The 243,793-nt window shown below is 45.0% G+C and overlaps 3 protein-coding genes across 4 annotated transcripts; 1 reads left to right on the top strand and 2 right to left on the bottom strand.

The window, feature by feature from the left end:
* The first annotated feature begins 70,419 nt into the window (after positions 1–70,419).
* ABCA1 (ATP binding cassette subfamily A member 1) lies at positions 70,420–208,192 on the top strand. Its single transcript, XM_084834780.1, has 50 exons — positions 70,420–70,687; positions 94,480–94,618; positions 103,776–103,869; positions 106,999–107,140; positions 109,442–109,560; positions 128,434–128,555; positions 128,837–129,028; positions 133,548–133,634; positions 143,338–143,578; positions 144,040–144,179; positions 146,570–146,686; positions 151,557–151,745; positions 152,526–152,731; positions 152,828–153,004; positions 153,941–154,163; positions 156,454–156,675; positions 157,523–157,727; positions 159,501–159,611; positions 160,099–160,270; positions 160,585–160,716; positions 164,316–164,455; positions 165,849–165,986; positions 167,940–168,160; positions 169,863–169,935; positions 170,899–171,101; positions 175,921–175,969; positions 177,078–177,188; positions 177,992–178,140; positions 179,076–179,200; positions 180,097–180,195; positions 180,807–180,996; positions 182,009–182,103; positions 183,530–183,562; positions 185,223–185,328; positions 185,653–185,727; positions 187,367–187,536; positions 187,967–188,144; positions 189,570–189,685; positions 189,778–189,922; positions 190,436–190,559; positions 192,856–192,985; positions 194,156–194,276; positions 194,965–195,027; positions 196,283–196,389; positions 197,222–197,363; positions 199,176–199,310; positions 200,635–200,738; positions 201,628–201,720; positions 203,512–203,755; positions 205,007–208,192. The coding sequence occupies exons 2-50, from the start codon at positions 94,553–94,555 to the stop codon at positions 205,145–205,147; spliced, it is 6,777 nt and encodes a 2,258-aa protein (XP_084690906.1). The 5' UTR covers positions 70,420–70,687; positions 94,480–94,552; the 3' UTR covers positions 205,148–208,192.
* Positions 208,193–213,123: 4,931 nt separating this feature from the next.
* Positions 213,124–223,871, bottom strand: LOC146352745 (protein NipSnap homolog 3B-like). 2 transcript variants are annotated; one of them, XM_084834782.1, is made up of 6 exons: positions 223,494–223,871; positions 220,402–220,609; positions 216,072–216,230; positions 214,934–215,083; positions 214,342–214,428; positions 213,124–214,255 (listed from the first exon to the last, which is right to left on the bottom strand). In XM_084834782.1, the coding sequence occupies exons 2-6, from the start codon at positions 220,523–220,525 to the stop codon at positions 214,179–214,181; spliced, it is 597 nt and encodes a 198-aa protein (XP_084690908.1). In that variant the 5' UTR covers positions 220,526–220,609; positions 223,494–223,871; the 3' UTR covers positions 213,124–214,178. The 2 variants fall into 2 exon arrangements, with proteins under 2 accessions (XP_084690908.1, XP_084690907.1); XM_084834781.1 differs by having other exon boundaries at positions 223,328–223,510.
* Positions 223,872–224,727: 856 nt separating this feature from the next.
* Positions 224,728–236,823, bottom strand: LOC146352746 (protein NipSnap homolog 3B-like). The gene is made up of 6 exons (XM_084834783.1): positions 236,723–236,823; positions 233,208–233,430; positions 232,228–232,383; positions 230,788–230,937; positions 228,435–228,521; positions 224,728–228,334 (listed from the first exon to the last, which is right to left on the bottom strand). The coding sequence occupies exons 1-6, from the start codon at positions 236,795–236,797 to the stop codon at positions 228,258–228,260; spliced, it is 768 nt and encodes a 255-aa protein (XP_084690909.1). The 5' UTR covers positions 236,798–236,823; the 3' UTR covers positions 224,728–228,257.
* Positions 236,824–243,793: the final 6,970 nt, after the last annotated feature.

The raw sequence follows: 243,793 nt of genomic DNA on the forward strand, positions 1-243,793 counted from the left end.
TTGGTATACAAAATGAAGCAGGGCAAAGGCTCATAGAGTTTTGCCAAGAGAACACGCTGATCATGGCAAACACTCTTTTCCAACAGCACAAGAGGCGACTCTACACATGGACATCACCAGATGGTCAATATCGAAATCAGATTGATTATGTACTTTGCAGCCAAAGATGGAGAAGCTCTATACAGTCAGTAAAAACAAGACCTGGAACTGACTGTGGCTCAGATCATGAGCTGCTTCTTGCAAAATTTCGGCTTAAATTGAAGAACGTAGGGAAAACCACTAACCCATTCAGGTATGACCTAAATCATATCCCTTATGAACATACAGTGGAGGAAACGAATAGATTTAAGGGATTAGACCTGATAGACAGAATGCCTGAGGAACTATGGACAGAGGTCCGTAACATTGTTCAAGAGGCAGCAATTCAATCCATCCCAAAGAAAAAGAAATGCAAGAAAGCCAAGTGGCTGTCTGAGGAGGCTTTACAAGTAGCTGAGGAAAGAAGGGAAGCGAAAAGCAAGGGAGAAAGGGGAAGATATATCCAACTGAATGCAGATTTCCAGAGAATAGCAAGGAGAGACAAGAAGGCCTTCTTAAATGAACAATGCAAAGAAATCGAGGAAAACAATAGAATGGGAAAGACTAGAGATCTTTTCAAGAAAATCGGAGATCTCAAGGGAATATTGTTTTGTGCAAAGACAGGCATGATAAAGGACAAAGAAGGCAGGGACCTAACAGAAGCAGATGAGATTAAGAAGAGGTGGCAAGAATACACAGAAGAACTATACAGGAAAGATCTTAATGTCCCTGATGGCCATGAGAGTGTGGTCACTGAACTTGAGCCGGACATCCTAGAGAGTGAAGTCAAGTGGGCCTTAGGATGCATGACTAACAACAAAGCTAGCGAAGATGACAGTATTGCAGCTGAGCTATTTAAAATCCTAAAAGATGATGCTGTTAAAATGCTGCACTCAATATGCCAACAAATCTGGAACACTCAACAGTGGCCACAAGACTGGAAATGGTCAGTTTACATTCCAATTCCAAAGAAGGGCAACGCCAAAAAGTGTTCAAACTACTGCACAATTGCGCTCATTTCACATGCCAGCAAGGTTATGATCAAAATCCTACAAGCTAGGCTTCAGCAGCATGTGAACCGAGAACTACCGGAAGTACAAGCGGGGTTTCGAGGAGGCAGAGGAACTAGAGATCAAATCGCCAACATTCGCTGGATCATGAAGAAAGCAAGAGAATTCCAGAAAAACGTCTATTTCTGCTTCATTGACTACGCTAAAGCCTTTGATTGTGTGGATCACAACAAACTGTGGCAAATTCTGAAAGTGATGGGAGTACCAGACCACCTTACCTGTCTCCTGAGAAACCTGTATGAGGGTCAAGAAGCAATGGTAAGAATCGGACATGGAACAACCGATTGGTTCAAAATTGGGAAAGGAGTACGACACGGCTGTATATTGTCTCCCTGCTTATTTAATTTATATGCAGAGTAAATCATGAGAAATGCTGGGTTGGATGACTCACAGGTCGGAATTAAGATTTCCGGGAGAATTATCAACAACCTCAGATATGCAGATGATACCACCCTAATGGCAGAAAGCGAAGAGGTTCTAAAGAGCCTCTTGTTGAGGGTGAAAGTGGAGAGTGCAAAAGCTGGTTTGAAACTCCACATTAAAAAACTAAGATCATGGCATCTGGCCCCATCACTTCCTGGCATATAGAAGGGGAAGAAATGGAAGCAGTGACAGATTTTACTTTCTTGGGCTCCAAGATCACCGCAGACGGTGACTGTAGCCATGAAATTAAAAGACGCTTGCTCCTTGGGAGGAAAGCTATGGCAAACCTAGACAGCACAGTAAGAAGCAGAGACATCACCTTGCCGACAAAGGTTTGTATAATCAAAGCTATGGTTTTCCCAGTAGTAATGTATGGCTGTGAGAGCTGGACTATAAGGAAGGCTGAGCGCCGAAGAATTGATGCTTTCAAACTGTGGTGCTGGAGAAGACTCTTACGAGTCCCCTGGACTGCAAGGAGGTCAAATCAGTCCATCCTAAAGGAAATCAACCCTGAGTGCTCATTGGAAGGACAGATACTGAAGCTGAAGCTCAAATATTTTGGCCACCTAATGCGAAGAGAAAAGTCACTAGAAAAGACCCTGATGCGGGGAAAGATTGAAGGCAAAAGGAGAAGGGGACGGCAGAGGATGAGATGGCTAGATAGCATCACCGATGCAATGAATATGAACTTGAGCACACTCCGGGAGAGAGCGGAGGACAGGAAGGCCTGGCATGCTATGGTCCATGGGGTCACGAAGAGTCGGACACAACTTAACGACTGAACAACAACAAATAGGGTGTGTATGCTATATCTGACCCTGTGCCTTACTCCTACAATATAACATCTGGCACCAGCATCGTGCAAGGTGGTGTACAGAACACAGAACTTATAGTCCCTAGCCTGGAGGTCCAACAAATTTCATATCACAGACTAGATAAAAGGCATAGTATTGGCCCATAAGAAAAACTTCAAAATCCACAGTTGGGCAATTCCTTTGTTTTAAATGTTCATCTTTCAACCCAGATCAGGCCCTTAAGCCATGAGCCAAACAGCGTTGTACCAACTCCATCTGATACGGTGGCTGCGCCCCTACCTTCCTGACCATCTGCTCCCATCGGTAGTACATGCCCTGGTTTCCTCTCATCTAAACTACTGTAATGCGCTCTACGTGGGGTTACTCTTCAAGACGGTTCGGAAGCTGCAGCTGGTGCAGAACACGTTGGTTCACCTGATTAAAGGCAGCCACCGGCATGATCACATCACTCCGGTGCTGAAGGTGTTGCACTGGTTACTAGCTGTTTTCCAGGCCAAATTCAAGGCGTTGGTTTTGACCTTTAAAACCCTATACGGTTCTGGCCCAGCCTATCTCAAGTAGCGCTTCCAGCAACACCAGACAGGCTGCTTAACAAGATCAGCCTCGGATGGCCTTCTCTCTGTCCCATCAGCCAGGACAGCTAGGCTGGTGAGGACGAGGGAAAGGGCGTTCTCTGTGGTGGCCCCCACTCTGTGGAACTCCCTCCCTAGGGAACTCCGCCATGCCCCCTCTTTAATGAGCTTCTGCCACACACTGAAAACTTAGTTATTCAGGCAGGCATTTGGGGTGGGTTAGGGTATTTTAAAATAATGTTTTAATGTATAATTCTACTGTTTTAAATTGTATCGTTGTACATCACCCAGAGTGGCCGGGTGACCGGCCAGATGGGCGATTAAGAAATTTAATAAATTAATAAGCTTAGAATAACAAGAAAACAACAGATCCACATAAAAACAAATTATACACAAGCAAGCATAAAAAATAAGATGCAGTTCAAAAGCAGCAAATGTAAAGGTAATATTGAAATGCAGTATAGAGGCAAGATTTTTTTTTTAAGCCATCTTTCTCAAAACCCATATCAAATAAACAGGGTTTATCTTGCCTGGTAAGCGCACACACAAAGCTCGCTGACCTGGTGAGCTTCTCCGAGATAATTCCACAGTGGGACACCATGAATAGCCCTCAATCTGTCCTCCAGATGGCAGCAGTAGGACGGGAGCAAGCATTCTTAGGGTGCTTCTAGATGGAGGGTTCCCAGCGCTGCCAATTGTCCTTCGGCTGCAGGCCAAAATGCAGAATTCAATGACTGTCACACCTTGGTGGATGTAGCGCTTTTTGGTGTGCCAGTCTCATTTTATTCCTTCCACACAGTGGGTGAGACATAGCTAGTGTTTCCTCCCCTTTCCTGACCCCTTATGCTCGCAACACATGCCTTGGTTCTGACATTCTGAAAGACGTCCTTCTCAGTGCTGTTTTAGCAATTGTGTGTGTGTTAAATTAAAAGTACCTGCGACACAGGGCAAGTGGACTGCTGCCTTACTTCCAAGTAAACATGGTTACTAGAGGGCTGTAAATCCTGAGCTCTTCAGTTTCACAACCCAGCTAGGAAACGGGCAGGCTTGTTTTTTCTAATTTCAGCCCTGCCCCATGAATTTTGTGGTCACTTTCAATCAGGCTAGAAAACTGCAGAATTTTGTGATAGCCTCAACCCGCACCCCCATTCCCATATTTGAAGGGGCTCTTTTGAATCATTGTTTCCAAATGCTTTTTCTTCGAAAGAAGAGAAGGCAGCAGTTGAAATTGGTGAGGTATGTGTCAGTTTTGCCTCCCTGTATGTGTGTGTGTGTGTGGGGGGGGGTGTCTCTGTGTATGCACACACTTTCAGGCACCCAGTGAAGACCTTTTTATTTTCCCAGCATTTTAGCATCATAGTCTTTTAACTTTGCTGTTTTAAATCTGGTACTGTATTTTAAATCTCTGCATTGCTGCTAGGTTTTATTCTGGTTGTATTTTTATACTGCAGCTTTAAGCGTTTATATTTTATACTGTTTTTATTCTGTACTTTGGCATTTTAATTTTTGTGAACCACCCAGAGAGCTTCAGCTATTGGGTAGTATACAAATTTAATACACACACACACACACACACGAACAAGCAGCTCTTGTGCAATTTTAGAGTGCCCCTATTGCAGCACAGAAAAAACACAAAGCAACTTAGTAGGCCAAAAGCTATTTACATTTTTAAGAAGTGTTTTTGTCTGTCAGCAGAAGTCCATCAAGAAGGGGGCTAGATGAGCCTCCCTCCTCTCAGTAGGGGAGGTTTCCAGAGTCTGGGCACAGCCACTGAGAAGCCTGGACCCTTTTTCATGTTCCTGCCAAATGCACATTAGATGGTGGCACAGTGGTAAAGGCCTCTCTGGAGGATCTCAACACCCAGGCAAGCATATACAGGAGAATACGGCCCTTCTGGAAGCCTGGCCCTAAGCCATTTAGCATGCAATCCTATGCAGCCATGGCTGCAGATTGCTGGGAGTTTTAGGACTTTTTTTCTGCCTAAACATGCACAGGATTGCACTCTTAGAGCTTTAAAGGTGACTCTCAGCACTTTGAAATGGGCCCAGAAATGGACTGGCAGCCAGCATAGGCGGTGTAACCGAGGAGTCGCATGTTCCCTCTAGCTGTTCCTAGTCAACGGCCTGGCTGCAGGATTCTGAACTCGCTGATGTTTCCGCACAGTCTTCAAAGGCAACCTAACAGACAGCACACTGCAGCTACCCAGATGAGGTGTAGCTCAAGCAAGTGCCATCACGGCCACATTCGATACCACTAGGAATGGGTGCGATTGGCACATCAGCAAAACAGTCCTGGCCATCACAGGGACCTGGGCCTCCAGATCTAGGAGCAAATCTAGGAGTACCTCCAAACTATAAACCTGAGTTTTCAAGGGGGAGTGCTTTTGGCCCTTCCCCCCATACCTCAAAATCTAGGTTGCCCTATCAGCCTACCCTCTGATCTGCTGGTGCTGTTTTTGAATGCCAGGTCAGTCCATAATAAAACAATTACTATCCGTGACTTGATTGGGGATGAAGGGGCTGGCCTGGTGTGCATTACTGAGACCTGGGTGGATGAGCTGGGCAGGGTGGATCTGTCTCAGCTTTGTTCACCCGGGTACTTAGTGCAGCACCAACCTAGATTGGAGGGTATGGGGGGGGCGGAGTTGTTGTCATCCATAAGGATTCCATCTCCCTCATGAGGAAACCCATCCATCCTAGCACCAGTTTTGAGGGTCTGTACCTTGTGTTGGGCCAAAGAGACAGAACAGGGATGCTGCTGGTGTACCGCCCACCCCGCTGCCCAGCAGTCTCCCTGCCTGAGCTGGCTGAGGTGGTCTCGGAGGTGGTGTTGGAGAACTCTAGGACAGTGGTTCTGGGGGACTTCAACATCCACACTGAGGCTATCCTGACAGGGCCTGCTCAGGACTTCATGGCAACCATGACAACCATGGGGCTGTCTCAGTACATCACTGGCCCAGCACATGTGGCAGGACATACTCTAGACCTGGTTTTTGCTGTTGGGTGGATGAGGGATGATCTGGTTGGGGGGGGGGGTCAACAACCCCATTGTCATGGTCAGAGCATTTCCTTGTGAAGTTTGGACTGGCGGTAGCAGATCCTCCCTGCAGGGATGGGGGACTGATTAAGATGGCCCGCCCCCAGAGATTTTTGGAATCTGATGGATTCCTGAATGCGCTGGGTTTTTTTTCCAGCTGATAGGGTTGGTGATTCGGTCGAGGCTTTGGTCTCACTATGGAATGGTGAGATGGGAAGGGCCATTGATACAGTCGCACCCAAGTGCCCACTCCGGTGCTGTGGAGCCCATAATTCACCTTGGTTTACAGAAGATCTCCGGGCAATGAAATAGGCCAGATGATGGCTAGAGTGCAGGTGGCGCAGGTCTTGGAGCGAGTACGACTGACGATTAGCAAAGACTCTTCATTGTGCCCATTATGCAGCAGCGAGGATGGCAAAAAAATCTTATTATACATCTATTATTTCATCTTCGAAATGTCACCCAGCAGAATTGTTCTGAGTGGTAAAGGGCCTTTTGGGATCATAGAACAGTAGTAGAATAGTAGGGTTGGAAGGGGCCTACAAGGCCATCGATCTTGCTCAAGCTCAGAGAAACTGGGATTGGAACCCTCAGTCATTTGCTGTAATAAATTTGCTAGGCACTTCGAGGAGAAAGTCGCTCGTATTCACTCAGAACTTGACGCCACAGTTATCGCAGAGTCTGGGGAGGTGCCCAGTGTTCCGTCTGGTTGTGTTTCCTGAGATCAGTTTCAGTTGTTGCAGCCTGATGATGTGGACAAGACGCTTGAATCAGTCCGGCCCACCACATGTAAGCTTGACCCTTGCCCATCTTGGCTTACACAGTCTAGCAGGGGTGGATTGGCTGGGTGGGTCCAGGGAGTGGTAAATGCTTCGCTCTGTCAGGGGGTGGGTCCTGCTGCCTTGAAAGAGGCTGTAGTGCACCCTCTCCTGAAGAGGCCCTCTTTGGACCCAGAGGTGTGTGAGAACTATCGCCACATCGCCAATATCCCCTTTTTGGGCAAGGTGCTTGAGTGTGTGGTGGCTGGGCAGCTTCAGACGTTCTTGGAAGAAACTGATTATCTGGACCCATTTCAGTCTGGTGTCAGGCCAGGGTATGGCACTGAAATGGCCTTGGTTGCTCTGACTGATGACCTACTCCAGGTGAAAGACAGGGGGAGTGCTACCCTGTTGATCTTCCTGGATCTCTCAGCGGCTTTTGACACCATTGGTCATGGTGTCTTACTGGATCAGCTGTGCAGGATGGGAGTTGGGGGCACTGGCTACAGTGGTTCCATTCCTACCTGCAGAGCTGATTCCAGAGAGTGGTATTGGGGGATTCCTGTTCTACCCCATGGCTATTAAGCTGTGGGGTGCCACAGGGGTCTATTCTATCCTCTATGCTGTTCAGCATCTATATGAAACCATTGGGAGAGGTCATTAGTTTTGGGGTGGGGTGTCACCAGTACACTGATGATACTCAGCTCTATTTCTCCTTGTCATCAGAGTCAGCTGAGGCGGTGAAGGTGCTGGACCAGTGCTTAGAAGCTATAATGGGCTGGATTAGGGCCAATAAACTGAAGCTAAATCTGACAAAATGGAAGCTCTGTGGATTGGTGGTTCCTGAGTCTGGGAATTGGGTAAGTGACATGTCGTGGACGGGGTTGCACTCCCCCTGAAGGAGCAGGTGCATAGCTTGGGTCACTGGAGCCCCAGGTGAACTCCGTGTCCTGGAGTACTTGGGGCCAGCTTCGGTTGATCCACCAGCTATGGCCTTTCCTGGACAGGGATAAGCTAGCCACAGTAGTACATGCACTGGTATCTTCCCGATTAGACTACTGCAATGCACTTTATGTGGGGCTACCCTTGAAGACAACTCCGAAGTTGCAGCTAGTGCAAAATGCAGCAGCTAGACTGCTGACTGGAGCACCCCATAAAAACCATATAACACTGGTTTTAAAGGAATTGCACTGGCTGCCAATATGCTTCCAGTCAGAATTCAAGGTTTTGGTGGTGACATTTAAAGCCCTAAGTGGCTTGGGACCTCGATATTTGAAAGAGTGCCTCTCCCTATATATGCCTGCCTACGAACTGAGATCTGTTGGAGGGGCCCTCCTCAGCATCCCACCAGTACGAGACATACACTCTGGTGGGACATGGGGGAGGGCCTTCTCTGCTGTGGCACCCCAGTTGTGGAATGCCCTCCCCTTGGAGGCCTGATTGGTATAGAAATTGGTCTCATTTCGGTGCCAAGTAAAAACATGGCTTTTTACCAAAGCCTTTGAGGGCTAAATGCATTCCCTAGCAATTGTTTTAACTGTTTTATTGTTTTAGATTTTAACTGGTATTAGCTTGTTTAATAGAATCATAGAATCATAGGGCTGGAAGTGGCCTACAAGACCATTGAGTCCAACCCCCTGCTCAATGCAGGAAGCCTGGTTCCCAGGCGGTCTCCCATCCAAGAACTAACCAGGGCTGACCCTGCTTAGCTTCCAAGATCAGATGAGATCAGGTGTATCCAGCCCTTTGCATCCTTAGTTTAATATGTTTTTAGGTGTTTAAATTATTTATTGTTTTATACTGTTTAAATTGATTTTATCTGTACACCGCCCTGAGATTTTAATGATATAGGGCGGGACAGAAATATTTTAATAAATAAAAAATAAAATAAATAAACCTCAGTTCCCTGATCTGCCTTTCTGCTGACAAGGGGAACCTCTGTCTTGTATGGATTAAGTTCCAGTTTGCTTGCCACCCACCCCCCATCTAGCCAATTACCAGGTATCAATCCAGAATATCAACAGCTTCCTTGGATTGTGACGGAAAAGAAAGACAGAGGTGGGTATCATCCACCTATGGTTGACACTGGACTCCAAAGCCCCAGATAACCTTCCTCAGTGGGTTCATGTAGATCAGCCTTCCCCAGCCTAGTGCTCTCCAGATGTTTTGGGCTATAACTCTCAGCATCCCCCTAGGCAGCAGAGGTGGCTAGGGGTGCTGGGAGTTGTAGTCCAACACATCTGGAGAGCACCAGGCTGGGGAAGGCTGATGTAGGCATTAAATAGCATGGGGGACAGAATAGAACCCCCTGAAACTCTATTGGCTAACTCCAGGCATCAAGCATGAGTCCCCCGACACCACCTTTTGACACTGACCATCTAGGAAAGGCTGGCAACCTCAAAGCAGCATTTTTACTTGTCCCATTTGCTATGTCAAAGAAAGCCCTAATAAACACCTATGAGTGCATGTCTGTTACCTGGAAATGCTGTAACTATCATCAAAACAGATTGCTTCAAGGGTTTATTACTTTGGTTGTTGGGAATGAAAGGGAAATCAGTATGGCTTTGGCAGAACATAAAGGTCAACTTTACCCTGAGAAACCTTGGATAGGAAACAGGCTTGTTGAGTTATTTTCCCTTTTGTTTCCTGTCCTCCACCCTTTTCGTTCAACACTCTGAAGGGTCAAGGGAGATGTGCAGTGAATTGAGTGTATTTGCCATTCGCTTCAAAGGATTTAGCTTGTGTAAAGCCTGCAAACAGCACTATCTATACAGCATGCCTAAATGCTTCCCAGATAGCTGAGCATTTGTATGAAGCCTCTGTCCATGCCTACAGAAGATCTCACCTATTTATTAATGTATTTATTCAAATATTTTTAGACCACCCTTCATCAAAAGTTATCAGGATGGAAATAGTATCGCTTGAGGATACTCCAGGCTGTACTTCATATCAACTTGCTGATTCTATCACCTGCCCATCTCCCCACCTGCTGCATGGAGCAGGACTCTGGAGGCTTGCCTGGCTCCTATGTTGTGGTCTTTTCAACGCCCAGTGAAGACCTTCTTATTTTCCCGGGCATTTTAATCTTTCAGTTTCTGTTTTAAATCTGTTACTGTATTTTTATGTTGGTTCTTATTTTTATTTTATACTGTCGTTGGAAATGTTTATATTGTAATTTATAACGCCGGTTTTAATTGTTGTGAAATGCCCAGACAGCTTCAGCTATTGGGCAGTATAGAAATGTAATAAATACATAAATGTGCCACACAGGAGGCAGCAGGTGAGGGCAGACAACAGAAGGGGGGACAGAATGCATAGGAGAAGCTGTGGTTGTGGTTGCCTTGTCTCCTTCAGCATCAGGGAATTAATGCAAACACACACACATGTTCTAGATCAGGGTGGGAGGAAAGTAGATAATCTCCAGACGTTGTTTACTTCAAGTCCCAGCATTCCTGACCATTGGCCATGCTGGCACAAGCTTCTGGGAGTTGAGGTCCCAAAAATCAGGAGATCTACCTTCTGCTCTAAGTTGCAACCTTGAATGACCTTGGTGTATGTGTTTTAAAACAGTCCCTTTCTACCCAAGTATTTGATATAATTTTCCCAGCTGAGATTAATTCTTAATATGTATTTTCTCATACTTGTCCTTCATTCCCGTTGCTTGGTTCATTCGTCTCCTCTCTGAAGTTTTGTTACTCTTTCCTTGCCTTACTTCTCTTCTTCTGTTTACGCCTCCCTAGTTTCCACTCCCTTATACATGAAATGTATCTGAAATCGGAACTTTTCCTGGCCAGGAGAAGGGACAGGGCCTAGGGAAGAAGTTAATGGACTGGAGGTTGCCATGCCTGGTCTAAAGGTTATAGAGTAAACTTCTTGGGGCAGAGATGTACCTTTTTTTGCTTATGTTTCACAAATGCTACAGTGCATACTTCACTATAAAAATGAAGACAAATAAGCAATTTAATGAGTCATTTCGAAAAGGTGGATCTGCCTGAGCTCAACTGTTCCAGGAAGTTATGCCCTTTGGCTTGGAAGCGCCTCCTTTTTAATTCCAAGTATGTGTACATGGGCAGGCTTTGGTTACACAGTGGTGGGTTTAACAACTTGAACATTCCAGTTTTTAAAAGTGATTATCACTAGTTTTCTAAGATTAGCTCAGAAACTCTCAGGAAAACTGTTCATCCTCTGTTCCAGAGGCATGCTTTGCTGAGAGAGAGACAGAGAGAGAGAGAGAGAAAGAGAGAGAGAGAGAAAGAGAGAGAGAGAGAGAAAGACAGAGAGAGAGAGAAACACAGTAGTTTTGGCTCTTGATTGAGTCACTCTGTTTAGAACAAAGTAAACTGACACATAAAAGAAGATGCTGACTTCTTTGCTTGCAGCTCCACCTATTCTGGCTCTCAGTCCTCTCATTATGTCAGATAATTCTGTTAACTCCTGGATCTGCCACTGGTAATTAGATCGTTTCTGAGATGGGTTGGCATATTCTATTATTCTCTTTGGATCAGCAAGATATATTTAACTGCACCATAGAATTGCTCACAGACTCCTTTTTCAATTAATAAAGTTGGCAAGAGATGCAAAACAAGAATTTTCAGTCGAATCCCAGTTGGAGAATTTGGGTCAGCCCAACTATAGCACGGTACAATCATTTCTGTATTTTGTTGATCAAATGTGTGCAAAATGTTGCAATGTAATCCTTATTCCATTTATTTGCGCAACAACTCTATGAGAGAGGTCACTAATACTCCCACTGAGATGGAAATGAGGAGGCGATTCACACAGGCACATATATCACTTGATTACTCAGCACTTGATGCCTGGCATGGTGAATGTATGAAGCAATACCATCAGAAAACATTGCACCTCTGAAGTTCTATCAGTGATGGCATATTCACACATGCCAATCTTCACTTCTTCCTGAAGTTATTGAGGGCCTCTCCACACCAGGCTTTTTATCCCACAATTTACTCAGGCTTCTGCTTCTGGATTCTTTGTGGGATTAAGGTTGGCTCCTTACACAGGCTGACAGGGGTTTTTTTTTCTGGGAGTTCCTTTGCCAGCAGGTTCTACATGTTTCATTATATAGCCACTAGATGGTGCTGTGTTATAGCAGAAGTGCAGAATTTCACATGGCCATTAAAGCAGATTAACATGTATTACTGCATTATCTTTTTAAAACCAGGATAAAATGACCAGTCAGGGCACTTCAGATGGAGTGTACTTTCCTATGGTTAGTAGGGGTATTTATTTGTTATGGAAAAAATGAAAAAAAAATGAAATAAATGACTCATTTGTTTCATTCATTACAAAATGAATGAGTTCCAAATGGGCCTATATGCATTCTTTCCCATTAGTTTCTGCCTAGCAGCTGTCATGACAGCTTGAGTTATGGGGAGGGAGAAGGAAAGGCATGGGGATTAGAGGAAATTGACACGGTAAACTGTCCAATCTTCAACAACATATTCTAGCAAAAGTGTCCAACATTCTGACAGGTCTTCTTTCGAAACAGAACCCTCCAGTCACAGAGGCCAGAAAGTTTGCATGCCCTCTGTGCAAAAAAAAAAAAAAAAAGTTCCAGATTTCTGTTTTATATCCTACGTGGAAGCCCGTCAAGTTTCTGATCATATTCCAGTCAAATATCGATGTATATTTTTTTCTGAGTATAAATTGGCTATATAAGTTACACATCCAAACTCTCTCAATAATTAGTTAATTTTGTCTAACGCTGCAATCCTATACACACTTACCTGGGAGCAAGTCTCATTGAGGTCAATGAGTGTTTTGAGCAGACATGTATAGAATTGGGCTGTTAGGCTATTTTACCCTAATTTCCCCCACAAAGACATCTATGAGATACTAAGGAATGAAATCAACGGGTTTACTTAATTATTTTATTTATTTATTGTACTTCTAAGCTGTCCAACAACTGAAGTTTTAACTAGCTATTTTATTGTATTGCCATGTGTGCTCTTTTCATTGTCTATATTTTTTTTAAAAAATTCAAGATAAAATTACATCTTAAAACAACAACAACCCAATTCCAACTTCCCAATCATCTTCCATCCATTCCACATTGTGGGTTAAATCCGACATCTCTTTAGCTTTCAGAAGTAAGGATCCTACCATTTTGCTCTTGAACTGTGTGATGAATGTCCCCATTAGAACTTTCGGAAAACCCAGCAGTAAGCCTACATTACACCAGCATAAGAGCTGGCATAATATAATCATTAAAGTATAAGCCATGAGCTGATAAGACAGGATCTTCTCTGTTGAGGCATCTCATTTTCGGAACACCTTCCCTTGGGAAGTTTGCCTGGCATTCTTTGAATTTCATACAAATCCATGTACATATATTAAAAAAAATACTGGGGGAAAATGTAAAAACTAAGAAAATTCAGGTGCCCATGGGCACCACATTGGGGTCCCCTTCACTGGCGCCACTGGAGGTGCCCATGGGTGACATGGTGTTCATGGGTGCCACATTGGGAACACCTGCTATACTTGTTTCCTGGTATGTGGGAGTATGTTTACATAAGGGAGAATTCAAATATGAATTCATCTGCTGTCTCTGAAATGTACCATTTGTCCATTGTACCATCACATTCTGCTGCATGTGTAGATCCAGTCTCAGAATGCATATTTCTGACTATATCCATCTGTACCTCATTATACAATGTTTTCTTACACTGCATCCACCACAACTAGAATTTTTAGCACTGGAACATCGTCATCATCATAATGCTTTCTGCATGTGTTGAAAGTGATATCAGTTTGCAGAGCATGTTAGCTGGAACTCCCACTTATCTAACTGCTTACTTTAATTTTTCAGATCTACCCTTGTAGCTACAGTATGTTGACATATAACTACCAACATACATGTGCAGTGACTGGTTTTCTTCCAAGTTACCCATGCAACCGAGACTTTGATAATAGAGGCGTGGGGTAAATATGTATTACTGTAGTCTCAGGTGTGTGGGCAACTCATTAGAAACCTAATGACTGGGTTAATCTGCATGTCTTTTAGTTATGCCATAAGGCAATCTTGGGGAAACAGGCATGTACAAGAAGAGTGATCCTGTTTGTTTTAAAAACATGAAATAGTTTTAATATGATCAGCCTGTTGCACAAGTTCTCAAGAGCAATGCTGCAGGGTTGCCCACTTCAAATGGTAGGTTAGAGTCCTGCCCATGGGTCAGTATGGGAGGTTGACTGACAGTTAGGTTATTACCTTTCCCCCTCCCAGGAGCTCTGTACCTTTAATAAGTCCACACTAGGCAAAATTTCCACAGCTGTAGTTTCCCACATTGTTATACCTTCTGTCAGGGTGGACACTGAGCCCATAGAATCCCAGAGTAGTTCTGATTCTGAGGAAGAGCAGCTGCTCCTGGGAGAGGAGCACGCTCATCCTTCCCAGGGCCAACAGCTGGCAGAGATTCCTCCCACAGGCATTCCTAGCATAGATAGCAGTCCCGGGAGTGAGACAGCGTGGGAAGCAGACTTGCTGGACGTGCGACGCCGACGCAGGGAGAGGCGCCAAACGGAGGGCGCGGAAAGGAGGCGTAGTGCCTGGTTGGTGTGAAAACAACGGTTGTGCCCAGAGGATCCAAGGGAAAAGGGGAGGGACCCTCCCTAGCCCATAAGTTCGGGGTCTGCCAGTGATTTTCCTTCAAACAGTTGGACCAACTGTTCCAACTTAGGGCATAGGTACTCTGCTGCTCATATCTAGTTGCTAACAGTAGAGTTGTTAAGTTGTAAAAGAGGAATAAAACTTTGAAAAGAATCCCTTTGTCTGTGTCTGGACTTGGCTACTGGATTAGACTGAGAGAGGCCTCCAAGGAGCCCTTGACACCTTCGTTCTGGGGGAAAAGGTGAATAACTGTCTGCCACTCAAGGAATAATTAAAGGCACAGAGCCTGTTTTGGGAGGGGGAAGGGTGAGGCTAGGGAGCTGCACAGCCTCCCCTGAGCAATTTCAGTTGTCTTATCAAAACACTTTGGCTTCCCTTTAGCCATTTCACTGGCGAAGGTGCCTCCGAATTCATAGCAAATGTTAAGTTTAGGTGAAATCTAATGAAAACTTCAGGGTGTGAGGGGGTCTCCTAAGAAATGTTACTAGTTTTACTGAGTGAACAGAAAAAGTTAAGGTGAAACAGCAAGAGATGCAATGGTCAAAACCAAGTATGGCAAATATAACTTGACAGAAGGCTTCCAATATGTTTTGTGATACTAACTTCAGGGGGAACTGCACAGCAGTTTTATGAACGGAAAACGTTGCATTCCCTTCTAACATACCGTTTGGAGCAGAACTTGGTGTCCTGGAAGATATTTCAAAATGCAGAGAATGTTCTTTTAAATGAGAAGCCATAGTTACTAACCACTAAAGCCCACTGATCAAGTGAAATGGGCCAATTATGTCTTGTTATGCTGGAATGATTGTAATCCCATGCATGCTCTCCGCGTAGTCAACTGCCACCCTGTTCCCAGGTTGCTGTTCTAAATGTCACTCATCCTGAGATTCTTTGATAAGGGCTATACAACTAGCATTTGTGAAAATTACTCTCAGAACATTAACATATAATGGCACACTTTTAAGCTGCTCAGAATTAAACATTCTTGAATGATTGATTCATCTTCTAATGAGGTTTCAGCTGTTTTGGCAAAAGAAAAAGGAAAACAAATTGAAAAAGGTCGACACCTTTCATTGAACCAAATTTGATTACTGAGTCAGAAAGAAGACATTAAAAAAAAGATTCTCCTGACCAGCACAGCAACAATAAAAATGGCAAGGGACAAATCAATTTGCTTCAACTTGATACCACAGTTATGGATGATTAACCAGCCCCAAGTGTCAACTTGCATGTGTGAATCAGCCATCACAGATCACATACTAATATTGGGTATTACCCAATAAGTCAAAAAGCTTTTTAAGGGAGTTAGTTCAAATGTTCAGCTGTGGGTTATCATGTATTGAGCATTCAGATGATGAGAAATGAAGTGATGTGTGAGTGTGTGTGTGAGTGTGAGTGTGTGTGTGTGTGTGTGAGAGAGAGAGAGAGAGAGAGAGAATGAATTGTCCAGCCCTTCGAATGTGGCTGGCTCCCTGGAAAAGAATTAAGGAAAGGAGCTGTTATTTATTCTTGTGAACACTGCAATAATTATTTAGTATTATTTATTTAAATTTCTATCCTGCCTTTCTGTATATCCCAAGACAGCTAATGGCAATAACAAAAATCTAAATAAACCATTTAAAAAAAAAAATCAGTTATCAATAAAATAAAGAAGAAAAGGAGATAAAGCCAACCAGCAGTGGCCACATTAGAACATATTAAGAATAGCCGTACAATTCAAGTCAGAACAGCAGGCCAAAGAACAATACATCATGAAGTTAATTGACAGCAGCTATAAAACATGGAAGTTAATATAATATAATGTGCAGTGGAACAGCCTCCACTAGAGGCTAGTTATGAAACAAGCAAGGAGACCTGATTAATAAGCAGTAATGAACCAACCCTGGCATAACAGAAGGGCAAGGTGGAGTTAGGAGGCATTGCTACCTTCATAAAGCATCCATAAAACCCTATGACTGTACTGTCCTATGGTGAATGCTGTGGGCCGGCATAAATATTGTCACTGTCCCACAAGGCAGTGGGTGGACAGGCCACATAACAGGCAAATATATGGAACCAAACTGGTTCCAGATGTATTGTATCCATCCTGTGGATCTCCCTAGATTCATCCACTGAGATCAAGAACAGGGCTCAGATATTGGATGAGCTTCAGATTCCATATCGTCACCTGGGCTTTTCCAGCAGACCACGGAGAAGACCTGTATTCCCTCAGAGGAACAGTGCAATCTGATTTTTCTTATGAAGCTGGATGTTTGCCGCTACCCTTGTAAAGGTTTCAAAATGATAATTATAAGGAGAAACGATGCTATTATATACTCTCAAGAATTAAACAAGAAGTCCTAATGTTGCTGATGCTTTTAATTAATCAGCTACGACTGGAAATCTGCCTTTCAATCAGGGGTGGTGTAAGGCATTTTGGAGTCTGAAGCAGAAAATCCATATTATTCTCTCCTACTCATTAACCAGAGGCAAATCCATTGGGACGTTTTCCTATGCGAGTCTCCTTTACTTTCAGTGAGGCTTCTGCAGGGGAACTTATTTTATTTTTATTTAATTTATACCCTGCCTTTCTACCAGGAAATGGTGCCCAAAGCTGCAACTTCCTGCTGCAATGCGCTCCTTAGCTTTCGGTGTTACTGGGAAATAGTCTTTCCCGGTTGACAGCTAGGGTGATAACATCCATGTATTGAATTAGACATTTCCTTCCCTCTTAATGGATGCAAATGCTAAAGGTTCTCTCATTCATATCCAACTACGTGTGCCTTTTCATTTCAGAAACTGAAGGCAGCAATTTGTTTCAACATCCAAACAAATGCAATTGCTTGTGCAGCCAGGCATCCAGCTGCCTCACCTCTGTGTTCTTGCAAATACTTAATAATAAAAGCTAGATGGATTTCTATTAACCCCCAAAGAGCTATAATTTTCCTGATGTGTATATCAAGGATTGCTGACTGCTGTCTGCTACGCTAGACTTTCACATCTCCTGAAGGGTGTGCCTCTTTAGAGAAGTTGGATTTCTAAAAGGAATGACCTCTGCAGCACCATTTATTATATTTAGTCTCCCCCTGATGAAATGAAACATTTTCTTCATCGAATAGGATAGACACTTAGGCCTAGTTCAGACAAACAATAGATGAGGCCCTAAAATTATCCCGAACTGTACCACTTTAGACTTCAGGTGGGGGATAGCATGACTGAATGCTCCTCCATATTTAAAGAAAAGCACAAGTCCTCCACATAGAAAACTAGGAGAATGATTCTAGCCTAGACTGATGAGATGCTAATTTTGTATGGGCAGAAAACATTTTTTTCATTGAGAAACATTCCATTTGTGATCTCCCTGCCTGCATTGTGAACAGTTTCACCTTCTCCTCTACAGTTTCTGTAAACTAGGGGCTTCACCACACCAGGCTTTTTAGCTTGCAGTTTACCAGGGCTTCTGCTTCCGGATTCTTTGCAGGATTAAGATTGGCTCTTTACAGGGGCTAACATGGTGTGTTGGGAGGGGCGTTGTCTTTCTCGGCAAGTTCTCCGCAGCCTCTTCACCACCTCCTCAGAATTTGCTTCTTCTCTCTGCGTGGTCTAGGAATTGGGCAGAGTGGAGCAGGGAAATACTGAGAGGGGGGATACTTTGTCAGAATTTGCTATGCTTTTTCTTTTTCTCCTCAACATGCTGACTCCACTTAGGTAGCAGACAGGGCACCCCAATTTACCCAGTCAGAGAGGGCCACACAGAATATGTAACCCCATATTATATATTTATCCTGACATTTATCCTGCCATTCTTCCAAAGAGCTCAGAGCAGCATACATGTCTCCTTCTCTTATAGAACAACTCTGCAAGGTAGCTTAGGAAGAGGAGGGAGAGGAGGTTGGGGGGAGGGAGACTAGCTCAGAGTATCTTCCCTTCTTCCATGATGGAGTAGCTTATCATAGGGAGCCACCCTATATTTACCTCATGGTGCTGTGATTATAGCAGAACTGTGCAATTTCACAGGGCCATTAAAGTGGATTTACATTTAAGTACTGCATTATCTCTCATCTTTTAAAAAGTGGGATAAAGGCCAAAAACGCCGGGGACACCCTTGGGTTGGTAATGTCGTGTAAAAGACCCTCAAAACTTCCATGAATGACCAATTGTGAGCATGCAATAAAAGGTTTGTGTGGAAATGCTCTAGGTCTAAGCAGTGAAATGTAAGGCTTAGGGAAGCCCATGGAGAATATTATTAAAGCTGCAACAAATAATAAGCTGAGATATAATAAATATATCTCAGATAAAATCCAGATAATAGTTCAGTTAGTAAAGTTTTGTCCAGGACTGTCTGAAACCCAGAAAATCTTGGCGTTACAGCAATTTCTGACATTTGATATCATTGCTAGTCTCTTGATATAAGTTCCTTGTGCTGTGTGCATGTATATGTGTGTGTGCACATGTGGATAATTGTATAAAGAGGTCCTGTAGAGGTAGCAGCTTTGAATGTTGTTCATAGCACAAGGCACTATTAACAGTTATTTTACAGAGCAATCCAAGATGGGCAAGGGAGGCAGAAGTAGTGGCGGAGGAACTGCCACTTCCAACACCCTGCTGAGCAGAGTGGGAAATGAGGAAGGCTGGGTTGTTCCTTTTTATTTGGTCTTTGCCAGACTTTTTTCTTGTTTAAATGTTTCCCTCCCATGATTTTCAGTGGGAGGAAAATAAACTACACCAGCTCCTGGGCTGGTGTAGTTCTCCCATCCCCCATTCTAGGAGCATGTTGTGGGATCTGACCACAACATGCACCCAGGATGCATCTATTTTGCCCTCTGATAGTGGAGGAGCAACAGTGGTGGCAGTGCAGGAGTATGCTTTATCCAATGTTCCCTAGGATGCCACCCCCCCACCTCCAATGACCATAGGATTGTGTCCTTATTTTAACTATTTATATCCTGGGTCTCTTAGGGCTCATAAGAACATAAGAAGAGCCATGCTAGATCAGACCAAGGGTCCATCTAGTCCAGCATTCTGTTCGCACAGTAGCTAACCAGCTGTTGATGGGAAACCACAAGCAAGACATGCAACAGCACCCTTCTGCCCACGTTCCCCAGCCACTGGTGTACATAGGCATATTGCCTCTGATAGTAGAGGTAGCATGGAGGCATCAGGGCTAGTAGCCATTGATAGCCTTTTCCTCCAGGAATTTGTCTAACCCCCTTTTAAAGCCATCCAAATTGGTGGCCATCACCATGTCTTATAGCCAATTCCATAGTTTGACTATGCACTGTGTGAAGAAGTACTTCCTGTTATCTGTTCTGAATCTCTCACCAATCAGCTTCATGGGATGACCCTGGGTTCTAATATTATGAGAGAGGGAGGGAAAAAATGTCTGTTTATCCACATTCCCTACACCATGCATAATTTTGTACACCTCTATCATGTCTCCCCTTACCCTCCCTTTTTCCAAGCTAAACAATCCCAGCTGTTGTATCCTTTCCTCATAGGGGAGATGCTCCACCCCTTAATCATTTTAGTTGCCCTTTTCTGCACTTTTTCCAGCTTTACAATATCTTCTTTTAGGTATGGTGACCAGAACTGTGCACAGTATTCCAAGTGTGGTTGCACCGTAGATTTATGTAAGGCTCAGTATGATATTGGCAGTTTTATTCTCAATTCCTTTCCTAATTATGCCTAACTTGGAGTTTGCCTTTTTTACATCAGCTGCACACTGTGTTGACATTTTCACCAAGCTGTCCACAACCCCAAGTTCTCTTTCTTGGTTGGTCACCACTCAAGGTAGCTTAAAACCGTAAGCTGAAACAAAAACACATTATTATTAAGCCATTTCACAAAAAGAGCAGATTTACAATCAATCAAACAGTCCCTGAAACCCAACTCTTCACCCCCAATGCCTTGCAAAAAAAGAGATGGTACTTGCACTTTGTTGTGCAACCCCTCCTCCGGGACTGTTCCACAGCCTCAGGGCTACAGGTGTAAAGGCCCTTCGGCCTATTCTAGATGTTCTAAAACTCACAAAAAGAAGGAATACCAGCAGGGGGCCAATTCAGACGATCTTAGCCGAAGAGGGGGTGGTCTCCAAAGGTATGTTAGACCTGGGACCATAAAGGATCAAAATGGTCCCCTGGGGTCCAGTTCACATATCAACTCTTTTGGCCATGACACAATTCATATGCAGTGGTTCACAGAACCTACAAACATATTTAAAGAAATGAGGGCTTCTGTGCTTGCACCAGCCCTTTTATCTATTGCTCAGGCACAGCAAAGAGAACTGTCTTGTGTTAATATCCACCCCTTGCGCCTCACTGAACATGTGAGCTACAGCAGAATGACTGCACCAGCCTTAGGCCTAGTTCTCACAAACAGTGGAGAAGGAGATGAATAACCTGTTTCTGGGTTGTACCACTTCAGATTATAGGTGTCAGGGGAGGGAGCTTACATGACTGAATGTGTTTCCATATACAATGGAAAGTGATGACAAGGACAGCTGTGCTAGTATTTGTACGGAGGAGGATTCAGTTAGGTATGAGCCGCAACTTGCAGTATTAAGTGGTACAGGCAAGAAACAAGTTTACCATCTTATCTGCTATTTGAAAGAACTTTGGCCTTAATCATCTGCCCACCCTTGGCAGAATCCAGCTCAGGTACCTGCCTCATGGTGCTACTGACCTGCTTTTCTGGCAGCTGTGGGGGGGAATCGCAGCTGCCTAAAGATGACCCAAGCATGTACATTGGGTTGTATCCAATGTTAGTCTACTTTAAGTCCCATTCATTTCAAGTAGAATTAACATTGGATACAACCCATTCTGTGCAGGTGGTCTACAATGACTGCATGAGATGTAGCACCATCTTGGGGTCATTATTAATCTCCCTTTGCTATCAGAGGAGCAGGTTGGTAGACAGTGTGCACAAGCAGGAACTTTCAGAGGTAGCAAATTTAGGACAGCTGTGTAAAATTGCCACATGTCTGATTGCTCCCCAGTCCGCTGCCTGAGGCAGCAGCTTCAAATACCTCACAGTAGGCCTGACCGTGGATTGGACTACCTTTCTAGTGAGGAAAGCCTCACTCAGGTCTTTTAATTCTAAATTATTTTTATTACATCAGCCAGTTTTTGTACAGCCATTTTCTTTGCATAGGCTGCAGCTTAATTATGTGGTTGTGAAATTATTCAGGGTTACAAGAAGTCATTCACCTTATGCACTAAAGGAGATAATAGAGGGGGAGGAGAAACATGGCAAAATGTATTTTTGGCCTCTGGCTCACGTGACTGACTAGCATTGAACAATGTGCTGTGCCTAAGATAAGTTTGCCTCTGTCTTTCAGATTTTGTGTAGTCTCTTAAACTTTAAGAGATCAGTATTAATCAGTTTCAACTTAGTAAATTAATGAGCCAAAGTGTTTAGGCATGGAAAAGTGACTCCTTCTCCTTCCACCTCCTGATATTATTGGTAATAACCCAGAATCTGGAAAACAACTACAGTCACATGACATGTGAGGGAAAGGGCAATTGTTTCTTCTGCTTATTCAACTGAGGAAAAATCAAATGATGTACATGCATGTGTCAACTGGACTTATCTTACTGTAGATACTTTAGAATGCATCTAATAGAAACTCCATAAATTCATAGCTTTCAGAGCACAGACTTCATTTTTGCAACACTATCTTCTTGGAAGTTCCAGAGAAGTAGATAATAAAGGCCTTATGAACTTAAAACAGTTTGAAAATTAATTTGGCTTTACCTCAATGGTCGTCTGAGCACATGGTGTCCACTTGACATTACTATGGGTTTTGTCTGACTTTTTTCATGCCACTGCACCTCACCCTAAAATGGATTTGCAGTGGCATGTTAAGGAGGAGGATCCTGTCTGTAAAGATGGATGCATATGACCACATCGTCATTTTCTCCCCTGCGGTGTGAATATATCTGCGTATCCCACAACTAAAGTTCATTAGGGGCACAATCCTATGCATGTTTAGACAGAAAAAAGTCCTACAACTCCCAGCATGCCCCAGCCACCCATGCTGGCTGGGGCATGCTGGGAGTTGTAGGACTTTTTTCTGTCTAAACATGCATAGGATTATGCCTTAGAAGGACTAGAAGTTTCACTCCCAGATAAATCCCAAATGGCCTATCTATCCCTCCCTCCCTCCCAGTCCCAAAGCCTGTAGGGCCTTTTCTAATGTTGAATGGTGGCATTCAGATGTATACTGAGAGTGGATGGCGAATTAGAACAAATGGTATGGTTGCAAGCAGCTCATCATGGTGCTACTTCTATGGCCTGTAACATTTGCAAGTACTCAGCTTGGGTGGCCAAGTGTCCTACTTAACAGAGGACAGTCCTGTAACTGAAGCACTGTCAGAGGGCAGTCTACTGTTTGAAGGCGTCCTCGATTTGAAGGACTGTAACTCCAAAACCTGTTTAAAGGTAAAGAACCATAAGAAGGAAGGGAATGCAGGGGCCTTGAAGTTGCCAATCAACAGCACCTGGACAACAGCTGACTGAGCAGGGCATGGAGGTCACATAATAAAGTGAACATAATAGAAAAAATATTTTGTTAGAAAATTAAAGTTAAAAAAATTTACTTGACTCTTGGGAGTATATCCTGCAGTGGAGCACACTTGCAGCCCTTTTTAAGAAAAGGGTGTGTGTTTTTATTTGTTGAAAAATTACACCCCTGCATCTCATGCCGAAGCACCTTCAGTGGCTTACAACCAAATCACAAGAATGATGTTAAAAACATAAATTAATAAAAGACAAGCAGCAATAAAAACAAGTACAGGCCTGCAGCAGAGAAACATAAACCTCAAAACACAAGCAGCTCAAAGGGCCCCAAATGCCCGCTGAAATGAAATGGTCTTTTTAGCTGCTGCTGGGAGACTAGCAGCAAAGGGGCAGATCATATTTCCCTGGGGAAGGAGCTGTAAAACTTTGGCATCAAGTGTCCTGACTCCTGAGTAACTCCCTGCCATACCACAAACAGTGAGGAAACCAACAGCAAAGCCTCTGAAGCAGATCTTAATTAACAGTTGTTATTGTTGTTGTTCAGTCGTTAAGTCATGTCTGACTCTTCATGACCCCATGGACCATAGCACGCCAGGCCTTCCTGTCCTCCCCTCTCTCACGGAGTGTGCTCAAGTTCATATCCATTGCGTCGGTGATACTATCTAGACACCTCATCCTCTGCTGTCCCCTTCTCCTTTTGCCTTCAATCTTTCCCAGCATCAGGGTCTTTTCCAGTGGGTTTTCTCTTCGCATTAGGTGGCCAAAATATTTGAGCTTCAGCTTCAGTATCTGTCCTTCCAATGAGCACTCAGGGTTGATTTCCTTTAGGATGGACTGATTTGACCTCCTTGCAGTCCAGGGGACTCGTAAGAGTCTTCTCCAGCACCACATTTCGAAAGCATCAATTCTTTGGTGCTTAGCCTTCCTTACAGTCCAGCTCTCACAGCCATGCATTACTACTGGGAAAACCATAGCTTTGATTATACGAACCTTTGTCAGCAAGGTGATGTCTCTGCTTCTTACTATGCTGTCTATGTTTGCCATAGCTTTCCTCCCAAGGAGCAAGCGTCTTCTAATTTCATGGCTACAGTCACCGTCTGCGGTGATCTTGGAGCCCAAGAAAATAAAATCTGTCATTGCTTCCATTTCTTCCCCTTCCATATGCCAGGAAGTGATGGGGCCAGATGCCATGATCTTCGTTTTTTAATGTGGAGTTTCAAACCAGCTTTTGCACTCTCCACTTTCACCCTCAACAAGAGGCTCTTTAGATCCTCTTCGCTTTCTGCCATTAGGATGTCTGCATATCTGAGGTTGTTGATAAATTCTCCCGGCAATCTTAATTCCGACCTGTGATTCATCCAACCCGGTGTTTCTCATGATGTACTCTGCATATAAGTTAAATAAGTAGGGCGACAATATGCAGCCTTGTCGTACTCCTTTCCCAATTTTGAACCAATCGGTTGTTCCATGTCTGGTTCTTACTGTTGCTTCTTGACCCTCATACAGGTTTCTCAGGAGACAGGTAAGGTGGTCTGGTACTCCCATCTCTTTAAGTATTTGCCAGAGTTTGTTGTGATCCACACAATCAAAGGCTTTAGCATAGTCAATGAAGCAGAAATAGACACTTTTCTGGAATTCTTTTGCTTTCTCCATGATCCAGCGAATGTTGGCAATTTGATCTCTAGTTCCTCTGCCTCTTCGGAACCCAGCTTGTACTTCTAGTAGTTCTCGGTTCACATACTACTGAAGCCTAGCTTGTAGGATTTTGAGCATAACCTTGCTGGCATGTGAAATGAGCGCAATTGTGCAGTAGTTTGAACACTCTTTGGCATTGCCCTTCTTTGGAATTGAAATGTAAAGTGACCTTTTCCAGTCTTGTGGCCACTGTTGAATGTTCCAAATTGGTTGGCATATTGAGTGCAGCACTTTAACAGCATCATCTTTTAGGATTTTAAATAGCTCAGCTGCAATACTGTCATCTCCGCTAGCTTTGTTGTTAATAATGCTTCCTAAGGCCCAATTGATTTCACTCTCTAGGATGTCCGGCTCAAGTTCAGTGACCGCACTATCATGGCTATCAGGGACATTAAGATCTTTCCTGTATAGTTCTTCTGTGTATTCTTGCCACCTCTTCTTAATCTCATCTGCTTCTGTTAGGTCCCTGCCTTCTTTGCCCTTTATCATGCCTGTCTTTGCACAAAATGTTGCCTTGATATCTCCGATTTTCTTGAAAAGATCTCTAGTCTTTCCCATTCTATTGTTTTCCTCGATTTCTTTGCATTGTTCATTTAAGAAGGCCTTCTTGTCTCTCCTTGCTATTCTCTGGAAATCTGCATTCAGTTGGATATATCTTGCCCTTTCTCCCTTGCTTTTTGCTTCCTTTCTTTCCTCAGCTACTTGTAAAGCCTCCTCAGACAGCCACTTGGCTTTCTTGCATTTCTTTTTCTTTGGGATGGATTGAGTTGCTGCCTCCTGAACAATGTTACGGACCTCCGTCCATAGCTCCTCAGGCACTCTGTCTATCTGGTCTAATCCCTTAAATCTATTCGTCACCTCCACTGTATATTCATAAGGGATATGATTTAGGTCATACCTGAATGGTTTAGTGGTTTTCCCTACGTTCTTCAATTTCAGCCGAAATTTGGCAACAAGCAGCTCATGATCTGAGCCACAGTCAGCTCCAGGTCTTGTTTTTACTGACTGTATAGAGCTTCTCCACCTTTAGCTGCAAAGTACATAATCAATCTGATTTTGATATTGACCATCTGGTGATGTCCATGTGTAGAGTCGTCTCTTGTGCTGTTGGAAAAGAGTGTTTGCTATGATCCGCGTGTTCTCTTGACAAAACTCTATTAGCCTTTGTCCTGCTTCATTTTGTACACCAAGGCCATGCTTGCCTGTTATCCCGGTGATTTCTACAAATAGCAGCACAACTAACCCCTCTTTCATTTAATATATGGTGGATGGGACGCTACAGTATTATCAGAAAGAAGAGTCTTAATGGAGTATCACACAAAGGCTATAATGTGATTTGTGGTGCATGCTTTGACTAGTCAGGAACCTGAACAAGGGATACAGTTGCCGTTAGCCACTCTTTACTACAGGGGTGCAGAACCTCAGAGGCCAAATACAGACTGCCTGGGTTCCCAGATGGCTAAGTCCCTTCCCCTGGCCACTTCCCCTTTGCCCCAATCATTTGGTGGTTTCTGCACTTTTTTCCTCAATCTGAAACATTGAGATGTTTCTCCTAAGGCTTAGTTACTTACTGGCTACAAGAGCGTTGAGCTAAAATATGCTGGGGTGTTGGCCCCATCCCTTTTCCTTCAGCCACACCCACCCCTGGAATGCAGCCCCGGAGTGTTTCTCCGAAATGGAATTTGGCCCTTGGGCTGAAAGAGGTTCTACACTCCTGCTTTACAGCAAATTGGGTTGGATCCAAATGTGGTCATACTTAGCAGTAGATCCACTTAAACCATGGGAATTGTCTCATTGACTTCAGTGGGTTTGTTCTTAGGCATGACTAAATCTGGATCCAACCCATTATGATAGTGATATATGAATGAAACTCTGTCTGCTTAAGGCTGCACTCCTTAACACACTTACTTGTAAGCACCACTGAACACAGTGGAGTAGACGTGTATATAAGATTGCACTGTAAACCTCTTTCAAATATCAACTGTGTGTATGGGGGCTCAGGATTGGGACTGCAGCAGACAGAAAAAGGGGTTTAACTCTGCGCACCCACTACATTTTTTTCCAGTGAAAATCACACACTCTCAGCTGTCATTTGCCTTGGCAGCAAAAACATATGGAAACAGCCTAGACAAGGCCCATTAATTTCCATTACATGCAGAACCGACCAAGCAATATATGAAGGCAATTCTCTATTTTCAGGTATTAATATAAAAGGCTCTTTATGTATCAGCATCAAGTCTGAATTATCCAGGATATTATAAATGACTTCATGGACCCTCCAACCCCATCCGGAAAGGGCCATCTGGGAAATAAATGAAATCATTTGCAGTTATATCTTTAATGGCTCTTTAAAGTGTGACTTTCTAGAAATGAAGCAACCTTGTTACTCACTGAGCATTTGGAATCTTAGCATTACTTATCATTCCAGGAAAGCCTCTGCCTGCTTAATTTTTGTACGCAAGGCTACTACTAAAGGCACATGAACAAGGGCAGTTGAAAAGATGACAATCCTACCCTTTGATTGCACAGATCTATTTGATTGCATGGATTGTTTAGTGAGTACTTCCAGATAAGGCTTTTATGGGCCATGACCCTGCCTTGTTCATGGATTTTTATTGGGGTGAGGGTGGGGTGTTCAGATGATACTGTCTTTTACTCGTGAACACCCCCCCTTTTCTTACCGCTTCTTCCTTCTTTTTCCTTAACACAGAAAATCTGTTGAGAAAAAGAACAGCTTCTGAATGTTAGCACTAGGAACCCTCCCTTTGGAAGCCTCCTGTGTCTATTTGCAACACATGACCTACAGGCTTCTCACAGGTTTGGATAACTGGTGGCTATTAGCTACTGGTCACACCCACCTGCTTGGTGGGCAATTCAAAGAAAGCATTTGGTACCACAGTTCGGAAGCTGCTAGAACAGCGGGAGTGGATGGATGGATTTGCGGGTAGCTGGCAAGAGTGAGCTTTGGGAAGGGTGGGGGGGACAGATGCTGCTTTAAAGAACACTGCGGGCATGTCTCACTGCTTACAAGTTCTATATTTGTGAGGTGGTGAATGCCTCCTTTGAGGAGGGAGTGATGCCATCAGCCCTCAAGGAGGCAGTGATAAGACCGCTCTTAAAGAAGCCCTCCTTGGATCCTCAAGTTCTGAACAACTTTCGCCCAGTCTCAAATCTGCCATTTTTGGGCAAGGTGATTGAGCGGGTGGTAGCGATGCAGTTGAAGGCACACTTGGAAGAAACTGATTATCTAGATCCATTTCAGTCAGGCTTCAGGCTTGGGCATGGGACAGAAACGGCCTTGGTCGCCTTGGTAGATGATATGAGGAGGGCTCTGGATAGGGGTGAATGCTCCTTCCTTGTTCTCCTCAACCTCTCAGCGGCTTTTGATACCGTTGACCATGGTATCCTCCTGGACCGCCTGAAGGGGTTGGGCATTGGGGACACCGTATTGCGGTGGCTCCGGTCCTTCCTCTCTGGCAGGTACCAGAGGGTAGCAGTGGGATAGGAGGTTTCGGACCCGAAAAGCCACTCACTTGTGGGGTGCCACAGGGTTCCATCCTCTCCTCGATGCTATTTAACATCTATGTGAAGCCGCTGGGGGCTATCATCAGGAGGTTTGGGGTGCAGTGTCATCAATATGCAGATGACACGCAGCTCTACCTCTCGTTCAAATCTTCACCAAGGTTGGCCGTAGAATCCCTGTCCAAATGTCTGGAGACAGTGAGTGGCTGGATGGGGAGGAATAAGCTGAAGCTGAACCCTGACAAGACCGAGGTACTTTTGGTGGGAGACAAGAGGAAGCTGGGGGATGTTGACCTGGTGTTGAATTGGGTACGGCTACCCTTGAAAGACCAGGTCCGCAGCCTGGGGGTCATTTTGGACTCCCAGCTGTCCATGGAGGCTCAGGTGTCAGCTGTGAGCCGGACAGCGCTGTATCAACTCCATCTGATACGGCGGCTGCGCCCCTTCCTTCCCGACCATCTGCTCCCATCGGTAGTACATGCCCTGGTCTCCTCTTGTTTAGACTACTGTAATGCGCTCTACGTGGGGTTACCCTTGAAAACGGTTTGGAAGCTGCAGCTGGTACAGAACACCGTGGCTCGCCTGATTAAAGGCAGCCGCCAGCGAGATCACATCACTCCAGTGCTGAAGGAGTTGCACTGGTTACCAGTTGTTTTCCGGGCCAAATTCAAGGTGTTGGTTTTGACCTTTAAAACCCTATATGGTTCCAGCCCAGCCTATCTTAAGGAGTGCCTCCAGCAGCACCAGACAGGCCGCTTAACAAGATCAGCCTAGGATGGCCTTCTCTCTGTCCCATCAGCCAGGACAGCTAGACTGGTGGGGATGAGGGAGAGGGCCTTTTCTGTGGTGGCCCCCACTCTGTGGAACTCCCTCCCTAGGGAACTCCGCCATGCCCCCTCTTTAATGAGCTTCCCTCGTGCATTAAAAATGTGGTTGTTCAGGCAGGCATTTGGGGTGGGTTAGGGTATTTTAGAAAATGTTTTTACTGTAGAATTTTATTGTTTAAATTGTTTTATTGTACGTTGTACATCGCCCAGAGTGGCTGGGCAGTTATATTATATCAGCCAGATGGGTGATTAAGAAATTTAATAATAATAATAAAAATAATATTTGTATATAAATACATTCTGACAAAAGATACATTTCTCCAGTACTTTTCTTCCAAGAGAACCTGCCTTGTAAAAAGGCTCTTCCTGAAATGCGATATTGCTTGGGGAAGAAGGTCCACAAAACAGTACATAAAGCTGCTTTTATTCAAATTGAGCAGGGAATTCAGAGAAAGCATTTGGCACTACGGTTGGAAAGCTGCTAGCAAAGTTGGAGGTTGTTGTTCTTTTACGGAAAGTCTCTATCTCGATTATCCATTTTTTTCCCACCATGAAGGGAAACCAAGAGATGAAGCTTTCCTCTGAAATGCATCTTCATGCCAGAGAAGCTGAACCTATGGAATTTCTGCCTGCCACTCAGCTATTAAAAGCGTCGGGGCCCCTGCCAAAGGGGGAGCAATCCTGAAATAACTAGCCTCCTGCAAACGAAGACGGCTCCGACCAAAAGCGAAACACACCCACGAGTCAGCGTCACCACCCTGCTTTCCTTGCGAGGCTGATGTCAGGCCACCCTGCCCCTTTGGTCCACACATTCCTTCAGCAACTCAGCGCCCCACGCACGCTCTCGTGACTACTCCTCCCTGACCTTGCGAACAGCAAGGAAATAAGTTTGCCGGGTGGAGAACAGATACCAGCCTGCCTGCACAGCCCGCGGCGCATGCGTGCAAGTCCCGCGGCTGCCTGGGAGAACAATGACACCGGGTTACCTTTCACCTACTTTTGCCTCCGCTGTCTTTAACAAAGGGGTAACTGGAGTTCAAACTCAGCCGCCCACACTGAGCATGCGCGGCGTGGTTTTTCTTTTGGGGCAAGAAAACAAGAGGGAGTTTTACGTAGACGTAACGTTGCATGCTTCGGAGCATTCCCCCGTCAGATCTGCGTCTGGGATCTGGAAAACTGGCAAGGGGAGGAAATGTTCCTCCTTGTTGTCCGATTGCTTCTCTCTTGGAAGCTGCTATCCCAAAAGCCAGCCCGGATATTTTGTTTCTCTAATGGGTTAGGAGGACTGGTTCCTTTATCTTTAACAGTAGTGTAAAACCAGGACTCTTAGCAGATTCAGTTTTTCTTATCTAATGATAAGTTGCCCCATCAAAATTTCCTCTTCATGTATTCTTTTCTACACAGAAAATCAGAAAGAAAAAGATTGGGGATAAAAATAATAACAGTAAATGTATTCTATTCCTTGCCCTCTTGAATTGGGCCCTTCTTTGGATCCTGTCTTCCTTTGAATTAGGTCATTTCTTGCAAATATTCTTTACTACTTTTAATGCTCCCATGTTGCATTCCTGATATTCTAAATACGTTTAGTTCAAAATCCAGCTCTGTTCAGTGAGATGTGCAGTACAACCCTATGCATATTTATTCAAAAGTAAATTCAATTATGTTCAGTGGGGTTTACTTCCAAGTAAGTGTGCATGGGATTGCAGCCTTACTCCCTAAACTATTCCATGTCTGGCTGGGGCATACTAGGAATTGTAGGACTTTTTTCTGTCTAAACATGGATAGGATTGCACCCTAAAGTATGTTTATGATTGCAACCCTAGTTCTAAATCCAGATAAAACTCACAATTCTAAAACTGAATTAGTTATATCTCTGATTTTAAAAACCTATTCATCTCTAAGCCTGATCATGTTTCTGTTGCTCTTGTGCCCACATTAAAAGAAAGGAAATGGAGATAATTAATTTGAAAACGTTAAAAAATGGAAAAGGTTCATGTTGCACAACAATATGTGGCAGTCGGAATAAAGTGAATAATTTGGCCATTGTTTTTTAAAATATTTGTTTTTGTATCCTTATTCACTTGTGTTCTTCTTACTCTCTTCAGTTCAGATCCCATATGCTCCTGTTCCATTCTCTGAAAAGGTTATATTTTGCATAGCTTAGGCTGTGGATAGCCCCCTTGCTTGGTCACGTTGAATGTTGGCAGAGAAATTGCATGTTTTCAATTCTTGCTGAGTCTAATTTCTTTGTGTACTCGAGGTTACTATCGGTCATATCTTCAGTGTGTGAGTGGTGCATGCTGCAAGCATCAACATAGTCCTTTTACAGGAAATGGTAGCTTCATTGTGTGCAATGGTCCAGCAGTTTTATCTTGATGTGTTTTTTGTGGCTTTCCTTTTTTCAGTGTAGCTCTGGCAACATTTTACAGTGCTCAGAATTTCTCAGTTTCATTCCTGAAATTATAACTAAGAATAGTTTTATGCCTTAATCTAAGGTGGCTTCTTCTTCTTCATAGATAGAATGTCAAACAACAACAACCCACCCCCCAAAGGGACAAAAATGCGGTGGTGCTTAGTTTAGAGCAGGGACAGGCAACTTGTAGCCCTCCAGATGTTTTAGCCTACAATTCCCACCAGCCCTAGCCAACATAGCCAGTGATGAGGTTTGATGGGAAATGTAGGCTAAACCATCTGGAGGGCCACAAGTTGCCCACCCCTGGTTTCCATTATGTACCAATATCTAGACTAGGCTTCCCCAAGCTGGTGTCCTCCAGCTTGATTTTGGGCTACAACCCCCAACAGAACCTGCCAGCTTAGCCAATGTTCAGGGATGATGGTAGATGTAGTCCAGAACATCTGAGGGGCCCTTGGTAAGGGATGACTGGTCCAGACTCCATGTGTGGAGTGAGTCTGAGTCTCACACACTCACACCGCTATTGTGCATGAAATGTTTTCTATGTATATGTGAGTATACCCCATCACCCAAAAATGTGTCTTCTGCCTATGATCCCATGTGGAAAAAATTCTAGAATGGACTTCCTATCCTATCTGGTTTGAGGGCTGAGAAAGTGCAATAACTAAGTGCTGTTGAGGGAAACTCTGGAAAAACAATCCAGTTATTTGTCCTTGTGGTGTTTATGCAAAATATACCAATATCCCTGCCCCCACCCCAGTATATCATCTTATAAAAATGACAGATGCTGTCATTAACTGCTTTCAAAGGAGATGAGGGCTGCAATACTATACATACTTCCTGGGAGTACATCCCATTGAAATCAATAGGGCTTTTAAGTAGACATGTATAGGATTGCACTATAAAGACTGCAAACTTATACTCACTTACTTGGGAGTAAGCCCCATTGAACTCAGTGGGACATACTTTTGAGTTGACATGTACAGGATTGCACTACAAACTTGCCCTATAAACCAGCCTTCCCCAAGCTGGTGCCTTCCGGATCCATTGGACTGCAGCTCCAGTGGCCCTGCTGGCTGGGAATGATGGGAGTTGCAGTCCAACACATCTGAAGACCATCAGGTTGGGGAGGGCTGCAATAAACATTTTGTCTGTTCTTTAATGGGCTGTATGTTACTTCTATGGAGCAATTTACAGGGCTATCCATGCTTACTCAGAAGTAAATCCCACTGTTTTTAATGGAGTTTACTCCCAGGAAAGTGTGCATAGGATTGCAGATTCACTCTCTCAAAGCATTGGTTGAACATATAAAACTGGCCCTTATACTGATCTGCCCATTTCACCCAAGATTGCCTATTCTGACTAGTAGCAGCTCGCCAAGTTGTTTAGCTGTACAACTCTGCAAGCAAAGCAGTGGAATGAATTGGTGGATGTGGGGGGAAATTCGGGTTGCCTTTAGAACAACAGCCAGGAATTCATTTTTAAAATTCACAATTGAGTGAAGGCCAAAGGAGCCAGAAACCCTGGCTCCACAAACTTAGAGCTAAAGCAGACATTACTCTAAATGTTTAGCAGCTACATTATTTCCCCACATTTTTACTCTAGAGTAGACACACGTAGGCTGATCAAGACCCTAGCATGGATGGATGGGGGGGGTATTTAAGATCCGGATCAGGGGTGGGGCTGTACTTACTCTAAGAGTAAAAATAAAAAAACATAGCTGCTAGATACAGATATAAAGTAATGTCTGTTTTGGCCCTCGGTCACTGCTGCATTAGCTGCCTGAAACTCTAGGGAGGGTCAGATGAACCCCCCAACATATTCAAAGCATGCATGGGGGGGAGGCTCTGGGGTCATGCAGGCTAGGCCCATCCCCCACCACTGACACCCCTTCTGGACATACACCCTAGCAACCACATATTTGGCAAGTGTGAGAAGAGGCCCTACATGTATATTATTTATTACATTGCTATACCACCCCATAGCCAAAGCTCTCTGGGCAGTTTACAAGGTTAAAAACATTAAAAAACAATATGCAAAATTTAAAAACTAACACACATACTGACACACACAGAGAGCTTCTGCACATGAGGATCCTGGGCTAATTAGGATCCCCCCCCCCCCATCCCTCACATACAGGAGCTCTTGCATGCAGGGCGTCTTCTTACATTCCCAGCTGACAAGGTGTGTTGGCTTCCATGAATAAGATCAGCCTTCCCTGACTGGTGCCCTCCATATCTGCGGGATTGCAACTCCCACAATTCCCAGCCAGCATCCTGGCTGGGAATTGTGGGAGCTGCAGTCCAGCACAGCTGGAAGGTACCAGGTTGGGGAAGGCTGGATTAGACTGTACTAGTGCGGGGCAGGGGGTGATTAAATGTGCAGTTATCAGGTTTGGTGGCAGCTGTATGTTTAATGGAACGTGTCGTTCCTGCTTGACCATTCTTCTGCTGCTGTTCAAATGGGGAAGTATTGGGGAAAGCCCTTCGTATGTGTCTTGGAATGAGCTCTGTCCAAGGCTCTCATCGCATTCACAATGCAGTGGAAGGATTTTACACAACCTTTTCCCTGTGCTCTGGGCCAGCCCTTTCACTAGGTAGAGTGAGGGAGTCACCTCAAGCAGCAGATTCTGGGAGGCAGCAGCAAGCTGTTGGAGGAAGAGAGAGCTGTGTGTCATAGCATCATAGAATAGTAGGGTTGGAAGGGGTCTATAAGACCATCGAGTCCAACCCCCTGCTCAGTGCAGGAATCCAAGTCAAAGCATGCCTGACAAGTGGCTGTCCAGCTTCATCTTGAATGCCTCCAGTGTGGGAGAGCCCACCACCTCCCTAGGTAATTGGTTCCATTGTCATATTGCTCTACCAGTCAGGAGGTTTTTCCTGATGTTCAGCCGGAATCTGGCTTCCTGTAATTTGAGCTCATTATTCCGTGTCCTGCACTCTGGGATGATGGAGAAGAGATCCTGGCCTTCCTCTCTGTGACAGCCTTTCAAGTACTTGAAGAGCGCTATCATATCTCCCCTCAGTCTTCTCTTCTCAAGAATAAACATGCCCAGTTCTTTCAGTCTCTCCTCACAGGGCTTTGTTTCCAATCCCCTGATCATCTTTGTTGCCTTCCTCTGAACCCTCTCCAGTTTGTCTGCATCCTCCTTAAAGTGTGGTGCCCAGAACTGGACACAGTAGTCAAGTTGATGCCTAACGAGTAGAGGGGAATTAGTACTTCATGTGATTTGGAAGCTGTGCTTCTATTCATGCAGCCCAAAATAGCATTGGCCTTTTTTGCAGCCACATCACATTGTTGGCTCATATTCAGCTTGTGATCTACAACTATTCCAAGATCCTTCTCACCTGTAGTATTGTTGAGCCAAGTATCTCCCATCTTGTAACTGTGCATTTGGTTTCTTTTTCCTAGGTGCAGAACTTGGCATTTATCCCTGTTACATTTCATTCTGTTGTCTTCTGCCCAGCGCTCCAGCCTATCAAGATCACTTTGAATTTTGTTTCTGTCTTCCAAAGTATTAGCTATCCCACCCAGTTTTGTGTCATCTGCAGATTTGATCAGCATTCCCTGCACCTCCTCATCCAAGTCATTAATAAAAATGTTGAAGAGCACTGGGCCCAGGACTGAGCCCTGTGGTACCCCACTCGTTACCTCTCCCCAGTTTGAGAAGATCCCATTGATAAGCACTCTTTGGGTCCAATTCTGTAGCCAACTGTGGGTCCACCTGATAGTTGTTTCATCTAGCCCACTTTGAGCTAGTTTGCTCATCAAGATATCATGGGGCACATTGTCGAAAGCTTTGCTGAAGTCGAGGCATATTATGTCCACAGCATTCCCACAGTCCACAAGGGAGGTTACCTGATCAAAAAATGAGATCAGATTTGTCTGGCAGGATTTGTTCTTGACAAATCCATGTTGGCTTAGAGTAATCACTGCATTGTTTTCAAGCTGCTTACAGACTGCTTGCTTTATAATCTGCTCCAGAATTTTCCCAGGGATTGATGTCAGACTGACTGGTCTGTAGTTCCCAGGTTCCTCCTTTTTGAAGATAGGGACAACATTAGCCCTCCTCCAATCATCTGGCACTACACCCGTCCTCCATGATTTCTCAAAGATAAAAGACAGTGGTTCTGAGAGTTCTTCTGCCAGTTCCTTTATTATTCTAGGATGCAGTTCATCTGGCCCTGGAGATTTGAACTCATTCAAAGTAATGAGGTGTTCCTTGACCATATGCCTATCGATCTCAAGCTACAATCCTGCCCCTTCAGTCTGTACTTCACCTTTGCCAGGGGGGTCATAGACCCTCTTTCAGGAGAAGACTGAGCTGAAGTAAGAATTGAGCACTTCTGCCTTTCCTTTGTCATCTGTTATCATTTTGCCATCCTTATTTAATAGCTGAACCACCATTTCTTTCCTCTGTCTTTTACTATGCATGTATCTGAAGAAAGCCTTTTTGTTGCTTTTAGCATCCCTTGCTAACCTCAGCTCTTTCTCAGCTTTAGCCTTCCTGACGCCATCCCTGCAATTTTGTGCTACCTGCCTGTACTCTTCCTTTGTAGCTTGGCCTTCCTTCCACTTCTTATATGTGTCCTTATTGTTTTCAGGTAATCTCTAAGCTTTTTGTGAAGCCACATAGGCTTCCTCTGCTGTCTTCCACCTTTTTTTCTTGTTGGATTTGTTTGTAATTGTGCCTTTAGGATTTCCTTTTTTTAAAACTCGCATTCATCTTGGACTCCTTCTCTCATTAGAGTTGCTTGCCATGGGACCTTACTTATCATTGTTCTGAGTTTATTAAAATCAGCTTTCCTAAAATCCAGGGTACGCGTTTGACTACACTCGGCTTTTGCTTCCCTTAGAACCAAGAACTCAAGTATAACATGGTCACTTTCCCCCAGAGTTCCCGTAACTGCTACTTTATCCACTAAGTCATCTCTGTTGGTTAGGATCAAGTCAAGGATAGCTGATCCTCTAGTTCCTTCCTCCACTTTCTGGAGAAGGAAGTTATCAGCAACACAAGTCAGGAATTTCTTGGAGGGGCCATGTTTTGCAGAGTTGGTCTCCCAACAAATATCAGGGAAATTTAAGTCCCCCATTACTACTACATGCTGCTTTACATGTGCCCTCTAAGCTGGGCTCAGGTGCAGTAGAGGATGCTGTCCCATCTCCAGTATTGAAGTAAGATTTAACTGTAGCTGCCAGTCCAGTTGGCCTTTCTACATGGAATAGGAGGCTCCACTATCTTGTTCATTGTCTCAGGCAGCAAAATGTCCTGGGCCAGCCCTGTGTTTCCGCTAGTGTGAGAGACAGTGGCTGAGATCTATCAAAATAATAAAAGAGAATGTCTGTCTGTCCTTCAGCACCATACCTTCAAGACCATGAAGCCCAGACACCTGAAACCTGACATGTGTTCTAAGGGAACAGTAGTGGTGTGCATCTCAGGGTTATTTTGTTTTTTAAAAACATAATTAATTTAGGGAGCAATCCTATGGCCTCTAGTCAGCTGCTAGATGGCCATAGGATACGTCAGCCCATGCTCTGAGGTCGGTTCCCTGAGAACCGACCTTCCCCCCCTCCTGAGCTGCCTTGGAGGCAGCTCGGAATGGCCCCGCGCTCCACGCTCGGAAGGGGAGGATGGAGCAGTGAAAATGGGGCATTCCGGAGGGTGTTCCGGGGCGGGGAGGTCGGAAATGCTGGTACGACACATCCAACATGTCATCCGGCAGCTGCTTCCCCTGCTCCGCCTTCCTGTGGCTAGACAGCCAAAATCAGCTGTCTAGCTGCAAATGCAGGACAGCTGAAGCGCGGAGAGGCCGATCCCCTCTGCACTTCTCCTGCCCTGCATTGGATAGGCGGTTGCCTCTGAGTTCCGAGGCGGCCACCTATCCCGGTAGGATTGCTCCCTCCAATGTGTCCATGTGGTTGATGCCTGCAGTGACATCTTCCACCAATAGGGGCAGACTTCCCCAATCAGCACATAGCTTGAAGCCAGGGGAGGTTTGTAGGCTAAAGACAGAGTTATACACTGCTTCCACTGCTCTGGGGCAGCCCCCAGCCCCCTCAGTGGAATGGGGTGGACAGACCCCTCCCTGAGGGAACTATAGAGATACCCCATGGCAAGGACTGTGCCTAGGGTTCCAGCAGGCACGGCCTCACTGAGATGGGGAGGGCATAATGTGTCCAACTCTGACAGCTGTATAAGTTTTCTTGAAGGCTTTGCTGTGTCAAACTAAGGGCTATTCCAACCTGTGCAAAGCCGGGTCCATTCACTAGTACATAATAAAGGGGATCAGGTCATGTGCTATGAACCAGGCTGAGTTCCTGGATCACCAGTTACCTCATCCCTACCTTGCAGTCATTTTTATTCTTGTGTGCCTACTTTGTGTCACATCATTTGCTCTTGGGGTTGGGAAATATAGGAACAACATGTTGTCAGGTCACACTGTTGTCAGGTCAGCAAGGAGAACCTCAGTACATGGATGCCATTTCCAGAGGCAGTTCCATTTCTTTCACAATGCATAGTTCTGCCCTTCAAAACAATTCCAATTAGTTCCAAAGAAATTGTTTTTAGTTTGTTTTTCTTTCTTTCTGTCATGTGCCCTGGCATATGCTCTCTTGATGCCCCGATGCATCCATGATCCTAGGAAAGCCTTTGTCAGGTGCTCCAGTGCTGCAGAAATACCCCAGTACATCAAGTAAAAATATTGATTATATTACTGTAAAAAGTGTTAAGGAAGAATTCTAGGAAACAATCCATTTGCGTCCTTCATAAGCTTTGATTCTGCTTCTGTTATTCAGCATTCTCGATTCTACCTTTAAAAGCAGTTCCCACCTCCATTTGTTATTCAACACCGGATGACACTAAGGTGCCAGGGCAGCTCTGATATAATAACAATTGGTACATTACTGGGATTTGAAACTGTGAGCACATCTCTGATTAATATTGCATATATGCATGATTCTGTTACTTAAATGGGACTATTTGTGGACTGAGTGTTACTTACAAGACTTCTTCATTATTGCAATTGACTTTATTGATAGAGGGAGATCTGTGTTACTATTAGGGTGCAATCCTATCAGGATAGGTGGCCGCCTCCAAACTTGGAGGCGACTGCCTATTCAAGCAGGGCATGAGCGCTGTGGAGGGGATCTTCTCCTCCGCGCTTCATCCACCCTGCATTTGCAACTAGACAGCCGATTTCGGCTGTCTAACCGCAGGAAGTCGGGCGGGGGGGAGGCCGGACAACACATAGGAAGTGTTGGAAAGGCATTTCTTCCCTCCCTACCCCAGCCTGCCCCCAGGAACGCCCCATTTTCACTGCTCTGTGCTGCTCTTACAAGCGCAGAGCACAGGGCCAATCCACGCTGCCTATGAGGCAGTGTGGGAGGGGGTGGAGGTTGGTTCTCAGGGAACCAACCTTGGAGCACGGGCTCCGAGGTCAGTTCTTGGGAACTGACCTATCACGTGGCCGTTTAGCCGCTGACTAGTGGCCATAGGATTGTGCCCTTAATCATTTATCTCTTAATGATCCACAAGCACCATCTTGACTTAGCAAGTCACAACTTAAAGATTCTTGTTATACAGCTAAATCTGCTATTGAATTGGAACAGTGGGGAACCAGTGGTGGTTAGTTCCTGCCAGTGGTGCAGTGATATACGCTGATGGGCAAATGCTCTTCATGACAGTCCCCGTGGCCATGCCCCCAAGAAGAGTTCAAAATGCAGGCAGCTGTGTTGATCTATATCAGCCTTTCCCAAATTGGTGCTCTCCAGATTTTTGGATTACAACTTCCAGCATTCCTGAACATTGCCATGCTGTTTGGGGCTGATGGGCATTGAAGTCCAAAACATCTGGAGGGCACCAAGTTGGAGAAGTGTGTGTGTGTGTGTGTGTGTGTGTGTGTACACACACACAGAGACATACACACATACTGTATATATAGAAAATCCAATTTCCCCCAGCTACGGAGATGTCTGAGCAGAGTGGCAGATGATGTAATCATCCCTGCTAATCAAAAAATCCCAGGGCTTTGACTATGAGCCCTGACTCCATGACACTACTGGTTCCTGGCCTCACCTCCTGTAGTGAGCTGGATTTCAGGTATGCCACACAGCACGGAGGGGGATAGACAAAAGGATGGAGGTGGGGAAAAGGTGGGAGAAGATATGACTGCCTTGTCTCCTGATCAAGTAGCAGACTGAAAGTAGTAGAACTAAATAAAATAATAGAAATTAATACATAAATAAATGTAACAGGGAATCTCTAGAATGTGATCTATGGCCATGACTAGTATACACTTTGTGTTAAGACAACTTTTGCAAGTAGCCAGTCTTGGGGCATCTCTACACCAACCTAAAATCCTGCATTCAAAATGGGGCTTTCTGCTTCTGTTTTAAATGCAGGATCACAAGGACTCCCTTTTTCATGTGTTTCCTTCCCTCTCCTCCCCCCGCCCTGTATCTGAGTCTTCCATTCTCTTTCATTGATCTCCCTCCTCTTCTTGCCACTTTTACTCTTTTCACAGAAGAAACTGAAGCGGAACACAATGGGGTAGCTCATTATCTGTGTTCTATTTTAAAATGGAACAAAGGGCATTTAGTGCAGGAGACATCTTGAATGATCACGTCATCATATAAAGAGCCCACCAACTTCCATGAAGGAGCGATCTCAATCCCAGCATAAAAGCTCAGTGTGAAGGAGCCCTTGGGAAGTTAAATAAGAGTAAATGAACATTTCGGGGGGGGGGGGTTGTCCTGAAAATGAAATAGAGAATGGGGGACACCTCTGAGGCACAGGGCAAACAAATATACCAGAAGAGTGGGCTATCAACAAAGCAAGGTGCGCAAGATGAAGTAATGGCTGCCAAAATGGCTGCCAACACATTTAGTGTTGCACTTAATGAACAAGACACACATGCCAGAGCTAAAAATAGTGTCTTTAAGGCTCAAGTAATTTTTTTTGGCAGGCTACTGCTAATTAGTTATAGGTTTCTCAAAAGGAGGCCAAGTACCTCAGTCCAGAAGAGAAGAATCCACAGTTAATTGGTGGGATACGGAGAAGGATTTATAGGCATTCTAACCAATGAATAGTGTAAGAGTTACTCCAAGTTTGTAGTATGTTACAATGGATTCTGTTCTATTTCTCCCTAAGTGAGACAGAGCAGGGAGAATTTAAATAATTGGAGAAGGAAAAGTTCTACATTAGACATCATCTAAATTCTGCCTGCCACCAGAGCTGAGATATGAACTGAGACCTTTGAGGTCTGAAGGTCGAAACTCATTCAGGGTGAGCCAAAATGTAAGTTGTTGGCTACACTGGGCTTGGTCAATATGGAAGTTTCTTGTCAAGTAGCCAAGGAAATAATTGGCAGCATCAACTAAGCTCCAAATGTTAATTCAACGAGCCTAGGACAAATTCATAAAAGCATAGATCACCCAGACACTTGAAGAGCCTATTTATATAATGAGCAGAATTACATGGTAAAGCTTCTCCCAGATGATACCACTTCAGGCTGTAGGTGGGGGAGGTTCCATGTTTGAATGCACTGCATGTGTGTGTATTTTAAGTAACAATGCATACAGTAAAATGCATACAGTACAGGGGGCTCTATGGCATGTCAAGTGGAGGTTAGACTGAAAACCTCTTGGTGACCTGCTACTTTTCTATATGCATAGAAGATATGCAGCATCTTGTTAGAGCGGGCACTTACACATGGCCGAAAAAGAGGAAATATGTCATCAAAAAAGAGGACAAAACAGAATACCAATTTGCATAACATTTCCAGATGCAAATTTATACGTATAGGTGCAAATTTAGAAAGATAATTATAGTTTAAATAGAAAGACAATACATCTCACCATAGTGGGGAAGACTGGCCAGGTGACCTGTGCGCCTGCTCAGTCCGCTGTTCAGGTGCTAAATGTTGACGGGCAACTTCAAGACCTCTGCTGCTCTCCTTCCTTATGGTTCCTTGACTTTAAACCAGACTTGGACTGGATACCTCTTCAAATAGAGGGTGCTTTCAAATAGAGGACTGTCCTCTGACAGTTCTTCAAAATAAAGGACTGTCCTCTGCAAGAGCTATCCTCCTTTGCTGCCTGCTTCAGGTATTGACAGTAACACTGATGTCAATAATCTATAAAGGAAGCACAATACAAAGTTCTCAGGAGATAGTACATTAGCCCTGCAAGATTTCATTGAATACGTACGTCTAAACTATAGTCAGTATTGGTGGAAGGGGTATGTTCAGATTGGTTCATACTTTCATCTCTGGTGGGAATGTTCAACAGAGTTCTGGAGCATGGCTGCTGATTACTGTCAGGAATTTCTCCACATTAGACTTCTGATAATTCTTGAAGCTATGCTTCTTCATCCTTTTGAACATAATGATTCCAGATTCCTTCATAAAACCTCCTTTAGCCATGTATGCAGCTGCAAAGTTGTATATAGTAGGTAACAGGAAAGCTCTAAAGCAACCATTTAAACAGCAGTGAACTGATAAAATTTGGGAGACAATTATATCTAAACTTAACAAGTGCAACAAGCAAGGAATCTTAATTTTTAGAAAAAATACTATGACACTGTTTCTCCTGATTTTCTATGTGGAAGTCCTTCAAGCTTCTAACCAGATTCCAATCAAGTATAGATGCCTGTATGTTTTTTCTGACTATGAGATACATGTTGTTTGTGCGTGTGCCTTATCTATGCTTGCAACCTGTATATGCATTAGATAATGAGATTCACCTTAGGCTTTTATTTTAGATGTCCCACAAGCATATCTATGAAGATCAGTGACTTTCTTTCTTTCTTTCCTTCTTTCGCGATCTTGTTGTATCTTCTGTGTTCTTTTTTGTTTTCTGTATTTTGAACTTGATTTCAGAATAAGATAAAATTCCTTTTTAAAAAGAAAGAGTCCAGATTTGCATATAAATGTCAGCCTTCAACTTCCAGACAATTCACTGTAATTGTAACAACTATATGTTACAGTGACAATTATATATTATGGTGAATATACAACATTTGGTGAACGTCAACATGTGAATGCTGAAAGGATGAGTTCTGCTATCAGAGCTGACCTGGTATTTGGAGGCCCAAGTGGCTTGAGTCCTGCAAAGCACCTTTAAACCAGCCATGGCCTCTCATGGAGAGCCTGGTCACAATTTTCAACACTTTGGAAACATCCTGTTAAACTAACTCAATGCATTGTACATGAGCTGCCTTTGAAGAAAGTTCAGAAACAAAAGTTGGTTCAAAATACTAGACTGGGCCAGGCATATGGGACATATCTTGACAGTTATTGCACTGGCTACCACTTCGTTTATGGGCATAATTCAAAGTGATGATTTTAACCTTTTAAAGCCCTAAACAGCTCGGGATCTGCATACTTAAGGATTCTTCCTCCTATACATGAACCTGCCTGAATGTTCGATCCTCTTCTAAGGCCTGGATTTACCCGGCACAAGCAGCAGGCTTAGCTTCTATCTTGTGATGTTCACAAGTGAACCCCTTTACAGCCAGGGTGCAAATTGCCCCACCGGACCCTCTGTGAGCAGGATGATATCAGTGGCCATAGCCACACCCACTGATGTCATTGCCCCACCCTTCTGGACATTTTGCCTTTCTCTGTGCCACAGGCCAGATTAGGTTGGTGCCTCTCCCAGCACAGAGAACGGGATTCAGCTAGCACTGGGAGGAGCAGCGAATGTCTTGGCACTAGCCAAGTCCCTGCTGTGTACGTCCTCACTGTTATCTCTGTTCTCAGATCGGAGATAACAGTGGGGATGCCTCAGGGGGCTCTATGGCTGCTTGGATGAGGAACTACCGCAGGCCGGATTAGGTCTGTGGGCCAGAGGTTCTGGATCCCTGCTTTATTGCCTCCCACATAAGTGAATGGTTGCTATTCACTTCAATGGGGGGAAGTAAATCACTAAACTTGGAGGCACCATTATGGTGATCATCTCCGACCTTGGGTAACCCAACCCACATTTGCTGGGATCCTGCCAGGGTGTGTATGTGTGTGTGTGTAATGCATTCCATCCTCAAGGTTCTGCACATTTTGGCTAATTTGTTTCAACTATTTACTATGAATAAGGAAGTTTATGTGTCTGTGCAAGTTCTCTATATTAAAAGAAACATCTCCCCCTCTACTCCACCCCAGACCCCAAGCTCTCTCCATTTTTAGTTACTGTATTGAAGCTCATATTTCAAGCAATGATTTCATTGCAAGAAATATACTGGCATTCACCTGCATATGGAGAGCGAGTAAAGCCCATCTCCTGAAGCTGAAGCCAATAAAAGCAATTAACTTGCTTGTATTTCATCCTTCTTGAGCCAAGCACTTGTGCTTGGCAAGTAGCCCTAGTCACTTCCATCTAGTCGTTTTTCCGAAAGGAGGAAAACAGACTGAATTTGCTTTCATATGAACTATTTCTTTACTGAAGACAATAGCTTGTGTGTTAGAGTTAGGGAACTGTAGTTCATAAGCAAATGAAGTCAGTATCAAAGAAAAAAAAAGAATACAAAAACACAGAAGGGTTACATTTCCCAGTACACTTCTTTCCTATAAAAGACCTCCATATCTTTTTAAAAGGGCAATGACTCTGAACTGAAAGTTCTGAACATAAGGCTGAAGACAAAGGCTGGATCTATACTTACCGCCTTTTTTCGCTTCCAATGGGGTTTCTCCGCCCACCTTTCACACTATGCAGTACCCTCCTCGAATTGGAACCAGAATTTCCCACTTCCGTGTAGGGATGTACGAAAGTCACTTACCTTTTCGCAGATTGTGTTTGTGGTGGGGGGGGAGGCGCTCCATCCCTCCCCCCAGAATCCTTGATGGGGGGGAGGCAATCCGGTCCTCCCCCCGGAATCCTGCCCGGCTGGCTCTGCTCCGCAGCCGGCCAGGCCCATCCGCAGCCGGAGTTCTGGCCGCGGACTGGCTGCTGAGGACGCAAATGGCGGCCGCTGTAGCAGCCGCCATTTGCGTCCAGCCAGGCAGCTGTGATAGGCTACGTAAGTATTTAGGTAGCCTATCATGGCTGGGCAAAAAACAAAAAACAAAAACAGCGTATGCAAATAGCGGCGGCTACGGCGGCCACCATTTGCGTTCCGTATTTTTCACCATTTTAGTCTACGTAAATATTTACGTAGGCTATTACGGTGAAAAAAGGGGAACGCAAATAGCATAGTGGGCGCTATTTGCATTCCTTTTTATCGCTGTAATAGCTTACGTAAATATTTACATAGGCTAAAACGGCAGGGGGAAAAAGGAACGCAAATAGCATCCACTACGCTATTTGCATCCCCCTTTTTTTCACCGTAATAGCCTAAGTAAATATTTACGTAGACTAAAACGGCGAAAAATAGGGAACGCAAATGGCGGCCACCGTAGCCGCCACCATTTGCGTCCAGCCAGGCAGCCGTGATAGGCTACGTAAGTATTTACGTAGCCTATCACAGCTGGGCAAAAAAAAAAACAGCGTGCGCAAAGGGCGGCGGCTACGGCGGCCGCCATTTGCGTTCCCTATTTTTTGCCGTTTTAGTCTACGTAAATATTTATGTAGGCTATTACAGCAAAAAAAGGGGAACGCAAATAGCGTAGTGGGCGCTATTTGCGTTCCTTTTTTTTGCCGTAATAGCTTACATAAATATTTACATAGGCTAAAACAGCAGAAAAAAAAGGAACGCAAATAGCGCCCACTACACTATTTGTGTCCCCCTTTTTTTCGCCGTAATAGCCTAAGTAAATATTTACGTAGACTAAAATGGCAAAAAATAGGGAACGCAAATGGCGGCTGCCGTAGCCACCGCCGTTTGCATACGCCATTTGTTTTTGTTTTTTTCTTGGCTTGCCATGATAGGCTACATAAATACTTACGTAGCCTATCATGGCAAAGACCAGGACAACAATGGCGGCCGTGGCAGCCGGTCGAAAGACCAGCCGCCACCGCCAGACCTGCTGCCATCCAGAACATCCACCCCAGGTAAGCCTCGTCCCAGGGGGAATCCATGGGGGGGCGGGGGCCGGCCATTCTGCCACGGATTTCGGGGGGCCAAATGCCAGTGCATTTGGCCTAGGGATGTACTAAAGTTCTGCCACGGATCTCGGGGAGGCCGAATGCCAGCGCATTCGACCCCCCAAAATCGGTGGCGGAATGGCCACCCGCCACCCTGCCCCTCCCGGGATGGGACTTACCTTAGGCAGATCTTCCTGGCGGCGGTGGTTTGGCGGCGGCGGCAGCAGCCAGTCTTCCGACTGGCTGCCGCCGCCACCATTTCCAGGTAAAAAAAACACACAAAACCAAAAAAAGTGATAGGCTACATAAAGATTTACGTAGCCTATCACGGCTGATTAAAAACAAAAACGCACGTACGCAAATGGCGGCGCCCATGGGCGCCACCATTTGCGTTCCTTATTTTGGCATGTCTTAGTCTACGTAAACATTTACGTAGATTAAGATGGTGAAAATAAGGGGAACGCAAATAGAGTAGACGCTACGCTATTTGCGTTCCCATTATTTTCGCCGTCTTAGTCTACATAAATGTTTAAGTAGACTAAGACATGCCAAAATAAGGAACGCAAATGGCTGCGCCCATGGGCGCCACCATTTGCGTATGTGCGGTTTTTTTTTTAATCAGCCATGATAGGCTACATAAACATTTACATAGCCTATCACGGCTGACTGCAGGGACGCAAACGGTGGCAGCTACGGCCGCCGCCATTTGCGTCCCTGGTAACCAGCAGCCGGATGTCCAGCTGCTGGCGGAGCCAGCCGGTGGCTCCGCAGAATTGCTGCGGAGCACAGCCGGCCAGAATTCCGGGGGGGGGGGGACGGAGTGCCTCCCCCCCCCCGGCAAGGATTCCAGGCGGAGGGACGGAACGCCTCCCCCCACACCATCAGCATAATCCCCAAAAGGTAAGTGATTTTCGTACATCCCTAATTCGGCCTCACTGAAATCCGTGGCGGAATTCTCCACCATCACTACCTCCGTGCTCCCGCTTTCAATACCCTAATATCCTGGTATTTCCCCTTAATGTGCTCTGATTTTCCGCCTTCGCTACTGTATCCGGTCGTAGTCCCCTCCCCCGCCTGTCCATATACGGCGGTGTTTCTATTTCCTTCCTGTCCAATCACAGCTCTCGATGGCCCCATGTCTTCTTCCGGCTACTGATCGCATAGCTTCCTCAGCATCCCCCATTTCCTCAGCAACAAGCAAAGGACTGGATGTGCGTGCGCTTGTCTGATCTTGGAAGCTAAGTGGGGTTGCCCCTGGTCAGTAGTTGGGTGGGTGACCGCCTGGGAATCAGGCTTCCTGCATTGAGCAGGGGATTGTTCTATCCCTTCAAATGAGACTAAGTTTTACCTCCTCCTATCCCCCGCTCTGGATGTTTTTTAAAAAATTAAGGCATTATCCTCGCAGAATCGGGGCTTCTCCGCAATGTTTTTTTTCTAATTCAGGCATGATCTTTGAAGCTTCGAAGTTGTGAAGCTTCACAACTTCAAATCTTCACGATCATGCCTGACCCAGGCGGTCGTCCATCCAACTACTGACTGGGGCTGACCCCACTTATCATCCGAGATCAGACAAGCATGTGCAGGAAAACAGCAGGAAAACAGCACAGCGCTTGAGTGTGAACTGAGCTCACACATTCGATGAAGCACTGCAACGGGGAAAATGGGTGAGTGTGAATAATCACGTTTTAATGCGAGAGCGTTTAACCCGACGGGACACCGAATACATTGCTATGGTGGGCGCAATGTAGATTGGCCCAAACAAGAGGGTATTTTTCATCTTCTTTTCCCAGAGAGTTGAAGGGAAATTTGAGAGAGGGATCCCTGTTCATAGTATATATACTCATCCCACATTCTTCTCTGGTAAATAAGTTTTGCAGGTTTTGGAATTGTTTCAAAAACCTCTTTCATGAGAGGTGACAATGGAGCAAAATAGGTATGCGTGTTCATAATAGGAAGTGACAGCTCTCTCAAGCCACTTCTAATTCTCTTACAAACAGTAAAAGAAATAGCTGAATCAGCTGACAAATACACATGTGACACAATAGTATGCTCACCTTAGATTACGGGGGGGAGTGTTCATTTTTGAAATTGCTCTTTCCATGTGTTTTCTCTCATATCAGGGCTCTGTATAATCACAGCAGCATTTCCCAGCCTGGTGCCTGCCAGATGTTTTGGACTACAATTCCCACCATCCTTGACCATTGGCTAAGTTTGCCAGGACATGTGGGAGTTGTAGTTCAAAACATCTGGAGGGCACCAGCAGGGGAAGGCTGATCTACAGTATAATGATCATACTAACCTTGTGCATAAATTCATACTGGGTATTCATCCTGAGAATCTCTGCCTTCATTTTGTTTCCCAAGTTTCTAGTCCCCAATCCTGTGAACATAAGCTTCTAAGCTGGCTGAGAAAAATGTAGGGATGTACGAAAGTCACTTACCGTTTTGCGGATGTTTCACGGTGGAGGGGGAGGCGCTCTGTCCCTCCCCCCGGAATCCTAGACGGGGGGAGGCGCTCTGTCCCTCCCCCCGGAGTCCTGCCCGGCCGGCTCCGCTCCACGGGGATTCCGTGGAGCCACTGGCCGGCTCTGCCAGCAGCTGGACATCCGGCCACTGGGTAGCAGGGACGCAAAGGGCGGCTGCTGTAGCCGCCGCCCTTTGCGTCCCTGTATTCAACCCTGATAGGCTACGTAAAGACTTACGTAGCCTATCACGTCTGGGTTAAAAAAACAAACAAACACGTGTATGCAAATTGCGGCGGCTACGGCGACCACCATTTGTGTTCCTTATTTTTCACCATCTTAGTCTACGTAAATATTTACGTAGACTATTACGGCGAAAATAAAGGGGAATGCAAATAGCGTAGTGGGAGCTATTTGCGTTCCTTTTTGATTCGCCGTTTTAGCCTACGTAAATATTTATGTAGGCTAAAACAGCAAATCAAAAAGGAACGCAAATAGCGCCCACTATGCTATTTGCGTTCCCCTTTATTTTCGTCATAATAGCCTACGTAAATATTTACGTAGACTAAGACGGCTAAAAATAAGGAACGCAAATGGCGGCTGCCGTAGCCGCCGCCATTTGCATACGTGTTTTTGGTTTTTTTTTAACCCTGACATGATAGGCTACGTAAGTCTTTACGTAGCCTATCACGTCTATGTAAAAAAAAAGAAAAGACCAGACTGCAAATGGCGGTGGCGGCAACTGGTCGGAAGACCAGCCGCTGTTGGAGCTGCCGCCGCCCCAGGTAAGTCTCGTCGTGGGGGGGATCCGCGGGGGGGGGGCAGGCCATTCTGCCACAGATTTCGGGGGGCCAAATACAAGTGCATTCGGCCTCATTGAAATCCATGGCAGAATTCTCCACCATCCCTAGAAAAATGTTTGACCGTGCCTGATTTATTTTCCTGCCAGCTCTTTCCACCCACCACCTACCCACACCTGTGGTTGCCTCTGTTTCAATCTGTGTTTGCTAATCTCAGTGACCATGAGCATTAAAACCTAGAAACATGATAGCCGAAGATCCAGATTTGGCAGGCATCAGAAATAATAGTCAACAACAGTGGTAGTGTTGCTACTTTTGTGCTGCTTATAGTTGTCTAAGTTGGCCCTGTGTTAGTGACCAAGGGTAGTCCCATCAAGAGGGGGACTATCATATTTTGCATGGCTAAAAGTACTTACGTGTTGTTGTTGTTTTTCTTGGGTGGGGGTTGCTGCACATTTTGTCTGTAGACGTTTGCATGGTTACCTGAGCTGCCTGTTTGGCTTTTGTTAGGAAAGAAGCAGGTTCTGACCTAAAGCTCAGCTGTTACTCACAGAGGTGGAGAAGATGCAGCAGTCCCCAGCAAATTGTTCTGCCCAGGCACCACCTTCCAGCAATCTTAAAAGGAAAAAAAAATTGGGGGAGGAGATGAGGAAAACTGCCCCATGACAGGTGTTGATTGATTCCCCTGTGGGTAATGTCACTACCTTTAAAAACAAACAAGCAAAGATCATATGGAAACAGCCATTATTGCTTTGCTATCCGGGTAGATTTTGGTGTGTCCTGAAATCTGTTAAACTCCTAGAAGAGACTATAGTAACAACTCGTGTGCTCATCTTTTTAAGACTGATCAAAAGTGGGGTTTTAACATCCTGCCCTACTTTCTCTCCCCCCACCTTCACATTTTGATCCAGCCGAAGAAGGAGAGTGGCCACTTATGTATCACCAAAAAAGAGGACACCAATTTGCCTAACACTTGCATATGTAAATTTATATGTGTAGGTGCAAATGTAGAAATAATAACTATAATTTAAATAGAAATGCAATATATTTCAACATACAATATATCTCACCAAAAGACTGACCAGGTGATCTGTATGCCTGTTCAGTCTGCTGTCTAGGTGCTATGGATGGGCAACTTCAAGGCTTCTGCTCCCACTCCTTAGGGTTCTTTGACTTTAAACCAAACTTGGACTGGACACCTCTTCAAATAGAGGGCACCTTCAAATAGGGGGACTATCCTCTGTCAATTCTCCAAACTTGAGGTCTGCAAAGTAGGGTACCTGGCCAGAAGAAGAATTTTGGAGAACTCAAAAACTTGCTCACAGGGATTGTAAAATTTTGGTTGCCCCTAATAATGGTAGGCATTCACACTTTATTGTAATTGCCCCTCCGCTTATGGGAGGACTCGGAGCCATAACTCAGTGGCAGACCACATGCTTTACATGCAGGAAGTCCCAGGTTTAGTCTCTGGAAATGGAGCAATATGGCTAGGAAAGACCTAAGCATGAGAGAGACCGCCATTATCAGTCAGAGTAGAACAATACTGGATCAACGGTCTGATTTAGATGAACCAATTGTCTGGAGGCAACTTGAGGGATTGGATCCAGATTTAGTCATAATTAGAGTAGGCCCACTGAAGTCAGTAGACTTAAGTTACTTATGGCTAACTTAAGTTCCATAGATTTTAATGGGTCTGCTTTGTTGTTGTTGTTGTTCAGTCGTTAAGTCGTGTCCGACTCTTCATGACCCCATGGACCATAGCAGTCCAGGCCTTCCTGTCCTCCGCTCTCTCCAGGAGTGTGCTCAAGTTCATATTCATTGCATTGGTGATGCTATCTGGCCATCTCATCCTCTGCCGTCCCCTTCTCCTTTTGCCTTCAATCTTTCCCCGCATCAGGGTCTTTTCCAGTGACTTTTCTCTTCGCATTAGGTGGCCAAAATATTTGAGCTTCAGCTTCAGTATCTGTCCTTCCAATGAACACTCAGGGTTGATTTCCTTTAGGATGGACTGATTTGACCTCCTTGCAGTCCAGAGGACTCGTAAGAGTCTTCTCCAGCACCACAGTTCAAAAGCATCAATTCTTCGGCGCTCAGCCTTCTTTATAGTCCAGCTCTCACAGCCATGCATTACTACTGGGAAAACCATAGCTTTGATTATATAGACCTTTGTCAGCAAGGTGATGTCTCTGCTTCTTACTATGCTGTTGAGGTTTGCCATAGCTTTCCTCCCAAGGAGCAAGTGTCTTTTAATTTCATGGCTACAGTCACCGTCTGCGGTGATCTTGGGGCCCAAGAAAATAAAATCTGTCACTGCTTCCATTTCTTCCCCTTCTATATGCCAGGAAGTGATGGGGCCAGATGCCATGATCTTCGTTTTTTTAATGTTGAGTTTCAAACCAGCTTTTGCACTCTCCACTTTCACCCTCAACAAGAGGCTGTTTAGATCCTCTTCGCTTTCTGCCATTAGGGTGGTATCGTCTGCGTATCTGAGGTTGTTGATAATTCTCCCGGTAATCTTAATTCTGACCTGTGATTCATCCAACCCCACGTTTCTCATGATGTACTCTGCATATAAGTTAAATAAGCAGGGCGACAATATGCAGCCTTGTCGTACTCCTTTCCCAATTTTGAACCAATCAGTTGTTCCATGTCTGGTTCTTACTGTTGCTTCTTGACCCTTGTACAGGTTTCTCAGGAGACAGGTAAGGTGGTCTGGTACTCCCATCTCTTTAAGAATTTGCCACAGTTTGTTGTGATCCACACAATCAAAGGCTGCAGCGTAGTCAATGAAGCAGAAATAGACACTTTTCTGGAATTCTCTTGCTTTCTCCATGATCCAGCGAATGTTGGTGATTTGATCTCTAGTTCCTCTGCCTCTTCAAAACCCAGCTTGTATTTCAGGTAGTTCTCGGTTCACATAGTGCTGAAGCCTAGCTTGTTGGATTTTGAGCATAACCTTGCTGGCATGTGAAATGAGCGCAATTCTACGGTAGTTTGAACACGCTTTGGCATTGCCCTTCTTTGGAATTGGAATGTAAACGGACCTTTTCCAGTCTTGTGGCCACTGTTGAGTGTTCCAGATTTGCTGGCATATTGAGTGCAGCACTTTAACAGCATCATCTTTTAGGATTTTAAATAGCTCAGCTGGAATACTGTCATCTCCGCTAGCTTTGTTGTTAGTAATGCTTCCTAAGGCCCACTTGACATCCATCCATAGTTCCTTCAGGCACTCTGTCTATCAGGTCTAATCCCTTAAATCTATTCCTCACCTCCACTGTATATTCATAAGGGATATGATTTAGGTCATACCTGAATGGTTTAGTGGTTTTCCCTACGTTCTTCAATTTAAGCCGAAATTTTGCAACAAGAAGCTCATGATCTGAGCCACAGTCAGCTCCAGGTCTTGTTTTTACTGACTGTATAGAGCTCCTCCACCTTTGGCTGCAAAGTACATAATCAATCTGATTTTGATATTGACCATCTGGTGATGTCCATGTGTAGAGTCGCCTCTTGTACTGTTGGAAAAGAGTGTTTGCTATGATCCGTGTGCTCTCTTGGCAAAACTCTATTAGCCGTTGTCCTGCTTCATTTTGTACACCAAGGCCATGCTTGCCTGTTATCCCGGTTATGTCTTGACTTCGTGCTTTAGCATTCCAATCCCCTATGATGAAAAGGACATCTTTTTTTGGTGTTAGTTCTAGAAGGTGTTGTAGGTCTTCATAGAACCGATCAAACTCAGCTTCTTCGGCCTCAGTGGTTGGGGCATAGATTTGAATTACTGTGATGTTGAATGGTTTGCCTTGGATTCGTACTGAGGGTCTGCTTTAAGTATGTCTAAATCTGGATCAAACCACAAATGTTCATGTGACACAGAAATTAAGCAAATGAAGCTCTTTTCTTTTCTCCAGGCATAGGGCTAAGACTTAGCAGCTAAGTAGTGGGAAAAGTTTCACTTAATTTCTGTGTGAAGAAGCTGGTAAAGACAAAGAAGCAAGGCTTGTTAAAAAAATAAAAAAATAAAGCAAAAGATGACAGAAGGGGAGAAGCTGGGGCTGACAGTGATGACAACACAGCCACTGTAAAGAATCAGGCATTTGGGCTGCTTGTGGGCCTAGAAAACCACTGCTCTAAACAGTCACCATGGCAACAGAAAAGAGAACCATAACAATGAACAGAAACACTACAGAGAATGACCAGTTAAGATCTACATGCTTGTCTGAAACAAATCCTGAGGCTGCAACCCTGGATACAGTTGGACTGATTAAATCTCACTGACTACAGTGGGATTTACATAACCTAACCGCACACAGGATTGCAGGCTAAACTTGTGCGGCTGGTCTGAATTACAGAGAATCAGCTGAAGGCCTTTCCGTTTATATTTCCTGAATGCTAAGTTTGTCTTGGGAGGTTTCCAGGCAAGATGACAAGTATTCACGCTATGGCCACTTAGGCAACATTGAAAAAGAGGACAGAGATTTGCATAAAATTTGCATACGCTATTTTATGTCTGTAGATGCACATTTAGAAATCATTACTATCATTTAAATAGAAGTACAATGTATTCACCATAACAGGGAAGACTGCTGAGGTAACCTGTGGCATACTCAGTCTGCTGTCTAGGATCAGGTGCTAACTGTGGATGGACAAATTCAGGGTCCCTGTTCTCCCCATTTAGGGTTCATTATCTTTTAACCAAACTTGGCCTGGACACCCCTTCAATCAGAGGATGGCTTCAAACAGAGGACTGCCATCAGTAAAGTAGGACACCTTCTTTAGTTCACACACCCTAGTTCATACACCCCAGCTTTATTGTGAAAAGATGCATGGAATGCCTTGGGGAAAACTTAATAGGTGGTGTTGGAATTACAAAGCAGGAGAAAAATGAAGGGTGTGTGTGCATATATGTAGAGAGAGAGGGAGGGAGGTGTAAAGCAGCAAAGAAGCTCTGGGTCCACTACAGTTGCAGTCAGTCTTCAGTTAAAAAGTATAAGAAAGATAGATAGACTGGGTTCACACGACGTGATGAGCCATGTGGTTTATAAGCTACTCACGCTCGCTTATAGAACCACCACAGTTTATTATATCGTCTGTGAGCAGTTTTCCCCTACCATGGTGGATTATTAAGCTAAACTAAGCCACTCTGAAAAGCCATGGTTTGCAGTGAGGTTTATGTCAACCATCATGGCTTATCGTGCTGTCTGGCACGCCACAGTGGCTTAAAGATCGCCTACAAAGTCATTTGGCAAGAGCAGTCAAAACTGCTGCGGCTGCTCTGCTCCAGCTGGCAAATCTCAATTTCTGAGATCTGCCTAGCAATAGAGGGAATGAAAGGATAGCAAGCGGTTGGTTTCTGGTCACATTTCCATGAAAGTGTCAGGGTGGACACTGAGCCCATAGAATCCCAGAGTAGTTCTGATTCTGAGGAAGAGCAGTCGCTCCTGGGAGAGGAGCGCGCTCCTCTTTCCCAGGGCCCGCAGCTGACGGAGATTCCTCCCACCAGCATTCCTAGATTAGAAAGCAGTCCAGGGAGTGATCAAGCGCGGGAAGCAGTCTTGGTGGACGTGCAACGCAGACGCAGAGAGCGGCGCCAGATGGAGGGCGCGGAAAGGAGGCGTAGTGCCCGGTTGGCGCTCAAACAACGGCTGCGCCCAGAGGATCCAAGGGAAAAGGGGAGGGACTCTCCCTAGTCCTTAAGTTCAGGGGTCTGCCAGTAATTCCCTTTCAAACGGGGACCAACTGTTCCAACTTAGGGCATAGGTACTCTGCTGCTCAGATCTAGTTGCTACCTGTAGAGTTGTTAAGTTGTAAAAGAAGAATAAAGCTTTAAAAAGAATCCCTTTGTCTGTGTCTGGACTTGGCTACTGGATGAGACTGTGAGAGCCCTCCAAGGAGCCCTTGACAGAAAGTTACACAACCACAGCCTTTCTTTATTGCTCTTCTGTGACGTTACATAAGCACAGCCTTCCCTAATTGCACTATCCTGCCATTGCGAAACTGCACAATAGTGCAAAGGAGAAATAAAAGGTGAAGAGGGAAAGAGGCATCTGCAGAATACTGAATAGGGGAAAATAGGGGGGGGACCCACTTTTTCTAAAAAAGCGAAGTTGCACAGTTATCCAGTACAGCATTTGATGGCTCCCCATGAGGAGACACCGTGGATAAAATTTTGCCCCATTTCAGAAAACTGTCAAGGAGTTACAGCTGCCACCCCCTTTTTGGTGCAAAGTGGGCTTCACTCCTGCCTGCTTGAGGTCGTGCAGGGTTTGTCTTGTGCCTCAGGTGCATCATTGCAAAGGGAAGTACAAGCTCTTAAAATCAAGCTGCACCAAGGTGGTGCGAAGCCCACTTTCCACCCAAAAGGGGGTGGCGGCTGTAAAGCCTTGGAAGTTTGTAGGAATGGGATGAAACTTCATACACAGGTTCTTTGTGGCTTCCACTCTCCTGGTGTCTCAAATAACGCACTGGAAAGTTTCTGGCAAAGCTGGTGAAACCAGTCCACTCTACTAGCTGAATCACTTGCAGAGTTCAGCCCTCTTCTGCTTAAAACAAAACATAACCTTTCCCCCTCTGACACCACACTGATATTTTTTAAAAACCTTCTGTTAACGAAGCACCATGTAATTTTAACAGTGAATTTTAGAGAAGTCTCTTATTAAGTGCTCAAAGGACACAGATATTTAGTTCTTGCTTAATGGTATATCCCGTTGGGAATTCTTTCTAAAAATATATCCTTAGGAACTGATTGAAGTAATTAGAAATCCTTTAACATGGCAGAGGGTGTTTCCTGCGCTTGAATCATTCAAAAGGAACCGAATGGGTGGAAACTCTTCCCCTTGCACATTTAAGGAGGACAAAAAAAAAGTTTGCTTCATTTGTATTTCCACCTCTGCTGCTAACAGAGCAAGCTGTAGCTGGCAGGGTACTCCAGGCCAGCCTTCCCCAACCTGGTGCCCTAAAGATGTGTTGGACTCCAATTCCCATCATCCACAGCCCATGTTTTCTCATTTCCTTTTCTGTCATGCAACCTCATTTATATCTAAACAGATGCATCTCCATTCCTAACACTGTGCCTTCCCCCTTATTTTATCACACCGCCTGATGCTGCCTTTCTAGCCACAGGCAGCTGCACTACCAAGGAAGGTGATGTCAGGAGGATGTAAGCCTACTGGTCGGCATCACCTTCAGAATCAGTGTCATAGATAAAAGTCCCAGCTGCCAAATGGTGCAGTGGAATTAGTTCAGTTTTTGTTCAATGTTTAATGGCTACTTAAATGTGTGTGTGGGGGGGTATTGTCAATCCACATTGACATCTGATGCATCCCAAAAAATGCATGCAGCTCTGCCATTCCTTATATTTCATAGCTGAAAACAAAATGTATAGGAGAATGGATGTGAAATTATATTGTTTTCTTTCAACATAACTTTTTGTTTTGGTCCACCTATGCAGCAGCAGTGCATAAATCCTTAATGCAGGGGTGCGGAATTTCTTTAACCTCAAGAGCCGCATTCCAATAGTGAGTGAAGCTAAAAATATCAAAAATGCAAAAGATGCCAGCCTATTTTAGCTTAAAGCTTTTACTGCTAGTAACTAAGCCTTAGGAGAGGAATGGTGATGTGGTGTCACATGTACATATGTCATGAATCTGGGTTTATATATGTGTATTAATTTTATGACTTTGTGTTTTCTGGTAAGTAGCTCTAGAGTTAGAGCGGTATGAGTGACAGGAGGTATTATTTATTTATTTCATTTATATCCTGCCCTTTTTCCTCCTTAAGGAACCCAAGGTGGCATACATAATCCTCCTCCTCTCCGTTTTATCCTCACAACAACAACCCTGTGAGGTGGGTTGGGCTGAGAGTCTGTGACTGGCCCAATGTCACTCAGTGAGCTTCCATGGCTGAGTGGGGACTAGAACCCAGATCTCTCGACTCCCAGTCCAACACTCTAGCCACTACACCACACTGGCTCTAATACGGTGTATGTGAGATGATGGCTGAGTGTGGGGGAGGTAAAATGGTGTGCTATATGAACAGGGAGCTGTGCTTTGGTAGTTTAGACAGGGAACGGATAGAGTTTGGATAGGAATTGTGAAGAGAGAGAGATAGTGAAAAGAGAGATAGTAAAGAGAGATTGTGAAGAGAGAGTGACTAGGATTTGTAGGTATAGAATTAAAGTGGTAATCAAGTGTGCATGTGTGGGAGAGGATATATATAGATATATAAGCTTTTAAAGTAACTTATTTACCATTTAACATATTCATGCTGTAAATAATAAATATATCTGTGTTTTATAAAATCCTATGCCTACAGCTCATGGCTACAAAAGGGCAAGTAATACAGAGAATAATATAGGTCAGAATAAAAGCCAGTGTGTCCTCACATCATAGAAAGTAAAGGCGTTGGACCTGAGGTAAAGGTCCTGATGGCAGCGTTACTGTGTGTGGTGGAAGATGTTGCCTGCTGTGGGAAAGGCCTTGGTGAAAAGGTATTCCCACTGGTAAATAGGCAAGAACGCCGCAGTCAACCTTTTAGAATCGGGGAAAAAACTGTGTGAAAGCCAGGAAACCACCAAAGGATTGCTGGTTGTGGGAAAGAGGGTGGAGCCTTCTGGAGTTCTACAGAGGGTCAGATTGGGACCCCAGAGGTTCTGCAATCCTATGCATGTTTAGACAGAAAAAGACCTACAACTCCCAGCATGCCCCAGCCAGCATAGCTGGCTGGGGCATGCTGGGAATTGTAGGACTTTTTCCTGTCTAAACAAGCATAGGATTGCACCTCAAGACTTCAAAAGGAAATAAATATATCAACCTCCCCCACACTGTTCTGTAATTTTTCAGAATGTTTAGACAAGATTAGGACTTCCTTCCTTTACAGCACTGGTATGCTTTACCCCAACTTCCTTAAAAGGCAGACATCTAAGGGCAGGACTACATGTTATCTGGCCAAATGTGTTTTCAAAACTACCTTTGCTGAGATACCATGAATGTGGGGGTGATGTGGCACCTGTTGGGGTAGATGAGAGGGTGAGCAGGAGGGGTCTTTCCCCCCTCCTGCAGCTGCCAGTTCTTCTCTGCAAATCTCCTCTTCCCTGTCCCAAGGAACATCTTTTGCTCTAGGAAGGCTTATTTCAATTCTGAGCGTCACTGGAGGAAAAATATGGCCTGGACAGAATTTAAAACATACTGGGCAGAATTTATATGGGAAGATCAGCAAATGAGGAAATGGTTAAGTACCTCTCTCCTACCTACTGGCTCTCTCCAGTAAGGGGATTTCTACACCAGCCTAAAATCCTGCATTTAAAACAGGGCTTTCGGCTTCTGTTTTAAGTGCAGGATCACAACTGACTCCCTTTACACGTGCTTCCTTCTCTGTAGATGGCTGTTCCCATAGTGTTATGTTTCCATGAAGAGGCATTATACATGCTCCAGGTTCAGCGATACTTGCTCCTGGGTTCCTGCCCGTTTCCCTCCCCTTGCACATTACTGGTGAATGGGGACTATGTGGACAGCCCCCCACCGATCTCCCTGGGCCCCGCCTCCCTCTTCCGTGCTTTTGGCCAGTCCCTGCCGCTCAGCCCCTCTGCTGCTCCTCCCGTCTGTCGCCCCCACCCTCCGCTGCTGCTCTGTTTTGAACAGGCAGGCTGAAAATGGCGAGGAGCCAAAATAGTGCAGGAGTGGGAAGGCTGAATGCCCATCAGACCTTCGTCACCTCCTTTGACATCATGACCACACCCCCAACAACCACACTCGGTGCTTCATTCACCCTAGGGGAGAAATACATGGGGAGGACATGGCGCTCTATTTGCATATATCTGGAAAAATGCCCCATTTTTTCAGTTTGAGGAAAACACGGGATAGATGGGAGGAAATAGTGGAATAATGACTGGACAACCACGACATCATGTAATGGACCGCACAATTCAGTGAGTGAGCAACCATGAATGCGCAATAAACGTGAGGTGTAGCGATCCCCTAAGTAACACTCCCCCCTCCCCCCCACACAGATAATGTAAAATTTATTTTATTGTAATTGTATACATTTTGTATTTATTGTTTTTTTAAACATTGTGTAGTTGTTTTCAATTGTTTTAAAATTTTGTATGTAAAATGTTTTATATTTTGTTTTTGTGAACCATCCAGAGAACTTTGGCTATTGGGCAGTATAGAAATGAATGTAGTGGTTAGAGTATCAGACTGGGACTCGGGAGATCCGAGTTCTAGTCCCCACTCAGCCATAAGAACATAAGAAGAGCCCTGCTGGATCAGACCAAGGGTCCATTTAGTCCAGCATTCTGTTCATGTAGTGGCCAACCAGCTGTTGACCAGGAACCCACAAGCAAGGTATGTGTAGTGTAGTGGTGAGAGTGACAGACTGGGAGCTGGGAGATCCAGGTTCTAGTCCCCACTTGGATATGGAAGCTCACTGGGTGACTTTGGGCCAGTCACAGACTCTCAGCCCAACCTACCTCACAGGGTTGTTGTTGTGAGGATAAAACAGAGAGGAGGATAATGTAAGCTGCCTTGGGTTCCTTGCAAGAGGAAAAAAGGCGGGATATAAATGCAATAAATAAGTAAGTAAGTAAGTGCAACAGCACCCTCCCACCCCTGTTCCCTAGCAAGTGGTGCACCTAGGCTCACTGCCTCTGGTACTGGAGGTAGCACATAGCCATCAGGACTAGTAGCCATTGATAGCCTTTTCCTGCAGAAGTGTGTCCAACCCCCTTTATAGCCATCCAAATTGGTGTCCATCACTTTGTTGTTGTTCAGTCGTTCAGTCGTGTCCGACTCTTCGTGATCCCATGGACCATAGCACGCCAGGCCTTCCTGTCCTGCGCTTTCTCCCGCAGCATGCTCAAGTTCATATTCATTGCATCAGTGATACTATCTAGCCATCTCATCCTCTGCTGTCCCCTTCTCCTTTTGCCTTCAGTCTTTCCCAGCATCAGGGTCTTTTCCAGAGAGTTTTCTCTTCACATTAGGTGGCCAAAATATTTGAGCTTCAGCTTCAGTATCTGTCCTTCCAATGAGCACTCAGGGTTGATTTCCTTTAGGATGGACTGATTTGACCTCCTTGCAGTCCAGGGGACTCGTAAGAGTCTTCTCCAGCACCACAGTTCGAACACATCAATTCTTCGGCGCTCAGCCTTCCTTATAGTCCAGCTCTCACAGCCATACGTTGCTACTGGGAAAACCATAGCTTTGATTAGACGGACCTTTGTCGGCAAGGTGATGTCTCTGCTTCTTACTATGCTGTCTAGGTTTGCCATAGCTTTCCTCCCAAGGAGCAAGCGTCTTTTAATTTCATGGCTACAGTCACCGTCTGCGGTGATCTTGGAGCCCAAGAAAATAAAATCTGTCACTGCTTCCATTTCTTCCCCTTCCATATGCCAGGAAGTGATGGGGCCAGATGCCATGATCTTCGTTTTTTTTAATGTTGAGTTTCAAACCAGCTTTTGCACTCTCCTCTTTCACCCTCAACAACAGGCTCTTGAGATCCTCTTCGCTTTCTGCCATTAGGGTGGTATCATCTGCACCATCACTACATCATTTCTTTTGTTCCCTACATCCCACCTCAGAGATCAAATTCCAAGCTATAGCCAGACTAAGCCTTCCACAGGTGGAATCCCAACACACAGTTACACCCAACACACATGTTAAACTCTAGCTCAAAACATGTCAACAAGAAAAATTAAAAATTAGGTACTTCCTTCAGGATGTGGTTATTCAATGCTAAGACAGCATTACAAAGTATGCTTTAATTTTCATGGATCTGCATATCACATACATGTAAACCAAACACATACATGAGGGATCTTTTGTTGAACTCTTAGGAAAACCTGATACTGCCAAAAACTGAGAGTCAGAGATCACAACAAGGTCATAGAAAGCTTTAGTAAAGAATTTAAAATGAAGTAAAATCACTCATCAGGGGAATTTGAATCATACATGTATCTGGGGAATTAGAATCATACATTAACAGCAAGAAGGTTAAAGATAATCAAGCATTTAAAGTCAATAGTGAATCTAGGTATACTGGGATTTATAAAAAATCATGTGTGTGTGCTCAAAAGAGAACAGTTTTAATTTCTAATAAGGTGTGCGTGTGTGATTAAAAGAAGTTTGATCAAAGAGAAGCTTTAATTCCTAGCAAGGTGTGTGTGCATGAGTGTGTGTGTAGTTGCTCATGGAGGAAGGGGGAGAAAGTGGGTGGAGAAAGAAAGAAGTTTCAGCTTGGGATACTTTGAATGGGGGAGAAACAGACTCCTTTGGGGAATTGTGAGAGAGTTGGGGGAGGGGGTTAGAGAAAATGCAGGGGGTTTGGGAAGAAAGTGGATGGAGATGTGTAAAAGAGCAACAGGGAGGTCTCAAAGCCAAGGGCTTTTGGAGTTTGGAATGGGATGGAATATTAGGAAACAGGGAGGAAAAGAGAATAATTGGGCTATGGGCTACTTAGAAGGAAAATAGAAGATAATGCAAAGATTTAGCTCTCTGTATCTGCTGACTTGTGAAGTGATGGGAAGCTCTGTTGAGCTCCTGTGGAAAGGGGGTGGGTTTGCTCTTCTGAGCAGAAAGGATGGAAGGAGTCCTCTTCCCTCTTTATGTTGTATGAATTTGGGTTGCTGCTTTATCCCGCTTCTCTCAGGATTTAGTAATCAAAATAAAACAAATCTTTCTTCTATGATTGCTCATGGATGTTGGAAAATAGATTTTTAGGTGGCAGATATTAAAGGAAGAAAGAAGAAAATGGGCTCCTCTTTCTTTTCTGATGTGAGGAAAGGATAGGAGTTGATGAGTGTGTATCTCTGGCTATCATAGGTCCAGGTGAGCAAGATATACAGGGGGATTTTGGTGATTGTCTTAAACATAGGTGACAAATGAGTCATGTAGGCATGGCTGCTTACAAAATATTGGGTTTTCAGGGTCTCAAAACTTTAAAAGATATTGAATTCTTTATTTTTCCTTCCATTTAAACAAGGTTAGAAATCAGTGTAAAATATTGCATGATGGGGGCTTCTGTGGTTGTTTGCCTTAATTCCGATTGCTTTAAATATAAGGACATCAGAGCACAATGGCTGGCCAGAAACTTGCATACAAGAAAACTGTAGTTCCGCTTGGGATGTGCAAGGCCTCACTATCCCATGGAACCTGCTTTCCTGCTCTTCTCCAGGACCAAAAAAACCCTAGTTCCCCTATCTTCCCAAAACAGCAGAATTTGGGGTGCTTTGTAACAACTGATAGACTTTGTGTATGCTCAGAGGTTCAGTGAACTTTGTAACTATCCCCCAGGCTCCAGGGAATATAGGCTCTGGGGCTCACATTGTGGTTCAGATTAACTTCTGGGGTGGGGGAGGTGGGGGGGGGAGTACTCCCAAAGAGCCCAGTTCATGAGTTAAAAGAACAAGCCAGCCCTTCCTCGAGCAGTAAATTCCCTTCTAGTTACAATGTAGCAGGGGCAGGTGAAAGAAAGGCACTCTGCATTTGCTCAGAGGCACACTATGCTTATAAGCAAGTTCCAGAGCTCAAGTTCAAAAGGAGCGAAGTTCTGATAGAGCTACCTTCAGATTAAGAGAAAGTAGATTTCCCCTTCCCTGCTGCAAATCTATCCCCCTCCCTAATGGAGGGAGAAGTCATAAGAGGGTAGCAGCAACATACTGCTTGCAAGCAAGAAGAATCAAGTCAGTGGATGAATTCACCAACAGACAGAGTCACTGCTGAGTCGTAGTCACCGCGCTCCCTTCCATTGAGACTGAAAACACATTGACTGGGGCTGCTCTGAGGGGCTCCGTGGTGGGGTGATTTTCTTTACCATACATGATTGGCGGGGGGCTGACTCCATGGTGCCTGTTGACCTACCAACTTTAGGTCAATAGGGGAACTGCCTATCAGATTTCGCTGTCTGACTCACCACCGGGGAGTACAGCTTTTGCGAGAGTGCTGCAGATGTTGCCCCGCAAGAAAGCCTTTCCCCCAACAAAGAGATATGCGCGCCTGTGTGCCGCCCATTCAGAAAAAACGAATCAAAACCCAGTGCAGCCATCTTGCATGTTTTCCCTTTGCCAGACAGAGGAAGAAGAGAGGAGTGTGTTGACACTGCCGAGCAGTGTTGCTAAGGTCTGGCTGTTTGGGCACTGGGCGTGGAGGGGCTGAGGGAGATCAGGAAGGGAGGACCTGGGGCTCCGCCCTGTTTGTCCATTCCTGCCAGCTGCCTTTGCTGTAGTGTCCCTGGGAGTGTGAAAGGTAAGCAAGGATACCTAACCTTCTGCTACTGCATTCCTGATCCTGCTGTCCAGCCAGCACACTGGAGACTCTTTGGTATCAAACAGGCCTCTTTCTTAAGATGACTGCAGTAGAACACACCAACTTCTTAGTCCTCAACAAACATTCTGAGGGCAGTGATCATCTCAGGCATCTCCTGCACTGTTGTTGTTCAGTCGTTCAGTCGTGTCCGACTCTTCGTGACCCCATGGACCATAGCACGCCAGGCCTTCCTGTCCTGCGCTCTCTCCCAGAGCGTGCTCAAGTTCATATTCATTGCATCCGTGATGCTATCTAGCCATCTCATCCTCTGCCGTCCCCTTCTCCTTTTGCCTTCAGTCTTTCCCAGCATCAGGGTCTTTTCCAGGGAGTTTTCTCTTCGCATTAGGTGGCCAAAATATTGGAGCTTCAGCTTCATTATCTGTCCTTCCAATGAGCACTCAGGGCTGATTTCCTTTAGGATGGACTGATTTGACCTCCTTGCAGTCCAGGGGACTCGTAAGAGTCTTCTCCAGCACCACAGTTCGAAAGCATCAATTCTTCGGCGCTCAGCCTTCCTTATAGTCCAGCTCTCACAGCCATACGTTGCTACTGGGAAAACCATAGCTTTGATTAGACGGACCTTTGTCGGCAAGGTGATGTCTCTGCTTCTTACTATGCTGTCTAGGTTTGCCATAGCTTTCCTCCCAAGGGGCAAGCGTCTTTTAATTTCATGGCTACAGTCACCGTCTGCGGTGATCTTGGAGCCCAAGAAAGTAAAATCTGTCACTGCTTCCATTTCTTCCCCTTCTATATGCCAGGAAGTGATAGGGCCAGATGCCATGATCTTAGTTTTTTTAATGTTGAGTTTCAAACCAGCTTTTGCACTCTCCTCTTTCACCCTCAACAAGAGGCTCTTGAGATCCTCTTCGCTTTCTGCCATTAGGGTGGTATCGTCTGCATATCGGAGGTTGTTGATAATTCTCCCGGCAATCTTAATTCCGACCTCTGATTCATCCAACCCGGCATTTCTCATGATGTACTCTGCATATAAGTTAAATAAGCAGGGTGACAATATGCAGCCTTGTCGTACTCCTTTCCCAATTTTGAACCACTCGGTTGTTCCATGTCTGGTTCTTACTGTTGCTTCTTGACCCTCGTACAGGTTTCTCAGGAGACAGGTAAGGTGGTCTGGTACTCCCATCACTTTAAGAATTTGCCACAGTTTGTTGTGATCCACACAATCAAAGGCTTTAGCGTAGTCAATGAAGCAGAAATAGACGTTTTTCTGGAATTCTCTTGCTTTCTCCATGATGCAGCGAATGTTGGCGATTTGATCTCTAGTTCCTCTGCCTCTTCGAAACCCAGCTTGTACTTCCGGTAGTTCTCGGTTCGCATACTGCTGAAGCCTAGCTTGTAGGATTTTGAGCATCACCTTGCTGGCATGTGAAATGAGCGCAATGGTGCGGTAGTTTGAACACTCTTTGGCGTTGCCCTTCTTTGGAATTGGAATGTAAACTGACCTTTTCCAGTCTTGTGGCCACTGTTGAGTGTTCCAGATTTGTTGGCATATTGAATGCAGCACTTTAACAGCATCATCTTTTAGGATTTTAAATAGCTCGGCTGGAATACTGTCATCTCCGCTAGCTTTGTTGTTACTAATGCTTCCTAAGGCCCACTTGACTTCACTCTCTAGGATGTCCGGCTCAAGTTCAGTGACCGCATTATCATGGCTATCAGGGACATTCAGATCTTTCCTGTATAGTTCTTCTGTGTATTCTTGCCACCTCTTCTTAATCTCCTCTGCTTCTGTTAGGTCCCTGCCTTCTTTGTCCTTTATCATGCCCGTCTTTGCACAAAACGTTCCCTTGAGATCTCCAGTTTTCTTGAAGAGATCTCTAGTCTTTCCCATTCTGTTGTTTTCCTCGATTTCTTTGCATTGTTCATTTAAGAAGGCCTTCTTGTCTCTCCTTGCTATTCTCTGGAACTCTGCATTCAGTTGGGTATATCTTCCCCTTTCTCCTTTGCTTTTCGCTTCCCTTCTTTCGTGAGCTACTTGTAAAGCCTCATCAGACAGCCACTTGGCTTTCTTGCATTTCTTTTTCTTTGGGACGGATTTCATTGCTGCCTCCTGAACAATGTTACGGACCTCCGTCCATGGTTCCTCAGGCACTCTGTCTATCAGGTCTAATCCCTGAAATCTATTCCTCACCTCCACTGTATATTCATCAGGGATATGATTTAGGTCATACCTGAAAGGTTTAGTGGCTTTCCCTACGTTCTTCAATTTAAGCCGAAATTTTGCAAGAAGCAGCTCATGATCTGAGCCACAGTCAGCTCCAGGTCTTGTTTTTACTGACTGTATGGAGCTTCTCCATCTTTGGCTGCAAAGGACATAATCAATCTGATTTCGATATTGACCATCTGGTGACGTCCATGTGTAGAGTCGCCTCTTGTGCTGTTGGAAAAGAGTGTTTGCTATGATCATCGTGTTCTCTTGGCAAAACTCTATTAGCTTTTGTCCTGCTTCTTTTTGTACACCAAGGCCATGCCTGCCTGTTATCCCGGTGATTTCTTGACTTCCTACTTTAGCATTCCAATCCCCTATGATGAAGAGGACATCTTTTTTTGGTGTTAGTTCTAGAAGGTGTTGTAGGTCTTCATAGAACCGATCAACCTCAGCTTCTTCGGCCTCAGTGGTTGGGGCATAGACTTGAATTACTGTGATGTTGAATGGTTTGCCTTGGATTCGTACTGAGATCATTCTATCATTTTTAAGATTGTACCCCAGTACTGCTTTTCCCACCCTTTTGTTGACTATGAATGCTACTCCATTTCTTCTAAGGGATTCTTGCCCACAATAGTAGATATGATGGTCACCTGAATTAAATTCGCCCATGCCTGTCCATTTGAGTTCGCTGATTCCCAAGATGTCGATGTTCAATCTTGCCATCTCATGTTTGACCACCTCCAGCTTACCTTGATTCATTGATCTGACATTCCAGGCTCCTAAACAATATTGTTCTTTACAGCATCGGATTTTCTTTTCACCGCCAGACACATCCACAGCTGAGTGTCCTTTCGGGTTTGGCCCAGCCGCTTCACTCTTTCTGGCGCTACTTGGAAATACCCTCTGCTCTTCCCCAGTAGCATATTGGACACCTTCCGACCTGAGGGGCTCATCTTCCGGCGTCATCTCTTTTAGCCTTGTGATACGTTCCATGGGGTTTTCTTGGCAAGAATACTGGAGTGGGTTGCCATTTCCTTCTCCAGTGGACCACATTTTGTCAGAACTCTCTGCCATGACCTGTCCGTCTTGGGTGGCCCTGCACGGCATAGCTTATGGCTTCACTGAGTTACGCAAGCCCCTTCGCCACAACAAGGCAGTGATCCATGAAGGGGTCTCCTGCACTAAATGCCCTTTGTTCCATTTTTTTAAATAGGTCACAGATAATGAGCTATCACATTGCCCCCTTGTCTTCCTCTTCAGTTCCCTCTGTCAAAAGAGTTAAAGGGGCAAGAAGAAGAGGGAGATCAATGAAAGATAATGGAAGACTCGGATGCAGGTAGAAGGAGGGGGGAAGGGGTGGGGGGAAAGGAAGGAGCGACAAAGGGAGTCGTGTTGCAATTCTGCATTTAAAGTGGAAGCAGAAAGCCCCATTTTAAATGCAGGATTTTAGGTTGGTGACCTTGTTGTTCAATTGTTCAGTCGTGTCCGACTCTTCGTGACCCCATGGACCATAGCACGCCAGGCCTTCCTGTCCTGCGCTCTCTCCCGGAGTGTGCTCAAGTCCATATTCATTGCATCCGTGATGCTATCTAGCCATCTCATCCTCTGCTGTCCCCTTCTCCTTTTGCCTTCAGTCTTTCCCAGCATCAGGGTCTTTTCCAGTGACTTTTCTCCTTGCATTACGTGGCCAAAATATTGGAGCTTCAGCTTCAGTATCTGTCCTTCCAATGAACGCTCAGGGTTGATTTCCTTTAGGATGGACTGGTTTGACCTCCTTGCAGTCCAGGGGACTCATAAGAGTCTTCTCCAGCACCACAGTTAGAAAGCATCAATTCTTCGGCGCTCAGCCTTCCTTATAGTCCAGCTCTCATAGCCATATGTTACTACTGGGAAAACCATAGCTTTGATTAGACGGACCTTTGTCGGCAAGTTGATGTCTCTGCTTCTTACTATGCTGTCTAGGTTTGCCATAGCTTTCCTCCCAAGGAGCAAGCGTCTTTTAATTTCATGGCTACAGTCACCGTCTGCGGTGATCTTGGAGCCCAAGAAAGTAAAATCTGTCACTGCTTCCATTTCTCCCCCTTCCATATGCCAGGAAGTGATGGGGCCAGATGCCATGATCTTAGTTTTTTTAATGTTGAGTTTCAAACCAGCTTTTGCACTCTCCTCTTTCACCCTCAACAAGAGGCTGTTTAGATCCTCTTCGCTTTCTGCCATTAGGGTGGTATCGTCTGCGTAACTGAGGTTGTTGATAATTCTCCCGGCAATCTTAATTCCGACCTGTGATTCATCCAACCTGGCATTTCTCATGATGTACTCTGTATATAAGTTAAATAAGCAGGGCAACAATATGCAGCCTTGTTGTATTCCTTTCCTAATTTTGAACCAATTGGTTGTTCCATGTCTGGTTCTTACTGTTGCTTCTTGACCCACGTACAGGTTTCCTAACTCTGAATAATAAACGTGCCTGGGAGGATGCTGTACGGGCAACATAGATTGAGAAATTGGGATTAAAGGAATTATCCCACCCTCAGTTGATTGGAGGAAGGGTTGGGATTGCATAACAAAGCAATTCCCAATCTAACTGACACAGGGGTCAAGAAAAAACAGGGGCTCTAGCACCCCACCCACAGCAATGCAGCTGTCCAGGCCTCCTCAATTACTTCTCTCTCTTGCATGTCTGATGCTTCCCGTTCCCCTCAGTGGATTGCCACTGGTCTGTTGGCATCTTGAAGAGCATGTCAGTGGCTGCAAAATGCGTAACCTTTGTTGGCTCAAGAGCTGCATCTGAAGAGCTACAGAGATGATAATATATGAATGCAGTTGTATATGTGAAAAGTGCCTTTCCTTCAAGTAATGACAGGAGGCCAGCAATGGGGGGCAAGTAGGGGTGGGAGCTCCTTGTTTGTGGTGGGGTCTTGCCCCCCGCCCCCCCCCAGCACCACCCCTGCCACTCACCTGGAGGCAACGGTTCCTTTTACCTTCCAATCCACAAAACCTGGGGCTAGCATTGAAGTGTTCAATGCTAGCCCCAGCCAGCCTCATGCCCCCCTAAGAGGTTTCTGTGGATGAGCCGGTGGGAGTGGAACTGGGCAAAACAAACATACAAATAGACAGAGAATGGACGGGTGGGGACATCCATCCATAATTGTTTATGCACAAGGAAAGAAGGCTGCATGCACAGAGCAACGTGTAGGCATCTTTATATGCTCACCCATTGAAAAGAAAGCTGTAGTAGTTTGAGAAAAAGACTGGGGGACAAAGTAGACATGGTATCTTTAGGAGGGGAGGCCTGAGTGGAAAAGTAGAATCATAGAATGATAGAACAGCAGGGTTGGAAGGGGCCTATAAGACCATCGAGTCCAACCCCCTGCTCAATGTAGGAATCTAAGTCAAAGCATCCCTGACAGATGGCTGTCCAGCTTCATGTTGAATGCATCCAGTGTGGGAGAGCCCACTACCTCCCTAGTTAATTGGTTCCATTGTTGTATTGCAGGAGGTTTTCCCTGATGTTCAGCCAGAATCTGGCTTCCTGTCACTTGAGCCCATTATTCCGTGTCCTGCACTCTGGGATGATGGAGAAGAGATCCTGGCCTTCCTCTCTGTGACAGCCTTTCAAGTACTTGAAGAGCGCTATCATATCTCCCTTCAGTCTTCTCTTCTCAGGGCTAAACATGCCCAGTTCTTTCAATCTCTCTTCATAGGGCTTTGTTTCCAGTCCCCTGATCATCTTTGTTGCCCTCCTCTGAACCCTCTCCATCCTTCTTAAAGTGTGGTGCCCAGAACTGAACACAGTACTCCAGATGAGGCCTAACCAGTGCTGAGTAGAGGGGAACTAGTACTTCCTGGGATTTGGAAGCTATGCTTCTATTAATGCAGCCCCAAATAGCATTTGCCTTTTTTTGCAGCCACAGCACATAGTTGGCTCATATTCAGCTTGTGATCTGCAACAGTTCCAAGGTCCTTCTCACTTGTAGTATTGTTGAGCCACGTATCCCCCATCTTGTAACTGTGCATTTGGTGTCTTGGCTTTTATCCCTATTACATTTCATTTTGTTGTTTTCTGCCCAGCACTTTAGTCTATCAAGATCACTTTGAATTTTGTTTCTATCCTCCAAGGTATTAGCTATCCTGCCCTGTTTTGTGCCATCTGCAGATTTGATAACCATTCCCTGCACCTCCTCCTCCAAGTCATTAATAAAAATGTTGAAGAGCACTGGGCCCAGGACTGAGCCCTGCGGTACCCCACTCGTTACCTCTCCCCAGTTTGAGAAGGTCCCATGGAATGATGAACACTGACTTAATCCAATGCGCGTAGGGGCATAACCTGCCTGCTTCTATGGCATATGTGGGCCAGCAGGCCTTTTCCTTCCTTTCTGCCCAGGTGTGCCATAAACAAAACATGCTGTGTGTGTCACAAGTGGCACCCAAGCTTCAGGCTTCCTCGGTCACTATCCAGACATTCCGGCACATTCACGTTAAACAAGGAACAGACCTCAAGATGGTGCTATGCAAGTTTGATTCTTAGTGGCGGTGGTGGGGCACACCAGGGACAGGGAATGGGTGTGCCTTCCCCGCCCCCCAGGCGTGTGTGGCCTGGAGTGAATCCCTTTTACTTTCTACCATATAAGCAGATGGCTGCCATTAATTCCTATGCGGAAAGAGTAAAAGTATATTGGGTGGCCTGGCCAGGGAACTTACAGCAGTGGAGTCCAAGATGTGCCTGTGTTTGCACATTGCCTTAGCTTTCTGTGCATACACACACCCAACGTGTGTGTGTGTGTGTGTGTGTGTGTATCCTTCCTTGCAATATGTACAAGGTTTACATTTATCAGACTGATCATTTGGCTGATCCGACCTGGCACCCTCCAGATGTGTAGGACTACAATTAGCTGCATCCCAGCCTGTGTGGGGATTATGGGTGGTATAATCCTCCACATCAGGGAAGCTTGGGCTAATTGGTATGAGTACCTGCTTAAGAACGTCTGCTGGGATGTTGGATGGCTGGGCCTTTGGGGTACTATCCAGTTGTAGTCCTCCATATAGAGTAGACCCACTGAAATGAATGGGACTTAACTTGGTCATTTCAATGGGTCTACTCTATGGAGGACGAACGTTGGATACTAGCCTTGGTCTCAGCCTGCTCCAAGGCCATTCTTACGTGATGCGAGAGGCGCTCCGTGCGCTGCCGCTGCTGGGGGCCCACCCGAGACCGATCCCCTCCGTCACTGACGCGAAGGATCCCCAGGCAGGGCGCTCCAGCGTCGCCCTTTTAAGAGGCGTGCTCCGCCTCCACGTGCTCGCCGTGAGTGACTGAAATACATAAACAGAGCGGCGGCGGCGGCAGCAGAAGGAAGCCGTGGGTGACCGATAATAACCTCGGCTGTACAGCGCCGGCTGGATCTATATAAGGAGCGCCGGGTTCAAAAATTCGCCTGCTTTTGCTTGAGTCTCAGTGGGGGAGCACGCAAGAGCGGAGGCAGCTCTCGCCCCCCCCCCGCCTGCCCGCCCCCCGTCTGAGCGCCCGGAGGACAGCCAGGCTTCTTCGTCTCGGGGTTTTTAAATTTCCTGTTCGAAGTGGACAGAAAGGCGGAGCCCCGATCAAACTGGCCAGCAGGTAAAAAGCGCGAAAGTGGGGACTTGGCTAGCGGGGAGGGGGCGAGAGAATGGGGGGTGTCGAGGCTCAGATGACCTCCTTCGGTGAAAACGAACATCCCCTTCAAGGATGGCTCGGGACCTTGCTTGCGCCCCTTTGCCCTGCAGACACGTCGACGCCAATTGACTGGATGGATTTGCCAGGCGCTTGGCGTCGATGCCGACGGGGGATCTGGACCTCGCAATTTTCTTCTTCTCCCCCAGTGTGAAAAAATAAGCCCAGGAAGGCAGACCTCTGAGCATACGCAGTGGGCGTTTTCGTCCTCGCCGAGGACCCGCCACTGCCTCCCCATGCGTTTGAGAAGAGGACAAGGGCTTCTAGGCACGCTCGAGTGCCACGGCACCTCTGTTGCTGTTGTTTTCTTATTTAATTGACTGTTGGATGGAGAAATGGAAGGGCAGAGGAGCTCAGAGCAAAGTCTTGCTGCTGCGGTCGTTTGTAAAGGACGAAGAAGAAAGGGCGAAGCGGAGCTGGACTGGCACGTCTGGTTAGAAATATTAAATGTTTGAGGAGCTGGACAAAGCGACGCCTTGTTTCTTGAGATATTTTTTGGTTGAGTGTCTTTTATCATTTAATTTTCTCTCGTTGTTACACTCCTTCTCCCTGCGCCAAGCAACAGACCTAGGTTTCATTCCAGGAGCCGGTGTGTGTGTGTGTCTGTGTGTGTGTAACTGTTTTCCTCAGCAGAATGGGACCTAAAGGAAGCCTTGATGCACCTTTTAAAAGACATCCTTGTGGCATAAAGCTTTTGTAGAGTACGGCGACTACATCCATCGGATGGGACCTGTTTTCTCTTCACACAGACAAACACGCACGCTTTTTTTTACTGCTGCTCTATCAGACGGCGCCTCCAGTTGGGGCTGCTGAGGCAAGGCGAAAAGCTGGGGGGGGGGGGCAGACACACACATAGAGGCAGAGCAACTTCAAGTAGGTAGGAATGACCGAGAGTAACCTCGGGTATATGACAGCTTAATGAAAGCCATCAGCCTGGCAAAAAAAATGTCCAAATCCATCTCGTTTGGGGGAATGCACCTCAATTCTGAAGAGGAAGCGGACCCCGGCAAGAAAGTATTCAGGTTTCAGGAAAAGGGGTTTGCCAAGAGAAATTACTTCAGTGGAAGATAATAATAATAATAAATTTATTATTTATCATAATTATTTAGTATCTACTGTTGGACTCAAGGCTGTGTTGTGAAGCCTGTTTCCTTTCCCATTCTAGTGAGTCAGGACTGAGCAGGAACTGGGAGGGTGAATTTGCAGAATTAAAGGAAACTCTGGAGAGTCTTGCGAGGTCCCCCCCACCCCAGCTATGTACACTGTGACTCAGGACATTGTGCATATTTGAACAAAAGGCTATCAGTGGGGTAAATTGGTGTTTGGTATCCTATGTAAAAAGCTGTATAAATGCAGCATTAGCTTGGCAGAAGACCTCCGTTCACACATCAGGTGACCTTATGCTAGCCACTGCCTCTCAGCCCGACCCACCTCACAGGGCTGTTGTGAGGATAAAATCGGATGGGGGAGACCCATGTACCGAACCCCACCCTGAGCCCTGTGGAAGAAGATTGGGAGACAAATGTGATAAATTAATATGTAATAAAAATAACTGTAGTTTGGATGATAGGAGTTCTGTTGGATGATAAGAGTTCTGTTGCAGTTCAGTTTTCTGAGGAGTGTTCCTTGAAACAATTTTCATGAAATCTATGGGAAGATCCTATGGTGTGTGTGTCTGTAACTGTTTTCCTCAGCAGAACAGGACCTAAAGGAAGCCTTGAGCCACCTTTTAAAAGACACACTGTACACCTATCTGTATACACTGTACGCAACCAACTATGATTTGCCAGCATGGATATCCACAAAGTAATGCTTCTAGAACTGGCACACATCACAACCCACATACTGGTTTCACTGCACTTCCTGCATGGGAGTTATTATTCAGCATACCACCCTACCTCTAGGATGCTTAGAATAGCATGTGCCATTATATCCTCACACCAACCTTTTGAGGTAAATGAGGCTGAAAGATGGTGATTGGCCCACAGCTTTTAGTGAGCTTTGCGGCTGAGTAAGGTTTTGAACCCCAAAGTCTCCCTAGATCAAATCCAGCACTGCAGCAAGTAAATCATACTAAGTCCAAGTCATGTGAATGAATTCTGTGTCAGAGCTGTATAAAGCATGACATGGCTCTAAGTGAAACAATGCTATGTTAACGCTAGCATCTGTGTAAGATGAAAATGTACCAGAAAGTTTTAATGAAAGCCCTGGTGATTTGATTGGGGGTATGTCTGCGGATGTGATGTGCTCCTGAACATACTGTGAATAGCTGAAGTAGTCTGTACTTAAGTCCGGACCTTCATGAGAATTCCAGTTCTTGGTTTCTGCATGTGAAAACACTGCTGATCTACATGTTCAGTAAAATCATGTGCTGGAGTCTTTGGACTGTACTGAGCAGTTTTGAATGCTTCCACACATTAAACAAAATAATCCCTATATATCGAAAGCTAGGAAACTGAGGAAATGCAAAGCTCAAGCTAATACTGAACCAGAAAATTTATTCTTGCAACATTGCAGGAAGTCATAAAAAAGCCAAACAAGTTTTGAATAAGATCTTCCTTGGGGATTATGGAGTTTAATTTATTTTGCTTTAAGGAGAGCTCTCTGGAACTTTTTTCTAGAAAGAATTCTACAGAGAAAGCCTTGTTGATGTTGCTTCCTCTGGTGCTGCTCTGCATATGTCTATTTCACATGTAAAAAATAGCATACCAGGGAGAAATGTTTTGGCCTAGCCTTCTCCACAATTTTCAGGGTAGGACTATACCACATGATTTTGCTGACTGTGTAGATCAGTTCTACTTTGTCATTTCTCTGCATCCTGGAATGTTCCTTATCCTGACCATTGCCCCACCACTCTTCCTCTGCCACAAGAGCTTTTGTCTCCCAGTTCTGTTTCGCTGTTCGTGGTGCCTCATGATGTGCACAGGACAATGTTCTAGGAAGCGCTTTTGGTCCATCCAGGGGAGAAAAAGTGAGACCCAACTGTTCTGGCTGGTACCTCATGAGATCAGTGTCGAATGTGCATTGTAGAATGTGTCCCGGAATCCTTTGGTTGTCTGCAGTGGATGAGGCAGTGTGAAAAGGGACCCTAAAGGTAGAAAGTCTGAAAGGCAGTATGGCCAGAATGAGATGTTATGGCACATACATGACTGCCACTGAAAGAAGAAGCCTCGTGTCTTGTCCCCCTCTCTCTTCTCCCTCATTGCACTACAAGTTTTCTTGTCCCTGCCAAGCAGCAGTCAATGAAGGGAGGGGGTGGCAGGGAAAACTCACAACTTGATCACATCAGGACACAAATTTTGTAATAACAGATGTTTGAGGGAGAGGAGGAAGAGGCAGTATGAGGTTGTTGCTTTTAGCAGCAGCCATGCATGTGCAGTAACACTCAGTCCCACTTGAATGAGGGTGGGGCAAGTGTGCCTTCCATCTTGCTCCCACATGGGTCTTTTCACCCCCCACCCACTTTTCCCCTGTTGTATTAAGCGGAGCTCATAGGAGGCTTGCAATAACATATGCAAAAGATCTAGTATGAAAGGAACATAGTAAATTGAAATTGACTTGTTATATGATAATAGCTGCTAGACTAGTATATGCAAAATATTAGAAATTGTCCCAAATCCCAGCTATAGAAGACTGGATAATAAAGATGTTGGATCTTGCAGCAATGGCAAAATTTACATCTTTTATAGGAGTGAAAGAGCACGGTCAGAACTGGGATAACTTCATGAACATGTGGGTGCCATTTATTGACTTGGTTTATTAATGCCTAACGTACATAAGAAATAGTAATGAACAGTTTTTAAAGGAGTGAGTTAATAAAGCTGAGTGACTTAATAGTTCGGGATTATGTGCCTTACTTTTATTTTAGACAGTGACTTATGTGTACCTGCAAGTTTGTATATGGATGTGATCTGTAATATTTGCTTTAATCCAACTGGAGGAGAATAAGATGACCTGTGGAGGAAAGAGACAGCAGGCGTAGCTGTTGCTTCCTCCCCTGGTGCCTTGGATAATTTAAAGGTGTAGGTGTCATGATCCAGTGAAGATCTGGTGCCTCTACTTTTATCTAAAGAAGGCTACTTCAGGAGGCTAACTGTAATGGGATTACATAGCAATGCACTATGACTTGATTCCAAAGGGTCAATTTTCCCCCCAAGTGTGAATATCCTTAAAAATATTTCTGTGAGTCAGTTTGAGTGTTCCTATCTTGTTCGATAGTCTCTGAGGCTGCATGATAATGGACTGATTGAAGAAAGTTATTGAAGCTGGTGAAATGTATTCACTTGTTACATTTAATACCTGAAAAGTGCCAAAGAGGTCGGTGTGATAATCTGTTGCAGCAGAAACAACAAACCATTTTGTAATGCTGTTAATGACTTAACAAATTTATTACCGCGTAAGTGTCAGTGAACTGGAATCCTCTTCATCAGATATGAAGTGTCTCCATTGGCACTGAAATAGCTCATTGGGCTTTAATGAGTTTGAATGAGGCAGTTGAAAGGATTTTCAAATCTGATCCCTTGACATCTCCCAGTGAAGTCTGTCTGTGGATGGAGTCATAGGCACCATCCTGTAAATAGCACACACAAAATAATCAGTGGAAACTGACTTTTTTCCGTTTTAGGAGAGAAGGAATAATAGATAAATAAATTATTTCATTTATACCCCCATTTTTCTTCCAAAGAACCAAGACAGTATAAATAGTTTCTCCCACCCACCTCTGTTCCATTTTATTCTCATAATAACCCTGTGAGGTAGGTTAGATTGAGAGATAGGAACTGGCCCAAGGTCATTCAGGGAACTTTATAGCTGAGTGGAGTTTTTGAATCTTGGTCTCCTAGTCTACCACATTGTTTCTTGATAAGTAACAATGATAATCAATAGGTAACAAAATCAGAGTCTTGGACAGCTGTTGTTAAAGTCTGGTACTCCCAAGCAGTAATTTTTACTTCTGTAATCTTTGCATAGATGAAGCAACAGAAGTCAATAAGATGATTTCAGCATGTATAACACACATTATGCTGATAAGTAGAATCATAAGCAGGTATTAATGGCCCATATTATAGCTTTCTTTTTGGCATTACTTCATATTTGCTGTAATTAAAATATTTCAATTGTAATTGCGCAATAGGGATTGGAACTTCCTTACAAACTTTACTTTTTATGATCCTGAATTTTAAATACATATAATAGGCATCAATATGGAGATTCAGTGTAATTTGTCCATATCTATACATCCAAAGTATATGTCTTGTCTTCAGAGAACATATGGAGCATCCTGGGCTTCTGAAAGGCCTTCTGCAGATTTGTGCTGAACATAGAATTAGGGACTCCTGGAGCACTCTATTGTTGATGTAGCAGATGTAACTGCTCTCGCGGATCTACTGGAGTCCATGGTGTTGTTGGGAGTTGGAACATATGCAGCTACAATGTCTTACAGCTTCTCTTTTCTTCTATAGCTGTCTTCTAAGGCCAGCAATTTGGTTGATGCCCTTACTCACCCTGAATGTCATCTGTCTATTACAAATGGGAACCAATCTATAGAACTATTTGGAAGATCCTGTGACACACACTTCAGTAGTTTGTGTTAAATTTATCAGTAGAATCCATCCATTAGGAATTTAGACAATTCTCCATCAGCTGAAATCTTTAAGCAAGGGTGGATTTTTCTGTCTTAAATTATGTTGGGTCAGACTAGGTTGACAGTGGATGGAATACCACATGGGTGCTACTGCAGGTGGTAAATTGATTGTGTGTGTTTTAAATAAATGTCCTAACACTGACTTTTTAAATGGATTGCATATTTTTGTTCGAAGAAGAGACTTGCTACTTCAAGTGCCTTGGGCCTTGATATATTCTCTTTAGATGTGCCTAGGAATCCTCAGTCATCATTCTAAGTTGGATTCAGGATCTGCTGTCTGCAAAAATCTGCCTGCTTTGGGGGAATCCCCCTCCCCTGTCACAACACAGCTCACCCCATTCAGCAGGGGCTCCTGGCTCTCTGTAGCATTTTTAGGAGGCTGGAGGGCCAGCCTTGGGAAAGGGGGGATGGGGAAGTCTACTTTCGCCAACATGGTTAATCCAGCTTAAATCTGAATCCAACCTCCTATACATACAAGGCAAGTCCTGGGTCCTCTTCTCTTTGTCATAGCCTTGCATGACCAGGAAATGGGGACCACGAGATAAGGCTATGAAGATTTAACTTGCTTCTTAGTGGCCTCCATTGTTTCCAAGGTACAAAGTAAATGGTCTGCTGTCAGCAAGGACGGTGGGGATGGTTATGGAGCTCTAAACAGATTTTCTGGGTTCTTCAGACTGCAAACGGCAATCCAGTAAAGTTTAATACAAAACTTTACTGGGGTACAGCTATTTCAGATTCTTGGTTCGAAAAATCCAGAGAATTGAAGACGTGTTATGAAATGTGATGTAGTCTTCCAATCTGAGTTTTACTTACTGTTCTTAGGAGGGCCATTTAAGTGGTGCTGATTGCTGCTGAATGCTTTTTCTGTTTGGTTATCTTTAGAGTAATGCAGATGCAAAGGGTGGGGTCAGAATCACATATTGAGAGAGTGAGAGAAAGTCAAACTTGACACTGTTAAATACGTGAGCGACTTGGGTGCCACTTACATTTTTTGTTCCTTTTGCTGTTTTTGTCAAATGTATGATTCAGAAAGGGGAAAAGTCGGCTCCTGTTGCACTTTTTGACACTGGTCATTAGATGAAAACATGTGATCCTGTGTCAAGGACTCTGACAGAAAGACAAGACAAGCAGCGTGATGAAAAATTGTTGACTCTGTTTTCCCCAATCCAGACAAAGCAGCCTAATTCTGTGGGCAAATAAGAGACACACAGAGGGTGATTCCGAGACAGACCACATACTGATTAGTCCTATCAACTTCAATGACACCACACAAACTTTAATTGTTTGGTGGCGCCTTCTAAGAAATCCTTGACTTGGGCTTTGGATAAATGCTTCATTTAAAAAGAAGAAGAGTCAATATCAGACTCTTGCTGCTGCTTCACTAGTATGAATGACTACATTGGATCGGACATTTTATCCCCCTAGTGCTGCTCGGAAATAACTCTTAAGGAACCAATAAAGGAACACTTTCTTCGCATCTTGTTAAGTCTATTAAGGAGCAGTTAGTGTATTAGGTGAGAATGAAGGCCCTTTCTTAGATGTGATAAGTTTGAGCTCATATAGAGGCCAATTATTTTGGAAAAACCAAAGTTAAGTGGATCCCTTCTCTGCAGGGGTCAGAGTTCTCTTCAAATAAATTTCTAATACTGCTATAGAAATCAGAATCACATTACAACAGCTTCTTTGGCAGCTTGCATGAAATCAATCACTTCTTTAATGGTTTTAATTGGTAGATTAATAAGCTAAAGGCTTAACTGATTAATTGGAGGAGAAACTTTAAGTCAGAGACAAATTGTAATCTAGCAATGAGTGGTACCTTTTGTTTATTGGACCACAAATTATCTAGCACTCTCTTTAGTATCTCAAAAAAGGCACCAATATTGAGGGTTTAGTAAAATGCCAGTTGGTTTCAATTTAATCATTTAAAAGGCAGCAAATCAATCAATCAAACATTGTTTAACCAATTGAGAGCCCTGGCTTTTTTATGCATGGTAGAAAAAGCATATTTGATCCTGTCTTGTGCTAATTGTGGGTACTTGTGAATGTTGTTAATGTGGGCTAGAACAGACATTTTAAAATTGCAAGTGCATTCCAGCCAATGTTGGGCGTACATTCAAATTGCAAACACAGAAAATGCAAAAACTGATCAAACATCTCTTTGAGCATTTCTACATGTGGCTTTTATTGCACATTCATGATTGGTCACTCATGGAAGTTTGCGAGTCTTTTACACAACATTGTCAACCTCCAGGGCGCTTTTTGACCTTTATCCTGGTTTTTAAAAGATCGGGGATAATGTGGTAATAAATATTCCACATTAATGCCTGTGTGAAATTGTGCAGTTCCGCTATATCACAGTGCTATCTAGTGCTTTATGATGAAACATGAACTTGTAGACAAAGTCCTGAGGAAAAAAAGCCCGTGTCAGCCTGTGTAAGGAGTATTTATTTGGGTCCCTGTTTTTTCTTTACTAGCAACCTTTTAAGGCTTGTTTGTACTTACGTTACCTTGCTCCAGTCCTGCATCACATATGGTTACTGGTGAAATATGGCTGCTACTGATAAGCTGCTTCCATGGCGCTGGTGCTCCACAACATAGCAGTAATGTATAGAAGCTGCAAACACATGTACCATCTGACTGCATGGTTACTTTCCATCCCACACTGGTAGTGCACCACAGGCATTGACAAAGGAGCAAACCAGGGCAATCCATGTGATTGCCACTCCCATTATTGTCATGCAACATTGGGGAGCCCTGGACAAAGCAAGCAATTTTGCAGCAGCAGCCACATTGCAGAGTAATGTATGACGTGGCCTACAGCTTGTGTCCTCATGGAGAAATAGGGTAGACACTTCAGAATTGCCAAAACAGAGGAAATGTGTGCGTCTCTCTCTCTCTGTCTGTCTGTCTGTCTGTCGCTCTCTCACACATATGCACGTGCGTGCGTGCGCGCACACACAATGGCAATATTTGCATAAAATTTGCATATGCTAATATATATAAATGCAAATTTAGAAGTAATCATTATAATTGAAATAAAATACAGTAAATCTCACCATAGTGTAGAAGATTGCGACCAGGTCACCCATGCCTGCCTGTTTAATGTGCTGTCTAGATGCTAACTGTAAATGGGCAACAGACCGTTCTTTTGGTTCTTTATCGTTAAACTGGAATTGGGAAGGATAGCACTTCAAATAGAGGACTGTCCTCTGTAAAAGAGGAAACCTGCCCCCTGTGGAGAAAGCTCCAGCATGAGCCAGAAATTGAACTAACTGCCCTGCCATGATCTTCACTATCTGACAGTGCTGTGCCATGATATTCACCATCACTCCATGATCTTCACCATCTGACCTGTCGGATGGATTGGAGTAGTCTGCTGGGCAGACATGTTCTGTGTCTTGGACAGTGACTACTGGTGTCCATCTTTGCCATTGGTCCCAATATTCAAACAGGATTTGTAGTCTCTGGAGGAGATCTCTGCGCTTGAGCAGCCCTGTGAAGCTTCTGTCTCTTGTGCTCCTGAACATTGATCCGAGAATTCTAACACGGCCCTTTCCTTATTCCCGCCCCCACTCTCCAGTCTCTTTTTATGTTTGACAAATGTTGATAGATGGGCCATGGGTATGGAGGGAGGGTTTGTGTCCTGGCCAGACTTCAGAGAGAAGAAATGAGCAGGAAGGATGCAGTGTGTTGTGCACTGTGACACATTGTGCCACCCTGCAGGATTCCTGCCATGCAGCATCAGATGTGGTTAATTTTTGTCCCCATTGCTATATGGTGCCTTTATGTGCAGTGCTTTAATTTCCCCCAGTGGAATGAACAATAGTCACTTGCTCAGTCTAGAAGATAATAAAGGAATGAGTGCGCCAAGGGAGATCCAGGGTAAATTTCCAGTTTCAGGGACAGATTTTATCTCCCCCACCTCGCCCTGTTCCAACACACACACTCCGCTGCATCCCAAATTACAGCACACTGCTTTCCAGGGTCCCCAACCTTTTTGGGTCGGTGGGCACATTTGTTATTTTGAGAGAGTGTTGTGGGTTCTCTCCCAAAATGGCTGCAATGGGGGCTTGCCCATTCACAAAATAGCTGCCATGATGGGCATGGCCAGTCACAAAACACCCATTTCCCAGAAGGCAAATGAAAATAAAAGTAACTTGTCCAAGAACCTAAATACAAGGCTGAGATGGGGTCTGAAGTCCAAAACACGAAACTACTCCTTTAACCTGGAGTTTTCTGCTCCAACACCCATTTCACAAAAGTCAAATTGATCCAGCCCAGGGTCAAGTAACTTGGCCAAGAAACTGAGTACAAGGCACAGGTGGGATATGAGTCCCAAATGCCAAAATATTTCACAGAAGGCAAAGTTTATTCCTTGGAACATAAAGGGGACCATTGAAAACAGAGCCACACCCTGTCTGTATAGCCCAACCCTTTCATTTGCATAGTCCCACTTGGATCCCATTTTCAAGGCATTGTAGACAATAGACTTTGATGGAAACCAGGAAAGGGGTTTTCTTCCATAACATCTTTTCTGAAAGCGCTGTGAACTTCAGGGAGCACCCTGTCCATTTATTAGATGCTGACTTTTTAAGTAGTTCTGAGAGCTTGACAGCAGAGGGCACAATAATCAGTGGCATAGAAACAGATGAAGGTATCCCCAAAAGACAACTTCTGTACAAGGATGTACAAAAATTAAGATTTATTTATTTTATTACATTTCTACACTGCCCAATAGCCAAAGCTCTCTGGACAGTTTGAGACTCTGAACTACTATGAAGGATAGACTGGAACTCGTCACATACTTCCTTGTGACTTCTAACTGCAGAGGAAGAACTATAATGGTTGGGCAAGCTCTTTATGAATGACCCCTTGATAGGCATCCAAGGAACCAAAGGATTTCCTGGAGCATACTTCAAAAGCCATTGCCATGAGAACATTATTGGAAAAAAGGAGGTCTACAGATGATTAACTGAATATTTTATTTTGATTAGCTTGGTAAGACTTGACTCTTGATTTTTGTCCCCCAGATACTTGGCTACATTTGGGTATTTTGAAGGTGTGGGGTAGGAGTACTGGATATCTCATATAAGAGAGATTTTTTGTGGGGGAAATGAGAGAATCTTGGTCAGTGATCCCCTTAATAGTGGCTTTCTCAGTCTGTATTATGATATTCTATTTTTCATTGACTGATGGAAGCTTACAATGTATAGTTTTGTTTGCAATATATTACCTGTAGTCTTATCTACCTCCTTTGGAGACAAGCTTTTCTAAACACTGCTGTCATCTTTTGGCAGAATGCTTAGAATTTTTGAGAGTGAAATACCCTCCACTTTTAGAATATAAACTATCTTCTTGCAGATTGATGTTTGCTCTGGTTTTCACTGGTAGTGTTTGGGACTTCAACATTTTGTGGAGGTGTACAGTATCATAAAATTACATCAGGACGTTTTATGATTTTGTGTGGACAAAATGTAATGTCTGTAAAAAATATCACTTGCCTTGTAGAATGCTTTTAAATGTATAGTGAGCTCATAAGCCAGTTAAGTGGGCTTGCTAGCTAGTGCATCTTCATTGCTTTAAGAGTTTGTTGATAGAAGTGTGATGAAGTTTTCGGATTGGGTTTGCTAGATCACAGAACATAATTTATGCCCTCTTGTGGTTCCTTGTTTCAAAGAAGGTCAATAATTCTCTTCCTTAGGCACAGTGCTGCAAAATATATCTGAAATTTGGACCTGGCCATTCTATTCAAGATCTCTGGGCTGTATAAGTGCTGTGATTCTGTGGGAGCACAGAAAAAGCACAGCATATGGTTGGAGCTGCAAAATCCATTTCTGGCTGAGAATAAAACCTGAGTTAGGCATTAAGCTTGCTGTGTGATTATCTATCTCAGGAGTGTTGTTGTTGTTGTTGTTTTAAGAAAAAGCAGTGTGAGCTGTGTTGGGATGAGAGTTGTCATTAAGGGTAGGTGTGGTTGGGCATCTGCCAAGGGTCCACACCCCAGTGGGGACCCATTAATAAGGGTCCCCTGGATTTGCTCCTCTTCATCGTTGCAACCTGCTTGTTCATTACTTGTGTTTCACTCTGACAACAGTGGTGGTGGAGGAGCAGTAGATGCCACAGACTACATGCTCACTGGCTCTCAGCCTGTCAAGTAAGCAAGTGGTAGTAATGACTAGAAAGAGGAAGAGGGGCAATAGCAGCTGGTGACAATGATGGTGAGAAGGTGGACTCCCTGAGTCTTGCAAAAGTGCTCCCTGCCCCCAACCTGGTACTAGCACTGATTGGGACTGGCATGTAGGGAGGAGGGTCTGATGCCCCCCGCCCCCCATGCCAGTTTTCTTCCAAAGATTTGTCTCCTCCAAGATGCCATTTGCAGTCAGGTGCTGACATCAGTCCTGCTGGCATGGTCTATGTGAATGGGACATGGCACAGAAAGCAGATGAAGTACATTCTAGCTCTTGGACAGGAGAATTCAGGACAGGCTTCAGAGCTACTTATCAGTGAACAAACATCCACTCTAATGCTTGACCGGCAAAAAAAAGATGAATTCCCCTTCCTACACTCACTATATTTCTTCTTTTGCTTTGAGAATGGCCTTATCCAAATATCATGGATCCAGACAAGGCCTTGGGATCAAGTAAACTGGAGGTTTTCCCCGAAAGGGTTTTGTGTAGGCACAAGGTGGTAGAAGTATTGGCCTGTATTTTTTAGAATCATCCGCTCTAGTCGTTTGCCAAAGTATATCAAGCTGTGAATGTTGGAAGGACTTATCAAGAGAGGTGAACATGAGAAGAGAAGGTCAACAATCTGGTGGCAGATTTGGCTCATGGCCTTTCTTCACCAGTATATTTTCAACCTGGTGTAATTGTTTTATGACTTAGTTGTTTTATTTTATTGGGAGGCTTAGATAGCAGACTGATTTTGCCTTGGTTAATATATGAACTCGCATTTCGCTTTATATTCTAAGCAAACTGGGATCTAGCATAGCCGGATTAACCACAGGGCTAGGGAGCTCTAATCCCCAGCTCAGCATCTTGGGGTGGAGGGGGGGGGGAACCACCAGCTAGCCCAGATTCCCAGCTTTCAAATTAAAAAAGAGGAAGTTTCTATGCCTTGTAGAAACCGAGATGTTGCAAAATGGTCATGTGCATCCCAATTGTTTTGTGAGAGATGGACAATCATTTTGTCCCATTGTTTCGTGTAAACAAGCCCACAACCACCTTTCAGTGTGTTTAGTCAATGCGTGAAGTCACAGCTATGATCAACATTTGGCCATAGAGATAAGGCTAGAGCGATCACTTGCCTATAGAAGTGACTTCCTGGTTCCTTTTGAACCCATGCTTTGGGGGTCCACCCTCATGGAATACTGATTACTGCCCATAGAAAACAACTGAGAAATTGAGAATTTTAGTGTAGCTGTGACTGGGAGTAGTATATGCAGCTCTAAACAATGGGTAGCAGAAATGACAGGAGTTCATTTCTTTCTAGCTCAGGTTATATTTCACACAAAAAGGTGCCTTTTTTACTGCGAATATAACTGTTAAAACACACACATTTGCCAATGTAAATAAAGTTATACCTTTATAGAAAGTGTGTGTGTGTGTGTGTAGGTGGTACTGTGGCTGACTATGGTTTACATCAGCACTACATGGTAGTCCATGGTTGGTATATTCATATTGATTGGAGGGAGAGTAGTGTATGACATCAGTACTTTGTAGTCCAGAGTTGTTATCTAGTCTGCTAGTAGGGTTTTGGTTTTTTGAGAAATGCTGGGGGGGTGGGGGGGGGGCGGGAATCTGTGAAGTATTTAATGAAAAGAAGAATGCTTTAATGAATCTCATAGAATCATAGAATAGTAGGGTTGGAAGGGGCCTACAAGGCCATCCACTCCAACCCCCTGCTCAATGCAGGAATCCAAGTCAGAGCATTCTTGACAGATAGCTGTCCAGCCTCGTCTTGAATGCCTCCAGTGTGGGAGAGCCCACCACCTCCCTAGGTAAGTGGTTCCATTGTTGTATTGCTCTAACAGTCAGGACGTTTCTCCTGATGTTCAGCTGGAATCTGGCTTCCTGTCACTTGAGCCCATTATTCCGTGTCCTGCACACTGGGAGGATCGAGAGGAGATGCTGACCTTCTTTGTGGCAACCTTTCAAGTACTTGAAGAGCGCTATCATATCTCCCCTCAGTCTTCTCTTCTCAGGGCTAAACATGCCCAGTTCTTTCAGTTTCTCCTCATAGGGCTTTGTTTCCAGTCCCCTGATCATCTTTGTTGCCTTCCTCTGAACCCTCTCCATCCTTCTTAAAGTGTGGTGCCCAGAACTGAACACAGTACTCCAGATGAGGCCTAACCAGTGCTGAGTAGAGGGGAACTAGTACTTCCCAGGATTTGGAAGCTATACTTCTATGAATGCAGCCCAAAATAGCATTTGCCTTTTTTGCAGCCACATCACATTGTTGGCTCGTAATTCAGCTTGTGATCTACAACAATTCTAAGATCCTTCTTGCTTGTAGTATTGTTGAGCCACGTGTCCCCCATCTTGTAACTGTGCATTTGGTTTCTTTTTCCTAGGTGCAGAACGTGGCGTTTATCCCTATTAAATTTCATTCTGTTGTTTTCTGCCCAGCGCTCCAGCCTATCAAGATCACTTTGAATTTTGTTTGTCTTCCAAGGTGCAAACCATGGTGGAAAGGCAACGATTGGGTCAGAGTCACTGGGGTGACCCTGAAGCAGCCCCCAGTGAGCACAAAGCATTCCAGTAGTGGAAGCGGGGGAACAGCAAATGGGGCAGGGACCAAAATATCGGCCTATTTTAGCTTAAAGCTCTTACTGCAAGTAACTCAGGTTTTGGGGAGGTATTCTAGCTTTTAGAATGGGGACAGAACTGCACAAATGCTGAGAACTAACCAAACAGTTGGTGGGAATTGGGGGAAACCCCAGAGGGACAGATTGGGACCCCAGGGAGGCCAGATTTGGCCCACAGGACTGTGGTTCACCACCCCGTCGTAGGCACTGCTGTTTCCATAGCACCAGTAGTGGCACAGAAGCAGTGACTGGGGAAGCCGTGTGTGTGTGTTTGTGTGTGCATGCATGTAGCCCCCAAACAACTCAGCAACTTTGGATGTGGCTCTGGGGGCTAAAAATGGCGTGTACCGCTGTACTAAATAAATAAAGCTCTTGCTGGCTGAGCTGAGGCCCAGTGTTCCCGTTCACATGCTCTGTTGTATGCGCAGATGCCGTTTCTCTGTAGCCCCTCTCTCCAGGCTCTGTGGAGCCAATGGAAGCATAGTTACTAAAGACCCGCAAGAAAGGGGTGGGAAGCAGCAGCTAAGAAATGTGGTGCTGTGCCAGCAGGCCCTGGGACGATTGCTCTCATCCCCAATTCTCTATGTGGCTCCTCTACCCCAAGGACAGGGAATGTGCAGCCCTCAAGGTGCTCTTGGACTGCAACTCCCATCATCACTCACCATTGGCTATGCTGGCTAGGGCTGGTGGGAGTTAAAGTCCAGCAACATCCAGTGGGCCACAAGTTCCCCACCCCTGTTAGGCGAACCTACATGCAGGTTCAGCACACCATGCCCACCTGCCAAGGCAGCAAATAGAGTTCTGCTCTTGGCTCCGCCCCAGCACACAGGAGTGCGCCAGGCCCTGCCCCAGGTCCCACCCCGGTGGCAGAAGTTTTGAAATCCAAAGGTGCCAAGCCTGCTCTCTAGCTATATAAGAGTAAAGCAGGGCTAGTAGGTTTAGCACAAATTGAGCAGTGTTCCTGCAGTTGACGAGGCATAGCGCGGTAACTGTAATGACCGCAGCATGGCCAACCCTGTGCTTTTGTTTTCTGTGATACAATGCACAGAAAATGGCATTGATTTGGAGTCCAGTGACACATATGCAAAGTTGTGAGGGGAAACTCAAGCCGACAACATTCAAAAGCCGACAATGCAATTCATATTATTCAGACCTGTGTCAATACGTCAAGGCTGAGGTGAATGATGGTAGAATTAATCTTCAGTCTGGCTAGAAAACGTAGGGAAACTTATTTTTAAAAATCCGGCTAAGAGAAGTAATCGTTTCTGGGATTCCCTAAAATGCAACTTGGCCATATCAGCTTCATTCAGCTGATAATGGCTCTGCCACAAGGTTTTTGGGGTCAAAGCTCACATCCACTGCTGGCATTTGCGACACACAGCCCTTGGCGGGGGACTGCAGTGCTTCCCAGTGCCTAGGCAGCGAGAAGCTGGGTCCGTTGGCTGCATTGCTTGTTGAAGATCCATATTTGGGTGAGCCTTTCCACCTTCGTAAGCTTGGTTGGTATAACAATTCACTGGAATTAAAACTGTGGACAATTACATTGATGCTGTTCCTTACAGCTGACCATCTCATTGATTTCAGTAGGGAGTGGATTGCACCTTATTTCTAACATAGAGATAACAGAGTGTCCTAACTGTTTCTTTGAGTGTGTGCATGTGTATATGTGTGTTGGGAAGGGGATGTTTTCAAAGAATCTTTTGAGAGTTGTTGCAGAGTGCAAAATATTGAGTGTTTGTACTAGAGCAATGTCGATCTTTGGTATGATAGCTTCTCTGCCTTCCTCTTGGCAAACCACCACTAACCAGAAACAGCTGGCGATTTTTTCTTCTCTCTCTTAAAAAAAAGCCGTATTGTTTTTTCTTCATTTGTTTCAACTGCACTTTACATTTTAATGTTGAATTTCATATTTAATGGTTCTGATTCAGTGCAGCCTGGATGGAACAGCCAGGGTTGCCAGCGCCCTTTGAAAAAAGCAATACTCCTGCTCATCAGCTCTTTGGCAGGGAATAGGGAAGAACTGATCAGTGGGACTTTATAACTCTTTTGAAAGGGCCCTACATACATAACCCCTGCTGTTGCATTGGATAGGGGAAGCCCACACAGTGTATGCATGCAGTTGCCGATCCAACCCAGGATCCGTGTGTGGAATCCTGCTCTGTACATGCATGTAGCTGCATCGGGATGAACAGCTTAGGTTAATTTATGAGAAATAAAGGTCAGGCATAGAAATTAATATGTTGAATATTGAAGCAGTCTAGCGTGTGGTATGTTTAGAAGATGCCAAACTAGAGACGTGCTTGGATAGCTGAAGTATCTGAGCCTTTCTATGGGTCTTTGCGGAACACTGTGTGGTAACACTTCAGGACTTGTGGAAATGTCCATTAAGAAATGAATGATCACCACGATCGCAGGCACTTTCAGTGTGAGCCAATGTTGCCTTTCAAACTTAATTGTCATAATTAAATACGAAAAGCATGCTGCAGCTTTCCCAGAACAGCAGAAATATCACTTTGTAGAATTCCTGTAAGTATCCCCACCCCCACCTGAACACCCCTAATTTAACTCTCCCTTATGGGGATAGTTTGTCATTGATAAACTACCTGGGGTGATGCTCTTTTAAAAGGATGCTCAAATTATTTCACAAAAAGGTGATGGGCTATTTTGTTACTTCTGATGTTTAGTTAGTTCAGTGACAGGGGCGTGATCTGAGGCTGCATAATACAGCCACCTTACTGAAGCTCAGCAGGTTTGGATATGGTTAGTGCCTGGATGGGAGACCCCCATGTACTTCAGTTTCACAATGGAGGAAAAATGGATTATAGATGCAGTAAATAAGGGTTTTAATTGAACAGATCTGAAAGGAGGAAGTTTTTCTAGGTACAATACTGAACTATTACATCAAAATCCAATTAAAAGAAATTTTAACAGAGGACAGGAAGGGAAGCCTGCACAAACAGTGCAAGCTATGCATGTCTACTCAGAAGTAAGTCTTATTGTGTTTAATGGGACTTACACCCAGGCGTGTTTGTATAGGGCTGTCCGCATCCCTGAATTCTTATACACAGGGGGACTTACTTCTGAGTAAAAGAAATACACTATTAAGCTCCGACCCTGTGCACACTTTCTAGGGAACAAGTAATTGATTTACTTCTGAGTAGACATGATTAGGATTGTAGTGCACAAGGACGAATCCAATACTGTGTCTCATAAAAGTAATGGGGTATTTTAATTTTTTCCCCAAGGTTTGTTTTTTTTTTAGTGTAAGGAGAAAGGTGCAAAAGTTCAAAAGTTAAAATCTTCTGTGGAGCAAGTGAATTCCACAGTGAGGCACAGGTTATATCTCTGTTGACTTAAGGTTTGATGGCAGGATCCCCAAATAAGCAGAGCGTGTCTGAGCCCTTGAAGCAGGTTACACAAATAGTCATAGAATCATAGGGTTGGAAGGGGCCAGAAGACCATCGAGTCCAACCCCCCCTGCTCAGTGCAAGAAGCCTGATTCCCAGGCGGTCTCCCATCCAAGTACTAACCAGGGCTGACCCTGCTTAGCTTCTGAGATCAGACAAGATCAGGCATATCCAGCCCAGGGTCTATATAGGCCATAGCATCAAAGTACTTTATTGCAGGCAGCAAAAGCTGATCTGGTTGCCTATGTAACCAAAATCTCTTAGAAATGCCTTACCTAAGGGCTAGCTCACCCTGTGTACATCACTTGTAGTAATCAAGGAATGAGAAAACGTGCTTGATGAGTTTTGGCTGATTTTGTGGATGGACTCCATGGAAAAGCATTGCAAAATCCAATTCCTGCCAGTGGCGTTTGAACCAGGTTTGTGCCATGCGTGCGCATGTGTGAACCAGCCTGAAGGGCCAATCGAGATCTTTAGGTAGCATGAGGGACCAGGGCTGGCTCAAGGATTTTGGCAGCCCTTGAGCAAGGTCCGCTTAACCTGGAACAGGCAAGTCACGTCAGTGGAGAACTTTCTGATGCGGCTTCCTTCTGACCATCATCGGTGATCCATAGAAAACAAGGATGGGGGCAGCAGCCTTGGGTGGTGGGTTCTTTGCCAGTATGAATCGCCAAAAAAGAGGACACGGGTTTGCTTAGGATTTACATCTGCTAATGTCTGAGTGTGTGTATTGGGCGCATATATGCACACATTTAGGGATACAGTGCATCTAACTATAGTGGGGAACACAGGCTGGCCGGCCTACTTGGTCTGCCCTCCTTCTAACTGTTGACAGGCAACTTCAAGGCCCCTACTGCTTTCCCTTCTTATGGTTCTTTACCTTTAAATTAAACCAGATGTTTACAGACAGCCCTTCAAATAGAGGATGCCTTAGAAGACTGTACTCTGAGAGCCCTTCAAATAAAGGACTGTCCTTTTGTAAAAGAGCATGCATGGCTACCCTGTTTGCCGGTGTTTGCTGCAATTTAGTGTTCTTTCCCCCCCTCCCCCACCCCCTGTCCTTTTAAGTTAACCATTTCTCTGGATTGAAAATCAATAAGAGCTCAAATTTGGGAGCCTAACCTAACTTAGTTTCAAGTCAAACACTGGTTGCAATCGGCAACCGGTATTGGATTCAACCTTTGATCCTTATTATGAAAGAGCCTGGAGCCTGATTTTCCCCCCGGAGGCTGAAATCTTTTTATCTGTTCTCGGAGCAAGGACAGCACATCAGAAACAGCAGGGCAAGCTGATATTAGCACGCCAAGATGCTTCGAAACAGCTCTCCAGGCTATCGCATTAGGAGACGGGAGAACGGCCCAGTCTCTGTAGTCCTCCAGTCGGGGAGCGAGGGAGGGGAGAGGAGTAATGCCTTTCACATAGCCAGGACTCAGATGAAAATAGCAACCGCATGTACTCAGTGGTGGATCCTGTGCTTCATACTGGACTGTAGGGGCTGATGCCCAGGTCATAGAGCATTATGCCAAGGTGCTGTTGGCTGTGTAACTGGGCTGAGCTTATATTGAGATTATATAGGGATACCTGCCCATTGTAGGAACTGCTAACTCTGTGTGGGGCTGGTCCATGTAACTGCTGTAGTTTGCGCAATCGCAATAGGAGGTGTGCCCAGTCAGACCATTAGTATCTTCCCATAAGCTGGCCAGGCACACCACACCTACAGGTCATCATAGGAAAGCTGCTGTGCATATGGGCCAGGTCTGAAACTTTAGATGAGGTGGACAACTTGTGGCCCTCCAGGTGTTTTGGCCTACAACTCCCATGATCCTTCTGCATTGGTTATGTTGACTAGAGCTGATAAGAGTTGTAGACCAACATCTCTGGAGGTCACAAGTTGCCCACACCTGCTTTAGACCAAAGGTCCGATAGCTATAGCCCAGATGTAGCAGCCAGGGAATCTCAGAAACCATGAGGACTCCTTACTTTTAAAAAATAAAATAAAAGTCTGGCTTCTAGGAATTCTTTCTTACACATTTCACAAGTATTGCAAAAGAGTGGTGGTTGGGGGTAGGGGCATTTTTCCCAGTATAGTTAAGCCATTTGCCAAGAGCCTGCACTGCCTGCTCTCCAGGGGTTTTACAAGATTGCTAGTCCTAAATAGCTATTTTCTGGGGGAAAGGTCCCCCCCCCCCCCGCTGCCACCACAGCATTTTTTTCTCCTAGTCAGGGAGCAAACAGCTGTATTGTTTGCCAGAGCTTCCCTCAGGCTGTTGACTGTTCACTCAGCACAGGTGCGGTGAGAGATGAGCAGAGGATCAACTGCCAGGGCACAGTTTTAATTTTCACCCCACCTCCCCCAAGTATACAGCTGTGAAAATATGATAATGGGTAATGGGCAGACTGGACAGGGTGTGGGATTTCAGGTTACTATAGGAGGCCCAGAAGCTAGTTTTGGGAGCCACAGAATTGGCTGCTAGTTGGTGGCAACATGTTGGCTTCAGTGCCGGCTCCAGGTTTTTGAAGGCTGTTGGGCAAGACCTCTTCGGTGGGCCTCCTCCCTCATCACTGCTACCAGAGAGCCAGCGAGCAAGAAGGCCGTGGCATCTGCTGATCCTCCTCCTCACCACTCCATTTGCCTGGGCCCAACCAAGAGGCAGGTGAACAAACAGGTTGCCATGGTGAAGAGGAGGAGCACTTCCTGTTAGTGGCCCCTTGCTGGGGTGTGGGCGCTTGGCAGGGGCTCAACTGTGTCTACCCTGGACGCTGGCCCTGGTTTGCTTACTATCCTGCAAAACCAAACCGAAAAAAGAGAGAATCATTTTGTTAGCTTTGCTGGATCATGGTTTCTGAACTGAGGGCACTGCAGAGAGATGTGGTGCCTGTTCTGTGGAGTTCGTGTTCTCCAAAGACAACCATCTTGTCTTTCAGAGACAGAGCTGGTATGTTTAGCAATGGAGTATACTTGGCAACCGAAGTGTAGGCCAGCATGCCTCCATTCCTAAGGCAGGCTAATTGCTCAGTGGTAGCGCACAAGTTTTGCATGCAGTAGATCTTAGATCCAGTTTCCAGAATCTCCAGTTAAATAGTAATGCTGCCTAAAACGAATAAACAGTCTAGCTCACATGACTGGAAATGCCAAAAGGTGTGCGGTGGATTTGTCCTCTTGCAAAAAAGAGAGGAATAAAACAAGGATCCTTTATAGAGGGAATCTTGGGCTACAACGCAAGTTAAGACCAATTATTCTTTTTGCAAGCATATACAAAAGAAGTTATAAAAACAGAACGTTCAGAATTGCCAAGCTATTTGGTTAACTGCTGCTCAGTTACTCTAGGCAAAATATTGGAAACAACCCCAAACATTTTACTTAAAGGAATGGATTGTTAAAATGTTGGGCTATGCTGTAATGGCCAAACTGAGGAACTATTTAAGATTCAGAGAAAGGCGCCCAAAATTAGATTTGTTTATGAACAATTGGAAACCGTATATAAAATTTTGTCGCCTGGATCTTTTACATCCATGGTTTCAACTTCTGTTTCGGATTACTGTAAGACTGGCTATTTAGAGCTCTTGTTTGTCTGTTTGTGTTAGATTTTCATCAGCACATGCTTATTTAATAACAGGACTTGTAAGATAGAGAATATTACAGGTAAGGATAAGTTTTGGATAACATCCTTGATGCTGTATGGTTTCCTTATAAATGGATTGGGGTCCCCCCGGGTGGTGCTTTTTCCTTTCAGTGAGGAAAATATTTGTAAATATTAGTACTTATGTGATGGCATTTGTAATAGAGTATATGTATGGACTCATTTTTAAAAAGATTAGGAGCCGGCAGGGTCTTGCTAAGGCTTTGGAGAGCTGCTGGCGGTCAGAGTACATAGTCCTGGGCTCTGGCAATACCATCTTCCCGAGTCATGAATCAAAGCGCTCTGCTTCCTTGATCAAAGCTGGTATATCACTTGGCAGACTGCTACATTTTCTTACCTTACAGCTGCCACATGGGAGGTTACTTGAAAGGCTACTGAATTAAGGGCACAATCCTACGCATGTTTAGACAGAAATAAGTCCTACAACTCCCAGCATGCCCCAGCCAGCCATGCTGGGGCATGCTGGACTTATTTCTGTCTAAACTTGCATAGAATTGCACCTTAAGACTCCTTTGCAGTCTGGCACAGCTGTGTGCAAGAGGAAACAGAAAGCACTGTCAAGTAATATGAACCTGCCTATTGGTTTGTGTCTGCTGCATGATGCTAAGGTAGAGTTGTCAAACCTCTTTCAGCCCAAGGGCCAAATTCAATTTCAGAGAAGCTCTTGGGTGGGTGGGCCGAAGTGGTGGGCAGGGGTCAAAGGCAAAAGGGGTAGAGCTTGCAAAATACCCCCAATACTAGCATACTTTAGCTTAAAGCTCTTAATCCTAGTCACTAAGGAGAGGCTTTTCAACCTTTTAGAATGGGGAAAAACTGCACAAAAGCCAGGAAACCACAAAATGGCTGGGGCGGAAGGGATGGGGATGTGACCATGTGAAGAACCCCGGAGTGCCGGGTTGGGACCCCAAGTGTGCTGGATTTGTCCTGGGGTTCAACACCCCTGTGTTAAGGCATTTCTCAGTCAACTAGTTCGAGCCAATTTGGCGTTTGTCACTGCTTGAGCTGGAAGCTGTCTGCCACCAGCATTTCCCTTTTTTACTTTCATCATGGTGCAGGGCGGTCACCTTACAAGTGCACTGGCAATAGACTTTAATCTCAGAATCATTCTTCTGTAGGAATGATCTTTTCAGTGCTATGGATTTTTAGGGCCAAATTAAATGTGACCTCAAGAGATGCATGATCAGATTAGGGAGGGATGAGAAATTAGTTCTATTCACATTTCAGTGCACACTTGTCCATTTCATACTTCCTGAAACTAAACATGAGCCAGAATGCAGGTAGACATCGAAATCTATACTTTTCTGAAGTTTGCAAGAAAAAGGGTGTACATTTGAAAAAAGTGCACAAAAATTGCCTGTGTTTGGGAAGATATGCACAAAAGCACTTTATTCAATGGAAAAAAATCGCTTGCAAAAAAAAATGCATACATGTGAAAAAGGGCAACAGCAGCTTTGGGGAAAGTATGCAGGAGAAAGACTTAAACTGCCCCTCCAAATTGACCTCCCTGCAGCTGCTATTAACATTTTTAAACACTGTGAGAACCTATTCATGGATCTAATTTGACCCTCTTGTGTAACTTGAAATTAGAAGTATAGGTGCTCTTGAGAAGTAATCACATGTGGTGTGATTACAGTGTGTTGTGGCAGTTACTGAGAAGGTACTTAAAACCTTGGCTTTCTCAAGGGGAGGTTAATGACAAAAACTTGAAAGTGCCTGTCTTAAGACACATGCTGTAGTTCAAGATCTGTTATTAACTCCCCCTTTTGCCTTCAGTGGTGCTGCTACAGAGGAGATGTGTGAGGGGGGTATTGGGCCAGAGCCCTATATTTGGTAAGGATTTAGATCAGCCCTGGGGAACTTGTGGGCAATTTGTGGCCCTCCAGATGTATTGGCCTATAACTCCCATCATGCCTTGCCATTGGCTATGCTGGGTAGGGCTGATGGGAATTGTAAGGCAAAAATCTGGAGGGCCACAAATTGCCCACCCCTGATTTAGATGTTTTGGACTACAACTCCCAGCATTCCTGACCATTGGCCATGCTGATTGGGGCAGATGGGAGTTGAAGCCCAAAACACTGTGAAGGCATGGGGTTGGAGAAGGCTTTTGTAGACTTACAAACAAAAGGATCCAGATGTGGCTGCTGAAGTTATTTGCTCTTTTTAAAGAATTAACCGAGGCTGCTAATCTCATTGTTTATTTCTAGTTGATGACCAGCCACAGTGTCGCTGCTGTGTGCTGTTGCCATCTGCGGTGCTGGTGGTGTATACAGAGGGAAGATGGCATTCTGGACACAGCTGGGCCTGCTGCTATGGAAGAATTTCACCTTTCGGAGAAGGCAGACGGTAAGATCACACATCCTTTCTTTGCTTCCATGACCTAGGCAAGTGTATTATGTCTTGGTTTTGGATACAGAGCCTTTTCAGACCATCGTTTTTAGTTCAATAAATACACACTTGTCGCTCAGATGTGCAAAACTGCCACTGATCTCGGCCTTTTATAACATGAATAAGTATAGGACTTGTGCAGTCTGTGAAATTTTATTTAAAGAGGTTTGGCATGTAGGGCCTAGAGATATGTCATCAGTGAGTTGGATCTTAAGGCGCCCTTCCTTGCATGGAATGGCCTTTGATCCAATGGAGGCTACTGCTAACAAAAGGGACGAGAGGCAATTTTCGCTCATTCCACTTCCCCTCTGCAGCCCCACATACCACCTCCCGTGTTGTTCTGGATGGTCCCCTGTTTTTCTGGAGCAGTTTTGGTGGAAATGTGGATGGCTGCAGAAGGGACCCCCTGAAAATCAGCAGAGCACCCTTCCTGTGGGCAGAATGGGACCTTGGAATCCATCTTGTATTGCGTAGGCCATGGGAATGCTGCCAAAGGGGCATTCCCAGGAATCCTCTCTTTCGCTACAGTAACATCTATTTACCATGTGACAGAGTGACATTACATTGTGAACTTACCTACCTGTCCCAGAAGCGGCCAGTGATGTGGAGCAAGGAAACTCACAATATGACAGTGCTGCATCATGTGCTAAGTATATCTAGATATTACTGCAGATACTAGGAAGACTCACCACAAGGGGCTCTTTTCAGTGGCATCTCTGTGGCCTGTGTAATGTTTAATATAGATCTGAGATGTTTCCTGACACAGAATGTCTCCTGATGCAGAAACTGTGACATAAATGGATTGTTCAGTAATATACTGTACCTTGAACAGAAAACCTTGTGAACTGTCTCATCTTGGGTGTAAGAGGCTTGTAACAATTGGCAGAGCCAAGAATATGGCCTCTTATAAAACATCTGGATGTCTTTTCAAATTTGCGGATGACACAAAATTGGGTGGGATAGCTAATACCCTAGAAGACAGAAACAAAATTCAGAGTGATTTTGATAGGCTGGAGCGCTGGGCTAAAAACAATAGAATGAGATTTAATAGGGATAAATGCCAAGTTCTGCACCTAGGAAAAAGAAACTAGATGCACAGTTACAAGATGGGAATACTACAAGCAAGAAGAATCTTCGAAATGTAGATCATAAGCTGAATATCAGCCAACAGTGTGATGTGGCTGCAAAAAAGACAAATGCTAATTTGGGCTGCATGAATAGAGGTATAGCTTCCAAATCTCATGAAGTACTAGTTCCCCTCTACTGAGCACTTGTTAGGCTCATCTTGAGTACTGTGTCCAGTTCTGGGCTTTAAGGAGGATGCAGACAAACTGGAAAAGGTTCAGAGAAGGGCAATGAAGATGATCAAGGGACTGGAAATAAAGCACTGTGAGGAGAGACTGAAAGAAATGGGCATGTTTAGTCTTGAGAAGAGAAGACTGAGGGGAGATACGACAGCGCTCTTCAAGTACTTGAAAGGCTGTCACAGAGAGGAAGGCCAGGATCTCTTCTCCATCATCCCAGAGTGCAGGACACAGAATAATGGGTTCAAGTTACAGGAAGCCAGATTCTGACTGAACATCAATTAAAAACTTCCTGACTGTTAGAGCAATACAACAATGGAACCAATTACCTAGGGAGGTGGTGGGCTCTCCCACACTGGAGGCATTCAAGATGAAGCTGGACAGCCATCTGTCAGGGATGCTTTGACTTGGATTCCTGCATTGAGCAGGGGGTTGGACTTTATGGTCTTATAGATACCTTCCAACCCTGCTATTCTATGATTCTATGATATAAGTTACATAATCGCTGTGGTTCTCTAGATCTAATGCAGAGTCTGCAGTGTTATTTCTGTGCTTTTCTGTGTTGTGCTTTTCTGAGGAGCATATCAAAATTTCCAGAATCTCACACCACTGCAACATAAAACCTACAAAATGGCTACTAGAACTGCCTACAGGTCTTTTCATCATTCACCATCATTTTGTGCAGTATGGTGAAAGTAGTACCATAAGCAACAAACCTGGGATGGAGGGTGAATGGAGTCTGCCTGTTGCATTCTAGGCATTTGTTTTACCCAGGAGTAAATAATGTGAACGGTTGTGATGGAATTTCTTTTAAAGACTTTTAAGGTCTTGCTACTTTTAAGGGTACAATTTTAAAGCTTTGGCTTATTATCAGTGGACTTAAAGCCGTTTCACTTTGGCTCAATTGTGACCAATATGTTTTGGCTTTCCCCTTACCTCAAGTCCTGGGTACCGTTACAGGGACAGTTTCCTTTGGAGGGGCTTGTGCTGCATTTGTTAACAATCCTTAGCCAGAAGTGTTGTGGTACTTGGGCCTAAAGGTGAACTGGGGACATTCCATGATGCAGAGATGAGGAATGTGTGCCTCTCCAGATGTTGTTGGACTGCAGCTCCCATCATCCTTCACCATTGACTATGCTTGTTGGGGCTGATAGGAGTCGCTGTCCAACAACTCCTTCCTTGATGCAGTATGGAAAGATATATATATCTTGGGGCTAAACTATATAATATGCCTTACACATAGCATATCGCTATGCCTTGATTTTCACTTTAAGTAATTACAGGTGTGTATGTTGGGGGGCGGGGGAACATTCTTACTGGGAATGCAGTGCTCAGGGGGGAAGGCCTTATCTCTTCCTTCTCTAGTGCAGTTGGAACTAAAATTGCCTCCCACCACCTAGAATGTTTAGGGGAAAAGTTCCCCTTGCACCAATAGGAACTTATTTTAAAAGTGGATTAAAAGCAAAACGTTCTAAACAATCATTTGGAGGTTTTGGAAGAAACTGAGCATTTCCCTTGATAAAAAGATATTCTTGAAACGTGTCGAGAACTACAAAACAGTGGTGCAGCCATCTCTTTTTTTTAAATCTTAGCAGAGCAGCTTTCCCTAACCTGGTGCCCTCCACATGTTTGAACTGCACATTCCATCATTGCCAGTGGCCATGCTGGCTAGGAATGCTAGGGGTGCACAGTCCAGCACATCTGGAGGGGACCAGGTTGGGGAGAGGGAGAAAACTTGAATCCTAAATAAAACCTGGGCTGGAGTTGTTCCAGATTTCAGTGTGTTGGGACTGCTAGGAAAACATGGGGTTGAGTTCTAAGCGCTTACAGCTACTCATCTGGAACTCATTACAATGGTGGAGGAACTCTACTACGGCCAAATTTGAATGGCTGCATTGACATGAACATGGCCACATCAAGGGGTTAACTGTACCCAGTTCCCAAGACTTTTTCTACATGTTCCTTTTGATTTTCTTTTTAAATTCCAGAGTCATTCATGTGATTAGCCATGATAATAAAGACGATTGCCCCGTGCTAATTAATTCCCCTTTTACAGCATGTGCAGCTAGGCATTTGCACTGATTCAGTACCTTGGTAATGCCCTCCAGGGTGTAGTGACCCACTTAGCAGTTTCAAAGACCATGTATCCCATTGGCATCTATCAAAAAGAGAGGCTTCCTGAATTGTGTTATGATCTATGTTTTTGGCTCTTGATGAGCCAAGTCCTTCTGGTCAGCTTCTTATGTAGCATACACTGTACATATACATATACATAGCTATTCCTGGCATACTCATCATCAGACAAGAGAACTGTTTTGCAAATATATTCTCCACCCTGTAAAATGCAGTCTTTGCTCTGCTGATTTTCTGGAGGAAAATTGTAAGTGTTTGTCCCCCTGCCCTCCCCATACCAAATGGTGATATGCCACTTCTAAGTTTGGGACTCCTTCCCAAGGCTGCAGCCTCCTCCATGATACCTTTTATTAAGCCTGTTTGAGGCACAGATTGGATGCTGTTTCAGTGCCATGTTTTTCTGTTTTGAAGTGGCATTTTTCTTCTGGGAAGCAATGAGGTCATGACTGTAACCATCAATGTAGCTGAGGAGTGGAGAAACTCTTTTGTCCAGAGGGTCAGATGCCCTTGGGAGTAATGTGTGTGTGTGTGGGGGGGCACATTCCAGCGGTGGGTGTGGCCAGAACCCAAAGTGAGTGTGACTATCTCACACTCTCACATGCACATGCAAACACACCCCACCTATATGTTCACATTCACACCCTAATCTGTTTCCACCAAATCTGTTGTCTCTGTGACAAACTCACTTTTTCTAGGATGGAGACTGTTTTTCTTTTTTAACAAAAAATGGTGCTGGAACAGTGAACCCGGTAAAATAGGGGGAAGGACTTTGGGGGAAAATGTACTGTCCTCCACCTGTGAAATCTCTTTTTCTTATGGAAATTTGAACCCTGAGAAAATTTCAGTGCAGTGGCATATAAGACATAAGGAGGTAATAATCAAAGTGCAGCAAGATCCTCAACTGTTGTAATCTCAGCAGCTTTCCCCAAGGTTGGCTCATGCATGTTCATCACTTGATTGTTCACTGCTTAGTCTTCAATACTTTGCATGGTGAGAAGCATGGTGGAGGAGAGATGTGCCTCCTCCATTCTCTCTCTCTCTCTCTCTCTCTCTCTCTCTCTCTCTCTCTCCCTCCCTCCCTCTCTCTCACACACACACACACACACACACACACCCTTACATGAGAGTCAGGCACTTCCCTATGTGAATGCCATAACATGGGGAAGTCGAGTTCATGCCTGGAAAAAAAGGAGTGGGTGGAATTGTGCAATTGGGTGAGTGCATGGAGTGCCCACATCATTCACTGCATTATGTATGTGGTGGAGGGGAAGAGCAGCAGCACTCTGGAGTTAGGTGTCTCACAGTTGACTGTGTGAACTGACTCCAGTGATAATTACTGTGTTTAATGCAGGGGTGGGCAAGTTGTGGTTCTCCAGATGTTTGGCCTACAATTCCCATCACCCCTCATCACTGGCTGTGCTGGCTAGGGCTGATGGGAGTTGTAGGCCAAAACATCTGGAGGGCCACAACTTGCCCACCGCTGGTTTATGTGAGGTGATATGAAAGTTCTAACTGTGGCATTCTGACTGTGATTGGTGATTCATTTGTGCAAGTTACTGCCTGATGTTGCAGTTGTCGAGTGATGAAGATGCCTGTGTGAACTGCCTTGTGGAATAGTCCTAGGCTCTCTGTTGTGAATGACTTATCTTGACTGTGTGCCTTCAACAGCATTAGCTAGCATGAGGTTTACAAAAAATTTGGATTTCCCTGTCCACTTCTGTACACAAGTTCATAGAAAAGAGGATGCTATCTAACAGTGAGTGAATACAGTTGGCCATTTATGCCATGGCAACTTGCCACAGCGGCACACAGGATAGCTTCCAAAGTCTTCACGTGCACACCATGGTAAGTTCCCACCTCATAGAACAGTAGAATCATAGAACAGCAGGGTTGGAAGGGGCCTATAAGACCGCCGAGTCCAACACTTGACAAGCAGTTGTCTCTGTTCACCACCCAGTGCGTTAACATGTAGCCAGATAATTTTGACTGTCAGTCCTTATCATGAACCATGGTTCTGTGGGATCTTTAATGTTATACAGAATGTCAGGGATGGCAGTTTTGCAGAGCCCCAAGGTCCAACTGTGCCATTGGTGCTTGCCAGTGTTCCACCAGTGGAACATCCCTCAGCAAAGATGTTGGCATTGCGTGAGCAGGGTTGGAGCCCTCATTGAGTAGGCATGATGTAGATGAAGTATTAGCACCATCATTGTATAGTGGGGTGGGCAACTCCAGATGCTTTTACCTACAGCTCCCATCAGCCCTAGCCAGCTTCGCCAATGATGAGGGATCATGGGAGCTGTAGGCCAAAACATCTGGAGTGCCAAACTTGCCCACCCCTATTGTATAGGCAGGGGAGAGGCCTATAAGACGGTAGTAACACTGCATATGCATCATGGCCATACAAAGATCGTGATGACACTGTATGTGTGTGGCCACCACCATTAATGAGTTTTCTGATGGTTGGGGACCGGCAGGGGTGACAATGGCATCGACCTACCCCCAAATTGTCAGCAGTCCATATCCTGCCCACCCTTGCTGTTCTGTAGCACTGTTTGCACCAGCTTCTTCGATAGATGACTGTTTTCAAATAGATAAACGGACAGGAAGAGATGCTGAATGAAGATGTACACATATTTGTTCAGCCCTAGCCCCTGAAGTTGCTCTCCTCTCACAGGGTTCAGCAAGGATATACTTTGTCCTGGACGACTTCCAGCAGCACAAATGTAACTCTTGTGCTGCACACGTCAAGCTGAGCTTTGTACCCGGCTTTCGCAAGACTTGTTTCAGCTGCTGCAGTTTGGAAAACTGGCAGGAACGGGAAATGCAGCCAAGCCATTTACTGAATGAGTTCTTATGGCGAAAAGGAACAGTAACATCGAAGTACACAGTTTTAAATGAAATCCTCTGAATGGTGTATGTCAGATTCCAACAGCAAAGTTTGGTCGTAGCAGAATAACTATAGGTCCTGCAACAAAATATTGCAGTGTAGAGTGCTCCCTGATCAGGATTCCAGCCACTTTATTCCACCCCCACCCCCGGTTTTCCATTATTCCCTCCAGCAGTTAGTGGCCACTGAGCATGTTCAGTCCTCATTGAGCTATTTTGGGGGTTTCTCCCCACACTTAGTATGTGCTTTTCTATAATTCTGCAAACCTCAGGGTTTGCCCAAGCATGCTGATTCATTCCTCTTGTGCAGAGGTGGTGCCATTTTGGCTACATAAGCAGCCATACTTGCAGCCTGAACAGTGGAAATAGGAATGATAAATTTAGCACTTATATAGAATCATGCCCATATTCCTGCCTGCTCCCTGGTTCAATAGACTCAAGGCAAAACTACACCAAGGTCCTGGAGCACTGCATATGTAGTGTAGATCACATTAGAGTGGCCCTGTCTCATCCTCTGGACTTGACTTCTGGCAAACTTGATTCAAAAAAGGTTGTCTTCCACTGCTCTAGAGCAAGGATGGGGAACCTCTTTCAGCTCAAGGGCCGAATTTTGTAGAAGCTCTCGGGGGTCGCATTCCAGTGGTGGGTGGGGCTGAAGGCAAAGGGGGTGGGGCCAAAGCCAAAAGGGGTGGGGCCGAAAATGCCAGCATATTTTACCGTAAAGCTCTTGCTGCCGGTAACTAAGCCTTGGGAGAGGCATTTCAACCTTTCAGAATGAGGGAAACACTGCACAAAAGATGGAAGCCACCAAACCATTGGTGTTAAGGGGAAGGAGGAAGGGCTGTCTGAAGAACCACAGAGGGCCAGATTGGGACCACAGGAGGGCCGGATTTGCCTCTTGGAGCTGAGGTTCTACACCCGTGGTCAAGCGGGTGTGACACAGACCACCCAGCATTAGAGGCTAGATTTGGGAGAGGGGTCTATTGTGTATGATCTCATTTCAGAATCTGGAGGGTGAAATGGCCAAGGCTCCAAAATGGGGACCAAAAGGAGCCAGACCTTCCTTGAGGCCTCTAGGCACATTTGTAATGATGCATTTGGGCCTAGAGGCCTCAAGGAAGGCATGTTGGGGTCTAGAGGCCTACTAGCTTGCCATGCCTCTGCTGGTGCAGGGCAGGCCTCCCTTGGCCACTTGGATGGTTCCATGAGAGAGGTGGCAGGGAGGGTCCATAATCAGCCATGCTAAGAAATCTAGAGGCCACTGTGATTCGTAATTAAACTGGGGAAAATATTGATTAACATTGGCTGTCCACCACACATCTAAGCAATTAATCCACCTTTCCAAAACTAATTATGAATTGGACCAAGGTGGGTTCACCCCTCACTAGTTTTTGCTATCTATTTCAAGCAGACAGTATGAATTTGCTTTATGATTTAGTGCTGTAAGTGCCATTGCTGTGGGAGCAAAGTGTACTTGGCCCTGTTACATTAAAAGCATGTTATTATCTATTTCTTATAGTTATACCCCCACACACACACCTTTTCCCATGGAGATCAAGGTAGTATACATAGGGTTCCCATGGCGTTTCCCATCAAAACACTGACCAGACCAGGCTGGTTTAACTTCAGCAGCAATTCTATATCATGTGCCTTCAGTCCAAGCCATGTACTAATGTAATATTTGTGGGGGGAAGGGGTGGGAATTATTTACATTTTAGATTTAGCTGAGTTACAGTAACATCCCCAGCCCTTCGTTATATTTTTGGCCCTATGTTAAATGTCAGTTATCTGATTTTAGATATTCATGTTGATGCATTGTTCGGGCATTGAACAGCAGCTCCTGCACTGACATGCAAAACATGATATATGACAGTTGGCAGTAACTGTACCTATGAGTGTACGAAGTATTTCCTGTGGGTGAAGGCAATCAATTCAAGATCTTATACAGTCCTCAAGACCTGGAGGTTTATGGGGGAGGGGGGGGAATGTGTGAAAAGGTACTGACTGGGTTCTCACAATATGATAATCCACACTCAGTGGTTGAGTGTGGGTTGTTGTTGAACTGTGGGTTGTTTGTTGAACCATGGGTTGGCATGTTGTATGAACCCAGGACATTTTCTGCAGGGTGGCTTGCATGCAGTGTGGCTTGTTAACCACCCTGAACAACCCAACAACAAACCACGGGTTCTCAAGGTGGTGTGTACAAGAAAAATAAGCCATACTGCATGGTTATCAAGCCACCCTGCGGAAAATGTCCTGGGCTCAGACAACAAAAAAATAGTCCCATGTAATATGTTGGGTTGGGAGGCTAAAAGAAGGATATGCTGCATCATTTCCCCCCAATATGTCTAGAATGGGGATAGGCAAACAACTCCCATAATCCTTTCCCATTGACCATGCTGGCTGGGGCTTATGGGAGTTGTGGCCCAACATTTTTTGAGGGCATCAGGTTGCCTACCCTGGTCTAGAATGATTATCTGGCAGATCAGGCACTAACTTGATGTTTATGAATTCCAGTATGCCACAAAGAAAGGGTCTACACTTTGGTGGCCAGTTAAAAAGCTTTGATCAAACACTGAGATGTAGCTGGATGAGTTAGCTTCATTGTTCTTATGGTAACAGAAATATGGAATTAGGTGCACCTTTGGTCTTATCCAGCTGTGATCATCTTATGTTCAAATAAATATAGAGATTTGATCATGCTTAGGAAAGATCCACTTCTTTGATGTCAGTTTCTTGATGACACCAAGTGTGGATGCTTAATACTGTGTTGCTTTTCTTCTCTCTTCTAGTTCCAGCTGCTGATTGAAATTGCTTGGCCTTTGTTTATCTTCTTTGTACTGATCTCTGTGCGGCTGTCTTATCCGCCCTATGAACAACATGAATGTAAGTATGGAACACACGTGTTCTTGGCTTTAGATCTGGTGAAGAGAAAGTAAGAAAGAGAGAGAGAGGCCACATAAGGAGTTTGATGTGCTCTTCCTGCATCTCCTCTTTTCCCTTGCATGCAGAAGGTCCTAGATTCAATCCCTGGTATCTCCAGCCTAGAAGGATTTAAGACAGCAGGGCTGGGAAAGACACGAGGGAGCCATAGCCAGTAGGAGTAGACTTCTATTAGACAAGACAGAGCAATGGTGTGACTCAGTGGCTTCATTCAGATATCATGCTAAACTATACTTTAGTGTGATGTGTATGAGCCTGTGCAACTGTTGGGCTCATGCACTCCCCATCCTTTCTCCTCCAGCGCAGCTGTGAGGATCAGTTAGGAAGGTTTTGCTTCCTTTTTCCATTAACCACAGCTTGATATGCTGTCTGGCTTGACAAACAGTGGCTAACGTTAACTATGATTTGTTTGGAGCAAGCTAACTTCAGACAACAGGTCATGAAGGTGGCTTGTTTAAACAAACCATAGTTAACATTAATCACAGTTTAGGGTTCGGATGTAATGCTAAACTGTGGCTAATGGAAAATGGAAGCGAAAGTCTCCAGATTCTTCCTTGTGTCCATGACAGAGAAGGAGAGGAGGTGAACCCAAGGCTCACACAGACTTGTTCTCATCATGCTAAACTATGGTTTAGAATGACATCTAAATATGGCTGATATAAGACAACTTCATCTGTTCACTTACCATCTTTTGGCCTTCAAGTTCTTGCTGGACCATCTATACAGTGTAAATCTGGAGAGGGAAGGGGGAGCAATGTTGTGGAAGGAGTGAGTATTGTGTATATTTGTGTACATGTTGGGTGGGGAAGGGTGTTCAAAAATCTAAAAAAAAGTGTGAGTAATCAGATATGAATTATATTCCCCCTTTTCTCCATGGAAGCCCTTTTTTCATTACCCAGACTGCATCTAAAAAGGCACTTGTGATGAAGTCCCCAAATTTTTAATTCCCTACTTAGTTATCAAACTCTTATTTTTAATCAAAGCTTAATCCTAGGTTGGCTATATGTCGATATGATGCTGGAAGAATCAAGATTAAACATATTTCAGATTAATTTAAAATGTCAGAATGGGATTGCTTACACTATTCTGTTCGTTTTTGTTTGTACTTTTGTTGTTGTAAATACTTAATTATAAATGGGAAATCGGAAATAAGAGTTGAATTTAAAAGTTTTTAACTTATCACATTGCATGTGTATTCCATGGCCTTCCTCCAAGTTGTTCAGGGAAGTGTACATGAGGATACCAGTGACCCTGTGAGGAAGGTTAGGGTGAGAGAGGATTTACACAGATTTAAAAAGCTGTGCATTATGGCAGTCAAGTCTGGAAGTTCAAAGCCAAGCTTGATAATGTCCAGATGAAGCCTGCTCAAACTGGAAGCCACCAAGGTGAATATAGCCCCCAACCCTATATTGTGGCCTGCCAAGCGGTTAACAACCCCAGCGGGTTTTTTTTTAACTCTCTTAATGAGCCAGCAAAACACAGAAGTTCTATCAACCCTCTGGCTGTTCACTGTCCAGGCATGGTGGACTCTGCACCATTTGATTTTAAAGATCGCAGATTGTTCAAACCTAGCCCATAGTTTGCTAGGATGAAGAAGAGTTACCAGGAATCAGTTGATGTTGGTGGAGAAACCTGCAGGGTTGCTCAGTGGCTTAAAATCCAATGCCTTTCTAGTGTCTAGTCTGAATCTGCTATTTCTTGCCTCCATTTTATTAATGTGCTCACTTTCAGAGCTCCTCCGCAAAATAATACAATTATGTCTAATGACTTCTCATTCTTTTGTTTTTAGAAAGCTGCTTATTTCATTGGAAGCATTTTAACCCCACCCTTCAGCTGGAAAGGCTCCCAGAGTGGCATACACATAAATAAAAACAAGACAGTCCCTATCTTACAGACTTTACAGGAAAAATGTAAAGCTCTTTATACACCCTAAAGGGCTATGTACATAACAAAACGTGGTGGTGGTAGTACCAGTACTAGTAGTACTCTATTTCAGGAAAAGTAATCAGATCCATTTCATTTTATGTGTCTAGCACAGTTCAGTTTCATCATTGTAGCAGGTTGTGAATACACATGGATGTAACTTCCTCTCCCTGTACCAAGAGGAGATTTGCGGAGAGAAAACGTGGATGCCGGGCACAGTGACCTCTTTAACAGCTCCACCTAGCTTGAAGAGACAGAATGGTGTTATGTGCTGTACTCATGTTGTTTGGTGTGTTTTGACATGAGCTGAAGGCAGCTTACCCTGCAATACTGCAACAGCAGACAAGAAGTAGTCGTGCAACAGTTAAACTACTGGGGACTTTAAACATTTAGTTGTCCCAATTAAAGATAAGTTTTTAAGGTTAGCAGCAATTTAAGCTCTAGTCTAAACAAGTTACAGCACAGTCCTCTGCATGTCTCACAGCATTCAGTGGGACTTACTCCCAGTACAGGAATGCTAATATGTTAATTTCTGTATAAAAAAGGAATCTAGCTCAGGCTTAATTGGGAAATCGGGATTGTGTATGCTGTTCTAGAATTGGAATATTCCCACCATTTGTTAGCTGATGGCAGTGTCTTATTGGACACTTGTTTCGCATTAAAGTAATAGTTTATAGGAGAGCTGAAAGAGGCTTGAGAAATAGCTCACTTCCCAAGATATACAATCATATTCCATTTGTCCATTATAATCTCTGCTCAAACAGGTTCTGCAGGTTTCTGAAACAATTATCCTTTGCTATATTTCCCAAGAATTGTTTGCAAATCCTCACTGGCTTAGGATAGCCAGATGCAAAAGAGGACAGGGCTTCTGCACTTTCAATAGTTGTGTAGAAGAGGGAATTCTGTACAGCTGTTGAAGGTGCAGGAGCCCTGCCCTCCTTTGCATCTGGCCACCCTATCACTGCTTGTACACTCTCTGCACTCATTAGAAATACCTGCCATAGAGAATCACTTCCTGTAGTCATCCTCTCTATGACGGATAGAGGCTTTTGGGGAGTGAGTTGGTGTGGGAGCAATGGTCTTTCAAAAGGAGAGGAAATGCTCTGACGGCCTAACATAATGCCCTAAATATTTGTCCTTGTGTTTTAGGTCACTTTCCCAACAAGGCTTTGCCTTCTGCTGGAACGTTGCCCTGGGTCCAGGGGATCATCTGTAATGCCAACAATCCTTGCTTCCGCTACCCAACACCTGGGGAGTCACCAGGCATTGTTGGAAATTTTAACAAATCTATGTGAGTACCAGCCAACTCTTTATTCATCTCTGGCCCACAGAAGAGTTCTGGGCTAAGCATGAAAAAGAGAATTAGGGACAAAACAGCCATGCCCTAGGCTGCATTATTAAGGGGACTGGCTGTTCTTTTCTGCACCCATGGGAAGACTTTGTATAGACATGTGGAGGCTGGGGCTGGCAGGGCCTCTAACAAGAACAAGGGTTTTAAAGAGGGTGGAGTAGTCATGCGGGGTGGGGGGGGGCGGCATCGGGCCAGAACATGCAGGGCAATGAATTAGGAAAAGTTAAATACAGGCCAAACTCTGCAGGCAGAAAGAAGCACATAACGTCTGTTAGCTGCCTCTTCCAACCCACCCTGCTCATCTTATGCATACTGCAGAAAGCCCAAGGGACCTCTAGGGCAGCCTTCCCCACCCTAGTGCCCTTCAGATGTTTGGGATGACAACTCCCAGGATTCCTGGCCGTAAGCTGTGCTGAGTGGGGTTGATGGGAATTGAAGTCCAAAACATCTGGAGGGGACTCGGTTGAGGAAGGCTGCTCTAGGACCATACTGTTCTAACTAAAGCTGTTCAGGGTTTTCTTTAGATCACCGGTCATCTGTGTTTTTACTGCCTGACAGTTTCACATGCATCTCAGTGGCGAAGCAGTGAAGAAACCACAATGTCCTCAAACCTGTCCTTTGGCACATTGTTCTTCTCTGGGAAATCTGACTTAGATAATACTTGCAGTCTGGGGTTGCTCCCAGATGGACGGGTCCTAGCACTACCAATGAGAGGGCATTGTGCAGCTATTCTGTCTCTCTTACCCGATTATCTGTGATAATAGAAAAGATGGAGGAAGTGGTGGGCAAACATGGGAGAGCTACAAATTGAAGATGATGATGTCTGGACCACCTGTAAAACATTCCGTGAATGAAGCAGGGCAGTGGCCCAACAAAAACCTCATCTGGAATAACTCTGGGTTATCCAAGTGTTCTTGACTAGCGTGAATGAAGATGGAGTTACAGCAGTCCCCTCCTTTCTTTCTCCTGTTGGGAGCAGAGAACTGGGCTCTGCCCATTCATTCCTATTGCATCTGAAGAGGCAGTGACCAGGCATACTTTGCTCCAAGGCCATGATCGGCACCTCTAATTGCTTGTGCTAAAGTTTAAACATTGTTTGTTAAAACATGCTCCTAGTGGTTCCGTGTGGACCTATGGCCCGATTGGAGTCCACCCGGAGAAGAATCTTCGGTGTGGTGGCCTCTTCTCCATGGAACTCCCTGCCTCTGGAGGTCAGCCGCCAACATTGTGTTGTTTTTGGCATCTCCAGGAAACGGCCATTTTCCAGGAAGCCTTCCTTGATTGACCAGCCAGTTTTTATTGGTACTGTGTTTTTCCATAATAATTTTAAAATGGCATTTTCTTCTTTTTTTCAATTTTATCATTTCATCTTTTATAGTTCACCGCTCCGAAATCTGTTTAGATATGGAGCGGTATATAAATATTGTAAATAAATATATAATTTGTTATCTGGAGCCTTAGAGGAAATGGGGAATGTGTGCCACAACTGGAGTTCCTGATGAAAAGGAATAAGGCATTCCTGTGAGCAGCTCGTAAAAATAGAATCAAGTCTGCAGGAGCCACCTGATTTGGTCTAGCACAGGCCAGTCCCTCCAAGACATTTTGCTGGCTGAGGCAAAAAATCCAAATGGCACCTCCACCCACTTGTTAACAGCAGGCACAATCCTTCCTCCAGAAGCCGTATTGGAATTGTTATTTGTTAAACTTATGAGTTGCCCTATAGCAGCCTTCCCCAACCTGGCGCCCTCCGTATGTGTTGGACTACAACTCCCAGCATCCCTCGGCCAGCTGGGGGATCCTGGGAGTTGTAGTCCAGCACATATGGAGGGCGCCAGGTTGGGGAAAGCTGTCCTGCAGGCTGGGCTCTTGAGGTGACCTACCCAGTAACAACAAAACAGTAAGATCTATAAAATCAAGAACAAAATTAACAAGCACAACAAAATGCAACCACAAAAATGCTTTTTTCTTCTTCAGAACAGAGACTTGAATAGTAACAAGGCAGTAAATGCCATATAAAATGATCATAGAGGTAAAAGAGCTCAAAACGCAATGTTGGATCATCAAATGCAAAATATGAACAGGAGCTCTCCATAACCCAGTAGTGCTCCTCCTCAGCAGGAATCTTACATTTTGTTTAGAAAGAAGAGAATTTGGGGTGACACAACCCGTCGTGCTAATACCATTTTTTCCTGTTTCCTCCCTCCCCCCCCTTCTTTCCTACTATCTCCCTAACTTCCTCAGCGTTTACCGGTTGTTCTCTGATGCCAAACGCTTGCTCTTGTATAGCCAGAAAGACACCAGTGTTGAGGATGCACAGAAAGTTATGGCGAAACTACAGAAAGTCGGGAAGTCTCTTTCAGGTAAATAAGCAAAGGGTGTGCCGTGAATTTTGTGGAGGGTTTTGGAGTTGTGTCAATAATCCAGTAGCTGGCAAAAGCTTTAGAATAGAGTCAGCGATGCTTAAACTTGAGATGGCCAACTGGCAGGCTATATGACAAATCTGTTTCCTGGTATGATGTGTTCCCAAATTTTAAGCAAGGTGCAGTAAACTTTGTCCTCAGTTTCTCTTGTATGGGGAAAAAGTGTGTGTGGGTGTGTGCGTGTGCCTGGGCTGTGCCAGCCCCCCCCCCCCAAGCATTTAGCTTCTCACTTGCCTCCCTGCCTCCCTTTTTTTTGCTGGACTCCTGTGGTTATTTGAAGGAAAGGCAGTTTTCACATTCAAATTATAAATGAATCACTTTTATAAGTGATAAAAAACTTTATCACTTATAAAATTAAAGTAAGGCTGAAATCGTATACAGGCTTACTTGAAAGTTCACCCCATCAAAATCAATAAGACTTAGTTCAGAGAAACTATGCTTAATGCTTCTACGCTAATGTGAAATATACTGCTATTGCTCTTTCAGAAAGCTGCCCCGCTCACTCTGTCCCTTCTCTGGGTTAGGCCTCAGCACAGGCCTGATTAAGCTTGTGGGCTGGAGGTTGCCCACTAGCCACCTGTGAAGGGGTCAGACGTGTGACAAAATAAACTTTTGCCTCTTGGAACACTGTCTTGACAATAGTGTGCCCCCCCCCCCCCCGGGAACTGAGAAACTGGCTTAATTCAAGTAACAGGACCAAACTTGACATGAGGGGAGCAGCCATATTTTTAAATTCATGTGTCTGCCCTGTTTACATACAAGGTGTGTAAGTGTGTGTGTGTGTGTGTGTTGTTGTATTTTAACATGAATAGAGTTGGGTGGATAAGGGGAACTTTACTTCACTGTGTGCTTTCTCACCTCAGGCACTTTTTCCTCCCACACTCATTCCTTTTCTAGTATAAGAGCTGAGCTGGGAGAAAAAGAGGCAATAACAGGGTACAGGGAAGTAAGGTGGGAGAGGTAGGAGGTCTCCCATCTTGCCCCTTCCATACGAATTATATTCCAACCCCTGTTTTCTGTGCAAAGACACCTGAACAATAAATATGGCTGCCCTAATTAAATCTAGGTTTTTTCCTTTAGCTGCCTGGATGCTGTCCCCCCCAAGTCTTTCTTCTCCGGTGTAAGAATTTGGTACTGTTTCTTTCAGCTTTTATCCAGCTTTTAAAGGGAGCGCAATTTCTTTGTAATGCAAAATCACAATCCTTAGAGAGCAGAAAGGAAATTCATCTGAGAAGCTGCCATTACCTTAGTGTGTTGCATACATTTTTTTAATATCTTACTTGGCCCAGTTGATAAAGGTTTCATAAGGATAGTGGTGAAGTATATCACATCTGTCCTATCTCTTTGTCAAAGCCAGCTTTAAGCTGCAATCCTGTTCCTGAAAGTTTTCCACAGATAGGCAGAGCTGGGCAAGATGCTAAATCATAATAAAGAATACATAATGGTTACATGTAGTTTTTCATAGCTTATCTCAGTATTGTTTACAACAGCCCTGTATGGCAGGCCACTGTTCTTATCTCTGTGTTGAAGATTTGGGGGTGGGAAAGGGGCCAAGGCTGAGAAAACCATGGCTTGCCTAAACCCACATTGTGAGCCTGTCGCTGAGGTAAGCTATGAACTCTGACTTTTCGGTGCACACTCTTAACAACTGCCCTGCAGATGAAGAAAAGGATAACAACGGTCGCTCTCATACTGAGCCCCAAGCGAAATTTCATAAGTTAATGTTATAAAATGCAAGCTAGCAAATTGAGTGGGAAAACAAAGCCTGAGGAGAGGGCATGTTTTTTTAATAAACTAACTTGAGAAAAACACAAGAAAAATCCAACATGTGTACATTTTTTAAAAATCCAACATTGTTCACTGTAATTTGGAATGTCTATGACAGACTCTATATTATTGGTTCAGCCTGTGGTGAACAAAAGTGTGCTTGTCCTTTATGTTGTACTCTCTTACACAGTCTCCAGGGAAATTAGTCAGAAGCTGTTGTAGCAATGACCTGTCGTTTCAGGGCTCCATCTCTAACAAACTGAAAAAAACATAAACACTATAATGAAAAGTATCTTTCAGGAAGAGATGACCATTACTAAAGAGCAGGGAGGAAGGAGGCCTTAAAAGCTTGCCCACTGTTTCACATTTCCCTGAGCATCTTAGGGCATCACTTTTACAGAGTGAGTTTCCTTGTGATGAAAGAGTACTTATGATGTTTTTGTAATACGTATTTATTTATGAATATATGACTTGAGCTCAGAAACAGGGTATTCATTCCCCCCCCCCCCGCAACAGGCAGTACTAAATGAATCAGTGTTGGCCCCCAAAAACAACAGCACAGGGAAGGCTGTCAAACACAGGCATCTTTCTCTAGCTAGTTGTGAACTAGTGCTGGGCTGAAATCCTCCCCCAAGTTCTCCTAAAATATCCCCTCCCTTGCAACAACAGCAGTGGTGTTGTGGTACATTTTGAAGTGCAGGCACTCGTTATGACAGCCCCCAAAGACACACCCCCAAGGAGAGTCCAAAACTGCAAGGCAGGTGTGTTGATCCATATCAACAAAGCAGTTCTAGCAGTTTTCATCTCCACCGGGAGCAGATCTCTTGTAAAGCTTAATTGGCCATTCAAGAGCACTCCCCGCCCAATAACTTGTAACAGGGAACAATATATTGTTACTGGGAAAATTCATTTCCCCCCAGCAATTGTGAGGATTGCTGTTAAGCATTGAGGAAACAGGAAGTCTGGGGGGGCCATGCTGGCAGGTGACATCAGCGTCCCTGTTAATAAAAAAGTGCCAGCGTTGCGTCCCTCTGAGCTCTGGCAGCATTACACCACTCGATAATGGGGTGAAATACTCTGCTTCTTTCCTTGGAGAGCAAGGGGAAACTAATTTTTTTGAGGGGGTTCTGCTTGGTTTAACCATACAAGGTACCTGAATATGTTTTCTTGCTTTTTTAACTGGGGAAAAAGCACCACTCGCAATGGTGTGAAGCTGTCTCTGCCACTACCTTTGGGCTACACTTCCTGGGCTGTCTTGGGAGTGACATGATACTGTGCATGGTGTGGGGCCCTAGTTTAACTTTAAAAGCAAAAAAAACCACTAAACCACTTTGTAAGGATGGGGGGGGGGGTTCTTTGGTTTGCCCCCAAAGAACAACTAATGGTTGAAAAAGCATTGGCTGATATTTTCAGCACAACTTGAACTGAAAACCCACTTACTTCAGCTCCCACGCTGGCAGGTTGGGTGTAGAGCAGTTTCCAAGGGCTTACGGCCATTAAGGAATCTCCGGCAGCTATCAAGCTATACAAGAGTCTGTTGGAGAAGACTTTTTCTCAGGGCCAGGCCAAATCATTTTGCTGCCTGAGACAAAGCAGCAAATGGCACCCCGCTTGCAAGTCAAGGTGTATAGTGCACTTGGCTGGTCAAGTTATTATGGCACCTGAAGTGGAAATTCCCAGAAGCATCTGTTCTTGTGCCCTATTTAAGTTGGAATGCTTTATTTTAGCCAACCAAGGTTGACACAAAAGAGAAGGAAAGTGACAAGGAGGACACAATTGGCAGGGGAGAAGTAGTGGTAGGGGATGTCTAACCCGGGATGCACAAGAATTTTGTTTCTGTTCACAAATCATGCAAACATGCACCGTTCACAATCCCGAATGCGAGCTGGAGTGCTTTTTTCTGAGAAATGTTCACAAATGTCCAAATTTGCAATTGTGTTTAAAAAAGGTGTACTTAAAAATGTGTTTTAAAAATGCACACTTTGAAATGCACTTAAAAAGAACTTGAAAACTGTGCACAGAAATGCACACTTTCTCTGTTCAAAATGCACGCTCTCCCATTCGGATGAGCTAAAAAACAGGTTGAAAACAAAAATGGGAGCGAGGTGAAATGAGCTTTCAAGTGATTTCTGGAGAATTTAGACGACCTCGAAAATCACTGGTTCTCCCATCTCTATGTTTAACCTTTCTCCTACCCGTAATCTATGCCCTCCTAGTGCTACTTGCCAGCTGTTCAGCAGCGACCCAGTTTCCCAGAACCAAGATTGCTGCCAAATGTCTTGTTCGGCCCTAAGGCTCTATGGATTGCAGCTTTTGAGCTCATGCTAAGATAAAATTTCTAGGATGGGACATAGCAAGTTATACCAGGGCAGTGTCACAACTTGGTGGCAGCAGTAGCACATCCTGTCCACTCCACCCCCAGAGAAATATTGCTCTTCTTGATTCCCTCAGGATTTGTCAGATGTTTTGCCAAACCGGCAATCTCCACATCTGTCTTGAATTTTTGCTTCAGGTCTTGCAGTTCAAGGTTGTGCAGAACATGTCCCGTGAGAAACATCTCTGTGTTCTTGTCAAAACTGTTTTTACTTCTCTTTAAATTCCTCCAGTTTTTCATCCATGGAGGAACCTCCCAATTGGCCTAACACTGGTTTTGAAAACTGACTTGGCTAGAAATGTTGACTGCCAATGTGCAGGGCCTGGGGAATTTGTGTACTTTGCTGATCTTTTCTTACCGAAAGAAGTTAAAAGACCTTTGCCTCTTGAGCCTAGGAAAAAGGAAGTTGAAAGGAGATAGGGCTGTGTTCTGCAAATAGACTTGGACAACAATCCTCACATGTATATGTGCTTAAGTCACCTGGAGTTCAGTGTGGATATATGGGGGGTGGGGCACGATTCCACCATTGCAGAGTAAAGTTGGAGAGGGGAGGAGAAAAATATTTTTGATTTGGATTAAAATGTAGCCATAAGAACACAAGTATATATTTTGGCAATTATTATAACCTCAAAACTGGGAGATGATTTCTTATTACTGGAGTAGTGAGATAAATGTTTTGCAAGAGCCATGGAGAATAAGAGTCTCCTGTGTATGTCGCAGCAACCCCGGCAATATGCTTAATTGGGAGTAATGAGAAAGCCTTTTCAGTGGCTGTGCCTCAGCTCTGGAAGTCCCTTGTGAGGGAGGCCCGTCTCACTTGCTCATTACTGACATTGCAGAAGCTGGTGGAAGTCCTTCCTTTTTAGGAAGGCATTTAATTATACTTTTTAACATGCTGTTTTAATCTGTGTCTTTCTTTCTAACATCTAAAATATTTTGACTGGTAGAAGGTTCTACCTTCTACTGCTGATCTTGTGTCTTAATGAGTAGTGCAGCCTTTCCCAACCTGGTGCCCTGCAGATGTTTTGAACTTCAACTCTCATCAGCCCCAGCCAACAGGGCCAGTAGTCAGGAATGTTGGGAGTCCAAACCATCTGGAGAGCACCAGGTTGGGGAAGGCTGGGGTAGTGGTTAGTGCTTTAAATTGCTTTTATGATTTTTGTTGTTACCTGCCTTGAGCTCCAAGGAGGAAAGCTGGAGTATCCATGCTTATGAATGAATGAATGAAAACCAGAGCAGTATTCCAGTGGAACACGATAGATTGTTTAAGGAATATTGTGTTGTTGATTTCTAAATTGGATATTATTTACCTGAAGAGGAAAGAACCACCACCATCGAAGATAGCTAGGAGGGGCATCCACACACTGTAAAATAAAAGGGCCCATTGAATGGGGTGTTCTGTTTCCGAGATAATGTAATTTCCCCAAGTAATTGCCTTTCAGTTATTTATTTCTGATGTATGAACAGCATGTTTGAACAGGATCCTTTGTGTAGTGGTCTTGGATTGGGGGCAGAGATGCCTGTGTGACTTCTTTGACTAGGTCACCTGACTCACTCAAAATGGCCCCAGTCTGAACTTGAAGCTCTATGGGTCATTCTTGTTTTCTGAGACCAACATGCTGATATGCTGAGGCTTAGGAGAGCAACCATTAAAGCAGAGCTTTGCAGGAAAAAACAAACAAATCCCATCAATTTAATTGCCAGCAGAACGTGACATTCCAAGCAATACAAAAAAAATGTTTCAGCACCAACATTGAACATTGTGTTCCATGTGCCAGATTCATTTTGCTGCTAAGGCATGACTTTGGAGCTTTATTTTTGTTTGATTAATACCCTGAGAGCAGTGCTTGCCCCCTTTAGTCTAGCCTTCCCTTGCAAGGCCTAGAAGTCAAGTGCTTGTTGTTTGTGAGTGTATATCATCTTGTGTCTCCCTTTCACTGACTCAGTTTCTGGCACAGAGCCAGACATAAATCTAGGGTGGCAGGAGGGGGGATGCAGTGTGATGCTGTTAACTGCCCGTCTTTGAAAGGTATGGCTTAGTCAAGATGGTGACAGTATGACATAAACCAAAACTCCTCTAGCCAGCAGTGGCACAAGATATCCCATGGCCTAAGGCAGGAGGATGGGCTTTCTCCTCCTTCAATGCCTTGCTCTGGTGGGTCCTTCATCAGAGTGAGGCACTGTAGGCAAAGTGGCCATGAATACTGCCTGTGCTGCTGTGGCACAGGTGATCTCCAGAGTCAGTTCGGCCACAAAGTCTTGCTCAGTTAGGCATTCAGGCCTGGCAGGCTCTTTAGAGTACCCACCTTCCCAGTGTCTTGTGCTGAGGGGTCCTTCCTTGGAGTGAGGCATTGGGCCCAGCTGGTGCTGGCGGGCGGCCCTCCTGGTGTGTGTGTGTGTGTGTGTGTGTGTGTGAGAGAGAGAGAGAGAGAGAGATCACCCCTCCTGATCGATCCACTGCCTGAGGTGAGGATCTCGCCCTCTCTCATGGATGGGATGGCTGGTCCTGCCTCCTGTTGGTCTCACATCAGAACATGGAGTCTGCAAGCCATCAGGATGTTGACTTATGACCCCTTCACCCATTTGACAGGGTTTTTCTCTTAAGTGCCAAAAGACCCAGACATGTTTTCAGCTTCCTCAGATTTTGCAGCACACCCTTCCAACTGGCATTTCTTGTATCTGCACTGAGCCCTCCAATACACTTCCCTTAACTTGGGGTCAGTTCACAGAAACCTTTCAGCTAATAGTGGCTGCTGGGCTGGCAGTCAGCCCATGCTGCCGTTTAGCCATGGTGCCAGAGCCTGAGTCGGTCAAATACATGCTGACATCACAGGCCACAGTGGGCACAGCTTGGCTTTTGACACTTGTGTCAGAGGGTTGCAGGGCTTGAAATGGGGGACCTTGGGGCTTGAGGTTGGGTCCTAGCCTGTTGAGTTAATGCGTGAACTACATGTGCTCAGGTTGCAGAGTCCTCTTCAGGCTGAGAAGCGAATATGTGCAACGTAGGCCCGTGTGATTAGCTGGCAGTATGAAGCCTCTGGATTGGCCAGATCAGTTGCAGAGGCTTCTTATGGGCTGCTGGGAACCTGGCCTTCTGCCATTGCCTAGTCAATGGAGCAGAACCTTCTGCCCAGTGCTTTTCAGTCTCCAGCTCAAGCCCGGGCCCCAGCTCTCACCCACAGCTTCAATTCCAGCCATCGATCACACCGAACACACTCCAGATCTGAATTCAGGTTTGGCTGGCTATGGCCTCTGCTTAGCTTGCAGCCAGTCTTCCAAATAGCCCTTCAGTTGTATATGATCAGTTTGCTGGAAACAGGTTTTGAAATCAGTGGTTTTAGATCCTGTTATTGTCAGCAGATTTCCCTGTCAAAATATAAATGATGCCTCCACTGAGCTCCATCCTTAAACCTGCCCAAGCTGATGATGTGTATCGCCAAATCCCTGTACACATATCCAACTTTGCTAGGAAGGAAAAAGGAGGGAGGTGGGATGTGCCCATGGTTGTCACAGAGAGAGAGAGAGCAATTTGCATTGCTGCTTCTGAGAAGAGAAAAAATGGAGAGAGAAATGCTGAGAAAAATGGAGAGAGAAAAAAAGAAATGTAAATTGTTGCCATCTTTCTCAACATTGGTGTTGTGGTAGGGAAACAAGTAGAGACTTCCATTCTGATCTATCCACTGTGAACAGATTTGAACAGTTTCCAGATTCATCTGAAGTGAAGCAGAGGTCCTCTGAATCACACTGAAATGAATCTGGGTCCTCCTGAAGCTTTGCAATAAATTTGGAGTGACACAGAGACACAGTGTATCTCCAAAACTCAAAACATTTCCCCCCAAGCTCTCTATTTAAGGAAAACACCAGGTTGGGAAGAAGGGCAGGGAGAGGGTTAGGGTGGTGTAGTTTTGTGACTGACATTTCTATCTTCCAACCAGGGAATAACATTACCAAGGCTATCCTTTTTTCTTCCAATCACAGCGCTTTTGGGAGGGATGTAGAAGCATTTTATCAGAGAAGGCTTCTGTGTTTTCACTGCATTGTGTGATCATGTATCAGTAGCAGCAGTAGTCATGTTTTCCAGGAATGGCTTTACTTGAGAGCCAGCACTAACTGGGAGATGCCTCCACTCACTGCTGCCTGTTCAGTGGGTAGCTGTTGGCACCAGCTTCCCAACCAGTTGTAGCCCAACACATCTGGAGGGCAGCAGACTGGGGAAGGCTGGTGGATGCGTATTTGTTACACACAAAAGCGGGGATAACTCCTTCAATCTGCTCTTTCCAGCTAATTGTCTCCAGCTAACAGCTATACCTCTCCCAACCAAAGAACCTAAACTGCATCTGTCCTGACTGACCTTGTAGGTCTGTTCAGGCCTCAGCTATCAGAACTTGCACATTACTGACTCATCTCCTTTTTATTTTTATGGAGAACAAGTACTGGAAAATGCATTTCGCACCAACCATGTACTTTTATCTTCAGCTGTTAAACTTTATCACACTGAGAACACACGCTGTGAAACTTCGAGCATTAGGGGCCCTGTGCCTGATGGCTTCGCTTCCAAGAGCCAGAAGCTAAGAACATAACCAACAGACATGCGTAAATAGCATGAAAAAGGGACTTTATAAGGTGATGTTCAGCATGCATAACCGCCTCTTATTTTAGTGGCACTGCCATAGGTAGCACTGCTGATTTTTAAAATAACATTTGCACAAAGGTAAACACTGATTGCAAGATGTAACTGCACCAAATGCTTTCATTTACTGCCATATAGACTGTATGTCCCTAGTGTACATTTTACTTGCTTGTTTTACAGGCTTGCCAGTTTTAAGGGGAAGTCTTTAGATTGAACCTTATCATGAGTTGACAGATTTACCATCTCTGGGGTTACTTTGCAGGTTTGGCAGGCTTTTGAAGTTTTTCAAATTGAGGTATTATCACCTACCTTCAAAACAATGGAGATAGACATGTTTAAATTCAAGCCACTTTTTCTCCCCAGTTCTATTTTGGGGTGTTTTGCAGTGATAATGGTTCTCTATTTTAAACTTTCTAGATCTCATCTTCTGAGTTCTTATATTATACCAGTTGTTCCAAGGTATTCAGTGCATGTTCAAGAATAGAATGTGAGATAAAACTGATTGCTAATGAATGTTGTTCTTTGGGAGACCAATATGAATTATTGGTGGACAATCAACCGTGGTCCAAGTTATTCTGTTATTTAAGAAGTCAGTGTTCCCCAGTATGGCCAATGGTCATACTGGCTGGGGAATGATCGTCCAAAACATCTGGAGGATACCAGGTTGGGGAAGGATGTTATAAATACTATTAGGAGGGTTCATAGCTCAGTGGTTTAACCCCCAGATCAATTCCTGGCATGTCCAGATAGGGCTGAAAAAGGCTCCTGTCTGAAAATCCTGGAGAGCTGCTACCAGCCAATGTAGACAATGACTTAGTTTGCACAACATGGCGGGCTCATTGAGCATGTGCAGGGGACATTTTGAATATGCAACCCCCTCCTTGGGGGTTGTGTCATGTGAACCTGGACACCGAGGGTTATTTGAGGGTTTAACAACCCTCAGTTCATTGTAGGGTTATGTGAGGGTTGGAATGGTTGCCACCCCTTCCCTCCTCAGGGTTTCATATTCAAAATGTTGCCCACATGTATCACGGCTCATCTTGGTTTAAACAACCCACAGTGAGCCACAGCGTGTTGTGTGAACTGGCCCAATACTGAGTTAGATGGACCAAGTGACTTGTATGACTTGATACAAGGCAGCTTCCTTTGTTCCCAATGAATAGCCCTTTCCTAAGCCTTTCTAGCCAGTTAGAATAGAGCTACTGTCACTTATTCCTTGGGCTGCCTCACAAAATCTCAAAACAACCCTTTGTGGCATGATGATTCCATGATAAAGGTGGGAAGCTGAGGCTGAGTCAAGAGCTTGATTCAAGGTCAATTGGAGCATGTCTGTATTTGTTCTAGAATCCAAATGGCCCTTTCTATTACCTACACCTACATGCTCTGCCAGTAAGCAGTAGAGCGTGCTGATTAGCCACAACTCCTCACACTAGCCATTGTTTATTTCCCAGCTTCTCTTAATAGTCCTTTATATTTACTGTGGGGGTGCTTTGACATTTGGAAATGTATGAGACAGTTATCTAGGTCAAGTTACTTTTGCTGCATTAAAACACTAGCAGCTTTCTAAATAACCATTGTTCGCACTAGGGTTTTTTTTCCCTGGGAGGCACTCTGGCTGGACAATACTATGGAATGTTCTTTTCCACACAGAAGTTTTGCATCTAACTGGCAGAGATGATAATCACAGTTTTCAAAAAGAATTGTGTTGGTAAGGCAGCTTTTTCCAATCTGGTGTCCTCCAGAAGTTTTGGACTACAGCTTTTAGCGTGTGTGACTATTGGCCATGCTTGCTGGGGTTGATGGGAGTTGAAGTCCAAGACATCAGGAGAGTACTACACTGGGGAAGGCTGCTGCAAGGACACAATCCACCATTTTATTCGGAAATCGCAATATAACCCAAACCCCAATTTATAGTTTGCATTGCGCTAACTGATTCTTTTCCATTGCATTTTTATGAATTTCTGAAGATGCATACATGCATTAAGGACATCTGTGCTGGGAATCTGATTACCTTCTGCTTCCTGCCACAGCACTTAGTGGTCTAGGCTGACTCTGTGCATGAAGGCACCTTTAGTCAGTGGCCAGTTCTGTGTCTAAAATCCAACGTGTCCTCCATGGCCTTTTCCCCTTCCTGCACAACTAGCCTGTCCCACAACTATTTGCCCTAACCAGCTCCATTATTTATTCCCTTGATCAGGGCTGTCAAACCTCTTTCAGCCTGAGGGCTGAATTCAGTTTTGGAGAAGCTCTCGGGGGCAGCATTCCAGTGGTGTGCAGAGCCGAAGGCAAAGGGGGTGGGATTGAAGGCAAAAAGGGGCAGGGCCAAAATGCAAATAACAAAAGTGCCAGTGTATTTTTAGCTTAATGCTCTTTCAGCCTTGAGTTAAGCCTTAGGGGAGGCATTTCGACCTTTTAGAATGGGGATGAAAAACATGCAGAAGCCGGGAAACCATGAAACGATTGGCGGTTGGGAGGAAGCAGGAACCACTTGGTGACAGAAAGTGGGGCATGGCCTTCTGAGGAACCCCAGTAGGCCAGTTTGGGCTGCCAGCAGTCCTGCCTTCACCCATGGGCCTGAGGTCCCAACAGCCCTGCCCTAGACTGTTGGCCATCGCCCTTTTTAGGCTGGGGCCCATTGTGCAATGTAGGATCCACCTGTATTTTTTGTCTTCTGTATTTTCTATCTTTATCTCTCTCTCTTTCAGTTATCTCATTCCCTGCTATGGCCCCGGTGTTGTAACTCACTATAGGTTGAGTTGTAATGCGCCAGGTGAAGACACTCCCCTAGACCCAGCCTTTTCATACTGAATTTACTCACAACTAATTCTTTCTCAGCCATCTCCAGCATCACAGTGCTTTTCAGCCTTTGGTGGAACCACTCAGCTCCTTCCTCAGCAATTCAGCTTCCAGTGATACTATCCAGTGTCTTTGGTTCACACAATCACAGGGTGGTTAATAGGGATGTACGAAAGTCACTTACCTTTCCACGGATTATGTTCATGGTGGGGGGGGAGGCGTTCCGTCCTTCCCCCCGGAATCCTCGACCTGGGGGGAGGCGATCCGGTCCTCCCCCCCGGAATCCTCGACGGCCGGCTGTGCTCTGCGGCGGCTCTGCAGAGCAGCTGGCCAGCCCCAGGCCAGAGCCGTCTGCAGCCGGATTTCCGGCTGCGGAGGGCTCTGGGTAAAAAACAAAACAAAACCCGTGTATGCAAATGGTGGCGGCTATGGCCGCCGCCATTTGCGTTCCTTATTTTTCACCATCTTAGTCTACGGAAATATTTACGTAGACTATTACGGCAAAAATAAAGGGGAACGCAAATAGCGTAGTGGGCGCTATTTGCGTCCCTTTTTGATTTGCCGTTTTAGCCCACGTAAATATTTACGTGGGCTAAAACGGTGAATCAAAAAGGGACGCAAATACCGCCCACTACGCTATTTGCGTTCCTTTTTATTTTCGCTGTAATAGTCTACGTAAATATTTACGTAGACTAAGACAGCGAAAAATAAGGAACGCAAATGGTGGCAGCCGTAGCTGCCGCCATTTGCGTACGTGTATTTTTTTTTTAAACCGGGATGTGATAGGCTATGTAAGTCTTTACGTAGCCCGTCACGTCTCTGTAAAACAAAAAACAAAAAAACCCGACAAGACTGCAAATGGCGGCGGTGGCAGCCGGTCAGAAGACCAGCCGCCGCCGCCCAGAACATCCGCCCCAGGTAATTCTCGTCCCGGGGGGGATCTGCGGGGGGGTGGCAGGCCGTTCCGCCACAGATTTCGGGGGCTGAATGCACTGACATTCGGCCTCACCGAGATCCGTGGCGGAATTCTCTGACATCCCTAGTGGTTAATAAGCCACAGTGGCTTGTTAACCACCCTGCTGCATGTGCCCATTGCATAATGGCCAGATTTACATAATCGCCCCTCGCCGGGCACAGCTCACTGTGACGTCCAAACCCAGCAGGGGTGGGTGGTAGGGGTGGTTAACAAACCACCCAGCAACCATGGGTTCTGGGTAGTTTGTTAACCACCCCAACCTCTCCAGGTTTGGATGTCACAACAAGCGGCGCCGGTGAGGGTAATTAGATAGGTAATTAGGTAAATCTGGCAGGCACGCAACCAGCAGGTGCAGGGTGGCTAACAAGCCACCGTGGCTTATTAACCACCCTGCAATCGTGTGAACTAGCCCATTGTCTTGATGCCCACTGCAGAGTTGACAAGCAGCACTGCCTGTTAACGTTTACCTTGTGCCAGCATGCAAAACAAATTCACCATTTGTGCAAAGGGTGAGCTAATCTTGCTTACAGGAGTTTTGTAGGGTTAAAGAAAGCCAGTCCCATCCCACACACCCCAAATTTCTTTATCTCCCCTTTAGTACTGAAATCTGAAATGGTGCTCCTGTGATTTTTTAATAAAGATCATGAAAAGCTTGATCAGAACCTAGGGCTCAACACTCCTTCCCCCAGCTATGTAGGTTGAGCCTTCACGATTAAAGGCTCTCACTATTAAGAAATAGCATCAGCATTTGCAGCTGTTTGCCTACATGCTGTTTGAACGCCCTACTACACCATGGAGAACTGCATTTTGATTATGAGGGTTGCAAACATTTGGAGTCAGTTTCTGATCCTGCCAGCTACAGGTTTGTTCTAGAGGAGACATTTAGCATCTGTTTGTCTCAGTTATCTGTCTTATAAAATGTGTGCCTTTCCTCTTCAGGCTGTAAGCCCTCTTAATCTTCCAACAGCACTGCTGATTTATATATTGTCTAGCAATAGGTCCCAAACAGTGAATGTTAAACACTGGAGCACACGACTCATCCTATTGATGTCACTGGGTTTATTCATGGCTTTAAGTTGCTTTTCTGGATTGGAGGGCACCCAAAATAGTATCCCTCAGTAGCTGTTGTGATAACAGTAAGTAGGATTGAGGTGGTATGTGCAATATTTTGAAATCCTCTCTGATCTGGGTGTCTGTAGAGCCTTTGATCAAAGCCTGTGTGGGGCAGGGGATTCTGAAAGCCACGTGACTTGAAAGGATAAGCTTTCCTTAGTTCCCCAGCTGAGCCAGTCCAGGAGTTTCCCTTCTGCACCCAAGAATTTTGCAAGAGGAACTTTCAGAGTGGCAGATTGCAGAGTTGCCAGATGTGTGCACATATCTCCTGGGCAGAGGTAGCCTGCCCACAGTTATCCATGCTCTGGTAACCACTATGATTGACTACTGTTAATATGTTGTATATGGGGCTGTCTTTGCGTGCTTCCAGATGAGGCTTTTATCATTCCATTGCCCTGCCTCATTCACAGAATTTTGTAGGGGATGGGGGTGGGGAAACAGTATGGGAGGGTATAGGGTACATTGGAGATTAATGATTGGATCTTTCCTTTCTTTCCTTTTCTTTCCTTTTTCCCAACCCCGATCCCAAACAGTATGTGTATGTATGTTGGATTTGGATTGAGACTGCACCGCCAGGCTAGGGGGTTTAATACACACCCATAGCATTTTCAAATATGAATCCCCCCCACCCCCCAGCTGCTGTTTGCTCAAGTCTGAGTAATGGGGCATCAGCAGGTTACTTTGGGGAAAACAGCATGGGGACGGCGGGGCGGGGGATGAGTTAAACCCCAGTGCTGAGGTCCAGATTGGTTGCACCTTTTCCCTGAGTTGGTTTTTACAAAGATTTAAATACATGGGAGAGTTGGTCACCACGGCCAGCATCAAGGGTAGGCATGGTTAGGAACCCCAGCAGGGGCTCACGGACAAGAGCCCCCCTGGACTTGCTCCTCCTTTTCACCACTGCAACTTGCTGGTTTGCCTGCCTTTTGCCCAGACAATGGCGGTGGTGAGAAGGAGGAGCAGGAGATGCCACGGCCTCCTTGCTCACTGACTCCCTGCCTGTAAAGCAAGCAAGCGGCAGCAATAGTTAGAGAGAGGATGAAGAGCAAGAGCAACTGGTGACAGTGGCAATGAGAAGGTAGACTCATTGAGGGAGGGGCCCACTGCGAGTGTCCTGCCCAAGGCCTTCCAAAACCTGGAGCTGGCACTGCTGGTCACAGAACCCCAACATCTGCCTAGTTTGCCCCTCTGGTGAATGTGGCAGCAGAGACAGGTGTTTTCTCTGCTCTCCTGCTGTTTGTCCCAAGCGGGACTGGGTTCCTGTGCAGTAGAGAGTTCTGGTCACATGTTCCTTCCTCCTGCGGCTTCTGCAGAGCCTATACTATAACAACAGCAGAGACACAAACAGGAAGGAAGGGTCACAGACAAACTCAGGCACAAGCAAGAGAGAGCACAGACAGTACAGGGGTCAGAGGCACGCATAACCAGGGGATGCAGACAGACAGGGATACGGAGCTGAGGGTACAAGAAGATAATCATGCACATGCAGGGAACACACAAAACAGCCCTTTTCACCCTTTCTTACTCTCATACACTCAGAGATGCAGAGGCTCAAGTTGATGGTTGGGAGCCAAGTCTGAAAAAAACCTAGGCTCAATCAGAAGAACCCTGTCGATGAGTACAGAGCTTCCACAACATTTTTAGCTGGCCAAAAACCACTTGTTAGCAACCTTCCTAAGCCCCTTTCTCACATGCCACTGCTTGGCCTCTCACATCTGCCTCACATCGTGCTGGGTGGCTACTTGCACATCACCAAAAAGAAGACAGAAAAGGGCATGGCTTTTCATAAAATGTGCACATGCTAATGTATATGTATGGATGCAAATTTGGAAAAAAATACTGTAATTTTAATATGAATGCAATACATCTTACCATAGTGGGAAAGACTGTGACTGGTGACCTGGGTGCCTGCTGTCCAGGTGCTAACTGTTGACAGGCAACTTCAAGGCCTCCCCTGTTCTCCCTTCTGATGGTTCTTTATCTTTAAGCCAGACTTGGACCCAACAGCCCTTCAAATAGAGAACTGTCCTCTGGAGAGTAGGACATAGGGACACCCTACATTATGCCAGCCTGAATATCTCTGTGATTCGAGTTTCCATTTCCCCTGACCAAAGGCCACCAACACCTTCCATACTAATTTAAACAGAAGGAGAAGAGACTGATGTTTAGGTACAGAGTAGCATTCATTGGCCCTTCTGTCCTATCAAGGACCTCTCACTGAAGACAGTTCAGCCATTTGTGTGGACTATGATAAGGTTGCCACAGGCTGCTCTGGAGTAGGAGTGGGCAGAAAGTAGATAGATTTTTGGGACTTCAACTCCCAGCATTCCTGATGATTGCCCATGCTGGCAAGGGCTTCTGGGAGTTGAAGTCTAGAACAACTACAGCTGTACCTTCAACCCATCCCTCCTCTATGGGACCCCCAATTGCCTCATAAGGCCCATGGGCCTACTGTCTGGCAATCTTGATTTAGCCACTGCATTGCCTCTTCATTCCTTTATCATTTTTACTATTTGGACAACATTTTTGTTTAAAGTGTTTTTACATTTGCCCATGTCCCCTCCTAACAACTACATCTGAGGTAATCACTAGTATTTCCACCCTTCCATAAGGAACGGAGGGCCAAAGTGACTTGCTGAAAGAGATCCTGGCTCTGCCATGGTTGATTTCCACCTCTTAACTTTGCCTGAGGGCTCCTTTTGCATAAGGCCTTTGGCTGGCAGCTGCTGTAGTGCCACTCCTTCCTGCACTGGAAGAGCTGGTGCTATGGTTCCTTCTTATGCTGGTGTTGCCTAGTTTCTGTGAGGGTTGATTCTCTTATGGCGAGGAACCACTAGGTGAGCTTTTCCCATGTGGCCTGCAGCTCCCATAGTACCAGAATAATGAAAGGAAGGGGCCTAGGAGTAAATAAATCTCTCAAAGGCTAAGTAGGATCTAGGTCTATTTTTCCCCTTTGATGTTCTAGGACAGCCTTCCCGAAGCTGTTCCCCTCCAGATATGATGGACTGCAATGCCCGTCTTTCCCAGCCAGCATGGCCAATGAATATGAACTTGAGCACACTCCGGGAGAGAGAGCGGAGGACAGGAAGGCCTGGCGTGCTATGGTCCATGGGGTCACGAAGAGTCGGACACGACTGAACGACTGAACAACAACAACAACAATGGCCAATGATGGGCGTTACAGTCCAACACACCTGAAGGGCACCAGGTTGGGGAAGGCTGTTCTAGGAGATGGCATCGGAGAATAACTTCACTTGATTTCTTTCTCCCCAAGACTGTTCTCTTCCCCCACACCCTCCACGACAAAATTGGCTGAGTATGTCGTTAAACAGCCCCGAAAAGATTTCATCCTCAAGTAACCTCCAACCGGCTGTAGCCCAGCTTTTGCCTCAAGCCCTCTGGTGACAGTGATTATTTTGCTTCTAGAACAAAAACGCTGCAGGGAACATGTAACCAGAGAACTGGGCTAGAGAGCATTGACCGAAAGTAACCCCGTGCCTTCGTGTTTGGGAGAAGAATAGGAAGCGTTTCTTTCTTCCTCCTTCGTAACTCGTAGACCAGACTGATATCCTGCCAAGTCAAGTCTGAGTAACACAATAATAACGCTGAACGACATAAAGGGAGTGAGGGAGCGAGAAGACTGTTCTTCACAGCATGCAGTATCTCTGCCTTCTCCCCCCGCCCACCTCTCCCCTGTCCTTCTATCTCTGTGGAGATATATAGAGTTCTTTTTCCAGCCCTGTTGGTACTCTGAGTGTTTCTTGTAAGCAGTCAAGCTAATTAACATTTTAAAAATATCAGAGGGCCTCTCACAGACCAGCATCTGCTGCCCTCTCTTAGGATCTGGCAATGGGAGGGAATGTGAACTGCTAACTGAGGCAACAGTGCATTGTTGCCTGTTTGTCTCAGAAGCAGTGGTTTGCTGCCAGCTACCAGTGGATGAAATCTTAGCAGCCATGTTGGTTCCACAGCTGAAAAGAAAGAAAGAAAACTTACAGAGAATGTGCTTTTTATTTGGACTGAGCACTTTTAAAGTGCAGGATTAAAGCTTTTGAGTCACACTGGTCTCCTTCTCTGGCTGGTTGGGGCAGGGGGCGGGGTGAAATGGGTCCATCCATAATTAGATGTAGAGCATATAATTTAGGTCACTGGTTTTCAAAGTGTATTCCAGGGAATTTTGGGGTTCCTTTGATGCTTATTAGAGCCTCCTCAGTGCGATAATTGATAATGGCAGATAAGGTTCCCTGAAAATTAGCTTGCCCACTGCTATCAATCAGTGCTCAAATTAGCAGGGAGGGGCTCTTAAATAAAATCCATAAGCCTGAGCCCTGACTTCTCTGACTTCTACCCAAATCATACTGCCCTATAACCTTCCAAAAACAGTAGCTAAGGTAGCCATCACAAAAGGTAAGGGGGCCTAGCTCCCCCCCCAGTAATTCTCTGATCTCCTTGTAATTCAAGCACTGAATGTGAGTGAAGTAATGCAGAGCTAGAGATATGACTGCCCTCCTGAGCCAGATATATAGCCAGAGAGGGATACAATGGTGAGATCCAGGCCAGGGAGCCATTGGATAGAAATAGGGGACAAAACATACCCCTAGAGTCTTCTGAAGCAGTACCTAAGGGGGGGGCCTTCACAAAAGATTGGCGGGGCGGCTCCTACCTTCCCACCTTCCCTGTAAATGAGGCACAAACTCTTTCTGCTATTCAGCATTGCAGGATGTTGGATATGTTCTAGGGGAGAACTGCTTAACTCATGTGGGAAGCCAGAGCAGCAGAGGTATGAGTGGCAACAGCTGGAAGGAAGCAGCACCCCTCTCTCCCTATTTTTGGGCATAAGCATTTTCCGTTCCTGTGCCAGACTGGTGGCCTGGGGGTTCCAGTCAATACCTTCATCTCTACTGCAATGTTTATACAACTTTTATTCCAGTTTTATCTGCCATGGCTTTCCCTGAACCTCTCTGGTTGTAGCAGTTTGATAAGGACACTGCCTCCACCCTCCTTAAATAAACAGAGTTCTTCATGACTGTTAAACTAGTGTGATACTGTGATATAGTCACACCCTCTATGAATTGTGATTTGATAAAATTAATAATGGTAATGATAACAACAACAATATATATTTTAAAAGAATGTGTTTTCCTTATCACCCAGTAGGTGTGAAAGTCCAGGATTTCTTGGTTGACAACGAGACTTTCTCTGACTTCCTCCATCACAATGCTTCCCTACCGCAGTTGGTAGTAGACGAAATCCTGAATGCGGAGGTAAACCTCCAACAGGTAAGAAGCATCCATCTTCATGTATAATAGAAATGGTATACAGTCAGCAAGAAAGAGCATTTAGGGAGATGTGCTCATCATCCCCAGCTAGCATGACCAATGGTTGGGGTGATAGGAATTGTAGTCCATCCACATCTGCAGCCCCAGGTTTGGGAAAAGGTGGTACGGTTCTAATTCTTAATGTCATGTGTTGTAAATGTGAAGCAGAAAAAATGATTTAGCTTGAGTCCTAGGACTGACGTTTGGATGGTGTTTGGTAACTTCTGGTAAAATGTTTCTAGGTCATTAAGTCTGGCTACCGGATGAGTGTGAAAGACCTTTGCAATTCAACCCAGCTGTCAGAGCTCGTCACCATCCAAAACCCAGTGTTAGATATGGTCACTCATACCTTGGTTTGCTCCATCCCTAAGGAAACACTTGCTTCTGCCGAGAGAGTGTTTCACGATAATATAAATTTCCTGAAGGCAATTAAGGTGAGTATGCTGGCTTTAGCATTTTTATTTGTATTCTCCAAGGTACCGTCCCAGGATTAAAAGGGCAGAATATTGTGGTGTGTAGTGTATGATATAGTGCACAGTGGTGCAAAAAGCCCCAAAACATTCATCGCCCCCCTGCACATACAAACGACTCCCTTCCACATTACTTTATTTTTCATGGATTTCGGGAGACCTGTGGCCAAAGATTTGGCTATGATTTCCCACCCAAAATTACTGCGTAATCCTGTAGCTGTGCAGCTGCTCCTGGACATATGCAGCTCTCCAGTTCACCTGTTCTCTGTTCTAGTTTCTCTTTCTCAGGCTTCTGCCACTGTTCTTCTCTTTCCCTCCCTCTTCTGGAGCACTCCTTCTCCCAGCCATCATTCCCTAAGTTCCCTTGCTCCCCTTAGCATGATGTCTTCTCTGGCCACAAGTGGTTGATTTCCTGCTGGGCACATGCTTCTTCCACCCTTCTTTCCTAAGCGCCTCTGCCTGCCCTGCCTCTCTAAGCTCTGAGCAGCTTACTCAATGGCAGTTAGACCCTTTTTCCTGCCTCACCTCTCTGTGACATCAGGATAGCTCAGCCAATCAGTGCCACAACCTCCCCTGTCTGCATTATAGTATCAATTTGAGGTTTAATAAGGAACATCTTTTAGTCATAATGATAGATCTGTGGTCAAAGCTGCCAGCCACAACTTCATTGTTTTATGAGTTGGTATTTAGATACATCCCCATCTTCAACAACCACCTACAGCCAATGCTGGTGTTCAGCGGTTGTCAGATCCAGCAGCAGAGAAATGGGAGAAGACTGAATTTGCCACTATTCCAAGCAGTGTCCTATGGATCATGAGCCATGGACAGTCTGGCCACCAATCTGATTAAGAGATCCGTGTTCTGCTTTTGCAGAGAGGGTGGTATTAAAGGAGGACATTGCCGGCGCGTTGGTCAGTTGTTCACTGATTGAACATTGTATTCATGTTGTATGCCTTCCCCAACCTACTGCCCTCGTATTGGATTATAGGCCTTATCATCTCCATCCAGCAGACTATTGGCCATGCTGACTGGGGTTGATGGGGATTGTGGTCCAACACATCTGGAGGGCACCAGGTTGGGGAAGACTGTTGAAGTCAATAAAGCATGCTGCTTGTACAACATACTATGGTGTCTGTTAGCTAGAATTGAGTTCCCCAAAGGGTTGACATATAAAGATCAACTGTTCCTTAACTGTTACTAGTTTTCATTTAACTGCCTGGCCTTGTATATTTTCCTTTGTCATTTGTTTGTAAAAAAAATATTTCCCCAGTCCCCGGCCTTCAGCCTAAGAGGCCTTCAAAGTGGCTTACATGGCAATTAAAAATACAGGACAGTCAAACAACAAACAGAAAAGCCAATAAAATTCCAGCATTAAACCTAACTTCAAACCAATTGGTCTAAAAGGACTGGGGAAATAAAAAGGTCTTCACCTGGCACCAAAAAACAGAGACAGTGTCAGGTGAGTTCCTCTAGGGAAGAACTTCCAAAGGCAGGGCCTTTTGAGTGGTGGTGCCCCATCTCTGCTTACCACCTGCCTTACTTTAGATGGCAGGGGGACTCAGAGAAGGGCCTGTGAGGATGATTTTAATACTTTGTCAGGTTCATACAGGAATATATTGCACCACCTACACTTAAGGAGCCAAACATTTTGGGAGGCTTAGCTGTATGTACCTTTTAAATAACTCCTAACCTGCATCTTCCCAATCCACTATACCACCATTTGCAATTTGGCAATGTCATAGTACTTTGAGAAAAAGTGGGTGGGGGCTCTTAAATTTGCTCCTCTGGAGGGTCTCTTTTGCCACCTCATCCTGCACCTTTCTACTGCCGTACCCACCCAAAGAGCCCTGAGGTGAAGATGCCTTAGCACACAATCTTTCTTTCTTTCTTTCTTTCTTTCTTTCTTTCTTTCTTTCTTTCTTTCTTTCTTTCTTTCTTTCTTGTTGGGTACATACATACAGCCCTGCTTAAGCAATGTGTGCTTTCGCAGTGTTTGGAGAGAGGCCAAATAGCACCTGAACTCAGGCTGGGTTAATAATTGTAATATTAATAATTGAGGATGTTGTGTTAGGTTGTTTACAGCTTACATAGGGAAAGGTGACAATTCAACCATAAAAAAACCAAAAAAACCCCCCACCAACCATAACAAATAAATTAAACTACAAATCTACTAGTTCAGAAAGTAATGCAAGTTGCAACCTGCATAACAAAATGCTTTCACCACCATCGTCATCATTAAAAGTTGCATTGTAACAGATCACTCTTGGTTGCAACCTATCTTTCCAGGCAAAAAAGAATGGTTTTTGAGAACCTTTAAGCAAAACCTTACACCTCTAAGTGCCCCTTTGTGTACTTTCAACAGTCTAGAACAATCAAGGTACAGGATATTTGACTAAAACAAAATTACGGCCACTAAAACATGGAAAGACATGTGGCACAAAAAATGGACATATTGGATACTGAAAGAATAATGTTTAAGCAAAATTAATTAGGTTGTAACCCACAGTGATTTGTTCCATTGCAATATGGGGAAAATATTTTTAATGTATGCGTTTTAACTTGTATTACTCTCTGAACCAGCAGGCTTTGGTCTAATGTGCTGAATATGAATTCTTTTCTATCAGCCATATGAGGGGCAGAGTTGGATGCCAGAGATAAAGCACTCGGCTTCAGGTTGCAGCTACTGATAAGCTTCTTTCTGCTCAGCAAAATAAACTTGGGGAAATCTCTGATGGTGTTGCAAGTTAGCTTGATGTTTCTTGCGAAACCAGTACTGTGGCAAGTGTGTGCGTGTGTTTGCATCTGTCTGTCTGATGCCTGACACTTTTGAACCTAAAGAGCTTTGGTGTTGATCAGCCCCACTAATACCATTCTACACTTTCTTAGGAAAAGTAGGATATAAGTAATGTACCTAAATTAATAAATACAGTGGCTCTGCTTTCGGGCTGGAGATGATGGAAGTAGTAGTCGAGTGTATCTGGAGGGTCCCAGGGTTGGGGGATGCTGCTCTAGAATAAGTGGAAAGGGAAGACGAAAGGTATTAGAGCTGGGAGAACAGCCTTGGTGAGTCAGACCTACAGCCCACCATCAGGCATCTGTGGCTGCTTGCAATTTATTCCGAATTTTACAATGGTTATGCATTACCAAACACAATACTGGAGAGGAGGAGTAGGACATTATTCTGAGTCATGAGTTGTTTGTAGTTATTTCCTAATCTTTCATTTCCAGCATCAATACAAATGCTGGTTGGGGGCAGCGGGTAGCAGTAGGTGGTGCTGGTGATGATGAGGTGATGATGATGATGGCTTATTCGTTTATTCCCTGCTTTTCAGCCAAAGTATCACTCAGATGGCTTACAACAATTAAAATCCACCATGTATTGCCCAGCAGAGGCCCAGATACTTGTGTCCCTAACTGGGTGCAGCTTCCCCCCGCCCCACCCCAACCCAGATGGCTGTCTGGGCTTTATTCTCAGGGATGGAGAAGGGAGGCCCTAGAGTGGGTGGTGATGTTCCAAATCCTCTCCTCAGTCCTACTGTTCCATTCACCGCTGCTGCTGCTCCTTCTCAGTTTGTGTGCTAACTAAACTCATGCTCCTGTTTGCCTTTGATCAGCCAAACCGGGGGTGGGGTGGGGATGTGACTTAAGGGCTGCCAATTGCTGATCTTGAATGTACATGTTTCCAGAGGCCAGATGTAGGATATTCATCTGTCCCCTCACATCTAAACACTGCTCCTTTTAATACATGAACAATGAGGGGCTCTCAGTTTTAGGAAGAACGGGATAATAAAACCGGCCCATTCCAGATAGCAATGTGGTTATTTCAGGTAGCTTTCCTAGCTGTTGCAAACCACTCCAGTAGTCCAGTTGGGTGGAAAGAGTCATGGACGATGAGAAAGTTGTGTTAGATATTTGCAGGGAATCCTCATGAAGATTTCTGATCCAGAACCTTTTACTGTATTGCATGGGTGTCATCCTATATGACAATGATGGTTGGTGGTTGTGATTCATGCTTCACACAAAGGCCACAAGGGAAATTGGAAGAGCTTTCAAAGCCCTTGTGTGCGTGTTTTCTAAATAATTTGGCACTTCATTGTTGGCATAGCATGAATGAAATACTGAGAAATACTGACTTGTGATTCTTAAGCTACTTTTCTCTTTCTTTGGGTGCTTGCAGATGAGGCTTTTATAGCACCATCACTGCCTCTTTCACAGAATTTTATTGGGGGTTCAGGTGACATCGTCTTCCACCCCTAGCTGTCCAGTGTTTTCCCACCACTTCTTCTGTCTTTTTTCTTACCACGGAAAATCTGTTAAGGAAAACAAGATGTAATTGCTGTAAAATGATTTCAAAGTGTTAGCAGTAGGAGCCCACCATCTGGAAGCACTCTGTCTTTAAAATGTGAATGATCTTGTTGAGTCCCATTTCCTTCTTGTTGTTATTTACAGTGATTTAAAGCTAAATCCCCATTTGTCATTTCAGAAAGGAATTGCCTCCAATTCAACTTTGGAGGACCTTAAGGCAACCGTGGAGACTTTGATGGAGAGCCTTGGAAATCTCCTTGATGAGGTAGGGTGTACCTTCCATCTCCTTGCCTCCAGTCACTGATTCAATCATGCTGTATATTGAGATGTCCAAATGACTGTGGTCTCGGGCAGTTCTGTGGAGTCAGTGGCTGCACTGGCACATCACGCTAAACCCATGGCTTAGCATGATGTGCAGGAGCTGCAGCGAGCCTCAGGCTCATGCAGTCCCCCTCCATTCTCCACCTGGCCAGGAGGAGGACTTTGGAAGCAATTACCTTCAGTTTTAGTTAACCATGGCTTCTTGTTCCATCTGAACCGGGGGTTGTGGTTTACACCAGCTATGGTCAGTTTCAAAATAAGCCAGCATCCATAGGTTATGAACCTAGCAGGTGTGTGTGTGGAGTGCCGGCTCCAGGTTTTTGAGGGCAAGACACCCTCCATGGGCTCCTTCCCTCAGTGAGTCTACCTTCTCGCCACAATTGCCACGAGCTGCTATCGCTCCTCATCCTTTTTCTGATTGTCACTACCGCTTGCTTGCTTGACAGGCAGGGATCAGCAAGCAAGTAGGCTATGGCATCTACTGCTCCTCCTTCTCACCATCGCTGCTGTCTGGGCCAGAGCATGAGGCAGGTGGACAAGCAGGTTGCCATGGTGAAGAGGAGGAGCGTGTTCAGGGAGCTTTTGTCAGTGGGCCCCTGCTGAGGTGTAGGCCATCAGCAGGTGCCCAACCATGCCTATCCTTGACGCCAGCCGTGTGTGTGTGTGTGTATACATACACACGTGCGTGCAGACGCGTGCGCACACACACATGGGTACACACACACACACGGATAAGAAATCATGTGAAATGTGGAGAACAGTACTTGAGTTGGAGAAACTGGTGATGGGGTTGCTTTGGAGATGGAGGCTTTTTATTTTGGCTTTGGGATCTGGAGCCAGTCTTGCTCTTCAAGCCCTTGGAATTAATTGAAGTTATGCTGTATGTTCTTTCCTGAGCAAATGAGCTCTCTCTAGCTGACCTTTTATGGAAAGTTCTTTATTTGCCATGTTAAAAATCCCCCCCCCCCAACACACACACTTTAAAGTAGTGGTTTTAAGCAAATGGTTTTTTTGGGGGGGGGGAGATCTTTCTTCCTTCCTTCCTTCCTTCCTTTGCATTCTCCAGTGTTAGAGCTTTGAGGCACTGAACTATAGTAACCTCTCAGCTGTGCTGCCTCAGGTCACTTGAGGTTGTTGAGCATTTTACTTCTGCAAAGCAGAGAGAATGCGGGAGGCTTACCCCATTATCCTCTCTTTTTCTTATTTTTTATTTCCTGGGAGGAGGTTGCCCTCTGTTGAATTCTAGAACCTGCAGTGATTTTCTTGGCTGGAAGATCGAAGCTAACAGAAAAATCTGGTTGGAATCTAAGATAAAACTGCAGCCAATTAAACTGTCCTAAAAGTTTGCCTGGGGCTTTCTGGTTACAGCTGTTTCCTGTTACATCATTTGAACATTGATCCTGTTTCTTTCTTTTTTCTTTTCTTGTCTGGTGTTTGAAAAAAATGCATCGAAACCATGTGACGTCTTTTTGCTGATGTGGCTGTAAACGGCCTTGCGAGGAATGTGACTTTTCTTTGGCAGTTGTCCCCAGCAGCACTCAATACCTTTCCTCCGTTCCTATTCAAGTTCAAAACAAAGGCAGCATTTGGGCTTTGCAGGCTGTGTGTGTGTAGCATGAAAACCACCCTTAACTGCATGACCAAAAGTTCCTTTCCATGGCATAGCTTGCTAAATTCTCCATGACAAATACACACAGGAAGGGAGGCTTAATTCCTGCATTTTATCTCCCCAGAAGTGAGGTGGTCATTGAGTTAGCGGGACTGCCATCTGTTCGGGGGTGGGGTGCGGGGTGGAATAAAGCCTCTGGGCATCACTAACATGCATATACTAATCTATTTAAATGTATGCAAACTTTGAGGCTTAGCATGGGGCCCATAAAACTAGCAAAAAACATGGCCAGGTGGCGACCTGAACCAGCCAGTCTCTATGGAAGTGGTCAAACTGTTTAAAACTGAGCAGCTGGAAGAGAAGACAGTTATTTAGAACATATCCTATGAGGCTTCCATTGAAGTAAAAGTTGTTCTATGATTCCTCCCCTAGGCAACACTAACACTAAGAAACCTTTAAATACGATGCCATTGGTACGGCTCTTAAATCTGATTCACACAGCAGCCTGTGAACTAGCCCACTTTGTTAATTATGGCATTGTGAGTACTTGGTTTTAATGTATTTTAATGTATTATAGGGTGCAATCCTGTGCATATTTAGACAGAAAAAAAGCCCAACAACTGCCAGCATGGCTGGCTGGGAGATGCTAGGAATTGTAGGTTTTATTTCTGTCTAAAAATACATAGGACTGCACCCTTAATGCATTTTCTTTGTAAACTGCTTAGAGATATTTTTTAAGTATGGGAAGCAGTATTTGTTGTTGTTGTTCAGTCGTTCAGTCGTGTCCGACTCTTCGTGACCCCATGGACCATAGCACGCCAGGCCTTCCTGTCCTGCGCTGTCTCCCGGAGTGTGCTCAAGTTCATATTCATTGCATTGGTGATGCTATCTAGCCATCTCATCCTCTGCCGTCCCCTTCTCCTTTTGCCTTCAGTCTTTCCCAGCATCAGGGTCTTTTCCAGAGAGTTTTCTCTTCGCATTAGGTGGCCAAAATATTGGAGCTTCAGCTTCAGTATCTGTCCTTCCAATGAGCACTCAGGGTTGATTTCCTTTAGGATGGAATGATTTGACCTCCTTGCAGTCCAGGGGACTCGTAAGAGTCTTCTCCAGCACCACAGTTCGAAAGCATCAATTCTTCAGTGCTCAGCCTTCCTTATAGTCCAGCTCTCACAGCCATACATTACTACTGGGAAAACCATAGCTTTGATTAGACGGACCTTTGTCGGCAGGGTGATGTCTCTGCTTCTTACTATGCTGTCTAGGTTTGCCATAGCTTTCCTCCCAAGGAGCAAGCGTCTTTTAATTTCATGGCTACAGTCACAATCTGTGGTGATCTTGGAGCCCAAGAAAGTAAAATCTGTCACTGCTTCCATTTCTTCCCCTTCTATATGCCAGGAAGTGATGGGGCCAGATGCCATGATCTTAGTTTTTTTAATGTTGAGTTTCAAACCAGCTTTTGCACTCTCCTCTTTCACCCTCAACAAGAGGCTCTTGAGATCCTCTTTGCTTTCTGCCATTAGGGTGGTATCGTCTGCATATCGGAGGTTGTTGATAATTCTCCCAGCAGTCTTAATTCCGACCTCTGATTCATCCAACCCGGCATTTCTCATGATGTACTCTGCATATAAGTTAAATAAGCAGGGTGACAATATGCAGCCTTGTCGTACTCCTTTCCCAATTTTGAACCACTCGGTTGTTCCATGTCCGGTTCTTACTGTTGCTTCTTGACCCTTGTACAGGTTTCTCAGGAGACAGGTAAGGTGGTCTGGTACTCCCATCACTTTCAGAATTTGCCACAGTTTGTTGTGATCCACACAATCAAAGGCTTTAGCGTAGTCAATGAAGCAGAAATAGACATTTTTCTGGAATTCTGTTGCTTTCTCCATGATGCAGCGAATGTTGGCGATTTGATCTCTAGTTCCTCTGCCTCTTCGGAACCCAGCTTGTACTTCCGGTAGTTCTCGGTTCTCATACTGCTGAAGCCTAGCTTGTAGGATTTTGAGCATCACCTTGCTGGCATGTGAAATGAGCGCAATTGTGCGGTAATTTGAACACTCTTTGGCGTTGCCCTTCTTTGGAATTGGAATGTAAACTGACCTTTTCCAGTCTTGCGGCCATTGTTGAGTGTTCCAAATTTGTTGGCATATTGAATGCAGCACTTTAACAGCATCATCCTTTAGGATTTTAAATAGCTCAGCTGGAATACTGTCATCTCCGCTAGCTTTGTTGTTACTTATGCTTCCTAAGGCCCACTTGACTTCACTCTCTAGGATGTCCGGCTCAAGTTCAGTGACCGCACTATCATGGCTATCAGGGACATTCAGATCTTTCCTGTATAGTTCTTCTGTGTATTCTTTCCACCTCTTCTTAATCTCATCTGCTTCTGTTAGGTCCCTGCCTTATTTGTCCTTTATCATGCCCGTCTTTGCACAAAACGTTCCCTTGAGATCTCCAGTTTTCTTGAAGAGCTCTCTAGTCTTTCCCATTCTGTTGTTTTCCTCGACTTCTTTGCCTTGTTCATTTAAGAAGGCCTTCTTGTCTCTCCTTGCTATTCTCTGGAACTCTGCATTCAGTTGGATATATCTTCCCCTTTCTCCCTTGCTTTTCGCTTCCCTTCTTTCCTCAGCTACTTGTAAAGCCTCCTCAGACAGCCACTTGGCTTTCTTGCATTTCTTTTTCTTTGGGATGGATTGAGTTGCTGCCTCCTGAACAATGTTACGGACCTCCATCCATAGTTCCTCAGGCACTCTGTCTATCAGGTCTAATCCCTGAAATGTATTCCTCAGCTCCACTGTATATTCGTAAGGGATATGATTTAGGTCATACCTGAATGGTTTAGTGGTTTTCCTTACGTTCTTCAATTTAAGCCGAAATTTTGCAAGAAGCAGCTCATGATTTGAGCCACAGTCAGCTCCAGGTCTTGTTTTTACTGACTGTATGGAGCTTCTCCATCTTTGGCTGCAAAGGACATAATCAGTCTGATTTCGATATTGACCATCTGGTGATGTCCATGTGTAGAGTCGCCTCTTGTGCTGTTGGAAAAGAGTGTTTGCTATGATCATCGTGTTCTCTTGGCAAAACTCTATTAGCTTTTGTCCTGCTTCTTTTTGTACACCAAGGCCATGCCTGCCTGTTATCCCGGTGATTTCTTGACTTCCTACTTTAGCATTCCAATCCCCTATGATGAAGAGGACATCTTTTTTTGGTGTTAGTTCTAGAAGGTGTTGTAGGTCTTCATAGAACCGATCAACCTCAGCTTCTTCGGCCTCAGTGGTTGGGGCATAGACTTGAATTACTGTGATGTTGAATGGTTTGCCTTGGATTCGTACTGAGATCATTCTGTCATTTTTGAGATTGTACCCCAGTACTGCTTTTCCCACCCTTTTGTTGACTATGAGTGCTACTCCATTTCTTCTAAGGGATTCTTGCCCACAATAGTAGATATGATGGTCACCTGAATTAAATTCGCCCATGCCTGTCCATTTTAGTTCGCTGATTCCCAAGATGTCGATGTTCAATCTTGCCATCTCATGTTTGACCACCTCCAGCTTACCTTGATTCATTGATCTGACATTCCAGGTTCCTAAACAATATTGTTCTTTACAGCATCGGATTTTCTTTTCACCACCAGACACATCCGCAGCTGAGTGTCCTTTCAGCTTTGGCCCAGCCGCTTCGCTCTTTCTGGCGCTACTTGGAAATACCCACTGCTCTTCCCCAGTAGTATATTGGACACCTTCCGACCTGAGGGGCTCATCTTCCGGCGTCATATCTTTTAGCCTTGTGATACATTCCATGGGGTTTTCTTGGCAAGAATACTGGAGAGGGTTGCCATTTCCTTCTCCAGTGGACCACATTTTGTCAGAACTCTCTGCCATGACCTGTCCGTCTTGGGTGGCCCTGCACGGCATAGCTTATGGCTTCACTGAGTTATGCAAGCCCCTTCGCCACAACAAGGCAGTGATCCATGAAGGGGGGGAAGCAGTATAAAATCTATTAAATAAATAAATAATAACTAGCCTTCCTGTGTTCAGAAGCCTCTAAGTGGCTGTAGCAGCAGCTGCCAGAAAGGAGAGCTGCAAGCACCCATGGAGGTCCCTTTTCTCCCCCCCCCCTGCACATCCCACTGCATACTGCTGTTCATTCGCTTACTCACTCCCTTGCAGCACCTGACAGCAGAGAAAAACAAGGAAGTCACAGCAAAGAGAAGGTGCGGTATATTGTTTATATTCCCCTTTGTTATTAGAAGAAGCCAGGTGCTGCCAGACGGTTAGTGAGCAAGTAGCAGTGGGTGGTAATGCTGAAAGGGGGCTCTCTGCTGGTGCCTATAGCTCTTGGCTCTTTATTTTGTTTATTGTAGGGACTTCTAAGATGCCTTTCAAAATATAAATATCTTTCCAAAGCAGCACACAAAATATAATTAAAAACAAACAAACAGAATCAACAATCAACATACCAAACTCATCGTCTAAGGCCCTCCTCCAGGTGCCTCCTCGGAGGGAGGCTCGGAAGGTGGCAACAAGGGAGAGGGCCTTCTTGGTGGTGCCCTCCCCCGATTATGGAACAATCTCCCCAGCAAGACCTGCCTGGTGCCAACGTTCTTATCTTTTTGGCGCCAGGTTAAGACCTTCCTCTATTCTCAGGCACTTGGCAACATATGATAAGATTTTAAATGCAGGTCTTGGATTACTTTTTGTTGATCATTAAAAATGGTTTGTGTTTGCGTGCATGCGTTTATATGTTTGTTCATAAACAGTTTTTATATCAATTACAATATTGTATTTTTAAGGGTTTTAATCTTTGTAAACTGTCCAGAGAGCTTTGGCTATTGGATGGTATAGAAATGAAATAAATGAATGACATGAAATAAAATGAAACATTCACATTTAAAATAATAAAGCAGAAAAAGCAGTAGTAATTTACCACCTTAATTAAAAGCAGACTGAAATAAAAACGTCTTCAGGAGCCACTTAAATGAAAATAGGCAAGGAGCTAATAGTACCTCTAAGGTGATGGTGTTCTAGAGGCCACCACTGAGAAGGCCCTCTCCCTTATCCTCTCCTTCCATTACAGCCTACTGGAATGGCTGCTGGTGGCAAGAGTTGAGGGAGGAGGCCTTTCAACAGGGCTGGTGGACCGGTCCTTCTTCCCCTCTCATCTCCCTCTGTATAGCCTGCTGTATAGAAAAGTTCTTTGATCTGAAATTTTGCTAGGGTGTTGGCATGTTTCTAATGCAGCCCCAATTAGTTTTTTTTTATGGTTATTCATTAGAGCTGCAGCGTGTGCAGCACAGTCTTAGAAATGTTTATTTAGATGTAAGCCCCGCTATGTTCAATGCACCCCCCCATAAGTGTGCATAGGATTGCAGCCTGTGGCTGATTTAATCAATTAATAATGACGAATGAATGGATGAATCTATTAAAACTTATGCAATTCATTGAGTAGGATGTCTTTAACCTGATTTTCAAAAAACATTTCTTCAGAAATAAGAGACAATAGAACCAAAGAATAGGAAATCGGATTGCAGCCTCAGATTGGGAACTTAAATCCACAGTGCAGAAACCCATTGCCTTGAGTGTTGTCACGCATGGCAAGAACACAATGCAGTCTCTTCTAGGCCTGTTGTCAGCTCTTATACAGTCACATTGACTGTGTCAGTTCTCCTAAAAGACCTTGGTTATTTCCCATCCTTCTTTTAAATGAAGGTGGCAGATCAAGACAACCGAGATGACAAAACGTAGGATGCCTGAATGCTCTTCGGCTTTATATGCTGTCTATGTGATTTAAGCAGTGGACAGTAAGCCTTAAGGAAAGAAGAATAAACAAGAGCTTAGGACACTGAGCGAAGGATCCGATGGTGTCCGTGCGCTAGCACTATTGATGTGGTAGCAGAAAGCAACGCTTGTTCAACATCAGTGATGCTTGCTAGCATGATGGGTTTCCCGGGAAACTCATCATACTAGCAAGCGTGATTGACGTTGCACAAGTGTTGGTTTTCACTAGCACAATGTCAATAGTGCTAACACATGGACACTGTTGGATTCTTCGCTCTGAACCAATGTGGTATCACAGGTAGCGCTGGATTGGGGCAGGGGAGGGCTAGGTTCACATCTCCACACACAGCCATTAAGTTCCTAAATTGCTATCCTACCATCCCGGGAGCTGAAGGTCTTTGAATTCAAGAGAAGATTCCTGTTCATATTTTGAGGATCTGTGCCACATAATGCAGACACCTTCCTTTTCTATAGTTGGAGGAGTTCATCTGCTGCTGCACTAACTGTGCTTCTGAAAATGTTGTTCTTTGCAATAAGATGAACAGAGCTAGTTGAGGCTTTTACAGGCCATTATTTGGTGAAATTAAATGCAAATCTCTCCAGTGGCTTTAGTAAAATTGGGTGAGTTAATACCAGCCCAGAAGAGATACAGCCATAGCCTAAGAAAAATACCCCATAGAGCAGCCTCCCCCAACTGGGCACCCTCCAGATGTGTTTGACTGCAACTCCCATCATGCATGCAATAGATACCTTAATCAAAATCAATGTACAAAAATATAGTTTCCAACCTTCTGTCAAACTCTAGTGTGACCAAGAAAGAAGATGGGGCCATACAAACCAGGAACAGATTTGATTTTCAAGGACTAGGATCAATTATCCCTACCTTGTGTGTGTGTGTGTGGGCGGGGAGGGGTCTGTGTCCCTGACAGTACCACTTCACTTTCTCCCATATATGGGTATGGTTGCTATTCACACCTATAAGGAAAGCTAAAGTGTTACACTTGTGGGTTCTGTTGCATTGAGAGAAAAACCTGAGCCCTACACCGGGGAGGAAATTCAGGACTGAACAAAGGTGCATTTTCTCTCCCCGTGCCCCCGCACCCCGCCCTGCTAAGTCCTTGTAATATACTAGCTCTCCTTCCATACATGGCATACCCATCATAATAGCGGGCATTTTTGCTAGTATATAGAAGCCAGTTCCTGACTTTTATCTCTTTGTTACGCTCTAGTTTTACAAAGAAATAGGATCCAGGGAGAGGCTATTCAGATAGGAGTGGGTTTGATCCTTAATAGTTCCCATTTAGTTCTATGGAATCAAGAAAATGCCCCATCCATCCATCCATCCTAGTAATGGGCATTTTGCTAGTATAGCACAAATATCTTTTGGAGACCCCGAACAACATGAGGAGTTCACACAGAATATTACGTGCACACCTCAGAGGCACAGTTGTGGATGAATATATATGCCAACTTTGCCTCTAAATCCACATGGGAAAAATATGTAGGAAAGATCTGGTAGGAAAGATCTGTAAGCAGCACAATACCAGCGTAATATGAAAGATGTTCTACTCTGGCATTAATAGTTTCCATGTATTCCTCTGACAGGAAAATAATATTGCATTGCAATCAGCCCAAAGTGCAGCTGAACATAGGACTGGCTATCATTAGTGTTTGGGCACTTGTATATTTATGTACACATGGTATATGCTACTAGACCCCATTGTCATATATGGATCTACACTTGTATGTGGTCACCACTGTTACATTTTGTTGAAACTTAACTCTCTGTAATCTTTAAAAAAATGAAAAGCGTGTGGGCTTCCCTCAATAAGACTTCAAAACTACAGGGGCAATTTGTGAATGATCTATATTCAACCAAAAACAATTATGAAAGAGGTGAGGGATAAAAAAATCAAATCAAAACCAGAGAACATTTTTACGGGGGCAGGGAGGGTTTGGCACACACAAAGTGTTACATTACATGCACTCAGAATAATGTTATATAAAATTATCATTATTCAGTAGAATTGATATTAAGGAGATTGCAGTCAGGAGTGGCATGTTATTACACTGATGTTTAAGTTTTAGTTGGAATGACTTTTCATGAGTGGGTAGCAACTAGCATTGCTTTTTGAACCAAGAGACTTTTGGTTTAACGTTGTCACAGGAAAACAGGATGGATTTGGAACCCGCAGCTACTTTTAAAATGTAATCTGTAGAGTTGTCCTCATGAGGTTTCCCCCCTCTTTTCTTTTGAACTACAGCTGGTGAGCATGAAAAGTTGGAGCGATATGAGGCAAGAGGTGATGTTCCTGACCAATGTGAATACCACCAGTTCTTCTACCGAAATCTATCAGGCGGTATCCCGGATTGTTTGTGGCCATCCTGAGGGAGGGGGGCTGCAGGTCAAGTCTCTCAACTGGTACGAAGATAACAATTACAAAGCTCTCTTTGGAACCAACAGCACTGATGATGAGGCAGACGATTTCTACGATAACTCTACAAGTAAGTGGGAGGACATGCATAGGTTTGATTTCCAGCAAATCATTAGAGTGCCCTTCCTTTTTTTATTTTCAAAGATTCAACACTACAGAAAATATGGGGGTGGGTGGACAACACTTGCCTATACTGGCTGTGTTCTCTAAGGGTGAGGTGGGAAGATGCTCAACTTCCACAATTATTTTTTTAAAATATGTACATAGTATTTATTAATTACATTTGTATCCCACCTTTTTCCTGTTGCAAGGAACCCAAGGTGGCTTACATGGTCCTCCTTTTCTCCATTTTACCCTTACAGCAACCCTGTGAAGTAGGGTGGGCTGAGAGTCAGTGACTGGCCCAAACTCACCCAGTGACCTTCGTAGCTGAGTGGGGACCAGAACCCCGATCTCCCAAGTCCCAGTCCAACACTCTAACCACTATACCACACTGGCTGTCTTTCTTAGCACCCTACTTTTCTTTTAAAGCACCCTATTGCAATAACCTAATGAAGAAATTGGAATCCAGCCCACTTTCCAGGATTATATGGAGAGCTCTGAAGCCTTTGCTTATCGGCAAGATCTTGTACACCCCTGACACAGTGGCAACGAGGGCAGTCATGTCTGAGGTAAGAAACTTGAACCTAGTTCCAATTCCATATCCATCAAAGGAAAAGGCCATCTCTGTACATTTGCTACTGGACTCTTGTATCACGTGCAGAAGAGGTAGACGGAAAGTCTTGTATGTGTTGGGGCCATAGTTCTGATATAGAGCAAAGGTACGTCAGGTTAAGGTTGAGTCAGAACTTCCCACCTCTGACTTTTGTTTTGAAATTGTGTGTGTGTGTAGGGGGGGGTGTTTGCACGTGTGTGCATCAATTTGGAGGGGACTGGAGGGCAATATCGGGAGGCTGAAATTATTCAAAAGTTTGGTGAGCTTATTGGTTAGCGGTAAGAGCAGTGGTGGGTTCATTCTCATTTTTTCTTTGACGCAACAAGTGATGATGGCAGATGAGTTTCTCTCAATGGCTGCCATTTCCCCCTAACAATGGACTTGCAGTGACCTTACTTCATGATATAGCATCATTCTGAGGGGTAATACGGGGCCGGGGGAATACTGTACTTGCCATTGGGCAGCCACTCAGAGAAGCTATTCCATTGGTCCTTGCAGTGGCAGTGAAAACTAGAGGTGTTTTTTAGAAAAGAAAAGAAACCACTGCAGGGCCAGCCCTACATTTAGGCAGAATGAGGCAGCTGCCTCAGGCAGCTGATTTTGGGTGTCCTGAAAGGGCAGTAAATGGTTAGTTACTGAAGTTGTTGTTGTTGTCGTCGTCGTAATTATACTGCCAGAGGGGAGAAGAGGTGCTTGTGGGATTTTTGGCTTCAGGTTCCAGAATAACTTGGCAGACTTTGAGTATTATGCAGTTTGAAAACAGGGGAAATCACTAGGGTAGACACCATTTCCTGCTCCACTTCAGGCAGCAAAATGTCTTGGGCTGGCCTCTGCCAATGCCTCCACCAACTCCCAAAATTTTGAATAATTTCACCCTTCCCCCTAAAAACGCTGAAATCTCTGTGGTGGTGCTAGGTTTTATTTTGATTTGTACTTTTATATTGCAGTTTTAAGCTTTGACATTTTGTATTGCATTTGATTGTGTGGATCACAACAAACTGTGGCAAATTCTTAAAGTGATGGGAGTACCAGACCACCTTACCTGTCTCCTGAGAAACCTGTACGAGGGTCAAGAAGCAACAGTAAGAACCAGACATGGAACAACCGAGTGGTTCAAAATTGGGAAAGGAGTACGACAAGGCTGCATATTGTCACCCTGCTTATTTAACTTATATGCAGAGTACATCATGAGAAATGCCGGGTTGGATGAATCAGAGGTTGGAATTAAGATTGCCGGGAGAATTATCAACAACCTCCGATATGCAGACGATACCACCCTAATGGCAGAAAGCAAAGAGGATCTCAAGAGCCTCTTGTTGAGGGTGAAAGAGGAGAGTGCAAAAGCTGGTTTGAAACTCAACATTAAAAAAACTAAGATCATGGCATCTGGCCCCATCACTTCCTGGCATATAGAAGGGGAAGAAATGGAAGCAGTGACAGATTTTACTTTCTTGGGCTCCAAGATCACCACAGACGGTGACTGTAGCTATGAAATTAAAAGACGCTTGCTCCTTGTGAGGAAAGCTATGGCAAACCTAGACAGCATAGTAAGAAGCAGAGACATCACCCTGCCGACAAAGGTCCGTCTAATCAAAGCTATGGTTTTCCCAGTAGTAATGTATGGCTGTGAGAGCTGGACTATAAGGAAGGCTGAGCGCCGAAGAATTGATGCTTTCGAACTGTGGTGCTGGAGAAGACTCTTACGAGTCCCCTGGACTGCAAGGAGGTCAAATCAGTCCATCCTAAAGGAAATCAACCCTGAGTGCTCATTGGAAGGACAGATACTGAAACTGAAGCTCCAATATTTTGGCCACCTAATGCGAAGAGAAAACTCTCTGGAAAAGACCCTGATGCTGGGAAAGACTGAAGGCAAAAGGAGAAGGGGACGGCAGAGGATGAGATGGCTAGATAGCATCACCGATGCAATGAATATGAACTTGAGCACACTCCGGGAGAGAGCGCAGGACAGGAAGGCCTGGCGTGCTATGGTCCATGGGGTCACGAAGAGTCGGACAAGACTGAACGACTGAACAACAACAAATTGCATTTTATTATGTATTTTGTGGTTTTAATTGTTGTGAACTGCGCAGAGAGCTTCAGCCATTGGACGGTATAGAAATGTAATAAATAAATAAATACCTCCCCCCCCGAGCTGTTGGAGCTGGCCTTGTGTGTGCTAACCTCTGGAATGACGTGCTGGGCTACGGACTTCGAGGGATACCACCAGTGCTGATCCTTTGGGCAGAAGGAAATCTGGGGTGGGGGTGGTGCGCTGCACTGTTTTTCGTCCGTTTTGCTGTTCTTGTGATTTTGATGTCACCTTTGCCCCTTTTGCTCTCCTGGCAGGTAAACAAGACCTTCCAGGAACTAGGTGTCTTCCGTGATCTTGGAGGGATGTGGGAAGAGATGAGACCCAAGATAAGAGCTTTCATGGAGGAAAGCCTGGAAATGGATCTAGTCCGGGTCAGTATTGCCATAACTTGTTGTTTCTCGGATGACACCGGGTGGATCTCCAGAGGCCCTATTTACAAGAAGCGACTTAAACCTATTTATTTTAGGGCTGTGATTGGCACTCTGGCCTCGAGCGAGTACGTGCGTGTCTGTGTAGTAGCTCATTTCTTGTGACAAGCCTGCTTGTGCTGGGCTTTCTTGCCCATGCAGTGTGACAGCATCCTGGGATGGAGGAGGAAAGCGCTTCTCTTTAGACGACGCCTCTCCCCTCTGTGATTTCATTAAATGCCAAATTTGGATGATTGGTTGGATGCCACCCAGGCAGACTCTGGCCAGGGCATAAATCAATACCCCCCCCCCACATCCTCCACAGGCAGCTGTGAATGCACACCTCCTGAGGACATGGCCCAGATGAATGTGAAACGAGAAGATATTCAAGCACAGGCAACTTCACATTCTGCTATGCTGAGTGCTGCTTTAATCACATTTCACGGGGCTTTGAACTAGAGAAGAATGTGATTAAGTATTACCTCACTGGCTGTGATGCAGAAAGCAGGCGCAGGTCTCCCTGTCACTACCCAACTTTTGTGAACATGACTGATATTTTTAATTCAGAACAATAATGATAAATGATTGTAACTTTTTAGTATTGTAATACTGGCTAAAAAAGGCTTCTGATCCAATGTCAGTGGTGCTATTTGTGGTGTTTGCTATTGCCTAGCCAGTGTTTTGTAGCAGCCAGATGCCTGGACCTTGACCTGGTGGTCCTGGGTTCAAATTTCTTATCAGCCATGAAGCTTACTGGGTTGAGCTAGAGAGAGAAGTGTCCCTTCTGTGCCTAAAATTCATGATGTTTCACGAATCAAAGATACCCCTCCTGGAAGCCTAATTGACCTGTTCAAATCGAGATGAACAACACAGCTGTTTTGTTTAACTCTCTGCTTTCTCACAACGCCGGAGTTTGCCTAGGGAACAGCCAACTCACTCAGACTCTATGAGAAAGCGGAGGGACTGTGGGACTGGTGCATGTGAGGACAGCCTCACATTGTTGGCTGTGCACCGCCAGGAAATGACCACTCTCTGCCCCGTGGACGCATTGGGCAGTTGCACAGACGGTCAGGTTGCAGCATTTCTTAAAGGCAGGCTGTTTGTTTGCAAGAGCACCAAGTGTACTTGCACTGATGTTCCGGAGAGGATGCAAGGCAGGTTTTTTGATGGATCACCTTTTCCCCTCAACTGGACAGTGTCAGCTATTGATTTCTTCCTTCCTTTGCCATTCCTGCTCAGGTTGATAACAAGGAAGACAAGTGGGTATCACGCCATGCTGTTGTGGTTTCTTTCAAAATTTAACTGTGTGCTTGGGTGGGGGATAAACTCTCCCTTCCTATGCTGCATCTGAGGGTGAGGAGTGGCTGTGCAACTGGCAGCTGGCTGTGCAATCTGCACCAAAACAGTGTGCTTCAGCCCTGTCTTTATTTGGTTGTTTGTTATAAGTGTTAGTCACCCAATAACTTGAGTTCTTGGCGTGATGTACAATTGAACCATTTAAAACAATTAAAACATAGAATCCACACAATACAATCACTACATGGACAAAAATCAAGTAATACAGAAGCAAAACCAGAACAGAGACAGTAACCTGATCACAGAGAGCCAAAATAACCTTTAAAGGCAAAAAGCATCCCAACTGCTATAAAAGCAGAGACTAAAGCATTAATATCAATATTTAAATGACATTAAAGGTATTATGATGATATTAAAAGACCTAGGAGAACAGAAAAGTCTTTCCCAACCCTCCAGAGCAGATGTTGAGGGGACGCAAGGCCAGAAGAATGGAGGGAACTAGCTGGGCTCCACCATTTGCCTGACACGTGAAAGACTGCAATAGAAGAGTTTTTTGGAAGGTGGGAAGAAAAAAGTGGTACTTCTTCTTTTCCCCCTCCTGAGCCTCACCCCCTGCTCTATAGTGCAACAGTGCTAAAGCGCTCAGGATCAGGGCTGACTCCTGGTATGGAGAGGGGATTAACCCAACTCAACTCAAGCTGTACTGTTATAGAAAGGCTGGGCCTGTCTTTCAAACCTGAGCACTTCAGTGCTATAGAGTAGAGAAGAGGGTAAGGTTTGGAGAGGGGGAGAGGTAAATGAGTTTCCCATTGGCCTACTGGTTTAGTGGGCTATTAAGGGCTTGCTCCTGTGCTCTGGCCTCCTCATGCGGAGCTCCAAGGAGGTACAAGGATATGTTTTTTAACTTTAAAAAATCCAGTATTTTGCCGCAGACCTTGCGTTTTTTATTTTTATTATTTATTTATTGCATTTATACCCCGCCTTTTTTCCTCTTGCAAGGAACCCAAGGTGGCTTACATTATCCTCCTCCTCTTCATTTTATCCTCACAACAACAACCCTGTGAGGTAGGTTGGGCTGAGAGTCTGTGACTGACCCAAAGTCACCCAGTGAGCTTCCATGGCCGAGTGGGGACTAGAACCCAGATCTCCCAGCTCCTAGTCCAACACTCTTGCCACTACACCACACTGGTTTTCCCCATATTTGCCACAATCCCCCTTGTCCAAAGGGGTCCCGTTTTGCTGCCTTACCAGTAGGCATGGGGCTACCTACTTTGGTAGAAGAGGGGGTGATAATGTAACCCTCAGCCCAGGTCACCCTTATCAGTTCTTTGCTGTGGCCATTCCAAACATGCAGATATCACCCAACATTTTGGGGCCTGAGCCACCCCCTGGCTCTCTAGTTGTGCTAAGCATATAATAATAAACTAGAGCATTGACTTTTGCTGACCAATGAAGATACCCCCACATTTGCCAGCTGAGGTGGGCTGCCTCACCCTGCCTAATGGTAGGGCTGGTCCTGCAGATGTGGCTCATTGGCCTGCTAATTTTATCGTTAGAGAGCCGTGTTTGTTTACCAGGACACCTCAATGCGCTCTCTGAACTGTTTTCTTCAGTGCACCTGTAAATTATATGAATACAGATTGTAGTATTTTATAAACAACAGAAGATTCTAAGCCCGTTTTCTGGGCTTGGTGCATGCATGTGTGTGTGGTTGTTTTTTACAGCATAAACCAATTTATAACCTGTTTCACTCCAGATTTAGACTGCAGTCCTACACGCTTACCTGGGAGTAAATCCCACTGAAGTCAGTGGGACTTCCTTCTGAGTTGACACATGTAGGATTGCACTGAAAGTGCCTTGTAACTTGCTCTGTGAGGAGCCATCTTTGGCTTTACATTATTGGATGATGCCTGCGTTAGGAATTTAATACCCAGTTATACTAGGTCATTTCTTTTTCTGTATCTCCCTACAGCGGAGAGCCCTTTGGACAAAGCTGACTATGCTTAACAACCACCAAGCCGCTGAAACAATTTCTTTTTTCCCTTAAGCCTCGCCAGTTTTCAGCAGTGTCGTGTTTGTTTGCTTTTGGCAGAGATGATATCCATCCGGTTTTCCAGAGATGCTGTACAAGGCTGCCCTCTGGTGGGGCAAAAGTAGGAATATGGCAAAAGAGAACTCTATTCTTTCACCAAACAGGCCCAGATAAACACACAGATTTTTATCACCCAATTCAGTTTATATACCTTGTTTAGTGATATTGCCACAGGACAATACCTTCCTGTGACCAGGACCATAGTCCTAAGGGGAATGGTGGAAATCTGGCCCCTCAGAGATATTATAGCCCCTGTCCTTAAATTTTCCACTTCCATTTTTAAAATGTTCAGCTTTCTTAAAATGTTCCCCTGTCAGTAAAGACAACAACAACTCTAGCCTTTTTGTGAAAATATAAGCATATTTTGCAATCTGCACATGGATAGCTAGCATGTCAAAGAGAAAGATATGCTTGAAACTGTATAATGTCCTGGTTTTCTAAATGTAGGGAGATTGGGGTGAATGCACCCCGCACACACACACTGTATGTGGAAGTGGTACAGTCCGAGGAGGGCTGTGTGTTTGATATTTCTTAGTGTGTAGCTTGGCTTTTACTGGGAAGGGGCATAAAGCAGAAAGAATAACTTGCTGAAGTGGTATGCTGTGGTACTTCCCTAGTATCCTGGTGAGACTGGGGATGCTTTTTGGAATCAGAAATTGCTAAAAGTGGACCTGGATGTACTTAACCAGGGTTTACCGACTAAGATTCAGGTAACCCAAATACCAAGAGTGTGGGATGGGGGGAAATTATAAGAGGGTTCAAAGGAATGAATTCTAGTTGATCTGCATAACTCTCAACGCTATTCTCCCATTACTGCGATAATGTTGCATCTGGCTAAGCTGGAAATAACCTAGTGCTCACAAACAGGCATTGAGAGTTAGGCTACAGGCAACTTGGACATGTCCAGAAAAGGAGAATGTAGTGAAATAATGTGTGGCCTATTCCACTTAAACTGAACTGTGATGTAAGAGTTGGAAAGAGGTTAAGAATAAAATTTTGGTCTCCTTTAGAAAGAAAGAAGTCTGATCCATTAGAGCAGCCTTCCCCAATCTAGTGCCTTCCAGATGTGTTGAACTACAGCTCCCATCACCCCCAACCAGCTTGGCCAATGGCTGTGGGTAATGGGAATTGTAGCCCAACACATCTGGAATGCACCAGGTGGGGGGAAGCTGCGTTAGCGCATCTGTTTCAAGTTTTACAGAGGTCTTGATGGAACTAGCAGCTTTTATTCTTGAGAAACTTGGTTTTTTCTCCTTAAATGAAAACTGTAATCTATTCATGGCTTGCAGGTGTTTTTCCTACCGGTATACCTCCAGTAACAATATGCTTGAGTATGACCTATTAAGTGGAAAGACTGACAATTGTGCTGTAGAATGCTGTTAATATTCTTCTCCCTTGCTTCACAGCAAATTTAACTCATCTTCTTTGCCTTGTTGATAACCTTAGACTTTACTGAAGAATAAGCTCCTTCTGAACCACCACTTGGCAGGTTCAACCTGGACTGTTGAGGATGTGGCCCTGTTCTTGACAAAGTACCCAGAGGATGTTCACTCTGTTAATGGTTCAAACTACACCTGGAGAGATGCTTTCAATGAAACTGATGGTGCTATTTTGACTATTTCCCGCTTCATGGAAGTGAGTCCCCTGTTGCTGCTCAGACACATTTGGTTTTATTTTATTTTTTAAAGAAGGTTTTTTACTTTATTTCTTCATCAGAACTATTTCTTCTCCTCCCCGCAGTCAATTGAGAAATGAAATACTTTGTGATTTGTAGGTAATGTGGAAGAGAAATTGCTTTTAAGGGATTATGCAGGGCCAGCTTTAGGATTTGTGGGGCAAGGGGGTGGGGGACGACTCTTGGACAAGAAGCCATCAATGGAGCTCCTTAGGCAGCCAGGATAGAGGGACTAGGGCTCACCAACTGAGAGTGTGTACCCAAGGCTCCTCTGCCAGATGACCTATGCAAGCTACCCAGGCCACTTCCTCATTTCATTTTGAACAAGTTGCCTTCCCGGTCTTGGTGGTGTCACTAAAAGGCAGTGCCACCATTCTTGACATCCTTAGTCATGCAGTGCTGATTAGTCCTGTCATATTAGATGGGACCTCAGAGTCAACGTGCGTAGGACTGGACTGTTGGCTATAACCATGCATTTGGTTACACGCACCCAGGCTCTCAAGGCAGCTCAGAATATCAAGCCCATGTTAGATGGGAAAATAAATGAACATTTCATTCAAAATTATAATTATGTAACAGTGTGGTTAGACATAATTTGGGCCTCATTTTGACTTCAGCATCAAATTATAATTAAATAACAGTGTGGGTAGACGTACATTCGGCATAATGTTGATTTCAACATTCACTTCCAAAGGAAGGTTCAGCTCCGCTCCTGATTCAGTTGTCTGTTGTCATTGCAGTGTGTCAATTTGGACAAATTGGAAGCCATGCCTAGTGAGGTGCGGCTTATCAACAAGTCCATGGAACTCCTAGATAAGAGGAGGTTTTGGGCAGGCGTCGTCTTCCCTGAAATTTCTCCTGACAGTGTGAAGTTGCCTCATCATGTTAAGTACAAGATACGGATGGACATAGACAGTGTGGAAAGGACGAACAAAATTAAGGACGGGTGAGCATTCCTCAGAGACTTTGTTAATTTCCTGATTATATGAGCAGACGTGAGAATTTCTGATTGACAGTGAACTATTCTTGTCCTTTGGTATAGATACTGGGACCCAGGCCCTCGAGCTGATCCCTTTGATGACATGCGCTACATCTGGGGAGGCTTTGCTTACTTGCAGGATGTGATAGAACAAGCGATCATCCGGACTCAGACAGGCTCTGAGAAGAAAACAGGTGTCTATGTACAGCAGATGCCCTACCCCTGCTATGTGGATGACATGTAAGTGATGCTGTAAGCAAGGGGTGGGGAACCTCAGGCCCAGGGACCAAATCTGGCCCTTCTGGATGGCCATGCTGCCTTTCCTGGCCCCTCCTTCCCCACCCCTGCTAAAAAGGCTGAAATGCCTCTCCTAAGGCTTTAGTTTCTGGCAGTAAGAGCTTTTAAGCTTCAGTATGCTGGTATTTTGGCCCCACCCCCTTGCCTTTGGCCTCACCCCCTTTGCCTTTGGCCCCACCCATCACTGGAGATTGGATTCCAGCCTTGGGCTGGAAGAGGTTCAACATCATTGATATAAATGAATGGCCTGCTGGCATGGCTGGCTCCCCCGTAAGGCAGAATGAGCCTCTATTTTTGGGTGGCCACTTTGGGACAAATTTAAACAGATCATAACCCATGTGCAGACTTGCAGAGGCAGTAATAGGAAAGTGCTTCCTTAATGGGGCTTGGGCATCTTCCTAGAGAAGTCAATGTTCCTTAAGTGGTGCCTTTTTCTCAAAGATGGTACTGCCCAGGGAGAGGAAGCTGCTCCAGGAATCCTCCTTGGACCATCTCGGAGGGAACCAGTGTCTCCAAGATGAGGATAGTAAGCTTTCTAGAGCAGTCTGTACTTCTGGGGGAGTCGAAGGTGGCACTGGACAGGAAGGAGATGACAATCAAGATTCTATTTCCAGCAGTGCTCTTGAAAACCTGACCTTGCTTGTCACCTCTAAACATTGACTTTCCATTTAGCTGTGATGGCAGCCCTTGATAGACAAATTCATGGGTGAGAGGCCTAATCCTTTTTTAACGCTGTGTAAGCTGCTAGCCCTCATCACAACTTGGGGCAGTGAATGCCACACTGAACGAAGAAGTATTTCCTTTTGCCTGTCTGGAACCAGCTGCCCGTTCAGGAACATAAACCCTAAGCCTTTGCCTTTCTGCCGCATTCCCCTTCAGATTCCTGCGGGTGACGAGCCGATCAATGCCGCTTTTCATGACTCTGGCTTGGATCTATTCCGTGGCAGTGATCGTTAAGGGGATTGTGTACGAGAAGGAAGCCCGGCTGAAAGAGACCATGAGGATCATGGGCCTTGACAATGGCATCCTCTGGCTTAGCTGGTTCATTAGCAGTTACATCCCGCTCCTGATGAGTGCAGCCCTCCTGACGCTGATCCTCAAGGTGAGGCTGGCTCCATTTTTTTAAACGGGGATGCTTCATCCATGACAGTTGATCTGGTGTGGTGGCTATTGTGTAATGCAGCCTTCCCCAACCTGGTGCTCTCCAGATACGTTGGACTGCAACTCCCATCATTCCCAGCCATCCTGGCTGTGAATGTTTGCATTTGCAGTCCAACACATCTGGAGGGCACCAGGTTGCGGAAGGCTGGTGTAAAGTGTGAGTCAGGAAGCCCACTGGCCCTGCTCAGATCCCACCTGAGCCTAGGGATGTGTAAATCAGCGAAACCTGAGCTCACGGAAGTTCGTTCCAACTCAAGTCTGTATCAGATGGTGAGCTTTGGTTTTTCTTTTCACATGAAGATCCATGCATATTTCCAAGCATCTTTCCAAATGTACACATCAGTTGTACACATCTTAGAAATGTACAGACTCTTCTTCCATTGATTAAAGAGTATTTGTGTGCGTTTTTCAGAAGTTTGCATTTTTTCATGCACATTTTTCAAATGTACGAATGCTATCAAACACAATTACTTTTAATCTGTGGATCACATTACAAGCTCTGAAATGTACAGACATTGACTGCTGATTGTGTCCGAGTATGTGTTCGGTCTGGAAGGTGCGGGCTGGGTAAATCCTGATCTAAAACAAACTAAAACAAATGTCTCATTCATCCCTACCTGAGCGACAAATTTATTAGGTAAGTTTAGGCAAGCCACCCTTGCTCAGCCTGCAACTCCCATTTGCAGTATGAAGACTAAAAATAAATCTACTTTGTAGGGCAGTTGTAAGGAGTGCTGAGATAATGTACATGAAATGCACTGTAAAATACTGTATTAATGCTGAATATTATTTTTTCTCTGCTCCCTCTCCTTCACTTCCTGTACCCTGAATTAGAGAAATGCCCTCCATGTAACTTCAGCTGGCGCTTATTTACTTCTTACTCTAATGATTAACTGCAGTGACCAGGAACCTCATGCTGGGTGTTTGGATAAACTTATAACCGGAAGTCTTGTTTCTGCAGCACAGACTGTGACCTAAAAAAAGGGCTGAATAAGTCAAGGAATGACATAGGAAAGAGACACCAGCCTATGCCAGCAATTCTTAAATGCAGATCACTATTACGCTGTGATTGTTCTTTGCAGACCACCAGTTTTCATATACTACAACCACCAAGCAGGAGACCATTAAAGGCTTCTGCATTAAAAATTAGCCCTTTCTGCATTCCAGTGCAGCTGTCCTAAATTTGCAGAGAGAAGGGACAGGGGAAGTATTGCTTGATGGCGGGCAGGTGGGAGTTGTTAGGCTTGTACATGCTCTGTGCTGCTCAGGTGCTTGCTAGTCAATTTTTCAGGGCCAATTTGACTTGAATTTTAATTCAGTGTTTTTGCAGTTTGCTCTGGAAACACATTTTCATCATGATCTTTGGGGAGTCACCCCACAGCACATCATGCTAGCCCACTGGTAGCTCATCGGCTAAATTTTAAGGATCAGTGGCCTGTTCCAACGTTCACCCATCAAGGGAGCGCACTTGATGTCATCCATATTCAAGGGGGAAATGGTCATCCTCTTACACAGATAACCTATTTAGTACACCCTTGACCAGAAAACTCTGTGCAGCACACAGTTCAGCCATGGGGGAGCTGGCATGGTGCAGGAGAGATAGTGTTGGTTTTGCACGCGGGAAACCCAGTTTTGAATCCCCGCTTAGCCAAAAAGCACCCACCTTGGCCAAGTCACTTAACTCTCAGCCTAACCTACCTCACAGACTTTTGCGAGACTCAAATGCTCATCTGCGCTCCTTGAGAATAAAAAAACAAGAATGCAAAGGGAACAGCAGAGCATCGTGGCGATCTAACTTGTTTTCAGAAAGGACACAGGAGGTCCAAGGATGCAGTTCCTTTTCTGCAGCCCTGTCCCAAGGGAGGGATGGCTGTGATGTTGAGAGTACATTGATGCTGATGATGTTGAGAGTACATTGAACATGGATCCGTCCTGCCCCTCACCCACCCAATGAGGGCCTGTATATGATAGGTGTGTTTCTGCAGACTCAGATTTGTTCTCGCTTGTTCACTTGAGCAGCCTTCCCCAACCTAATGCCGCCATCTCATCATTCCCAGCCCCCATGGCCATTGGCCATGTTGGCTGGGAATTATGGGAGTTCCGGTCCAACACGCCTGGAGGGCCCCAGGTTGGGGGAAGGCTGACTTAAATCTTAGGCGTAGTGATGATGTATGACTCGGCTCGTGGCCACAAGGCATTATGACCGTTCAGCTGCCCTTCTCTTTATCCAGACAGGAGACTTGCTGCCCTACAGTGACCCCAGCGTGGTGTTCATCTTCCTGTCTATCTTTGGCGTGGTGACCATCATGCAGTGCTTCCTCATCAGCACCTTATTCTCAAGGGCCAACTTGGCAGCAGCTTGTGGGGGAATCATCTACTTTACTTTCTACTTACCTTTTGTGCTGTGTGTCGCCTGGCAAAACTACATCAACTTCGCTTTCAAAATATTTGCGGTGAGTAAAGTGGGGGAGGGGGGAGGATTGGCACCGCCAGCAAGGACAGGTTTTTGGCCTAGATTGGGCAAACCATCTGAGGCTTTTGATTGGGTGAGAAGAGCCCAATCACAAAAAGCCCAAACACAATCCACTAGGGTGGGGGTGGGCAACATGTGACCCTCCTGATGTTTTGGCCTACAACTCCCATCAGTCTTAGCCAGTGAGGCTAGCTAAGGTGAGGGATGACAGGGTTGTAGGCAAAAAAGACCTGGCAGGCCCCAGGTTGCCCACTGCTGCACTAGGACTACTGAAGAGATTTCCTTGGCCCTCTCCAAGTGTTGTTTCTCACTGATCCCTTAAATGCCTTGCTTAGATGTACCCACACTTATGTTAGCTTTCAATGGTTAGTCCACCTTTCAAACCCACCAAACGATGTTGCTTTCAAATGCACATTGTTTGGGTTTGCTGACCTTGGAATGGGAACAGGATTCAGATGTTGCCAACAGTGGTATCGAAAACACTTCCCCATGGCTCCTTCCCATATTGCTCCAGGAACATTTGGCTTCAAGACAACAGGATAAGAAGAGCCATGCTGGATGGACCAAGGTCCATCTAGTCCAGCATTATATAGCTCCTCATCACCTGACTGCCAGCTTCAGTACCGAATAGGCAATGATCAGGTGATAAGGAACTGCATCATTTGCTCCCATCCAATTTACTGTAGCAGCATGGAAAGTGGCACATGCAGCAGTCCCCATCAGCTTTTATTGGGGTCCCTGTTACGTATGGCTGTTGCTTTTTTCACATCAAAAATGTAATTAATGTATGCAGCAAGGATGTTAAATGGTGTGTTTTTCCTCTCCAGAGCCTGCTTTCTCCTGTAGCCTTTGGCTATGGCTGCGAGTACATTTCCCTGCTTGAAGAGCAGGGGATTGGGGTGCAGTGGGACAACATTTTAGAAAGCCCCCTGGAAAAACGCAACTATAACCTAACCACTTCGGTGTATATGATGCTCTTTGATGGTTTGCTGTATGGGATGATGACTTGGTACGTTGAGTCCGTCTTTCCAGGTGAGGAGTCGTGCTTTCATCTCCCTTCATCTTGCCCCATTCCTTCCCTTTGCCCTTCCTGCCCCCTTCACTTCCTCAAAATGCTGCTGCTGAGACTGCTGCTGCTCCCACCATGTGATCCTCCCTTGGGAGATCACAGGCACAGACGTCGCACAGGGCCAAAGCACACATCACTTGAAAGACACCTGCAGTATATATTGCCCAATATGGATCACTATTTAGAAATGTATATTGCAGGCATAGGCCCCCTGATAGAGATTGGGATCCTAGTGGTGGTGCTGGGAAAGCATTAAAGCCCCCCCCCCCGCACACATGCACACACACACACACCCTAGGGCCCTGCTCCATCTCAGGGCCCCTATGCTTACTCTAAAGTAATGTAAAGAAAAAAGATGCTGCTAGCTACATCTTTAAAGTAACTTTGGGTCACAGGAAAGGCAATGGCAAGTTCTTCTTTCCACTGGAGATCGTGAGAGCAAGAGCCCAGTCTCCACCATCAGTTTTATGAGGCTGCTTTTCCAGGAGATCCTATGCAGTTGAAGCCTCATGGCAGCAGATTCAGAGCAGAGTTTTCTTGGCAGCAGTAAATGACTCCTTTCTTCCCCGATCCCCATCCCCAACTCACGCCTGTGCTTAGTGCATGCACATTAGCTACCGTGGTTGGGGTTATGTCCAGTAGATTGAAGTTGCTGCACTTAAGGCAGCTTTGGCCACTTTGAGAGCATGTAGAGAATGTTTGGCAAGAGGCTCATTTCTTGCGGGGCAAAGGCGCACCTCTAAGAGCATATCTGAGTTTTGCAGGAAATAGGATATATAGATTTTCATAAGGCTATGCAGGTGGACGGGATCAACTTTTGAGTAAATATGCACAGGATTGCACTGTAAGCAGAGATTCTAATTTTTCAAGCAGACTTCGCAGATCTTAAAGAAGCATTTTGCATTTGAACTTACCCTTTCACAATCCGTTCAGTTCAGTGAATATAAACATTTCTTGGAATAGTTACTTTAGCTTTGCCATTTGATGCTGCTTGAACACTGTCTGCAGGATATATTAATGGATAAGTTGATTTCAAGCCTTCTGAGTTTTGCTAAGTTAATTTGTGTCGCCTTACTTTCCAAAAAGGAGAAGCAGGAACTCCTTTTCCCAATCTCATTATGGGAAATCACTCCATTGAAGCCTATATAAAGGTGGGCCAAAATAAGGCAAATTGATCTGCAGGGTTACAAATGGAAATTCTCAAAGGATATAGAAACAAATCTGAGTGCTGGTTAAAATAAATGCGTTTCTAGCCGTGACTCATAAACAGAAAGAACTGGTACTTCTTCCCCTCCATGCACATTACTGATAACCTGTCCTCTTTCAGTGTTTAGGCTCAGATTATAATTGGTGGTTCCCAAACAGTCACCTGTGGGGAGTGACCATAGGCACTGACAAACTTACAACTCAGCCAAGATAATGTAGATGGAGCTAGTTCTGATATTTGCAAAACAGCCCCAGTCAGTGGAGGCGGGTGGCTCCGATGTCAGTGGGGCAGTGAATCTGCTCCAGGTTTCAGTCAGGACCAGTCAGAACTCTAAAGGAGCTATCCAAGGTGCTTTAGAATTCTGACTGGTTCTGGCTGAAACCCGGAGTGGATTTACCGCCCCACTGACATTGGGGTAGTGGAGGCTGGTTGCTCTGAACTTAACACCTTGAGAATCATCTTTGCACATCAGAAATACTGCCAATGATTCTTCCCAAGTATCACATAGACCATTTTGTCTCCTATTCAGGCCAGTTTGGCATTCCCAGACCTTGGTACTTTCCCTTTATGAAGTCCTACTGGTGTGGTGAGGAATCTGGGGATCGACGACTCCCTTCTGTTCACACAGGGTCCTCTGAAAGTAAGTGGCTGATTTGCAAGTGTCAGCTGCTGCACAGTGGGAAACCATGAGATGTCTTCTGAAATCCAAAGGAGAGGGTCCAACGAAGGATTCAGTTAAAAAATCCAGGAAGAAAGATGTAGTCATTGCAAAGCAGTGCAGTTCATCTTGTAGCTAGGGCTGTTGCCTTGCAACCCAGACCCTGGATGTTGCCCCTTACGGGTTGTGGCCAATGTTAGCCCTACTTAGAGTAGACCCATTGAAATGAATGGGATGCAAGTCTTGCTCACTACTAGAACTCAGGATTGTCCAAGGCTGGCAGTAGGTCCAGGCAAAAACCAGTCCTTCTTCGTCATGCAGTATATACTTACGGATAGATGAGTATGGAGCAGAGCAAATTGATGAAAGAGAGGTTTACCCATAGGTAGTAGCCATGGTAGCTGATAGGATATTATATGATTATAATGTGCTTTGCTTCACTAAGTGGATTTACTTCCCTGTTCCATAGTCTGTATGGAAGAAGACCCGAGCCATCTTCACCTTGGGGTATCCATTCAGAACCTGGTGAAGGTGTACCGTAAGTGCAAGAAGCCTGCTGTAGATGGCCTGACACTGAATTTCTACGAAGGACAGATTACCTCCTTCCTGGGACACAATGGAGCTGGGAAAACAACCACCATGTAAGAAGCAGCATTGTTCGCTTATCTATTTGTTATATTTATATCCCACCTTTCATCCAAGGAGCCCAAGTACATGATCCTCCTTCTCTCCATTTTATTCCGAAAACAACCCTGTGAGGTAGGTTAGGCTGAGGGCCAGTGATTGGCTCGAAGTCACCAAGTGAGCTTCATGGCAGAGTGGGAACTAGAACCTGGGTCCAGTGTTCTAACCACTACACCACACCGGTTCTCTGGCATTGTTAAGGTGGAGCAAACAGCTTCACCAGCTGTCTTCCGCTCTGTGTTGGACTCATTTTCCCTTCTGTTGTGTTCAGGTCCATCTTGACTGGATTATTCCCCCCAACGTCAGGCACAGCCTTCATCCTGGGCAAAGACATCTGTTCCGAACTCAGCACCATCCGACAGAATCTGGGGGTCTGTCCCCAGCACAATGTCCTGTTCGATGAGTGAGTCACGCCATGAATCGCAGTTCCCTTCTGTCTTTCCATTTCTTTCGTAAACAGCGCAAATCCCAAGACCATAAACCTCTCTATAGGCAGTATACTAGGGTTAGGAAGCACAGGGCAAGGTACATATGGGCATCCTTTCGGCTACCATGGCTACTACCTATGGGTAAACCTCTCCTTCATCAGTTTGCTCTGCTCCATACTCATCTGTCCATACGTATATACTGCATGACAAAGGAGGACTGGTTTTTGCCTGGACCTACTGCCAGCCTTGGACAATCCTGAGTTCTAGTAGTGAGCAAGACTTGCATCCCATTCATTTCAATGGGTCTCCTCTAAGTAGGGCTAACATTGGCCACAGCCCTTAAGGGGCATCATCCAGGGCTGTGTGCGTGTGTGTGTTTGGAGAGATGGCATGCATTTTGAAAAGTCCACAGTGCACCCGATATGGGATCCCGGTTGGTGAGGGTTATACCACCCTGTTTCTGGAGTGTAGGGTACATTTTGCCCTTCTCTCACAGTGCAGCACTTCAGGCTTGGGTCAACACATGCCTCAGAAAACCATGGCAGAATGCTGAGGCGCTGGAATGGACCTCCCCCACTTCGGACTCCAGGTGGTATAATCGCATTTTTGAATGCTTTCCTGTGTTTTAAACTCCCTGCAAATAGAAAACCCCCACAGCAAGGAAAGGTAGAACTTATTTCCCTGCATGCTAACGTCTCATTTGTAGAGTGTCTTTTTAACACAGGAAAGCATTCAAAAGTGGCACCTGCTATCTGTAATGTGCCACCTTAGCATTCTACCACGTTGCTGTGGACCTACAGGTGAGCTGCAACTATCCATTTATACAGGGGAAAGCTAAAAGGTACAGTTGGGGTTTCATTGAGACAGGGGTTAAACCTGCTTCTGTCCCATGATATCACTTGTTTTCTTCTATAAAGCCCCATCCCCTAATCTGCATAGTCTCCCCCCACCCCCCTCCATTCACAGTGTGGAGGATGATGAGATGTTAGGAACTGGCTTTCATATATACTAGAATAGTATTGTATCGATGCACCTCTGATGCTGGGCTTCACAGTAGGCCCTTGCTAGCTATTTCAGAGATACTTCTCATTTCACGTAAACAATTGCATGAATGCTGGCATATATAGGTACTTTCTGAATAATGTTTGCTTAGGTGTATTACAGAACTATTTCACCATACAGAATTGATTGGAGGCTCAGTGAAATCAGTATTCTTCTTGATCCCCTTCCTTAAGTTTAGTTTTAGAAAATGGGACTTTCTTCTAGAAAGCAAGCCTATACAGCATAACTTTGCTGTGCCATTCTGAAGTTCTGTTCACAAGCATTGGGGCGCCATAGAATGTGGCACTTTCAGCAAGAGCATCGACTTGGCATTGCTAACGTAATTGCTTCCAGCCCCAAAGGATGAAAACGCTCTTGGTGTCACCCCTATAAAATTCCTGGCAGGGCAGGAGGTAGGGTCAAAGGGGGTATTTGCAAAAGTGTCATGGAGGGCTGCTTCCAGTAATCTGGAACAAGCCTGAGGGACTGCTGCTCCTCTTCTACTTCCTCTGGTCCCCAAGAGAATGTGGTGAAGGAAGTGAAAGTGGGAAAGTGAGTTTGAGGCCTACATCTGAGCTACCTCTGGGATATAACCCCAGGGCCAACGTGTTACCTAAATAGGCCCTCTGTTCTGACCACTGTAAGATTTGGAGGAGAGATACATGGCTGAAAACAAGTGCCAAACATGTTCTGAGACAGGTGCAGTTACTCAAGGTGTCTCTTGAGTGCATATACCATGTGTCATGTCACCTCCACACATCATCATATTCACCACAGAGACACACGGAAGAAAACAGGAACATGTATTTTCTGCAATGAATGAAATAGAAACATTTTCTGTCTTTCACTGACCATGCATCCAGACTGTGTTCTGTCCAAGCCACCTTGGAAGAGCTCTGCCTGCTCCAGATGTTCGAAGGCCACAAACTTAAATAGTTTGCTTGGAAACAGTTTGCTTTTTGGAAGAAGAAAAAAAAGCCCAGTGATTTCCTTTTATTTGCCTTTTGGGGGGGATGGTTTTTTGTTTTGTTTCTAAGCTGTCCAGGCACAAGCTCCCAGTAGATTTTTGAGCTGTGTCCACAGACATGGGGTTTAGGTCCTTGCATAAAAAATAAATCAGAAATTCTTTCTTATAGTTTATTTTATCATGCATCATTGGATGAAGAAATTTGCCTCCTGATTAGTATGCAAGAATTGGGTTGTTTGCTGTGAATCCTATTTCTTAAGATTTAATATATATGTGCTACTTGCAACCCACCAAGCTGAACACAACTCACCGGCCTTGTTCAACCTTCAGCAGCCAAACAAGCATTACTTTAGATCTATGTCTAGCAGCTATGTCTTTTATTTTTCATTTTTACTCTAGAGTAGGTGCAGGTCCCCAGTCTAGGGGGGGAGAAAGGGTTAAAGCATCTCTAGCCCCCCCTTCCCCTCCCCCTGGCTGGGGTCCCAATCCAGACTGGGTCCCCTGCTCAAACTCTAGAGTAAAAAAAAAAAGACATAGCTGCTAGAGACAGGTGTAAAGTAATGTCAGTTTTGACCCTCGGGTACTTCCTAAACCTCCTGTTTTGCTGCCTATTTTGGACTGCAAAAACAGGAAAGTTGCCCAACACCTGGCAGAGCACGATTCATTGTTGTTGGGCTCCATACACACATTCTGCAGGCCCAGATTAAGGTCAAGCTTTTCGGCAAGTGGTGTAGTGAAGGGGGGCACCCCATATTTGGGGGATGCAAGTTTACTAATAGGGCCTGTTTTTCATCACCCAACTGACTGTTGAAAATTTAGTCAAATTTAAGATCCTGAAGTGTGGGTGCCAGAACTAAGATGCTGAAAAATACCCTCCACACATGCACACGCATTTTTTAAAAAAAATTCCAGGCCTAAACTAGACATGACATGCAGTTTCCTGGATCTTTTCCCCGTCTTTTAAAAAAAATTTAAACCAAAAGCAACCTTGGGATGGAGGTCAGGGAAGGAGAAGGAACAATTTAACCCTCACTTTCCCCTCTACCTATTTTTCTGCTCAAAATGGTCCTTCCTTCAGGCTGCATTGGTGGGGGCGGGGGAAGCCGCTTCAGGAGTTGATTCTGAGTGGAAAAACAGCTTGGAGGGAAAAGGGCCAAGCCATCCATCCCCCTGCCATTCCTACACACACACACACATGCCAACCTGAAGCCTTCTGAGTTTGCTTTTGATTAAGTGCTTTGCCTGCAGGAGGCCCCTGGTTCAATCCCCAGCATCTCCACTTAAAATGATCAGGTATCAGGTGATACGAAAAATCTTTTTCTCCTGGAGATCCTGGAAAGCCACTGCCAGCCAGAGGAGTCCATACTGGGCTACATGGACAAAGAATCTGACCTGGTAGAAGGTAGATTCTGATGTTCCTGTGTATCTCTCCTGGTTTGGGCCTCAGCCTTGGAAAATGTATTTTTCTGGTCACAGTTGCACCTTAAAAATAAACCATGAGGAACCAACAATATGTATGCTTTTTTCTTAACAAAATTGTGGCCGTTCTCCCCCCCACCCACCCAGGTTGACAGTGGAGGAGCACATTTGGTTTTATGCGCGCTTGAAGGGGCTGTCAGAGACGTTGGTGAAAAAGGAAATGGAGCAGATGGTCACAGACGTTGGCTTGCCTCACAAACTCAAATCTAAGACAAGTAAACTCTCTGGTAACTTTCATTTATTCAGCCATATTCTACTAAGATTACTCTGCAACCTGCATAGCCTTAAGAATGTAAGAAGAGCTGTTCTGGATCAGCCCAGGGATGTTTCCAGTCAGACAAGCTCCTTGTGCTAATAAATCATTGCTCTTCCACTGTAAGCTACAAGGAAAATTGCAATTGACTTCCCATATTATTGGGGGATGCTGAACATGTTTTATGTGGACATCCCACTATGTTCTGTCTACATCAGTCCCCTTAACACTTCAATCTTTTTTTGAGGGGTGTGATTTTGATGGGAGTAGTGACTTACCAGGCAGCTGAACCCATTACAACTCAGCACACATTGACTAAGCCCTTTGTGGTGGGAACCATTTTTATTACCCATTTATTTTGTTTGTTCTGTCTTTTAAGTTCCACTAAAACATTTTTCGTTGTGTGTGTATGTGTACACACACACGCATACATACACACACACATATATATATCACAAACATACATACACAGACACACCCACACACACCATTTAACTGGCTGTTATAGTGCCATAATGCTATAATGCAATATATCATTTTTAAAATGATAGGGAGTGGGGGAAACCCTTTCCATTTACTGCCATATCTTAGCATTTTAGGGATATGCTATACTCCTTTAATGCCATAATGAAATATTTTCATTTTTAAAATGATAAATAAAACCCCTTTTCATATACCACCATTTTAGCAAGGTAGATAATAATTAAAAAGGGTTGTTTTTAAATGGCTTTTTAAAAAATAAGCTGCATTATTGGAGGACAGCACTATACCTCTATAATACTCTTCCTTTAAAGTAGCCTTTTTTATGCACTCCTCATGTGTACTTATTTTTGCATATAGCAATAATCACCTGTGCTGCTGCCAATAAATTAGACACCATTGGTTGATGTATATTCGATACGGATCATTTTTTTAAAAATCCAGTTTCTTCTTAGGTCAAAAGTTACTCTGTCTATATCCCTTTTAACTTGTCTCCAAAACACTTGGATATTCGGGCTGTTTTATTTTCAGCCCCTTTCCTAATAATCCCTCGCATGGAATTTGATTCTTTTTTCTTATCCTTCTTCCTTCCCATTGTCACGACATGCTGAATTGTTGTTTTAATGGAATGATCCACTAGTAGAGACTATAGCTCCCCTGCCCGCACATACATACATTCATCAGTTCCTTCCTGAAAGCATCAAATGATAGTTGTGAATCATCAGGTAGTGAGTAATCAAGTCCCTGTTCTGGAAGCAAAGACCTCTTAGACCTACGTGTCTCCCTTCCACCCCTGCATGCATTCACCCAAGTACCCAGCCACAGTTTTGCAGACACCTATGGATCATAGATTAAATTAGATTAATTCTGTCTGACTTGCTTCATAGGCGGCATGCAGAGAAAGCTTTCAGTAGCTCTGGCCTTCGTGGGTGGCTCTAAAGTTGTCATTCTGGATGAGCCAACGGCTGGTGTCGATCCATATTCTCGCCGAGGGATCTGGGAGCTGCTTTTGAAATATCGCGAAGGTACTTCACCTCTTGTGGACCTGTGAAAAAGTTTTATCTGTGCTGTATGGTTGTTGTGCAAAAGTGAATGAATATGTAGGGAGCAACCATAGCTCAGTTGTAGACAATGGGGGCTGGTGGCTCCGATGTCAGTGAGGCGGTGAATCTGCTGTGGGGTTCAGTCAGAACTAGTCAGAATTCTAAAGCACCCTGGATAGCTCCTTTAGAGTTCTGACTGGTTCTGGCTGAAACCTGGAGCAGATCCATCGCCCACTGACATCAGAGCCACCAGCCTCCACTGGTGGTAGAGCACACATGCTTTGCATGCAAAAGCTCCCACGTTCAACTGTGGAGTCTCCAGGCAGGGCTGGGAAAGACCCTTGTCTGAAATTCTGGAGAGTCGCTTCCAGTCAGTGCCAATAATAGTGAGCTTGATGCGTTTGCTTTGACTTTCCCCTAGCCATTAGATATCGTTATACTAGCCTCATGATACTATTGTGTGTACCCGTAGTTTTCGTTTGTTTTGCGTTGCTTTTTATTCTCGTGTTAACTGCTTGGGAATTCGTTTCAAATGAGAAGCGGTATATAAATTTTGCTAATAAATAATGCTTAGACCACACTTTTCTCTTAGCGCAGCCTTAAAATGAGATAACTCTCCAGGCTTTGTGGGGCTTAGGGGCATATATATATTTCAATGTTTTAGAGATAAGCAACTGACCTTGAAATGAAAATGGTTTCAGTTCTTCCAGCTGGGGCCCTTTCTGATCGCTGATAAACTGCTCAGAATATCAAGAGATTACTTGAGGAACTGAAGGCCAGGACAGGATGTCTGTGTATTTGGCAAGGTCTGAGGGCTCTGCTATCAGACATTTATCATATCCTGCTAGAGGGGAAATACTACATCAAGTTGGCGTACATATATTCACTTGGAAAACAGATAAAAAAATTGAACTGGAGAAAGAAGATTAACAAACCATCATGGAGAACTATCCAGTTCTTTGATTATGTACCAGTATAAAAGAACTGTCCTATAAAAATCCTGGCCAAGATGGTACATGATTCCCTTCTGGCTAAATTTAAATCCTGGTTAGGTTAAATAAAGCTGAACAATCAGAAATAAACTTTAAATCATATAAACAAACAAAATATAATTAGAGGAGAGCCTGCTTTGGTGAGGAGCATGTTGTGGAGATGTGAAGTTGCTCAAAATTTTCAGATTAGCATGTTGAACCCGATAGGCCTCATCATGGCCAGGGAGCCCCCTTTAGATCATGTTTTGCTGCATTCTGAGATCAGTGGGGCCAGGTCATAGTTTTCCCGATCACCTTATTGCCTATTGGCACCAAAGAGCCTACCCTTCAGTGGTTTGGCAAAATGTAGGGTTTTTCTTTACTGATTAAACTTACTATGAGCAGAGCTAAATCAGAGGCTTTCTAACCTTGGGGCCAAACTAGATAAGTCAGAAGAGATCTCCCATCTCTCTAAATGACTTCTAAAAGCAACTGCAGGGCCTCCCAGGTTGGATTGGGATCATGAAATGGGGAGAATGGAGGGTTAATGCTAGGGCAAGCCCAAGACATTTTGCTGCCTGAGCCAAAAACAAGATGGCGCCCCCCCCCCCTTCCATGGACAAAAGCTAACTGGAATGGCCGTTGAATCTTTCTTCAACACTGGTAATGGGACAGCACCTTCCACCACACCTGAAAGCAGCAGGCTACCTTAGGGGACACAGGGCAGGCTGTGTAGCACACAACTCTCTCTTCCAACACCTTTCTGCCACCTTTCAGCATGTGTCACCTGAGGCAACTGCCTCACTCTCCCTCATGGTATGGCAGGACCTGGTTAACCATTTCCTCCCGTGCTGTTTTCCTGACGTAAATCAGCCCTCCCTAAGCTGTTATTTTCTCTCTTAGGGAAAACATAGAGCTACATGATCATTAAACTGGCCTGGTGTACTCTCTTCTTGGTTTTCAGGCCGCACCATCATTCTCTCCACACACCACATGGATGAAGCGGACATCCTCGGAGACCGAATCGCCATCATATCTCATGGCAAATTGTGCTGTGTTGGCTCTTCGCTGTTCCTGAAGACCCAGCTGGGGACAGGCTATTATCTGACCTTAGTCAAGAAGGATGTGGATTCCTCCCTGAGTTCCTGCAGAAACAGCAGCAGCACGGTGTCTTACCTGAAAAAGGTACCACTTTCAGAAGCACTGTCTGCCTTGTTTCCTTCCTTGAAAAAACTACAACAACCCCTAAATGGGGAGACTGGTGGGCTCCTCAAGTCCAATGTCCTCTTCTTCCTGTAGGCCAGAAAGAGTCCATAACAGTACAGCTTGACAATAGAATGGAGTTACAGGAGACACTTTCATTTTGGGCCCTGACACACTGTTGCTTAGCTACAGGTCTTCTTTTCCAAATGCGGGTATTTGAAGCCCAGCTTTGGCTGCTACTTCTTGAAAAGATTTAGCTCCTCTTTGACCCTCTTCAGGTGATGGCCTTGTAGGCCCCTTCCAACCCTACTATTCTATGATATCTCCTATGATATCTTCTGTGAGTGTGATAAGATGGGACCAGATTTCAGGGTCACTGATGCCTTCCTCTCACCTCTCTCATTGTATGTAGAGTCTGAACTGGGAGTGGCTGCATAAACACAGGGCCGGTATCAGAGGCTGGTGCAATTGGGCCCTTGCCAAGGCCCCTGCCTCCATGCTCAGTAGGGGTCCCACCTCCAGTCCCTAAAGCTTTCTGGTGCTGCTCCTCCTTGCTGCTGCTGCCTGTAAAATGCCCTCTTCAAGTGGGCAAACAGTGAGAGGAGAGAGGAGGAGTAACTTCCTCATGCCATGTCCTCTTGCTCTGGGAGGTGGTACAGAGTGGACCCAGAGGAAGAGGCAAATGAATGTGCAGCAGCTACACTGGTGAGGAGGAAGGGGTGGGCATGCTCAAAGAGGGGGTCCCACTGATCTTTCCAAGGCTCCCCCAAAGTCTGGAACTGGAGCTTCATAAATACAGGATCTCCCTGACACAGTAATCCAGACTTAAAAACAAGGTTTGGAACACAGGATGTTACATTCTATGGGTTGAATCGAGGGATGTCGGAGAAATCCACAATGTATTCAAGTGAGTTTGGATTTCTATGAATCCAACCCATGGATTCTGCAGTGGACCAGCTTTTCCCGAGTTGCACGGATTCCATGGACTTGCAGACCATTTTTTAACAGTTTCTGGAATTTTATGCAAATTCAGCTGTAGAAAAATTCATAAATTAAAAAAACACCAGTCGAAAATGCACATTTCCCCCATAGGCCAAAGCATGAAAATGTGCATTTTGGGGGGATTTGTGCATGGGAGGGGGATTTGCGCATTTTTAGAAGTGCAAATCTGCTTCCATCAGTGAGTGGATGATGGAACGAAAGGCACATGACAATCTGTGAAATGCAGACGGAATGGATTTTACAAAATCTGTGCATCCCTAGTTGTAGACAATTAACCCCTTCCTCTGATGGAACAGCTATTTTCCAGTCTGAACACCCTCATAATCTGTTCTGGAGAGTTGGGGGAACCCCTCCAGAGCAGATTTTGAGGGGCCCATAAGGGGCTGCAGGGGAGAGAAAAGGGAGGGAAAAGTCTCATTGGGCAACTGAAAGGTTGCTGGTGCGTTTTTCCTATGCCATATTCAGTCTGCATGGATTGAAAAAGAAGGCCGGTGTTTCAGTCACGTGCATTGTCCCTGGGCTAGAAGCAAAACCACAGCCTTAGAGGCATAGCAGAATTCATTAGAGATCAGCCTCCTGTGTTTTCATTTTAATGAGAATTGAAATATTTTTTCATTATTTTTTTATCCAGACTTTATTCAGATAGGAGATGATAACTGGATCACTCTTTCTTTTCAACTAGGATGACAGCGTGTCCCAGAGTAGCTCTGATGCTGGGCTTGGCAGTGACCATGAAAGTGACACCCTAACAATAGGTAAGGGCTTTGAAAAACTACAACACATTCGGGTTGCTTCTTGTGCTCCAGCCTTTTGTAGTTTATTGCTAGAGTGTGACCTTCTAATCATCAGTGGAATTGCTGTTATTTGGGGATAATTTAAATACTTGGCATATACCTCCCACCCCCAAGATTCACTGTAATGATAAATAGGTGATTTGGTCTAGGTACAGTGGATTGGATCCAGAGTGTGCTTCCACTGGCGGCAACATCCCCTGAGCAGAGTTCTGCTGAGAACACACCCGCACAGGGCTGGCCTTATCATTAGGCAGAGTGAGACAGATGCAGGGAGGGGGCAGTAAGGTATTGGAGGAAAGACCTGTGTACTATGCAGTTTGCCCTGTGCCCCCTAAGTTAGCCAGGTGCAGTGGAGGATGCTACCCCATCAACAGTATTGAAGACAGATTCATCTACCAGTCTAGTTGGAATGAGAGGGGTGCCATTTTGTTCTTTGCTTCAGGAAGCAAAATTTCTTGGACTGGCCTTGTTCCCATGGAAGAAAGGTGGGGAGGCTACTTTCGACAATTTCATCATCCCCCTGCAGCCTCCAGCACCATGTCCCTCATTCTTGGGCCCCCCAACCCTTCAGAACATTTTTGAGGAGCATAGGGGGCTTCAGGGTTAGGGGAAATTGGCAAAAATGCTCCTCATTCGACCAGTGGGATTCCTCCGCTGGATCAGAAGCTTTCTGCAGACGGAAAGGGCCTCCCATTCACAGGAGGCAAGGTCTGGCACCTACTCTCTGTTTCTGTACATTCAGTTGCTTTGAAATTAATGGAGAGTTCTTACTTCTCTCACCTTGGTACAATGCCCAGAGAAACAGGCACTTCAGTCATTAAAAATATCAAATTAAATATCAAAAATAACAAACAATAGTTGTTAGCACGAGGCAAAGCAAACCGCCAGCAGTAGAGGGGTCTGATGATAGCTTGGTTCTTCCAGATGTGTCTGTGATTTCCAATCTTATTATGAAGCATGTCCCTGAAGCAAGGCTGGTGGAGGACATTGGCCACGAGCTCAGTTACATTTTGCCATACGAAGCAGCTAGAGATGGAGCTTTTGTGGAGCTGTTTCATGAGATTGACGACCGCCTCTCTGACCTGGGGATTTCCAGCTATGGCATTTCTGAGACGACTCTGGAGGAGGTATGTGAACCATGCCCTTTTTAAGGAAGGCATAGAAGCCATTCTGGAAGCATGTGGTCGCTCTATGTTTGGGCACATGGCAGCGGATTGTGCAATTGGCTGCACTTTGGAGATCTGTCTTCTGTGCATCCTTGGGCTTGCATACGTGCAGGGGGCCTTTCAGTTTTCTTTTTGAACATAAGCCTCTCATATCTGCACGTCGCATCACAAAGAGTGTCTCAGAATGGTATAAAAAGTCACTTGCCATGTGGTGTGTGGGCTTTTTAAAAACTCAGATGTCCCTGCTGCACATGTGTATCTAACCGCATAGTGCTCTGAAGTGCAGTCTGTGAACACACGGGGACCCTCGGTTGTCTCTTGTGAGATAGCAGTGATGGAAGTAAGTGCACCATGCTGGTGTTACTGAGAGCCAGTCGACCCAGTCAGAAGAATGAAGTGCCTGAGCTTTCCCTGCCGTGGCACGCTTCAGGCTGCAGATTGGAAGGTGAAGAATACAAGAAACAGCCTGATTCTAAGTCAGACTATTGGTCCATCTAGCTTAATATTGTCTACAGTGACTGGCAGTGGCTCTCCAGGGTTTCAGGCAGGAGCCCTTCTCAGCCATACCTGGAGATGCCAGCAGTGGAGGCTGGTGGCTCGGATGTCAGTGGGGCTGTGAAATGCCCTGGGTTTCAATCAGAACCAGCCAGAACTCTAAAGGAGCTATCCAAGGTGCTGAGTCTATTTTGGGGACAGGTTTCCACACCTTGGATTGCTTCTCTAGAGTTCTGGCTGGTTCTGACTAAAACCCAAGGCGGATTCGAAGCCCCACTGACATCAGAGCCACCAGCCTCCACTGTAGTCCAGGGATTGAACCTGGGACCTTTTGCATGCAAAACAGGCGCTCTGCCACTGAGATACAGCTGATCTGTCTCATCCTTCCACCCGCACCCCTAAGCATTAGGCACACACACATGTTGAATTCTCTCCCATGAAAACAACATACTGAGCACAGAAGGGAAAGAATGGGTCTGGCTGGCTTTCTTCTTCTCACACTAGGTGTTGTTGTTGTTGTTGTTGTGTTGTGTTTTAATATGGAGGGAGCTATTTATTTGTATTTAAATTTCTATACTGTTTAAATTTTCTGTAATCTTTGTGAACCGCCCAGAGGGCTTTGTTTATGGGGTGGTATAGAAATAACAACAAGAACAACAATAAACCATTTTTCGACCCAAAAAGTGTTCAAAGCAGTTTACATTAACAATGTAAAAAATATTCTAAAATATAAAGAAATAATTACAGGGACCCTTGTTGAAAAAACTCCAAGACCACCTTTTCATGGCTAAGGATAAAAACATTTGATTCCCCAGCTTCAGCCGGCAGTGTTAGTGTTCATCTGGGAGAAGCTTGACCATATGATTCTGCTGGTTGTATATATTCTTAAGTTGAAGCTGCTTTGCTGGAGTTTGGATGGCTCACACACCCTGTGCTCTTTGGGCATGCTATGACATGCGCGTGGGGGAGTATTACAGACGCTTGACGTTGTTGTTGTTGTTGTTGTTGTTCAATCGTTAAGTCGTGTCCGACTCTTTGTGACCCCATGGACCATAGCACGCCAGGCCTTCCTGTCCTCCACTCTCTCCCGGAGTGTGCTCAAGTTCATATTCATTGCATCAGTGATGCTATCTAGCCATTTCATCCTCTGCCATCCCCTTCTCCTTTTGCCTTCAATCTTTCCCAGCATCAGGGTCTTTTCCAGGGAGTTTTCTCTTCGCATTAGGTGGCCAAAATATTTGAGCTTCAGCTTCAGGATCTGTCCTTTCAATGAGCACTCAGGGTTGATTTCCTTTAGGATGGACTGATTTGACCTCCTTGCAGTCCAGGGGACAAGAGTCTTCTCCAGCACCACAGTTCAAAAGCATCAGTTCTTCGGCGCTCAGCCTTCCTTGTACTCCAGCTCTCACAGCCATATGTTGCTACTGGGAAAACCATAGCTTTGATTATACGAATCTTTGTTGGCAAGGTGATGTCTCTGCTTCTTACTATGCTGTCTAGGTTTGCCATAGCTTTCCTCCCAAGGAGCAAGCGTCTTTTAATTTCATGGCTACAGTCACCGTCTGCGGTGATCTTGGAGCCCCAAAAAATAAAATCTGTCACTGCTTCCATTTCTTCCCCTTCTATATGCCAGGAAGTGATGGGGCCAGATGCCATGATCTTAGTTTTTTTAATGTTGAGTTTCAAACCAGCTTTTGCACTCTCCACTTTCACCCTCAACAAGAGGCTCTTTAGAACCTCTTCGCTTTCTGCCATTAGGGTGGTATCATCTGTCTATCTGAGGTTGTTGATAATTCTCCCGGCAATCTTAGTTCCGACCTGTGATTCATCCAACCCGGCGTTTCCCATGATGTACTCTGCATATAAATTAAATAAGCAGGGCGACAATATACAGCCTTGTCGTACTCCTTTCCCAATTTTGACCCAATCAGTTGTTCCATGTCCGGTTTTTATTGTTGCTTCTTGATCCTCGTACAGGTTTCTCAGGAGACAGGTAAGGTGGTCTGGTACTCCCATCTCTTTAAGAATTTGCCACAGTTTGTTGTGATCCACACAATCAAAGGCTTTAGCATAGTCAATGAAGCAGAAATAGACGTTTCTCTGGAATTCTCTTGCTTTCTCCATGATCCAGCAAATGTTGGCAATTTGATCTCTAGTTTCTCTGCCTCTTCGAAACCCAGCTTGTACTTCCGGTAGTTCTCGGTTCACATACTGCTGAAGCCTAGCTTGTAGGATTTTGAGCATCACCTTGCTGGCATGTGAAATGAGCGCAATTGGACGGTAGTTTGAACACTCTTTGGCATTGCCCTTCTTTGGGATCGGAATGTAAACTGACCTTTTCCAGTCTTGTGGCCACTGTTGAGTGTTCCAAATTTGTTGGCATATTGAGTGCAGCACTTTAACAGCATCATCTTTTAGGATTTTAAATAGCTCAGCTGGAATACTGTCATCTCCACTAGCTTTGTTGTTAGTAATGCTTCCTAAGGCCCACTTGACTTCACTCTCGAGGATGTCCAGCTCAAGTTCAGTGAGTGCACTATCATGGCTAACAGGGACATTAAGATCTTTCCTGTATAGTTCTTCTGTGTATTCTTTCCACCTCTTCTTAATCTCATCTGCTTCTGTTAGGTCCCTGCCTTCTTTGTCCTTTATCATGCCTGTCTTTGCACAAAACGTTCCCTTGATATCTCCGATTTTCTGGAAAAAATCTGTAGTCTTTCCCATTCTGTTGTTTTCCTCGATTTCTTTGCATTGTTCATTTAAGAAGGCCTTCTTGTCTCTCCTTGCTATCCTCTGAAAATCTGCATTCAGTTGGATATATCTTCCCCTTTCTCCCTTGCTTTTTGCTTCCCTTCTTTCCTCAGCTATTTGTAAAGCCTCATCTGACAGCCATTTTGCTTTCTTGCATTTCTTTTTCTTTGGGATGGATTGAGTTGCTGCCTCCTGAACAATGTTACGGACCTCCGTCCATAGTTCCTCAGGCACTCTGTCTATCAAGTCTAATCCCTGAAATCTATTCCTCACCTCCACTGTATATTCATAAGGGATATGATTTAGGTCATACCTGAATGGTTTAGTGGTTTTCCCTACATTCTTCAATTTAAGCTGAAATTTTGCAAGAAGCAGCTCATGATCTGAGCCACAGTCAGCTCCAGGTCTTGTTTTTACTGACTGTATAGAGCTTCTTCATCTTTGGCTGCAAAGGACATAATCAATCTGATTTCGATATTGACCATCTGGTGTTGTCCATGTGTAGAGTCGACTCTTGTGCTGTTGGAAAAGAGTGTTTGCTATGATCAGCGTGTTCTCTTGGCAAAACTATTAGCCTTTGTCCTGCTTCATTTTGTACACCAAGGCCATGCTTGCCTGTTATCCCAGTTATTTCTTGACTTCCTGCTTCAGCGTTCCATTCCCCTATGATGAAGAGGACATCTTTTTTTGGTGTTAGTTCTAGAAGGTGTTGTAGGTCTTCATAGAACCAATCAACCTCGGCTTCTTCAGCATCAGTGGTTGGGGCATAGACTTGAATTACTGTGATGTTGAATGGTTTGCCTTGGATTCGTACTGAGATCATTCTATCGTTTTTGAGATTGTACCCCAGTACTGCTTTTGCTACCCTTTTGTTGACTATGAGTGCTACTCCATTTCTTCTAAGGGATTCTTGCCCACAGTAGTAGATATAATGGTCCCTGAATTAAATTTGCCCATGCTTGTCCATTTTAGTTCGCTGATTCCCAAGATGTCGATGTTCAATCTTGCCATCTCATGTTTGACCACCTCCAGCTTACCTTGATTCATTGATCTTACATTCTAGGTTCCTCAACAATATTGTTGTTTACAGCATCGGACTTTCTTTTCGCCACCAGACGCACCCACCGCTGAGTGTCCTTTCGGCTTTAGCCCAGCCGCTTCACTCTTTCTGGCGCTACTTGGAAATTCCTTCTGCTCTTCCCCAGTAGTATATTGGACACCTTCTGACCTGAGGGGCTCATCTTCCGGCGTCATATCTTTTAGCCTTGTGATACGTTCCATGGGTTTTTCTTGGCAAGAATAGTGGAGTGGGTTGCCGTTTCCTTCTCCAGTGGACCACATTTTGTCAGAACTCTCCGCCATGACCTGTCCATCTTGGGTGGCCCTGCACGGCATAGCTTATGGCTTCACTGAGTTATGCAAGCCCCTTCGCCACAACAAGGCAGTGATCCATGAAGGCCCTTGACGTTAGGCTGCTACAGTATGGCTGCTTTACAAAGCAGCTTACTGTAATTTGAACATTTCTGTCTTTCAGATATTTCTCAAAGTGGCAGAGGATAGTGGTGTGGATACAGAGACCTCAGGTAAACATGATGTCTGTGGTGTCATTCATAGACCCTTGTTTGGAGGCTGAAAAAAAAAACATTTCTGCATGGCAGCATTGAATGTCTGGCCATCCCGTTTGAAATCCTTTCCCCAGCCCAAGCATTGGGAAAGTTCATGCCAGCAACGGCGGCCTCCAGGAATGTGTGGCACTGGTGTGGGGACTCTTTATGCAACTGGACCAATGCATGTGTGAGCAACTTTGAAACGTTACAGCCTCTGTGTGAAATCATTTGGGGGTGGCTTTGGGTGAGGGCCGTACCATTTGATGTTAGCAGGAGCATTGAGAAGATTCACAAGCCCTAGAACAGAGATTCTCAAACTGTAGTCCCTGGACCACTGGTGGTCCGTGAGCTCTGTTCAGGTGGTCTGTGGAAAGGTTGCAAGTCAGGTCAAGGCTATTTGTTCTTGGCCCTACACTTGATTAATTTTTTCTGATGACAGATCCAATCCGTTTTTACCAGGGCCGGATTACTGAACAAGCTTAGAAGGCCCTGGTCTGAGATGTTCATAATACGGTGCTGATGCAGCGTATTCATTTTTCCCTTAGAAATTACAGTGAGCCCTTCTCAGTGGCATGGCCTAGACTCTGTGATTTTCATAATACAGCACTGGTTTCGATGACGATGCTGGTGCTGAAGAAAAAAAACTATTAAAATATGAGTCATAGAACAACAACAAAAAGCTTTTTAAGGGGTCTGCTGAGACCCCCAGCATTTTTTAAGTGGTCTGCAAAAAGTAAAATGTTTGAAAGCCACCACCCTAGAGAAAAGTGAGATGAGATGCCCCGTGAACTCTGGTCTCCCTCTCCCTCCGTTTAGGTGCCTAATTTTGAACCAAACTTGAAGCCATCTCATTGTGCGTTTTCTGCATGTCCCTTGCTGCTTGAAGAACACATGCATTACTTCTAGAAGCTGCTTTGGCTCTTCTCTTTTGGGGACTCCCTACTGAAACGAAAATCCATCAGAGGACATGCAATTATAGTAGTTTTGTTCATGGTGGTTCTCCAGTCAGGATAGAAGAAATTGGAATTGGTGGTAGACCAATTCTGGCAAACTTCAGGGAGCTAACTTGAGCTTTTCTTTTCAGATGGCACATTGCCTGCCAGAAGAAACCGTGTCTTTGGAGACAGGCAAAGCTGCCTTCGTCGAGTCACAGAAGATGATACTCTTGACCCCAATGATTCCGACATAGATCCAGGTAAAAGATTTAAAGTGTCTGTGTCTATTTCTCTGCATTCAGTGAAACATGATTGTAAAAAGTATGTTATATTTAATGGATTCATACAGTTGTTGATTGATTAAGGGCACCTATTTATTCATCACTCAATGATCATATTTCCAAATGAAGACTTCCATGTGTGAATGTAGGGATGTACAGATTTTGTTAAATCTGTTCCGTCTGTGTTTTACAGATGATCAGGTGTCTTTTGTTTCACCGTCTACTCATTGACAGAACTGATTTTTTTAACCAGAATTTCGTTCTACTTGCACTAATATGTCTTAGCGCAAGTAGAATGAAATTCTACATTATCACATTAGCACAATTGTGCATTAGCACTAATGCGTACTTGTGGACTTGTGCTAATGCACATTAGTTAATGCAAATTAGCACTAATCCCCCACAAAAGTGAAAAACTGGTCTGCAAGTCCACAGAATCCATGTGACTCAGAAAAAGCTTGTTGGCTAGGGAATCTGCAGGTTGGATTCATAGCAATCCAAAATCATTTGAATGCGTTGCAGATTTCTCCAACATCCCTGTGTGAATGGGCCATTACAGATCAATTTCCTATCCCCTCATAGTCGACACCAAAGGCAAGAGAAGCAGGTATATCTTTTAAGCCGGAAGGCTGTAAGGCGTTGGGTGGACATTGGAGTGATGTAACTGATGTCTTTCTGCCAGTATGTTCATACTCTTTCTCACATTTGCTGACATTGGAGACCACATCCTACCTTGGGTGAGAGGGGCAAACATCTCATGAACTACAACTGTTTGCCTGCAGAATCCCGAGAGACTGACCTGCTAAGTGGGATGGATGGCAAAGGATCCAGCCAGGTGACGGGCTGGAAACTCACCAAGCAGCAGTTTGTGGCTTTGCTCTGGAAGAGACTGCTTATCGCCAAACGTAGCAGGAAGGGCTTTTTTGCCCAGGTGAGATGGGTTTTGGTTGCTAAAAAATGCAGGGTTGTGTTCAGTTGGCATCTCGAAAACTGCCTCCATTTCTCTTTTATAAATGCATCATTTGAGACTGCTTCTGTCTGCAAGCAAGCTTTTCCTAGACCTGACGAAAACATTCAAAGAGGATGTTTTCACACAAGGCCTTAAACTGGGCATGTCCTCCCCCACTCCTAAATCAGTATGTAATTCTGCATTAACACTGGGTTATATCCAGTGTTAATCCTACTTAGAATAGACCCACTGAAATGAATGGGAAAAGTTAAGACTAACAGTGCATGTAACCCAACAATTGCACATCCCCATAAATAGTGTGGGATAGGCTTAGTGGCATTTAAGCTTCATGTGTGAAAACTGTGAAAGTAATTTAAGGGTTACCCAGTGCTTTTAATATTCAATGTCAAGTCTGTCTCTTGGAAGGCTTTCCACATTTCCATAGCTGTCAATATTTGTCAGTGTCTGATTAGCTGGCATGCAATAGTAGTTAGTATTCAACGGTATCTGACTACTGACTCGGCAATAGAGTTTTGCATATGGATATGAACTCAGGTCATTTAGCCAAACTAAACTGGCAAATTTCAAATGTTGATGGCGAATTTCAACCTCAGCATCCAGCTTTTGGAATTTGAAAAATGGAGTAAATGTTGACATGTTTCAGCGCTGTGGTAAGCTATGATTTGAGTGATTGATTTACAATGCAGTTTGGAAGGCTTTTCGCTTTTCAGGGTTCAGCCTCGTTGCCACTAGAGGGTGGTGTGGTTAAAGAAGTTCACATTTTGAGTGGATCCTGTTCTTGGTGTCCTGATCCTAGGAGGGGTTGGAACTGAGTGCCTGTTTTCATAGCAGACTGAGGAAGGGGGCATAATTATTTCTCAGAACCTCTGAAGACAACTTCTCTTCTATGATTTCAGATTGTTCTCCCAGCTGTCTTCGTTTGCATTGCTCTCTTGTTCAGTTTGATTGTGCCTCCCTTTGGTAAATATCCCAGCCTGGAACTGCAACCATGGATGTATGATGAGCAATTCACATTTATCAGGTACGTATTAATCCATGTGGCAAGAAGTCAAATTTAAACTGTGTGTGTTGGGTGGGCGGGGTGATTGGAACTTCAGCTATTCTTGCTGTTCCTGCCTTGCTTTGCAGTGGACCTACAAGCTGATGTACAACAATAAAATGTGCACCATTCCAGTTACAAAAAAGAAAAGACAATATGAAAACACAAAATATATTTAAACAGTACAGTTGAATGAAATCAGTTGATGAGGCAGAACAGAAAGGAAAGACATTATCCTAAGAATGCTGTTGAAAATAGAAAGCCTTAACTTGATTCTGAAATGTCAATAGGAAACTTACCCCATAATCTTCAGGTGAGAGAGAGAGAGAGAGAGAGAGAGAGAGAGCGAGCGAGCATCCCTCAGATGAGATGCCACTGCATAAAGAGTATTGTTTCTAGTTGACACTAATGTTCTTTCAGACAATGAAGGCAGTCTCACTTCAAGGTCCTACTTGAAGACTTTAACACAGCCTTCCCCAACCTGGTACCCTCCAGATCTGTTGGACTTCAATTCTCAGCATCCCCCAGCCAGCATGGAGGGTACCAGGTTAGGGAAGGCTGCATTAATGCATAGGAAGGCTCTAATGGGAAAACAAGGATCAACTTTACAGGTTAAGGCAGACAAGATAAATATTGCAAAACTGTTAATATAATAATATTTATGGGGATTCTTGCTAGGCTTCTGAGTTGAGTTTGGGAGGGGGGGAACAAATTGATCAGGTTGTTCTAGAGTGCGGAAATGCATGTTGACGCATGCATACAGTTGTTCGAGGCAAATGGCTTCCTCTTCCTCTGTTCCTCTGCCTTGATGCTTTGCAGTTTTGCTCTGCCTGCATATTAGCCCAGAGGCCTGATGGTGTTTTTTGATACATCCACAGCAATGATGCTCCAGAAGACATCGGCACTCAAAAGCTGTTGAATGCTCTCCTCAACCAACCCGGTTTTGGGACCCGTTGCATGCAAGATTACTCTATCCCGTAAGTGCAAGCTTTGCAAAACTCTTGTGAAAAGTGAGGAGAAGACAGCTGACCTAAGACAATTAATACTGCTTGCAGGTACCATTGGAATCCATAGTGGATCTCTTGGAAATTATGTACAGGGCTGTGCATATGCCACAATTCTGTGGGAGCTGCAGAATGTGGTATTGCCTGCAGAATGGGGCTCTAGAAACCTCAGCTCACAGCTACTGGTTGTAATGCCATGCTTGGAAGTGCCCGGGCAAAGCCCAGTGAAATCTTATTTGCTAGAGGAGTTGCTGAATATGCTTTCCAGTATTCCAGGCCAGGGCGTCTTCAGTACTGTGTATCTTCTGGACACCCGTCATCACACAGCATTATTGTGGCTGTTGCTTGACACGTGACTCTGTATCTGAGCGTTGTAAATTAGGTGAACCACTTGTTCTCTCACACCAGAAGTCTGCTTCCAGTGCAACTTGTTCTAAATGGAACCGTTTGACTGACCACATCATTTTCGTGTGCATAATAGGCAGTGGGATATGATGCTCCTGAACCCTACCATCCTGATGGGCAATAGAATTTCTGAAAGATGTTGATGTTCTTCCGTCTTCCTTTGTTTTACCTTCGTGCAGAGATACTCCTTGCTCTGTGGGGGAAGGGGACTGGGCCACCGCTCCTGTGCCTGAGACAGTCAGGGAAATCTTGCAGAATGGCAACTGGACAATGGAGAACCCCTCGCCATCTTGCATATGTAGCAGCAAGAAGATAAAGAAGATGCTTCCTTTGTGTCCTCCGGGGGCTGGTGGCTTGCCTCCTCCCCAGGTATAAGTTACTTTGCTTGCTTTTGTGTTCTGGAGCATGTTGAAGGGTTAACTCTTTAGACTGACTTTCTGCCAATACTTACGAAGCAGGCCAAGCAACTCGGACCTCCTGTAGACAGATAAATAGATTAGATCAATGTATAGGATAGATTAGGTAGATGGACTAGACAGATGGATTACACTGAAGTATACCATATATTTGTATTGTATCATATAGAATATGATTCATTATAATCTGTACAAAAAAGAAACTTTCAAACTATAGACCAGTGCTAAAACTCAGCCTTGTTTGCTAAATTCAACCCACTGGGGATCCCAATCCAGCCCTCCGGGGTTCCCCAGATGGCAACACCCACTTCCCAAGACTCCACCCACTTTCTCCTGACCACGAATAGTTTGGTGGTTTCCCAGGATTTGTGCCGTTTTTTCCCCATTCTAAAAGGCTGAAATGTCTCTCCTGAGGCCCAGCTAGCAGTAAAAGCTTTAAGCTAAAATATGCAATTATTTTGGGTTTGGGGGGAATTTTGGTCCTGCTCTCTTTGGCTTTTGCCCCACCCACCACTGGAATGCAGCCCCCGAGAGCTTCTCCAAAACTGAATTCGGCCCCCAGACTGAAAGCAGTTCAACACCCCTGATATAGACTATTGTCAGACATTCTCATTGGATCTTGTCTTGTTCCAGAATTAAATAGTCACCAGTGTTGTAACTACACTGATACTCCCACATGAACTGATTCTTCCAGTTGACTCCTAAAATGTGTTATTTATTCAAATATGCCACAATGTGCTTGTCCAGTCCCCCTGCCCGCAATTATATGTAGCATCTTGTTTTTCCAGTTATTCGCTGATAAAGTTCTATCCAGTTTTCAACCAAGGCTCTGTGTTCCTTCATAAGATTAGATTTCAGGTAGCCTGAATGAATGACAAATGGCATTAAAGCTATTTCACGATTAACAATATCCTTGATTGATCTTTTGGGTGTCTTCTCTCCCCCCGCCCCTCAATTGGCCATAGAGAGTGCAAAACACCACAGACATGCTGCAGAACCTGACAGGCCGCAACATTTCCGATTACCTGGTGAAAACCTATGCACAGATCATTGCGAAAAGGTACCTCACCGCTGCACAGTCCGTCTTCCATTGTTACTGTACATTTCATTGGGCAGGCGAGGACTTCACTCTTTAGAAACCAGAGCTAGGAATTTAAGTGGCATTTAAGTGTGGCTCGGTATATGCAAATTGTGTATGGGCATAGCATTAAAGCCACAGGATTGAATCCAGTATTTTAAAAAAAGAAGAAAAGTAATAATTCTAAGGACTCCTTCTGATATTGCCTTCAGGGCATGGAAGGTGCTGAGGCAGGGCTCTTTCCTCATGCAATGACGATAATGTCAGAAGCCGCAGGTTGTATGTGGCTCTTTCCCTGCCAGCAACTCCTCTCCTTTAAACTGATGAAGCCCCATTGAACGCAGTGGGTCTTTACTTCTGCGTAGACATGCATAGGATTGGGCTGGAAGTGATTTTACATTTTCCCCACTTTTAATACACGTTGTACCTTCACTTTAGACTTTTTGGCAACCATTTAAGCCCCTTTCAGATCCCATTTTCACATATCTCGTGATGTGCCTCCTCCAAATTGTGTCTCAAAAAAAGTTCTCATCAAAAGCTCTTTGGAGGAAGACAGTTGCCTTTCCATCTAGTCCAGTATGCTTTGGATAAGAGACATAGGCCCTGTTGACACTACAAACTAATGTCTGTTTTATAGTAGTTCAGCAGTCCTGGCTTCTCCCAAGGGATCCTGGGAACTGCACTTTGCTGAGGTGCTGGAAATTCAGTCAGTCCACCCTTCATGCGCCAACCCACAAAGCTAACAGTTCCCAGGATTATCTGGAAGAGGTAAAGACGCGTAAAAGGGATAGTCAGGGAGAATGATCATATGCCCACCGGACAGCATCTGGGGGAACATAGGATTGTTCGGTTTCCTGGCTCCAAGCTTGTAGACAGGGCTCTAAGCTGGGAGCCAGGAACCCATGCTCTTCTCCCGCTTCTCCTCATAGCTGGTGCAGAGAGAACCGCGCCAGCTGCCTCTCCACGTTCGCAAAACAGAGCATGGAGATGGGGGAAAGGGGACATTTCCGGGGACAGGATGGGGAGGAGGCTGGGGATGTGGGGCTATGAGGTATCCCCAGCTGTCCCCAGCCTCCTTCCCTCCCTCTCCCTGAAGCCTCCGCTAGATGGGTGAAATCACCCATCTAGCTAAAATGCAGAGCAGGAGGCATAAGGCACCGCCCACGCTGCGTAAGATACCCATAAGCCTCCAGGTTTGGGGGCTTACAAATACCCAGGGGAGATCCAATAGGATGCATCCGAAAGGTCTCAGCTGCATGTTAAGCTGCAGCTGTATGAAACGGGAGCTTGCCAGCCCCTTCTCCATTTTCAAATGTGCTTGCCATTGTGGTGTCTTCTGAATGTAGGTGGCTCTTGAAGAGGGTATACCTAATGTAACAAGCACTTTTCTCATTTTTTGCATCCACAGTTTGAAGAATAAGGTCTGGGTGAATGAATTCAGGTAAGAGCGCATTCTTTTTTTTCTTTCGGGAGGCTCTTTTATCCTCTGTGTCTCATCCACATCTCTTTCAGGACAGTATTCACATCTGCAATGGGTTTTTAGAACTTTCCAGCTTGGTTCCCATTGTTAGATGATTCTTTGCACAATCCTTCTTCACTGAAAAATATCATGTAGCTGAGCATGGGCAGCGGGGAGGGGAGAACAATGTGACCCACTGGCATGAACTGCTGACTTTTTATGTACAGATGAAAGAGACAGCTAATGGCCAGACAGGACTGGGAGTTCAAGTCCATGGTTGGAAAACATGATATTCACACAGGCGTTGGGAACCTGAATGTGCGAAGCCGTTAATAACATCACTTGTTATGGATAGGTATTATACTCAAAGCTATGTTGGTTTGGATCCAGTTTTAGGCTGGATCAACCGTGCTGGTGGAAGTGAACTTCCCTCAACTCCTTCCCAGGGCAGCCCCTTCAGGCCCCTGAAAATGCTATGCAGAGACATGGTTAACACGATCACCGCAGCCCACCATGGCTTATTATTAAGCCCACATATTAGCCGCCGTGGGTTGCAGTGCCTGCCGGCACCAGGTGGGCAACCCAAGCCCCCACTGCCACAGCGTCTTGGTACATGTGAACCCAGCGAGGGTGGGTTGGTGTGGGGTGCTTGACAAGCCACCCAGAGCTCATGGGCTGTTTTATGGTTGTGGGTGGCTTGTCAACCACCCCAACCTCAGCGGGTTTGCATGTAACAGCAAGCTATACCGCGGCCACACCATGTCCTGAATATTCAGAATAGCAGCCGCTCCACAACAAGAAGCCCCACAGGGAATTTTGCCACAGTAGCTTCTCCTTACATGCGAACTGGGCCAGAGAGTTAGGGGATCCTGTTGAATGGGGTGAGCTGTGGTGTGCGGGCAAGGAGGGATCCCCAAAAATCAAGAGGAGGGAATTTTCGCTAGCGGAGCCCTTCCTTTCATGGAAGGTCCCTTCCTTTTGTGGAAGGCACATCCTGGATCCAACCCCTGGTGTCTTGTTTGGTTGCGTGTCCCCATGGGAGCTAGCAAACTGAGCAAGCGAAAGGGCGTCTAAGCATTCCATACAAGAGCATTTTTGTACTCAGATCTCACTTCCATGACGGAAAATGGTGTGGTGTGTAATGGGTGGCATATATCCTCTACCGCATGCACATGTGATGGGAATCTGCCACCAATCAGTCTTCTGATTGTGTGTATGTATAAATAGGCACATGTGTATTGGTCAAATATTACAGTGTGCATGAGTATTTCATTTTCTTGCTCAGCGTGAGGCTCCAAAGAGCTGTGCCGCCCAACAATGTAATCCCTTTTTGTTAGGCAGCAGACCAGAAGTACAAACCTGCAATCACTGGCAAAAAAGCAATGCTCCTTTAGCAGGGAGAAAACCATACACAAAAACCAATCTGTGCTTTAACAGTGCTTTTAATGTGTTCATAAAATATACTGTTTCAATATGGTTTCATGGTTTACTGTTGTCCCCTACATGTGTTCTGTATATAAACTCTGAACTCCCCATAATACTCCATTCATCTGATGAAATGGGGTATAGTCCGCAAAAGCTTATGCCAGAGTAAATTTAATAGTCTTTGAGGTGACACAAGACTCCTTGTTGTTTTCCATAGGTATGGTGGTTTTTCGTTGGGAGCTAGCAGCTCCTTTGTGCTTCCTCGACGCGAAGAAGTTAACGATGCCATCATGCAAGTGAAGAAAGCCTTGGAAATAGCCAAGGTAAGCAGCTAGAGGTTTCTTTGCTAGAGTCAAGGACATCCCCCAGGATGGTTACGATATTACAGAATATTTTATGGCTTGACCTTGCTACTTCATTTGGAATACTGGTGATCTGCACATGTGGCAAGGAGATCCTGATCTCTTGGAACAGGGCAGGAAGGAATTCTAGATAAACAAGTAGTCAAGTAAATATCAGCATTATCCTATACATGTCTACTCAGAAGTCTCATTCAGTGGAGCTTACTCTCAAGTGAGTGGGTATAAGAGTGTGGCCTAAGTGACCTAACACAAGTATATTTCAATCTTGTGATTTTTCTTTTTTAGGGGAGCTCCGGAGATCGCTTTCTTAACAGTCTGGGGAGCTTCATGAAGGGCATGGACACAAAGGATAATGTAAAGGTATGTCCACCTCATTGCTGTGGCTGGGTAGCCAGATCCAATTGTTCAGACACCTTGAATGGCTGCAGCACTGTGTCCCAAACTTTTGACAGCAGAGGCATTTTTAAAAAAATTAAAATTGGAGGCACACTTCACTGTAGCAACCCAAAAGGTTTCCTTTTATTGTGTAAGAGTGTCCGGCCTCAGAGGGGGCCTGCCGTCTGTGTTTCTGCATGAGCTACTGATCTGGGTGTGCTTCTTGACTGGAGAAAGCAAGCCCAGAGCAGTGACTCGCACAGAGTTGCAGCATTATTTATTTATTTATTTATTTATTGCATTTATACCCCGCCTTTCTCCCTCTCGCAAGGAACTCAAGGCGGCTTACATTATCCTCCTCCTCACCGTTGTATCCTCACAACAACAACCCTGTGAGGTAGGTTGGGCTGAGAGTCTGTGACTGGCCCAAAGTCACCCAGTGAGCTTCCATGGCCAAGTGGGGACTAGAACCCGGATCTCCCGGCTCCCAGTCCGTCACTCTCACCACTACACTACACTGGCTCTCATTCTTCTCTGAGAATGGGCTAATTCTGCTGTGTTTCACCATTGGGACTGATTGCCTGGTCCCATCACACTGGAGGCAGACCCATGGCAGGCGTAACCATGCCTGGCAGAGGCTAACTGGAGGGAAGCAAGCCAGAGCAGTAAATCGCACAGGCTGCAGTCTTAATCACACTTACTAGGGAGTAAGCTCCACTGAACACTGAGGGGCTTATTTTTGAGTAGATATGCATAGAATTGCACCGACAGTTGCCACCATCTCCTCTGCTGCTGGGATTATGAGTGCCTTTAATTATTTAATTAATTTCTTGATAATTATTAATTAGATAATTTAGGGCACAATCCTATCTAGATAGGAGGCCACCTCCAAACTCGGAGGCGACCGCCTATCCAAAGCAAGGCAGAAGCAGCACGGGGGGATCATTCCCTCCGCGCCCCTCCTGCCCTGCTTTTTCTGCTAGACAGCTGTTTTCGGCTGTCTAGCTGCGGGGGGCCGAGTGGGAGAGGAGGCTGCTGTACGACACATAGGATGTGTCGTACACGCAGATCTGCTCTCCCTGTCCCGGAACACCCCCAGCCCTGCTCCTTTTCAGCCGCTCCACGCTCCTCTTCCAAGCACGGAGGATGGGGCTTCTCTGCGCTGCCTCAGAGGCAGTGTGGATATGGGGGGAGGTCAGTTTTCCAGGAACCGACCTCGGAGCATGGAATCTGAGGTCGGTTCTCGGAAAACAGCATATCCTATGGCTGTCTAGCCACTGCCTAGCAGTCATAAGATTGCTCCCTCCATTAATTATTGTAATGAATGGATTTTTTTTTGCAGCAGATGCGTTATCTCCTGTGCAAGGGGGAAGTGTGCTGATAGCAGGATGATTGGCAGATTGCCCATGAGTGTTTTACTAGTACCCATACTCACACACCCAGCTCTTGGAGTTATCTTTGGAATTAGTTTAGTAAAAGAAATGGCCCAACTCACAGCAAACCTGGCGGGGCGGGGCAGGGCATGTGTGTGTGGGAGGAGGGGATAATTTGATTCCCAGGCTTGCGAGCGTCCACCCAGTGACTGGCACTTCTCCTCATTCATGCCAGCATGCTCTCTTTTCAGGTGTGGTTCAATAACAAAGGCTGGCACGCAGTCAGCTCCTTTCTCAACGTGATCAGCAACGCCATTCTCCGGGCCAACCTGCAAGGCAGAGAGGATCCCAGCACCTATGGCATCACGGCCTACAACCACCCTCTGAACCTCACCAAACAGCAGCTCTCCGAAGTTGCCTTGTATGTCCTGACATGGCAATAGAGAGGGTGGAGGGTGGACATGGGAAAGGGGGCAGGGTGTGAAATCCAAGGAAAGGCAGGTCTGCAGTTTCTGCTGCTGTAGCTCCAGTGATATAACCCAGAGCTTAAGTTAAACCTGGCCTCTTTCCACTGGCATTCTAGTTTGGGGTGGGCAACTTTTAGTTTACACTGGAGATTTTTTTAATGCCCTGGAGCAGGGATAGGGAGCCTGTGGCCCTCTGGGTGTTGTTGGCCTACAATTCCCATGAACCCTCATCATGGCTATACTGGCTGGGGCTGATGGGAGTTGTAGGACAAAACATCGGGAGGGCCACAAGTTTCTCACCTCTGCTCTAGTTGAGCCTACATGTGAAGGGATGGATCAAGTCAAAAGCCAATTTGTCACCCTTTAACGTTTCTCTTTGCTCAGGATGACCACTTCGGTGGATGTTTTGGTCTCCATCTGCGTCATCTTTGCCATGTCCTTTGTTCCGGCCAGCTTTGTGGTTTTCTTGATCCAGGAACGAGTTAGCAAGGCCAAGCACCTGCAGTTCATCAGTGGCGTGAAGCCAGTTATCTACTGGTTGGCTAACTTTGTGTGGGATATGGTAAGACTGTATCTGCTTCTTTTTTCCTTTTGACCCCAGAGGCCATATGATACATTCTTAACCCAGGGTTGTAAATAGCCACTTACCTGGTAACCTTTGGCAAGTATTCCAGCAGACATTAGAGCTGCAGTGTATCCCTTGTGCCTTTTTTACACTCTAGCTTATTAAAAGGTTAATAAGGCCCTAACCAGAAGTAGCAAAAGGTAGTTCAGGGGTATAAGCTCTCTTTGTTTGAAGCAGCTCACTTGTGCCCTGTGTTCCTAAGGATGGCTGGCAGTTTTCCATATACGTGAACACAGTCAAGGATGCTACAGCATGCACTGAGTTTATCTGTAGCCAAGAAATTACAAACCGTGTGCCCATAATAAATGATGCAAATAATGTAATATTGCAAGCATTTACTTAAGGTTGCAATCCTAGGCGTGTTGGGTGTATAAAAGCCATGTTGGTTTCAGTGGCCTTTGGCACAGCTAACTCTGCACAAGACCAGGCTGCAGTGATGGTATAATTCAGAGCTGATATTGCAAGATGGTTAAAAGCATGAGTTATGAACTGAGATGTTCCCAGTTCGAAGCTCACCAAATCCAAAAATGAAGCAAAGCTAAAAAATAAAACATAACATCCTTTGAATATGGATAATACGTGGGAACCTGGGGCCCTCCAGATGTTGTTGGACTACAACTCCCATTGTTCCTAAGCTTTGGCCATGCTGGCTGGGGCTGATGGGAGTTGCAGTCCGACACCATCTGGAGGGCACAAGTTCCCCACCCTTGATTTAACATATGCACTATGAAAAGAATAAAAGTGGCAATGCAGCCAAAGTTACCTTATTATGAATTTCTTAAACTTGCTGTTCCATGTCAGTGTTTGTTCTGAGAAACAAACAGATATATCTACCATCATTGCATTCACATAACTTGTGTGGACTCTTAGTTGTCTTCAGCAGCTCAAATACAGTTTCAATAATCAGCCCTGCCTGTGTAATACCTTTCATGGCTGATGAAACAACAACTGAGATAATGCATGAGCTGCTTTGAATTTGAACACTTGAAATCTACTATATTAATGCTTTTTTTTTTTTTTACTTTGATTGCAACATTTGGGTTTTGAGCTAATAAAAAATGGAAGTAACAAAAGGCAAAGTGCCAAGTGAGCATTTGGGGGATCATAAAGCACATCAGCCTGTCCTTCCTTTTTCTATTGATCCACCTGGCCCTGTTGTGCTAAGGATGAGAGCAAATTCTGACCGCCTGGCCATCTTTGTCCCATTGCAGTTACACTCAGGGGAGATCCAATTTGTTTGTTTCTTGACTTCAGATTATTTATTGTGATAAAATTGATAAATCCTGCCTTACCTAATTTAATCTGGTGATAATTTGAGCTCCTTTAACCTGGTTCTTTTCTTCCTCCTTTTTTATCATACAGTGCAACTATGTTGTTCCAGCTACCTTGGTCATTATCATCTTCATCTGCTTCCAGCAGAAATCCTACGTGTCCTCAACCAACCTGCCAGTGCTGGCTCTTCTCCTCTTGCTCTATGGGTAAGGAAGGCCCACCTGTTGACTCAGGTGCAGGGGACCGATCAAGATGTAGGAATGAGACTCCTTAATACCACATCCTTTCTGCTTGCCAGGTGGTCCATAACACCTCTCATGTACCCGGCATCCTTTGTGTTCAAGATCCCCAGTACGGCATATGTGGTGCTGACCAGCGTGAACCTCTTCATTGGTATCAATGGGAGCGTGGCCACTTTTGTCCTTGAGCTTTTCACCAGCAATGTGAGTTCTCATTGGCCACTGCCAGCATTAGCATGTCATTTTGCCTTTTGCTCTGCTTGATTTGCTTGCTTGTTTATTACTATTTGATATGAGTTGAATCTGGAAGTGAACTTCAGGACTTTAGTACAAAAACACCAGTTTTTGGTCAAAGAAGGAACCAGGCATACTTGCATAATTTTGCTTAGTTTTCCTGATTTATTCCAGTGGTGCTATCTTGCCTAAATTTGCATTAAAAAAAGAGAAGAATCTGAATTGATATGGGCAAGGGAATGAATGTACATTTTGTAGCAATAGAGTGAAAGAGTAGGAGAGAAACAGGTGGTCTGAAAGATGCAGACACTGTCTTAGACCCTAACTAGACTTACACGAATGGAAGGATGTCTTCCGTTCGAGGATGGGACTGAAATTCTGCAGAAGATGTATTTGCTGAGGTGCAAATCCCCTGCCGTTTTGGCATCTGTCCCTCTTTGTAAATGTCCAAGCTGCTGACTGCCACTGCTTTCGTGTCCTTAGAAGCTGAACAACATCAATGACATCCTGAAGTCGGTGTTCCTCATCTTCCCTCACTTCTGTCTGGGCCGTGGTCTGATTGACATGGTGAAAAATCAGGCTATGGCAGATGCCCTCGAGAGGTTTGGTAAGTGAGATGTTGCTCACTCAGTACAGGATCTAGTGGCATTGACCTGGAATGTGAGGACTGGAACTGTGAGCAGGGCACATAGTGACCCGTATCGCACAATGGCAGGGTGGTTAATAAGCCACAGTAGCTTGTTAACCACCCTACACGTGCCAGTCGCATGCTAGGGGGATTAACATAATTACCCTTGGCAGGGTGGCTTGTTGTGTCATGCGAACCCAGGCAGCGTGGCTTGTTGCCGTGGGTAACAAGCCACCCAGAACCCTGCAGCTGCCCATGGGTTCAAACATTTGATCATTCGAACCAGGCCACCATTTACTGCTAAAAGAGTAATTCTGCATGCAGGCAATCCAAATTTTGCACTAAGAGAAGCTGGATTCTACAACCTGTAGAGATAAAGCAAACTGAGTGCATTTGTATACTCATTTATTCTGCAGTTCTTACTGTTTTGCATAGTTTATCCTACATTTGCTAGTCATGAGGTGGGGAAAAGAATTATGCAATTCTCCATCCTCAGCCACTGCAATTCTTATTCATACTCTTGTTTGGCTTCTGATATTTCAGTAGGCATTGCCCACATATCCAAGCATACTTTTACAACCATAGGGGTGTGAAACTTGCTTTTAAAATTATTGTATGTGTTTTAGGGATGTACGAAAATCACTTACCTTTCGGGGATTATGCTGATGGTGCAGAGGGAGGCGTTCCGTCCTTCCCCCCAGAATCCTCGCTGGGGAGGGAGGCGCTCCGTTCCTCCCCCCCCCCCCCCCGGAATCCTGGCCGGCTGGCTGTGCTCTGCAGCGATTCTGCGGAGCCGCCAGCCAGCTCTACCAGCAGCCGGACATCCGGCCACTGGCTAGCAGGGACGCAAATGGCGGCGGCCGTAGCCGCCGCCGTTTGCGTCCCTGCAGTCAGCCATGATAGGCTACGTAAATGTTTACGTAGCCTATCACGGCTGAGTAAAAAAACAAAAACGTGAGTACGCAAATGGCGGCGCCCATGGGCGCCGCCATTTGCGTTCCTTATTTTGGCACGTCTTAGTCTACGTAAACATTTACGTAGACTAAGATGGTGAACATAAGGGGAACGCAAATAGCATAGATGCTACACTATTTGCGTTCCCCTTATTTTCACCGTCTTAGTCTACGTAAATGTTTACACAGACTAAGACGTGCCAAAATAAGGAACGCAAATGGCAGCACCCATGGGCGCCGCCATTTGCGTATGCGCTTTTGTTGTTGTTGTTTTTTTAAAGTCAGCCGTGATAGGCTACGTAAAGATTTACGTAGCCTATCACGGTGTTTTTTTAAAATCTAGCCGTGATAGGCTACATAAATCTTTACGTAGCCTATCCCGTTTTTTTGTTTTTTTTAACTGGAAATGGTGGTGGCGGCAGCCGGTCAGAAGACCGGCTGCCGCCGCCGCCACCACCGAACCGCCGCCGGAGCCGGAGCCACTGCCACCAGGAAGATCCGCCCCAGGTAAGTCTCATCCCGGGGGGGCAGGGGGGTGGCAGACCGTTCCGCCACTGATTTCGGGGGGCCGAATGCACTGACATTCGGCCTCCCCGAGATCCGTGGCGGAATTCTCTGACATCCCTAGTTTTAGGGAAGGGAAGATCAGAATATGAGAACTGAATCACAAGGTGCTCATGTATATTTTCAATATACAATTGAAAATGTAAAATGTGAAGAAGTGGGAACAAACAGGTTTGCAAACCCATGTACCATACACATACCCTAATTAGGGAGCTAGGATTGACTCTTCAGTATACAGTCTGTGGCAAACATCTTGGCTCCCACCAGGCTCCCTGCCCACACACCCCCCATTTTAATTTTATTTTTTAAGATTATTTTTAATGCTTCTAAAAACGTTTTTAACAGGGAGGCTGGCATACTGCAAAGTGAAGTGCTGCCCTCCAGTGCCATCTTTATTTGATTTCAGAAGAGTGTTTTTTTGTGACTGGCCATACCCACCATGGCAGCCATATTATGAATGGACAATCCTGATGGCAGCCATTTTGTGAGAGTGCCCACACCACTCTTTCAAAATTGCAAATGTGTCCACTGACCCAAAAAAGATGAGGTCCCTTTCACTAGAATATCTCTGGAAAAGGGTGATTTATCATCAGGCTTGCTGGCTGTTTAAATTGTGTCTCCTTTGGGTTGATCATTTGATGTATATTAAAAACCAATGCAGTGTTTAATACATAATAGCAATAGCTTATGGCATGCTGTTGAGAATCTTTCTGATGGTCTCCGGCAGCTAAGCGAGTGCCTTTGCTCTTCCCAATTAGGTGAGAACCGCTTTGTCTCCCCTCTCTCCTGGCATCTGGTGGGGCGGAACCTTTTTGCCATGGCTGTGGAAGGGGCCGTCTTCTTCCTCATCACAGTGCTTATCCAGTACAGGTTCTTTATCAAACCCAGGTAAGATGGTCTCCATGACAACCAACTCCCAACTTGGGGAAGGACATGCAGAGATTTTGAGAGGTAGGGGCTGAGGCATGAGGATCTAAATCATGTGTGTGGGGGGGGGAGTCTAGAGAAGTACCCCTCCCCTCTTTGAAAGGGAAGTCTACGTCATGTGTGAAATGGCCCAGTAGATGGTATGTTAGTTTCTGGAGTGTGCTTTGAGCTGGCCCTTTGCCAAGGACTGAGTTTCAGCCTTTGTAAATTGCAGAAGGGGCCTGGGTGCACCATCTGTAGAATGGGATCCCATGATCTGTCTGTCTGTTCAGTGCATCTTGATTTTTTCGTTTGTTCATTGTTTACTGAAAGGTTTTTGAGATTCTTGTCTTGCACCATCAACTGTATAATTGGAGAGTTACTTTACTGTTCAAAAACAATCAGCTTCCACTTTCTCAGTGCCCTCCCACAACCCTTCACTTCAGGTCACTGATGGGCATTAAGTTCTGTGTCTTAGGGCACAATCCTATGGGGATAGTCAGCCACCTCCAAACTTGGGGGTGGCTGATTATCCAGTGCAGGGCAGGTGAAGCATGAAGGGGTTCTTCTCTGCACTCCGGTCACCCTGTATTTGCAGCTAGATGGCTGATTTCGTCTGTCTAACTGGGGCACCGCGGAGCGGTGGGCGGGAGGCCAGACAGCACATAGGAAGCATCATAATGACACTTCCGCCCTCCCCTCCCTGCCCCCAGGAATGCTCCCTTTTCGACCGCTCCATGCTGCTCTTCTGAGCGCGGAGCCGGGGATGACCCATGCCTCCTACGAGGCGGCGGGGGAAAGGGCGGGGAGTTGGATTTCTGGGAACAGAGTGCTGGCTCCGAGCTCGGTTCCCAGAAACCAAAAAATCTTATGGCTGTCTAGGCGCTGTCTAGCGGCCGTAGGATCGCACCCTTACATATTCAACCATTTATAGTTATCACACTCACATCCACTAATTGGCCTATTACGATATTATATTTAAAAGAAAGAAAGCAAGAGAGAGAGAGGAACGAAGAGACAGACAGACAGACAGACAGACAGACAATATGGGGAGGGAAAAGGAGAGGGGGGATTTAAAAAGAAAGGAAGATGATACAAAGAATAAAACACGGCACAAACTTTCTTCCATTGCTTCCCCACCCCCCTTCAAAGGTCTGCAAATGCCAAACTTCCACCCGTGAATGAAGAGGATGAGGATGTGAACAGAGAAAGGCAGAGGATCCTTGGTGGTGGTGGGCAGAGCGATATCTTAGAAATCAAAGAATTAACCAAGGTGAGAGAAGGCGCAAGGTCTTGCGGCTTGTTGTGAACACAGAAGCCTGACTTTTCATGCCTCACAGTTATATACCTTATCACAGACTTGATTCTAAAGCCCACTGGCATTGGTGCATGGGCAGCAATCCTGCTAATGCTGCTGCTGTGCAACCTCCATCTGATGAAATTATGGAGCAAGGGTTGACAAGGACTATTAAATGGCTGTCCACATTTAGTGGGGTTTTTTGCTGTATTTTCAGGCATTCACAAGCTGCAAAAGTGTTTGCAACTGTTGACGCTCTCTGCATTTTAGGCATTCACTGTAACCCCCTTCAGAAGAATATGTGTGCAAGGCCACCCCACCCCATGATGCTGTGCATACCAGCGTACCCCACCCCCATGCTGTATGCACAGATGCCAGAGAGCAGGGCAAGCAGGGTCCATGATGTCTGGGGCAAGTTAGTTGGTGCAGCCTTGCTCATGCAATGATTGAGCATATGACTGGTTCTTCTGAAGGGGCTTATAACTTACAGGTAGTTGCTGAGTTTACAAACAAGACCAAAATCTGGAGGTCTTTGAAGAAACTGAATTGTAGCCAGAGGCCCTCCTGCTAAGTCCGTTTGCCTAGGACTGAGAGAGGGAAAAGGGTACAATTGGTAAACCTTTGTGGTTGTCAACTATTGGCAAATTTCTGTTCCACTTTCCAGATATACAGAATGAAACAAAAGCCTGCTGTGGATAGGATCTGTGTTGGAATTCCACCTGGGGAGGTAAAACTTTCAAGTCTTTCTGTGTATATATTTAGTGAAATATTACTCAAGACCTGGAGATACAGAGTTTAATAACTGGTGAAATACTCAAGTACTTCACTGTAGTGAAAGAAAAGCTTAGCCCCGTGGCTTCCACACGGACCTAGTGTTCTGCAATTAACTTCATAGCACAGGTAAAAGGTGCATCCAACCATTGCTTTGCTCTCCTGGGTATGAATGGTGCTGGCATTTATAACCCAGGGAGGGCAATACTACTGTTGAAGCTGGAGCACTCTGAGGTTGGATCACCTAAGATATCTGATATCCTGCCAGTCTCCTGCTAGCAGGGCAGAAGTGAGGAAGGCGTGGTGTTCGCTGTCCTTCCTCTGTGTGTGGGTTCTTTTAAAAAAATTCCTCCCATTGCTTGCAGTGGGAGAGAAATTCTTTATGCCAGCTCCAGGGCTAGCATTATGTTTCCCTGGGATGGGGGTGTGGTTGGGGGCTGGGAAGATCCCCCCGCTCTGACCATGCCACACCCTCAATCCTCCCCATTTCCCCCTCTCCACTGTCAGAGCCCCGACATTGGAAGGATGAGAGCTGCAGATCTTTCCATGTGGGCAGAGAAGGGGGATCCAAGGTCAGACACCATCCCAGAGACCATAGGGTTACACTGTTAGCGTTTAGTGTACGAAGTATTTTGTATACATTTTTTGTAATCCTTAGAACAACCCTGTAAGTTAGATCAGTATTATCCCTGTATTGTGCACAGTGGGGGAGCTTCTTGCCTAATGAGTTCATGACGGAGATGAGTTTTGATCTAAGGAATTCCTGATTTGCAGCTCCATCTCTTGACCACTGCACTACAGAAGGGCATCAGAATCTCTCTGATGATCCAGTGATAGCTGCCATATATGCATTCATCCTGAACTTTGAGATAGATTAAGGGTGCTTCTGGATGAGACTAAGGGTGCTTCCGCCCTTATGATCTCATCACCCTGCCTCAGTCACAGACGTTAATGGAGGGGTCCAGATGACATTATCTTCTACTTGTAACCTTCCTGGTTTTCCCCACTGCTTCTTCCATCTTTTTTTCTGATGGAAAATCCATTAAGGAAGAAAAGACGGGACAGCTACACAATGCTTTCTTGTTGCTAGCGCTAGCAGCCCTCCATCTGGAAGCACCCTAAGATGGCTTCTGATTTCATGCATCATTGTTAGGAACATGTGAGAATGGATGGGGCAGGAATGTGCTAATCTGGTCTTCTACTGTTTGCAGTGCTTTGGTCTCTTGGGGGTGAATGGGGCTGGCAAATCCTCCACCTTCAAGATGTTGACTGGAGATGCCGATGTCACAGGTGGAGATGCTTTTCTTAATGGAAAGAGGTATGAAGGAAATTGTGGCTTTGTCTATAAAAGTTTGTGTTGTCCTTTCTGTCTGCCAAATGGGGTCAGTGGGACTTAAAACCCATGGGGCAGTAAAATGCAATATTTCCAGAAGTCCTGAATGACATAAGAACGTAAGACTTAGGGGTCCAAGGGTCCATCTAGTCCAGCATTCTGTTCACACAGCAGACATCCAGTTGTCAACCAGGAACCCACAAGCAGGGCATGAGTGCAATAGCACCCTCCCATGTTCCCCGGCAACTGGTGTACATAGGCATACTGCCTCTGATTGTGCAGGCAGCATATAGCTATCGGAACTAGTAGCCATTGATAGCCTTATGAATTTGTCTAACCCCCTTTTAAAGCCGTCCAAATTGGTGGTCATCACTACGTCTTGTAGTAGCGAATTCTATAGTGTAGCTGTGTAGCTTCTATAGTGTAGCTTCATGCGCTGTGTGAAGAAGTTATTTTATCTGTCCTGAATCTCCCACCAATCAGCTTCACGGGATGATCCCAGGTTGTAGTATTATGAGAGAGGGAGAAAAATGTCTCCCTATCCACTTTCTCCACACCATGCATAATTTTGTACACTTCTATGACATTAGTAAAGTTGTTGAGAGGGGTGTGGGTTCTGTTGCAGAGCTGTTGAATACTTCTCAGTTAAGGCTTTAATAATATATCCTTTCAAGATTATAATCTAGAATTTGTCTGTAGCTGTAGTTTTGCAGTAGTAGTCTGTGTCCGGCAATTGCAAAAATAGCTGGTGAACTACAATCCACCCTCACTGCAGCACTGACAGATGCTGAAGAAGCTCTATCTTATCTCTCTGCAGTATTTTGGCCAACATCCAAGAGGTTCATCAAAATATGGGATACTGTCCTCAGTTCGATGCCATTAATGAGCTGCTGACAGGCAGAGAGCACCTGGAATTCTTTGCACTCTTAAGAGGGGTTCCTGAGAAAGAAGTCTGCAAGGTAAAATCAAGGACGTTGGGGACCACCTGAGTTAGTTTCATATTTAAGGCGCAATGCTATGCATGTTTAAACAGAAAAAAAAGTCCTACAACTCCCAGCATTCCCCAGCTAGCCATGCTGGCTGGGGCATGCTGGAAGTTGTAGGACTTTTTTCTGTCTAAACATGCATAGGATTGTGCCCTTAGTTAGTATTGGTTTTATGATTGTTTTAAGTTATTTTACATTTTGGTTCTTATTGTAAGTCACCTTGAGCGCCATTTCCTTAGTGGAAAGATGGGCTATAAATCAAATCAATCAATCAATCAAATAGAGTGCAAACTCCACATGGTTGGTGATGAAAGTAGAGCATATATGAATGTTTATTTACTTAAGCATTCATATCTTATCCCCCCATGAGGAATCTTACAACAATTCAACTTTCCCTGACATGGTGCTCTCCAGGTGTGTTGGCCTACAATTCCCATTATCCCCCAGCAGGGCATGGTGGGAGTTATAGTCCATCACACCTGAAGAGCAGCAGGTTGGGGAAGGCTGAACTAAAATAACTGCTAAAAACGTATACAATATAAGCATAGGAATGAAAGAGCAAATCTAGCAACATTAAATTCATCCCTTACCACCTCAAAATCCCCATCACTTCCAAATCCACGCAAGCCAAATTCTTTCCTATACGCCATACATTTTTACATCCTTTCCTTGTGGCCAGAATGAATGAACTCAAAGGAACCTCCTCAAGGAGTTTGTCCCATAGCTTCGGGGCCCTGCTTCTATAGGTGCATGTGTATCACACTATTTTAGAAGTAGACTTGTGGTACATTTTAGCTTGTGCATTGCTATCTCTCCCATCCAAGCTTTCCTTTAGGGCAGATGTGCAGAAACTCTTTCAGCCCAAGGGCCAAGTTCCATTTCAAAGAAGCTCTCAGCGGTGGGTGGGGCTAAAGGCAAAAAGGGGAGGGCCCAAACCCCCCAAATACCAGCATATTTTAGCTTAAATAACAGATTGCCAGTAACTAGGCCTCAGGAGAGGCATTTCAATCTTTTAGAATGGCGGAAAAACTGCATAAAAGCTGGGAAACCACCCAACGGTGATCGGTGGAAAGGGGGCAAAGACAGGAGAAGGGGATGTGGCCATCTGGGGAGCCCTGAAGGGACAGATTTTACCCACGGGCCTCAAGTTCTGTACCCTTGTTTTCCAGCACTTAGGTAGAAAGTGTCCATTTATTCATTTACTGAATGGGGTCAGCGGGACTCAAGTTAGTTGCTCTTAAGGTCCCCTTTTCACACCCCAATCCCAACATGGTAACTGCCGCTCCCACAGAACAGAAGTGATTTTTGCATACCTTTCCAAACACCACCGTGGCAGTCTGATAAACCCAAGGTGTACAGAATTTTTAAATTTGAAAGTCTTTGGAGAAAGACAACGGTGGTTGTTGTTTTAGAGAGTCAAAAGCAGCTTGCAGAAGGGGGCGCTGCTTGTGGTTTGCATTTTCATGCACCATTTGACTTTTTCCCCTTGCATTATTTTCAAAACTTGCAAGTTCTTTTTTGCACAGAGGAAGCAATGGGATAAAAGAATTATGCATATGCACCATGGGAAGTGAATCTTCAAAACTATTGTCAAGCCCCAGCCTTAAAGACTCTAATGGTGCTCCGGCATTGCGTAGTGTGCGTCGTACTGAAAGGCTTGGGGCATTAAATGGACTGATACGTTTAGCACGGGGAGTAAGAATCCCCAGACACAAACAGGAGCATTTTATGCTGTGGAGAATGAAGCTTGGGTTTCTCTATTCACGTTGCCTTCCCTTCTGGCAGGTTGGCGAATGGGCTGTTCGTAAACTAGGCCTCATGAAGTATGCAGAAAAATACGCCGGCACCTACAGCGGTGGAAACAAGCGCAAGCTGTCCACTGCAATGGCCCTCATTGGAGGGCCTCCCGTGGTGTTCCTGGTGAGTATGGCTGTGTTTGCAGTAGCAACACTTATTGTGCAAAAAGTAGCGGGAGGCCTCAGTTCTGTTCCTCTCAGAACTGAAACGGTGGGATGGCTGCCAGTTTGTCTGGAAAATAGCCACTTACAGGGCATCTCTTCATACTGTATGAGCAGAAGGATCCGATTTACATGTCTCATTGAAAGTATTCTGAACCAAAGTTCTTACTGGCAATGGCTGTGTTGCTATTCATCATACAGTTCTACAGGATTGAGAACCAGAAGGGTTGCTTTAAATCGGGGGTGAGCAACATGGCAACCCCTGCCACCTCCTGAAATCAGGAAAAAAAACTTAAGAGGGAAAAAATGGTGTCTGTAGTGCTACAGAGAGCCAAAAGAGTCCAATTTAGCTTTTTTGCAAGCTAAATTTGACCCTTGTAGTGCTACTGATGCCATTTTAATTTTTTTCTTATTTCTTTTTTTTGGTGCCCTGCACAGTGCAGCCTGCAGGGAGAAAAAATGGCCCTCAGACCTCCCACAGTTATCCACCCCTGCTTTAAATCTATTGCAAGTTAAGAGCTATTCTATACATGACAGAGGATGAGGTGGTAGACAGAGGAGGTAAAATTCTGCACTCCATTATCACAGAAGGGAGGGGATTATATTTTTTAGTGCTCTCCCACGACTACAATAACAATAAAATCAACAACAATAATAACATTGTACTTCTAGAAGTTAGCGAATCAGGAGATAACGATGCTAAACCTTTATCCCCGCTATGCTGCATGAAGAGAGGCGTTTTTAGTATGGAAAGCATTCAAAAATGCAAAATGCCAACTGTACTCTAAAGTGGTAACAGTCCAGATTTCTACTTCTTCCATCTAACACTTCATCCTGCATAAAGTGGAGTATGACTTGTAGGGCCAGCTCACGTGACATGACAGTCCATAGGTTAAACAGCCCATGGGCTGTCAGGGATGAGCGGGAGAGAGCAGCCGCCACTTCCGCTTTTACTTTGCAACCCACAAGCGGCTCCTTCGTAGGTTTAGTGTGTCGTTCGAACCTGGAGTGCTGGGTTGTTTAGGGGCTAAATAACCCAGCAGCTAACCCAACAACCATGGTTAACCGCTGGATGGTTTCGCCGGTGCTCTGGGTTTGGACAATACACTAAGCAACCTATGAAGGAGCTGTTCATGGGTTCCTGATTGAACAGAAGTGTGGACACGTGTTTAACCCATGGGCTGTTGTGTTGTTGTCATTGTCCGCTGTGGTCAGAATACCAGACTCATGAAATAATGCTCTGGCGCTAGTGGCGAAATCAGTGCTTTATTCTTTATCAACCACAGGATGAGCCGACCACAGGAATGGATCCCAAGGCCCGCCGTTTCCTTTGGAACTGTGCCTTGAGCATCATTAAGGAGGGAAGATCTGTGGTCCTTACATCTCACAGGTATGTGGTGCGGGTTCTCAAGAGATACTCTGCATCATGCAATGTACTGCTGTGAGTCACTTTTGGGTGTTTTTTTAAATTGTTTCATATGGTAGTAACAAAAAAGAATAGTCTTGATCTGGCTAAAGAAGCCAGTTAAAATGCCATTGATTCCAATGGGGGCATGAAAGAGTTCCTAAAATCTCTCTCATTAAAATCAAAGGAACCTGTGCTTAATTTTGGCTGGATTGTGCTGAATGTAAAATATGCAAAAGCTTTTTACGCACACACACACACACACACAAATAACATGAAACACAGGAGAATGTCTTAACAATATTTCAGTCTCCTTAATTGTACTTACTTGTGTATTATGACTGGAGTATCAAGACCCATTACTTACAGGTAGAGCACAAGCTTTGCATGCAAAAGATTCTGCTCCTGAGATCTTTTTATAGGCTGTGAAAGACCTCTGGCCTAGACCTTAGAAAGCTGCTGCCACCTGGAAGAGCCAATGTTAGGCTGGTAGGACCAGTACTCTCACATGGTACAAGGCATTTTCCTCCCTCCCTCCCCCCTCCCTCCCTCCCCCCTTTATTTATTTCATTTCTATATTGCCTAATAGCCGAAGCTCTCTGGGCGGTTCACAAAAATTAGAATGACAAAGTACAGCATAAAACAATATAAAATATGAAAGCTTAAAACTACCATATTAAAGTACAACCAGAATAAAACCTAGCAGCAATGCAGCAGAGCTAAAAGACTAGACTGCTAAAACGCTGGGAAAGAATCTAAAGCCTACGTCCTCACTTCAACCTTTTGTTTCAAGAGGAAGCAAAGCAGAAGTGATCTCAGAAAACTGCTGGATATTTTATTTGGATAACTGCTTGTTGTTGTTTTTTGCCTACAGCATGGAAGAATGTGAGGCCCTATGCACTCGAATGGCAATCATGGTCAATGGGCGATTCAGGTGTCTTGGCAGCGTCCAGCACCTGAAGAACAGGTAAAACTATGTTATGCTTTCTGTTTTTGGAGAGATGTCTGCGTTTACCTTGGTAGCTCATGGGAACACTGCAGTAAACGACTTCAGAATAAATTGCATGCACACAGACAGAGATTTACTTATTTTTAAGACTGTTGTGTGATCTCCCTTTTAACCAATTAATTGGTTACATTTATTTACATTCACAAAATACCAAAGATGCAATATCAGCGCCTTTTTTTGAAGATACTGAAGTCCTAGATACCTTACAACTTAACAAAAGCAGTTAGAAGGAAAAGCCAGCTTTAAGTGTTTTGCTTTTCTTCCTTTATAGTAACACACCAGAACCAAAATAATTTAAAATGAAATAACATAAAGAAGCCTGCCTTTCCCTTGCTGCCCCACCATTCTAAAGTTGGCCCCCACGGAGCCATCCATTGAAGCCTGAGGCTGCAATCTTTTCCCCCACTTAACAGGGAGTAAGCCCCATTGAATTTACTGGGGCTAACTACTGAGTAGCTAGATATAGACAGGATTGCTCTGGAGCAGTTTATATTTGGGGAAGCTCCAACCAACCCTTGTAAAAAATAGTGGCTTACTACCTCCTGGCTCAACTTCTCCTGTAAAAGGTTCCCCAGGACATGAAGAACCACAAGCTTGACATGTATTGAAACAGTCTTAATCACTGTTTAGGCAGGGGCAGTGGATGCTGGTGGCTCCAACTTTGGTGGGGCTGCAAATCCATTCTGGGTTTCAGTCAGAATCAGCCAGAATAAAGTAGTTATTCAGGGTGCGGAATCTATTTTGGGTATATGGTCCAGCACCTTTAGAGTTCTGGCTGGTTCTGACTGAAGCCCAGAACGGATTCACAGCCCCACCACTCACAGCACCACTGGGCAGGGGTACACAGCCTTTTCAGCCCTGATCGTGCATCTGGTGTCTGCTGGGGCACCGGGGCTGCTGCGAATATGGGTATGTGTGCACGCACGCACACACTCATTCACACACTCAGACATGCATGTACACTCTCAGTCATATAATCACAGAGATCCACGTCTCACACAGTTGCACACAGACTCCCCCCGAAACACACTCCGCACACCTACACGCCCCGGACAGGGCTTCCCTTAGCCTCCTTTTTTAGCACTAGCTCTGGCAAGGTACATCTCAGGCGTAGCCTTGCTAACACTAGCAAGGGGAACTCTGGGCAGGGTGCCCATGTTTCCATGCACTGAACTGCAAGCAGCCAAGGGCCACACGTGGCCAACGAGTTGTGTACCCATGGGCTAAAGTTGGCCAATGAAGTTCCACTTCTGAAGCTAATCAGTTCTGGATCTGGCCAGTACTAGAACGAGAGATTACATGGAATCTCAGCTATAGCATTCAGAATTCCTTGAAAGGAGGATGGAATTCAAACGTGGTAAATCAAAAAATGACCAAGTATCATCCCCCCACGGCCCCCCAAAACACACTGTTCCTGTTGTAATCACAAGATAAAAATGGTCATGTCAGATGGCCTTAATTTCACCTATCGCTAGTCAGTGATGGAACATTCATTCGCAGGCTTTTCTCATCAGTCATGAGGACTAGAAACATAGCATTTTAAAAGCAAACTAAAGATGAGGTTCATCAGGATGCCAAATACACTGCTTAGTACCAGATGGGATGTGACAAAGCCACAGCATAATTAAGCCCTGGCCAGGTCAAACTTTTCCAAACACCTCTTGTTTTTTAAGTGGTAGGAGAAGAAATGCTCCATATTTTGAAGGCTACTTTACTGAAAGTCACACACTTTCCCTCCCCGTTTCTCAGGTTTGGAGATGGCTATACAATAATAGTGCGAATAGCAGGGGCAAACCCTAACCTGAAACCTGTTCAAGATTTCTTCGAGATGGCCTTTCCGGGCAGTATGCTGAAGGAGAAGCATCGCAACATGCTGCAGTATCAGCTCCCGTCCTCTCCATCTTCTCTGGCGAGGATATTTAGCATCCTCTCCCAGAACAAAAAGAGACTCCACATAGAAGACTACTCCGTTTCCCAGACCACACTTGACCAAGTAAGTTCACAGGGCCATATGTCCCTAGAGCAGAGCTTGCTGCTGGTGGAAAACCCAGAGCAACTTGCATTGTTTTCATAGGATTTAACTCTAACCTTCCCCAACCAGTTATTGTCCAACAAATTGGGGAAGGTTGGTATAGCTAATTTGGCCTTTTTTGTAGTAGCGCTTGCTACTATATTCATCTGACTTGAAACTGGTCCATCTTAGTAAAAGCTGGAGCACACATTACATTGGCCATGGAGATGCTGCCAAAACTGGCCTTTCCTTCATGAGCAATGTCAACCCTAGCCAGCATTTATAATGTTGCTTACTGCATCAGTTGCCACCATCAACTTGTGAGGTGCTACGTCCCTCCTCTGTATTTTCAGGCACAGCCACAAGGCAAAACTGTAGCTGGTTGGCAGATGGAAGAGGAAAGAGCTGTGCTTACAGGGCCCAGCTGTTTGAGAACTCTGGGAATTGCAGTTCTGTGAGCAGGACAGAGATGAGGTCACACATGCCTGTCCATTACTTGATGACTTCCATTGTGTGAATGAGCAAATTCAAATGGCACAGACAAAATTAGCTAGTGCTTCCGTCCAGATGCCCTTCAAGGGAGACTGTTTCCATATTCAGCTGCAAATGATTTAATAATCGATGAGAAATCCGGGCACTCGTCCATCTGTGCTTGGTCCTTTAGTTTGACTGAAGGTCTGTCTGCAGGCAAAGATATGGTTAGCTATTACAGATCAATATGGGAACTTTAGCCTCCCACATCTCTGCAGCTCCTGGCCATGTAGAGCTCTCCTCTTGGCCCATTCTTCTCCCTCCCAGTTTTGATTCTCCTCCTCTAAGAGCCTCCTTCTGACCTGTTCCCCCAAGTCCTCTGGGCTACTCCTTTGTCCGGAGGCCCTTCTGCCTGCCCCACTTCTCTGTGACAATAGGACAGCCTCTCAGTTGATATCCATCCTTCATGCCCCCTCTGAGAGTCTTCTTCCCAAAAGCGAAGACACTTCTCTTTTGGCAGGCTTTTAAATGTGTAGTTTTTTAAACTGCTGCTTGTTTCAAAGTTAACTGTCTTTGATGTTTTAAATAGCTGCTGTTCTGATTTTTCATATTGTATGTTATGATGGTTGCATTGCTTTTTGTTTTATGTGCTTGTTGTATGTTGCTTTGGGTACAATCATAGAAGAACAGGAAAGAAATAAAATTATCATTATTATTAGTTTATCATCTCCCACCTTCTCTCTCTCTCTCTCTCTCTCTCAGGTATTTGTAAACTTTGCCAAGGACCAAAGTGATGATGACCATACAAAGGACTTGTCATTGCACAAAAACCAGACTGTTGTAGATGTTTCAGTTCTGACTTCCTTTTTGCAAGACGATAAGGTGAAAGAAAGCTACGTATGAGTAGCCCTTTTGAGAAGGGTCCAGGAGCTGTACTGAGCAGAAGGGGAGACATTAATCCTTCTGTAGTATGAGGGAGATCTTCCCCAAAGCAAAGAGACGGAGGATGCAGAGAGGAAGAGAATAAACCGAGTGTTCTACTGGTAACCATTCAATGCAATGCAACTCAATGCAAAGAAAACAATATTCCATTAGAGAGGCGGTGCCTCTTGGAGATGTTGCCTTGTACTGTTCTGTAGTGAAAGACTTGAATCTAGTTGTTATTACTTTATAACTCTGTGAAATTCTAGTATGGTGCCACTTGCTCCTATGTGGCCTTCTGCCATACTCCCAACCTATTTCTACTTAGTATGTTTTTGGTTAGGGGCTGCACAACAGCAATTCAGAGGATTATTGGCCAGTGATTATTTATTTGCTGTGTTAAGGCATGCACAGCCCTTCCGCAGGGTGAGTGGAACTGCTTGGTTGCTACATCCATTGCTGGCAATGAATGCACCAACGTGACCAGTGCCAAGCAGTGCCCAACTGAAGGCATCGCTGTGGCCTTATTTAAGTATTAGCTGTTGGCCTGGTTAATCAACACAAGTTCAAGGGGACTTGTAGAAAGACCATTGGTGGTCTTAACAGTGGGCCATGAAGCACACCATCTCAAAATATGCATGTACTTAATCCAGTGTTCCTTGTCAGGGTGTAGCAGAACTAACTCCCAACCATGCAAATATTTGAGAGGATTTCTATCCCACTGGTATGGTGACCAATCACTTATTCCTCCACCATGCTTTTGTGGAGCTGTTGCTCCCCCCCCCCCCGCCTTTATTACTTAAGACTCATGTTTGATATGTTTATTTTCTTTGCAACAGTATTATTTATAGAAGTAACTCAGAAACGTCCGTGGAGCCCTGGACCACCTCCATGTCCCTACCTGTCCATTGTTTTTAATATTATGTCTATATTGTCACTGTTATTACGTTCACTGTCTAGATGCAAATGTTAAATGATGTTTATAGAATAACAATCACCACTACCCCATTTTCAGTTAACATGAAGTTCACTGCGTGGGGTTTTCATACATAAGATGCCAAATCATAGGATGGCCCACCTCTTACCTGCACAGCAGTCCTTGTCTTTAAGCCTCTAGAGGGAAAAGGCAGTGGTGGCTCCTCCCACCCCTTTCACAGTCCTGCCATCTATCCTTCCCTGCAGCTGCTGTGTGGCAGCTCCTGTTCATCTCCCATTTCCATAGGAGAGTGAAGAAAAACTGCCCCAGAGTTTGGGGGTAAGAGTGACAATCCCAGGCAACAGAATAATCGATAGCATTAATTTAAAAAAAAATTATGATGTAGGTTCAGTTTTACAGATGACTTGCAAAAGAATTGCTCATTTAGGAAGCAACGTCAAGGTTTTTTAAAAGTCAATCAAGCAGGTACTTTTACACCAAAAGGTAGTTGGGCAGGCGGGGACAGGAAGACGGCCGTCAGTGCCTCTTATAAATACTGGAGTACCTTTAAATAAAAATGCTTGGGTTTACCAAACATCTTAATGGGGAAAATCCAACATTGCGCGAGGGAACTCCTGCTCACGCGATGAGACGTTCTCTTCCTCACTGCAGCCCGTGCATCCTCCCAAACTCTGCTCTGGAAGGTCCCCAACCCTCCAGAACAACTTTGAAGGTAGACAGGGAGCTGCAGGGAGGGTATAGGAATTGTCCCCATACTCATTCTGTGGATGGAAGCCATTCTATCAGAAGGATGAGTTAACAGGATTCCACCACATGTCTGCAACTTCAGTAGGGCTTATATTCATGCTCCCAAATCAGACACAATCCTGAAAAGGTTAGTTGCAATTAAGTCCTTCTAAAAGCAGTGGGACATGAATTTAGATCCTACATATGCTTATTTTCTGTCCCCGTCCCCAGCCATAAAATGCCTGTAGTTCTTACACTTCGAAACCTAGGCAGGTGCTTCCCCGTCTCCACAGCAGATATTCTGGACAGTTGGTATTGAATCACTCTTTGGCAATGTTGTTGCACAGAGCACAGAACTGATTTTACACAATGGTCATGTCCTGGTATAAGATTAAAAAGAAAAACAAAGAGATTCGTCCTTATGCAATCGGGAGTGCTCTTTTAGTATATTGTGTAGGATACACTTACAATTCTGCCCAAGAGAGATGCAACCCATACAAAGTTAAGTGCATAACAGTGCAATCATCTACATGTCTACTAAAAATAAACCTCTTTTGCATTCAAGGGGGCCTACTGCCATGTAAGTGTGTATAGGATTGCAGCATAACACTGCAATGCTATTCACACTTACCTGGGAGTTACTTCTGAGTAGACACATAAAGGGTTGCATTGTAAGTCCTATTGTTTTCAATGGGAAAGATTTAGGCACAAGCTTCTCATGAGGAACAATGGTTCTTAGGGGTGCTTCTTGGTAGGAGTGGGGATCCCACATTGAACACTAGCACTGTGCACAGTAGTTGCCTCAAAATCTGTAAACATTTATACAAGTTATCTTTTGTGTTGGGTGTGGGTTAGCCAAGCTTATCCTCAGTGCTACATGTACCACGATATAAAACCACTGATCATGGAACTGTGTTGAGAACATTTGCCACCTCAGTGTATGTGGTGAAGCTGCTGCATCCCTCTGCAGTTATTTGTACTGCTGTAGAGGTTCTTTCCTACAAATACTTTTCTTATAGAAGTAATACTTATGGCAAGCCTGTATCACCATCCTTTCCTTCTACCCCTGTTTCAAACTGCCCTCCTTTTAATAAAGTTGGTCCTTCATTCCAAGCACTTTATGCTAGCTGTAATGGGATCTATTTTTGCACTGGAATACCTTATTAACTTTGCAAAAATCTAGAGCAGTTTCTCTCACACACACACACACACACACACACACACACAAAGTTAAAACATTTGAATGGACATTTTCTTGAAAAACAAATATATATATTTGTATTGCTAATAACTATTTGTGAAATATTAATAAGCATTTGTTAATTGCCTTGTATCAAGTAAAACAATAAAGTGTTGCTGGTCTATAAGCGACTATGCATTTTCTGTAAAAAAAAAAACAACCTGCAGTATAAATCTGTCACCAATTTAGGGAATATTTCCATGTTTACTGGTAAATGGTATGGTGTTCTACATCTGCCCAAATGACATACTTTAGAATCCTTATATTCTATCCTTCAGTGCAGTGGGATATTACAGGATTAAAATATGCAATGCAATCATATGCATGTTGTACTCAGAAGTCACTCTTGTCCCTTTACTCCCTAGTGTTTAGGATTGAAGCCCAACAGTGCAATCCTACGAGCGACTGAATTCAACAGGACTTACTCTCATGCAGGGGCGTTGCTAGGTTCTTAAAAGATCCAGGGCACAGGCCCAGAACACAAATTTGTGTGTGTGCGTGCAATGTGCTTGTATGTGTGTATAGATTACATACATACATAAGTGTGCAATGACCCCCCACACACACTTCAACTCAGACCTGATTCAGCATTTTAGAAAACATCCCGCTCCTGCTCGGGCCAATTTGTAGTTGAACCACTTCAGCTCAGCACCAAACCTGAGTCAATGTTTGGAAAAATGAGTCTTTATGCTTCTTGTTGACTACCATGGGAAATTAGAAAAAAACTAACTTTTTTCTCTTGGTCAGAACTGGATGATAATTTCAGGCATAGTAGCCCCCTAGAAGGGGATTACACCTGCCCAAGGTCAGAAAAATAGGTGCAGGGTTTATATTTTGATTTAATTCCTTGGAAGAACTGGATAAAAATTTCAGGATTCATTGCCCCATCAGAGGAGATCAGGTCTGCCAAATTTCAGAATGATAGCCACAAGGTTTTTTGTGCAAGGGTGGCCTTGACATTTTGAGGTCTCCAGAAGAAGACATACTTGTCTCCCTTTGTTCCTTGTGCACCATTGTTCTGAAAATTACAGACAGCCTACAGTTGTCCCTAAGTAAGAAACCAGCGAAGTTTCAGGAGGACAAGTGCAGCAGTTCATGTGGAAAGGGTGTTCTCCAATTTAGGGGAGGGAGTGATTTGCTTTCCCTTCCATTCACCCCTTCCCCGATAGTTTTTGGGTACATTTGTATGAAAATTCACAGGTCATTAGAGGTGTACCCCAGGCAAGAAACCTGCAAAGTTTCTGAAGGATATACATGCGTTCTGATTTAGAATTACTAGAATTTATTTACATTTCACCAGTGTCAGCAGCAGGGGAACATGGGTGGGAAGGTGCTATTGCACTCATGTCCTGCTTGTGGGTTTCCAGTGGGCATCTGGTTGGCCACTGTGTGAACAGAATGCTGGACTAGATGGAGCTTGGTCTGATGCAGCACGGCTCTTCTTATGTTCTTAAATAGAGAGTGCCTCTGAGCATGTACAGAATGTTTTTCTTTCACCACTGAGCTATATTCTCCCCCTACCAATTCTATTCCCCTCCATGCAAACTTTCCTTCTCATCCTACTATCCTCCAGCAACTCTTCAGAAATGTTTTGTGCAACTGCTCTCTACCACCTCCTTGTACGCACAAGCTCTCATTGTATCTTCCTCCCCATAACTTCATTTGTACCAAGACTTCACCAGGATTCAGCCAATGAGTCTGTTTTCAAAACTAGGGCTAAGTTATGGAGAAACTCTTGAGCATGCACTAAGCGCCTTTCCCTCACTACTGAAGCTAGAGTTCATGCAAAAAAAGCAACAACCCCAAACCCACAAATGACAAAACTTACATAGGACTGAGCTGAAAGGGTAGTCAATTCATTAGACAGAATTGGGTAGGCACTGTATTAAGCCTCCAGTACCATGCTCACAACTCAGGACTTATTTCTGAGTAAACATGCAGAACATCAAGGTGCAAACCTCCCTGCAAAGTAACTTGTGCTGGAATCCTATGCACACTTTCCTGAGGATAAGCCTCATTAAACATAATGGGACTTCTCAGTAGGCATACATAGGATTGCATAAATTAGCCATATTTATCTTCCCTCCACTTAAAAAACAAACCAAAGTCTCCTTTAAAAAAATTAGCTTTTCTGTTCATAGGAACATAGGAAGCTGCCTTATACAGAGTCAGACCCTAGTCCATGTAGAATTGTTGACACTTGACTGGCAGCAGCAGCTCTCCAAAGTTTCAGGCAGGATTCTTTTGTAGCCCTACCTGGAGATGCTGGGGATTGAACATGGGATCTTCTGCATGCCAAGCATGTGCTCTACCACTGAGCTACAGCCCTTCCCATTGCTGGATTATGGCAACTAACAAACAAAACAGCCCCTGATTTGTTTCTCTGCAACCATGTGAACCCACTCTTCTCAAAGACTTGAGTGAGAAGGAGCAAAACCAGCTTTCTTGTCTGTTTGTACAAAGTCAAATACCGTTCAGAACTTCTCTTGCCCACTGAAGAGAATTCTCTTTAAGCATTCCCCAAGATATGCTCTGGGTGGAATAAAGAAGAGAAAGAAAGAACAGGATAGGGGAAGGAAGAAGAAAAGAAGAATGGTGATTGGAAATGCAGGAGTGGGGGTAGAGAGAATTCCCTAAGGCAAGTGGCTCCTTTCAGAGAGGTAGTACTTCAGAGGAATTTAGGAGGCTGCGGAGGGTTTGCAAGGATTGCACTACTTAAATTAATTTTATGAGGTGAGGTGGTAGAGGGCTTTTTCTAGCTTTGTTAAAACTGTAGAACCTGTTTAAACACCTTGGCAGTTCCTTGATCATGATGCCACATAGTCCTAACCCTCCTTTTGGAATAATTTGAGTTCTACAGCTATTTAGGAGAAATTAAAGTGGAGGGGGAGAAAGAAGTTTGTGGAGGCTGATTGGGTCCTTTGCTGTACTGAAGCTACTAAACTTCTGCCAGAAGCCAAAGGTTCCACTTTGGGGCAGTAAAATTGGAGCTCTTTCTTCCCTTCCTTCGCCCTCTTCAAAATTTCATTGCAGGCAAGCTCCCAACAGTGGGCATGTAAGAGCAGAAAAGAAAAGTAGGGAAAGAGGGGTTTTGCACCTCAACCCCCCCCCCAAAAAAAAACCCCGTACACCAGAGATTAGGGATAGTGACCTCCTAATGGTCACCTTGGCCACCTTCTGATTAGGATCTCTAATCCCCTGGGTGACTTGACAGTTTTTACCTTTTGTTTAAGACTTTGAGAAAAGGAAACTCTACGCATGGCTAGCGCAAAAGCCACTGGACCAACTGTCTGAAATTTGGTAGGTTCAGTCAGCTCTATGAGGGCTGCCAGGTCCTCAAATTCCATGCATGTATGTGGAAGCACAAAAAAATTATAGCTCTTTGCTTTGACAGAGTTTCTTGAAAATAGCAAATTTTACCTGTGACTAGCACAAAAGCCACTGGACCTAACTGCCTGAAATTTGGCAGATTCAATCTGCTCTGTGGGGGCTACCAAACCTCCAAATTTCATGTATTTACCATAAACTAAAAACGTTATGGCCGTTTTTGTTTTCCAATGCAAGTCAATGGGAAAACGTTTTAAAAATGGCAATTAGAACAGCTCAAAAGATCCGGGACACAGCTCAAAAAAGATCTGGGGCCCGTGCTCAGGTGAGCCCTTCTCTAACGATGCCCCTGCTCTCATGTAAATGTGTACACTGCAGCCTTAAAAAGGGCAATTGTTAACTAGCAAGTTACCCAACAAGTTATATAGATCCTAAATTTAAGATCTGATCTGCTAGAGTAAAGCCAGTACAGCCAGAGCTTTTGTGTGGAGCACTTCATTTGTTGATAATACTGAAGCATCACGATCTCAGATCATCAGGGGCAAACAAATTATTTTGTTTTGCCCCTGAGAATAAATCTTATACTCACTTACCTGAGAGTAAGTCCCATTGAATTCAGTGTGGTTGCTTCAGAAACCCCCACTGTAAGCTCCCTCTTCATCCATTCCTGGACATATTTTGGCTACGAAGGGGCCAAAAATAGTGGGATTCCTATCATAGACCACACAGATGATATGCAGTTCCAGATGTCACCATCACCAACCATTAAATGTATCTCCTTGTACTTTTCCCCTCTATTTTGGGGGGGGGGGGTTATGGATCATTCCCTTTATGCCTCCCCAATTCCATATTGGTGACACTAGCTTCTCTTTGTACAGCAAGAAGTGTTTTCCCTCTAAGTGGCTAGCCCCTCCTTTTCATCTGAGGTTCTTGGGGCCCCTTCTCACATTACACCTTTGGAATCCAATGACATTAACGTCAGAAGTCCCAGGTCACATGAGAGGAGCCTAAACTGCTTCCCTCCTTATCACAACATGGGGACTGTCCAGTGGGGCTCCCATGCTGTGAAGGGGAAGTCCAACATGAGAAGGGGGAGTCCTTCTACACATGACACAGAATAAGGTGGTAGAATTCTGAGCTGAAGTACTGCAGGTGGGGGCAAGGGGGTGTTTGTAATCTGTTGTAGAGCTTCAAAGTGAAAAAAAGAATTCCCACATTAGGATACCAGAGAGGGTACTACGTCAAATCCCCCCTCTTTATATGCTTGTTTCCTGTGGTGAAGGAGTTGTGTTTAAGTAGGTAGAGCAAAGGAGGGCAACTTGTAAGCTAAAACATCTGGAGGGCCACAATTCCCATCAGCCCTAGCTAGCATAGCCAATGATAAGAGATGATGGGAGTTGTAGGTCAACAACATCTGGAGAGCCACAAGTCGCCGACCCAGGGGGTAAAGTATTCAAGACCCCACCCACCCACCCACTGCCATTTGAAGTGGCACTGTCCAAAAATTCATTTCTGTGTAAAAATGACGTGATCTCTGCCATTCTGGACGCTACATCTCCTTTGTGAAATTTGTGAATGAACTCCTCCCCTCCAAGTGCAAAAACATTTGACCACCCCTCCCCTCTCCCCTGGTTAAAAAGACCTAAATCATGATAACTGGTTCAACAAGGGAGTGACAGCTAGAACCTGAAGTGGCAGATGCAATTAAAATAGAAGCATGACCACAATCATATGTATAAACTTTAGAAAGTCCTTTTTAATGTTTACATTTCAGCATTTACATTTTAGGAATGGCTGTTCTGGTGGTGGATCCAAATGTGCAAGCATATGCATGCCACATAATATGCAAAAAAACATCTGTCTAGTCACAGTTTCAGCATTTTAGGAAGCCAGTGCTAGCCTCATGTGCATGGGAAAGATTTACCTGAAATTTTTCCATGTACTGAAAAGGAAAGGAAACCCACCCTGGATCCTAAACATAAACAGACAGGTAAGTTCTCATTTAGCATAAAAAAGTTTGGAAAGGAAAAGGAGGTCATCTTCATGATTTCTTGAACAATGTTCACTCAACCATTACCTAAATTGTACCGTAAGGGTTTCTTTGACCCAATTTTAGTCCAACTGCAGCCAGACACTTCACAAAAAAAATTAAAACTCCACTGTGTAGGCCAGTGATGGAACTGTGCGCCATAGCAAATGCATATCACTCGTGGGCTGAAGTAGCTTTTGAGCTTTAGAACAACATAGGTGAAGACTGACAGTAATGTTTTCAGAACACTGCAGGAAGTTTGGAAAAAGGAATCACTGTCCATGGTGTGTGTGTGTGTGTGCCATGCTTCCCAGTTTACCTGTCTGTATCATTTCAAATCCTTGCAAAAATGGTTTGACTAGGCAATGGCACAAAAGAACCATGTGTAGACCCTGGGAAACACTGCCTCACTTTCAGCTCTGTTTCCAGCCTTAGTATCCTTTACACCATTGCCCTGTTTCCATATACTTTAAGTACACAAGAAGGGAAGCCTAGGATAAGAAATTTATAGAAGCCACTTTTTATATTTAAAAAGCTTTAGTAAGCTTTGGATTCTTATTTAGTGGGTGGGTCATGCTCTCTACAACCATGCATTCCACTACCAACACGGGAGATAAGTATATTGCTACAAGCAAGAACAGAGGATATAGATTGGCTCTGTATCCGGTTTTGTAAACTGGAAGAAATATGGCTGGATTATGACAGACTTGCTCAACAGTATGATAGAAAAGTACTTTCCCCACCATGATTAAAACTATTTCAATGGTGAGAATGCTGTAGGCACCAGGAGACTGTTCTGCTGCGATTCCAGGAACTGAACACTTTCCCGAACTGAAAATTAATTACATAGATAATTACAAAATAAGAAAGGACATAAGCAATGCTGAGAAAAAGAAAAGAAAGAAAGGTTCACTTACCAGCTGCTACTACCCTAGGATCCTCGTGGGCATAATGCCTTCCAGCTGCACGACTGTCTGGGTTCTCATTCCACCAAAGCACATGAACTATGAAGACAGAAAACTGCAGCTAAATAATGTTATGAATTATTCAATTATGAATATCCATCAATCCTTTTCTGTTTTGCATTGAAATCTTATGCCACAGCTGTGTGATCTGCTGTTGTGCACATCACTGTTTTAGGACAAATATAAATACATCCTTCCCAAAACCCACTTCACGCAACACCACTGGTACACCAGTGTCTGTCACAGTAAAAACACACACAGATACACACAGTATTAGGCACCAGAGCTTGTACAATGGTGCAAATATCATTAAATCTTTTAGACTCGGCTATTAGTTACAGTGAGGAAAATGAAAGGAGTAAATTATCTGTCCTGGTATAAACAGAAAATTTTGCAGCCCCCATCTTAATTCCTATCACAATTACCACTCACTGAAAGATTCAAGGGTAGGGAAGATCCACATAACTATAGTTCCATCTCAAAAGGCAAACAGCCTGATTATTCATCTGCCAGATGACCAGCAGACATCAGCCCGAGTACCTACCTCTATTAAGCAGTCCATACTCTGTGTGGAAAACGCCAATCAGCTTAGTGTATCCTGTCTTTATATGAGCACTAATTGCTGCTTTAAAGGACTGTCCCCAGACTGTTGGTCCACCAGGTTTCATCTGGAAGGTAACCAACTCATAGATTCCTAGAGGGGAATGGAGGAAAAGCACCATAAGCAATCAGTTCAGAATCAGTTATAGAACCTAATCAGGTTTGGGTGTATTTTACAAATGGACACAGATGTGGGACGCACACAGAGTTCAGCATTCAGACTATTACAGCTTTCAATTTAAAGAAAACATTTCTAATCCTTGGGGCTAAAAAGGTAGGACTGAAAGTCTGTGCAAACGTCTGATGACATCTCCAAAGTCAAAAGTTGTTAGTAGGATTTCAGCAGTGATGGGGTGGCAAAGAAGGATTTATGCAAAATAAAGAAACGCACTGATTTGCTTAATGTGCACAAGCCATAGAATTCAGCTTATCTTGGTGCGAGGCAGGGGGAGGGAATGTGCAAAATATACAGAGCCCTGATATAATTAGGCAAAAAAATAATAATACAGGAAGATATAGAGGGAAATGTGCAAAAAATGGCAAGTCTAAACTGCTGCTGTTACTTTTGAATTAAAGTGATAGTTTTCTATCTTCAAGGAACCTTTGACACATTGATTTGTCCCCTGAGAACTCCTGCATGTCTGCCATAGAGCCCCTGTACATTGCAGAGAATTCTGGAGCATGTTCTGAGTTGAACTTTCAATTTATATGTGGTGCTGGCCAGGCCTTTTGGGTCTCATGGTCACTCTGCATGAACTGGAAGTGCACCCTAAAACACATAAACGCTCCTGGCAGTTGCATAATGTAAAAGAGTGGCAGCAGCAGGCAAACTATCAGCTTGTCTGCTGTTGCTAGGCTTCTAAGGGATCCTTGCCTTTTAAAAGCAAGTTTCTCATCCTTATGGCTGTAAATACAGAACACAGCTTGGCAATCCACAGCAAGACAAAGGTTTATCTCAGGAGAAAAACCAGATAGTCTACACAATTAAAGATAACATACTCACCATCCCAATTAAGTGCTGAAAATGCATTCAATCATACAGAGTCAACAGCTTTAAGCAAAGCACAGCAAAACAAACATACCATCCTTCTGAGGGCTGCCAAGTTCACACCAGGGCACCAGGTAAGCAATTTCATTCTCTTGTTTGTCTAACAAAGGCAGCACTCGAGACATGTATTTTTCCTGCCATTCTTGGTCTTTAGTTAGTGCTGTCCGGACAGCAGTTCTTTGTGCAAAGCTCGCTACAAACAAAGGAAAGGCATGTTAAGATTACTACGTGCAGGTGCCCAATTTATTTTGTCATTTGGGGATAGTTGCATAGTGCCAAGATGACAACTGCATGGCGAATACACTTGAAGTAAAGTGAACTGCAAATCTCTTGTTTTCATCCACAACTGACCATCATATCACTGCTGTCTTAGTGACCCTGTCTAACAAGCCTTCTTAATTAAGATTTGCTTTAGCCTGGAGCAGATATTTCAGCCATTTTGGGACTCTTTGGAATAGCTATGCTTGTCTTTGCCCAAACTTGGAAGAACAGGAGCTTTGTCTGCTTATAGATGAGCAGTAAGTCTCAGTTCAGACATTATGCCATACCATGGTTAAGGAAGCAACTATGGCTTAACATCATGTCTGAACAGACAAAACATAGTTTGCAATTGGTTGGCAAACCAGAATCAGAAGCTATGGCTTGAAGTGCATTTGCAGTCTGGTCACACTGAGCTATAGTAAGCATGTCTGAATTGGTAAAACCATAGTTACAGCCACTGTTTTGCCTCCAGAGTGCTTTACCATAGAGAGGGAAGTGACCTCACGATGCCATATTCTGAGAGGATGGAAATGAAAACAAGTCTAGCCATGGGTTTCCTGCTGCACATTTGGAAGCTCAAACCATGACTTCAAACAACGGTTGGTGGAAATTGTGGTTTGGTGTGATTTCTTGAACTGACTGCCTAAGTCACCTGAGTGGTTAGAGTTGCCCCCTTCTGAAAGACGTGGTTTTCAGTATTATCCCACTTACAGTGCAATTATATTCATGTCTACTCAGCTGTACGACTCACTGAGTTCAATGGGGCTTACTCCCAGGTAAGTGGGTATAGGATTGCAACCTTTAAGCTCCCACAGTTGTTTCAATAATGCATTGGTCAAGCTGTGACTGAAAACAATTTGACCTACACCCATAGAAGGGCAGTTACATGGGCAGATACTGGTCAAGCCCAACTCTCTTCACTTTTCAGATGCAAACTCTATGAGGTGGCTCTGAAAAATGAGACAGAAGTTGGCTTCTTTGGAGCAGGTTTGGGAGGTAACTATATCCATTTATGGCCAGTCTAAAGCAAAATCTTTATTAACAGTGCAATCCTATACAAGTCTATTACACTTCGTTATATTTATATACCAGCCCAATAGCTGAAGCTGTCTGCGAGTGTACTGAAAGTAAGTCCCATCGAGTTCAATGAGACTTACTCCTACATAAGTGGATACAGATGGCCCTCTTAGGGCACAATCCAATGCATGTTTAGACAGAAAAAAGTCCTACAACTGACTGGGGAATGCTGGGAGTTGTACGACTTTTTTCTATCTAAATATGCATAGGACTGTGTCCTTAAACTTTTAGTTTAGGGGTGGGGAAGCTGTGGCCCTTCAAATGTTGTTCGGTTACAATTCCCATCATCCCTTACCATTGCTCATGCTGGCTGGGAGCTGATGAGAACAGGACTAAACAATATCTGGAGAGAACCTCTCCCTTATTAGTTTTTTATATTCCTATTTACTGACGGGTGGTGTAGTTATAGTAACATTTCTCGTAATTTATGATTTATTATTTTCTTTAAAATATGTTGTTGTTGTTGTTCAGTCGTTCAGTCGTGTCCGACTCTTCGTGACCCCATGGACCATAGCACGCCAGGCCTTCCTGTCCTGCGCTCTCTCCCGGAGCGTGCTCAAGTTCATATTCATTGCATCAGTGATGCTATCTAGCCATCTCATCCTCTGCCGTCCCCTTCTCCTTTTGCCTTCAGTCTTTCCCAGCATCAGGGTCTTTTCCAGGGAGTTTTCTCTTCGCATTAGGTGGCCAAAATATTGGAGCTTCAGCTTCAGTATCTGTCCTTCCAATGAGCACTCAGGGTTGATTTCCTTTAGGATGGACTGATTTGACCTCCTTGCAGTCCAGGGGACTCGTAAGAGTCTTCTCCAGCACCACAGTTCGAAAGCATCAATTCTTCGGCGCTCAGCCTTCCTTATAGTCCAGCTCTCACAGCCATACATTACTACTGGGAAAACCATAGCTTTGATTAGACGGACCTTTGTCGGCAAGGTGATGTCTCTGCTTCTTACTATGCTGTCTAGGTTTGCCATAGCTTTCCTCCCAAGGAGCAAGCGTCTTTTAATTTCATGGCTACAGTCACCGTCTGCGGTGATCTTGGAGCCCAAGAAAGTAAAATCTGTCACTGCTTCCATTTCTTCCCCTTCTATATGCCAAGAAGTGATGGGGCCAGATGCCATGATCTTAGTTTTTTTAATGTTGAGTTTCAAACCAGCTTTTGCACTCTCCTCTTTCACCCTCAACAAGAGGCTCTTTAGATCCTCTTCACTTTCTGCCATTAGGGTGGTATCGTCTGCATATCGGAGGTTGTTGATAATTCTCCCAGCAATCTTAATTCCGACCTGTGATTCATCCAACCCGGCATTTCTCATGATGTACTCTGCATATAAGTTAAATAAGCAGGGTGACAATATGCAGCCTTGTCGTACTCCTTTCCCAATTTTGAACCAATCGGTTGTTCCATGTCTGGTTCTTACTGTTGCTTCTTGACCCTCGTACAGGTTTCTCAGGAGACAGGTAAGGTGGTCTGGTACTCCCATCACTTTCAGAATTTGCCAGAGTTTGTTGTGATCCACACAATCAAAGGCTTTAGCGTAGTCAATGAAGCAGAAATAAACGTTTTTCTGGAATTCTCTTGCTTTCTCCATGATGCAGCGAATGTTGGCGATTTGATCTCTAGTTCCTCTGCCTCTTCGAAACCCCGCTTGTACTTCCGGTAGTTCTCGGTTCGCATACTGCTGAAGCCTAGCTTGTAGGATTTTGAGCATCACCTTGCTGGCATGTGAAAAATATGTACCTCCCTTCATTATCAAAGCACACCATATTTTTTCTTGTTCATTTAAAATGAGTCAATGTAATATTATGTTAAAATTATTTCCTCCAACCTAATATTCTCATTTTGTTATTGGCATGCTTAAATTGTAAGTAAAATGATTCTAAATTAACCCAACAGGTTTGACTTGTGACCAATAAGACGCTGGGATACTTTAGCCTGGGAACTGGGAGCACACTCAGAACCTAACAAATTGAAAGTTAGGAGAGGCCTTAAGAGTCTGTTTAACATTACTATCCAGCTTAAACCCTGGTTTCAAGCCCCAATTAAGAGGGGAACTGGTAAGCATTAACTACAGCTAACTGGTGCCAGTATAATGCTTCACTGCAGCCAAGAGCACTGGGACAAGGGCAAAGAAAAGGGAGGGGAGAGACTCCATGATCTCACAGGTCAATACTTTAACCATTAAGTAATTGCCAGAATTATGCCTGCATCAGCCCACTCACAGAAGGACAGGCCAGCTTTGATATTTACTTTTTCACTTCCTATTACAGTAACACACCATTACCAAGGCAGCCTCAAATAACAATCAAGCCCTTAATTCACAGCCTAACTAATGAAAATTTGCCTTCCCACTTAATTAACTTAAAGCTGAGGCCCTGATGAAAATACCACCTTTTATACATCCTACTATCTATTGGACAGCTATCAGTGGCATTCCATGGGCCAAAAACAGAGTGGAGAAGCACTGTTGTTTTTGCCTGAGAAATGTTACTATTTTTGCTTGTGTGACAGCACTCTATATTACTAGAGGACAGAAGAATACAAGCAACAATTGACAGATGAAGGATTTGTAGATTGTTTAAAAAATATAGCTGGGCCCAGGAGAATTCTCCATGGCTTTGAAGCCATGCTAACTCCAAAACAGTTTATATGCACACTCCTATAGAAGGGCACTGTTTGAGCAAGTTGGTACAAAATAAAATGCCTTCAACTGGACTAAACTAAGGGCTCAGCAACTGGATGCCCTTCGTACCATCTCCCATGGAAGAACGAGAGCTGCTATTATTGTTGTTATTATTTTCCTCCAAGGAATCCAAGGTGGCTTACGTGATCCTCCTCTTCTACATTTTATCCTCACAACAACCCTGTGAGGTAGGTTAGGTTGAGAGTCAGTGACTAGCTAACCTCAAAGAGGGGACTAGAAACCAGATCTCCCATGTCCCAATCCAATACTCTAAAGACTATGCCTGGCTCCCAATCTTATTATCTACTCAATTGCATACAAGGTGCTGTGAAGTGCAAGCGTGCATACCGTACTTCCAAATATGGAAAACTTTATTCAGTCCCCCAAACTCTAAGGTCCAATATCCAACCATCTGGGAATGAGCTGTGCGAAGGTGAATGTTTTTACTGGTCAATTCCAGAAAATCTTTCATCTTGTCTGGCTTAATAGAATAGGTACGAAACTCGTAGAATGTGCCATCATCTTGTCTGGGCCCTGTGGCAAAAGACGATGAAACCTAAAAAGAAAATATTTTAGGAAAAAAAATACATAAGGAAACAAGGGGGGAGGGGGAGGGTCATGGGAAAAATAAATTTTGGTTGGCTATCCAGGCCAACCTAGGTTTGTTGACCCCTGGATAAACTGGATATCGAGACAGCAGGAAAATACATTGGTGTGTAGGCATTGACTGCAGCCTGTAGTCATGCGGCCTTATCCTATATATCAAAGCAAATCACCCTGAATTCAGTGAGGCTTAACTCCAAATCAGCATGCATAGGATTGCAGCCTTGAGTGTAGAGTGGTTCCAGGGTGCACTTTAGAAATGCACTTTAGTCCCTCCTAATCTCAGACATCAAAGATGAACAAACACCAGAGAGTACGCTGCACAGAGGTAACGAAGCTAGGTTTGTTTTCCAATTAAATACAATTTATAGGGCAACAACATCATTACTCTCCTCATGTTCACCTCTTCTCATTTTGAGCTGCCTGCATCACACCAGCAATCATTTGTTGCAAAGCACTGACAGTTACCAACAAGCTCAATTAAAGATACACAACACAAAGCAGGGGGAGGGGGGGATTAATCACTGCTTCTGCACTGTTTTTAGACCATAGGAGTGCCAACAGTACCTCCTGAGAAATGAATGTGTCACATTTCAATTGTAGCATTTTGCAAGGATTCCAGAAGAGAGCAGTATTTATTGTTACATCGTTTGCTCCCCCACCACCACCCAGAGGAACAGCTAGCAGCTGCATAGCACTGGAGTGCTCTAGAGGTTTCCCTTGGCTTACAGCATTTGAAACCAGTTGTATTTTAAAAATAGAAGGAGGCTGAGAATCTACTGGAATACAGCAGTAGAACCTCCCAACTGTCCTGCATTATTTTTTAAAGGTTTTATCACTGTCACAATGCAACATCCAAAGTTTTCACTATACAAACAAAATATGGCATACTCCTGCCTTGGCTGATGTAGGGTTTTGTTTTCCCTGTCTTAAAAACCATCATTTTCAGAACAAGCCAGAGTTATTTCACACAGTGTGGTGTAGTGGTTACAGTAGTGAACTGGTTAGACAGGGAAAGCTGGGTTCAAATCCATACCCAGCCACAAAGTTCCTTGAGTGACTTTGGGCCAATCTATCAGTCTCTTTCAGCCACACCTACCTCAAAGTGTTATTTGGAGATAAACCAGACAGGGGGGAGGAAGCCCTATTTGCCACTTGAGGTGTTTGAAGCAAGGATGGGATAATAAATAATTATATTGCAATTAAATGCATATTCCCGAGGTCATTTCGAAACCATTAACATTTAAAATGTCAACATGCAGCTGCAGAAACTAAGAGAGAGACAGGTTTGGGAAATATCATTTGATTGAAGAAATCAAATTTGGCCAAAATGTATGTATGAGGTGTTGTGAAGAAACCAATACCTGCAAACATAATAATGGGTATGGGTGTGTGTGTGTGTGTGTGTGTGTGACAGCAATACACACACATAAATAAAGCTAAGAATTCAGTCTTCAACCAGGTCAGCTCTTGCTGGCTTGGTTCTCCACTTGGCTACCTCCGACACCTGCTGGCTAAGCATTGTGGGAGTTACAGTTCAACACATCTGGAGGGCACCAGGTTGGGGAAGGCTGTCCTATGTAGACCATTATTTTCAAAAAGGGAACCCCTACATACTAGGGTGGCCAGATGCAAAAGAGGGAAAGGCTCCTACATCTTTGGAGTTGTGTAGAAGAGGGAATTTCATCAGGTGTAGGAGCCCTGCCCTCTTTTGCAGCCATCTGGCCACCCTACCCACACATATATATATATACACACACACACACACACATACACACACAGAGTTTCAAGGGAGCATGGAGAAAATTGAAGTATATGTGAAGGCCCATAGAAGAAGGTTGTGTGGCTGCTGGACCAATTTGCTAGACATCTCCCCCCACCCCACCCCCGCCAAGAATTCAATGATTTCCAAGCAAACACAGTTGGATTTTTGAGGGGTTATGAGGTCTCGTGCTTGGCTGGAGTATGTGGGAAGAGTACTTGCATAGGATGGACAGCACGTTTGTGGACAGGGTGAAAAACAGGGTTGTATCTAGGCAGTCCTATTTGAAGAAGACCCATTGAAGGGAATGGGTCTTAAGTCAGACTAACACTGGATACAACCCACGGTGGCGGGTTTTCAACTCAGAGCTTGGGACTTCTGGAAAGGGGCTCTTTCCCAGTGGGAAGAGTCCCTGTTGCTCCCCTTACATGGTACCTTATTCGTAACCCCAGGTAAGGCAGCGCAGGGCGGACGGTTAACTTGACCTCTGAAACTTCCCAGTGGAGGAGGAAACAAGCAAGCTCCTGCTAGGCCAGTACAGCCCGGGAGCAAGCCCCGCAGGGCTCAAGGAGCTTCTCTTCCTTCCACATGACCGCTCTCCCCCCGGCAATGGTTCCCTCCGCCTCCCGCCTAAAGGCGGCTCCCCTTTTGCGCTCCCTCACGGCTCCCTTTCTATGCTTTTTTAACGCGGCAGGCGGAAATGCAACAGGCGCAGCTCCCCCCCCCTCCAACGCTATGTATCCTTGGCAGGAAAGGCGGCACCTGCTAAACTTTGCAGAGGCAGCTCTCCAAAGCCAGCATCAAAATACTTCATAAATAAGTAGTTTATTTTAGGCGAGTAGTTTATTTCAGGCTCCTCTCGCAACCCCCGCCCCACGCGCCCTTTGCCTCGTCCCCCCCTTCCTTTACCTGGGCAGCGGCCCCTCGCGCCGCTGCCGCGACCCCCCTGACGGCGGTCCTGGAGGCCCGCATGGCCTCCCCGCGCCGGTGCCCCGGAGATGATGGAGGAAGAGGCGACGGCAACAACTAGCGCGCCGCAGCCACGCTGAAGGCCGCTGGGAGCCGCTTCTCTCACCTGGCCCGCCCGCCGCTGATCCGCACGAGCAAAGCATTGGACGGCGCGGACCTCGTGGCCGCCTCCGCAGCCCTGCGCGAGGAAGTCGCGGCTGATCTCCGCCTTGCACAGATCTGAGCGCGGGCGCACAGCGCTGGCCGAGGGGCGCCCGACCGAGCCCGGCGGGGAGAAGGGCTCCCCAATGCAACGGGCCACCCTACCGTCGGGCTTGAAGCCTTTCCTAGCCCTGGGCCCCTAGACGCAGTTGGACTACAGCTCCCATTATCCCAGTGGGCCATGCTGGCTGGGGATGATGTGGATTGCAGTCCAACGTCTGTGGGATGACGCCAGGGCTCACCATCATCTGGTTCCATCCATGGAATTCCCACCTACAACTCCCTGAGCTCCTCGGAGCCAAGGAAACACATATTGCAAGAGAAGGGAGAGATTCTCAGCGGGCAGTTACTCTTGGATGTTGGGGCCAGTTCCATACTCCAGCTCCCAGCATTCGTGACCACTGGCCATGCTGGCTGGGGCTGATGGGGGTTGGCATCCAAAGCATCTGGAGGGCACCAGGTTGGGGAAGGCTGAGGTAGAGAAACAAGAATGGTTGCTATAGCTATTACATAGTTTTCAAAAAAAATGTAATGTCAAGTTTGCCTGGCAACTAGGGACTGAAAACACCCATGTGGCTGGCAGGACTAAGACATCATATTCAGTTCCTCCATCAACTGCTGATCAGCTGTTTTACCTGGGTTTTCACTCTCTTTTCTGTTTTCTTAGCCCTGCTGTCGCTGGTCAGGTTCCAAAAAGTCTTGTCAAGTCCTTCAGGTGAGCAAGTTGAAGCCTTTTAGAAGGGGGTGAGTTGTATGCTCTGTTTCTCCAGCTACTCTTGCTGAAGTGGCCTCTCCCTGTCTCTTTCCTGCCTTTCATGATCAATTTGCTGCCCCTTGGTGGGCCACAGAAATCTTGCTTTGACACAACAGGCCTTTTGAGGATGAGAAGCTTTGCAGACTTGATTTGGGTTGCAGAAGGCAGGGTCAGCATCCAGGGAGGACTGTTTGCACAGGATGAAAGGAGGGGCCATGGGGTCTTGATAGTCTACTTGTTGCAGAGGGAAACCCTCCACCTTCGGTGACAAAGCGGATGGAATCCTTGTTTAACCCTAAGTGTGAGGACAGTTTGCAGTTGTAGATAATGAAGGCAGCCCACTCGTGCTTAAGCACTGTTCTTAATCGTTTCTGAACATGTTGTTGTTGTTGTTATTATTAAATTTATTAATCACCCATCTGGCTGGTCACCCAGCCACTCTGGGCGATGTACAACATACAATAAAACAGTTTAAAACAATAAAATTCTACAGTAAAAACATTTTCTAAAATACCCTAACCCACCCCAAATGCCTGCCTGAACAACCACGTTTTTAATGCACGACGGAAGCTCATTAAAGAGGGGGCATGGCGGAGTTCCCTAGGGAGGGAGTTCCACAGAGTGGGGGCCACCACAGAAAAGGCCCTCTCCCTCGTCCCCACCAGTCTAGCTGTCCTGGCTGATGGGACAGAGAGAAGGCCATCCGAGGCTGATCTTGTTAAGCGGCCTGTCTGGTGCTGCTGGAGGCGCTCCTTAAGATAGGCTGGGCTGGAACCATATAGGGTTTTAAAGGTCAAAACCAACACCTTGAATTTGGCCCGGAAAACAACTGGTAACCAGTGCAACTCCTTCAGCACTGGAGTGATGTGATCTCGCTGGCGGCTGCCTTTAATCAGGCGAGCCGCCGCGTTCTGTACCAGCTGCAGCTTCCAAACCGTTTTCAAGGGTAACCCCACGTAGAGCGCATTACAGTAGTCTAAATGTGAGGAGACCAGGGCATGTACTACCGATGGGAGCAGATGGTCGGGAAGGAAGGGGTGCAGCCGCCGTATCAGATGGAGTTGATACAGCGCTGTCCAGCTCACAGCTGACACCTGAGCCTCCATGGACAGCTGGGAGTCCAAAATGACCCCCAGGCTGCGGACCTGGTCTTTCAAGGGTAGCCGTACCCAATTCAACACCAGGTCAACATCCCCCAGCTTCCTCTTGTCTCCCACCAAAAGTACCTTGGTCTTGTCAGGGTTCAGCTTCAGCTTATTCCTCCCCATCCAGCCACTCACCATCTCCAGACATTTGGACAGGGATTCTACGGCCAACCTTGGTGAAGATTTGAATGAGAGGTAGGGCTGCGTGTCATCCACATATTGATGACACCGCACCCCAAACCTCCTGATGATAGCCCCCAGCGGATCACATAGATATTAAATAGCATTGGGGAGAGGATGGAACCCTGTGGCACCCCGTAAGTGAGTGGCCACGGGCCCGAAACCTCCTCTCCCAGTGCTACCCTCTGGTACCTGCCGGAGAAGAAGGACCGGAACCACCGCAATACGGTGTCTCCAATGCCCAACCCCTCCAGGCGGTCCAGGAGGATACCATGGTCAACGGTATCGAAAGCCGCTGAGAGGTCGAGGAGAACAAGGAAGAAGCATTCACCCCTATCCAGAGCCCTCCTCATATCATCTACCAAGGCGACCAAGGCCGTTTCTGTCCCATGCCCAAGCCTGAAGCCCGACTGAAATGGGTCTAGATAATCAGTTTCTTCCAAGTGTGCCTTCAACTGCATCGCCACCACCTGCTCAATCACCTTGCCCCAAAATGGCAGATTTGAGACTGGGCGAAAGTTGTTCAAAACTTAGGATCCAAGGAGGGCTTCTTTAAGAGCGGTCTTATCACTGCCTCCTTGAGGGCTGATGGCATCACTCCCTCCTCAAGGGAGGCATTCACCACCGCCCTGATCCCCTCACCCAGTCTCTCTCTGCAGCCCATAATGAACCACGATGGGCAAGGATCAAGTAAGCAGGTGGTCAGCCTTACAGATGAAAGCACCTTGTCCACTTCATCAGGAGGAAGAAGCTGGAACCGATCCCACAAAACCGGCTAGCCACAGGCCGCCTCTTGCTCACTAACTGTATCCACAGCGTGCAGAGTAACACACCTAATCTGATCAATTTTATCTGCAAAGTGCCTTGCCAATGCCTCACAGGAGGCCTTAGAATGCTCCAGTGGTTCCGGAGCCACAGGACCGACCAGGCTCCGAACCACTTGGAACAGCCTCCTGGGACAGCACTCTGCAGACGCGATAGAGGCAGCATAATATTCCTTTTTTGCTGCCTTCACCGCCACGTGATAGGCTGAAGATGTTCCGGGGCATGCTGCTGCATGTGTTTGCAACTGGCACACTGCTGTGTGTATTAGCATGTGGTGACTCTGCATGTTTGTGTGTGACATGATTCTGTGCTTGTGTGTGGCAACATTTAGGAGCATGCCAGATGCACATAGACACACACATGTAAAACAAAGATCAAATTCCCCAAGTATTCCTACTGCCACTTCGGGCACTGAAAGCCTGTCTTTGACAGGCTTTAGCTTAAATGCTCTTAGTTTATAGGACCACAAAATCAAAGGATGAATGAATGAAACGTTCAGAAATATATCTGAAGAGAATAAATTGGCTTTGCTCCCTGAAGCACATAGGATTTCCTTCCCAGTGTGCTAAAGCAGGGTGACTGTCCAATCCTACATGCTGACTCAGAATAAAGTTCTGCACGCTACAGGAAGGCTTACTTCCAAGGAAATGTGCATAGGATTGGAGAAGAATAATTATAAATAAAAATTCTCAGACAAATTAAAGCAATGGTCTATTTGTTATCTGTTATATAAAAATCAGAATTATTTTGGGAATTTATTAAACTTTTTAAAAATGCAGTGGTTAAGAAAAAGTTATCCTCTGATGCAATCTGTGAAAATATGCTCTAGTTAAAATTTATAGAAATATTTTAATGTATAATAAATATGGAACTGAAAACAAAACCAAAGGAAATGCTACATATGGTATCGATGAATTTTCTAGCATGAGCATGTATTAATACTGTATTGAGACTTTAAAGCTGGAGTGGGGAACTTGCAGCCCCTGGCTTAATTTCATGTGGACCACAGAGATGGGGTGGGAGAGAGAGCGAGAGATAACAGAATTTTATACATAGAATTCAGAAATAATTCATCCATGTTTAACTTCACATTAACAACCTTGATCATCAAGTCTTGAAACACTGAATTCCATAAAGTGATCAGATCTAGCCTGAGCAATATATTATAGTAAAATAAATATTCAAAATGCAGTTCTAGCAGGGGAAACCTTATTCCTCTTTATGCAACATTGTAGTCTAGCCAGTGAAGGCTAATCTGTAGTATCAGTAATAGCATTTGTAGATGTAGGTTAAAGTATGAAAGATTCCCAACTAGGCCAAGGAACCCACTGGGATACCTACTTCTTAGTATTCATCTTCCAATGAAGGAGAGTTTTGGGATATCATATTTGAATGTTGTTGTTATTTTGGTTGCATGAGTAAACCAACAAAATTTAAAGGATATGGGTGTATAACAAAATCCAGATTTTAAAAACAAAATTAATTTAAACTTCATATTTTCGCTCTTCTATCAGCTCTAAAAATCTGAGGGCTGAGATCCTGTGCTAAGTTTCATTTAAAAACTTTGTACAGTTTGAATCTAGATATTTTTATGCAAACAAGCAGGAAACCAATTCTTTGTTAGAAGCTGGATAATCAAGTTTCACTCAATGAAATATCATACAAGACTACATACAACCTGCATCAAGAGACAAACATTGCAAATGAGGATCAAGGTGCAGAAAGGAAGGATGCCTCAATCTGTTGCCCTTCAGCTGGTAGAGAACTACTGCAAAGGCGAAAACGATGCAGGAACCAGGAGCATGTTTTGCTGAGATTCCAAGAACTGAACATTCTCCCGTACTGAAAGTAAATACAACACAGGACAAAACTGAATTAAACTTTTTGAAGTGTGTTAAGCAACATTGAGAGACATGCTGAGACACACGCAAGCACCTCTTACCAGCTGCTACTACCCTGGCATCTTCATGGGCAAAATGCCTCCCAGCTGCACGGCTGTCTGGGTCCTCAAACCACCAAAGCACATGAACTGTAAAAGCAGAGGAGAAAAAAAGGTCAGCTCTGGACCTGGACGCACGAGCCCCAATAAGAACAAGGAGATCTCTTTGCCTACAAGTACTTTTCCGTCAACTTCTATGGAGGGAGCCAGTCAGCTGTGGAAGTGAGCAGGCACAGCTAAGTACAGGATACTGGCATCAGGTTTAGTGATGGGACACAGTACTATTGCAGACTTCAAAGGGGTGTGGCTCAGCAGCCGAGCATATGCTTTGCATGGAAAAGTCCCAGGAATGACCAAGAAAGACTCCTGTCTCAACTCTTGGAGTGCTGCCAGTTAGTTTAGACCAGGGGTGTTGAACCTCTTTCAGCCCAAAGGATGAATTCAGTTTTGGAGAAGCTCTGGGGGGGCTGCATTCCAGTGGCAGGCCAGGCAAAATGCAAAAGCGGCAGGGCCAAAATGCCAGCATATTTTAGCTTATAGCTCGTGCTGCCAGTAACTAAGCCTTAGGAGAGGCATTTCAACCTTTTAGATTTGGGGAAATACTACACAAAAGCCAAGGAACAACCAAGCGATTGGTGGCTGGGGGGAAAGGGGTGGGGCCAGGGGGAGTTATTTTATTATTATTATTTAAAATATTTCTTGGCCGCCTTTCAGGGCAGAAGCCCTCATAAGGCGGCTTACAACAATAAATACATAAAAACAATTAAAATATTAAAAGTGATAAAATATAAAGAACAATAAAAACAACAATGAAAGCCAGCAATAAAACCAATAGAGATGTTAACAGCAGCAACAGCAACAATAGCCGTCTTCTGGGGCACCCCAGAGGGCCACATGGGACCCCAGGTGGGTGGGATTTGGCCCCCAGGCCTGGCGTAGCCTTCGCGGAGTGGGATGGACCAACGGTCTGACCTCCTTTATTCCTAAAGGCTTTCTCCAACATTTCAGACTGTGTTCTCAGAATGGCGGAAGCGGGGACACTGGTTCATTTCCATAAGTACTAGAACTGAGAACAGTAGAGAAGCTTCTGCCATCTGTTTTGGAGGGAATTAGTTCAAAGGCTAAAACTACTGCTCAACTTGGTGAGCTGCTACCTTGGCGAGCTCCCAGTGGCGGCCCCTCTTTCCCCCAACTCAGGTTCTGAGAAACCATCTTGCCCGGAGGGGATGGGAGAAGAAGCAGATTAAGCGTGATCTCAAGAAAAGAAAAGCAAAAGGAGGGGGAAAAAACAGCAGAAGAGAAGATAGATAAGAAGAACAGACCAGCCCAAGAGAACAGAAGCAGTGCAAACCTGAGTACAACTGAATCTGGAATAAGTATATTCCCATCCATCTGGGCAACTGGATCAACTACCTCGATCAAGCTTTTTTCCTCCTCCTTCCTGATCCCTTTCCTTGTGTCTCGTGTATTTTAGATTGAAAGCCTAAGGGCAGGGACTGTCTAATTACTGAATTTTGTAAGCTACTCTGGGAGCCTTTTTTGGCTGAAGAGCAGGGTCAAAATGCTTTAAAAAACAAGCCAGCCAGACATTACAAGGAGCATGGGACTGCTGCTAAAACTGGCTGACGTGTGTTGAGTTCCCCTCTCCTCTTCTGTAGGGTCTCATACAAGTTATCCTGTGTCCTGATATTGTAAATTTTTCAACTTCCATAACATGACCGAATGACAGAGTGGAGTGGTAGTGAAATGCACAACATCATGAGACACGGGGTAAGTTTAACTAAGCCCTATAGAAGGGAATGGGACGGAGGAAACTCAACACAGGGCCAACCTTTTTGGTGACAGCCCTGTGTTTTAAATCAAATTTCATTCTTAATGTCTTGGGATTGGTCGCCATTGCCCAGTAGTGAAGGAAAGCTACTCTGTACATGCACATGAGTATTTTTCTTTATTACCTCTTATTTGTTTCTGTAAAGAACGGGCATAGCCAAAGTAAAAGATGGGAGGTGTGGTAATAAATGAAAGTGATTAATGGAGATGGGGAAAGGCTACAGCAGCCTTTCCCAAGCTGGCGCCCGCCAGACAAGATGGACTACAATTCCCATCATCCTCAACCAGCTGGGCTACAGGATCAAGACCCACAATCTCTTCAAGAGATTGTTTCCTACTTGTATTGTGTCCTACTGGACATGATCCATAGGACAAAGGAATGTGAGCACACATCAGGTCCCTCCATTGAAATGAATAGGGACCCACACGCTCAACTGAGCACACATAGAACTATGGATCACAACAATAGGGGAAAACATATTTAAAATTATTCCACCTTTGAAATGTGAAATGGGTGGTCTGGTACCTGTATTAAGTAATCCATATTCTGTGTGGAAGACACCGATCAGTTTGCCATAGCTTTTACTGATATGTGCATCAATCGCTGCTTTGAATGACTTCCCCCACAGTGCTGGACCACCTGGTTTCAGCTGATAAGTCACCAACTCATAAACTCCTAGAAGGAGAGGACATGGTCAGCATGCTATAAATAGTAAAATGCAAAATAAGTGGCCAGTTGCTCAGAGTACGCTATTTCTATATCTTCACCAACGCTCTCATCAGATTCTATTTCATCCCACTTTTTAGTGCCTTGATGGCCTGAGATCATCTTTGAGCATTTCATGGACATACGTGCTTCCTGTCTCCTGGGATGGCATGCTTGGGCTTTCATTTCTTTACCATTCATAAATGCTGGATTGGCACAACTACACCTGTTCCTTATGACTGCCAACCGTCCCCTGCAAACCCCACGTTTGCTTCATAATGTACAGTTCCACCCTTATTAGTTGACAAGTGTCCTGTCGTCATTTTTAAGTCCCCCCTTTAAGACCTGAAGTGCCTAAAACAAGTTTATATGAAAGGAAGCTAAAGATTTCTGAATTTAAAAAAAATATATACTTGGAGACGTACCTCAATCAAAAACTGTCACAACAGACAACTGCTTTGAACCATCACTGTAGTTTAGGTCCATACACAGGGAAAAAGGTAAGAAGATGCCAACTTCCATTTTTATCTCTCCCCCACCCCCTTTTTGCATGTGTGTCTGTTTTATTTTTGAACATACTCTTCTGTTTCAATATCAAGAATGTCTGAAACTGAACAGCAAACAGCAGAAAGTTTAGGGGAAAGGGTAGGAGTGTCTTTCAACAATGTAATGGGAACAATAGATATTGTACCATTATTATAACATTTCTAATAAGCTGTTAATAACAACAATACGTAATAGTGACATTAAGTAGTCTTGACATGCTTGTCAGCCGTTTGGTGAATGAAGGTTCTTTTTCATTAGGGGAGGAAAACTGACTCCAGTCAAAAAGAAAGCCTCATCAGAAAACCGTCCTTGCAGGCCTGGCTGAGGACAAAAAGCAAAGGGGAGAGGAGAGGAAACTCTGGTCAGCCGTATCTTTAAAAGGAGGCAGTAAGTGTTGCCAATCAGTTAACTATGAGCCCTTAGAAGAGCTTTGGAGAAACTTCTTCACCAAAATGGGAAGCTACACGGCACCACGATTCCAGGCCAGCTTTATGAGTTCTCATAGGAGCCCCCTCTCCTGCATGGGCCAGCTATTTGAAAGGGATGGAGCAGGCTTCAAAGACTTTAGCCAGCGCTGCGGTGACCCAGTTACCAGTAGTGCTACCACCCTCTTCTGCCCTCTCCTCAAAATACCATCTGGAATTTTTCTACAGGGCTCCATTTGTCAAATACTACTTCGGTATCATACACAGTTTGAACAGTGAGAGAACTCGCCTTGTTTTGGCGGAATCCCAAGCTCGCACCAGGGGACCAAGTAAGCAATTTCCATATGCTGTTTCTTCACAAGTGGGAGAACTGCCGACAATTTTTCCTGCCATTCCTTATCGTTGAGTACAACTTTCCTTACCGCTGCTCTGTGAGCAAAGTTATCTATGAGAAAGGCAAATAAATATTAAGACGGGTTGGATAGACATAACTGCTTCCATGAGAATACATCTGCATTGGCTCACAGAAATAAATGGACCCCAGATAAATACTTGATCAGAATTTCCGCTTTGTACAATACTCCATGATGAAACAGAACTTTTCTTCTCAAATGCCTGATTAAACATGGAACCCTAGCAAATAAAGACACTACTATTTGGCTCTTCTGTCCCATTCTGTACTCTGGAACCCCCCAAATCTTCTCCAAGATACGCTGAAGTTTTCTGCACTTGCCAACATGGTATAAGCCAGCACTCTATACAATATATCAGAGTTTGGGGGTTTGGATTTTGCCCAGAACACTTTTTGCAAAAGGCTGGAACTCCCGACTCTTGATGCAGAAACCTCATGTTCTGAGTTTGGACCTAACAGAGTGAACTATCATGCACTCTGTGCACTCAGGCCACCAGTGTCCTCTTCAAACATGGAATGGAGATGTGCATCATTGTCCCCTGACTGGTAAACAGTATGAAGTCTCTGCACTGGTGAAGACTGATATAAATTCTAAGAGCGTGTATTTTTGCTGATGCTTGGTCAACAAAGTAGTACCTCTGATTGTTGGATTCATCCCTCCTTCTCCAGCCTACAGAATCCCAGGTCTGGATTTGGATTACAGCTGCCCTCAACCATAGCCAAGCACACCCACATAGCACAGAACATGGAACAAAATCTCGCTAAAACATCTACAATCACTTGAGTAGAAACACCTGACTTTTATCTGCCTAGTATAGAGGCCCTAGATGTTTAAAGCACTACTGGGCAGTGCATACCATATTTCCAAATATGAAAGGCCTTATTCATTGACCCGAACTCCGCTGTCCAGAATCCAATCATCTCTGAGTGAGCCATACGAATGTTAATATCTTTATTGACCAATTCAAGGAACTCCTTTGTCTTTGCTGGCTTGATATCATAAGTACGAAGTTCATAGAACGTGCCAACATCTTGCCTGGGTCCCGTGGAAAAAGGTGAACGAACCTGATGCAGACTTGGCTTTACAGAGACACAAAAGCAAGAATTTCAGTTAGGAAATTATATAGGCGGGATTGATTCTGGGTTTGCAGTCATGATGTTAATTATCTGGATCAGTGAAATCCTCTATTACAACACAGAATTTTAGTAAGTAAAACTGCAAAAGCTCTATTCATTTTTAAGCTACTTGGTGCTGCAAACCTAATTCATCAGAGCCAAGTACAAAGTCAATACATTTTAAAAGTTTGATCTTGCACAGTAGCTCTCTGTCATCAAGGGCTGCTTATATAGATTTAAATTTATAGCTCATCTCAAAGACTCTATTAGGGAGTAACAAAAGTGGGGGGGACCCAGAAAAACAGAATAACGTTTTATTAAATTCACTGAAATATCTCCACCCTTGCTCAAGTTAACCCTGAATTTCAAAGGCCAGAAGAAACAGGTAGGTCTTACAACACATTCAAAAAATACTGTTGCAAGTTGCAGAGAGCTGGAGTTCTTTAACCGTGTGCATGTGTATGGGGACGGGGTGGGTAGTCATGAGACCATTTCTCTTTCAATAGTGCACTTGCTTTTTGAATCTGACACACAGAGGGTATCATGAAGATATTATCCTCAGTGGATCTCAGCCGTTGCAGTAGGATCCAAGAGAGGAGGTGATTTCTTGGGTACATTGGGCCTAAGTTTTTTAGAACTTTTTAAGTTAGTTGAATTGCCCCGGAAAAGAAGAGGGAGCCAATGCAGATATGGAAGGAGATAGTGTGCAGATTATGTTTTTCTACATGGGAATCACATCCTTATAGGAAAACATGCTCCTAGAAATAGGCCCATTATCACAACAACAACATTTACAGGGTATGTACATGTCTTTCCCTACTTGGAAGTGACATTCATGTCAGAAAATCAACATGTGTGAAATGACCCTGATGTAAATTGCAATCCTAAACAGGTTTAACTGGAGGTAAATTTCATTGCAATCAATGGGACGTACCTACAAATGAATAAGCTAAGGATAAGGATGTTGCAGTTTTGTCTGTTCCACAAGCATAAGGGGGAGAAGCTCTCTATCTTTTAAATCATATCAGAAAAGCTGATCTTTTCAGCAGTCCAGATTCTGCATCAAATTGTGCCACGGTGATAATGGCATTAGCAACTGAAACAACAAAAGTATGGATACATTTTTAGATCAGTGGATTTCAGCCCTCCTATGAGTAGGGAGCGCTTCCACATAAATCTACCTGCTGAGTTCTTGTGAATCTGCGACAGTACCCTTTTATTCTATGAATGCAGAGAATTCTGAGATGTGTTCAGGGACACACTTTCAGTTTATGCAGGCTTCCTGCAAGGCCTGTTGGGCTCATTTGTCACCCCACATAGATTAAGAAGACACCTTTGCACACATCCAACATTATCCTGTGGTTACACGTTGCCAGAGACAGCAGTGTTGGGGCACTGTCTTTCAAAGGAGCCTCCCGTTACTGATCACTGAACTGAGGAGGCCCCAATAGTCTTCCAGGGAAGCCCCAATAGTCTTCCAGGGAAGCCCCAGGTTTCTAGGAACACAGTTTGAAAACTACTGCGCTAGATCAACAGCATGAAGCATTGCAAATAAGCAGCAGTGCGTGCATGTGTTAGTATGTCAGCAGCAGGTGACAGTGTAGGACAGCCTGTTCCATTTTGGAAGCAGCAGTGCAGTTCATCCCAGACGTTAGTTCACAACATGCCTCCCAAGATGTAAACTTCAGGCACCAGACAGAAGCGCTGTATTTTTCTTAAGTAGCATTTCTTCAAAGATGTCTGAAAATTAACACACACATACAATTTGAAATCTAATTTCAGACCCATCAACCTTCGCAATTCCCCGCTTGCCTCGTTAAAGTACCAAAAGTCAAAATATACCACCACAACAGCAGAGTTTTGCTTACGGGAAACAGGATGCTGGATTACATAGGCCTTTAGTCTGATCCAGCACAGTTTCTCTTATGATATTAGGGTTGCGTAGCTCTGCTTCCTATTTCAATTATGCCCACAGTGGAAAATGTTGCAGTGGTGATGCCTGAGGAAGAGCCATGGGAAGTTGTCAAACTGCAAAATCCTAAATACAAGTAGACCCTAAGCAGGATCCAGAAAATGGTATATAAGAATCTCATGCAGCTAAAGCTAAGCAGGTGTGGACCTGATCAGGCCTTTGGATGAGAGACCACTGGAGCCCCACGTAAATGTAGCAAACAATAAGGATTTTTCATTTTAAGTGTGGCATAAGCAGAGAGCATGTTGGTACACTAAATACTCATATTATGTGTTCCTTCCTTGCGGCAGAGAAAAAAGAGAGAGATGGAGCACATTAGCAGGAGCTAGTTAAAAAGTTGGCAAACCAAACAGAGGAAACTAGTATAACACAGTTTGTGGTGTGGGGACCAGATTCATACTATGGGAGGATGACTGTCTTTCAGCGTTTCCTTCCCCACCAGCAGGCTCCTGTGCCTCTAAGATCCACATGATGGGCAGGAATTCAATAGGCAAAGCCTTCCTACCTTAAAAAGTTAGTGATGGGAGAACCACACCTGCTGGATTTCTGCCTCTCATGCCACTCTTAAAGACACACGAACCTAGAAGACAACACGTCTACCCTTTCTCTTTATCCTTCCACCTGCCTGTATGGGAACTAGGAAAGTCCTTTTTCCAATTCCGTTCGCCAGCTGGCCTGGCCGGGCCAAGTGGGGAGTGAACAGGCCTAGCCTGCTCCTGAGTCCTGAACAGCAGTTTGGTGTGCCGAAATCAGCAGGTGAAGCTTCTCTCACAAGATGGAGATACATGGGACGGCCTACTAACTGCTGCGAAACAAGGCGCAGTTCAAGGGATAGTCACAAAAGCCGGTTTTACACGTTGGCAACCTTACTCCCTGGAGAAGACTCTTACGAGTCCCCTGGACTGCAAGGAGGTCAAATCAGTCCATCCTAAAGGAAATCAACCCTGAGTGCTCATTGGAAGGACAGATAATGAAGCTGAAGCTCCAATATTTTGGCCACCTAATGCGAAGAGAAAACTCTCTGGAAAAGACCCTGATGCTGGGAAAGACTGAAGGCCAAAGGAGAAGGGGCCGGCAGAGGATGAGATGCTAGATAGCATCACCGAGGCAATGAATATGAACTTGAGCACGCTCCGGGAGAGAGCGCAGGACAGGAGGGCCTGGCGCGCTATGGTCCATGGGGTCACGAAGAGTCGGACACGACTGAACAACAACCTTGCTCCCAAAGCCTCGACCAAAAGGATGCGGGGTGGGGGGCGGTCGCCGCTTGTTTCCCGGCGTTACCTGGGCGCGGACACTGCACGCCGCTGCAGCCCTCCGAAGGAGGCGCAGGGCTGAGCCTGAGCAGAAGCCCAGCATGGCGGCGGCAGGGGAGGAGCGTCTCCAGACAGCTTTGCAGCAGGGGCGGAGGCAACATGCCCAGTCCGCTCCCTCTGCCCTAAGGAAGCCCTGGAGAGACAAAAGCAGCAGCAGCAGCAGCCCCGGGGCCGTTGAGCAGGGGCCAGCAAGAGAGCGGCTCGGGCACGCAGTCTCCGCGAGCCTGGCGCCCTGGAACTCTCAAGACCCCCCCGCCAGATGGCTTGGGATGCTGGGAGTTGTAGCCCAACGCATGAGGAGGTCGCCAGGCTGGGGACGTCTGGCCCGGCACAGAGTGGCTGAGAGCAACGGGGCGGGCGTGTCTCTGGATGTGCGTTTGCTCTCACGCATTCTGGTGCTCGTACTTTGCTAACTGCAGCCTGACGCTGATCTCCCTGCCGCTAAAAACTTAACCTTCTAACATCGCAATCTTACGCATGTGTACTTGGAAGTAAGTCTGATTGAGGTCGATGGACACTGTGCATCTGGACACCACCACCCCCGTTCTTATTTATATGGATGGAGAGAGAGCGCGCGGTGTAAAGCAGCGCAACAACAAAGCATCGAGGAGGCTCTGGATTGGAACAGGGTAAAACAAGGATCCATGAAATCAAAGGGGGGTCCTCATAATTTCATATGTTTTTTAAAGGAGACACCCACTGAACCATCATCCAGTCACAGAGCACAACTGCCTGCACAGACTAACCACATAAATCAAGGATCCAGCACGCACAGGCAAAGCCACTGCACGAAAACATGGATCTGAGGCAAGGATCGTCTTGATTTCATATGATTTTTACAGGGAAAATTCCCCAAACCACAATCCAATCGTACAGCACATCTGCCTCCATGGACTGAACCAGAAAAATCATGGATCCACCACTCGGCACCTCCACAGTGTAAAAACATGGATCTGAGGCAGGGATCCTCATGATTTTTACAAGAAAAATTCCCCAAACCACAATCTAATCACAGAGCACATCTCCCTCCATGGAGTGAACCACAAAAATCATGGGTCCACCACTTGTGGTTGCCTCCAAAGCATAAGCACATGGATCTGAGGCAGGGATCCTCAGAGATCCTCATGATTTTTACAGGGAAAAATTTCCCAAACAACAATCCAGTTACAGAGCACATCTGCCTCCACGGACTGAACCAGCAAAATCATAGATCCACCACTCATGGGTGTGGCCACGGCGCAAAAACATGGATCCGAGGCAGAGATCCTCATGATTTTTACAGGGAAAATCCCACAAACCACAATCTAATCACAGAGCATATCTGCATCCATAGACTGAACCAGAAAAATTACAAATCTACCACTTGTGGGCACAGCCATGGTACAAAAACATGGATCTGAATTTTATATGGGATTCACATGAAACCATGGTCAAATCATAGATCACACGGATGTCCATATACTGAACCAAATTACTGATTCTGTATTTGACCGTTCCACTACAGTACATGGATTTGAGGCATGTATCCTCAGAAATGAACCTTACAAATCATGGATCCTGTAGTCACTTTTTTTGAACCCTGGGTTTTTAGGAATGAGGGAGTATGCTAGTGTTCGCTGCCTGATCGCTCCTGCGGTGACAGCAGCTAAATAATCCAGGATAATGTTTTGTCCTTAGGTTATTTGTCGTGATGTGCAGACAAGGAAGCTTGTCTTGTCTTTTCCTGAGCAAGCCAGAGAATAAACCCCAAACCAAACCATACCATGGCTTTTTTCTCTGGATGATCGTGAATAGACAAAACAGAGTTCCCGGTTTGCATGTCACAACAAATTAGCAAGGGGCCAGAACACCCATGGGTTGTTTCAGTGCTCCTACTCACAGCAGAAGTGATTGGGCAGTGTGCACCAGCACACTGTCACACTCACAATCCAGGTTGTGATATGTTAACCAGGCCTCTTTCTCCAAATCCACAATCAAATCAACTCTCATCCTTCTATACTCCCTGGCCTCTAGAAAGCATGTATCCATTGCAGCAAGGTGTTCCCATGGAACAACAACAGATATATGAGGAGTGGATCTTTATGAATCACCTTAATGGTTTTTACATGGAACACCTAAAATCAAATGTTAAGTCACACTTTAAACCCTTATTTAGTGCACCATGAAAATCAGCATGGATTCAGGATGCTGATTTGTTGTGCAAGCTTTGATCAGAAGCAGGGGGTCCTCATAATTCTTCCACACAAGCCCCACCATTTAATCGTAATGATATACAAAACTATCTCTGAGGCACAAGATCTAATAGATCTTCATGGTTTTTGGAGGCATGCCCACCATTTAATTATAGCTGACATCCACCTGCAGGTAATCCAATACAAGTAGGGATGTACAGATTTTGTTAGATCCTTTCTGTGTTTGTCAGGTGACTTTCATTTGGCCATCCACTCATTGATGGAAATGGATTACTTTCAATGAGAATTATCCTCCATTTGTGCAACTGCACATTCACACTAATGCACATTAGCACCAATGTGCATTAACACATTATTGCAAGTACACATTAGTGCTAATGAGCACTGATGCAAATCTCTCCCCAAAATAAAAGAATGGTCTGGAAGTCTGCGGAATCTGCACAACTCGGAAGAAGCTGGTTCGCAGCAGAATCCGCAGATCAGATTAACAGAAATCTGAACTCATTTGAATCTGTTGCAGATTTTGCCAACATCCCTAACTAAAAGTATGTTATTTTGTTTCTCTGATCTTTTTTCTGCTAAGAAGTGGCAAACCAGTTAGCAATACACCATAAATTAGCAATACACCATTAAAAATTACAAAATAAAATAACTATATACAAAACAACAATATTATTGTATAATAATATACAAAACAGAAACAATGTGTGTAAAGAGAGCAAATATACAGATTCAGGGGGATAAAACCGCAGTTTCAATTATCATTAAAAGCTTGGAGAAGAAGGATGCTCTTCACCACTTCTCAGAAGGTGGAATGAGAGGAGGCCAGGCACATATCCCACAGGAGACAGCTTCAAAGCTTTGTTGCCAACACAGAGAAGGTCCTGTCCATTGTACCAATGAAACTAACCTCAGACTGTGGCAGAATGTGAAGTGGAACCCTCCCTACAGATCTTAAAACAGGTGGGCTGATCACATGGGCCCCATCTACACCGGGCTTTTACTCCGGGGCAAGTGCGAGGCGAGGTCCCTCATGATAGTTGACACAGTCGTGCCTTCACAGCCATTCGTGGTTTTCATCCAGAAAAAGCAGAGTTCCAAGGAGTCGCTTTACTGCGGTTTTTTGGGTTTGCTGCGGGTTCCCCCCACGGTTGCGGGCCATCTGTTCCTTCCTCGACCTGACTTCTCATCTTACAGTGGGCGTGTTGTAGGCATCCGTAGTGCCTGCGTCACTCTGTGACGCTCCTTTGCTCCCCCATCCTTTTGCAGCTGTGCAGTTACAGAGGCACAGAGGAGCATTTTCATTTATTTAATAACACTTTCACATATTTTTGCAGCTTCGTATCTTCGCAACACTTGCTTTTGGACTCGGTACCCAAGAGCTGGGGAGGGTCTTGGGGGAGGAACAACATAGCTCCGGGCACCATTTCGGAGTGATGGCTAGGCACGTAGCGCTCACGCTTGTGTGTGCGAACCATCGTGAGAGTCTCAGGCTGGGGAACTGACAAACTGATGGTGTGGATATGAAGGAGCACAAAACACCCATTTTTTACCTAAAACAGGGTCAGGAAGACACAGCAGAGCCCCTCAAATATAAAAGAGCCACTGACGTGATGCACCCACACACTCATGGGACTGCACAGCTCGCATTTTAGTATAATGGCAAAAAAAAGGGCACGGCGAGTCTCTTGGGGAAGCATGCAGTGCATCGCGAGTGTATCGCAGGGCGTGGTGATTCGAAGCCGCATTGCTGCGCAGTTGCAACGGGGTGGGGGGCCAAAGCGGTGCCATGTAGGTGGGGCCATGGAGACATGTGGCCCTTCACATAATACTGGCTGAGGCCGGTAACTGCTTCAAAAATCAGACCAGGATTTTGAATTCAGCATAGAAACATACCAGGAGCCAATGCAGCTTAAAACATATAGGAGCCATTTGCTCCAGGAAACTGGCTCCTGACAGTAGGAAACTGGCTCCACCAATATAACTGGATGACTACTAGTTCAACCACAATATGAGAGGAAGAAGAAGAAAAATTGATTGACTGCTGGCATGCTATATTTTGCTGCCCTTGTGTGTGTGGCCAGCCCTGCCAATTCTCTTCCACAAGTGATTTAGTGCTTCCAGGGTCAATCAGAAATGAGCAGAAATGCTCCTTTCTGGAAGAGGGCCAATCAGCGGGTCAGATCCACCAATCTGGAAGCGCTAAATCGCTGGTTTGCGAGCAGTAGGGGCCGCTTGTGTAGAATTGGCAGGACTGGCTACGTGCAAGCCAGAATCGGCAGCCAGCTCCGCTAGCCTTGGATTCTGCCTTTAGACACCACAGTTCAGGAAGTTCAATCCCTGAAGGTATCCCGGGCACCGTCTGGTCAGATACTGTCAGAGGACTTTAAGTTTTTATTCCATCCAGAAAGGAGGGGATGACTGGCTTGTTTTGAGAGGTTATCAGTTCTCCCCTACTGGTCAGAGTGGTGAGACCACTTCTGAAATAAACATCCTTGGATCCAGCAGGTCTGAATAATTATAGGCCAGTAGCTAACATCCCCCTCCTGGGCAAGGTGCTTGAGAGGGTGGTGGCAGATCAAATCCCATCACTCTTGGATGAAATTGATTTTCTAGATCCAACTTTAATCGGGGTTTAGGCCTGGTCTGGGCACAGAAAATGCAGTGGTCACCCTTTGCTGGGAGAGAGACAAGGGGAGAGCAACCCTGTTGATTCTCCAGGGCCCCATCTCTATGAGCCATTTACTCCAGGGCTGCTGTGATTCGTAGTCCTTCTGGACATACGACACAGTCGCTGCTTCACAGCCTAACCGTGGTTTTCACCCAGAAAATGCGGATTTCCAAAGACATGTTTTGTTGCGATGTTTTTGGTTTGCTGTGGGTTTCCCGTGGTTGCAAGCTGTCTTGCAACCATGTGGTGGGCGTGCCTAGTGCTTGTGTCACTCTGTGATGCCCCTTCACTCCTCCCCGTTCCTTCACGGCTGCATGGAGGCACGGGGCACAGGGAAGCATGCTCATTTCTTCAACCACACTTTTGCGCACCTTCGCAGCTCCATATCTTCGCAATGGCTGCGTTGGAGCCAGTGGCCAAGGGCCAGGAGGTCTTGGGAGGGCAGAAGGTCCAGGACCAACTTCACTCCAGTCACTGTTTTGGAATGATGGGTAGGCATGTACTCTCATGGGCACATGCCATTATGAAAGTCTCGGGCTGGAGAACTGCCAAACAGTTGGCATGGTAAGGAGCAGCCCACCCACATTTTACCTAACAAGGAACAGACAGACACAAAAGAACCCCTAAAATACAAAACAGCCATTAAAACCCAAAGTGTTGCACCCCCGCCCTCACGTGCCTGCGCAGCTGTGCATTTAAATATATATTTTTTTTAAGGGCAGCATGACTGCTGCAGTTTACTTCGCTTCAGCGGTTATGTGTCAGGGCACAGCGGATTTTCTCACTGGAGAAGTCCGCAGTAAATTGCACATGTACCGCAGCAAGCTAATTCACAGCTGCAATGCTGTGCCGTTACGACGGAGTGAAGGTTGGAAGCAGTGCCATATAAATGGCCCCCAGGAGAAGCATTGCACCACAGGGACCCCTGCCCATGTCCAGAGACACGGGATCAGACTGCATTTCCTGGGCTACAAGGAACAGGAGCTGCTGGAGAGGCACATCCAGGAGAAGCATCTGGGGAAGGATTAGGGATGGCGGAGAATTCCGCCACGGATTTCAGTTCCCCCCAAAACCTGTGGCGGAACGGCCTCCCACCCCCCACTACCCCACGGAATCCCCCCGGAACAAAACTTACCTGGGGCTCCGGCGGCGACTGGTCTTTTGGCCGGCTGCTGCGGCCACCATTTGCGTCCTGCCAAGCTGCTGTGATAGGCTACGTAAGCATTTACGTAGCCTATCGCGGTAAAGGCAGCCACTCAAATGGTGGCCACTACGCCATTTGTGTGGCTGTCTTTACCATGATAGGCTATGTAAATACTTACATAGCCTGTCATGGAAAGAGCAGCGGTGCAAACAGCATAGCGGCTGCTGTTTGCGTCCCTGCTCTTTGCCATGATAGGCTACGTAAATACTTACGTAGCCTATCATGGCAGCCTGGCAGGACGCAAATGGTGGCTGCTACAGCGGCCACCATTTGCATCCACAGCAGCCCAGCCGCGGCTGGAACTCCAGCTGCGGATGGCCCTGGCCGGCAGCTCCGCGGAGCTGGCCAGGGAGGATTCCGGGGGGAGGATTCCGGGGGCAGCGCCTCCCCCTCTTCACTGCGAATCACACTTGCAAAAAGGTAAGTGACTTTTGTACATCCCTAGGAAGGATGCTCTGATGTCACACCTGGCTCTTGGCGTAGAAGCCAAAGTGCAGGCTGTCACCTTCAGTGGCCCGCAGGATGGGGTCCTGCAGCGGATGAGCCAGCAACTCCTCACATGCCAGAGGCCACGCAGCCACACAGCTCACAAGCCATCCTGCAGGTCTGTCAAACCCCTCCCAAGCCTCCCTGTGTGCACAGTCACAGCCCCAACACCAGGCCCTGGACCTCTGCACAGTCCCCCAAAGACTTGCTGCCTTCTCCGTCCTACTCTCCCTGTCCGAGAGCCGCAGCAGTCTCCAGGCACTGACAGACAGCAAGATGGGTGGTGGGACCCCCAAGGAGGAGCTGACAGAACTCCTCTGCTTGCTGGCAAGAGAGCCTGGGATGACACTGGAGCGGAAGGCACGCTGGCTGAGCCTGGCCAGTGTTGCAGCAGAAACCCCCAAAGCTAGCGGGGCCTGGGCACAGCCTGGGTCCGCTCACCCGCCATTCCTAGAAACAACTTTCATGTGCCAGGCCAGAACCAGC

The sequence above is a fragment of the Heloderma suspectum genome, chromosome 2 (genome assembly GCF_057233095.1).
Source record: "Heloderma suspectum isolate Gila_16-S chromosome 2, 16-S_ref, whole genome shotgun sequence".
In the NCBI taxonomy this organism is placed as follows: Eukaryota; Metazoa; Chordata; class Lepidosauria; order Squamata; family Helodermatidae; genus Heloderma; species Heloderma suspectum.

Bases quoted from the DNA above. Each gene is read 5' to 3' on its own strand.
- ABCA1 (XM_084834780.1), top strand. From the start codon at position 94,553: ATGGCATTCTGGACACAGCTGGGCCTGCTGCTATGGAAGAATTTCACC. The intron at 177,189-177,991 runs GTAAAAGATTTA...GTTTGCCTGCAG, and splicing joins TGATTCCGACATAGATCCAG to AATCCCGAGAGACTGACCTG. The intron at 185,329-185,652 runs GTAAGCAGCTAG...TTTCTTTTTTAG, and splicing joins AAGCCTTGGAAATAGCCAAG to GGGAGCTCCGGAGATCGCTT.
- LOC146352745 (XM_084834781.1), bottom strand. From the start codon at position 223,390: ATGCGGGCCTCCAGGACCGCCGTCAGGGGGGTCGCGGCAGCGGCGCGA. The intron at 220,610-223,327 runs GTAAAGGAAGGG...TTTTCTTTTTAG, and splicing joins CGCGAGGGGCCGCTGCCCAG to GTTTCATCGTCTTTTGCCAC. The intron at 214,256-214,341 runs GTAAGTGAACCT...ATTAATTTTCAG, and splicing joins TCCTAGGGTAGTAGCAGCTG to TTCGGGAAAGTGTTCAGTTC.
- LOC146352746 (XM_084834783.1), bottom strand. From the start codon at position 236,797: ATGCTGGGCTTCTGCTCAGGCTCAGCCCTGCGCCTCCTTCGGAGGGCT. The intron at 230,938-232,227 runs GCGAGTTCTCTC...CTCTCCTTCTAG, and splicing joins TGGGATTCCGCCAAAACAAG to GAGTTTATGAGTTGGTGACT. The intron at 228,522-230,787 runs GTACCAGACCAC...CTGCTTTTACAG, and splicing joins ATATGGATTACTTAATACAG to TTCATGTGCTTTGGTGGTTT.